Consider the following 240,564-nt stretch of genomic DNA (forward strand, 5'->3'; position numbering starts at 1 on the left):
ACCACAGCGCACCCCCCACCCCAAAAAGCCCCCATGGACCCATATACCCAGCACCTCACGCCCACAGACCCCCCATGAAGGGAAGCCCTGCGTGGGGGGCAGGTGGCACAGACCCTGGACCCCGCTATGTGGGGCCACGTGGCAGGGCAGCTGGGTGGCAGTCCTGTGGGGCCGTGTGGCAGCCCTGGACTCCATGGGCCTGGCTGGCATCCCAGAACCCCGGATCCCAGGGAGCCAGCCTGCAGCCCCGGACCTTGCGGGGCCCACCGGCAGCCCTGACCCCTATCCCATGGGACAGATCCTGGACCCTGCGGGGCCAGCTGGGAGCCCTGGACCCCGCTGGGCTGGGTAGCAGACCCTGACCACAGACCCTGAGTAGGGTGACCAAGTGTCCCGTTTTCAACCGGAACACCAGATCGAAAAGGGATCGTGGTGGCTCCGGTCAGCACCCGTGACCAGGTCATTGACTGTACGGTTGGCAGACCATGCAGTGGGGCTGGCATGCTCCCTGCTAGCGCCGTGCATCTCCCAGGAAGCAGCTGGCATGTCCCCTATCTGTTGTAGTGGCAGCCAGGGGGCTCTGCATGCTGCCCCCACCCCAAGTGCTGCCCCACAGGTCCCATTGGCCAGGAACCACAGCCAATGGGAGCTATGGCGGCGGCGCCTGAGGATGTGACAGTGTGCAGAGCACCCTGGCTGTACCTCCACATAGGAGCTGGAGGGGGAACATGCCACTGCTTTTGGGAGCTGCTTGAGGTAAGCACCGCCTAGGGCCTGCACCCCTGAGCCCTCCCCCCTCTCACGCCCCAATTCCCGCTGCCCTCTGAACCTCTAGGTCCTAGTCTGGAGCACCCTCCTGCATCCTAAAACCCTCATCCCCTCCTCTGTACCCTGAACCCCTGAGCCAGCCCAGTGAACATGAGCAAGTGAGTGATGGTAACAGAGGAAGGTGGGATGGAGGAAGTAGGTGGCAAGGCCTTGGAGAAGGGGTGGGGCAAGGGTGTTCAGTTTTGTATGAGTAAAAAGTTGACAACCCTAACCCTGAGAGGCTGGACAGCAGCCCTAGACCCTGTGAGGCCGGGCAGCAACCCTGACACCAACCCCGGACTCTGCGGGGCCGGCCAGCTGGCATCACCCAATCCCGGACCCTGGATCCTGCAGGGCAGGGCAGCAGCCCGAACCTCAACCCCATGAGGCCAGCCAGCCTCGCACGGTCCGGGGCCTTATTGGAGATCCTGGGAGGTGGGCGGGCACAAGCCCACCCATGTCTAAAAGCCCCTCCCCCAGCCTTGCGGGAGGGACCACTGGACCTGGGAACCAACTGAAAATGGGGGACAACTAATGAATAACAGAATGAAGGTCACAGGTTCAAAACTAGGAATCCAGAGTGGGACACTGAGCAGAGAAACCTGGACAGCACCCACTGCTCCTCAAAGCTGTCTAGGGAGCCAGCAGACGCCACGCAGAGGAACTCTGCCTGGATGCGTTAGACCAGGGAGGAACTGGAAATAGGCCCCACAGTCGCAGAGCACCCCTTTGACTAACCTGCTTCTCCTGGTGTTGAAGATGGCCACTTTGGCCAGGGCCAGGAGGTGGTTGACAAGGAGGTCTCACGACTTGGTGGGGTCACGGACAGGGTGTGCAAATATAAACAGGCGTGGGGAAAAGTGCAGCCAGAACCTCAGCAGGAGATTCTGGAGGAGCCAGAATAGGGGCTACAACCTGGTGCATTCGAGATAAGCGTGTGCCAAGTTCTCCCTCACGCCACAATAGGGGCAGGCGTCGGGGATGGGGGTGAACCACGCCAGGTACAGACCCGTGCTCGCGGTTCCATGGAGGAGTCGCCAACAGATATCCCTGGCAGGCCATGGGACATGGGTGGAATAGAGGCTGGCCCACCAGGGTTCCTCACCCTCCACGGGTGGTAGACAGTCCTGCCATTTGGTATCAGGGTGGGACATGAGGGTGAGGAAGTGAAAGATGTGGCGCATGAGCATGTAGAGTAGTTTCCTTGGTGTGGTTCGGAAGCGACCTGGCTGCAAGGCACGCAGCAGGCTCGGATTTTGGAAGGGAGCGGGCCAGGAGGGCTCACAGGACAGGGGCCCAATTAAAAGACCTGTAGGGCCTGGGGTGTGAGGTGGGCGGGGCGCACCCTCTCGCAGTACCCGCTCAAGGAAAACCCAAGAGGCAGATGACAAGGCTGCCCCCACCTCCTGGAGCATGGCAAGCCCCATGCGCCGACCAAGTGCTTGGGGATCCACCGAGTTCTCCGATTCTGGTGGTTTCTGCCAGGACCAACCACCAGGACACCGAGGGGGACTCTGCCACCTGCACACGAAGGTAAGGGTTGTGTAGCAGGAGCTTCACGAGGAGGTCCGCCCCCTTGGTCGCCACAACAGACCTGGTTGCCGAGAACAGCTTCCAGGTTTGGAGGAGGTCCTGGCAGAAGGTTGGCAGCTCAGAGAGATCTCGCAGAAGACCCCCTCGGGTGAAGAAAAAAGAGCTGCCAGTCGTATCAGAGCCCTTGGCAGCGGTGGAGGAAAGTGAGTGCCAGCGTCCTCCATGCTGGACTACCTGAATCATAAAAGAGTCTCTGCAGTGCCTGGAGGCTGAAGACATGGTCCTGGCTGTGGAGGCAGACCAGGTCCTGTCCTCCCTCCTCCAGGGGAAGACTCAGGACCCCTGCAGAGACCCAGTGCAGTCCCGGCCAGAAGAACTCCAGAGCTACCCTGTGGAGCCAGGCCAGGATCCCCGGGACTGGGCTCAGGGTGTTGAGCCAGTGCCAGAGAATGGACAAGACTAGTTGGTTCAGTACCAGTGCCCTCCCAAACGGGGAGAGGCACCGGAGGACTGCTGTCCATCTCCGCAGCCACTCTGGTCTCCAAATCCTGCCAGTTCTCCGGCGGAGAAGGATGCATGGCAGAAAGGTAAACGCCTAGATAGAGCAGTAGACCAGCACTCCACCGAATGGCTTGAAGCGCGGGTGGGAGGGAGCTCATGTGCCATCCTGCCCCTACCATCAGGCCAGAGCTCTTGATCCAGTTGACCCAGGCAGAGGAGGCCATCAAGTAGGTCGCCCTGGTCCTGGACCACGAGGAACACGTAATCGGCGTATGGCTGACAGGACAAGCCGCATCTCCGGCTCCCAGAGCACCAACCCCCGTCAACCTCCAGCGGAGGAGACAGAGGAAGGGCTCTATCGCCAGAGTAGACAGCTGGCCCAACACCTTTGACACATCCCTCCCACCCGACGCTGACCAGCTCGGTCAGGGTACAGTTGAGCCTGACCAAACACTTCACGGAGGTGTACAGCACCAGGAGAAAACCCACGAACTGGGGCCTGAAGCCGAATGCCCAGGAGATACCCCTGGTCCAGCCAGTCTAACGCCTTCTCCTGGTCCAGGGACAGGAGGGTGAACAACAGACCATCCCTACACCTGAGCTCCAGGAGGTCCCAGACCAAATACAAGTTATCAAAGATGGTGTGTCCCGGGACAGTGTAGGTCTGGTCAGGATGGACCACATCCATCAGCACGGACCCCAGCCGCAGCAAGATGACCTTCACTACAACTTTGTAGTCTGTGCTGAGGACACCAGTTCCGAAGGTCGCAGAGGTCCCCCCTCTTGGGTAGCAATGCGAGCACAGTTCGCTTGCACAAGAGAGGGCAGACCCCGCTCTCCAAGGACTCGGGCCAGAGAGTGATGAGGTCAGGGCCAAGGACGTCCCAGAACACACGGTAGAACTCCACGGTCAGCCCGTCCATGCCCAGAGATTTATTGGTGGGCATTAGACGGAGGGCTTCCGAGACCTCGGCCAGAGCGAGAGGCAGCTCCAGCCGATCCAGGTTGCCTGTGCTGACTGTCGGGAGTGCGTCCCAGAGCACCCTGCAGGAATCAGAGTTGATGGAATCCAGGGAGAAGAGCCTGGCGTAGAAGGCTCTGGCCCTTCCATGCATCTCCTCCGGATCTGTGAGTGGGGTGCCATCCTCTGCCAAAAGGCAGGTGACCTGCTTTTTGCTCCCCGCCCTCTTTTTCTCCAGGGCATAGAAGAAGCAGGAGCCATGATCCATCTCCCGAAGGAGATGGATGTGGGATCGAATGAATGCGCCCTGGGTCCGATGATCTTCCAGGGCCCGGAGCTCCTCCCGGCATGCTCCGCAGAGGGATGGATCCCCGGGGCTTCTGGCCAGGTGCCTCTCCAGCTCCAAGACATCCCGCTCCAACTGCCCTATCACCGCATCCTTCCATTGGCTGGCGCCCCGGGTGTAGTCTGGGCAGAATAGCTGGGTACGCACCTTCCCCACATCTCACCACCACCATGCCGAGGGAAAGGCGTGCTGCTGCCCCCGCCAGGCCCGTCAGAACTCCCAGAAGGACACTGCAAAGCCCACATCCTCCAGCAAGCTATTATTAAAGTGCCAATAGGCCAGCCCCAGCTTCTCCAAGCTGAGATAGACCGTCACGGTCACCAAGTGGTGATCCGAGAATGGGTCTGGCTGAACGGCAGAGGAGTGGGCCCGTGCCAGATGGAAACGTAATAAATAAACGTGGTCCAAGTGGGAGTGGCATGACCGATCACTCTCCACTTGGACGTAGGTGAAGGTGGTATTGTTGTCCGGGTGGTGGTCGTGCCAGACGTCCACCAGGGAGTAATGGTCCACTGAGGACACCTGCAGCAGCCTGGCTGCTCTTGAGCCCTGAGCGATCCTGGTCCTCAAGGGTGGTATTAAAATCCCTGGCCAGGACCAGGCTCTTGCGAGGATCCAAGGTGCAGAGGAAGGCAGATGCTTGCTGATAAAAATGCACCTGCTCCAGGCCTGCATTCGGGGTGTAGACGTTGACTAAGTTCAACTTCAGCCCCTCCACACAGGCCAGGACATGCAGCAGGTGACTCGGCAATCCCCAGCACCTCTGGCCGTAGGTCGGGGGAGAACAGGATGGCCACCCCAGCCAAATGGGTGCTGGGGTAACTAAAGTACACCCCGTCCCCACACTCCAGTCACCAGCTACCCTCAGCAGCCGGAGTACCCCCTGTCCCGAAGCACAGAAAGCATCTGGTGCCAGCCCCGGGTGTTCAAGGTGGCAAAGACGGTCGGTTTCAGAATGAGGAATGGGGAGGATCCTCATGGGAAGGGGTGGCGGCGGCCCCCAGCGAGCCTCGCAACAACCCATGCCTGACTCCGAAAGCCAGCTGGAAGTTGCAGGCCCACCAGTAGGCCACGATGTCCCGCCTCTCAGTCCCCCTTCCCTCCTGCAAAACGGCCATCACAGCCTGGAGGATGGAAGTCACCCTAGCACTGGAGAGAAAACTTCACCTTACCCTCGAAGACACGGCTTTCCCATAGGAAGTGGTGCAGCTCGTCCCGCAGCACAGTGTCCATCAGTCTCTGGCGAGGGAGAGGGCAGCAGAGGGAAGAGTAGCAGCCCCTAGAGGGTCAGGGATGAGGGACATGAAAACCGCGCCCTGAGGGTTGGCCGAGGACAGGGGAAATGAAACAACCCCAGGAGCAGCAGCAATATGGGGAGTGGAGGGGAAGGAGGTGGGCAACGCATTGCCGGGGGCTGGAGCAGGGCTGGGGTCAGCACCAGGAACGGAGGCAGAGGCAAAGGTGGGAGTGGGATCCCCGGCAGGCATGCCACTGGGGTGCAGTACCTCTCGACTAGATTCAGGGGCTGAAGGGGTAGGGACGGGAAGGGGGCCCTCACCGACACCGGGCCCGGGTGCTTCAACAAGCTCAGCACCCTCAACCACAGCGTCAGGCATCAGTGGCAGGGCCCCCCACTGGGAGGGGAGATGGCTGCCCCATCTCAGAAAGGGGCGCCACCAGGGCCTTGACCATCATGAGCAGGGTGCCATCTGCGGCTGGGCAGGAGGATGAACCCAAAGGCGCCCCAAGGCCAAGAACGGGGGAAGCAGCCTGGGGCAAGGGGGAAAGAGAAGGAGGGGGGCAGCATGACCAAGCTGCCACCCAGACTGAGGCCCGCTGGCAAAGGATCATCCTCCCCCACGGCCTTGATCTCCTCAAAGATGGAGGTGAAGTCTCCCCCCACTGCCCCAGAGTCCTCCCCATCTGCAACCAAGGCAGCAATCGCCTCGGCGCCAACGTGGGTCACAGGTGACCAAAGGGCTGTGGTGAGGGGAGGCTCCATCTGAGGCCTCCTCGGGGACAGACTCCAAGAGGGGGGGAATCCTCCCGCTCCACTGCCATGGCCTTCCTGGCCGGCTCCACCAGCTGGACTCTATCAGGGTGCACGCTGGAAGGTTTGGCGGTGGCAGCCCCCGCCATGATCTTGCGGTGGTAAGTGGCGTGGTGGAAGGCTCCACGCCACTCCCCACAACAGCAGCAGGAGTGACCACCACCCCAGGAGCAAAGATGTCTCTCAGTTTGTGAACAAACCCCACTCCATGATGTCCCGCAGCAGGGGTCCACTTGCTCCGACACAGCAGCCAGCCAGTTAGGGAAGACCCAGGGATGGTGGTGGTAGGGTCAGGCGCTCCAGGGGTCAGAGCCCCCCTCCCCGCACAGCAGCAGTAGCCCAGGGGAGAGCTCCAGCCAGCAGGGCAGCCAGAGCAGAATGACCAGTTGATGGAGGGGGCTCCCAGCGACCCAGAGGGGGAGGAACCCCTCACTGAGCCCTGGTGGGCCAAAAGTAACATTAAGGAGGACTCCAAAGACATAGCTTTTTAAGCTCTTGGTGACTAGGTCATTACCTGACCAGGGACTTGGACCCTCAGATTGATAATCTGCCAACTGAGCTAGACAGGCTCACAAACATGCAGGATCCTTGGTCCAGGACCATGTGGGGCTGGCCAGCAGCCCTGGGGCCTGTCAGGCTGGGCAGCAGCCCCAGACTCCGCAGGGCCGGCTGGCAGCACTTGATCCCAGACCCTGTGTGGCCAGCCTGCAGCCCCGGATCCCACTGAGCTGTTCAGTAGCCCCCGGACACCATGGTGCAGCCCTCAGACCCCAGAGCCTGCTGGGCTTGGCAGCTGCTCCCACATCAGCCAAAGTTGATTACTTTAAGCAACACCACTCTATCTGCTGGATATGTAATCAGAGTAGGTGTGTTCATGTAAATACAGTTTGAGCCTAAGGTCTCTCCCGCTCCCCACTGCGAGAATTCATTCTACAATACATAAAGATGTAGGTTTTTCTTGGAGGACCAAGGATAAACATGGATTCAAAAAAATGTTAGATAGCATGAACCAGATCCTAAGCCAGTGTAAATCACTGTAACTCCTTTGACTTCTATAGAGCTATGCGGATTTGCCCCAGCTGAAGATCTGGTTTTTCATGCTTTGTGTTCTGTTCAGAAAAGTTTCAACAACATCCTTTTAATGTACAGAAAGGTTATGAAGTCTGTCCCCCTTGCTCCAAGTCGCATTCTTCAGTGTATTCATAATTAAATGAAAACCAGACTAAATTTTCCTTGTTTTTCCTTCAGCAAAGCAGCATGAAGAATTTTCCCTTTTTTATTTTGGCTAAATGTTAAATATTTCTCCATCCCACCTATTAAAAATGCTTTGCGTATGATGTTTTATAGGCAATGGTTTTGTAAAGGACAAATTTCCTGTGTAAAAATGCCATAGCTGATCACTCAATTCTATATTAACTTTGCCCTAAGCTCAGTTTGTAAAAGGAATAAGAACATCTCAATTTATGTATTCTTGGCCTAGTAAAAGTGACTCAGACATGTCTCCATTACAGCCACTTATTTCAGGGCTGAATTTGGCCCATTATATTATTTAAAAGCACCACACACAACATAGTTAATAAAAATAATTTACACTATAGCATGTTTCCACCAGCAGGATGTCAAAAATCATTTTACTAACTCTCTAAAGCTTATTTCACGCACCATTGAAATATATCTGACCTTGGATAGTAGAATGCGACACCAGTTCTGTGCCCATTTGTTTGAGGAAATGGGAGGAAAGAATAATTTCTCCACTAAACCACAAGGGGAATGTAGGTAGGTAGACTGGAATTCTCCAGTTAGAATTTGGCCATGCTACCCCAACTCTTTTCACTCTTGTATGGCCTGGTCTCCAGTGCTGAGCCCAAATGGATCCCTTTAACTTCAGTGGGAGTTTAAGTGCTCTGTACCTCGGAAAATCAGGCCTTTAATGACCGCAAGTGGTCAGGGCTTTTGTTTGTAATGTATCATCCCAAACTCCGCACCTCTGATAACATTGCCCTCAACACCATGAGGGGATGGGGTGGCATCAGCTCAGTACTGAGAGAAGAGTTTCAGAGGGGTAGCCATGTTAGTCTGTATCAGGAAAACCAACAAGGAGTCCTTGTGGCACCTTAGAGACTAACAAATTTATTTGGGCATAAGCTTTCATGGGCTATGGCTACACCCACTTCATCAGATGCAGGGAGTGGGAAAAAAAGTAGGCAGGTATAAATATACAGCACATGAAAAGATGGGAGTTGCCTTACCAAGTGGGGTGGGGGGGGCAGTGCTATTGAGGCCAATTCAATTAGGGTGAATGTTGCCCATAGGGGTGAAAGTCAACAGAGGGAAAATTATTTTTTGTAGTGACCCAGCCACTGAGAGATGAGTGTAACTCACTGAACTACCACTGGGATTTCCTGGGAGGTCTCCTGCCAACCACTAACTAGGCCCCACCCTCATAGCTTATAAGAACAGAGCCTGAGGTCGGTATGGCTGCAAAAACTGGAATTTTTAATGAAACTTTTTTACAGCTAAGACAATTTGAAATGGACAGGATGAGAAATATACAGCTGCCGTATCACGTCATACAATGTAATAGGTAATCAGCAGTGCCGCCGGTAAAATATTGGCAGAACACTGTAACCTATAGTGGGTAGATGATGCAGAAATACTGCCTAGGCAGATTCAACTTCAGAACCGGTGGGTAAACGTCCCCTCTTGCTGGTTCTCCTCCATTCCATAGCCCTCTGGATGGACTGTAGAATCAGGTCTTTGTTATTGTGGATGTTGTAGCTGGTCAGATTCACCAGTTTGTCAAAGTCTTCAGCAGAGTACATTAGTTTTGTAAAATAATATGGTGAGTTACTGTTGGTCAAATTTATATCACCATCCTTCATCTCCAAGGGACTGCGCTTCACCCCTGCAGAGGAAGAGAAAAGCCACCATTGTGAGCTGACTCTTGAATACAAAAGACAGGAAAATATGTGTCTGGCACACATTACGTTCTCAATAGCAATAGCAGTGAACATTTTCTGTTAAGTCCTACTGGTCATTAGATGAGGGCTAGCATAAATGGAGCACTCTGACTGGTCAAATGGGGATTCTAACTCTGTGGGTATCCTGCGGGCCTAAATGGGTGTTGAAATTTTTTGATGAAGCTAAGTAGAATACGTCTGCATTTCAAACTCTGACTTTAAACCTGATGACAAACCCCTGCCAGAAGCAGAGAAGGAACAAAAATACATCGGAGGCAGTGGGCCAATTTTTTTCCCCTCTCAGTTATACTGGCATAAATATGAAGTAATTCTATTGACTTCAATGCTCTGGCTTGACATCACACTGAGTGCAGAATTGGGCCTTTTCTGAACACTACCAGCCTGATTCTCAAGTGTCCCTTCCTTGCACACAATTCCCGCTCAGATTAGTGGGAGCTGATGGTGCTCGATACCTCTGAAATTCAGGCCATATGGGTCCAATTCTGCCAGCAGGTAACCCATGCAATGCCACAGGAGGCAGAAAAGAATAGATCAACAGAGTACAAGCCAGTCGCACATGGAAGAGCGGAAGGGGATGGGGAGTCTTCTGCATATCAATCTGCGTTCCTCCAGCTATCAGGTATCACATCTTCATTCTCCAGTTTAACACCATACCCCAAATGTGCCAGTATCCAACATTCCAATGCTCCTGGTAAGTTTTATTATTTATTTAGCACTTAATATCAGGAAATCCTGTTTACTGCATCCAAGGACTACAGAAACTGAATATTTATGCTTTTGAGTTTGGACTTACACTTCCTTCCTCTCATTTTACAAGAGAATCTAATTTATTTGCAGCCTGAAAGCAAACTGCCCAGATCAATCTAATTCTGTACGATCTCTGCTAGGGCTCTAAACAGGCCATACTTGAGATGTTATCTGCAATATCTACCTAAGCCATGTGAAATTGACACCTACACTGTGCTCATGAAGTATCAGCTGGCTTCCACACTCTAACTTGGATTATCAGTTTTTCCTGTAAGTTTGATTTCCAGGCTAGGGATACTGAATAATACTCTGTAGAATTTCTGGTGATGTGTTAACACTTTGCCTCAAATGGATCTTTTAGTGTTCTAGCATCATGAGGCACATTTTCTATGCCAACCACCTACGCTCTAGATGCCACTGCTGGTTTTGAGCATGCAAATGCAGGATTTTCATTTTAAAGGGCCAATTTTTCAAAACTGGCCACCTAGTCAAAATCAAATGATTAAATAAAAAGCTCTCTGAGGTGTCTCCCACTCAGCCAGAAATGAAAATTACCACTTTTAAAGTTGAAATCACTAGACCTCCCATTCCCCAAATGCACACTTTCACAGTTGACCTGTCAGCTTGAAGTCCAGATCTATGAATAAATTACTCTTTGGAGGCAAACCGGTATGACTCATAACTCACAGGTTTGGGCCTCGGGCACTGAGAAGCTAAACTCCCGCATTCCTTCCACACACTCACAGCTGCTTTTCATTAAGTGAACTGTGAAAGCCTCTGTTTGACCTGTTATGCTGTGTTCAACAGCTTTGCCTGAATGTGCATTACTCTGTGAAGCTTTCTCTGTCCCCATGGATGGGCTCCAGCCTTCTTCCTAATATGTTGATTACTAACCTGTAAAGTTTCTACACTGGATTTAGTCACAGTCTGTTTATCCTGTGTTTAACACTAGTATTAATGTTCCATGGTAAAGGATAGTAACAGTGGAAACATTTTTCTTAACCACTTATTTTTTAGTTGCTCATAACTTTATTCAAACATTCCTTCTGGGGAGAAGTTTTCCATGAGCAAATGAATTTTTCTGCAAAGCTTGAACAGAATCGATTTAACCGTTAGAGTGTTTTTCTTTGTGTACTCATCTCAAAAACCCAGTTTGCTTCAGGTCTGATTTGAAATTTTGCACTTTGATAGCTCAAAAGGGGTGCAGCATCCTCACTGGGAAAGGCAAATCATTCCAAGTCTGAATAAAATCAATTCATTGTTTTCAAAGGTCTGAGTGTTTACAATTGGACCATCTGCGCAGGCATAGATAGAACATTGCCTGTTCCTTTTTTTCAGGGTGTCCCACAGCTGTTTAGAAAACCGGATACCGGCTACTGAATCCTTCTCGCTTTGAAGTGTCCTTTGCTGCTTAATGCACCTTCTGAGGGAACAGCCTGCTGCTAAATATCTACAGAGATGTAAGCACAATCTTGGTGCAGAGAATGAGCAGTGCTAAAGGTGGTGCTAGCCTCCCTGTAGGTCATGGGAGCGTCAGGGTAAGAGCAGAGCTGGTCCAGAGTGGATGTATCCATTTACCGGGGGGGGGAACGAGCTGCTACTTTAATATGTTCTTCCCCTAGAGTCCAGGAAGAATTCTAGCTGAGTCAGCCAAAAATGCTCTTATCCCATCCCCCACTACAACCCAGCCCCCTCCACACTCTTCACATGCAAAAGCCACAAAGCATCATTTATTCTGACATTGTTTGCTAGTCTGCATCAATCTCCACGTGTCTGCTCAAACTTGGCTCTGTCGAGGCTTTTGCTGTTATATGTTAGGTCACTGGAGAGTGCAGTCAAAAAACAGGGACTCAGCCCTGGGAATTCATAACAGAGGTGAACAGGACGAATGGGAAATCAGATGTGGGAAGACTGGTCACACAAAGTGTAGTAAAATGATTGGTTCCTGTTGACAGTGAACTTACCAGGTTCCTTGTAGTCCTTGAAAGTGTTGTTCACCAATGGGAAGTGGAGCACTATGGGAGCTCTGGGGTTCTCGGCCTCTGAAAACACGTAACATTCCTTGGGATTCTTCTTGTCTTCCTCACTCAGCTCAATTTTGGGGAATGGGATTCCTTGCGTTTTGCAGTATCTGTATGTCACCTCTAATTGCTGGTTAGACACAGAATATGACCACATTAGAACCCTCACAAAAGACTAGACTCAGGCTTCCCTGTAACAAGTGACACTGAATTACTCTGAAACCACACGAGGCACAATACTGAATGATACAAACACCCTATACGGCTGCCTGACCAAAAGCCTCCGTGTTATTAAAGCTCAGAGGGTAGGAATTTCCAGCACTGGCTTAACTCTTTCCATTGAAGTTGGTGGCAGTTTTAGCCTAGATTTTAGTGGGGGCAGAATTAGGCCAACTCTGAGTGTTTTGCAAATCCCATCCATACTTTATAAACAAACCCCACACAGAGTAATGAAAGGGGCTTGTGGCAAGAGAGAAAAAGGGTTACAATTATTCTCTATTAGACATAGGGCACATCTGAATTTTCCAAAAGTATGGAAATGTCAGAGCCAAGGTTTTTGTTCAGTCCATTGTCAAGAGAGGGATGTTCAATGCCAAGGTTTTGTTTCAAGTTCACCTGTACTATCCATCCACGGTAGGAATTGTTATAGTAGCTGGAGAGAATCAAGCACTGACATGTTCCCCTGTGTGTACTTTGTACTTTATCCCATTAGTAAAATGTCCCTGTCCGTCTGCTTCTAGGTGCCTTTACAATACTCAGTAAAAGCGTCATTCTTCATAAGCTAATCCAAGGTGAGCAAAATATGGTAATTTTTTGCCAAAAATGGTAATTCGTCCACCAGCCCTAAACTCCCTTAGACAACCTCCTCAGTAAAATCCTGAGTAATTCAAAAGCCGCTTCCAGCCGGCCCTGAGGACCAATACACTCAATATGTGTCAGACTAAGATGGGCAGTGAATTGCAGAATCGCAGAACCCCCACACTGAAATATGCTGCCTCAAACCTCTAGATGTATACGTCTAGGTGATCTTAGTTGCTGGGTTAAAACCCCAGGTCAGGGTGGACATCGGTAAGTGACACAAGACCATCTATATGAAGCCATCTAGATCAATAACAGCCACTAATTGCACCCAGATATGAACTAGAACAGGGGTGGGCAAACTTTTTGGCCTGAGGGCCACATGGGGGAATAGAAATTGTATGGCGGGCCATGAATGCTCACAACATTGGGATTGGGGTTTGGGAGGGGGTGAGGGCTCTGGTCAGGGGTGCAGACTCTGGGGTGGGGCTGGGAATGAGGAGTTTGGGGTGTATGAGGGTGCTCTGGGCTGGGACCAAAGGCTTTGGAGGGCGGGAGGGGATCAGGGCTGGGGCAGGAGTGCAGGAAAGGGTGCAGGTTCTGGCTGGGCGTGCGGGCTCTGGGGTGGGGATGAGAGGTTTGGGGTGCAGAGGGTGCTCTGGGGCTGGGTTTGAGGGGTTTGGAGAGCAGGAGGGGGATCATGGCAGGGGCAGATGGTTGGGGCATGGAGAGAGGCTCGGGGGTGCAGGCTTCGAGTGGTGCTTACCTCAAGCGGCTCCTAGAAGCAGTGGCATGTCCCTTCTCCAGTTCCTATGCAGAGGCAAGGCCAGGAGGCTCTGCACACTGCCCCATCCGTAGGCACCACCCCTGCAGCTCCCATTGGAGCACCGGAGAGGGACAATGGAGTGCGTAGGAGCCAGAGCAGGCCATGATGCAGCTTCCAGAAGCCGCGTGGTGTGGCCCCCAACCCAGTGCCTCAGCTGGAGTGCCGGAGCAGGGCAAGCCCCAGACCCCGCTCCCCAGTGGGAGCTCTCAGACCTGCTTAAAACAGCTCGCTGGCCGGATCGGGCCCACGGCCGTAGTTTGCCCGTCCCTGAACTAGAACCTAGTGCAGTCTGTGAAGCAAAGATTTACTACACTCCTTTCAAGAAACACTATCTGAGCTTCTATGCTCTGGAATGACTGAATTTTCCAGCGGTCTATGTATGTAACTCTAAGCAGTTCACTGTGCATTAATCCAACATGGAAATGACTGTGCCATACATATGGAGCCACTCACTGTCCAAATGGAAGGAAAAAGTAGGATAATTCTCCTCACATTCCTATTAAAAACGTAAAACATAACAGACAACCTCATTTTTTCATGAAACCATGCATGCAGGGAAGTCTCTTGATGTAAACTGGAGATAGGCTTTGTTGGAACATTATACCTTTTCTGTGCATTTTTACTGGTGTTTTGGCCATTCTGACTAGTTTGCTCTCCCATGAAGGGGGAAATAATGGGAGCCTCTTGGTGGTTATTAACTAAACACTGTTTAGTTTGGTGGCAAAAGATATTGGACCTGATTCAGCAACTGCTTACAACAATCCTACATGAGTATTAATTTTCTGACATCAGCAGTTACTCCTCTTTTGCACCACTGTGATAGTGGACTTTGGACTACTGAGTCCAAATCCTATTATAACTGTACTGTTAAAAACAAAATAAAAATGGCAGGCAAGCCTTGTAGGAAAGGTGACATCAGTGCAACAAGCAATAGTGAATTTAAATCATCTCACCTGGAACACATTGCCCATTGAGTAATCAAGTGAGATGATGACATCCACATTCCTCTCGGGCTTGAGAAGCGGTGGGCAACTGGTGTTAATGAAATAGCCAACATCTATTAGGCAGAGATGTTTCTCCTGTGGAGTCAGTTTGTTAGGGGATAAGTCCAGCACAGTGTCTGAAAGATAACTGTATTTTAATCAGTGTATCACTAGGAACAATGGACTATTTTCTAAGAATAAGAAAACAAAAAGACAAGAGAGTATTAAGTGGTATCTTGCAGTAATTTTAATACGGTTGTAACATGCTTTTCAGCTCCTCATAATTGCCTCCTGAGGTCACATTCCGTCTATATCTGACCCCTCAAATAGTTTCTTTTAATACTGCTCTTCACAACATAACATCTAGAGTGGTTTTCTCCTGTCTTGCCTTCCTACCTCTTCTCCATTCTAGTATATCACATGGGAGAGAATGTCTTTTGAACAACTTTTGTTTTTGCAATCTCAGAACAAAAGATCCTTCTCTCTGCTTGAAAATCAGAATGTAGCCTGTCTAGTGTAATTCTCAAATCCAAATATTTGCAAGTTATCTTTTCTTGCATTCTTATGTTTCTAACAGCAACAAAATATCATACTTCAAATGTATAGCATCTCCTATCCAAAGATCTTATCGTACTTATGAAAATTAATTAAGCCTCACTATTCCTAAAAAGTAGGCAAATATTACTAGATGGATTTTACAGATCAGTAAACTAAGGCATGCAGCGATATAAGGGCCAGATTCTGATAGATTGAGTAGCACATCACTCCACCAGTAGTCCAGTACACTTGGCTTCTCCCTTCTAAGCCCATTATCATTCCCTGGTGGTAAATGCCATTACCTTACTCCCTGGGAGTAAGGCACTATTCAGCATGAGTAAGGATATCAGAATATGATGCTAAATGATTTGCCCAAGGTCACAAAATGAGTGAATGGCAAAGCCAGGAACAGAACCCTGGAGTTCTGACTAATTTGTGGTCAGAAGCAGGAGTTAACAGCTAGACCACATAGCTGCTTTATATAATTTTTAGTATATTTCATTTCTGCTGACCTGTCTGCCATAGAATCATACAATAGAGTTGATTTAAAATATGTATAACAACTGTAAGGTGTTCCACATTTTGGAATGCATCTTTGACAGCATCCTGAAGTAATAACTTATGTTTCCATATCCCCTGTTAAAATTAGCAAATAATTCTGTAAAAATGTAACATTCACGGCTGCTAGGAACTCAAGATCCTGATTTAATGAGGGTAAGTTACTTGGTGATTCACAGAGCAAAAGCAGGAAGGGGTTTACATTTCAGTTCCTTTTGGTTCGGTGTATATTATTAATTTAAAATTCCACCCCCAACCCAAACCCCCATCTGCATATCACTGTGTTGAAAGTTTTCAGAGTAACAGCCATGTTAGTCTGTATTCGCAAAAAGAAAAGGAGTACTTGTGGCACCTTAGAGACTAACCAATTTATTTGAGCATAAGTCCTGTACTTACTTTTCACTGGAAATCTGAATTAAAGCAAGCACTTCATTGGGAGAGTCCCCTCTTATATATTCAAACTCAAAAAGAGCCTTTAATTAAATCCTTTCCATTAAAATCCCTCAAGGGAGTCAACTAGAGTCATTAATTATGTCACTGTGTAAAATTCCCTGGTCTCATTTCACAAATTTACCACAGCAAAAATGAGGCCATTCATGAGCTCTCTTCTTCCCTCTCCAACCACCACCTGGCTGGTAAAAAAGTCGTGTTAAACCCAGACCTGAGGTTTCAGGTAGGTCTTATCTGAAGAAAACTCTTTAAAACAAAATAAAATGCACCTTTAACCTAGAAAGCCTACCCTTATAACTCATAACACATGAACTAGGGGTCACCAAATGAAATTAATAGGCAGCAGGTTTAAAACAAACAAAAGGAAGTATTTTTTCACACAATGCACAGTCAACCTGTGGAACTCCTTGCCAGAGGATGTTGCGAAGGCCAAGACTATAACAGGGTTCAAAAAAGAAATAGATAAGTTCATGGAGGATAGGTCCATCAATGGCTATTAGCCAGGATGGGCAGAGATGGTGTTGCTAGCCTCTGTTTGCCAGAAGCTGGGAATGGGTGACAGAGGATGGATCACTTCATGATTACCTGTTCTGTTCATTCCCTCTGGGGCACCTGGCATTGGCCGCTGTCGGAGGACAGGATACTGGGCTAGATGGACCTTTGGTCTGACCCAGTATGGCCATTCTTATGTTCTTATATCATTCCTGCACATGTAGATGACCTCTCTTCCTGCCTCTGATCTAAAGATGGGCTCTTGGACCTAACCTTTTCTTGGCTTCGCTGAAGTAGCCAAAAGAGGTTGCAACACCCGATCAGTTATTCACTTTTCCCACAACAGACTGTATGCTTTCCTCCATGCCTCGCCTTATTCATGGGACACCTTCCCTGAACTAATCTGCAAGGCTACTATGCTCTACTCCCGCAAATCCCTCCTCAAGACCCATTTCTACTAGGTTGCCTTCACAAATATTCCAGCTGATAATGCTAGTTGATACTGTTTATTTGATTGTATGTTTTATCCCTCTCCCCCCGCACTTCAGATGTTGCTGGTTTTCTTAGGATGTGAGCTCTTTGGGACAGGGACTTTCTCATGTTGTGCATTTGGAAAACACCTAGCACGTTGTGGGCTCTACCTGAATCCAACTGACAACAGCAGCAGAAGGATCTGCCACTGCCAGCAGGGCTGAGGGTACAATGGCAGCCAGAGTTGGACAGGTGGGAGCTAGAACTTGCAAGGAGCTTGGAGGTGCACAGGGGTCAACCTCATCCTCTTGCCTGCATTCTAGGGATGAGGTCCCAGAGTGGCTGGTTCTCCAGGCATAAAGGCAGCATATATGGGCAGATTCATCTTTTCATCCAACCCATTCACTCATCTCTAATACATAATGACTTGTTACATTTTTGTTATTGGCATTAGTCGTATCCCTTGACCTGAGGTGACACCTCAAAAGTGCAACTAATGTTTAGTTGCAGTTACCTTTCCATTCAATAAATCCTCTCTGTTGGAGATAGTCCTTGTAAAATTCTAGGCCTCTCAAGAAGTTATGAGTCTCTTCCAGTAGCGGGCGGATGGTTAGAATATCGTTAAAGATTTCGCAAAGCTTCCCTGACGTGGAACAGGAAGGCTTGATGATAATGGAAGAGTCATCGGAAGCATTATTTTCTCTAGCTGAGAAATAGAAAAAGGAGGGTAAGAGAGAACTTTGTCAAAGAATGTGGAATGCTCCTTTCTTGGGCTAATCATCCTCTCTATTTTGTGGGTCAACGCTCTTGTTTCTTTGTCTGTGCACCTCTCTCTCTCTCTCTCACACACACACACACACACACACTTTAATGAAACAGTTGACCATATTTGATTCTTTTTTAAAGAACAATTTCCAATTTCTAGCCTTCCAAATGACATGCTTGCTTCATAGCCCTGCTGAGAGCCTGACATCACCAATTGCCCCACCTTTTGCATAGTCACAGTTGAAGTGAACTAGTGGTTTGAGAGCAAAATTAAAACTAATCAAAACATTTTTAATTAGCACTTAAATATGGCTGGGTTCAACAGGATGAGATTGGAAGGGTCATCGGGTGAGTGGCAAGGTAAGCGATAAGTTGGTTTGGGCTAGTAGGATGATACTAGCACTTTAGGATTCTTGGTCCTATTTGATTTCAATGATCTTTACAAGAGTTCCATTTCAATTGTTTAAAACACACAAAAATAAGGTAAGGGCAGTGCTACTGACCCAGTGCCATTACCGAATATGAAACAATGGCAACACAATATTGGTCAGCTGAGGAAGTGGCAGAAAAAAGGTTACACTGTAATATACTGGTATAAGAGTCCTACATGGCCTCCATGCAGAATGAACCTGTTTCTGTGAACCCATTTCTGTCACAAGGGGAAGACTCCCATACTATCTCAATGCTTTCAGAGTAAATCTGATACAAGTGAAAATTATACTGGGGGATCCACTGGTAACCACAGTGGAATGACAGAACACAAGTAATGCACTGGTGTTTAGAGAGTTTGTGAGGGTCCATTAGCAGAAGTAGCAGAAATGTATCTTCTCCTAATCCTCTCCTTGATAATGGGAACTATGCGGTCAGTCAAGAATATATGTTGATCTTAAAACGCTTTAAAGTCTTACCCATATCTGTCATGTCTTTGGCCCAATGGTCCCAAAATTCATCTGAATCTGAGGACCAGAATAAGCCATCCAACAAATTTCGAGTAAAAATATTAGTCCAGATACCTGCAAGTCCAACCACATGAGAGAAATACCATATCAGCTCAAGTTAACCAGTGGTTTACCTCATCTGAATAAAAATGTCATGAATTTTTACTTTCAAGAACCCATGTTGAGTATAGTTAACTAGTTTGAGTTGATTATGCTGTAACGTAGTGCCCTAGATAAAAGAGCAAATCTGGGACTTCGGCTACAAAGATTGGCAGAGCCCAGACAAGAAAAGCTCCTCCTCAGATGCTGGTGGACATTGCATTCTCTCATTCTACTGGAGGGCAGCAAAGTACAGACTTCACCCACCCAAAAGAGGTCCTCTAATCCCCATGTGTATTATGTGGAGATAGAGAGTATAGAATATTGACAAAAAGGTGTGATGAAGCAGAAAGAACCCAAGACCCTTCTGTGAACTAGTCTTTGGGTCAGAACAGACCAGCAGAGCACAATGTAGTGAATCTATTATTAGTAATATCTGCTAAGGGTGTAGCTGTTGTTGCTCTTTCCATCGGGCTGAAGAGAGTGGGAGGGCACCAGCAGGGGAAGATTTGGCGGTAGGTGCTAGAATGGCAGTTGGGAGGCATGGGGCACAGAAGCAAGGTGTCTGGGACTGTGGGAGCAGCCTGGTGTTGAGGGCAGTTGAGGAATAGCCTTGAGCTCCACCAGGTGTGCGGGCTAATAAGGCCTTAGCAACAGAAGCACATACAGAACTTGCCTCAGCCATGGCACACCTAGCATGGCTCCAGGGACTGTTTCAAGAGAGATGCTACCACAGTACTGCAGAGATCCCACAGGGGCAGCATTTACGATTTAAATGAGACCCAGGGACATCTGCTGCTCCCCAACAGCACGGTTTTCTCTTGCATGAAATCACCAGCACCCAAGAGAGGGTTATCAAATCAAGTGTTATTACTTCTATTTATAAATGAAGGCATGTATCTGTTTGATGGGAATTTGACAGGTGCAGGATCAGATTGTGAATGGACTTGTGTAGATGTACTGGGGTGCAAGGAGCTCCCACTTCTTGTGCCCTCAATGCACACACACACACACACACACAAGAGGCCAAACTCAATCATGGTGTGACTGCCAGTGTTGCCATCTCTTGCAATGAGAGTAAGACCGTTTTAGCCCCTAGTGGAGCCAGTTTGTGATGCCAAAAGCTCCTGCCCTGGCATGGATTTCAGCCCTGCTTAAAGGGGGGAACCCATTCTGATTGGCTCCCTTCCCCACATGCCTGCCTCCTGGGGAAAAGCAACCAATCAGGGCTGCTGCAGGAGGCTCTCTCCCCTCAAGAGTCAAGAGGAGTTTGGGGGTATGGCAGGGGAAAGCTGACACCATTGTCACAGGAGAGGAGGGAGCAGAAAGACCTTAGCAATTCTGCTTCCTCCTCCCTTCCCCATCCTGTGAAAAATGGATTGGCTCTCTTTGCTGCTGCTCCTCCCCCTCCATCCCTGTGCAACCAGGTCTGGGAAGGGGGTGAAGAATCCCTGGAGTTCCAGGAGGACCAGAGGTAGACAGATGGGCAAGAGGCCAATGTGGGAACGGGGGGACAGAAGTGATGAGGGGCTGGGAATGCATCACTAATTGGTGGTCTATGGGATGGGCAGGTGTGGGGGCTGGTGGGCTAGAATGGATGTGGGGGCTGGTAAGTACATAATTCATTTCTGGGCTGGGGGATAGGTAGATATGGGGCTGCAGGGCACAGAATTATTTATTTAGTAATTTGGGGTTTGAGGAGAAACTGGAATCTCTGCGAGTGCCAAAACCAGCCAACTGTGTATTTGGAAGAGTTGGCAACTCTGATTGTGTCAGTAGGGGAGGGGGCAGGGGGAGTTCAAAAATCAAAAGATAGACCAAAAACACAATATAATTTTTTTAAAATCTCATTATTTTAGGGAGACCGAAGTATGATTTTTGAACTTTCGAGGTTAGCAGTACTCGACTCCATTGGATCTGGGTAAATTTGACCCTAGGAATCTGGCCATTTAGGACTGCAATATATAGATCAGTGGCCAGCCAGTGCCACATTTATGTTCTCTATGGTGTTTTAATTAGGCTATATTCCATGAACAATAGGTCACCTTCCAGAAAGCAGATCCGAGACTCTGGGAGCTTCTTCACCAACCTCCCCATGAAGAACTCACTGTCAAAATTTTCTGATCGAATGGAGGCTCCGTATTTCTGGAATCCCACCTCGTAAGGTGAGAACTCCACCCATTCTACAAAAGGATTGACACACAAGACTTTTATTATAATGTTAAGAGAGTAGGAAAAGAAAACGAGACTTACGCAGATGGATAAAGCAATTCACAAATCAAACAATTTTGCTACCCCCAGCTCCTCTGTGCTGACTGTAGCTTGTATATGATAAGGCATACTACCCTTTTCATTCACATTTGGAGCTGATGTACATGGAGACTAAATTGGTTTCTCATCTCAGGAGAATATTGTCTCTCCAGATAAGAGTTGAGAGACCCATTGATGAAGCCCTGGGTGGAAGCCCAGGATTGAATGAATCTGGATACTCGGACATAGAGGCCAATTAGTGCCAACTGGCAATGGGTTCACTGTTGGGTAACAGCAACTCCTAACAGGCCTGACAAACTCACTACCCTAACACACCGCTTTCATGGTATTTATCCATAAACCATGTCATGTAAGATCTTACCTGAAAGCCAGGATCATGCTGATCATTAATATTATTGTGAAATGTATGTGTGCCTATTATGTAAAAAGTTACATATGCATAATGATTACATGCTCCTAAAGTCTGAATCAAAGTAGGGTTGACAAATGGGTTTTTCCAAGACAAAGGGTAGATATCCACCTACCTATCTTGGTTCATGTGTAAACTAAGCATTGTAAGTCAACACAATGGAAACCCCCATTAACATATAAAGTCAACAGGGAGATGGAAAGTGAACAGGGAGAGAAGACATCAGAGACTGAACCACAGGGAGCTGGGGATAGACAATGAACTTTGGGGATATAAGGAGAAGGCAAAAGGACACCCCTTGATCCTGCACATGAGGAAGTATTCAGGCAATGCAATTACATTTGTGAAAATAGGATCCCAACCTGCCCTGGTTGGAAACACTGTAAAGAACATTGAGGTGACTGCTTTTAGACTGATGGCTAGTCTGTTAAAGTTAAGTTTAGTCTCTAGAAAGCAGGCATTGATTTTGTTTTATATGTCACCTCTCTGTTTCCATTATCCTTACACACTAGCTCTTAAATCTTAACCTTTGATAATAAACTTAAGATAGATTTATAGTGAAAACAATCTCAGTGCTGTGATGTTATACAAGAACTGATGCTGGGTTGAATCAGATAAGTTGGTGTGCACATGGTTCCCTTGAGGACACAATACCTAGTATTTCTGTGAGTGTTCAGTGGATAAGGGCTGGACTCTACAAGGGAACAATTCAAAGAGCGGTCAGGGACGGGGGTGAACCTACTGTTAAGCTGCAAGGCAAAGTAAGCGCTGGCATAGCCCACGGGAGACTGTTATAGCGCTTAGCAAGCTGGTGGTGCAAAAAGGTGGTTCTCAGTCCTGAGCATGCTGAGAACCATCACAGATGCTAAGGCCAAGATTTTCAAAAAATGTGGGCCTAACACTAGACTCCAAAGCTTAGATTCAGGCTTCTAAATAAGATCAGATCATTGCCTGTTTAGATATGTATATGGCTCTCCTCATGGTAGTAACCAAGAGCAGTAGAGAAGTACTCTCCTGATTTTACAGATGGGGAACTAAGACACAAGGTACATTAAAGGATTTGCCCAAGGTTACACAGAAGGTCTGTGGCTCAGCTGGAAACTACACTCCAGTCTCCTGAGTCTACAACCAAGTTCCCTGTCCATGTCCAAGTGCCCTATCCACTAAATCATCTCCTCTCATCTTCAAAAGTAATGCGCACCCAGCAGTTCCCAGGTAAGGACGAATTCCTTTCTCACTCCAGTAAAAGGTAAACTTTCCAGAACTGGTGCTGAGCAGGAGGGATTTTTTCCCTTCTCAAAATCTCTTTAGCCTCTCTGACCCATAAGGGACTGAATTCAGAAACAAGGGTAAAGCTTGGAACACTTACCTCTAAATTTAAAAGTGCTGATCTGTTCTGCTTTGACGTTGAGGATTGCATAGAGAGGCAAGGGGTTCTGACCCTGATCCACAGCCTTGCGCTGGTCTGAGAGTTTACTTTCCTCTGGCTAATGAAGGAGACACAAAATATCACAAAGAGCATAAGGAAAATTGAAACAAAATCTGAAACGCAGTAAGAAGAAGCTGCCAACAGAGTCAACCTAGGCAGCATAAATAGATGTGTTAATACCAAATGCATAAATCTATTGGACATATTGTCAAGCCGGACAGTCTCTGGACACAAATCAGACGTCAAGAATTATAACATTCAAAAACCAGTCGGAGAACACTTCAGTCTCCCTGGTCACTCGATTACAGACCTAAAAGTGGCCATGCTACAACAAAATAACTTCAAAAACAGACTCCAACGAGAGACTGCTGAATTGGAATTAACTTGCAAACTGGACACCATTAAATTAGGCTTGAATAAAGACTGGGAGTGGACTCTACATTACACAAATTAAAACTATTTCCCCATGCTTATTTTTCCCCCTACTGTTCCTCACACCTTCTTGTCAACTGTTGGAAATGGGCCATCCTGATTATCACTACAAAAGGTTTTTCTTTTTCTTTTCTTTTTTTCCTCCTGCTGATAATAGCCAACCTTAACTGATCACTCTCGTTACAGTTGATATGGCAACACCCATTTTTTCATGTTCTCTGTGTATATATATCTCTTCCTACTGTATTTTCCACTGCATACATCCAATGACATGTGTTTTAGCCAATGAAAGCTTATGCTCAAATAAATTTGTTAGTTTCTAAGGTGCCACAAGTGCCCCTCGATATTTTCAGAAGTGGCCTCCAAATCTCTGTCTGGATTTCTGCATGGATATTTTTTGACACCAGGTAACATTTTCAAAAGCATCTGAGTTATTTAGGCACCTAAATCCTATCGACCTTTAATGAGGCAGAGGCAAATTTGCAGAAGTTATTAGTGATTTTGGTGACTCAGCTCTTGAGTGCCCAACTTCAGACACCTTTAAAGGCGGCTGATTTTCAGAGGCTGGTTGCTCAGCACCTTTCGAAAATCAGTAGGGCACTCAAAAACTGAGGCACTCAAAATCACGCAATGCTTTGGAAAATCTTAACTCACGTTTGAACATAGGACCTGGGCACTTTGGTGAACTTTATCCACCTCTATTTCTGAACAGTTATATTTGAGGAGACTATATGTTTGCACGCACACCCATTGTCATTAAAGGCTCAAAGAAATAGAGAAGTCATTTTCCTTAGCTATAGCATAGCAAGTACGTGCTCCAGGAAGCACTGTATGTACCTCATCATGTAAAAACGCTTCCTGAACAAGTGACCACAGCTCTGTAAAAGATGAGATGTGTCCTTCTTTTGCCCTCTTAATCATCTCTTCATGATAATACTTCAGATGCTCCATGGAAATAACATTCATCTTGCACTTCATCACCTGTTTCTTTGCTAGAGTGATTAGCCCTTCCAGAGTTTTCTGTGACCAGTCAGTATTTTTGTACAGGTTGGTCATGGTCCTGAAGCAAAGAGGTGATGTTAACAAAACAAGAATCGGTTTAATAATACAAACACGTTACATTTACCTGGTGTCTTCCACTCAAGGACATCAAGGCACTTTACAAACTTTGATGAATTAAACCTCACAACACTCCTATGAAGCAGGTGAGGATTACTTATGGATGTTCTTGATCTCTACAGTATTCAGACCCAGATCCAGTATTCCTCGAAGAGCCTGGGGGTGTTTGGATCTGAGGGCTTGGATTGGGCCCTGTGTCCAGTATTGCTATTCCTATTTTGCCAGTGGAGAAACCCAGAGAATTGTTAAGCATTTACTCCTAACCCCTTGGACGCAGTGCAGGGTTCATATTGACTGCACCGGGAGCAGGATTCCTGTCCTAAATACATCTGGTTGGAACATTTATGACAAAAATGAAATTTTCACTGCAATATGCTGTTTCAGCAAAGCCAAAATGTTTCATGAAGCCATATCAGTTTTGCTGGTTTTCATCAGGAAGGAGAAGGAAGAAACAGTGAGACAGAGAGAGAGAGAGAGTGCTTTCTTATAGCCTATAGCCTGGTTAGGGCACTGGCCTGCACTGTGGGAGACCCTGGTTCAAAGTCCCTGCCTCTGCCTGATTCAGTGTGATCTGGGATGAAAAACTATTCTAACTTAGCAGAACTGGGACTTGAACCTGGGTCTCCCAAGCCAGCGACCTAAACACTCCACTGCCTAAAAAAAGAGATCAGGTTTCAATCCAAAAACAGACATTTAAATATAATTCACAAAAATCGTCAAAAGGTTTTGCTTTTGTTCCAGCGCAGAATGACACCAAATTTCAAAACCTCAAAAGTTGCCACGCAACAGAACTGTCATCCTGTGGTCAGCTCCAGTCCAAAGTGACCTCCCCAAATTTACCTGAGTGTCAGTGGCAGAGCCAGGATTGGAAGCCAGAGCTGTTATACAATGCTCTCGCCTCTTCCTCCAGCATGGTACACATGGAGTTTTACATGACCACGCACAACACCATTAATTTTCAGAAGCTGCCCTAGAAGTGTTCCTCAGTCAGGATATGGGGACCCTTGGATGTAACTAATTGAGTACTAAACAAACGCTCGGGGCATGTGAAAAAGTGATTCTTTAACATATTTAAATAGTGGGTTACAGATTAAATAAACGTAGCATTTCTAACATTGAAAAAAATCTAAAATAATCTGAAACTGATCTTGCAGTGCAAGTATTTCTATGCAAGATAGTGAAACCTAAGTTTCTTCAAACACATGCTGGTTGCCCTGCAAGAATTAAGAGTGAGCCTAAACAACACCTCTGTTTATATACATTACTTAGGCTATGTCTACACTACAACGGTAAGTCAACCTCAATTACACAACTCCAGATACATGAATAATGTAGCTGGAGTCACTTTAGCTTAGGTCGACTTACTGCAGTGTCTACACAGCACTGGGTCGATGGGAGACACTCTTCTGTCGACTTACATTACTCTTCTCATTCCAGGTGGAGTCTACCGGAGAGCGATCTGCAGTCGATTTAGTGGGTCTTCATTAGACCCGCTAAATTGACTCCCTGGTGCACTGATTGTTGGAGCATCAATCTGGCAGTAGTGTAGACATAGCATTAGGCTGGGAATACACAAAAGTGGTGGGGAAGAACAGAGGGTATCTCTGTGTGAGGGCAAGTAGAACCTCTGCGTTTATAGGTTCTAAGGCCTTCTACAATGATGTGTGTTCTTTTAGAAGAGAGGGGTTGAAAAAGAGACAAAACTTGGAGAGATTTAGCAGTCCTAAATTGAAATTGTTTTAAAATGCCAACTCAGAGTTTTAGCAATGGACTAGGAGCATTCAAGAACACTAAGGATCTAAACAAGTTACAAGCATTTGTCACTGCATTGAAATATCAGATTTCAGAGTAGCAGCCGTGTTAGTCTGTATTCGCCTTAGGTGCCACGAGTACTCCTTTTCTTTTTGAAATATCAGAGTCCCAGCCATTCTGGAGCTGTAATTTAAAAAAAAAATAAAGCCCCTCTCTTGTCCTCACCACGTTGAGCCAGAAGTACCAGTGAGATATGTAGCACAGTCCAAGAGATTCAGCTTCTGGAGACCTAAGAGGTGGCCATACATTGCTGACATTGCCCTGATACTTCCTCCTGTTGCCATGACAGCTATCACTGGGATCTGTTGAAAACAAACATTAACCTTAACATTTAGCTACCTGCCTACTCAGAAAAGACAACTGAAGATCTGGGGTTGGAATCAGCAGATATTCTCGGAAAATGCTTAAATAGAGCCAATGTTTAGTCAGTCCTCAGGAGAGTCATCTTATTCATTGACGTTAGTGAGGAGTGAACCTGAAAAGGTATGTGGGTTCCATTAGCTGCAACTGAACCCTAAAAAAGTTTAAAATTTTGAATGAACATGCAAAGTCTCCTTCTTCTCCTCACGCATTATCAGTGGCAATGTGATGATTTATACCGGATAAGAATTGTCCCTGAGCATCAAGAAAATGTTTTAAAGATCTAATAATGAAAGAATTCAAAGAAGTCATGATCTGCTTAGTGAGCTAAGAGCAAGGGGATGGTGGGGGGGGGACAGGCGGGGAACAGTACATCCATCAACTGAAATTATTCTTTATTAATTATTTACTTAACCCTAACAAAAACACATCTAGAAAGGGACGTGTTAAATTCAAAATTCATCCTGGTTCTTAGCAGCAAAGCAGATACTGTGGAATAACAAGAACTTTTTGTGAAAAATCAAAACCAGAAATATTTCAATTCAGAAGTGTAGGCAGGATGTCTTATGGGAGTTGAATTTCTGGGGCCTCATGCCCCCATTCTCCTCTATGGGCCAGGGTCCCTGGCTGGACTACAATTCCCATTTTCAGCCAACTGTAATATTAAAGCATGGCATACACAGCAGCATTTTTAAACGCTACTCTGTATATAATTCCAGGATCCTTCATCATTTTTAAATATGGTACTTTGGGGTTCTGTTCCAGCTCCATTAAAATCAATGCATTTGCCTGCAACATAGAAGGTCTGAAGATGAAATTCACTGGGAACTGCACAGATGCAGACTCACCATATCTGAAATATATTTTCCTCTCCCATAACCTCACCCTAGTCACAGGACTGACTGACTCACAAACCTCATGCTCATGCAGATCTCTCCTCAGCTGAAGAACCTTTTTCAAGGCACTAGCAACCACCTTCTTCCTTTTCTGCAAGAAATCTTGCTCCTCTTCACACAGATTGTACCCTAAACGCACATCTAGATTTTCTGGGCTGAAAACATACATAATGATATGTAATCACGCAGGCCCAGATCAGCTTATTAAAATGTAAACAATATATTTTCAGCAATTAAGTTCTATAAAGAATCATGATTCACCATTCAGATTTACAGACACACAAACCAGTCCCACAGCCTCAGAGCAAACAACTGACATTAGCCTCTTCACGGTTTTGCATTGTCTTGGTAACCTTTATGTTTTTCACTAGAAAGTTCACTGAGATTAATGGAATTTCAGCACATATCTGGCAGGACCAGCCTGAAAACAGGCTTATTTTCTAAGCATATCTGGTATTTCAGTCATTGAAAGATAGCTAAACTGGAGAGAAATCTCTTCATGCCTCTAATTAGCCTTGTCACTGGCACCCCAGCTATGAATCTTTTCTGAGATATCATGACCAGAACCAAACACAGGATTCCATGTGAGGCTGCATGATTGATCGACGCTATTGTAATATACTATGCTCTGTATTTTCTGTTCTTCATGCATCCTAACATTTTACTTTCCTTAGTTAGTGCTCCTTTCTATTGGCTTCACTTGGGCTGGATTTCCTTTTTTGGAAGATAGCTAGTTGCCTTGAATAACCTCTTGAACCTTGCTTTTTAAATCCTATCCGTTTTTTCCTATTGCTTTCCTGCTTCTCGGTCTCTGCTGGGGTATGTTTAAGAAGGCTCCATGCTGAGAGTAAGGATTTTAATTCTCTCATTTTTCATTTTAGGGCCTTTGCAACTAGGTTCCTCATAGTTTTCAGATTCCCCTTTTTCACTTAATGTCATGGTGTTCATTTATGTTATGGTTTCCCCCAAGGAAGTTTACTATATTGTGGTCCCTCTTCCAGTGGCTCTATATAGTGACTTATTGAACTGACTTGTGTGTGTTACTTATGATTAAGTCAAGAATAGCCTCTCCTCTCAAGTGCTTTAGAATTAGCTGTCCCAAGAAGCAATAATGGAGAAAGAGGATTTCTTACCAATCATTTACTTGGACCTGCAGCTCCAACTGTGTACCCTAAAAGCAAAGAATTACAATATTAAAAAGACAGGTAAGATTTCAATAAATGAACAATGGTGGTTTAGTGAGAGGGATGGTCTTTTCACTCCCCAATCTCCAGGTCTTCTGAGATGAATGGCTTCCCACGATCCTCCTCTGTTATCCTTGAGAAGGAGCAGGAGATCAGCCTACTGCCCCCAACAGATGTTCGAGACAGCCTAAAGTTTCAGCAGCAGTGGAATTGACAGTGTTGTTTCTGGTTCCACTGCAGAATGAGTGGGATAGACCACCCACCTCCCTGTGGATCCCCAAATGGAGTGGTGGAGCAGCACGCCAGCCTGAGCAGCAGTACCAGGCTTCCCCTCACACCAAGACAAATGTTGGAGGAAGGGGGCCAGCCAGCCCACTGAAGACCAGCAGGGGGAGAAAGGACATAAGTCACTAGGTCCCACCAAAAGGCTGCTAAAGGTAAGAAAGGAGAAGTCAGGGCCTGCGGAAGAGGGGAACACAGACTTCTAGGGATGGGGGGATCCAGAGGGTGTCAGAAAGATTTTCATTTTCCCTTCTCCCTGGGAGAAAAGCTCCTGAAGGATTAATTTCTTCACTCCCTAGCCTCACTCCAAGCCTGCCATGAGGTTTGGAAGAGGGAGCACAGTCCCCGCTGGCAGAGTAAGAGGAGATGATTGGATTGGCGCTCCTCTAGCTCTGCCTGGTCTATTAGAACTGGAGGAGCAGTCAGCTAGCCAGCTCCAGGGATGATGGGTGACACAAATGTCAATCAGCCAAACATTTTTAGATTAAGATTAAAAAATATCCAGCTGGCCAGAGAGCAATGCTACTCCTGCTTTCAGGAAACTTAGTTTTGGGCACACCCACCCCTATTCATCATCTTCAGAAAGGGATGTCCCAACAGGGCTCAGACCAATAAAACGTTGCTATTCTAAAGACAGTGAACTTTCCGAGACAGCATAGCACCTACGAAGCCTCAATAACCTGATAGTTTTATCCCAGCTTCCTGTCCACCCCACTAGTTTATTGATAGATTAAACAGATTACCAAATGCTATAATGCTTAACAGTTATTTTCCTTTATTCATTCAACTGACCTTTATCTTTGTTCCCTTCAGCAAAAGTCAATGTAAATGACACACATTCACCTTTTCTACAGGAAGGCCTACTTTCACTTTCTGTCCCACACCAAGTAATGTCAGGGGTATTGTTAAGGAGTCATCTGAATTGTCTTCATTCTCTTCCGTATCTGAAACACACTGTGGGAGAGGGAACTTAACTGTTTTATCTGGAGGCAGGAAACATTTCAGATCTGTTGAACAAATGAGCAGCTCTGATCCTCTGTAACTGGGTGGGAGAGTTGTAACAAGTGATAACAAACAGAGGCTATTACCTGCAGCCTGGCTTTTAGTACTGGCTCCCAACTCTTTATGCAGTGAAAGAGGAAAGTATCTGAGTCCATAGTGGTTTTCTGTGTTCCTTCATATGATGCATCCACCGTAAGCACAACGTTTTTATTCTCTAGAGAAAATAGATTTATACAGGGAACACGACTGACTGGGGTACAACAACCAACATAGTCGGCACACTTCTTTCTGTGCAGTTTACATCTTTCACACAACCCTTCAGCAGGCTACCACATTGACAGATCTCAAGCCACAGCCAACCAAAAATGGCCAGTAGCCAGTATGCTCATTCAACAAAAGGAAATTTGAGACATATTGGCCTTCCCACTGTTGACTTGGGGGGATCCTCTCCCACTTTTTTTTCACCCACAAAAGCATGTACCACCTTGGTAACTCTATCCCTTTTCCTTAAAGTTAACAGTTAAAATTGAAAGAGGATTGAGACTGAGAAAGGCAGCTCAGAGACTTTCATTGCACCATATTTTATTGTCATTCAAAGGGCTATTTAGAAACAGTCCTCACTGCGACTTAATATGCCTGCAGCTGGAAATAACAGGTTACTAAAAGGGTAGATTTTGTTGCCTGATACCCTAGCCAGGAAATGGACTCACCTTTCAAATACTTTTTATTCTCCTCCTTGTCCACCTGAACTTCTAAGCAGCAAACTTCACGCGACTGTGAGTGACAATCAGTGAAAGAATGGATGATAAAGAAATATACTAAGAATGTTTCTAATGGGGGTGAAGACTGGAGACATGGACAGCTGATGGGTTCTTGTGCAGTTTGTATCATAATCAGAGCGTGTATGTCAGCTTCCCACTGTTCCTGATTGAGGTTACTTCAACTATCTTCCCTATAACTTATTCCAATTGATCTCTAATGCATTGTTAATGCTACTGTAGCTCCTGGGGATATTTCAGGGACAACTTATACTAAATCATTAAGGCACATTCAGACAGCATGGCTGGAAAATCTATGGCCAGAAGATCAAAGTCTTACTCCTTATTCAGGAAATGAAGGGGAAAGGGATAAAACATGACTTCAAAAGACAACCCGGGATTGGCAGTTGTAAGGAGAGGTTCCTGCGGAGTGCGTGCTGCCAGCAGCTCTTTCACTACTTGGTAGGGTGCAGTTTGTGCTCCCTAGGCACTGGGCCAGCCAAGGGCATCTCTCTCAGCAATTCAAAGTAGCTAAAGTGGGACGCAGCACCATTCAGGTTTAGCCCATCCACCCCTCGTAGATGGCCACAGAGAGGCAAACGGGCCAACCCTGACTGGCACTGCAAGCCAGTGCACTATGTCACAATGCCACTCAAATGGAGGGGTTGGGACAAAGTGGCCTTCAAGCAAGACAGGGGGCTTTGAGGGTCAAAGTGAGATCCCTGCGAAATCCAGGACTATTGGGGAGGTATGGCCCAGGAGGATTAGCAATGTTTCATATACCACCTGCTGGGTAATAACATGAGAGGACTCCAAGCTTGTAAAACTAAATTGGCTGTTTATTAAGAAAGACTGCAGCTAGCATTCCAACCACGTGCATTCACACAGTCTTCCAGGTGCCTCCTCCAAACTCTTCCCTCCTGCAACCTGTGCTCCTCCCTCCAAGTTCCATGCAGGCTGCTACAGGAAACAGCCTTGCCTTCACTCCACCCCAATTAAGGCTAATGCCAACGCACAGTACCTACATGCCTCAGCCACATTGTGGCTGGCCTTTGAAGAGGTAGACCTAGGGCAAGAACAAATATTTGCACCCTCCCTGCCCTTGTGATGCTACACATGGCCAAAAACTATCTGACCCAAAGTAAACGGAATCAAGCCTCTCACAGTGAATGCTTTCTAGCAGATCTAGAAAGAAACACTGTCTAGAAAACCCTGCTGTATAAAGTACAGAAATGATTTTCTAGCACAGGGAAAAGAAACAAATGAAGGGAAGACACTTAGGGAAGGAACAAAGGAAAAGTTAAAATTAAACTTACTACTAGGACACCATTTGTAATGAGCTTCTCAGGAGGACCAGGACTGAAAAAACAGAACCAAAAAAATCAAACCAATTTTACTGAGTTGAAGGAATTCTTTTAAATGAGCACTTGTAAGTGTACAGTTAAGAGCAAATGGCTTCCCTGCTTAAAAATTAATGCAAAACACTAATGTATTTTGAGAGCCCTAACAAATGGAACAGAAATATGGGCACTCACTAAGCAAATTAAACAAAACTTTAAAAAGTTAGACAATGGAGATACACAGCTGCTATCACATTGAGAAACCAAAAAAACCACAAAAAACATAAAACTAAAACTAACAACTGAAAGTTAAAACTTCATCTTGGGATAAAGACGGTCCATAACAGAGCAGACCACCTAGACTGGTGCCCTGGTCAATGTTCCCTCTATTTATTTATTTATTTGTTTATTTAGTGTACGTATACTACAGGGGCTACAGACTACACTGAGCACATTTTTGTCCTTGGGTAAGCTTACATTTTTGTTTAAGTGAGGACTGTGTGATGAGTGTGAGGAGGAGTGTGCAGGGGGTATGTATGAGTGTGTGAGAGAGACAGATAGACAGATGGGGGTCATTGTGTGTGCACCAGGGTGTGTAGGGATGTGTAAGGTGATTGTGTGTGCATGGGACAGGGGATGCAGGGGTGGGTGTGCACATACGTGGCAGGAGGGTTTGGGGGTTGTGCAGTGGGCACTGCCCCAGGATGGCTACTTCCCAATATCACAAACTAGTCCCCGCAGCCATTCACTCTGCAACAGCAGTAGCCCAGCAGGGCCTGTGCGGGATATGGGATGTGTCAGACTGCACCTGTCCCAGGCTGGGGTTTTGAGGCCCCCCCCAGCTGGGCACTCCCAGGAAGGGGCCCAGCCATAACTCCCTCCCCTGTTGCCTCTCAGCAGCAGCAACCACTGCAGCACTGGAAACCAACTGCCAGGCAAAGATAACAAGGGACAATGCGTTGGCCCCCATCAGGCCACAGCTCCGGAGCTGCCACTGCCCTGAGCTGGCACCACAAAGCTCAGCCAGGCCCCTCGCTGAGCTCCTACACAAGGGGCATCCAAGCACCACCACCTCCTTCCAGACAGGGGAGCATGGAGACCAGGAGCACTTCCACCACTCTGCAGTGGGGAGGTGGGACTGCACACGCCCTGTCCTGGGGGTGAGCGGAGCAGGTTCTTAAAGGGCCATACCACATCCCTGCTGGGGCCACACAGAGGAGACATGAGTGGCATGGTTTCTGACCTGTGCAACATATACAAGATTACAACAGGGCTGCATGTGCATGCAGCTTACAGGGAACATTGATCCTGGTCCATCTAGATTCATATCGTGCCTGTAGCATGCTATGGTGGGAGAGGTATTCATCTGAGCAGCTTTGGCATTTGGACTGGTTGCCTCAGCTCTTCTGCCATATCTCTGCAGCCTAACTATACACCATACAGGTTCGCTCCAACCTCATGGGAGCAGGTGGAGCCCACCCCAGGGTTCTCATGTTCTCCTGCAGCACCCAGGTCTAGGGTCAGATGGGCTATAGTGAAGCATCCCCACCTGAAACCAAGTGCTATGGAAGCCACAAATGTCTTTGCCTCAGATCAACCTGATCTGTGATTAACTGTAGCAGAAGCCAGCATATGATCCATAAGAGGAAAGCAAAAACCACTATAAATACAAATTATGCAATGCTTTAAAGTTGGAGGAAATATCCTGTCTGACTCCTCCAGATTATTATTTATATCACGGTCATCTAGGAATCCTGAACAAGGATCAGGATCCCATTGTGCTAGGCACTATACAGACAAGCAATAATAAAAGACACTCTTTGCCCCAGACAGCTTAGAGTCTAAGGCCTCGATCCTGCAAACACTTATGCATGTGTTCAGTGGTGAGCTGGAGCCAGTTGTTAAATTTAGAAGCCCTTTTAGAACCAGTTGTGCCGCGAGGGACAACCGGTTCTAAAAGGGCTTCTAAATTTAACAACTGGCCAAAAGTGGCACCTTAGGTGCCAACTCCATGGGTGCTCCAGGGCTGGCAGCACACCCACCGGCAGCTCCCCGCCCCGCCCCGCGCCCGGCCCCAGCTCACCTCCACTCCACCTCCGCCTCCTCCCCTGAACGCGCCGCCCCGCTCTGCTTCTCCACCCCCCACCCCCCATTCCCCCTGGCTTCCCGCGAATCAGCTGTTCGCGCAGGAAGCCGGGGCGGGCTGAGAAGCAGGCGGCGGCTTCACGCTCAGGCCCAGGGAGGTGGAGGCGAGCTGGGGCAGGGGGGCGCAAGGAGGGCCGCCCGCACCGCAGCAGGTAACTCAGGGGGTGCACAGGGGAACCGCTCCCCGCCCCAGCTCACCTCCTCCACCCTGGGCCTGAGTGCGAAGCCTCGGCCTCTTCTCAGCCCTCCCCGGCTTCCCGCGTGAACAGCTGATTCGTGGGAAGCCGGGGCCGGGGGGAAGGAGAAGCAGAGCAGGGTGGCACGTTCAGGGGTGGAGGCAGAGCAGAGGTGAGGTGAGCTGGGGCCGGGCGCGGGGTGGGGAGCTGCCAGTGGGTGCTCTGCACCCACCAAATTTTCCCTGTGGGTGCTCCAGCCCCAGAGCACCCACGGAGTCGGCGCCTAAGGTGCCACTTTTGATATGATCAGTGGGGGGAGCAGCCACTCCCCCCCGCAGCTATGCTACCTCGCCCCTAGGAGCCAGAGGGACCTGCCGGATGCTTCCTGGGAGCTGTCCCAGGTAAGCACCGCCAGGACTCCTCACCTCGCCCCCCGGCAGGTCCCTCTGGCTCTTAGGGGTGGGATGGGCATCCACAACAGTGGCCCACGAGACCCTCCTGCCCAGTTCTGGGGGCAGTCAGGGGACAGGGGAGGGGGGTGGATGGGGCAGGGGTCCCGGGGGGGGGGGCATCAAGGAATGCGGGGGGTTGGATGGGGCAGGAGTCCAGGGGGGCGAGGATGGACAACGACCCCCTCATGGGGTGAGGAGGGAACCGGTTGTTAAGATTTTGGCAGCTCACCACTGCATGTGTTTATTTATTACTGTGAATAAATCAATGAGACTACACTCAGTAGTAAAGTGAGTGAGACCACTGAAATCAATGGGACTACTCATGGCCTTTGTAATAAAGTGAGTTTGCTGTGTTGGTCCCAGGATTTGAGAGAGACAATGTGGGTGAGGTAATATCTTTTATTGGACCAACTTCTGTTAGTGACACACGCAAGCTTTTGAGCTACACAGAATTCTTCTTTAGGTCTGGGGAAGGAAATCTCAGACACACTGATTTCACAGTAAAGTAAGCATAGGCATAAGTGTTTTCATAGAATTTTAGGCCAGAAGGGATCATTATAATGATCTAGTCAGACTTCCTACATAACAAAGGTCATAGAATTTCACCTAATGATTCCTGTAGGAAGCCTGTAACTTCTGTTTGAGTTGTAGCATATCTTTGGGGAAAACACACAATCTGAATTTAAAGACTGTGTGATGGAGAAATTGTTCCAATGGTCAGTTACTCTCACTGTCAAAAAATTGTATCTTATTTCTAGTCTGAATTTGTCTCACTTCAGCTTTCTCATTATGACTTTTTCTGCTAGATTATAGAGCCATCTATTATCAGAGATCTCTTCCCTATGTAGGTACTTGCAGAACATGCTTATGTCACCCCTTAACCTTCTCATAGATAAAACTAAATAGCTTTAAAAGTCTGTTATCATAAGGCATGTTTTCCATTCTTTTCCATTCCATTCTTTTCTAATCATTCTTGTAGCTGTTTCCTAAACCATTTCCAATTTTTCAACATTCTCTTTGCAATGTGGTCACCAGAACTGGATGCAATTATTCCACCAGTGGTCTCACTGATGCATAACACCTCCTCCCTACTTGAGATTCTCCTTATTTAATACATCCAAATACCTCATATGCCCTCTTAGCTACAACATCGCACTTGGTGCTCATGGTAGTTATCTACCATTACTCCTAAGTCTTTTTCACTGTCACTGCAATCCAGGATATTGTCTGTCATCTTGTAAGTGTGACCTACCTTCTTTACTCTAGACCTTGCATCTGGCTGTATTGAAATGCATCTTGTTCAAAAGAGTCCACCTTACCATGCAATGCAAATTGGTTTCTATAAACTGACTTGTCCCAATGTTATTTACCATTCCACCTATTTTTGTGTCCCCTGAACAATTTATCAGCAATAATTTTATGTTTTCACCTAGATCATTGATAAAAATATGGAATAGCCACTGGACTGAGAACAGACCCCTGTCCACTAGAAATACCTGCAATAGGTGTACAAAACTGATAAATGGAGTCAACGTGTTTTGGGATAATGAGATAAAAATAAAACAAAGTTAAGCAGTAAAACTATAATCTCAGCTCTCCTCTTCTTTTTTTTTTTAATGGAGGAGGAGGAGGAGGAGGAGGAGGAAGATACATTTCCAGTATTACATTCATGTTGATCCTTGTTGTGAATTTATTACCACCACCTTACCAGTCTACACATACCACTCAAGGGCCTACAACTTTGGACTTTTACTCACATTGTCTCCATCTTGAATTCCACTTCCAGAGAATCCTGTTTCTGAAAAGAAAAAGGGACAATACGCATCAATCAATGGTATCATCCCAGTTCAGACCAGAACTATCCTAGCTTCACTTTCTGGACAAATCTCTTCTACCAGACCCTTGATGGACTATCAGGGATGTTATCAGATTATGCTTCCTTTTACTGCTGGCCAATGAAAATGAGAATCAAATGAAAGGAAACCCACAGAACCTGGCAAAAGGAACTCCCCCTGAAATAATTGTTTCATTTAGGAAATGTATGAGTTTTCCTCAGGTTTTTCACCACCAGTTTTCACATTCTTAGGGAAGCATCTGAGCATGAGGAGAGTAAAATTAAGTCAAAGGGTAGAAAGCTATTGATTTGGACCACATAAGATAAATAGCACTTTGGACAGACCTAAATGATAACAAGTTGTCAACATTTGTTAGCCTCTCACAAAGATAGTGGCATAACAGAGAATGAATGTTTTTTTTCTGACTCTAGGAAAAGAGATTTTTGGTGCCACTGCTAATAAACATTTAATGAAACAGGACAGGGGTATCAGCTCATGCAAAGCCAAAGCCAGGTCACTATGAGAAGCAGATGAGACAGCAACATTTTACCCAGCTCTCCTGAAATTTCAGTCCTTACCTCTGATTTCAAAGAGAATATCTTATAGATGACCTCTCCAGGCCTGACTTTAGCAACGTCAAACAGAACAGTGAATTGTTCGTCATCTTTGGTGAGTGAATCCTCATCATAGACTGTCAATTCTAGGATATTCTGGAAGCAGAAGGCAAGATGTGTAAGAATTCTATACCCTAGTTAAAGAGACAAAAAATTAGGTAATCTTTGTTACATTATCTTTCAGTTGAGAGAAGAGAAGAACAAAGGAGGCAGTGCATTCCTTCGTGAGCCTAGCAATGTGGAACTCAGTTATTAACTAAATTCCAAGAAACTGGCGCATAATGATTCAGTCAGTGTCTTTTCAGTCATCTATTGTATCCTGTGATGGGAAAAATGGTACCTCTCTTGAGAGCCTTTGCTGTCACCCAGTTCAAGGAACAATGATTTCAGCTTCTCCATAACCAAGATTGTCTCAAATAAATCAACTAATCTGTGCTGTTTTACTCTGCACAATCAGCTATTTGGAATTCGGTCTCAAGAGCATTCCCCTAATTTGTCTACTATGTTTGATCAGCAAGATTTAAAGTAAAGCCTCTGGACTCTTCATAAGGATGAATTCTCATTGTCTTAAGTACCTTGACCTCATTCTGGATCCTGAAGTAAAAAGTCTCATTCCAGACAGGGTTATCAGTTTTCTCGATGGTTTTGGTCTTGACCTTTTTATTTGAAGCTGTTGGCAGCCACAGACTCACATAGCAATCAGATGCAGTGACTGCAAAAGAAAAGAAATAGAAATGACATGCCAGTATTTTATATCAAATGCTTAAAACTTGTTTCAGTCTTAGAAGCGGACATGAATGACATTACCCTGCAGGCTTTGGGGAGAAAAGAGAAATGGTCTATTCCAGAGAGAGAGAGAGATAGATGGATGGATGGATGATACCACAGAGCTGTGCTCCATCCAGTATCTGTCTCTGACACTGTCTAGTACCTGATGCTTCAGAGGAAGGTACAAGAAACTCTACAATGCACAGTTACTGAATAACCTGCGCACACAAAAAGTATCTTTCTAGCCCCATTCGAGGTCATCTTATGTCCTGGAGCACAAGGGCCACTTATTTCCCTTCAGAAGCTCTAGGCTATTTTTAATCTTTATTATTATACATCCAGATATTCTTATTAACCACACATTTATTTGAATCATTGTGGAAACTCACTCAACTGCCTTTTTGCTCAGGGGCTTGGCTGTAACATTCTACCTGAAAAACTCCAAGACACAAAGGGCCACTCAAAGATACATAGTGTCTGGTCTGTCTTGCAGCCAGGGTTGGGCCAAGATTCTGCATGGCTTTGTGAAGTGAAATGTGTGGGGTCTCAGACATATTTCCATAACTAGCATAGCACATCTTGGAGTGGGATGGTTTAACTGGACAGATCAAGTTACTGTACATTAGGGGAAAGTGCAGGAGAGGAGAGTTAAGCAACTGGAGGAGCGGGGTCAGAGTGCCTGTCTTTACTGGGGTTATTCAAAAGGATTTCTCATCAACTATGGAGGATCTCTGCAAATGGGAGGTGAGAGGGTCCCAAAGTACATCTGTGACGGGTTGGACCCCGCTTTCAGGGTGACACCTGATGTGCTGGGGTCCCACCGAGCCTGCCCGTTCCACCAGCCTGGGCTCCCTCACCCTGTCCTGCTGTGCGCACGCACACACACACACACACATGCAGAGGTAGGGATGCACTCAGCTGTAGAATCACACAGCCTGCAATCTGCTCTGTGTGGGAAGACTCAGCTCAGGGAATTGCCCAGCACTCTGGTGCACATGCTCTCTGGAGTGTAAACCCAAATTTATATTGTCTTGTGCTGTATAGAGATCTATGTACTGTAAGCTCATGAAATTCACCCCCTGCCTCAATGTGGAGGAAGATATGCACAGCTTTTTGTTCCCCCAGCCCCCAGTCATGAATTGCACAAACTGGGTTTTGGCATAAACAAAAAAATAAGTTTATTAACTACAAAAGGTAAATTTTAAGTGAGTATATGGGACAGCAAACAGATCAAAGCAGATTACTGAGCAAATAAAACAAAACACACAAACTAAGCTTCACACACTAAGGAAGTGGTCACTAACCAGTCAATCGCAATCTCCGGTGGTGTAGCGTGGATGCCGCTAAGGCAGACTCCCTACCCTGGCCTCACACCGCTCCCAGAAGTGGCCACCACAGCCCCGGGGGCAGGGGTCTCCCTCTGTGTGCTGCTCCTGCCTGCAAGCACTGCCCCCACAACTCCCATTGGACGGGAGAGCTACAAGGACGTTACTTGCAGAGAGGGGCCGCGCGCGGAGCCACGTGCTCCCCGCCTTCCCCACAGGGGCCGCAGGGGTGCATTGGCCCCTTCCAGGAGTGGCGTGGGGCTGAAGTAGGCAGGGAGCCTGCCTTAGTGTCGCTGCACCCACTGCCAACAGGGAGCCACTGGAGGTAAGTGCTGCCCGGTGGGAGGCCGTACCCCAACCCCCAGCCCTGACCCCCCTCCCAGAGCCAGCACCCTGTACCCCCCTCCTGCACCCCAACACTCTGCCCCAGCCTAGAGCCCCCTCCTGCACCCCAACCCCCTACCCCAGGCTCAGCCCAGAGCCCCCTCCCACACTGTGAACCTCTCAGCTCCAGCCCAGAGCCCGCACCCCCTCCCCAACCCCAACTCCCTACCCCAGCCCGGAAAGTGAGTGAGGGTGGGAGAGAGCGAGCGATGGTGGGGGGATGGAGTGAGCAGGACAGGGCTTTGGGGAAGGAGCAGGGCCTTGGGGAAGGGGCAGGGTAGATCCTGGGTTACCCTTAGATTCAAAAAGTGATCTTGGGCGTAAAAAGGTTGGAGACCATTGCACTAAGGAATACTGGCTACAAATCATAATTTCTCACCCTAAATGTTGTTTCAAGCAGGTTTCAGAGTTTCTTGAAGGTAAACTGCACTGCTTGCAGTGTAAATCTGTAGGGATTCCTTTTGCAGGCCGACCATTCTCACCTGGGCTCAGCCCCTGCCCTCCCCCTCACCTAAGTTCCTTTGTTTCTTCAGGTGTTTTCAGCAGTCTTCCTTCTTGGGTGGAGAGGCAGTGGAGAAGAGCCCTGATTAACTCACTCCCCAGCCTTAAATAGGATTTGCATATGGCGGGAATCCTTTGTTTCCTAGTTTGACCCCCCACCCCCTTCCCGTGGAAAAGTACCAGCATTTCAAGATGGAATCCTGTACGAGGTGACATAATCACATGACCCTGCAATGTCAAAGCCGCATCCCAGGAAACTTCCCAGGAAGGAGGAAGATTAGTATCTTTAAAGTCCTACTGTCCTTCCTAATGGCCCATCCAGGCTGTTTGCATACTGTCTGGTGGGCGTTTCCCACGTGAAAATACAGTTGTAACTATTACATACTCAATATTCCCAGCTTCAGATACAGAACGGATACATGCATACAAATTGGATAATCACATTCAGGAAATCATCACCTTTCCAATGATACCTCACATGACCCATCTTGCATAAAACATACCTTAGTGATGCCATATTCATATCATAACCATATTTCTATGAAGAATATGGGGCATAATGTTACACCAGCTTTCAAAAGGGGCCAGAGTAGGCCATTGAGAGGGGGGATATGTAGGGAGGGAATGCTAATTAAGAGGGGTATTCACAAGAGAGACCCATTTTGTCTGCATACTCAGCACATATTTAGGACTGGTCCTGCAGGTTGCTTTTCTTATCAAGGGAGAATCAATATAATTTTGTGTGGCTGAGAATCTGGGGACTGCAGAAAACAGAGGGGTTTAGGCTGCTCAGAATTCTCTACGTTGCCCTGAGACACTCTAGGGATTCTGAGTGTCTGTGGTACCTTATATCTTTTTAAAACACGTGGAACATTTGCATTTCATACAGACTGGCTGATGAAACTCCAGTCTATGAGTTGATTTATCCACGTGTGAAAACCATAAACAAACTGTTCCAAGCAGATTAACAGACTGCAATGACTGACTGCAAGGACAATCAAAAGGAAACACAGTTGGGAGTCTTCTGTCCCACTATCTCCCTGAAAGACTAGGTCCGCACATCTGCAGGTATTTCAGGCATTTGATGCCCCCCGGCCCCGACAATAATCCAGGTGCTACCTCTTTAATTATACTGATTTGCTTCTCAAATATATTGCTCACAGTCAGTGAGCTCTGGGAAGTAGTGAAGGAAGAACACAACTCACAGAGGTCTTTCGAGGAGATGTTCCTGGCTCGTATGACTCTCACAGAGAGCAGGCAGTTGGGAGAGGTTTTGATCTGCAGAGAAACCAAACATGAGTTTCATCAGCATAAAATAACAACAACATTAAATATATTCCAAATAGGACAGAAAAGGGTTTTTCTACTTACTGTTTGCTCTTATTCTTCTACTCGTAACTGTTGTTCATAGTGGAAGGATACATTGCATGACTACCACAATTACCGTTACCCCCTGAAAACTGGTTTTTAAAATGGTTTTCGTCTCCGCCCCCAGGTAAATTTAGAATGAAGGAACCTTGCTCTAATTTAATAGCAACAAGTTATGCCAGGGAATGTATTACAGGTTATTGGGTACATGTCTTCGCTGGATGAAGGTATGAGCTGGGAGGAGCCATGGTCTCAGCCTCTGACAACATTTATAGTCAATTCAATGCTGCCACATCTTCAGACTTCCTGAGTGCATTGATGGCTGTCGAGCCTGGTTACGCTGCAGATCTGCTGGCAGCAGTGCACCACCGACCCAAGTTGAGCCAAAACTGAGCCTTACATCACACCAACCCTGGCAGCATGTAGCTGCTTGAATGAGCTCTGTCTAGATGCTTATACTGTACCCCACCGTGATCTCTGGGCACCTGATAGGGTTCTGGTACTGCATCCACCCTGTGATATCAGAGCACTGTCCAGGGATCTAGGCATTAGGACCCATTTTTCATCAAGTCTCAAGATGGCCTCAATTCAGTGTGCCCACAACTGACGGCGCTATAAAAAATCACATTTGGACACACTAACTGAATAGCTGGGCCTTTGGATGCATTAGGAGCTAAACTCTTCCCCTTCCAGATAGGGGATTTAATCCTTAATCTAGTTGTGTAGTTACTGTAGTGTTTATTCATAAAGAACTTGCTTTCATCGGCCTAACCTACCTAGGGGAAATTGATCAGCATAGCTAGTCTGAAATAATTCAGCTATAGAAGAATAACTCTCCTGTGTGGATTCTCTATTCCCAAATAAAAGTATTTTTATTCCAGAATAATAATCATTCTACTTTGGGAATAGTTCACTCGACAATAGCTATGCCAGTCAATTTCCCCATGTGGACAAGGCCTAACAAACAAGGAAATTGGCTTCCCAACTGTTCCTCTGAGCCAATCACAAGAGTTTGACTCACACATCTTCATATGCAAAAACTTATTAACATGTGAATGCTGGATTGTACAATCAGCATTTCTGGCTCGATTTCATTAACATCCTGAAACCAGGTTTTAAAATTAATGGCATCGCCAGCACAATATGGGCCATATTCTACTCTCAGAACTTGTCCACGCTGGAGAAATTTAAACAATAAATTGTCCCCTTCAATCAGTACAAATGGTCTTGCATTCAGATACAAAAAGTGCTGCAATCAATTGTTGGGAGGGCAAATAAACACAGCAAGTGCCCTGGGATTGTAGAGGGTAAACAACAACAGAGTCCCAGTTGTTGCAGACTGAATCAATTCAGTGGCAGCACGGATGAATCTTTGTTTCACCAATGATGAGTCGTCAGTTGTGACAGTTGTCACCTTGCCCATTTCCCACCCCCCAACCTCTTGGGGTTCTGTGGCATTAGAGTGCACAAGTCTACCAGAGCAGCAGCCTCCCCTTTAAAGGGTTGGAGTGTTCCCCTTTAGCTTGAGAGAGAGGTCATCAAAGAGGACAACTTGCTACACCTGAATTGGCTTAGGGCAGCCCCAGTGTGAATCCAGAGCCAAACAAATTGAAGGTGGCTGGTGGGGGTTCACTGAATCATTTGTGCTGCATTCAGTGCAAAACACTCAAGTGAAACATACAGTATCCAACTTCACAATGGAACCAAGGCCTCAGTTACTTCAGGTTCACTCCAGTGTAACTGAGATCTAAATTTGGCCCAACCACTTTAGCATGAGCTAAAGGTAAGGTTTGGTGTCTTCATAACACAGCAAACTACAGAGGACATTACAGCTAATTCAAAATCATAAGCACCGATACAGTTTCTGAATGATTGTCACAATATTCACGTATCTATACCTTTCCTGCTGCTCTGGAGCATCCTTCCCTTTCCCGTGTGCACTGTATTTTCCCATTTTTTTTTTCCTCAAAATAGGCACATACCAGTGATTAGCACTCATGTGTACGTATTCAGAGTCAAATGTGTACAGTTCAGCACAACTGCTGAGCTGACCAAAACAAAAACAAAGAAAACAACCCTTTATTTTTGCATGAAAATGAATATTGACTTCAGTGTGTGATGGATTCAGCTCTGGGTGTCAATATGTTTGTGTAGTTCACAGACCTTGGCCTCATCAGTACTCAAGTTTTTATAGGTCTCACAGCAAAGGAAAGTGTTATGGAAGGTTTTGAAGGAGGCTAATGAGTTCACTTTGTGGATGGTTACAGGGAGCACCTCCCAGAAACGAGGGGCAGCATGGAAGAAAGCACAAGAGAGCTTGTTTGAAAATTTAACATATGGATGATGGAGGCTGGCATCAGCGCTGATCAGAGACACGAGATGACTTTGCAGTATCACATGAGAGATGATAGGTAGGGTAGGGAGAGGACATGAAGGACCTTGAAAGTGAAAACAAGTAGCTTATGTTTGATAATGATGGAGAAGAGGGAGCCGGTAGAGAGACACAAATAGGGGTGACACGGTCAAAGTGATAGGCTAGCAAAGTGATCTTTGAGCAGCATTCTGAACGGATATGAGTGGGGCAAGAGTACATGTGTCAAGGATAGAGAGAAGGATGATGCACTAACCAAGATGTGAGGTGACGAGAGCCTGGGCAAGAGTTTCCGCTGTGTGGATGGATGGGAAAAGCAGTGTCTAAGGGATGGTATGCAGCAAGAACCTATAAGACTAAGACATAGCCTGGATGTGAGGAGCTACAGAGAGGTCCGAGTCAAAAATGATGCACAGGTTAGGGCCCTGAGTGACAGAGAGAACTGTAATGATGTCCACAGTGATTGAGAGAGGAGCTAGAAGGGAGGATTTATCATCTACTTGTGTCGATATCAAGTCAAGTTCAAAGTCTCAGTTGTTTTCTTCAAGGAGCTCATTGGCTTGGGTCCAATGTATCTAAAAGATCACTTGCCGCTCTGGAATGAAGACCAGAGTTGACACGTCCACTCCTCTGGCCCACAGGAACTCTTTACAATACGGAGAAAGTTCATCTGTGCGGGATACAGGATTTTCTTGAGGATTGTTCCAAGACTGTGGAACAAACTCCCACAGAAGCCAAGAACCATCATAAATCTCACCACCTTCTGTTCCAAATGCAAAGCATGTTTCTTCAACCCATTTTCTCTGACATAAAGAGAGCAACATGTACACTTTAAAAAAAGAGCCCCCAAACCCTACCTAAACAACACACTACAGAGTACACACAAAAAGAAAAGGAGTACACACTCTCCTGCTGGTAAGAGTGAGTTTGTGGGGGGGGGGGGGGGGGGGGGAGGGGTGAGAAAACCTGGATTTGTGCTGGAAATGGCCCAACTTGATTATCCTACACATTGTAAGGAGAGTGATCACTTTAGAAAAGCTATTACCAGCAGGAGAGTGGGGTGAGAGGAGGTATTTTTTCATGCTTTGTGTGTATATAATAAGATCTTCTAAACTTTTCACAGTATGCATCCGATGAAGTGAGCTGTCGCTCACGAAAGCTTAAGCTCAAATAAATTTGTTAGTCTCTAAGGTGCCACAAGTACTCCTTTTCTTTTTGCGAATACAGACTAACACGGCTGTTACAGGGCTGTTACGGTTTGTAGTCACAGTGAAGTATCCTTTGGCGATAGTTTCACACCCACCATTGGTCAGTTCAGTTTGTAGTCTAAGATCACTTTTGCATTCCTCGTTGATTCTAAGCTCTCACATAGCAGCGTCTATGAGTAATGCTAGCTATCATATCTCGTTGGCTTGGAGACCCCGTCCCATCCTTGAGGATGATGACCTTCATCACCTTTCCTCTAGACTACACCAATTCAAAATACCTGGACGTGAAGCCTTCACTGCTTAGGAAACTCAAACTAGTACACAGTGCTGCAGTACGTAGCCACAACAGTACAGGCTACAGCAAGCACAGCACCCCTATCCTCTGCTCTCTACACTGGCTTCCCGCAGAATACTGAATCAGGATCAAGATATCAGTCCTTATCTTCAAAGATCATCCTAAAGTCCCAAAGACAACGGAACTCTCAACAATAAGAGCAAAGCTCATCTGTGCAGAAGACAGAGTTTTCTCAGGGACCAATCCAAGCTGTGGACTGAACTCCCCCAGGGACTAAGGACCATCACAAACCCCACCACCTTCCACTCTATGGGCAAGGCACATTTCTTTGACCTTGTCTTCTCTAGCATTTGAACAGAGCAATTAGTTCATTTAAAAAATCCTCTGCCAAAACAAGACACTGCATTGCACGTGCTTCTCCCTCTGGGAGGAGGATGAGAGAACAAACAACACGTGACAGGTGTTCACCATATTGCTTAAGGCACTACTGGAAGGTGCTCACATGCTATAGTGATAAACGTAGAGCAAGAACCTATGCAGAATAGAATAGAATATACTCCAAATTATCTTCTCACTCCCTTCTCTCCCTTCAGTCCCCAGGCCTAACTTGTGCTAATTTGTGCCATCCCTGAGCTCCCCAGTGAGCTGCTGGGGAATGTACAGGCTGTACAACCTTGTAAGTGCCATTCCCTCCTTGTACCCTCCTCCTTTCTCCTCCACAAGGACCAGGGACAGCCTGACCCTTTGTTTCCTTTTCCTATTCTTAGGTTCATGCCTTTCATCATACTGCCCTCTACGTCTGGAAACCTGGCCCTGTCCCCATCAGCCAAATACCCTCTGTCCTTCCACAAACCCCTCTTTAAAATCTGTCTCCCCAAGCAATCCTTGCTCCTTTCTTCTTAATCAATAATCCCCACATCCTCCCTTTCCTGTGCTGCTGTTCTGTTATTTAGGCTGTCAGCTCCTCAATGCAAGTAATACACATTATTGACATTTAGAAAGCAATAATTCACAGCACTACAGAACTGTTGTAGAATAATAAACTTTGATGAAAGAAAGGTGCAGGGTCCTCACCCTTCCCAGTCTATTTCTGTGCCTCTGGGCCTTCAGCTGTAGCTGTCTGGCTGGATAGGAGCAGGAGGTAGCTTTGACTAGATAGGAGGAAGAACATGTTTGCCCTAAGGTCCCTTGATCATGTTCTCATCTGTCCTTATCTCTCTCCATTAGAAATCACCTGGCAGCACACACTCTTCTAGAACATACTCTTAACATCTGGAATGGAGTTTGGAAAATATTATCCCATAAACACACAGGAGATTTCTCGTCCCATCTTGCGGTATAGCAACAACCCCTGACGTACCCTACCTTTGCTGGACAAAAATATGAGGAGAGAGAAAGCTTTTTGTTGTTTTTCCAATATTTTAAGTCAAAGAGGCAATGAAATTACATCATAGGGTAGAATTGTTCCTAAATTTTGGGCCCCCAGATCTCTGTATGCTGTGTACATTACTCATCCTGCTGACCCTGGAAGCCAGTTTCTGGAAGGTTACAATGCTAATCATTTGCTGGAGCTGCTCCCCAGCTTCTAAAACCAGCAATTCATATGCCTACTAGCACCAAAAAGATGGTAATCAATCCTCTCTTCTGCTTACAGGCAGTCTCTCTGGGATGCCAGTCCAAAACTAAAACCTTTGAGTTTTAACAACAGAAATCAGGACATTTATAATAATAAAATAAACAAACAACAACAACAACTTGGTTCCAGAAATTTTGTATCAAATGTAAGTTCCACCAGCTATTTTGGTGGATATCCACTCCCCCACTGCTTCTCTATCCATAGGGAACTATTGATTAGCTTGCTTGATCAGTTAACAATAAAAAGTCTACTAGGACCTTGTTTGGATACAGGACAATGAAAAGCCATTTAGAAATATAATCTGGAATTTATACATCAAACTCTAGATTCCAGATCTAAATGGCTCTTTCAGCCATGGTCTCAAATCAGTCCCACTGTTCTCTCTACTATTATTTGTTTCCTCTATGAGAGTCAGTTTCACAGCATGCAAAGTCTAGCTGGGAGCACAACTTCTAAGATCAAACCTAGAAATAAAGTCCTTGATGTGTACATGCTGGATCCCAAGTTGGGAGTGTTGGCCGGCCATATTTCACCTTCTTCTCATCAAAGCTAAGTAACTCTTTGGGCCAAAGCCATCCCTGTGGTGTAACTTCATTGCCCCTTTGATGAAGTTTTTTCTCTAATACATCTTACACTACATAGAGTTACTCAGCAAATTCATCATTATTTTAGGATACTGACATTTTGGTTCGGCTAATTATAAAGTGAGAGGCTGTTTACCAAATTCAGAATGACACATAATATCCTAAGAAATAAAAACTATTAAGGAGGGATTGCTACAGCTATGCAGGAAGAGGAATTTCCATGTCAGAGGAAATTCCCTGATTGCAAAAAGAAAAGGAGGACTTGTGGCACCTTAGAGACTAACCAATTTATTTGAGCATGAGCTTTCGTGAGCTACAGCTCACTTCATCGGATGCATGCTGTGGAAATCGCACAAGACATTTTATACACAGACACCATGAAACAATGCCTCCTCCCACCCCACTCTCCTGCTGGTAATAGCGTATCTAAAGTGATCATCAAGTTGGGCCATTTCCAGCACAAATCCAGGTTTTCTCACCCTCCGCCCTCCCGTGAGAAAACCTGGATTTGTGCTGGAAATGGCCCAACTTGATGATCACTTCAGATAAGCTATTACCAGCAGGAGAGTGGGGTGGGAGGAGGCATTGTTTCATGGTGTCTGTGTATAAAATGTCTTGTGCGATTTCCACAGCATGCATCCGATGAAGTGAGCTGTAGCTCACGAAAGCTCATGCTCAAACAAATTGGTTAGTCTCTAAGGTGCCACAAGTCCTCCTTTTCTTTTTGCGAATACAGACTAACACGGCTGTTATTCTGAAACCTGATTGCAAAATTTGTTTTCATTCTGAATCAGAACAAATCACTGTGTTTTATATTTTTTCTAAATGAAATTTCATCAGAATCAACACGTGCATGGAAAGTTTCAACCTCTACAAAACAGCATTTTCTGACAAAAAAATGTTCCATTAGAAAATGTTGAACCAGCTCTAGTGATGACTACAACCAATACCAGAAGAAAAGGCCCTGATGTGAATATCAAATCAAAATTACATCATCACTTTGGACAGTAACCATGACCAAAACTTTTGAACAAACCATGGTGATGCATTGAGACCATAAGGATAGTAAAGAGAGAATTTTTTAGATGTTATGAAGTATTTACGCTTTCTACAGAACTCTATCTTTAAAAATAAAACCACTATTTCCTGGTTTAACTATAATTTCCCTGTCAAGATGCTGAAAAATGCAAATGTCCCTTCAGATGCTCTTTATAAAAAGCATTCGCTGCTATAATAGGCAGCTCTTCAGGTTAATGTCTTCAGAATGTACGTGAAGCCCTCTGCCAGTATAAAAGATTCATACTTAATTATAGGTACCCTGAATGAAAAGGTCCGAACCCCTTCTGGGTGGCAAAAGGGATTTGTAATGTTTGATTGTTTTTAACCTATGGTTCTAAAGTTAAGCTTTCAAACCATCGATATGTACTGCAACCTTAACTTTGCCTTAAAGGGTTTTGTGTGTGAGAATGCTATAGATAGTACATGATCATCAATGATTCTCCTCAAGTTGCAGCATACAACGCTGTCCCTCTCACTTTATTTTAAACCTCAGAATGCCCTTTTTTCTCTTACTTTTTTGTGAAATGAGATATAAGAGCTGGGATATTGGTTTTGAAATAACTCATAGTCTGTGCTGCCACCACTACGCTGTAGTCCCTTTTCTTTTACATCTGTCACCCTCTCTTAAATACTCCTGTGAGAAAATAACTCAGACTGTTAATAATTCTGTTTACCTTTAGTAAAAAGTAGGAATTATCCCCTCCCCTATCAACAACACTCATTTGTGGAGAACACAAACCCAGACATGAAGAACTTCCACTAGGATAGTGGAGGTACAGAAAGACACCCAAATGCCGCATCAGAAACTTTCCCTGTAGGTAAAGCAGGACTAAAATATGCTGCATTCTACCACGGGCAGTCACATCTGCATCTCAAAGGATCTGGCCTGAGTCTGCTGACAGGTAGGAAGTTACCTGATGAGAACTGGCACAGAATCTCCACAGCTGCAGGGTTTCTAACAGTCACTAAGAACACTGGGTATTTTCTTACCTTACCCACAGAGTTCTCCATTAATTTCAAGTTAGGCCGTGGTGATGATGGCAAAATCCCAACTAACTTTTGATCAACAGGGCTGTTGGCTGCCAGGCACACACACAGCTTGCTGTTGCCTTTATACTGATTCACCCAGCAGGGCAGGTGTGATTTATAGAGACTCTGAGATCCACCCCCTGACTCCTATATGCGGAGAAAATAATCTGCTGACGTGTGCCCCAGTACTTGGGGTGAGAGGAAAGATGCAGCTATCGTAACACTTCATGTGCCTGGTGGCCAGTAAGTGCATATTACCATGTTCAGAGGAGTTATCCCTAACATCTCCATCAAATCATGCCTACCCATAATGGTTTTTATCCAACACTTCCAAAAAGCACAATACTTCCATAAAGAATGAGAATGGGAAGAAATCTCTGAATCCCAGCCACAGATGTCTATGGTGAAACATCTCATCCCCAGATTCTCAGCTCAGCCCATTCTGTACTGGGAATTTTTTTTTAAATGTAGCGTTTTGAATCTATTTACCAGTATAATAGGATTTCCTAACTTGAGGGATGGGGTCTCTAGAAGGGGGAGGTTCCCAGGCTAGTTCAGGAGTGCATGTGGGACAAAGGAAAAAAAAAAACCCAATGAGGACAGGAAAAGCAGCTGCTCATAATCTGTGCTTGTGGGTGGAGCACTGGGTGATTCCCTGAAAGCACCTACCTTCCCTCCCTGCTCCTAAGGTAGCCTCTAAAGCAGCTGTTGTAGCAGCTCATGTGTGCAATACCACAGGCCCATGCAGCTGCCCACCAGCCAAACTATTCTGAACTGTGCAGCATTAAACTCAGCCATGAGAGTGGCTATGGCCCAGCCCCACAGAGCCACCAATGGACATCCACTACAAGTAGCATGTGCCCTTCCCATACGTAGGAGGACAGGGAGAGGGAGCTACCTGAAAGAGGGCATCAAGAACAGTTAAAAGGAGGATGCAGGGAGGGGAAAATACACCGGTAAGAAACAAGATGAGAAGGGGGAAAGTAGAATTTAAAACAAAGGACAGGAGAGAGGAAACCTGGACAGAAAAAAAAGAGAGAGTGCCACAAACATGCCCAGGAATGCTATGAGGGGGTCAGGGGGAAGATGGGGAGAAGCATCGACCCATCTAAAGGGGGCACCAATAAAAATAAGCGTGGGAACTGTGCTGGAAGGAACTGTAAGAGTTCATGTTGAAAGCCTCCCTACACCCAGAAATAGTGACCTGACACGAAGTGTCAGACTGTTTCCCTTTTACAACACAAACAGGAGACACTTTGATCCAGACAAGAGGTAAGTAGCAGCAGCCCTTACTTTTAAATAAAAATAAAAATAGAGTATTTCAGCTATTCTATTATGTCATATTATGTCAGTAGTGGTAGTAGGAGTGAACATGATGCATTACTACTACTGATGTCATGAAATAATGTAAACGTCATAAAAATATTAAAAAAGAAAAATATTGAAATTCTGAAATGAAATTTTCCTATAATTTCTAAACAATTTTTTGAAACAAATTGTTCTTGCATTAAGGGTCCAATTCTACCACCCTTGTAACACTAAGGAGTAATCTAGTCTGCAAGTAGTCCCTGGATATCTTTGTGAGGATGACAGAATCTAGCCCTAATTGTAATGTCAGTGTAGTTAATAGCTTTATGTAAGGAGATCTAACCAACGGCAGTAAGTTGCGGATCATAATCAAAGGGCCAGATACTGCCTGTGCATCAAGGCAGTAAATAAAAATACAGAAACAACACCAACTTTCCATAGATTCTGCAGAACTGAAAACACACTTCCTTTGAAAAAAGCTGTGGACAAAAATTCAGTGTGGGCTGATGAAGGCCAACACCAGGACCCCAGGCATGCCCTCACTTGTGCAGAGCAAATAAGTACCAGTGGATTATTCTTGGCTCAGCAGACTTGGGGGGCTGCATCGAAGTGTGAGGTGAGAAAGGCTATGCCTATATGAACATAAAAGCCATGACAGTGAGACACAGGATGCAAGCTCTGTTAAATTCACTGTAACAGCAGCAGTCTGGTTTCCAGGTGGTCCAAGTTACATACTGAGTATGTAACACGAATACAACAGGGCCACGAGAGTGAACACGCAAAGCATGTATAAGTGGCAGGAGTTAAAACAAGATCCTAGGTAGATATCTGAAGACACTTGGACTGAAATGTGTCTGAGGCAGGCAGGATAGGTTGAATCAGGGGCATTCAGTACAGCCTCTACAGACCTGCCCAAAGACTTCAGACTCAGATTCATGACAGTTAAAGATGGAAAAGACATATTAGCTCATTCAGCCCATAGTCCTTCCAATGCAGGACTGATCTCTACACTCCATTCTGTAATATTTCATTCAATCTAGTTTCAGGCAGTGAGACTTTTACCACTTCCCCTGGCCTGAGAGAGCTCTGTCAATACTGAGCCTAAAATTTCCCCTTTCTTAATTTTAGTTCATTACTGTATCATTCATTCAATTAGTAGAGCAATTCTTCATTTCCCATGGCAACAGCCTAGCCGTGGGAATATGTTACTGCTGGTGACGGCACATTAACAGCGGTTTAACTGAAATTGTTGACCTTGAGAGCTCTGCCAAATTATGTGCAGAAATGGGGAGCCCTACAATTTGTTTCTTCATTATTATAAACTCCTGCAGGAGGATGGCTCCCTTCCAATGAGCTTGTGAGCACTACAAAAGCAGAGAGATTTCAATACCGAATATCTGCCCACAGAGATAATATCCATCTTGAAAAATTTCTACATCTACATGTATACTGGCCCAAATCTGTGGTGCTTAGCCCAGCCCACTTGTGCCACTCTCCTGGTACAAAGGAGCCACCACGCAGCCATGATAGGCCAGCTGGAGATTCAGCTGGTTGAGGGGCATGCCAAGTCTATGCCAATCCAGTCAAGGCAGCGACAATTTTTTTTAAAAATGATAATACTCCAGAAAAGCTAGATAAAATTAATCCATGTGGCTCTAAGGGATTACTGCATTGTCTCTTAATGTCTTTTAGCACATTTATTGCGTGTACTTTAATTATTTGTAGATGCTCCAGAAGCTCACAAAAGCCCCGGCGTGACTGGCATTCTAAGAACTCATGTTGTGCTAGAGTGCCCATAATTTCTCTTGTTTGCAGTTCCAGGACTTCAAGATCTCCTCAAACTCCTTGATTCATACAATGTTTGAGGCATCTAGAACTGCCATCCTTTCTGTATGTTATTTCTTAAAATCCAGGAATTCCATATATTCTTTAACGGCTATTGAAGGAAATGGGAACCCTTAGCATGCAGCACCTTCTTAGCAAAGGATTTTAAGGCCAGGGCTCTAGGGCTTAACTCAGCAGTGTGGTGTAAGGTGGCCAATGAGCCAGGTAGGCTCAGATAGGCCCGGAGATGCAGTAAGTCTGCTTGGAACAGAAGCACAGTAGTACAAATCATCCACAGGGCCCAAAAGGCCCAGAGGCCCAAAACTGGGTGCCAGGCCAAGATGGGATGGGGCCAGACTGGTGAAGAGATGTACTGATTTGGTGGCTCTTGCAAACAGCCCCTGTCAGTGGCACTCCTATGGAGCTCTAGATTTCAGAGGTGCCAACCCCCATGATCACCTCCAGCACAGTTGCTTCTCCTAGATGGAAGAGGGGTGTGCAAATTAACAATAGGGTTTTCTACACTGCATATGCACATTGGTGCCCTACAGTCTCTCACTCTGTAATAGAGATCATGCAAAACTTCACATACATACAAATAGCTCATACACTCACATTCTATGATGCAGGATTCAAGATTATATCTACAGGCTATTGCACATTTACACGTATGCTACAAGTAGTTGTCGGCCAGGTGCTGTTATGCAAGCTGTTAATTCTCTACAACCTCACATAACTCATCCGTAGAGCTGTGCAGGACCTGGCATTTCCATTGCATAGAAAATCTGCATTTCCAAAAAATGTTTCACGCTGAATAGGAACAAAAAGTCGGAAATAAAAGATTTTTTAAGGAACAGACATCTTTGAAAAATTCTATTTCAGAAGAACCAAAACAGAATTTTCCAAAAAAGTTGGGGCTGGCCCCCTGTCTCCCCACCCAACTTGTCTCCAGACCACCACCCAGCAGGTAACATGAAGACCCAGCCAGCCCGTGAGTCAGATAGCCCAGTGAGCTGGCCAGCCTGCCTGCCCACCAATTGGACAAGTCTGGGGCGATGGCTGGCTGGGGCGCTGTGGAATCCAGGGAGCCAAGGAACCAGAAGCCTGGCACCTCAGAGAGGTAGGCAGCCTGGGGACCCAGAGAGCAGGGCATGTTCCTACCTAGTTTCAACTGAATCAGCATTTTCTGATGGAAAAAACTATTCCATCATAACATTTGTGACTAGCTCTACTCATCAGCCATCACTTTCTTGGAATCAGAGTCTGACTTCTTGCGGATGTTAAAACTGTGCAACTGGGAAATAGTAGGCTGCTGTCGCATAAATAGTTCCTTCTCCTCCCCTTCTTCCTCCAGTACTGTAAGCAAACAGCTGACTGATGTGTCTCGGTTTTCCGAACATGCGACAAGTTGTGCAACAATGAAACATTGATAATTCCAAAAGTTTTTAAAAATAAAAGCAGCAGTTATGGGACAAATATCTTTACATCCATGCAACATCCACAAAAGGGTTCATCAGCTCTCAGAATGCTTGGCAACAGTCCCTGACCTCCAGGTATACTCAGCCAATGGGAATGTTCTGGTGATATAATACATGTAACTTTATAGCTTTTTAAGTGCTTGCGTGGTTAGTACGAAAATTGGCCTAACCTGGTGTGTGGATCTCAGAGACCACTCTAGATGTCCTGACAAATATTTGAATTAAGCTTCTCACTAAAGCAGATATTAATTTTCTAATTCACCTTCTGACGCTTGGGGTATTAGCCACCAACTTCAAATGGGAATTTTGCATGAGAAAGGTGAGCAGGTTTTAGCCAGTCATTTGCTATAGCAACATACTATACCTGTCTTTTGAACTTCTTTCAGAGATGCAAGAGTCTCCTATGTGTAGAGCAGCATTCAGATGAGCAGCATGGCATCACTGGATTCAGAACATAAGCATCCTCATGTATGTACACATGGATTTCAGTGGATGGGGCGGTCTGACTCACACTACTGTCTCTGGATATGTTGCTACTCCCTATAGTGCCATATATTTACTGGAAAACATGCCAAGTCTGTCAGAGTATCCCCCACAAACACGCTTGAAAGATGAGTTGCATAATAAAAATGTACTGTGTGTGTTCATAAAGCAAAATGCATCACGTAAGTGATGAGCTCCAATTATGACTGTGTGCAGGAATGCTTATGTGACTGCACAATAGAACGGGGATAAGTCATTTTTTGGATTTCTGTCATGCCTTTCATCTGAGATGCTCAAAGCCTCTCAACACACCAGTGAAATATGAATTATTAGCCCTGCTTTAGTGTTTGATGGTGAAACCAATGTCAAAGCGATTTGCTTAAGATCACACATTTAGCCAGCTGTTGGTAAGAAGCATGGGTATCTATGCCTCCTATTTCAAGCATGAGAACCAGGAATAAACACTTGAATACTGGCTTCCAGCCCTGTTCCCTAATCCCTACACAGCACTGCCTTCCTCCCAACATAACCATCAGTAGTAACCTCCCTCCTGTCTCACATTAGCCGCATCATGTGCCCGGTCTGTGTCAATATAGTATTCCACACAAAACCTATTGCTGAACAGACTGTCTGAGTTCCCATTACTACATTGGGTGAAGCAGAGCATGTTAGATGTGTCCCCATTAGTTATAGCATGGAATGCTGCCTCCTATCAGAGAGATGGTTGAAACTTGGAAATTTCATAATTTGAAAGTTTCCTTTCATCCTGAACCAAAATAAAAATCTTATTCTGTGAGAGATTTCAACTTCTCATCCGGAACCACAATGAAAAGCTGGAATCTCCCACAGAATAAACTTTCTGGACAATGTTGGTTGGAAATATCAGAACAACCTCATATAAAGGTTTCATTTCTGTGAGGTTGAAGCACTTACCATTTTACCATATCATTAATTATAAAATAAATCAAAACAATAGTCAAAAATGTTGGAGCGCTTGGTTGCTGAAACAATATATTTTGATATCCATTTTGTTGAAAATTTCAACAAAAAATATTCCCATAGAATATTCTGATTTTATCAAATCAGCATTTTCCTTCAGAAAATTTTCAACCAGCTCTAATATCTCCCATGAATGCTGCAGTGTCCTCCCTGAGACAATTGCTGCAATGTAAGAATGCAATATTGTATCCACTCCAGGAGGTTAATGACTGTAGAAACAAGTTGGGTTTCCTTGCTCTTGGATCAGTGCAGTATGGAGATAAACGGGCGTCTCTATTGTTTCAAGGAAAAATGCAATGAAAATACGTGCTTTTCTAACTAAATCTACTGCCACCACAGCATCGTCCCCCTCCCTTTGAGTCTGCCATAGTAACAATATGTGGGGATGAAGCTGTGTGTGGTTTGGGGGTGTAGTGCTGGGGGCAAGAGGTGAGGAACATCTGACACATCCTCCTATCCTGTAGTAATTGATGGGTCATGATTAATCCTAGTTAGAGAGCACCCAAAATTGTACTAGGCACTTTACCTCCATTTTATAGGTCCAAGGAACTTACAGTCTAAAGCCTCAGTCTTTCAGATATTTACAGACATAATAGCTTTCCTCAGATGACTAGTCTAATTCAAATCAGTCGCACAATTAACATGAGTAAAATCACTCCCATGCATGAGTGTTTGCAGGACCAGGCCACAAATAGACAGACAGACAAGAGATATCAACACAATTCTCCCCCTGCTCCTCCCACCCCCCCCCCCCGACTTTTTTTCTTCAAACAATGCTTCTTAGCTGTCATTATTTTTGTTTAACTTTTAACCATTCACCCCTATTTGCTGATTTGTTTGGGTTTGATTTTTATTTATTTAGACACAGTTTCTTCCAGGCAAGGACTGTCCCTCATTGTGTGTTTGTGTAGCAACTACCAAAATGGGGCCCTGATCCCAGCTGAGGTTTCTAGCTGCTGGGGTAAAACCAATAATCGTTTCTATTTTTAGTCCTTGAAAATTGAATTTATTTGTTCTCCAAGATGACCTTTATGTATTCTCTCCCTTCCATACCTTCCTTTCACATTGTGACCTTGACCTTTTCCTCAGCCTCCTCCCCACACTTCCCTCCCGCTAGATATCTACAATGTTTTTCCTTTAAAGACATGCTCCAGCTCAACTCAAAATGGGCGTCAGACAGGAATCACTGGCTGAAATTGTATGGCCTGAGTTATACAATAGATCAGACTAGATGATCATAGTGGGTCCTTCTGACCTTAAAAATACATCAATCTGCTCTCCTTCCCAGCCCCCAATCCACCCACCCACTCACCTGGCCTGTATTAACAGTTCAGAGGTTGGTTCCAATGGTAGTAGTCAGTGAAGGCTCTCCATGAGCTAGATGGGAGTAGAGGGCTTCAGGTGAAGAGCTTAGCTGCTCCTGTTACCACTAAGAGTCTCTACAATTAAAGTAAGTCTGCTAGAAACATCATAACTTAGGCTTCATACATGTACTTCCCCTCACTTCACCCAAATATGGGGTTTACATGAAGTGCCTGGTCAGTGACAGCAAAGCTTCTCAGGTGCTGTCCTACAGAGGACACGTGCAGGGTTCAATTCCCTGTAGATCCTAGGGAGCCAAGAGGTTAGGAGAAAACAGCCCCTGCCTCTCCCATATGCTCCCAAGTCCTTCCTCCCTCAGTCAACAGTTGGCGGAAATGACAGAAGGTGAACCTCACAGTGTTTCCTGGGTCAGCTGCCATTCTTCCATGGGTATTCAATGGGAGGGGCACAATTCATGTCTTAATCCATATCTGGTTATCTCAGCAGGTTTCTGAATTTCCTGTTCATAGTTAACACATCAGTGTGTAGACAGTATAATTAGGATAATTATAATGACATGGCTAATCCAATTATGATATCCTTCTTCCTTACTACCAGGACAGGCACAGGGCAGGGCACAAGTAAAGAGATCAACAACACTGAGTCTATTCCAAACCTGTATTTTCACTCCCTCATAATTACCTCAGAATGCCTCCTCCTGGGGATGTGTGGAGCTTGAAAGTGCAATTCCTTTCAGAAGTTTCTGAGAGCTCTGCATGGCTGCAGATAAAGCAGCCATCTAGTTCAAGTCGTAGTCTGTTACAGAGGAGAAACACACCCAGATCTCTCACAGAAACTTTACTGCTATTCTCTCTTATTTTTGTTTGTTCTTAATCTAAAATAAAAGTAATTTAGACTGGATGTGCATGGTTAGGTTTTTTCATACACAAAAAACTAACATTGACATTGCTCACGCTTAGTCTTGTGCCAAATGTAAATTTTTTTTAAACATTTGAACAAGATCATATGAGCAGTCGGATTCATGCCACCAGGATACAGGTACACGCAGCTTTTATTTACCTTTTTTTGCATCCAGATAATAAAAAAAGAGTCTGTTTTAATTTCAATCTTGGTTGCAATCTTGCCTATTAACTTTCAGGTCAATTAGTTCTATCCTTATCCATAATGGACCTGGCAGCTTTTCTGCAGCTTTGTTTGGGGAAGAATATCACAACCTCTAGCTTTTTCACTCAAGCCATTACTTACTCTTGTGTCTACTTCCCCCAAGATCAGAATTTACTTTCATTATCCAACACCTCTTCATATCTGCCCCATCTCATAGTCAGAGACCAGTTCAGAGGTCAATAAAATATTCTTACATTTAAGATAATTTTACAAAAAGAGCGGGGGGCAAATCCCAGAATAAAGAGGTATCAAATTAAGTGTTTTTAGACTAATACCATGGAAAGCATGACTAGGCTGGCACTAGGTTTCAGTTAAGAATATGGACATTACCTATAGCATGGCCCAAAAATGCATCTCTTCTCTCTCAGCCTGTATGTGTCTGTTAGTTCAAGCCAACCACATGCCTCAGAGTATATGTGTCCTCTACTATAGCCTATGGGCTTTCGCAGTTTAATTCTCACTTGTCAGTGCCTCACCTTCCAGGCCAGACCTACATAGTTATTTCCTTTCAGGAGCGGCTGTTGATTAATAAGACAAAACAATTTTTTCTTGAAATATCATTTTTGTCTGATTCATGTCCCTACCTACCTAAATCATACATTAATAAATATCCATTTCATCTATTCATAGCAATAGTCCATTTCCTTCTCTGCTCTAAAGTTGCACACAAATTTGCTCTTTATAGGCCTTATGAGTAAACAGCACCTTTAGTAGCATTTCATTATCAACCATACAAGGGGAGGTAAGACCATCACATGCAGCCTGCTTCAGGATAGAAAAATTATGGGTGAAATCTTAGCCCCATTGAAGTCAATGACAAATCTCCCAGTAGCAGGGTTAGGATTCCTCCATAAAACTTTGAGAAATATGCAGATTCTAAAATCCCCACAAAGAAAGTAAACTTCATATTGAACTAGCTGGACACCATCTACCACAGCACTTCACAAATCTAAAAAGGTTACAAGTGACTGAAAATGAAAACAGTAAATGAAAATATAGTGTTGCACATGGCTAGCAGGTAAGTGTCAGATGCCATCATTTATAACTTAAGTGGGGTCTTAAACTAACCCAGCCACAGTCTACCAAGATGCTAGCATAGTGCCTGCTACTCTAGGACAATACACCATTTCATGGAGAAACAGGGAACAGAGACAGTGGTTATAACATGTGACCTTGCAATCTTGTAGTGCACTAATGTGGCAAATCATTTTCTCACCGAGTGCTTGGGCCATGTTCATACACAACTGGCCCTGGAACTGTTGCTGTAGCAGTGCATTATGAAATTCCTGAACCACCCAATCCAACAGCTTCTGCCACAGCCCTCCCGAGCCGGTGCTTTTTGAAAAATTGGGAAAGTATAGTAGGAATTGAACGGTATTCTGTTGGTCCAAACAAGACTTGCAATTTCAAATGCTACGTGTTCCATGTGGCAAAGGACATGCTGGTTAGTACAGGTGCACAACATTTGTCTTGAAGTTGTTCTTTAATTTGCATGCAGTTGCACATTCAGATATGCAAAAGCTGGAAGGATTAGAGGGGCAGCCGGGTAGGCTGAGGGAGGAATCCAGAGCCATTCTACACTACATTGTACAATGTAGTACAATGCATCCGATGAAGTGAGCTGTAGCTCACAAAAGCTTATGCTCAAATAAATTTGATAGTCTCTAAGGTGCCACAAGTACTCCTTTTCCTTTTGCGGATACAGACTAACACGGCTGCTATTCTGAAACCTACATTTTTAATCTAAGTCTTGCCACATCTAAGCATGCTGACATATGCACATATCTGGAGAGCCAGCATCTTTGGGCTGAAAACAAACATGAAAGATTCCAACCCCAAGTATACTACTTTGCAGAAAAATATAAAGTGCCTGAAAATGGAGGCTTAGAATGAAAGTGTTTCCTCAACAATTATTATAGCAAAACTTCAATGAACTTGTCGTTTAGCTGTATTGTCTCCTTAGGTAATGTCAGGGGGTCTGTTTTTTTGTATAAGTGAACAGTATTAAAGGTTTAGCAGACAGTTCTGATGTTTTAAATCACAACAACAAGCTGTGGCCAACTGCTTAGCATTAGGAATAGTACGCTCCTATAGTAACAATGGGTATAGAAAGCTTTTAAAATTTCTTGTGTCTTAGCAAAGTAGGTTTTTGGCTATTCAGATTGATACATTGTATGCTGATTGGCAATAAACTCAGATCAATAACTTGTAAAAATTCTGTGGTATCTACACTCAGGTATATAAAAACATAGCCAATGAAAATTTTGGTTCTACCATTCAGTCATGAGAGCTGTATTTGCATGTGCAAACAAGTTCCTATGCAATTTCTCATGTGCAAAAGGTTACATGATCAAGTCCTTTGATTTTAAACTCATCTGGACATGGAACATGACAATCTATATTTGCAGAGCACTATGTAAAGATACAGCTTCATATAAATTAGATCTGCATGAATACCACAAAGAATTTCCATAAGTATGCATTCATATTTTAAAGTGAATCCACTCCTGTCACGGTCTCCCCACTTGTGTTTGTTTTCCACTGACATTGGGAGTAGCCAAATTCACTCTCACAGATGTTTATGAATAGAAGATTCAAGCTCACTGGTGTGAAAAAAAAAAAATCACAAAAAGGGAGCTGGAAAGTTCAGCGTGCAAATATTCATGCTAGACATGTTCTCTGTAAAAGTTATGATCAACCAGGCATGGGAAAAATTTTAAATACCATCTGAGTGATGTGACCAATCACAACTAACCAACACTTCAGATTCTCAGCATAAAGTAACAAATACTGGCAGTGAACTGTTTGCAATCAGCAGAGTAACAGTAGCAGGGAAATTATTATAGATATATAGAGAAATTGCTGATATACCGATAAATCACTGACGTATTCCACAAGTAGAAAGAGAAGAGTTTGTTGAATAAGTTATTCCTAGCAAAATTTACTCAGATATAATATACATGATGTTTAAAAATAATAAATCATAGCTACACCCTAGGGGCAGAGCTAAGAAGGTTGAAAAGGAACACATTAAAAGCCGAAAAAGATGTTTCAATTTCCCTCCTTAATTTATAATTTCTTGACTTTTACTTTTATGTGTGAAAGTTGAAAATGTTATAGTTCCATAAATATTGCTTTTGCATTTGTTATACAAATAGGATGTTGCTCTATTTTATGTTAGTTATCTTACAAGCAGTTGGGCCAAGTTCATCCATTCACTTGAGAGTTACACCACGGATAAATTTGGCCTGAGTAAGAAGAAGAGATGGATTGACAACATAAAAGAGTGGACAGGAATGGACTTCGCAGAGACTCAAGCGCTGACGCACAATGGTCAGGAGTGGAGGCAATTGGTTAATTACTCATCAATGATGGTGCCCCAACGACCAATGCGGTTATGGGAGTGAGGATGATGAATTTACAGGAGCTAGTTTAGAAAGTGACACTATGTCAGTTACTTCTTTTATATAATGGTTTCGAACACTGGAAGGTTCAGCTATTGAGCAGTAAGTCTGTAAGTTTGACAATGAAAATGTAGAGTTTAGAGGTTAATGAAATACAGAATGCAAGAAAGTTTGTTACAGTAGCACTCATTTCTTTGGTTACACTGCCATCTTCTGGCTCAATGTGTTTTACTCAGCTACAGAGATTGCTCCACCACCCCCCCCCCCCCCCCCCGGACTGGTATGTTTGTATACATCTTGTATACATGGAGCATGTATCTCTGCATGCTCCATGGCCCTGTAAAACATCTGAGGTGCCCTTCCAACATACACACCTGTGTTCTTCCACCCCTCACCATTTCGTCATAGCCCTGGTCTACACTACGGAGTTAGGTTGAATTTAGCTGCGTTAGGTCGATTTTAAAATGAATGCATCTACACAACCAACCCCGTTCCGTCGACCTAAAGGACTCTTAAAATCAACTTCTGTACTCCTCCCCGGTGAGGGGAGTAGCGCTAAAAATCAACCTTTCTAAGTCGAATTTGGGGTAATACAGGCACAATTCGACGGTACTGGCCTCCGGGAGCTATCCCAGAGTGCTCCAATGTGACCATTCTGGACAGCACTTTGAACTCCAATGCACTAGCCAGGTACACAGTAAAAGTGCAGGGAAATTTTGAATTTCATTTCCTGTTTGGTCAGCGTGGCAAGCTCAGCAGCACAAGTGACCATGCAATCCCCCCAGAATCACAAACAAGCTCCAGCATGGACCGAAAGGGAGACACTGGATCTGATTGCTGTATGGGGAGAAGAATCTGTGCAGGCCGAACTCCAATCAAAAAGAAGAAATGCTAATATATATGCCAAAATCGCACAGGGCATGGTGGAGAGAGGCTACAACAGAGACACACAGCAGTGCCGCGTGAAAGTCAAGGAGCTCAGGCAAGGCTACCAAAAGCCAAAGGAGGCAAACAGTTGCTCCAGGTCAGAGCCCCATACATGCCGCTTCTATGATCAGCTGCATGGTATTCTAGGGGAGGATCCTACCACTACCCCACCACTGTCCATGGACACCTGCAAGGGGGAGTCTCACGCAACAGGGAGGAGGATTTTGTGGATGAGGAAGAGGAGGAGGACAAGGAGGAGAATGCGCAGCAGGCAAGCAGTGAATCCATTCTCCCCGGCAGCCAGGAAGTTTTCATCACCCTGGAGCCAATACCCTCCCAAGGCGGGATCCCTGACCCTGAAGCTGGAGAAGGCAGCTCTGGTGAGTGCACATTTGTAATTACAGTACAGGGTTTAAAAGCAAGAGTGTTTAATGTTTGATTTGCCCTGAAGAATTGGGATACATTCGCGGCCAGTACAGCTACTGGAAAAGCCTGTTCATGTGTCTGGGGATGGAGCAGGGAATCCTCCATGGACATCTCCATGAAGCTCTCCCAGAGGTACTCTGAAAGCCTTTGCAGAAGGTTTCTGGGGAGGGCTGCCTTATTTTGTCCTCCACTGTAGGACACTTTACCACGCCAAGCCAGTAGCAAGTAGTCTGGAATCATTGCAGCACAAAGCATTGCAGTGAATGGTCCTGGGTTTTAGTCGCATTCAAGCAACATTCAGTCTTTAGCTTTCTGTGTTAGCCTCAGGAGAGTGATATCATTCATGGTCACCTGGTTGAAATAGGGGAATTTTTGTAAGGGAACAGTAAAAGGACCCCGTTCATGCTGCGTTGTTTGCACTTGACTAAAAGGGATCATCCCAGAGAATAGCCACGCGGCGGGGGAGGGGTGAAGGGATCATCCCAGAGAATAGCAACACGGTGGGGTGGAGGAGGTGTGTGCTGTACATCCACCTGAAAACCGCAGCCCCTCCTTTTAAATGTGAAACCCAACCAGCATTGCTTGCTATGGGAAAGGATGGCCCTGCAGTTTGAAACCATTCCCACATGTTATGAAGGTGTAAGAAGCCAACCCCACATACCAAAAGGCTTACCATGGCTGCCTGGAAACCGAATTCTGTTGCCTAGCTATGTGTGATGTGCCACCAAAGCAGCAGGCGCTCAATATAAAAGGCAAAATGTGAACTTGTACCTAAAGCACATGTGCTGTCTGCTGTGAATTGCTTGATTCACTGTGAAAGTCTCCCTTTTGTTCTCAGAAATGTATCATCTTAAATTTTACTCTCCCTTTTTATCTCCCCCCAGGTGCAAATATTTCTATGCTCCCCCATCATCTCCGTCCCTGAGGTTATTGCAGATTAGAAGGCGAAAAAAATGCACTCGGGATGACATGTTTTCCGAGCTCATGCAGTCCTCCCGCACTGATAGGGCACAGCTTAATGCATGGAGGCATTCAGTGGCAGAGGCCAGGAAAGCATTAAGTGAGCGCAAAGAGCAGAGGCAGGAGGCGATGCTGAGGCTAATGGGGGAAGCAAACGGACATGATGAAATGTCTGTTAGAGCTGCAGGAAAGCCAACAAGAGCACAGACCCCCCGCTGCATCCATTGTATAACCGCCTGCCCTCCTCCCCAAGTTCCAGATCCTCCTCACCCAGATGCCCAAGGACACAGCAGGGAGGCTCCGGGCACCCAGCCACTCCACTCCAGAGAATGGCCCAAGCAACAGAAGGCTGTCATTCAAACAGTTTTGATTTGTAGTGTGGCTACAATAAGCAACATGGCCTTGTCTTTCCCTCCTCCACCACCCCAGCCGGGCTACCTCGTCAGTTATCTCACTTTTTTTAATTAAGAAAGAATGCATGGTTTCAAAACAATAGTTACTTTATTTCCTTTGCCAGCTGTGATCAAAGTGGGGAGGGTGGTTGGCTTACAGGGAATTAAAATCAACAAAGGAGGCGGGTTTGCAGCAAGGAGAAACACATACAACTGTCGCACCATAGCCTGGCCAGTCATGAAACTGATTTTCAAAGCCTCTCTGATGTGCAGCGTGCCTAGCTGTGCTCCTCTAATCGCCCTGGTGTCTGGCTGCTCAAAATTGGCCACCAGGCAATTTGCCTCAACCTCCCACCCTACCATAAACATCTCCCCCTTACTCTCACAGATATTATGGAGCAAACAGCAAGCAACAATAACAATGGGAATGTTGGTTGTGCTGAGGTCTAACCTAGTCAGCAAACAGCACCAGCGAGCTTTTAAACATCCAAAGGCACATTCTACCACCACTCTGCACTTGCTCAGCCTATAGTTGAACTGCTCCTTACTACTGTCCAGGCTGTCTGTGTATGGCTTCATGAGCCACAGGAGTAAGGGGTAGGCTGGGCCTCCAAGGATAACTATCAGCATTTCAACATCCCCAGTGGTAATTTTCTGGTCTGGCAAGTAAGTCCCTTCTTGCAACTGCTCGAACTGCCTGGAGTTCCTAAAGATGCGAGCGTCATGCACCTTTCCCGGCCATCCCACGTTGATGTTGGTGAAACGTCCCTTGTTATCCATGAGTGCTTGCAGCACCATTGAGAAGTACCCCTTGCGGTTTATATAGTGGTTGGAAAGGTGGTCCGGTGCCAAGTTAGGGATATGTGTTTCATCTATTGCCCCACCAAAGTTAGGGAACCCCATTGCAGCAAAGCCATCCAGTATGACCTGCACATTTTCCAGAGTCACTACCCTTGATAGCAGAACATCAGTGATTGCATTGGCTACTTGGATCACAGCAGTCCCCACAGTAGACTTGCCCACTCCAAATTGATTCCCGACTGACTGGTAGCAGTCAGGTGTTGCAAGTTTCCACAGGGCTATCACCACTTGCTTCCTAACTGTCAGGGCAGCTCTCATCTTGGTATTCCTGGGCTTCAGGGCGGGGGGAAAACAACTCACAAAGTTCAAGGAAAGTGGCCTTACACTTGCGAAAGTTTTGCAGTCATTGTGAATCATCCCATATCTGAAACATCAGGCGGTCCCACCAGTCTGTGCTTGTTTGCCAGGCCCAGAATTGGCATTCCACTGTATCATCCAGCCCCACTGCCGCCATGATGTCCCAATTGCCACAGCCCATGCTTTCAGAAATGTCTGTGTCCATGTCCTCATCACAATCGTCCTTGTGCTGGCGTCCTTAGCCCGGTTCTGTACATACTCCAGGATAACACGCGAGGTGTTTACAATGCTCACAACAGCAGCGGTGAGCTGAGCGGGCTCCATGCTTGCCGTGGTATGGCATCTGCATGGGTAATCCAGGAAAAAAGGCATAAAACGATTGTCTACTGTTGCTTTCTCGGAGGGAGGGGAGACTGACGACATGTACCCAAACCACCCTCGACAATGTTTTTGCCCCATCAGGCACTGGAAGCTTAACCCAGAATTCCAATGGGCAGCGGAGACTGCGGGAACTGTGGGATAGCTACCCACAGTGCACCGCTCCGTAAGTCGATGCTAGACAAGGTATTGAGGACACACTCCACCAACTTAATGCGCTTAGTGGGGACATACACAATCGACTGTATAAAATCGATTTCTAAAGATCGACTTCTATAAAATTGACCTAATTTCGTAGTGTAGGCATACCCATAGACACAATCCTCCTGGTCTGAAAGGCTGAACAACACTATTCAGTATGTGTGATGTGAGTCATCGCCACAGGCTAAGCATGCTTCTTCCAAAGGATTTTTCAGCCCTTAATGCCTTGAGTAGCAAAACACTGGGAATCAAACTCTTATCTCTTATGTGATGGGGAACATTGCTACTGCATTATTGTCAGTACAAGATGCATTTTTAGTACAAGATGTATCTAGGACTTCCCTCACTTGCATGCTGGGTGGCAAGACTCCTATGGGCCTTATAGCAGCCTGGGAATAGTCCAGGGCAGCGGTTCTCAACCTATTTACCATTGTGGGCCACACATGCAGCTCTCTATGTGTTATGTGGGCCACATCCACACAATATATATACTACCTGTATGGCCTTGAGGATGTCACATGGGCCGCAGCTCTGTGCTGATTGGGCCACGGGTTGAGAACTAGTGGTTCAGGCATAGGAATGACTCAGCTATCTCCCCACGTACCCCTGGCCTGGCCCAGCCCTGACATGCTCTCAGCCTCTATGGAACACTCCCTGCAACAGGGGCTCCTGCAAGGGATGGGAGGAAGAGGTGCAAGCCAAGTTTGCACATTCAGTGTCTCAAGGAGGCCCACCTGTACAGGGATATTCATGGGGAGAGCCCTTATAAGGCTTGTGCAGTTGAGAATTCCTCCCATTATGTCTGGCTCAGAAGTGTTTTCAGTCCTTCATTTTCACTGGCAAAAAATGTACTAACATTTTTAGGACAAAACACTGAAACATTTTTCTAGAAACATTCTATAATTCACTATGCCTGAGGGAAAGAGGGCTTAGCTAGAGTGTAGGGAGGAGACAGGTTATGTTTGAGGAATATTATCGTATTATTTGAGTTATGTAAATGGAGCCTCAGATAGTATGGCAATGGGGGCCTTAAATATTTTTAAAGAGCAATTTCAGGAAAATGTCTGGACAGCTGAGCCATCAGCTGGGGCATAATGGCAGGGTCTTTTGGCAATAATCAACATTTTTATAATTGTTCCCATGTTCAAAGCACTGTAAAGACCTTCAATTAATTCTCACAACAGCCCTGCAAAATAAGAATTCTTATCCTGCTTTCACTGCTGAGGACAGAGACAAAAAGGTGAAGTTACCTGCCTAAGGTCACCCAGCGTTAGAGGAGACTTTAGAACTCAGGACCCCATTCTCCCCAGCCCTGCAGTTGTTCCTCGAGACAACACTGCTTTTCAAAAGGCTCAGGAATCTCCTGTGTACCATTCCGTAAAGGAGCAATCTTCTTAAGAGAAGATTTAAAGTATCTGATATAGGCAAACAACATTTGTAATTGAAAATATAAAGTAAGTATTCTATCACACAGCCCTATGTTGGCCAAGCAGCCATTCCCCCCCCATCATATTGCTTATTGGCAGAGCATTTGGGTCCTTGTATGTGGATAGATATTAATCCAAACCTTCCCTTGAGATGGATTCAGGCTGTTGACCCTCTTGTCTCCTGTGTTTTCCCCAGTCATTGGCTGTGCAGAAAGCCTGCAGAATCAGGTCAATTTTCATTGAAAAGCTTATAGGATGAAGCCCTGCAGCTGAGATGTAGTTGAGCTGCATGGTTTTGCTGAAGGCCAGCATGACCCACCCTCACTAATTACTCCTTGACTAGTGGTATAAATAGAAAATGCCTCCAGGCATTGAGAGTGTAATTGTCTCTCTAAGTTAAAAGGCTCTGTAAGGACAGGCTCCTGCTATAAGGGTGTGATGTGATAAGAATGTGTGTGTTTATATAATGTATTTAGAGGAAAGCACTAGATTTTTAAGTTCTTTGCTGCTACAACTTGCTGGTGGAAGCATCTATTCAAACCTCCCAAAAATCACAATGTGGGATACAGCCCCGCCCCCCACAAACAAAACCATGTGGGACACTGACCCCTAAAATGAGGAATATCTTTTGCTCCTCAACATCCCCTTAAATAGCCTCTTTCCCCTATATACTTCCACTATACCCTTAATGCCCCTCGCTTGCTGCCGATAGTCCCTTTTACTCGCCAAAACTCCCCTGTAACTACCCAAATCCCACCCCACCCATGTCCCCATCTTCCTCTCTCTCCATTACCCCCAAATGTCTTCCAGTGCTTTCCCTACCTCCCTGAATACTAAGCAGGGGAAGCTTCCAGGTTACCCTAGCAGTCACCTTCCCCAGCCCATAGCTCATGTATGTTCTCTCTCACTCAGGTATGGGGCATTGCCACTAATTGGATTTAGCCTGCATCTAAGGAGGGGGTTGGAGAAGAGTAAAAGGGTGAGAGAGAAAGAGACCAGAACAGATAGGGCATGGGTTACCTCCTCCTGGAGGAGTGTGAGAGCAGCAGCAGGAACATGAAGTGCACTGGGGGGCTCTGCAGATAACTGGATAAGAAAGGCACAGAGCAGCATAAACACAAGCAGTGGTATGCAAGTGGACTGGAGGATGAGCAAACATAGCACCCCTGGGGTGACATGGGGTATTCCTACCCAAAAGTGCAGAATGCTGTCACCTTCACTCTGAAATGTCACCATCACATGCCTTGACAGGGCCCTGCAAATAAAATACTTGTATTTAAAGTTTTTGAATATTTTTCCACGGGCAATTTTCTTATCTGAAAATTATCTACTTTCAAGGTCAAAATGTACTAATTTTGTGATTTTTCTACGGAAATGATACAATTACACCTTTCACAGTGAAATTTTAACGCATTCAGATTTGAGTATTGTTCAGAGTTTTCCCTGCTCTAAAGCTTTATGTAAAAACCCCCTCTGATGTATTGGAAAATGAAGTGAGCTTTCAGTTTTGAAAAAAAAGATCCAAACTGTCTGTTTCTGGAGTATGACCGTACCTGTACAATCCCAAGTTAACCAGTGAAGAGAGACACAGAATGGAGAAAATTAACGTTACAGAGAGTATATCCCATGTTGAGCCTCTTCATTTCCATGTCGCTCAGAACCACAATGGTCTTGCTTGAGTAAGATATCTAGAGAGATGTTGATTTTTTTACAAGGTCAGAAATGATTAAATGATGAAAATGTTTGTCCTGAGCGTGAGCTCTTTGTGTAGCAGAATTGCTAGAAAAATTCCATTCAACTGGCACGTGCTACTTCTCCGAAGGCATAAGTGTCCACCAGAAAGTCACATTCCTGAAGGGTGTCTAGGCCTTGCAAAGTATAAGCTCAGAAAGACGCCCAAGGATTTCACTTCTCCCTGCTGCAAGCACAATCACAAACTTCACTGAGAAGGGAAAAAGCATGAAATTGTGAGCCATCAGTGCCTTTTGCCAACAGCTAAAGGAGATACTCCCTTGCGGGGAAGCGGGGCGGGGAGACGTTGACAACTTTAGAAACTTGATACAGTATAGTTAAATGTATCTGCATTTGTACTTTTCTACTGACAAACACACCTCTAAATCCCTAACAGTAGAAGTGGTTGAACTATCCATTACAAATAATATTAAGAATTCAGCTCCTTTTCGGCATTATTTATATTACAGTAGCACCTGGAGGCCTCAGGGCCTCATTGTGCTGGGTGCTATACAAACATGAAGAATTGGCAATCTAATTTTAAGACCAGATGCAAACAGCAGGAGGGAGGACCGGACTAACCATGATCAGATCAGGTGGTTACATACGATAGGGGTCGTGCAAATTAATTACATCAGTTTAATAAAAGGATTTTTTAATCTTCTGCCTTTGGCTCACTTTTAATTTCATTTATTTGAACCTACATCAAATTCCATTTGTAATCTCTGCATATTTCCCTTTTCCCCCTTAAATTTATCCATGCCTTTAACAAAAAAACCCAAACCCGTCTTTGCCTATTTCCATATTTTTAAGACCTCTCACAGGAATAATAGAACTCATGACCTGAAGTACTTAGACTTTAGTCACAAAACCGTTAGTAAAATCAGGGGTTTCTGTTTGGAAAATATTTAAACAGCCCTACCCAAAATTGCAATTACTGTGGGCATAGGGAAATTCACACAACTGTTGCATTTTAAAGTGAATTACCCTGAGGTTTCTGTTTTTAGAGACTTGGATTCTGTAAATGTGATTTTACATCTTATTATATAGTTGGAAAATATAAGAATAGGCAGATGTACAAAAGCACAAATGGGAGGTAGGTGCCCAACTCCTATAGGATTACAGGAGGAGAGTTAGGTGCCTCACTGCCCTCTCTGCCCCATAGTTAATAAGGCTCTGCTTATATTTTGATAATTTTTATTCTGTGTTTTCAGTTAATAGACAGTTGTACTGTACTTGGATCCCAGTGACTCAGGGCAAGCCTTACATTCTGTTCAAGTAACCATTTGGGCCTTGTATTTTTTGGACCCTATTGATCAACAACTTCAGTATATTCCTATAATCTCACCAACTCAACTAATTCCCCCATGGGAGAAGGAAGGAGAAAAACTCATGCATCTGACGCCCCTTCACATAAGCTCTTACCTGGGGCCTTGCAAAGCACATGGTAGTCCCTGCATTCATCTCAAGCAATGCCCAACTGTTACACCTTTGTTTAGACCAGGGTGGCCAAACCGCGGCTCTTTTATACTTAAAGTGAAGCTCACCACCTCTCCACCGCACCATTCTCCGCTTAACAGACTGAGGAGGGGTAGCTTGGGGATTCTGCCCTGAGGCGGGGTTAGGGGATTCTGCCAGTGATGACTGGTGCCTGCTAAAAAGGGGAGGTACAATGCAAGATTTACACCCCCCGCAACAGCTTGAGTTCCACCCCTCCCCTTACCTTCAGTGGCCCCTCCCTGTGGAGAGGCAGCAGTAAAGAGCTGAGATCTGTGGGAAAAGGCCTCTGCTTTGGTTCAGTGGAGAGAGGCAGCAGCAAAAGCAGTGGCTCTCCATGCGGCTCCCAGCTGTTTGCTGCTGCCTCTCCCCATGGCCACAGCTCCAAGCTTGCGGGCTCCAGCAGCTGCTGGGCAGGGAGGTGGCCCAGCAACACCATGTGACCAAGTGGAGCCCGCAAACCCTGGCAAAAATCTGGTGAGGTATCTGACCCCACGTGACCACACCCACACATCTCCTCTGCTGGGAAGGGGTCTTGGGGTTTCAGCCCTGCAGAGTGAGCCTGCCAGGGCTTGGGGCTTCGACTTCGCTCCTGCTGAAGCCCCAAGCCTGAGCAGGCAACTCCCGGGGGAACAAAGCCCCTCCCACCTCTCCAGGGCTGAAGCCCTGAGCCCCAGCAGGTGCTCCCTGGCTCTTGAACTTCTGAAGATTGTCATGTGCAACTTGGAGGGTCAGTAAGTTTGGCAACTCTTGGTTTAGACCATTAGAGCTGCTTGGAGATCACGTTCCAAAATCATCTCAGACTAGCCAGGTCTGGCCATAGAGGGTGAAGTCCACTCTAGCCACACTAAAAGCTCAGAATCCTTCAGGAAAATAAGTGATCCTCTGTGAGTCAAGACATTCCACTGAAGCACTCATCCACAGAGGACCTTTATTACCAGACTAAGTTCCTTGGAAGAGATCAGATTTCCTTACAGCTTTTTGTTCTCCTCTTTGAAATTCGGGGACTGGATAAGTGCAGAAAGGTTTTAATTAGACGCTGAAGGGTTAAAATCCATTGCTGATGTAATAACCTGGTATATGGATTTGTGTACAGACCCAAAGACCAGAGTTTGGTCAAGAGGTCAGAGGCCTAGCAAATAGCGATTAGCTAAGAGAAAGCAAAATAAGCAAACATAACCTTGTTTTTGTTAAGATATGTCTGGTCAGCAAAACGCCACATGTTGGGGGCAATAACTGTGTCTTATTCAAAGTTGCAAATAGAACAAAGAAGCCCTGTTTCTGTTGTGTTAGTTTATTCTGTAGGGAGATGTTCTTCCCACACATCCAACCTTGAGTTTATGAAAGGTTGGAACATTTCAGTATAAGATATGGCCTCCTTCCATCTCCTTTTCCCAGGAACCAATGCCTGCCTTAAAACACAAATAAGCAACTTGAAAGACAATCTTTATTGCCATATATTTTCACTGTTTCTTTGCTTTTACCCATAGATACGTATCTGTTGAACAATCAAAGGAGCTACTTCATTTCTATGGACCCCAAATTGAATTCAACATACATTTATTAAAGTACTAATTAAATACTAAATGTTAATTTGTTAACATTAAGACCATGGGCAGAGACATTATGTAACCTTTTGACCATTGGCTACTGTGCTGTCATGTCTTGCAGCTAGACCTATCCGTGGGTGTGCAACTGCCTATCCCATCACTTTCTCTGCCCATGGAAAATCCATATATTCCATTGTAATCAATTAACTGACAGTGTGTCTGAGCCTAATAAGCAAGGTGACACTCCGTCAGTGCCGTACATAATAAACTCCTTTGCTTGACCTCTACACGGTGTGAATTTATGTCCCTCAGACACTTACAAACTTATGAACTCTTGTCACTTGACTCCAGTTCAGCTATTGAAATTATTCTGCTCAAAACCAGTATTGCGAGAACGAGATGGATTATTTCTTTATAGCAAATTACTTCAGAATAGCTTAAATCTATAGAGCTTTTTTCAGGTTCTTTAAGAGACTTTGTCACAAAGCTTTTTCATTCACTTAATAGAGATGTACCTCAAATTTCTACACAAAAGGATGATTAATGCAAGTGAAAGCAAAGATCTTTTAGTTCAGTCTACCATAGGCTAATCTTTCAGGTCACATTTTAGCTAACTCTCTCAAATTATAATCAAATTATGAGAATAGCTTCCACCATCAATGTTTTATTCCCTGCATCAGCTTTGCTCAGCATGGGCTCTCTTGTGAAATTGAGGTTGATTATCGTTAGGTATATAACAACTTTCTAGGTGTTCTTGAGTAACATTTCTTATACTGTCCCACTGCTGGAGCCTGAAATCAAGTCCTGATCCAACACCACTGAAATCAATGGGAGTTTTGCCATTGACTTCAAGAGGAACAGAATCTTGCCCTATTTGCCTGGACTACCTCTAAATGCCTTATCTATTCCAGCAGAAAACCACGCATATTTAGGAGCTTTGGTGCCAGTTCAGCAAAACATTTAAGCACATACACCATGAGACTTAAGTGCTTTGCTGAAATGTTTCATTTAATTGTTTAGAGTTGGACCCTCCAGAATTTCAGATTTCTACTTCCTGAACACAAATTTCAAAATGGGGGTTAACTGCAAAAAACTTGATTTAAAAAAAAAAAAATCCAATGTGACTGGCTAGAGTGGCCTCTTACCTTATTTGTTTGCCCATAACAGTGAGCTGGTCAGCTAACTCGGCAATTTAAATTTCATTGATGGCTATCAGACAGCTTAGCAATAACAGGCATTTAACAGGCCAATAAGGGCCCTCTGATCCCACAGCTAAAACAAAAGTCTTTTGAGCTACTGCATCAGTAGGGCAACCATCTCCCCTGCCCCCCATCTTTTGTTTAAATGTTGTTACGTTACTGCGGATGCCAAATGAAGCAACATAATGGAACATACAGGAAAGTAGAACTGATCATGCTGTTCACTTATTCAACTAAAAGATTTTTGCTTCAAAGTGAAGTTAACAGCACATACAATTACCAGCTTGTATCTAATAGCTTCCAAAGATTTATGTCCAAACTAAGATTATAACTTGTCTGCCAAAAGGAGAGTTCATTCTCCCACTTTTCTCTTTAATTTCAATTCCCAAAAAAGTAAAAGCTGAAAAAGTTAATCTCCATCTTCACCAGGGAAGTATTAAACTAGGCTTGTCTCCTCTCATGTTTGTGGACAAGGCACACCCTGTACTGTATGTCTCACTGTACTCAGTGAGAACAAAAGCAATTCATGTGTCCAGTAAAGCTCAGAGTGACCCAGAGCCTGAGCCAAATTGCGAAGGATGCCAAACAGGTTTTTCTTTTCTCCTTTTACTAATCCCTATAGTAAGTCAAAATCAAACACTTTAATGCCTTGTACTTCTTTTGTCCCTTTGCCCTCCTCCTCTCCTTGCACCAGGGAGGGAGGATGTTTGAGTGGTTAAAGCAGGAAGGTGGAAGGCTGGGTAACTGGGTTTCGCTTCTGACTTGCTGTGTGACCTTTGGTGCAAAGCGTCAAAAGTACTGTCCAATTTGGGGTGCTTTTCAGGATCTGACTTTCAGAGGTGCTGAGTGCCTGTGACTCCAGCTGAAGTCAGCAGGAACTGCAGGTTCTTAGCATCTCTGAAAATCAAGTTCTAGCTGTTTAAATTTGGGAAGCCAAAAAACGAAAGCAACCTTAAGTTGAAGCTACTTTTAAACCCCTTCTGAGGACCTGAGAGGTTAAGGACCAATGGAGCCTGAATGCTAGGAACCAACAGATTCTGGACACACATACCTGCATGGGGGAAGACTGACATGAGGAAAAACTGGGTTGGGCAGATAGTAACATAGAGCCCAACAGTGGCACTGTACTGAAGAAGCAAGAAGGTGTAGGTGAGCCAGGAACACAAAACTCTCCACCTACTTGGAAAGGAGGGGTATCCCCTGTGATACTAATCACCCAATACACTATTGTAACCATCTTTGTACAAAATATGCCTTGTGAATTATCATTTGAAAACTAATAATTCAATGGCCAATAACTTCATGGTGAAATGCATGTAGCAACATTATATGTAAAGGTATGAAATCCCCCTGTATGATGATGATAGCACATGTTCAAAACCACACAGCCCTGCCTAGGCAAAAGTTGTTAAACAGGTCTATCCTAAACAAAGGAATGTGTGTGTACCTCAATTTACCTGAAAGTAGTACACAGGGTCCACAAGATAGCAGGAGGAAGATATAGCAGGAGACAAAGCAAATTTGCATTTCAGCAAACACAGGCGAGGAGAGAGAACATGGAGCCCTCCTTCACCAGCAGACTCCATGTCACCTTCTTTACTGCTTGAGCCTTGAATAAACTTTACTTTGAAGGGTAATCCTCAGAAGAATCCACTTCAGAGGCTCACTGGACTATAAAAGAAAGGGGGCAGAGAACCCCAAGTTCTCTCTTTCACCTAAGACGACAAAGGGACCAGAACCTTTGGACCTCTGGGAGAGATCCTGACCAAGGAAAGGATAAGTCATCATCTTGCTGGAAGACTGTGGGTGAGAAAGGCCAACTTAAAGAAAGCGTGAACCAAAACTTGCTAGATTAAGTTTGACTTGTAGATGTGTGTTTTCACTTTCATTTGCTTGTAACCATTTCTAACTTTTGTCTCATACCTGAATTCACTTAAAATCCTATCTTATTTTGTTAATAAACTTGTTTTACCTTTCACTTTAACCAATCCAGTGCTGTGTTTAAACCAAACTTTTGGGTAACTTCTTGTCTGAACATTAACGAGTACATTGAAATGTTTCCTTCTATACATTAAAGTCATTCTATTTTACATACTCAATTTTACATACTTTTGCCATGCATTTACTGATTAATACATTAGACACTTCTGCCTCGAATGAGTCATACCAAAAGCAGAAGTTGATAAACACAGTGTAACCTCTGCAAACTTCATTTCTTTTGGTCTGACTATCTCCGAGGCAGAGAAAAGAGTATAATTGCCCCGCAGAGGTGGCTGCCCATTCATTGATGATGGGGTGCTGTCTGACACCAGAACAGTGTGGGCCCCTTACTGAATGAGGGAGGCAACCTAGTGACAGAGGATGTGGAAAAAGCTAATGTACTCAATGCTTTTTTTGCCTCTGTTTTCACTAACAAGGTCAGCTCCCAGACTGCTGTTAGCCGATGGCCAGGGATGTTTGGTGAGGTGCCAGCTATGCCCGTTTATACCATCCGTGACTTTAACCGCTAGGACGCACTGTCCCTTCGCGGCGGGCAGCCCGGGCTAGGCTGACGGATGCCCCAAGGTCCTAACCACCCGTGACTTTAACTGCTAGAGCTCAGAGCTCCTTCGCAGCGGGCAGTCAACACTGACTGACAGGTGCCCCAATGGCAGCACTAAGAGCCTCTCCACACCCGTGACTTTAACTGCTAGAGCTCAGAGCTCCTTCGCAGCGGGCAGCCAGGATTGACTGACAGGTGCCCCAAGAGTTTGCCCCGTGGAGGCGGCACAACTCAACGCTAGGCTCTTAGTACTCTCACCTAATGGCCAGGCTTTATAGCCAAAACGGCTGAGGTTCTTTAATTGTGTTGGCTGCTTTACAGTAAACCAGAGAAACAAGTCAGGCTTATGCACAATGGTTACCAAAATTTATTAAACTAGATTCTAATCATGTGGTTACAAAATTGCTAGTGCCTACTTATTTAAATGTAGAGATGTTACACACACAAACAAGTTACAAAACTGAAGCCACAATCCCAAAGAAAAGAAAACAAAGTATAGAGCTCTATTTCAAAATATGTGTACACTAAGATAGGAGATCAGGTGTGGGTGCTTCTTACCCTCCTTGCATCTCTCGATTCCAGCGGTGCCAAGCCAGGATCGGTCACTCAATTCCGCGGAAAGACAAATAAGGGACAAGGCTTAGGGACCCTCTTAGCTGCAGAAGCCTTGGGAGGCTGTCACTTATCTGACCAGCAGATAGATAGTGAAAAGCACTCAAAAATCATGGTGCTGTAGGTCCCATACTTATACCTCTGTACTCCTTTATTCTCTTTCTCCTTTCTTATGCCAAATTGGGGCTGGTCTGTCTGGGCGACGCCAGCTCTCGCAAGAGTAGTTCACACTTGCAAGGGAGAAACAATAAGTTTCGACTACTGGACACTTCTTTTATCAGGGTAAATATTTTCCCACCTAGGATGTTGGGGTGTGTGCATCACGCTATTTAGTAGGGGCTAAGAGCCATGTCTGTCACAGCTTCTCTGTCTGCTGTGAGCCTAATCGTTGTATATGTTCCCAGAGGCACATTGTCACAGCACACCTGTGCTTCTCACAGCTTCAAAGGCTGTGCTGGAATTTATGTTGAGTGCCCTGTTGTTTTGGCTCCCGTGTGTTTCCAGCAATGCTGGTCTGAGGGGGGGGGGGGGGGGCTGGCTGTCTGGCTACATTCCACCCCCTGATGCACCACACTACATCCCAGATTGCAAGGTGGCGGTGATGCCAGCACCTCTTGCCCTCCTTGGGGAAATCTAGAAATACCCAACAACCAAATTAGAGGATGAGGGTTCGCGGAATTGGTTAGGATCCCTTTTTAGCTCTAGGTATCTGATTTGTGTGGAGGAAAGAGCAGTTTGAATCAAACGCTTCATAATACATAAAGTTACACAAAAAACAATTACAATAATTAAAATGGTTAAAACAGTATTTACAACTGAATGTAAAAACGGGGAGAGGGAAAATCCCAAGTGTATCCCGTTACATATTCCACAGGCCGTCCCCAAACAGTGCGATGCCATTGTCCCACCTCCCCCGAGTCAATGCGAGGGTGGTGGGTGTACCATGCTGCTCCCCACTGAAAGATGTCGCTTTTGTTCCACCAATCATTTAGGCTGAGTGGTACAAATTCAATTCCCAGTCCATTGGTTGAATTTAGCAAGGTGCACATCCAGCAATTTGTAGCACCAGCAGCTGAGGCGATGGTTTGGATTGCTCCCCGAAGAGGATGTTCTGGTATTGCCAAGGTGACTGGAGCCAACAGAAGGATCATGAGGGCTTGCAGGAACATATCTCGGGTGGGTCGTGTTCTAGCTAAAAAACTTATTTTAAAACCAAAAGCAAAAATTACACCTGCTATTATAAGTAATGGCAAATATATCAACAGTCCATAGTAGTCTCTAGTGATCAAACAGGTCTGCTGCATGGTCCATTTTGCTGACAGGTTAGCTGGCAGGTTGCTCGGAACCATGGGACCATTCCTGCAATAAATCACATGGTCAGCCGGTCTTGGATGCGATCCAAGCCTCTGTAATGGTTATTAATCTTTTATCAGCATTTAAGGCACTCCATACACCTTTCTCTTTATAGGCGTGCAAAACGCAGGTAAAGGTTCCCAGGGCTGGGTGTTTAATCACAACAGTGTCTCCGGGAGCATACTTGGAACTGTGCAGTGGTGTTCTGGCAGGGGAGATAGCTTTCCCTGTAGGGAAGAATCCCCTGCTGATTGGACTTCCTGTAGGAGTCTATTTGTTGTTTAATCTCTGCACCACTTCGTCCAGTCTGTCTCCCCATGTGCCATCAGTAGGCTTCAAGTGATTCTTTAGCAACCCATTCCAGCGCTCGACCATGCCATTAGATTGAGGTCGATATGGAAGGTGGAAGGTCCATTGGACTCCATGGTTAAGGGTCCATTCCCTTATAAGTTTATTCTTAAAATGCGAACCATTATCTGATTGGATTTCTTGAGGCATTGGGACAATTGCTGTTAAGCGGTTTAGTCCCATAATTGTGGACAACCCTGTTGCCAATCGGGTTGGATATGCAAAACCAATCCCTGAAACAATTTCTACCCCAGTCAAGATGTATTTCCACCTCTGCCTTGTAGTGGGCAGTGGTCCGACATAATCGACCTGCCAGGTTGCCCATAGTGTTTTTCCATCTCTTAGCCTGGCAAACCTTTGTCCTTCTGCTATATGTTTTCTAGTCTCAGCACAAATAGCACAGGCTTGCACCAGGTCTCTAGCCTGTCTGTGGGTGATAGGCCACCCCCTGATATGTGCTTGCCGCACTAACTCATCACTTCCTGTGTGTCCTAAATTATCATGTAACCATGAATATAAGCGTTCCCATTCTACTTGGGTGGTAAAGAGCTGGGCAGCTGCATCGGCTAAATTGTTTAACTGTGCAGCTGGGGTATTATTCCTCTGATGAGCTGAGACATGTCCTATAGACAGGGGTTGTTGCAGGGCATGCTGATATAACCACTTCCAGTATTCCAGTCCCCATACTGGTTTACCTCCTATTTCCCAGTGGTTATTTTTCCAGTTAGTGATCCACTGAGTGGCACCTGCCCATACCGCATAGGAGTCCGTATATACTGCGGTGGCTCCTGCTTCACAGGCCAGTTTAATTGCAGCCAATTCTGCAAGTTGTGCTGACCCATCAATTTCAGCAGTTAGGGGTGCTGCAGAGGTGTCTGCAGGCACTGCTGCAGCTTTTCCCTTCCATTTTCCTTTAACCAGCCTGGCACTGCCATCAGTGAACCATACTCCCTCAGGCTTAGAAGGGTCAAATGGGGCAGCATCCTTAATGGGAGATTGCTGTGGAGGTAGGCTGTATTCATCAGGCATTCCTACTTTCCATAGGAATTCCTGAATCATAGTGGGGTTTTGTGCAGTGTCTGCACTACCTACCCTGTGGTGTATGTAAAGTGCCCATCTTTGGACAGTCATTTTTTGTGCTACACCAGGTGGTAACTCTTTCCCTTCCAATATAGGTTTAATGATTGGAAGAGGAGTGTGAATTGTGATGTCCTTATCCTGAGTTAATTCCTCAGTTTCTCTCAAGGCTGTGTAAGCTGCCAGAAGCACCTTCTCATAAGGCGTGTAGTTAGCCTGTGACCCTTGCCATGACTTGGAACCAAACTGAATTGGTCGTCTGGGAGCAGTGTCACTTTCTTGCCAGAGAGCATAAGACATTCCAGTGGCTCCCACAGTTAGGTACAAATGGAATGGGGCTTCAGGATGTATGGGACCCAGAGCCTGATAGGTGTGTATCTCCCCTATCAGTTGCCTGAGGGCTTCCTCATGGGCAGGAGCCCATTCCCAGGCAGCACTTTTCTTTAACCAATTGTACAATGGTCTGGCTATAATGGCAAAGCCAGGTACATGTTTTCTCCAAAACCCCAGGGTTCCCAAAATCTGTCTCAATTGATCTTTACTTTCAGGGGAGGGTGCCTGATTTAGCTCTTGCACAGTGTCATTAGGCACAGACCTCCTACCTCCCATCCATACAGTACCTAAGAATTTTATCTCTTGGGAGGGACCTTGGCATTTCTCAGCTGGTAACTCTAAATTAAGGGCTTCTAGTGCTTCTTTGATTTGATTCATAGCCTCCTGTACCTCTTCTGAGGTTTTCCCACCTATTAAGATGTCATCAATGTATTGCACAGTTTGTATATTGGGTGGCAGTATAAGGTCATCTAGGACCTTTGCCAGTGCCCCATGGCAAATAGTGGGTGAGTGTTTAAACCCTTGTGGCATTCGGGTAAAAGTGTATTGTACACCTTTCCAAGTAAAAGCAAATCTTTCCTGGTCAGCTGGTTGCAAAGGGACCATGAAGAACATGTCCTTTACATCTAATACTGCTAGCCAGGGTTTATCCCAGGTTTGTATGGTGTTTACAATATCTGTTATGCTAGGGACTGCTGCAGTTAATGGTCCAGTGTTACTGTTTAGCTTCCTATAGTCTATAGTGAGTCTCCATTTGCCATTTGGTTTCTTGATGGGCCACACAGGAGAATTAAAGTGAGAGTGGGTACGAATTAAAATTCCTCGCTGTTCCAAATCTTTGATCAGGTCAGTAACAGGGCTTATGGCCTCAGCTGGGACATTATACTGCTTTATGTTTGTTACTGTTGAGGGCGGGAGAGCAGGCGCGCTGCTAAGTAAGTTTACAGAATAGTGGGGAGGGCTTTCCTCTTCCAGGTGGGTGGCAGAACTGACTCCAAAAGCCCATCTTTCCCCATTAATCCTTCCCTTCTTTCCTCTTAAAACGTCCATGCCCAGTATGTTGGCATTGCCCAAAATCACCTCATATTTTCGGGGCTGATGGTGGGGTTGCAATGGGATATCCAGTTTTATCTTAACTAATGGGTAAGTTATGGTACTGCCATTTACTCCTGTAACAAGTACCTGCTTTCGGCCAGTAAGTGGCGAGCCCTGAAAACTTTCTCGCTTAGTCATGGACATTTGAGCCCCTGTGTCCATTAAGAAAGGAACAATGTGTTTGTCATTTACAGTTACATATATCCGGGGGTCTTTTGCTGTTGTTTTCTCCTCTTTGGATTTAAGCTGGTTTATTGGGAGAGGAGAGTGACCCCCGCAAGCTAGTTTCCCTGTTCTGGTAACTCTTGCAGTTGCTGCAGCAATGGAGTATACAGGGTGTTTGCAGCTGGGGAAGGAGGAGAGAGCTGCAGAGGTGCACTGGGAGTAGCATTAGTTGTCTCCCAGTCAGCTCTTTTAAAGGTGGTGAATAATTTTAGCCGCTCTGTGGGCAGTCCATTTATCACATCTCTGGGATACCCTAAAGCCAGACATTGTCTCCACAACTTGGCTCTAAGCTCCTTTTCCTCCTGGGTTGGCTCTCGCTTGTTTTTATGTCCTTTAGATGGTGCCCCCTTGTTTCCCTGAAGGGAACGCATCTTAGCTTTGCCTGTCAGTGCTCTGATGTCTCCGAATTCTCTAAAGTATGACACCAGAAGGTTTAGCAGTGCCCGAAAGGTACTGTTATGTGCTGCAGCTTCTGATCTAAGGGACAGTGCCACAGCCCTATGGTTACTCGGAGCTCCCTTAAGCAGGGGTCTGAGATCCTCTACATTTACCTGACCCTCCCATGGACTTTCATAGGCTAACTCTTGAGGGTTTTGGCCAAGCATGCTAATGACAGCCACAGTTAATAGAACTGCTTTTACCTCATCTATGTTGGTCCAGTGCATTACTGTGGGTTCATCTCGGTCTGCTGGGTAAATTCCTCTTGCCCATCGACAAGCCAGAGACCAAAGTGTTTTAGGGGTGTTCCCCTCTGAATGTTCCAGGAATATTCCTGCACCTAAGTTAAGGCGCTTAGTTTCTTGGGCTGTCAGGCGTATATATCCACCCCCAGTGTCCCAGGGGCGGACCAGCCACTCTATTATACCCTCCTCAGGCTTTTTAGCAAAATCTCCCTGGATTGTTTTTAACTCCATGGGAGTATATTGGTGGGTGGTAATTTTGGTAAAGTGTGTTGGAGCTTTACTCCCTTTTCCCTTTTTACCTCCCTTCTTTGTTTTTGAAGAGGTGGATGGATCATTGTCATCCCCTTCTTTCTCAATTAAGGGAAGTAATCTTTTCTGAAGATGTTCCATATCCCTATTCAGTGTTCTTACTCTGGTATCTAAATTCTGGCATTCCTTGCGCAGTGTGTCCCTTTCCTGTTGTAGCCAATTAAATTCTGTTGCCAGACTATGATAATCTTTACAGGCAGCTTGCCAAATGTTAGTAAGCAGCCATATACAAGCACCTTTTCCTTTCCCTTTCTTCATCTTGCAGGCAGTTCTCCAGTTACAGAAATGCTGCCAGATCTCTGCTGGTTTTCCCCAATATTTCTCCAGCAGTTCTTTGCTCCACAGAGGATTTCCCCATCCCTCTTGGGTCAAACTTTTCTCTAGCTCAGGGAATTCTGTGGTGTTTATCATGACTGGTTTCATTGTGTTACTGTAGTGCAGCCTATATCACAATCCTGTTCGTGACGCCAAATCTGTTAGCCGATGGCCAGGGATGTTTGGTGAGGTGCCAGCTATGCCCGTTTATACCATCCGTGACTTTAACCGCTAGGACGCACTGTCCCTTCGCGGCGGGCAGCCCGGGCTAGGCTGACGGATGCCCCAAGGTCCTAACCACCCGTGACTTTAACTGCTAGAGCTCAGAGCTCCTTCGCAGCGGGCAGTCAACACTGACTGACAGGTGCCCCAATGGCAGCACTAAGAGCCTCTCCACACCCGTGACTTTAACTGCTAGAGCTCAGAGCTCCTTCGCAGCGGGCAGCCAGGATTGACTGACAGGTGCCCCCAAGAGTTTGCCCCGTGGAGGCGGCACAACTCAACGCTAGGCTCTTAGTACTCTCACCTAATGGCCAGGCTTTATAGCCAAAACGGCTGAGGTTCTTTAATTGTGTTGGCTGCTTTACAGTAAACCAGAGAAACAAGTCAGGCTTATGCACAATGGTTACCAAAATTTATTAAACTAGATTCTAATCATGTGGTTACAAAATTGCTAGTGCCTACTTATTTAAATGTAGAGATGTTACACACACAAACAAGTTACAAAACTGAAGCCACAATCCCAAAGAAAAGAAAACAAAGTATAGAGCTCTATTTCAAAATATGTGTACACTAAAGATAGGAGATCAGGTGTGGGTGCTTCTTACCCTCCTTGCATCTCTCGATTCCAGCGGTGCCAAGCCAGGATCGGTCACTCAATTCCGCGGAAAGACGAATAAGGGACAAGGCTTAGGGACCCTCTAGCTGCAGAAGCCTTGGGAGGCTGTCACTTATCTGACCAGCAGATAGATAGTGAAAAGCACTCAAAAATCATGGTGCTGTAGGTCCCATACTTATACCTCTGTACTCCTTTATTCTCTTTCTCCTTTCTTATGCCAAATTGGGGCTGGTCTGTCTGGGCGACGCCAGCTCTCGCAAGAGTAGTTCACACTTGCAAGGAGAAACAATAAGTTTCGACTACTGGACACTTCTTTTATCAGGGTAAATATTTTCCCACCTAGGATGTTGGGGTGTGTGCATCACGCTATTTAGTAGGGCTAAGAGCCATGTCTGTCACAGCTTCTCTGTCTGCTGTGAGCATAATCGTTGTATATGTTCCCAGAGGCATATTGTCACAGCACACCTGTGCTTCTCACAGCTTCAAAGGCTGTGCTGGAATCTTATGTTGAGTGCCTGTTGTTTTGGCTCCGTGTGTTTCCAGCAATGCTGGTCTGAGGGGGGGGGGGGGGCTGGCTGTCTGGCTACAACTGCTGCGCTGGGCATCACAAAATGGGGAAGAGATGGCCAGCCCTCTGTGGAGATAGAGGTGGTTAGGGACTATTTAGAAAAGCTGGACGTGCACAAGTCCATGGGGCCGGACGAGTTGCATCCGAGAGTGCTGAAGGAATTGGCGGCTGTGATTGCAGAGCCCTTGGCCATTTATCTTGAAAACTCGTGGCGAACGGGGGAAGTCCCGGATGACTGGAAAAAGGCTAATGTAGTGCCAATCTTTTAAAAAAGGGAAGAAGGAGGATCCTGGGAACTACAGGCCAGTCAGCCTCACCTCAGTCCCTGGAAAAATCATGGAGCAGGTCCTCAAAGAATCAATCCTGAAGCACTTACATGAGAGGAAAGTGATCAGGAACAGTCAGCATGGATTCACCAAGGGAAGGTCATGCCTGACTAATCTAATCGCCTTTTATGATGAGATTACTCGTTCTGTGGATGAAGGGAAAGCAGTGGATGTATTGTTTCTTGACTTTAGCAAAGCTTTTGACACGGTCTCCCACAGTATTCTTGTCAGCAAGTTAAGGAAGTATGGGATGGATGAATGCACTATAAGGTGGGTAGAAAGCTGGCTAGATTGTCGGGCTCAACGGGTAGTGATCAATGGCTCCATGTCTAGTTGGCAGCCGGTGTCAAGTGGAGTGCCCCAGGGGTCGGTCCTGGGGCCGGTTTTGTTCAATGTCTTCATAAATGATCTGGAGGATGGTGTGGATTGCACTCTCAGCAAATTTGCGGATGATACTAAACTGGGAGGAGTGGTAGATACGCTGGAGGGGAGGGATAGGATACAGAAGGACCTAGACAAATTGGAGGATTGGGCCAAAAGAAATCTGATGAGGTTAAATAAGGATAAGTGCAGGGTCCTGCACTTAGGACGGAAGAATCCAATGCACCGCTACAGACTAGGGACCGAATGGCTAGGCAGCAGTTCTGCGGAAAAGGACCTAGGGGTGACAGTGGACGAGAAGCTGGATATGAGTCAGCAGTGTGCCCTTGTTGCCAAGAAGGCCAATGGCATTTTGGGATGTATAAGTAGGGGCATAGCGAGCAGATCGAGGGACGTGATCGTTCCCCTCTATTCAACACTGGTGAGGCCTCATCTGGAGTACTGTGTCCAGTTTTGGGCCCCACACTACAAGAAGGATGTGGATAAATTGGAGAGAGTCCAGCGAAGGGCAACAAAAATGATTAGGGATCTAGAGCACAGGACTTATGAGGAGAGGCTGAGGGAGCTGGGATTGTTTAGTCTGCAGAAGAGAAGAATGAGGGGGGATTTGATAGCTGCTTTCAACTACCTGAAAGGGGGTTCCAAAGAGGATGGCTCTAGACTGTTCTCAATGGTAGCAGATGACAGAACTAGGAGTAATGGTCTCAAGTTGCAATGGGGGAGGTTTAGATTGGATATTAGGAAAAACTTTTTCACTAAGAGGGTGGTGAAACACTGGAATGCGTTACCTAGGGAGGTGGTAGAATCTCCTTCCTTAGAGGTTTTTAAGGTCAGGCTTGACAAAGCCCTGGCTGGGATGATTTAACTGGGACTTGGTCCTGCTTCGAGCAGGGGGTTGGACTAGATGACCTTCTGGGGTCCCTTCCAACCCTGATATTCTATGATTCTATGAACAGCGGGATTTTTATTTTCATGGAATGGGAGATAGTGACACACCAAGAGTCAGTGAATTGTCCCAGTCCTGAGGAGAGGTGGGTGAAGGCACTAATGTTTCACTTCAAACCTGTATTCATGTCTAGACTCCATTAAGGGTCTCATCCTGGGATGTGAGTTATGGGTGCTAAGCACCCCTGTGGATCCAGATCCTATGTCACAAAAGAACTGAGCTAGGAGATAAGTGGCCAACATACCACACCACAAAACCAATTTGGCATGATAGACCACTTCTGTTTAATAAGAGGACTGGCCTCTGGTACTGCAGCAGTATAAGGACAAATCACACTGTGCCTATGAACAATATACCCGAGTCTAGAGGACCCTAAAATTCAACGCCAAATGAGTATAAAATCAGCAGAGCAGTAGGAAAGATAAACAGGAAAGCAGGCACACAGTTGGAAAAGAGACTAGAAGATGAAGACTGAAGAGTAATAGGGTGAAGATTAAGTTCCTCAGCATACTATTTTCAAAATACCTACCAGTGCCAGGACCAATTCCTAGAGACTCTCAACCGGAGTTGGCTACCTAACTCCGTCAGGCACCATGGCAATCTCACCCCTATAGATTACTCTTGATGGCATCAGAGGCCAGCAAGTGTTGCTGAAAGAAGACCTGTATCCTGTGCCATGAGTCATCCTGTGCCCGGGCATGCTCTCTCCACTGCCCTCCCCACAGCATGTATCCCCCAGACAGCTTATGAATTGAGGCCTGACACAAAGGCAAATACGGTGGCTCCAGGAGGTGTCCTGCCCCAGGATAGCTGTAAAACTCCACATCTCGCCCGCACTGCCGAAGGCAGTGAATAACTTCTCGGCAGTAGAGCTCACTTTTCCAGTTTCTGTCATCCTGACCTGATAAAAAGAGGAGCTTGGCGGGGGATTTCTCTACTGGAATGCGGCAGGCCCAAGTGGCTGGGTCCCTAGGATCATCCAGGACTTCTGAAAAATCTATTATTCCAGAATCACCGACAGTCTTCATCCTCCCCAAGTCATACGGATGGGGAGGAATAGTGAAACCATTAACACGCAGGGGGATAAAGGAATTAACACCACATCCAGAAATGCTGACAGCTGCTTGGATGCCTGGCAGAAATGTGGCCAGAGAAAGGGCTAGATCTGCCCCTTTAGATAAGCCCAAGACTCCGATCCCGGTACCTTTCACCTGCAACACAATTATGGAACAAGCATCACCATATGCCATCTTTCCCTTAGACGACTGTAACCATCTCTGTCCAGGCTCCTTATCTTTCCCTGGCCAGACCAATCAATCCATCAAAGTTACCACTCCTTCCTTTCCCTCTGCTCTCACATCACTCCCTCAATCTTTTCATTGGCTTCCACTATCCCAACTTCAAACTCCTCAGTCCCTCTGTTTCTGCTCCCATGTCTTTATTCCATCTCCAACACCGTACACCCATCCCCATCCTCTCCCTGAACTAAGCCCTTCTCCTCCCCACACTGTTAGCTTCAAGCTTGCGGTCTTGCTGCTGCTTCATTATGCATGGTCTCCAAGAACCCTCATCTCCATCTTAAAAACCCCTCTGGAAACCCACTTCTTCCATCAATCCTTCCTGGGCTGATCTCCTTTCCATTGATTTCTCAGACCCTCTGGAGGTTGCTGGCCTGTCCCCCAGCCTAGGAAGGACTAACACCATGCCCAGAGTCTATTCAGGCCCTTTTTTAAGGGCACTATTCCACTATCTTTTAAGCTTTAATAGACAAAGAATTAGAACATGTCCTATCTTAAGCAGTTTAGCATTCCTGTAACTCCCAGTTGTGTTTTCAAATGTGTAACTTTATATAACAATTGCTACTTTGCATAGCACCACGATAGTGACTTTCCTCTCAGGAAGACAAAGTGCTGTGCAAATCATTCATTAACCTTCCCAGCTCCCTGTGAAGTAGTCATTTTTGCTCCAGTTGGGGGAAATGAGAGCCAAAGATGTGACATACACCCCAAATTAGTATCAAAACTGGGATTAGAACTCATGCATTCCTGGCTCTCCATACTGTGCTCAGTCTTTCCGACTGCATGGTCTCCTTCCACCTCTCTCAGAAAGTTAAGTGTATTTATTTACATCTCAATTTAGGAAAGCGTGTGATATAGCCTCCAGTTGGAAAGGCACTGTAATTTGTCTCATACCTGCTGTTGCTTCCGCAAAAACTCCACAGCCTCCCCAAAATAGTCCAGTTCGAGGATGTCTGGGAAAGCTGGGATATCTTCAAAGGCTAAATAAGCGAGAGCAAGTGTAACAAAGCCCCTGCTAGCCAAAAGACTTGCTCTGTACTCAACAAGACCTCCTCCAGATCCATACAAGTCGATAAGTCCTGGGAATGAACCAGATCCTGAAAGGAAGGAGACCTCATTCACTGTGGAGGAGTCTTACAGCTGTCTAGTAATATTTCCACAGCACAAAGTCATACAGTAGGTCTTGACAGAAAATCACTCCGTTTTTTTTTTTTTTAAATAGATTCTCTCTCTCTCTCTCTCTCTCTCTCTCTCTCACACACACACACACACACACACACACACTTTCTCTCAGGGCTTGTCTAGCTGGAGAAATTGACTGGCATACCACAGTGGAATAACTAGTGCCAGCATAACTCCCCAGTGTGAACACTATTTTGGAATAAAAATTACTTTGTCGCAGACTAATTTAATCCACTTTGGAAATTATTAGTTATATACTGTTGGAGTTATGCTGATCAATTTTCCCCATGTAGACAAGACCTAAAACAATCCTGGGGCCCTATGCTCCCACCACAAGATACAAGTGACTTTAGAGGTAAAGTCAGTGGGAGATATTAATATTCTGCAGCAAGAAAACAAGGACTTCTGGAATAAATTATAAGAAATAAAAAGCCCACACCTCCTCTTTTGTCGGTTCTCCTACAATATGTACTATATGTCCCCTTCAGTAAGAAGAAGGATAAATTGTGATTGTGATAAATTGTGATAAATGTGTGCTGTGATTGTGTTCTCAGAAGATATGTTTATGAATTAACATTCTCTTCCCTGGATTCCATATTCCTCATGTGTCACATGCTTGTCTAACATACATCAGCACCTTGATTAGGGCCTATCCTAAAGCCTTGTTTAATGTGTATTAAAGACTTACATTATTTGTACTTCAGTCGGTTATATTGAACCAACTGAAGCACAAACTATTCAATGCATTCACACTACTCATGCAGAATTGTGCACGTTTGGCCCTGGATAGACACTATCACTGACCTAAACCAATTCTACTCTCTTCTGGGTGGCTATCCCACAGTTTCTGGGACCCTTTCCTATGGTTCTATGATCTGATCAATCGATCACTGTCATGCCCAACTGCTTTCACTAGGAAACTATAAAAAAAAAAAAATCAGTGGAAGCATTTTTAACAGGCTTTGATATCATAAAAACTTGTGTCTACAAAATAAAAATTTTGGTCAATTTGTTGAGCGCTCTTTAAGCGCAGCTCCAGGCAAATAACCACTAAAAATTAGCAACAGCTTTCCTCGGCATCCCAGCCTCATCAGTGGCTCTGTACACAGCCTTGAATCAAGGTCTTTAATCCTCAAATCTTGCCACTTTTGTTTGTCCCCACGATTCCACCTCTCCATCAGTACTCCCAGGCTGCCTTATTGGTCTGCAGGATAGGGACCTCCTGTGTCCTTAAATATTCCTCCCCATTTCCATCTGTATTTCAAGACCCTCTCTAGGTTTATCCTCCTTATTCCCTCTTCTAGCACATCTCACCCCAGTCTGCCAATCCCCCATTATCAGTCTTCCTTAATCCCACAACTACTGACCTCCTATTTCCAGTTCCAGTCCCACGAAACACCAAACACCTAGCACCTTACGTTTCTGGTTCCCCTCGTATTGATTCCAGATCCTCATTCTGATCTCTCAAACTTCAAACCAGCTGGCAGCCTTTAAACACCCGCAGCCTCCTTCAAGTCTATTTCACCTCCCTTACGCCTCTCCCGACTCCTGACAAATCTAGACTTCAGCCATTCCCTCAAGTCCCAGTTCTCCCAGAACTCTAAATTCTTCTCTTCTTGGGAACCACAACTTTGCTTTCTTTTTCCTGCCTTGCCTGTCCCACCCCTTTCTCTTTGCACTCCCCTCTGAACATTACTACTGTCCCTTCAGAAAGCTTTCCTAGTCAGGTATTTCAAAGGAGTTAAAAGGTTTTCCACTGATGGTAGACAGGATTCCCGTAGGGAAGGTGAGCCATAGTCAATTAGGCTCTCCCACCTGTTTGTCTCCCCCCACCCCATCACCACAGTATACAAGTGTGTCACAAACATTGGTGAATTTATCCTTTTTATTCCCCATTTTACAGACGGAGAATTTATGCACAGAAGATTAAGTGACTTGTCCAAGGTCACTAGGAAAGACTGTGGCAGAGCCTGGGAATTGAATTTCACGTCACCTGAGTCCCAGTCAATGCCTTCACCACAGGACCATCTTTTCTTATTCTATTATTTGTATTACAGTGGCACAGTAATACTTAAAAAGCCCCAGTCAAAACTCAGGAACCTATTGTGCTAGCACCATGCAGAGGAGTTTAAAAAACACAGAACCCTTACTCCACTGCCCCAGAGCCCTCACTCCACCCCCAACCCTGCCTCCATCTGCTCTCTCTGTTCTGAATGGAACGGCAACCAGAAGAAAATAGCTGGCATGTCATTTGTTACTCTCACTCCCCTCAGCAAGCATCAGCCAGCACTACCTCTGCAATAAACACTTATGCTCCTCATGCAAAAACTGGATCCACTCCTGTTTGGGGGCAGAGGAGAAACATGCAGCCCAGGTGACCAGCTAACTGAAACCTTGCTCTGGGTCCCATAAGTCTATTCAAGGACTATAGTACACATTACGTGATCTAATAAACAGCTGAAAAACTCACAGGAAATTAAAACTCACCAGGAGGCAGGAAGAGAGTTGCCCTGAGCCGACCTTCTCTGACTGGAATCCTTTCCACCCCCTCTCCCAAAAATTTCCGCTCATTAATGCATTTGCCCAGGAGCTGACTGGTGATATCGTGGCCCTCAAACACTTCCACATGTACATAGAAAGGGGTGAGGACATTCTTCTTTGCCAGCCGTTTGAAGGGTGTCTTGGATTCCAGTGACCATAGCAGTCCCATGGGTTCTACCCCAGAGTAACTGCCACCCAGGGCTGAGGAGCATGTCAGGTCCAGTTCTCCATTGCTCTCAGCCCTGTAGTAGGCAAAGGACTGGAAAAGTTCCCCATTCTCATCAGTCAGGGATGCCCTCAGAGTGACCTCCTGCAGCGGTGAGAGACCCTCCACTTTAATCTGAATGGGATCATCAAACAAACACTTTGGAGAAGGCAAGACCTTTACACTCACTGCCATCAAGAGTTGGAGGAGGAATTCAGCTTAATGCAAGATACCAGCTGTGTGACACAGGAATTGTCAGAAGCTTTGGCTCTTCTTGAGACTTGCAATCCCTGTCAATGCCAGAGTCCAAAAGGAACTACACTCTGGGAAGCCCTGTTGCAAAGGTTTCTGGGAGATGTAGTTCAAAATGTACTTCTGGGAGATGGAGTTCAGGAAAGGACAGCACAACTTCAAATGGGGAAGTTTTCGTTTGAAGAGGCTGTACCAAAACACCACCAATTCATTCATTCCAGGACTAGTGATTTAATATTTTATAGATAGATACACACAAAATAAAACTCCAATAGTCCTAGAATGAATAAAGAGTCCTTGGGAACTGACAGTGTTTCATATATATGGGGCCAAACTATAAAAACAGTTCCAAACCCCATTTCTCTCCAGACTTTAGTCCTATGTTCAGATCTAAATTTCCCCAATCTGGAAATTCATAGCTTGGGCTCTATTAAGGTACACTGAATCCAAATAAGCCTGAATACCCCAAACAGATTCTAATCCAATTATGAATTTGAATTCTGTCTCTTGAGTCCATCTCTAGTTTTCAGTAACTGTTGAACAGAGCTAGATTTGAAAAATAGGTTAGACTCAAAATTCACTTGTTTCTTTTGAAAGGATTTTTCTTGCAATAACCAGTACTGTCTAAAGTTTCTGTGCATTTTCCTGACTAATAATATATGAATACAAGTTTCTCCCCTAAGCCCTGGTAGAGTAACGCTTGTATGTACCTTTGAAGATCTGTAATAAATTACATTTGGCATTTTATATATTAACAATACTGCTGGACATATCTGTTGGGTCCCATATCATGGTACCTAATCCTGCAGTTCTATACTCAGATGAGTAGTTCACTGAGTTCAATGAAAATATTCATGGAATGGTGCAGAATCAGGCCCATGGTTCACACAACTCATCGACCATGTATTTCATACATTTTAAGGACAGAAGCACAATTATCTAGTCTAACCTCCATAACACAAGCCATAGAATTGCAAAATTTCATTAGGAAAGTCAAAGATTATGGTAAATGGGCTTTAGCAAGTGGAATTTTCTGTTGATGGGAATAGACGGGATTTGATTCTCAGTTATTATGAACCCAGAAAAGCAACCTTTAAATCACCACTAAGAATGTGGGAAGGTACAGCTACAAAAAGCTGCACACAACCGTTGGCAATCTGCACAATGAAATGTATATATGTTTTTACATGGAAAATAATCACAATTATATCATGATTTCCTGATCACTCCCCTTCCCCGTATCATTTGAGGGTTCCCATAGCTAGTATAGAAATAAGCTTACAAACACGGATATTTTATTGCACAATTTGTATTCTGAATTGTCAAAGCATTACACACAGCCACTGAACACAGTGAATTAAAACTCAGAAAGTATTGTCTCATAATGAATGGGAGTTATCTCAATGAATGGGAGTCTTGGGCTAATGATTACGCTGTTATTGCAGAGCTGGTTTTGCCTCATTATTTTGCCAGTTACCAAACTGGACTGTGGGCTATAGCTTTGCATGTTCTCTAAAACCAGTGGTGTTTCAAACTTTTTTTTCTGGTGACCCAGTTGAGGAAAATTGTTGATACCTGCGACCCAATGGAGCTGGGGATGAGGGGTGGGGCAGGAAAGAGGAGTCAGGGTTGTGGGAGGGGGCTCTGGGCTGGGGGTGCAGGCTCTGGGGTGGAGCCAGGCATGAGGGGCTTGGGGTGCAGGAGGGGGCTCCAGATTTGAGGGGGGCTCAGGGCTGGGGAAGGGGATTGGGGCACGGGCTTACCTCTGGCGGCTCCCGGTCAGTAGGGCAGCCAGGCTGCAGAGACAGGCTTCCCACCCGTCCTGGCACCGCAGACTGCGCTGCACCCTGGAAGCGGCCAGCAGCAGGTCTGGCTCTTACGCAGAGGCGCACAATTGGCTCCACGCAGCTCTTGCCCACAGGCGCCGCCCGCCCCCAGTGCTCGGGCAGCACATTGAGGCCCCGCCCCCCCCACCTAGGAGGCGGACCTGCTGTTGGCCACTTCCGTGACACAGCGCCATGTCAGAACAGGTAGGGACTAGCCTGCCTTAGTCGGGCAGCACCGCTGACAGGACTTTTGACAGCCCAGTCAGCGGTGCTGACCAGAGCGGTCACGACCCAGTGCCTCACATTCCGTAACCCAGTACTGGGTTGCGACCCACAGTTTTAAAACCACTGCTCTAAAGAATCTAGCAAAGGGAAAGGAACACACATGGTTTACATTTTTGAGGTTTCCAAAACTTGCAGTGGCTCCACTAAAATTCTGCCTTCCTTGAGGCATCTGAGGCTAAGCATGAAGGCTTTGAAATGTCAACAAGCCCTCTCCTGTCAAGCCAAAAAAGATAGCCATTTGGGCTGGAATTTCACTGAACGTCCGCATGATACCATCTCCAAAGGCAAGCAACACAAATATCCTCTGACAGACATTTGTTGAGGATAATTTAATGTTTAGTTCTTCTAACTCAAGCATATTCGTACTCCAGGCAGACGCATACAGTTCAGTCACATTAGAAAGGTTTATGACTCTGAGTCCCCAGACTCAGCTACACCAGTGTCACAGCTTTTGAGAGAGAATCTAGAAGTTGATAGTAGCTGTACTTCAGGTCATATTCCATGTCATACCAATAATTCACTGAGGAGACAAGAGATAGGAAAATTGTTATTGTCTGGTGTTAGAAATGCCTTTTGGCCATATTCATATGCTGCTTTAGAAGGTAATGCAGGCACTCATTTCTCAAAACTGGATGAACTTTTAAAGAATCCCACCTCTGACTAGAGCCAAGCATAATGCAGGCAGGCAGTGAGTCAGCATCTGTTACATAAACTCTGCCAATGCACCTCAGTCCTTACTCACATTAACCCCCAAAACGACAGTCCTGGGACTCTCCTGAGCAGACTTGCAAAACGTTTAGAAACGGAAAATGTCCGCTATGATCTAGGCCAAGAATACAAATTCATTTTAATTTATGACCTACTCTAGATTTGAACCTCTCTCTCCCCACAGTTTTTAAAGGATGGTGCACTAACCCACCATTCTGCCTTGGTCATCATATGGAAAGTGTTTTAATTTTGCCTCTTAATTAAAATGAAAATTCATACATCTTTTTACCATGCTACGGCAAGTACTAAAATAAATGCCTCCAATATCTGCAAGCGGTGTTATATACTTGCTTTCATAACTAGGTTGATGTTATTCAACACTCATCTGTTACTTATTTTTTCTCTGCATGGAAGGAGTTGCTCTGGCAGAATAGATACAGTAAAGCCCTTCCTTGCATCCTGCAATACAGACAGTAATGGTATAGGTGTAGAAGAGGAGAAAGGTTTGAAAGTCTGGAGCTCTCTAAGCGGGTGGCGGGGGAGAGGAGAGAGAGACACACACACAAGGAGATTTTTGTTAAAAGGCAGAGACAAGAAATAACTTGTATATTTGTTTGGTTTTCTTTTATGCAATAAAGACTCATTTTTACTGGCCTGATAATAACAGACACTAAAAATCCAAACTTCCTTGTGCAGTTTCTTTGCCTATGGTGTAGAGTCAGCCAATTTGCAGCCAGCAATCAAATAACCTGCTTAGCGCTCTCTAACAAAACAAACTACTACAGGGGTGGCTGTGTTTGGCTCTCTCTCTGCAGCCTCAAGGACTAGCTGATTTTTCCTACCTTCTTCACCCATTTCACTACATTCTTTTGCAATTCTATATAAAATATGGTCAGAATAGTCTTTGCAAGTAGGTAACACTATAGTCATGTGCCAAGGTGGCTAACTCTACCAGGGATAAAGAAGAAAAGACTGTGAAAGTGCCCTAGTACCCAACCATGTTTTGCTGGAGAAAATGGACTATGCCATCATGGATTGAAAATATGTTTGTCACTAACAACTCTTCTTACCTGCTATACAACCATGTGACTGCTTAACATGATGAAACCAGAGAGAAGGGAGGTACAACATCTCACCAGCTTTCACTGTGCACCGCAAAGGCCTTGCCTGGGCATACTCTGGGTATTGTTCAAGATCTGGATTTAAAGGATCCAGTGGAATCCATGGCACCTGCAAGGAGAAGAGTATGTTGTACGTGCAGCATTTAACAAGATATAAAATGTTAGGGTCCCCCAGAAAATGGAGTTGTTAAACAAAAAATTCACTTACTGAACTTGTAAATAAAATGTACCAGAAAATATATAGTTGTAAATCCTGTAAAATCCACTTTACCATATTACAAGAATGCTCCTTTCTATAAGACATGGTGATGGATCCTTACATTTACCAAGTACTAACTGCAGACTCTGTTTAGGGCATAGGAAAAGGGATCTGATTGTTTGTGACAGAGGTTACGTGGCAGGGAATGGACCTGGGATAGAAAATGGAAGGGGGGGGAAGAGCGTACCTGAAGGATTGCTGAGTGAAGACAGACATGGTTAGCCTATTGGTAGGAAGTATGAAGGCCAACAAAAGCAGAAGATAAGTTGAGCTTGGGTAACCTACAATTTTTGGGTGATACAGATATGCCAAAATCGAGGAAAGAAGTGGGACCTCTAAACACTGAGGATGGGGTGGAGATTAGAGATCATCTAGGCATGGCCCAACACCTAAATGAATACTGTGCCTCAGATTTTTGTGGGAAATGAGGAGTTTAGGAGTAGTGCCAGGGTGGCTAATGGAAACAAGGATATAGAAGTAGAAATTACCACATCTGTGGTGGAAGTTAAACTCAATCAGCTTAATGGGACCAAATCAGGGGTCTCAGATAGTTCCTTTAATATTCTTGAATGGAGGTTGACATATAAAATTGCGGGACCAATGACTAGTATTTTTAATGAATATGTAAGATTGGGGCTTGTACCCTACGACTGGAGAATTGGTAATATGTCACTTGTTTCCCAGATCACTCTTTCCCCTTTCTTAAAAATTATAGGCTTATTAGTTTAACCTAAATTGAATGCAAGGTCTTGGAACAAATTTTGAAAGATAGTTAAGGACACAGAGGTAAACAGCAATTGGGATAAAATACATCACAGTTTTACAAAAGGTAGATAGTGCCAGACCAACCTGATGTCTTTCTTTGAGAAGATAACAGATTTTTTAGACAAAGGAAATGCCTTACTGAAACTGAGGTAAATTAGATCCACTGCATTTGATACGGTTCCACATGGGGAATTATTAGCTAAATTGGAAAAGACGGGGATCAACATGAAAATCAAAGGTGGAAAAGGAACTGATTAAAGGAGAGACTACGACAGGTCACACTGAAAGGTGAACTGTCAGGCTGGAAGGAGGTTATTAGTGGAGTTCCTCAGGGATCGGTTTTGGGACCAATCTTATTTAATCATTTTATTACTGACCTTGGCACAAAAAGTGGGAATGTGCTAATAAAGTTTGCCGATGACACAAAGCTGGGAGGTATTGCCAATACAGAGAAGGACGGGGATATCATACAGGAAGATCTGGATGACCTTGTAAACTAGAGTAATAGTAATAGGATGAAATTTAATAGTGATAAGTGCAAGGTCATGCATTTAGGGATTAATAACAAAAAAATTTGTTATAAGCTGGGGATGCATCACTTGGAAGTAACAGGGGAGAAGAAGGACCTCGGAGTATTGATCGATCACAGAATGACTATGAGCCGCCAATGTGATATGCCATGAAAAAACCTAATGCAGTCTTGGGATGCATCAGGTGAGGTATTTCCAGTAGAGATAAGGAGGTGTTAGTACTGCTTTACAAGGCACTGGTGAGACCTCATCTGGAATAGTATGTGCAGTTCTGGTCTCCCATGTTTAAGAAGGATGAATTCAAACTGGAACAGGTACAGAGAAGGGCTACTAGGATGATCCGAGGAATGGAAAACCTGGCTTATGAAAGGAGACTCAAAGAGCTTGGCTTGTTTAGCCTAACCAAAAGAAGACAGAGGGGAGATGATTGCTCCCTATAAATATATCAGAGGGATAAATACCAGGGAAGGAGAGGAATTATTTAAGCTCAGTACCAATGTGGACACAAGAACAAATGGATATAAACTGGCCACCAGGAAGTTTAGACTTGAAATTAGACAAAGGTTTATAACCGTCAGAGGAGTGAAGTTCTGGAACAGCCTTCCAAGGGGAGTAGTTGGGGCAAAAGACATATCTGGCTTCAAGACTAAGCTTGATAAGTTTATGGAGGAGATGGTATGATGGGATAGCCTAATTTTGGCAATTAATTGATCTTTGACTATTAGCGGTAAATATACCCAATGGCCTGTGATGGGATGTTAGATGGGGTGGGATCTGAGTTACTACAGAGAATTCTTCCCAGGGGACTGGTTGGTGGGTCTTGTCGACATACTCAGAGTTCAAATGACTGCCATATTTGGGGTCGGGAAGGAATTTCTCCCCCAGCTCAGATTGGCAAAGACTCTGGGGGTTTTTCGCCTTCCTCTGCAGCATGGGACATCATGTCTCACTTGGTGATTTAAACTAGAGTAAATCGTGGATTCGCTGTAATTTGAAGTCTTTAAATCATGATCTGAGGACTTCACTAACTCAACCAGAGGTTATGGTTCTATTACAGGATGGACTTGGTGAAGTTCTGTGGCCTGCGATGTGTAGGAGGTCAGACTACATGATTACAATAGTGCCTTTTGGCCTTAAAAATCTATGAATTTAGAGCAACTGTATAATTTCATAACTGCAACCTTTATCCCTTCTTATCCTCCTTTTCGTCATGTCTAACATTGAATTGTAAGCTCTATGTACTTATTAGCCTGCATTACCAGGATATCTAAACACTTCCTAATCTTTCACATATTTTCCCTCAACACCTCTGTGTATTACTACTGAAGTATTACTATCCTCATTTTACAGCTGAAGAACTGAGGTGCAAAGAGGCTGAGTGACTTCCCCAAGGTCACATAGAATGTCTATGGTGGAACAGGAAACTGACCCAAGCCCCCCAATCCCAGGCTAACACCCTAAGCACTGGGCTATACTTCCCCTCTTTGGGACAGGGATCTAGTATTTGTATATGTTTTGTATGGTGTCTCCTTACAATCATTCTGACCAAATAATAATTACTACTATGAATAAAAAATGGTTTATAAAGATAACTACTATGTTTATAGCACCAGAACATTTTTTCTAGGATGAAATTCACCCCTCTGCAGAGGGCCAACACAATGTATGCACAGCAGTGAAATTCACCCTTGATGAGCTAAATTCCTTTATCTGGTATTATTTAAAAAGACTTTTAATGGACCTGTTTGTGTTCAGTGCACAGAAGACATTATTTTGAAAGGCTATTCCTTTAACAGCTATTGATTTCAATGGTTCCCAGTTTGCAGTTAGAGAGTCATCTTAGAAACAGGACATACTCAAATAATAACCACAGAAACTTGCAAGGGGTCACAGGGCACAGTGGAATACCTGAAACTACTTTTGACTAATTTTTTTTTAAAATTGACAGGTTGACAAGTTGATGGTGTTCTTTTAATACAAAGATGTCATAAATACCTTTTCTGCAGCCTTTTCATCCACAACCTGAAACGAACCATCTTCTGATATGCAATACGTCGCAGGTAGGTAGAGCTCTGAAAGTGTAGAGCATGGAAAAGGTTAAATGGCATTAATCTCAATAAATACAGAGTCTTAGTGACATAGTACATGACACTTTCAAGATGGACTCAAATATTAAGATACCATCACACAACCACCATTTCCAGTTTTCTTTCCTCTGCTTCCTTCTTCCCTTTGTTCATTCCGTGACACATGTCCTTCAATTTCTGTCCTCCCTATTACCAGCTCTGCACTCCTCTATCACAATGTTCTCCAATGCCTCCCTTTTCTACGGCTCTGTCCTCTCTTCCTTCAAATGAATTATTTTTTCCTTTTCCTCAACAGACATACGCCTACCTTCTCTTGATCCTACTTTGTTCCAATTACCATCCCACTTCCCTTTTCCAAGTCACAATTTCTCCCCTATCTTACCCAGTATCCTATTCTCTGGCCTTTCTGCTTTGCTCATTCTACCAAGAGAGCTTTCACTGGAGTTCTTAATGACCTGTGGCTAATCTTTCACTTCTAGTTTTATCTTATTTGGCTTATCAGCCATTTTAGAAAACCTGGGCTTCTCTTCTTTCATTGCTTCTGCACATGTGGTTTTCTGATTCTGCAGTCCAATGCTGATTGCACTTTTGCTGATCTTTAGATATTATGATAATATATAAAAACAACACACACAACTGGTATTAGTCCTTCATTAGAGTTACAATCTAAAGCTCAAAAGTCAGGGAGTAAAAAAAATTAAGGTTCTTGTGAACAGGTTCACATAGCCCATCTTATATACCATATGTTGTGCACATTAATATTTATGTTAAATGTATACTTGTAAAAGTAATATAGAAATAGGAAATAAAAGCTATGGGTATTCTGGTCAAGCTAATGTTAGTATAAGAACCTTATTGTGTTCTTTGTTAGATTTCAGCATTTACATTTGTAACTTTAATTTTTTGTTAATGTACATATTTGTATTTAATTTCCCTGCTTTTTTCCAGAAAGAAAGAGAATCAGCAGAAGGAATCAAGAACTACTGCACATGAGGATCCTGCAAGCTTCACCACAGAGGAGATATTTTAATAATTCTAAAGCTGGAGGAATTCCAGCCAGTCCAACACTTAGAGCACAGATCCACGTGACAGATCCTCAGCTGGTATAAATCAGAGTAACTCCACTGAAGTCAATAATTTATACCAGCTGAGGATCCAGCCCCAAGAATAGAAATCTCTACTACTCCACATAGTAAGTATTTGGTAATAGATTTCTATTCACATTGCAAAATGTAACACTGAAAATGTTATCAGAACGTTATTCCTGTCTCTACCTTTCATTAATTTGGACACTTCTCTTTACACATTTCTACACATTCTCAAGCATGTACCATAGGGGATGAAGGGGCGGTCACTTGGTGGATGCAGCAGAAAATGTTTCTCGCCGGAAATCACACAGTACAAGTTCTCGTAGTGATCTTTATGTACTAAAATTGAGAAAGAAGAAAAGCACCACATCACAAATTGTAGCAAACTGAAAGTGACAGCTCTTATTGGCAGTGGTAGGCTGCTTCTTCCTCTTGTGGCCAGAGGAGAAAGAAATAATAATGAAATAATATTTCATATGTATGCAGCACTTTTCATCCAAAAGGATTCCAAACTACTTCACCAGCAACATACAGAGAGCAATACAGAAAAACAGTCACTTCTGGGGTGGAACCTGGCAAGCAACCTGCACAGAAACACACTGATCAACAGTTTGAGGGCAGGCAGGAATTTTGGCTAGCGTCTCCACTTATGAACACGTCCTGAGACCTTCAGTGTCCAAGGAGAGCAGACATTACCTCATTTTTTAAAAGTCTCATCCAAAATACCGCCACACAGAGCAAATTGCAAGGTACTCAATCTACCTCAGAAAAATACAGGGCTGAGTCAACAATTCCAGGAACTGAAACTGTGATTCCAGAGAGTAAATGTATTTCAAATTTGATGACTACACCACTAAACCATCCATTTCTGCTCTGCTCTAAACTCAAAATCTCACAGAAAGGAGATGGCTAGGACAAAAAAAAGAGAAAAAACAGGAGCCGCCATACCACCTCAGACCAGTGATCTAGCAAGTCCAATATTCAACGTACTGTATGGAAGTTGCTAATAAACTTCAGAAGAGGAGGAAAATACCCATAATGTTATTAATTGTGCAAAGTTCTACTAGAGAAGGGAGAATCCTACCTGACCTTTACAGCAATTAGCCTGAGTTATGAAGCATGAGACTGAAATTGATTGCTTTACTTTATACCCAGGTGCAAGATTTATAGGACAGAAACTTTCAGTATTCACACCTGAAACAATAAGCCAGATGCACATACAGATACAGCAGCCAAGTGCTGGGACAAGGTGGGTAGGAAGAAAGATCATTACATATGAAGACGACAGTTAAAGTACAACCTATCCATTAGGATTCCACAAAGAGACCTACCCACCTTACCCCTCAAAACAAGTATGTCAAAATCTGAGCTGAGGGCACATACAAGACCTGACAGCATTATATGCTACGCACAGGATGTCACAGCAGCAGACTCGCCAAGCCAGAAAATTCACAGCATCGGGCTTCTTTCCTGCAAGGGGAGGAAGAGGAAGTGATTTTTAACAGAAAATTAATTTGAATGTTATGTTTAAAGAGCTGCAGATGAAGATTTTTCCGCCAACTCAGTTTGTTTATATTCTCCACCCACCTCAGTAAATATGTCAGCCTTGATCTCTAATAGCTAATAATTAGGAGCTCCTTCTAGACTGAAGGCTGTCGCAGAGACCCACCATACTAACTGATGGAGCATTATTCATCCCCAAGGCTGTGCTTTTGACCTTCAGCTCACATTTTCTGGAGACCTGGTTCCCCAATACATAGCTCAAATCACAAAATAGCGCTTCATGTACCAAAACCCCAAAGGGATCAGGAGAACCACATTAAAAGGAATGAATTATGCTCTAACAGGAAAGTCGACTGTAACAAATAATCCTTTACTACCATAAGCAAGCACCTTCAACCGCACAACAAGGGGCAGAAAGGTAATATTAAAGCAGCACTCTAGAGTATTGTCTATAATAGGCTTTAAAAAAAAATTCCACTTTTGCTATCAGTTTAGCTCCACAGGTGGTAGCAACACCTGAACAATAATGTAGACAGGGCCCCAGGAAGCCGCCAACCTTTTTGCCACTTGTGGATGAAAATTATGTATATTAATACAATAGCACAGTTTCACACTCTATGAACCTGCTAAGCAAGCAAGCTGTTTTGGAGTCCTCCAATCCACAGGGCAAGGTTAAGCTATTTTACGACCCCTCTCCTTCCTGAGTTGACAAAGCCATACTAACCTGTGCCAATTAGAAAGATAACAAAAATATTTGGCATGTAAATATCACAGAAGTTTAAAGTGCTATATAAAGTATTCACTGATTGCAGGGGGTGTTTACCGAGTGCCTCACTCATCCACGGTACCTCAGGCTCCACATCACCTAAAAGTTCAGGAACTCCTCAGTCAGGTTTGAACACTGCTTCTGCACATAGAACACACTTGGAGAGATCACTTTCTTCTCCACAATGTCCAAGAAGTTGCTGAAAAGCATGTGCCGCTCCTCTGGCATGACAAACCGGTCCTGATAAACAGCATCAGCATAACCATTTGGCGTCACTGCCACACTCACCATCTTGGAGCCTGCTACCTTCCTGCAAAATATATCTGAGGTTCAGAGCCAATTGAGGAATCTACAAACATGTACTTTAGAAAATTTTTTAAAATCACAATTTGCTGTGTGGATGTACTGAGAAATCCTCTCTCTTGGACATAGAAGTTCCAATTACTGAATTATTTCATGTCCACACCTGGGTTTTTTGTTAGTTTGCTTTTTGTTTTTTAAAAACAAGAGGTGCTTAGGTTTTGGGGTTTTTTTTAATAATCATAACTAATGCCACCAGGGCCAATGGAGGCAATGCTGCCAAACCTACAGCCACAGAAAACCCACCCCAATCAGAATAGGATGAAATGCCAGCACGTTTCTGCTCATGCACCACAGTTCACAAGGTGTGCAGCACTAACTGCTTTGTGCTGAATGAGTGCTTTAGTGAAAATCTGATTCTGCTGGGGAACCAAGACATCACTATCTATTGCAGCCCTGACTGGGGCACTCTGCACGTTCCTCCTGTTTAACAAGAAGCTCGGAAATACTATTTCCCTATCTCTCTCTCTCCCCACAAGTTCTGGCACACAAAACCAAATCTCCCATATCCTTTAATGGAACTAAGTACAGTACAGTAGTTGGGGGAAGAAAGTAACTTCTGAATTTTGGGTGCTGCTGGGATGCCCAACAGAAGTCTTCACATAGGATTCCAGGTTCATTTGAGCCAGTCTTATCAATAATTTAAAAAACCGAACAAGAAGCTCTCTTCTGATGGTTTGTAATGTTCAGCTGAGCTACTGCCTAGCTTCAAAGTGGATTCCTACCTGAGATAAGTTAACGTCCACTTCTTCAGAGCTGGCCAGTGACCGAAGGCATTCTGAATTATACATGGTTTGTTTGGACACACCCATTCCCGATAAAATTCCAGCGGAGACAGAAGGCTATCTAGGTATGGCACAGATTCCGTCAGTCCCAACTCTGCCCAGACAAAGAAAAAATCAATCTTACAGAAGTCTTGAAAGCAGTTCAAGCCACTTAAACCATCTCTACACTGTACTAATCAATTTTAAAACAAGTTAGAAAGTTTCCCCAGTGTAGACAGGACCATGGAGACTACACATCCCTACATTCAGTGCTCCAGCTTAGAACTGGTCATGCTCTATGCTGGAACCTGTAGTCTCCAGGGGTCAAAACCCTACATATTGATGAGGTGGTCTTCACTGTCAGACTCAGCACATGCAAAGCCACACAACTGGCCACAACTTGTTTCAGCCTATTGGTTGCTGTGATTCATCTCCCACGTGATAATACTTCATACAGACAAAAGACTAAAAGAAGGAAACAGCACCAATAGTGGGGCTCATGCAACAAAGATGCCTAGAGATAGCCTCACCTTCTGAAACATTCAGCACCTCTCATCAGATGACTTTCATTTAGGTTCCTACATGTAATTTAGAGACCTGACTTTAAGGCCATTTTGCAAACTGGGTGCCTAAAAATCATTATTGTCTACACAAATAAATATATAATACATGCTCTGCTGGCAAACAAATCTTTAGGTTTTTTTTTTTATTTTAGAGATTACACTAAACCAAAGGCAGAACATAGGAGAACCATCTCTAAACACAATGTTTTTCAAAGTTTCCCACATGTGGCCATTGGATCTTTAGCAGTAACCAGCAACGGATTTTTTTAACCGTTGGGTTTGTGCACTGCTTTGCTTCTCCACAAAGTACGACAAAGGCCCAAAGCGGTTCTCCCCACGTCCTTCTCTGCTAAGTTTGTACCTTTGGTGGCACCAGGAATGTACAGTCTGGCCTTCCCTGATTTTGCTGCAAGACCTCGGGGGGCGGGGCTCGGGGAAGTTTATTACTGGCTCTCCCACCCTCGCTATCGGGCCAGGGGCTGTCCATAGCCTCACAGAGCCAGGGGGTTAGAAGGGACCGCAACGGTCCCCGAGTCCTTCACTAACGGTCTTTCTCCAGCGTGCCCGCTGGGCACTAGCGGGAAGGGAGGGGGACAGACAAACCCCGCAGCTGCCACGCGCTGGGACTCAACCCCCTTCCCCGCGCTGGGCGCGGCGGTTCCCCTTCCCTCGCCTTGCGGGCGCCACAGAACCCGTCCCTCTCAAGCCCCCGTGAGGCGAGGCGAGGCGCGGAGACGCCCCTACCCCTGCGCAGGGACCCCTGCTCTCAGGCCGGTGGCAGCCAATCAGGGCCCGGCTCGCTCGCGCTCACCCCTGGCCTCCGCCGGGAATGCCGCCAGGCACCTCCGCACCGCCCGCAGCGCCGGCACCTCCCCTTCCCCACCCGCACCCGCCATCCCTAGGCAGCCGCGGCCGCCAGCCGGCCAGACTGACGTCACCTCTGACGTAGTCACGCACCTCGACGCAACGTGCAGCTAGGTGGCTAATGAGCATGCCCAGTAACATCTGCTGAAGCCGCTGCCCTCGCTCTGCCCTTACTTGGGATTCCACGTGCTCAAGGGGGCAGGTCGGGGGCGGAGTCTGCGCAGGGCCAAGTGAGCGCACGCGCGGGTCAAACAGCTGGAGGCCGGGGCCAAGGGGCGGGTGCCGGGTTTGGGGATGGGCTGGCAGGCAGGGGCAAAGGGGATAAAGTTACCCCAGCTGGGGTGAGCCTTCTGCCCTGGCTGCAGAAGTAGGGCGCATCTCAGCACGAGGGTGGGGTTGTTAACGGTGAGGTGCAGCCTCTTGCTTTGGATTGAGCTGCTAAAGGAGATCGGTCTGAGTGATGTGTTTTACATGCGGCCATACCCTTGAAAATTAGAATCGTCACACGTGGTTGTACTAGTGTCAGAGGGGTAGCCGGCCCTGGTACTCTGGATCTGTAAAAGCGGCAAAGAGTCCTGGGGCACCTTATAGACTAACAGACGGATTAGCGCACAAGCTTCTGTGGGTGAATACCCCCTTTGTCAGATGCATGCATCTGACGAAGTGGGCATTCACTCACGGAAGCTTATGCTCCAATACGTCCGTTAGTCTGTAAGGTGCCCCAGGACTCTTTGCTGTGGTTGTACTAGTGTTTAAACGAAATCCCGTAGCAGTTCCTATACCCGCATAAAGCCCCACAGGCATTCGCTGAGCTGAGCTACTGTTCCGCTTGTCTGAACCGAACAGCCTTGTCCTTATAATCCTCCACAGACTGTGGGTTCACTTATTTACTTTTTCAAATGTTGTTTTTATTGCTGCCTCTTAGCCCTTCATTTACCTCTGTTAACACTGTGAAGAGGGAGGTTATTGTGCTATTTAACTTATATTTTTGATAGCAAATAATCATTGAAAATATTAATAGTTGCTTGCTAATAGCCTCTGCAGTGACAGCTCATCGTGTTTCCACTATAATGCTTCCTGGTTATATTGCCATAGTAGTTTTTAATTCTACGCCTACATTTTTGGGAGAAGTTTCTTGTACACAAATGTATTCTTTGGGATCATATGACATCAAGGCTGACTGATTTCCTTAGTTAATGTCAAAACTTCTCCAGTTTCATTTGATCCACCAACAGGGATTACCTTTGTCAATTGTTATTTTGCCTCTCCATCAAGCACCCTAGTGCTTTTTCACATGTCACCACTTGTACATAGAACTTGGTTCCTAAATATTCATTCCAGGCGTGATTTTTAAAAGTTGAAAGCTCCTGGATGCTTTTGAAAATCCTGCTAGTCACCTAAAGACCTTCAAAAATCTGGTTCTAAGGGCAATCTTGCATGAAATCTTTCTCAGAGGCAAATTTGTATTGTAATTTTTATTAAATATAGGTGGACAACCCCAAAATAGCTTAAGAACCACAAGAAATCAAAAATCATGAGTTATGCATCCAAAAGTAATTAAATTAATAATAAACAAATACATTGTTTTTTTTTTAATTTGCCATTTTGTTTCTGAGCCCTTAGGGCACACTAGCTTCATACTTCTGCTGTTAGCTTGCCCAAAGAATCCATATATGCCTAAAACGGTTGTACATTCCTGTAACATTCAATACCATTTTGGACTTTTCCAGTAACATGTGAATCCCCCCCTTGCTTTGTAATTGAAAACTTATTAAAAATCCTTATTTCTGTAAGTAACTCCCCATCCTGTGAAGTGCACACCATGATCTTATTACTCCTTTGTATTTGTTGGCCGGGTGAGCATAGTGCTGACCTCACCTAGTTTGCCTTTTGGTGAAACTAAAGTGCCTTGTCCCCACTATGTTTTTACAGTGGGATAGTTAATGCACGTTAGGTTTCAGAGTAGCAGTCGTGTTAGTCTGTATTTGCAAAAAGAAAAGGAGTACTTATGGCACCTTAGAGACTAACAAATTTATTTGAGCATAAGCTTTCGTGAGCTACAGCTCACTTCATCGGATGCATGTCAAGGTTCCTTCCCCACTCTGAACTCTAGGGTACAGATGTGGGGACCTGCATGAAAAACCCCTTAAGCTTATTTTTACCAGCCTAGGTTAAAACTTCCCCTATTTTACCTTTTGCCCTTGGACTTTATTGCTGCCACCACCAATCGTCTAACAAATATATAACAGGGAAAGAGCCCGCTTGGAAATGTCTTTCCCCCTAAAATCCTCCCAAACCCTACACCCCCTTTCCTGGGGAAGGCTTGATAAAAATCCTCACCAATTGGCATAGGTGAACACAGACCCAAACCCTTGGATCTTAAGAACAATGAAAAAGCAATCACGTTCTTAAAAGAAGAATTTTAATTGAAGAAAAAGTAAAAGAATGACCTCTGTAAAATCAGGATGGTAAATCCCTTACAGGGTAATCAGATTCAAAACATAGAGAATCCCTCTAGGCCAAATCTTAAGTTACAAAAGACACAAAAACAGGAATATACATTCCATTCAGCACAACTTATTTTATCAGCCATTTAAACAAAACAGAATCTAACGCATATCTAGCTAGATTACTTACTAAGTTCTAAGACTCCATTTCTTTTCTGTTCCTGGCAAAAGCATCACATAGACAGAGAGAACCTTTGTCCCCCCCCCCTCGCAGCTTTGAAAGTATCTTGTCTCCTCATTGGTCATTTTGGTCAGGTGCAAGTGAGGTTATCCTAACTTCTTAACCCTTTACAGGTGAGAGGATTTTTCCTCTGGCTAGGAGGTATTTTAAAGGGGTTTACCCTTCCCTTTATATTTATGACACACCCCCCAAATCACAGATAGGGTGGAACACTGACTGTGATTTCTTCCTGGAGCGCTAGGAGAAAACAGAGTTAATAAGACACATGTATCTCTAAATATACTACCAAGTATATAAAGACTAGCAATATTTTCCACATCTCAAGGACGATTTTAAACCAGTTGATTCTGGGAAACTTTCACGGGATAGTGCATCAGCCACTTTGTTAGAAGCTCCTGAGATGTGTTGGATGTCGAAATCAAAATCTTGGAGAGCTAAACTCCACCGAATAAGTTTTTTATTATTTCCCGTGGCGGTATGAAGCCACTATAGCGCAGCATGGTCGGTTTGCAGGTGGAAGCACCGTCCCCAAACATATGGGCGTAGCTTTTCCAGAGCGTAGAAAATGGCGTAAGCTGTAGCTCACGAAAGCTTATGCTCAAATAAATTTGTTAGTCTCCAAGGTGCCACAAGTACTCCTTTTCTTAATGCATGTTAGTTATCCTACAGTAAAAACTCACATTTTCTTAGCACTGAGGACACAGACTATAATGCTGACTTAGATGTTAAATGAACTATTATTATTAATAGCTTGACAATGCTGATACTGATTGGGTGGCTAACATTGCTCCTTCACCATTAATGGTATTTGCAGCTGAATGCCCCCTGCCCCACCCACTTGTGTGGGAGTCATGGAAAACAAGTTAAAATATTTTAAACTCAAGGAATTAAGAGGCTCCCCCCCTCCCTTAACTTCTTTTGTTCCCTTCCCTTTCCTTATTAAGGGCTTGGCTACATGGAGGGACACTAAAGGTGTGAAATTAAGGCACTATAACTTATGTGCATTAACTCTCTTTGGATATAGCTACACAGCAAAGAAAAAGCCATGGGTGGCCCATGCCAGCCAACATGGGCTTGGGCTGTGGGGTTGTTTCATTGCTGTGTAGAGTTCCAGGCTCAGGCTGGAGCCCGAGCTCTGGGCCTGGGCTGGGTGGGAGGATCCTTGAGCTCAGAAGTCTACACAGCAATGAAACAACCCCGCAGCCCAAGCCCCGCAAGCCCGATTAGGCTGGCACAGGCCAGCCAAGGGGTTTTTCTTTACTGTGTAGACATACTCTACGCAGATACTCTCATTCAGAAGTAAAGTTGGTTTCGTTTTGGCAGTGTCAGTCAGAGTGACCATAGAAGACTGCAGGAGTCCTTCCCCCAAACACCGTTAACCACTGAGGCCTTGACCTGTCTTTTTAAGTATTCTAGAGTTGAGGTGTTACCCACATTTGATGTTTTAAGTCCAAAGAGAAGGAGCAAAGCAGTGGAGCACTCAACTTCCGTGAGTGATACCCTGTGTAGAAAAGCCTTTGCAATATTTCACCAGGTATCAGTTTTGGCCTGACAAAGTTTCAATACCTGAGTTAAGGTTAACATTTAATGTGATCTTGCTCCTTCTCTCTGCTCTGTGCTGGTCAGGACAGCTTTCATGAGCAGGAAAATGAAGGCCTGATAGCATCATGGTAGGTCCTGCAGTGCATGCAGACAGGGTGGATTTGATTTAAATCAAATTGATTTAACTCATGATTTAAATCACTAGTCAGGAAGACTCGATTTAATCATGGATTTCTACATAAAAGTGCATTCTTGTTGCTTGTTATAACCTTAATACATATTCTTCACAGCTCAGTGATAGATGTAGGTTTGTTTTTTAGAAGGTACACACTATACATTTTAAGTGATTTATTTTGAAAACTTTTCAGATTAGTTTTACAGCTATATCAGAAAATGAATGATTGGTTGGTTATTTCATTTACCAAAGGTAACTGAAGCAGATATTTATGAAGTCATTGGGAGTTGAACTATCTCCAGTTCAACAGGTTAATCATTAATATTTGGAGGATTTTCTTGCCATGCTGTATTAGGAGGAGAACATCACCAGACAGACATTTAAATTGTTTTATTTAACTAAAACAACAATGTTATGTATTCTGGATTTTTTTCTTCAACAGCAAACATATAATATTTTAACAAAACAAGCATATGAATTTTTGAATTTAGTTACACATTCAAGTTTTTTAAAATCAGGTTTGTTTTTGTTAAAATTGTTTTTAAACTAAAATAGTTAAATGAAATATTTAAAAAACAAATTAAATCGACTATGTCAGCCAGGTCCACATGAGAAACTTAAAATATTGGCTTCTGCAGCTAACTCAGTCGTCGTCACCTTCATTTTCCTGTTTGTTCATAATCTGGGAAAGAAAAACAAGCTTTCCTGATTTTTCAGGTCCCAAACAATTTCTCAATTTGGAATGAATTAGTCCAAAGGAAGAAAATATTCTTTCTACACCGGCAGAAGAAGCTACTGTTGTTAAAAGTGAGATTATCACTTCAACAGTCTCTGAATCCAAGTGCTTAAGTGACTTCCACCACTTCACTGGTGTGACTTTCTTTAAAACATCATCATCAAACATATATTTCTTGAATGGTTCACCCTTAGCTCTGAAGTTTATTATAGTTGGCATTATGGAGGGATGATTGCTGGATGTCCAGGTCATAGCCAACTCCTCTTCTTCAGCAGTTAAGGTTTGACTCTGGTACCGAGTATTGAGAATATCTGCAAGAAAATGAGCGGGAGATAGTGCTTGTCCCATTCGTTTTTTTAATGCTTGTAATTTAACTCTGTCATTGCATATTTCTCTTTTTAAGGTCTCACTCCATTCCTTCCAAATTTCTATAGTGTCAGCAATAAAACAGCTATTTCCCTGCATGGTGTTCAAGGCTACAGAAATAGGCTTCAGGATACTCAGCATGTGTTCAACATTTCTCTTAAGCTCAATGTTGAGAACTTTGGCTGTGACAGTGCCATCTATTTTTTCATGATTTTGTTCACAAACTGTCATCAGATTAGGCCAGTTCTTGATCTAGTGCTCAACACAGTCCACTACTGAGTTCCATCGCACGTCTTGTGGGAGAGTTAGTTGGTTCCTCCCACTTTTTTCGGAGGAGCTGCTCCAAAGTGGTTGTTACGGAAGTATTTTGCAATTTCAACATTTTATTTCTGGAACACTGAAGTCTTTGGCTAGGAAATGCATCAAATGAGCAGTTGAACTGTATGTTGATAGCTTGGGACTCTCTTCACTCTCTTCTAAATAAATTCTTCTCATCTTGGATACATTTGCAGCATTGTTTGTGACCAAGCTGCGTATTAGATATATGAATTTTTTTTCACAGTTTGTTATAGTTTTTACTGCTACTTCTTGTAAGTATTCTGCTGTGTGTGCATTTCCTGATGTATCAATTGTTTCTGTAAGGAAGACATTCCTACTTCTATTGTCACACAAGCACATACAACAGGATCATTGATAGGAACATTGCTCCACCCATCAAGACTCAGGTTAACAATTTTACCCTCTAGACCTTTTGCACACTGCTTAATTTCTCTTTCATACACATTATTCAGCAATTTTCCCATGACATCTGCTCTGTTGGGTGGTCTGTATCCTGGTCTTAATGACTAAACCATGTTAACCAAGTGTGGGTTCTCAATCATATGGAAAGGAGAGTTTGTTGCATAAACAAATGGGGCAATTTTTTCATCAATTACCTCTTTTTGCAAACTGCTGGTTCTTACCACAAACTTATCTCTGGTTGTTTCTGGAAGATGAATTTTTTTTTTCCTTTTGCTACAGGTGATATACTGTGGCTATGTGACATATATGATGTGACAAACACTATCATTGGCAGATAACTCTGAAGCTATAGAAAATGATGGTGATCTTGAAGGTGGATAGTCTTTGAATCCCTGCATGTTGAGGATGGATTCTCCTAAACAAAATAAGTCAATGCAGTTATTTAATTAGTATTACCATACTGCTCATTTAGTATTACTCATTGCATTCACTGACACTTAGAACTACTTTTAAGGTGAAATTGTAAAAGGAAGATCTGCCTATTTCAGCTATTTATTTTTATCACAACTGCATCTAAAATGAGAGTACCATAGAGTAACAACTATATTTTTTGCTCAAACATGAGAATTCAAGAACAGTCCAGAAGGAAGACAGGCAGTCCTTAAGAAAGAAGTATGAAATAAAAAAGTTTACCAACCTGAAGATCCTGCATGTTGAGACATGTTCCTTTCATCATCTTCAACGCAGCTTCCTCCTGAGAAGGAACACTTCTCATGATGTTGTTTCATTCGGACAACCAGACCTTGCATTTCTTTGTTGCACTGTTTGCACGCATGCCTGTTTGACCCTCAGATAGAAGAACTTCATTAAAAAATATTCCCAAACTGGGTCTCTTTTACGGCCTGTTGCCATTATAGATTTTCCCTTCTGTGAGAGAATGGTATGGTAAATCTCAAATCAATGAAGGCGACACTCAGGAAGACCTCAAGACTTCCGGAATATGCTGCTCAGAGAGTTTCACTTTTGTTTCTACTGCCTGTCCCTCCCTTCTCACATTTATCTCCAGACTTCTTCTCATTGTCCAGATCTATTCTACCCCCAACAATCTTCTATTCTTTGAACTTTTTGAAACTTTGCACTTTTAGAGAGAGGTAAGGGATTGACTCTCTGTACATGAATTTACAGAGGGACAATAGGATTGAGGTCTGTTATTTCTTACCTCTCTATATTATTTATTTAAAAACATTTTTGCTAACAAGCATGTTATCTCTGGAGAGACAACTCCACAGATTGAGAACTGCAAAACTAAGCATCTCTGATGGTATCTTCTAGACTGAGCACTGAGTCCCATGGAGTAGATAGAAAGATTAACCTAAATAATCTATACAGAAGCCCCTGGAACCACATAAAATTGGGTCCCTAATCCATGAACTATTGGAACTCATTTACAAAACTTTTCTTAAACATTACACGAATATATTGTCTCATACTATAGAATTAGAATTTATAATCCCTACTCTATGATGAGATATCTTTGAGCTATAATGTATCTTAAAACTATTTTTAAATTGGTTTTTTCCTCAAAAAGCATTTTATCAAAAAAATCCCATTTAAATAAAAAAATTTAAAAAAACAAAAACAAATGTTGATTTTTATCCCCTCTGCATGCAGAGGTTGTTAGCAAGAGCGTGCACATGTGTGCTGTGAAGGATGTTTTTACTGACAACACTGAGAAATGGCTTGAGAAGAAAGAGGGTGCTAACATTCTGATGAAGAAGATCTGAAGAAACCAGGCACGTACACTACATATTGTGGCCACATTATAGAGACGTAGGGCTAGATTCACAAAGGTTTAGGTATCTAAGTCCCAATTTTAAGCTCCTTTGCAATTCCCAAAACTCCCACCAAACCCTTTAGGCACCTAAACTTACTCAGCACTTGCATTTTCAGGGTACAAGTTACTTAGGCACCTAAGTTTTTGCCTCTGGGCATGCACACAGCTGCCTTACTGTCGGCACCTGGATTCCTACCTTCCACCTAAGCCCCAGAGCAATTTACACACCAAGAAAGAGGGGGGCAAATGCCTATCTTGTCTATGGGGCCGGATTAGGGTTGCCAACTTTCTACTTACACAAAACCGAACACCCTTGCCTTGCCCCACCCCTTCTCTGAGGCCCTGCCCCCGCTCACTCCATCCCCACTCCCTCTGTCGCTCGCTCTCCTCACCCTCACTCACTCATTTTCACTGGGCTGACTCAGGGTTGGGGTGTGGGAGGGGGCTCCGGGCTGTGGGGTGGATCCAAGGGGTTCCGAGTATGGGAGGGGGCTCCAGGCTGAGGCAGGGGGTTGGGGTGTGGGCACGGTGACCAGATGTCCCGATTTTATAGGGACAGTCCTGATATTTGGGGCTTTTTCTTATATAGGTGCCTATTACTCCCCACCTCCTGTCCCGATTTTTCACACTTGCTATCTGGTCATTCTAGGTGCGGGAGGGGGTACGGGCTCTGGTCTGGGGGTGCAGGTTCCAGGGTGGAGCCAGAAATGAGGAGTTCACGATGTGGGAGGGGGCTCTGGGCTGTGGCATGGAGTTGGGGTGTGGGGGGGTGAGGACTCCAGCTGGGGGTGCGGGCTCAGGTGTGGGGCCAATAATGAGGGATTTGGGGTGCAGGAGAGGGCCCCGGGCTGGGGCTGAGGAGTTCAGAGTGCGGGAAGGGGCTGGGGCAGAGAGTTGGGGGCGGGGGGCAGCGTCTGGCTGGGGATGAGGGATTAGGTGTGCAGCAGGGGGCTCCAGGCTGGGGATGAGGGGTTCAGAGTGTGGGAGGATGTGAGGACTCCAGCTGGGGGTGCAGGCTCTGGGGTGGGGCTGAGGATGAAGGGTTTGGGGTGTAGGAGGGTCCTCCAGGCTGGGGTCAAGGGGTTCAGAGGGTGGGAGGAGGATCAGGGCTGGAGCAGGGTGTTTGGGTTGTGGGGGGGGAGGGTCCAGGGGTGCAGGCTGTGGGTGGCGCTTACCTCAGGTGGCTCCCGGAAGCAGCAGCATGTTCCCCCTCCAGCTCCTACGTGGAGGTGTGGCCAGGCGGCTCTGCGTGCTGCCCCGTCCGCAGGCACCACCCCCGCAGGTCCCATTGGCTGCGGTTCCTGGCCAACGTGAGCTGCAGAGCCGGCACTTGGGTCGGGGGCAGCGCATGGAGCCCTCTGGCTGCCCCTATGCATAGGAGATAGAGGGGGAATATGCCACTACTTCTGGGAGCCATGTGGAGCCATGGCAACCAGGGAACCTGCCTTAGCCCCACTGCGATGCTGACCGGACTTTTAATAGCCCAGTCAGCAGTGCTGACTGGAGCCACCAGGGTCCCTTTTTGACTGGGCATTCCAGTTGAAAACCAGATGCCTGGCGATCCAGTAGGTGAGCTGAGAATCAGGTCCCATTTAAAATCTGGCAGGAGGAGGACATGGCGTCACCCCCGATAACTTCTATCCCAGTGGTTAGAGAGCAAGGTTGGGATGTGGGAGACTCAGGCTCAATTCCCCCATCAGGCAGAGTAGGAGAAAGGATTTGAACAGGAGTCTCCCCAATCCCAGGTGAGTGCTCTAACCACTAGGCTACAAGGTAGGCAGCAGCGCCTCTTCCTCGGGCTGTTTTGCGTGGAGTTAGGCACCTCCCTAGCTCATTCTCACAAGGGGTCAGACTAGATGATAGTCCTGGTCCCTTCCGGCCATAAACTCTATTAAAGATGGGTTTGTAACAAATTATCACATTTTTATTGAAACTGTTTAAGACACAGAGTACAAATGAATACAGAGTTAAAAACAGGCCCCAGACGGGTGCCTCACAGTGCAAAAATCCCACAAACATAAAACAGTTTTTTTCCAAATAATTAAAAAAAAAGACATTTTAAAGATTTAATTTGTTTTTACCTAAAGCCAAAGTATAAAAAAAACACACATTCATAAATAAAGATTTTGTTTTTGTGTTTTTAAAACGGTGGAGGAAAAAAGGTAGTGTTGAAAAACACGGGTAAAGAGTTCTTTGTCTGGTGCCTATGGCATAACTAAGACATGCAGAGTGGACATGGCTTGTTCCTAAAATTGCTGCCCCATGCATCTTTGTCCATGCTTTACAGCAGGTTACCCACACGAATATGCAGTCCAATCCGGTACATTATTTACAACAAGCAATCCGGAATTCTGGACATCCTAGTCTTATCTACATCTGCTCAACAGCACTCCAGGGCTGCAAGAAGTCTTGTGTTTTTGTTTTTTTCTTCTAAATGAGGTTTTTATCATTTAATTTCCGGGACACTGCACCCCAAGTGGAAAAAACTTACAAATGCAGGAGTATACCAACAGCGTTTAAATACCTCCACTTCTGTTTTTGATTTTTAAAATGTACTTTAAAATTGAAAGTTCATACTGTTTCAACTCCTTTGGAGAAATATACTGCTTCCTCAGAGATTTGATGAGTGAGGAGAGTGCTAAAAGACCTGCCCCAACCTTTACTTGGGAGATTCCTCAGAAAGGAGACTACCTGAGAGAGAAAGTGAAAGAAATGCAGGCTCATGTAAGAGCACCAGCTGTGCATCTCAATGTTCGGCCAAAAACATGAGTTGGCTTTAGAGGGAACTAAACACAAAGGGTTTGCTGTCTTGTCAGATTCAAGTACTTTCCACGGCACCACCCGTTCACAGGTCTTTGTGCATTGTCCTAAGAGCTCCCTCAGGAAAAGTAACACAAGCTACATCAAGATGAGAAGAAAAAACTATTGTCATTTCAACCAGGAACATCCTGATAGGAGGGATGGCGTTTACGCAAAGAGGATAGAGTGGTAGGCCCAAATTCTTTAAAAGTTTTTGCTAACCAATAATTTCCTTTAATACGCTACATCTGCACACACACAAATCTATAAGGGGTCCAGGCTCCAAAACTGCCTCCTCCCACAATCTTCTTCACTTGCCAGCCACCAATCATTGTTCAGGATTTCTCCTGCCAGACTATGGAATGACCTATGATGTACATGCAGGTCAAATGTAAGCAGTGCGGCCTGCAGCTACCAACTGCACTTTCTGCTCCCTTTGTTCTCAAAACTGGAATTTTTCAGCACACTTCCTACTGCCAGCAATGGGAAATCATGAGGGAATTGCCATATATATCTATATATCTACTGAATCAAGTTTTCTCTCTGCAACACTTTCTCCCTTCACCCCTTCTCACCACCAAACTTGGGATATCACTTTGATTTATAGGTCTTTAGCTTCACAACTCCTCTTAATGCTAAATCTTAAGCAAATGGTTGAGGTTACATACCTTAGCCTTCCCACACCTTCTAAGAAAGAGCTGTTTACATGGGAGCAGGTGGGAAAAAAGGGGCTCAATAAAAAGGCATTAAACAAAACAACTACCCCACCTATTCTTTAATTCACACCTCTAAACTCAGTCCTGGTTCTACTTCCCTGAAGCCCTGCCTCTGCTGCACTACATCTTTCATACCCCGTCAAGGCCTTTATTGGCCAGCCTATGTTCTTGAAGCCAAGCCTATTTCTATTCCTAACACTATTCTCCTGGAGGCCCTGACTCTGCTTTCTAATTATTTTAAAGCTAAACACTCTACAGATTCCCCGCCCCCGCCTGCCGATCTACTTGCTTGAGCCTGCCCCTACCACAATTCTAACTAGACACTTGCCCCGTTTGCTGTTTTCCCACCTACACCCAGGACCCAGGCAAAGTCCACATCCAGCACGCACAAAAATCCTATTCATCTTTTTTTTTTAAAAACTCACTCTCTGTGAATTACTCTGAGGGAGCCGTATCTGACACTACTGTGAATCCTGATAGCTGCTGCTTTTCACCTACGACAGTCCGAGGTACGCCATGGATTGGATTACTGTATCTAACAGGAATAGCTTTGGGGCATATTCTATTCATTCCAACCATCTGCTCTGCAGCATTCTTTCCAATCCGGTGTCACCACCTCATACTTTAAATACAAATAATAATAAAATGGAATCAATTCTACAAGGGAAGGCATATGAAGAACCCTCAAACCACTATTGCCAGTACCAGAAGATGCCTGGGTTGAAGGTACTGCTATTTTACCTGAGTGTCTGTGCCCCAGTACCAGCAAGAAACCTCCTGTGGACTGGCACATACGTTTTCACAGTCTGAAAGTGAAGGGAGAATAGCTGGTTGACCCACACAGTCAGCCTGACCCAGACTATCCCCATCAGAGAACCAACAGGATTGCCATCTCACATTCCATTCGTGAGCATCCCTGCCCCCTCCACCTAAGGAAGTTCCCAGAGATCTTCACTTCATTCCTATGCAAACAGCTCCTTTCCATTTGCCATAGATGCTGCCCACAAAATCCCAGCTCACCATACCCTTCAGCACAACACAATGGTGGGAGGGGACTAGAAGCCCAGCAATCTGAGGTTTAAACCTTGAAGTACAGTATAACTCTATTGAACTAGAGGTCAGAGAGGACACTTGAAACGTTTGGACAGATAGAGTCAGATGACAGGAGGAACCAGCTGAAAGGCTCTGAAAGGGCTTCCTGCACCTGAAGTCGCCAATTCTGTAGCTCAACGAACTGATGGCTAGCCAGCAAGCTGAGAAATGGCCGCCTTGCAAGTCCCCAGCCCTGGAGTTCAACAAACAGATGGGCCAGCTGGCCCCAGACCAGCCAGTCATGTAGAGAAAAGGCTGCACCACAGGTCCCCCAGCCCCAGAGTGCAGCAAACCAATGGGCCAGCTGGCCCCAGACCAGCCAGTCATGTAGAGGAAAGGCCGCACTGCAGGTCCCCCAGCCCTGGAGTGCAGCAAACAGATGGGCCAGCTGGCCCCAGACCAGCCAGTCATGTAGAGGAAAGGCTGCACTGCAGGTCCCCAGTTCCCAAGTGCAGCGAAAAGCCAGCCCCATTCTAGAGAACCACAAGACCAGAATGATGGCCAGCTTGCCCCAAAGCAACTACAGAAAAATCTACTTCAAGTCCATGACCGCGGAACACATCTTTGGAGGCTGGCCAGCTTTAAAGGACCTTTGCTGATGCCAGCCAACATTTATATCCAGGGCTAGGCTAGATACTAGAGTTTCACACCCTGGGACTGTTCTGCTCTATGTTTTTTTAAGAGGAAGACTGAAGGCAGAGAAAGAAAATGGAATAATCTCCCTGGGTAGCCACCTGCTTTGATATGGATTCCCCTACACCACATCCTATTTTACTAGCTTACTGATACTGATCAATAGCAACACTGGATACTTGTAAGCCATGACAATAAATACATTATTGCCAGCTTGAAGAAGTCTGATAAGGCAAGAAGGCTATTGCACACACAATCTCACAGGGGCAAGGTTTTCTATTTCTCCATCAAGAGACGCATGAAGGGGTAGGGAAAGGATGGGGATAGTTACATCCCACAATATCCGATACTGGTTGCTCAGCACTCCCCGGAGATCATTTTCTGTAGTCCGTTAGAAAATGTAAATTATTCTCTGCTCCCCTGGAAGGTTAAGAATATTCTGTTTTCCTGGTAGAGACAGTGAAACCTATTGACGGTCTTTCCTACCAGAACAATGAAAGCATCAAAGTGGAAGGGAGCAGCAGTTGCATGGGTGATCACTCTGATCGAGGGCTTCGCTCAAAGAGATGGAGGCCTTGCCTCCCACTTAACTTCTCCCAATAAAATCATTCACCTCCAACTCACCCCCTTCACCACAGTCTCATTAGAATCAAGAGATCAGTATCCAATTCCACTCTCAGAACATGGCTAAAAGGAATTTTGTAGCTGTCTTTTCATTTTCCTACATTATTTCAACCTTTTTCTTTTTAATGTTTGATGAAAACCCAATCTCAAGTATTTGAGCACAGATAAAATGCCAAAGCTCATTTAAAAAGCCACAATGTTCTTGTTACATAATCCCCACAACTTGATCCAAGGGGTAGCAAATCCTCCCCCCTCAGAGGAGAGTGGAGGTAAATTATATCCCAGACGGTCTTTGAAACAAAAGGAAAAGCCAACAGGGTCGTCATCACAACAGCAGGATTACTGCAGGAAACAAGCCAGGGATGGGAAAAGGAAGATCAGCAAGAGAGGTTGCAGCAGAGAAGACCAATTTGGTAATTGCACAGACACTCCAGCCTGCCTCCGCTGTTAGGGGTTACTATAATACAGAGATTGTGTCTCGCAGGGATACGGCAAAGGAGAAAAAAATTGTTTGTTTGAAAAGGGAAGGAAGTGGCCACCAAATACTCGTGAAAAGGTTAGCGCAAACGTCAGAAAAATAAATTAATAAATAGAACGTTTAAAAGTCTGCCTTTGGATTCTGATGAAGCCCTGGGAGGGAGTGATTGGCTTCATCCAGGCCCCTTTTGTTAGTCAGCAGTTCAGAGCTTCTTGGGCAAACTGAATTTACTTTTTGTTCTTATGGGAGATGCCAAACATCTAGCTATGGACAGATTTCCAAACAACTTCTCTACACTCCTCTTTCCAGGCTGTGTTCACAAACTGGAAGCTGAAGAGTATTGGGGAAAGTTATTAAAACTGTGGCCAGCACATTGCTAAAAACTAGGAGACACCTGTTCTATGGGGCTGAGAAGATCAGTTTAAAAAGGTCTCTCCCTCCATAGATCAGGGTGGCGACAGCACTTGTCTGAGGCTTCCACTGTGGTGGTCCTCCTGGGATTATTTCTATGGAGCTATCAGTTTTACTCAAAAAGTGTTTTTTCTGACCGCCAACGCTTCAGAGTTTTTTGTCCATGCGCCGTTCCACAGCTTGTAGTAACAGCTCCGAGTACTGTTCCAGCAAAGCCAGAGTCTGCTCATCCCCAAAACGCCTAGGACTGGACAGGGCAGCACCACTTCCCTCATTCAGCGACCTAATGGCATCGTGTGGCTTCACCAGCACCTTCTTGGCCCTTTGGAGCTCTTCTCCTTCCTTCAGGGAGTCCAGTTCTTTCTTCATCACGGAGAACGTTTCCGTTAGGAGGCCAGCAATCTTATCTTTGTCAGTAGAAGACTCCATGTCCATGGATACCTGAGAATTAAAAAAATGCAGTTAGTATTTAAACAAGACAAAAAGAAGGTGTTCTCAACCCTTTAGGGCCATTGAGAGCCATAAATGTGTCTAAGCAAAGGGTACAATACACTGCTCTAAGTATAGGGTCTGCCTTAAAGTGGTATTGGAGGGTGCATGTGTGCTCACATAAAGAGCCCAGCTCCTACTGCATATCATATTTGCTAATCCTTTCCCTGGGCATTAAAGGATTTAAGAGAAAAATCAGAGGATAATAAAACTTAATATTTCAATCGTGCTTTATATTTGAAGCCCTGTATAAATATTCACTGATCCTTTCCATACCCCTGCAAGGGAGTTAATTTTTACCCTCAGTTTACCGAGGGGACAATCAGGTACAAAGATTAAATGATTTGCCCAAGGCAATATGGCAAGCCATTGAATAAGCCAGAATTAGACTCCAGGAGTTCCTGACTCCCAGCCCCAAACTCAGATGCTGCCTCTGTCACTAGAACACGATCAGAAGAATGCCTCAATCCATCAAGCGTGTGTGTGTACTTAACTCTTGAGGTCTAGAGACAAGCTGACTGATTGGCAGACCAGTGTTTGAGGTCACTCACCATGCGGTAAAGGTGAATGGCCTTGCGCATGCTGTCCTGGAGCTCAGATACAACATGTTCACACTGCTCAATGCTGATGCGACGTTCTGAAGAGGGAGAATAAACAAAAGAACTAAGCCATGAACATATCCCAATCTCCTAGACCACCCCAGCCCCTGCACATTTGCTAGGAAATCCATCTGTAGAATAACCACTTCCCCAATACAGTGGCTAATACTTATTTTAAAGGTCGCGTGTGTGTTTCATTCAACTTTTAAACGAGAGGCTAAACCAGACTGGCTTGAGCCATGCATTGTGTAGGCAAGCACTGCGCAAGCATCCCTCACATACCTCTCCAGAGATGGTCCTCAGTTCTAACATTCCACACTCCCACTTTTCCAGTCTCAGCCTCTGCAAAACAGAGACTAACTGCCCTGATTTCTGTCACTCAGTGTGGTTTTGTAACTGTGGATAAGCTGAGACCATCAAAGCCTCTTTCATTTGTGACCCAAGTCAAGGTCTCCAAAGGCAAAAGGCATTACTAGCCTAAAGTCCCACTAAGCAGCCCCCAAACTCCTCTATAACCCCATGTACTTCTCTTTACTCCATCTTCAGATTGAGACAAGCATCTGATGTGTTATGAAGATGAATTACAATGAAGGTTGTTTTAAATCGTCAAAATGTATTGCGGTTGGGGACCAAGGTAGAGCTGTCAAACAGCACCCATGAGAATGGGAACTGTACTTTTCAACAATACATGACGTTTACCATTACATTAGAATTATAAAAATACCAGAAAAGCACAACTTCAGCTATACTCTTAATATCCCCTATTAACCCAGCTGTCAAACAGCTGAAGGTGGGCAGTCTTTAAACAACACAAATAGACAGACACACAGGCACAATTGCAGCTATTATCTCCTGCTCTGAAAGGCACTGGACAGACTCCTTTAGTTACCTAGAAAATAAAAAGTGGTCATAAGAACATTGTAACTCTGTACTTCTAAACTAGAGATGCCGTCCTTTGAAAGGCTGAAGGGGAACCTAGCCACAAGCATCAAGATAAAAAAAAAATACATGAAGAACAGATAAGCCAGTGGCATATGCTGATGCTCCCAGACAGCATCTCAGATCCATGCATTCTTCGCCTCCTGAATCACCAATAGTCTGAACACAGTGGCTTCAATTTTCTTGTCAATGATCCTTACTAAATTAGAAACAAAGCTAAACCCTTTCTGTTCAGCACCATTTCTGGATTTCTCCCATGATCTTCAACTTATGTTGTCCTCCTGCTCTGTGAGCCACCAGCACAAAGAGAGGCTGTAAATGTAGTAAAAATGAATGGGCATTTTCAGCTACAGGCTCTCAGAGGTGGAGACAGAACCTCTTCAGAAACAGACATAGGTCAGTTAACACGGTAATGACAACAATATTTAATACTTCTACAACACTTTCCTATATCTAGATCTCACAGGACTGTGCAAAAAGTAAGTATCTTTATCTCCACATTTTATAGATTCTATTTATAGAAGGGAAACTGAGGAACAGAAAAGTCAAGTCATTTCCCCAATGTTACAGAGTGAGTCAGTAGCAGAACAAGGATAAAAACTTCAGGTCTCTAACCCTCATTCTAATTCCCTATCCAGTAGATCAAACTAAGCTGCTGTATTACCGTCCTTTTACAAAGTGCTTGCTGTATATTACATATAAATAAAAAAATGTGGCTGTATGAGCCTTTTATCATTTCCCGTTTGCTTTTTTTTGGTGGTGGTGGTGTTGGTGGTGGTGGTGGAGGATTTCTAGCTGCAGATCTGTGTCTCCCTTACAGATCTTGGGCTGAAACTTCCTGTGAACTGACCCCAAAAGTCATGTGACCTTTGCTCTGACTCTCAAATCTAGAGAAAAACAAACACACCAGTGCAAACAGCTGGTCTGTGACATTATGGTTGTAGAATCAGATTCCATAGCTCCAAGTAGGTGCTAGCTCTTGAAAAGCCCAGATATACTCATTGTTCTGAAACTTAACTAATGTATAGTATTAAACTATACGCTCTTCAGGCCTAGGACCATGTGTCTTGCTGTAAATGTGTGTAGCATGCCTAATACAATACGGGGCTTCAATCTAGATCAGGGCATCTAGGCACTACTAAAATACAAAAAAAACCCCACACCTAGATAAAAACCTCTCTTCACAAGCTTTCAGTGGATACACTTTTTCTACATTTTATTTTATTTTTTATTTTTTTGATTGCCAGGCTTTGTGTGTATAAGAAATGAAGCTTTCCTTTTACAATCCACTGCTTCCATCAGACGGGTCATAACCCATTGTTTGTAACCTCACAGTTCACCGCTGTAGAGAGGAAGATAGCATTACTGAAGGACCCTGACAAGCAGAAGATAATAAAAGGTGACTTATTTCCCTACACAGCTTGGTTAACAACATTGGGAAAGAAGATGGGTTAAGAGTTTGTCTGACCTGCCAAACAGTCCACTGCCCTGTACACTGTCCCCGATGACAAGTTAAAACAGCCAGGAAAGGGTTACGGACTACCCCACCTGTCACAGGACATAGCAATGGATTCAAGGGAAGAGTATCCCTTCTTTCTGGAGAATAACAGAGAGGCAAGGGAAAAGTCACTGGGGACTGCAGCCCCTGTGGAGCATGGAAATTGCTTTGTTTTGATGTTACCCAGGAGTTTTCTATTGAACCAACCGATTGTGCCCTGAGGGGAAGGCCGGAAACAGACTGGGGCATGGCATTAGTTCTTTCTTGGGCTGAGGAGTAACCCTCCAGCTTACACCCTCCCATTTATAAATAATTCAGAAGTTATGGTGTATTAACCCCACACCTTTTTCTTCAACCCCAAAAGCTAGCAAGCTGGGAATCCCCACGGTGTCTATATGTGTGTATTACATTCCACCTGCCATTCCCTTTAGGGAAACTTGGATGCTACCAGGTCTGCAGAACATTCGGCTGCTATCTGACTAAACATGACGTAAGACACAAGACAGAGAGGAAACAGAAATTCAAGTCAGAGTAAAAGATGTTAGACTGAAATGTCTCACCATTGAGGGGGTGACTTATGGAACGAGACAGGTGCAGACAAGACGAGACAGGCCAGAAGCTGGACGTAAAGAAATGTGATGGAATCGTGAAGCGGTTCACAAAGACAGGAGACAGAAGGGGGAAGAAGATTAGAGATGGGTATCCGTGCACACCTGAGTTCTGTGCCGAGGCAGCCACTGTTGTGGGAGACCTTGGCCTGATGGGGTCTAGTGGGCAAAGTCCAAGTGGGTTGTCTAGCACACAGCTAATGCTGGAGAACCTCTCTCTGTATCTGGGCAGTGTGCTTTCAGGAGACCTTGGGTGCAAGCCGTCTGAAAACTCTTTTAGTTTTGGATTAGTGACCCCTGGCTCATCCTGGCGATCTATCCTCAGTGCTGGATTCTCCACTGGGCTCTCTTTAGCAGGTCCAACAGATACAGCAGTTTGGCTCTCCCTCTTGAAGGCCCGTCCCTCAAGAAGAGAAGATTTCTTTTTACAGACCCCAGCAGGTGACTGAGGAGACTCTGGTTCAAGTGGGGTTTTAGATTTGGTGGTGGGTGAGAAAGAAGCCAAGGTGGGTCTGTCAGGCAATGGTTTGGGGATGTCAAGAATCAAGTGTGCGCGGTTTGATGATGCCAACTTGCTGTGAAAGGACTTGGGTGATGAGCAGCTTACAACTTGCTCAAGGGCTGGCTTCCCTGGGACATTTTCTTTTGTAGGTGGCTTGTTCTTCTCAGTCTCTGCTGGGGGAATTATCTGTATCTTCTCAGGCCCCTGTGGGCTGGTCCTCTGCTCAGTCAGTGTTTCGACAGAGTCGCCAAGGCATAGATTTTCCCCTACAGAGATGCTGCGTGACACCTTGGCCATGAAGCTGGTTGTGGGATTCATGTAGGACTTTGATTTTACAACCTTACTGTCTTTGACCAGCAGGGAGCTGGACCCATCCATCTTCAGCAGGCTTGCAGACAATGGCCTGCAATGATTAGGTTTTGGATCCTTCTCAACCACTACTAGTGTCTGAGGACGTTGCCTGATAGAGGATATCACTCCTGGACTCTTATCTGCAAAAATTAAACAGACAAACGTACAAAACTAGATAAAGGCTGCAGTGAACTGTGCAATCAGAAAGAATCACAACTGTACCAACCTATTAACTCCAGCTCAGCTTCTGGAACAGAGGTATTTAGAACGACTGCAACAGTATTAATGTAGCCGGATCTCAAAGATGAGCTCCTCCCCCTCCTTCACTCCCCAGAGGCATTGTTGCTTATCTTAAGAAGATGACCTTCCCATAAGGCCTGAGGCTAGAAGACCTTAGAAACTAGGATTTTTAAGTGAGAGAGGAAATCAGAGGAAGCAGATTAAAGTCCTCATTTCGCATCTCTCCTCATCCTACTCATTTACATAGAGTAGTGTGGTTTTAACAAAAAATAGTGAATTTAGTGTTGGTGAAAGGGCCACCTTGTTGCCCAGCCAATGTGCCTTAATCCTGACCTCCTCCTGACCAATCCTGACCTACTGCAACCAGCTCTGAGCAGAGAGGAATTCTTTGTTCACGGCTCAGTCCATTCTTGGCCTCCCTGTTGAGACTGTTAGACAGTGCTAGTTATGAGGATGGCGGCTGTATGCTGAGGACTGAGGGCTTGGCCAAGAATGCTGACTCACTTCAGAATGGACACAGATTATAGAAATTTCAGGATGTCCAGCCTTTGCTACGGCAGCTTGGCCAAGCCACAAAGTCATTAGTTCAGCATTTCCAGTTCACTGCCACAGGGCACTTCCTTCCCCTTGACAGAGTGCACCAATGATGGCAAACTTTGACTTTTTTTGTTTGGTCGGGGTTTTTTTGCTTTCAGTATTTCAGAGTCAGAATGAAAGTTGAACTCTACCCCCACCAACCCCTCTATTCCTCCTACTCATTTGGAAGGCCAGCTAATCCAATGATCCCGGCCAGAGCCAACAGTTGGTGGAAGCCGCAGACTAGTCTGCTGAGTAATTAAGAATATTTTCCTTGACAGACCAGAGCCTGTAGCTCACCTACCACAAGAACTATGATTAATTTACATCTCTACTAAAACTTAGTCCCCCCCACCCCCATTTACTCTTGGAGTTACACTGCAGTCCCATCCACTTCCTTACCATCGTGAATGAGGTCATGAACTGACTGGGACTTCCTCATCCCCGCATTCCCAGTACCCTCTGGAAAGGGTGCGATAACTCTTCCAGGTCCCACAGCAAGCCTATTAGTCTCCACTGCTGACTTCCGTTTTCTTTGGGTGTAAATGGACCGGTAAGAATTTACACCATCCAGAAGGCTGGCATTCTCCAAGGCAGCATTATGATGGCTGTTCCCATTTTTCAGCAGGTCGACAGAAACCTTCTTTGATTGGGCTGAAGCCTCAATGGGCTTTTGATCCAGGATCAGATTTGATGAGGAGCGTGACAAACGCCTACAGAGATAAGGCAGAGATAAGACTCTCAAGGCGGCAACAAATGAATCACAAATCAATAAATAAATAGATGGCGTTGGGTAAAGAAGTACAAACTTATTAAGCCAGCTTCTCGGGGCAAAGATCTCGGTAAATGGAGAGTGAAATGTCAAACTAACCTGTACGGTCGCCACACTGGTCTATTTTTCCCCCAAAGCAGTACTGGTCTCAAAGTATCCTATCCTGGGTGATACGATGAGCATTAAGTACCACCAATAGCCCTGGGTCAAGTGTTTCATGGAGGGACTTAGCAGGAAGGCAAGCCAGGAGAGAAGGAGAGATTCTATCAGGGGAGAAATGGGTCGGGTTGGGTCAGGTCAGGACTGGTCCCTCCCAGCTCAGTTTGCCAACACCAAAACCCTCTCTCCTTCCACGAGAGTGTTTCCCAGAGGAACCCCCAGCACATCTGGTGATTGGTCAGTCCTGGTATAACACACATCAAAGCTGGTCAGGATCTTATGGGCTGCATGTTTGGAAAATCTTTTGCTCTCCTTAGGTGAAAGGCACTAGAAGTACCATCATTTTCATTTTTCCTCCAAGGCAGGGGAAAGTAGGGTTGTCCCTAACCCCAACAGGCTCTGCTCCACCTGACTGGATTGGCATTTGGGCAGATAAAAACCCCATCACGTATTCATGAGTGTATGCAGATTACCCTACAGCTGCTTTAAACTGGACTTTTCTGGAAATCTCCCAGTTTTGCTGTGGCACCACTGCAGCGCTCCTAAAACTAGTAACAGTAGAAGCGCTAGCATCAACCATGGTGGCAAAATGCCAGTAGATGGTGACTAACCCTGTGATGAGCAGGGGTACACAATGACAAAAACACTAACAGTCAGTCTACACTACCTCTGGGGTGGAACCTGCACTGCCACTTAAGCAATGGCAGGAGGTTTCTCTAAAACCCTTAATGTGGACATAACCTGTGAATGCTAAAGGTGAACCTAGCTCAGTTTTAAATGATGCTGTCAAGTCAATTTGAACCCAAAGTTTAGATAGAATCATAGACTTTAAGGTCAGAAGGGACCATTATGATCGTCTAGTCTGACCTCCTGTATATTGTGATGTTGTGTATATTAAAGCTTTTATAAAACCAATCAGTAGACATGTTTACATTATTTTTGTTTCATTTTAATTTCAATGGAAACAGTTAATTTTAGAGGAAATAAATCCCCCTGCAGTGTTTATAACCTAGACACTGAATGGAAACCAGAAATGAAGCTGATTAGGAACTGACTATAAACAAAAACAAAACTGACTAGTACATTTTCATTGTCCAAGCTGAATGAAATGCAGAAAATAAAACTGAACATAAATGTTGAAAAGCAAATTAGATAAGAAGCAGGTTTCAGAGTAACAGCCATGTTAGTCTGTATTCACAAAAAGAAAAGGAGTACTTGTGGCACCTTAGAGACTAACCAATTTATTTGAGCATAAGCTTTTCGTGATGCATCCGATGAAGTGAGCTGTAGCTCACGAAAGCTCATGCTCAAATAAATTGGTTAGTCTCTAAGGTGCCACAAGTCCTCCTTTTCTTTTTTTAGATAAGCAGCAGCATTGCTTTAGGCCGATGTAGAGTAGCTAGGATGATACAGAATGGACAATCTGATCTGTGACAGTTTGCAGCCACCTGCCAGGTCCCCATCCAAAGAGACCACTGTGACAAAGTATGTCAAACCCAGAAGGCTGCTGGCATGTTTTAGACCAGTGCCCAGGAAGAACTCTATTCACATTACTAAAAAAAGCAGAGTTGTACCTGAGGGCCGGGGACTGGGAGAGAAAGCGAGAAGAAATGCTGATATTTTCAGTTCTCTCCAGGGTCCTACATGATCCACCTATGGATTCAGGAGGAAATGTGTAAATTATACAACAAGATGCAAACATTAGGACAAATGAAGTTTTTTCAGATGAATTCTAGAAGGCGCTACTCCATTTCAAAGGAGATGTAAGAACCGCTTGAGGCAATAAGACAACACAGAGAATTAATTTTATCTCCTGCTGCCCTTTTCTATTCTACTCAGAACATCACAATTCCCCAGCCTCAAACTATACTAAAAGAAAGAAGGGTTTCCTAAGGACGTTGCTCTTCCTTTCCCCATAGATTCTTCTTATCCTGTATCTAGGCTTGTGGGAGAAAAATAGACTGCATGCAGGGACGATGCTAGGTACAATCATTATCATGACTAGCAAGCCACTCTAATCCCTGAAATGACTGACACAAACTAAATATCTCTTTTTCCAATTTGATGTCCTCATTCTCGCCCTCTGCCCTGCTTCTCATCAGTCTTTTGTGATGTTTGCTATGCAAATATGCACCACTAGAGGCCACCCCATCTTATTATACAGATGGACACATTTACCACTTAATTCATTTACACGGCAAAGCTAGAGATGGGACAAGAGAATGGGACTCCAGATCCCAGGGACAGTGCTTCACCAGATCAACAAGAACAGTTTCACAAACCCAGTGTTTCTCAACCTTTGTGTGCTGGCGACCCCCTTTGGACTTAAAAAAAAATTTGTGACTCCCCACCCCTACTAAGACTTGAAAAGATAGGGGACTGAAACTGCCGAGCCCCAGCTCTGCTGCCTGGGGCTGGGGTTGAAAGCCAGAGCCCACGACCCCCTTAAACCCATCCCACAACTCGCTTGGAGGTCACAACCCCCAGGCTGAGAAACACTGCAGTAATCCAAGAAACAAGGATTCCTTTCTATAGCCACATTTCCTTACACACATTCTCATCTGCACATTGTGGGAGTTATCAGACACCCTTTTCTTTAGGCCTTTCTACTTTGCTTTACCTCTACCACCTTCCCACCACACACAGGCAAGGTTCAGCAGTTGTAAAGTGTGAGCCACAGCAAGACAGAACCTTTGGGGTCTACTTGGTTTTATAAAGCAGATGGGTCTGGAGCTATCAAAATCTCATCAGGGAGAAAGTTCTTCCACTTGGTTTGAAGGTGTACCTTTTTCACCACCATTGACCAGAGTCTCGAAATGCTGCTTGAGGAACTTCTCCTGATCTGGAGTTTTGGGGACCTCTACCACCAGCATGCTAGTGCCTGCATCCTCCTCGTCCTCCCCATCCACCTGTTCCTCCAGGTCTGAGACGCCATCCACACTGAGGGGCTCTGTGCTCTCAGAATCTGGAATGATGTGGAAAATAATGTACAGTCACAATAATGTCTGCATCCTGGCCACAACTGAACATCATTCTAAGAAGCAGTTACTCATGAAGGTGGCACATTAAGGACTAAGGTCAGAGCACCCACAAATCAGCATTACTGCCATTAGGATGCAATTCCCAGATGTACAATATTACACTGGCAGCACAGCCCACAAGGACAACAGCACAGAGTGGTCTGACTGTGCAGGTAGTTAAGGGAGCAGGCAGCAATCCACTTCACCCCCTAACCCTTCTCAAATGTATTCAGGGAAGTGCATAATCAGAAGTACCTGAATCTTTTTATGGTAATACCAGGGTGAGCTTTACTTTAATAGGAAAGTAGCATCATCCTAGCTTCCCAAAGATCACATCACGTCTTTGAGTCCAGTTTGCCACCAAGCCTGGCAGTGAATGATCCCAGTAAGTTTCTGCAGCGTTCCATGTTGTGTGAAAATGGGCTCATATCATGTATTGACATCTCACCTTCATTTGGATGATCTGGGCTGGAGAGGCGACTGCTACTGTAATCTACAGAGCAAGCACTGTCAGGACTGTGCTTATCAGGGCATCCGTTGCTGGGGTAACCTCTAATTAGCTTCCCGTGGGGCAGCGCTTTTACCTGGAACTCACTACAAGAGAGACAGGAAGAGTACAAACTAGAAGAGTTACAGATTATAATTTTTATTATAATAATTTAATTATAATAATCCAGTTAAAGATTATAATTTTTAGAGTCCTTACCTGTGTTAGTAACACCTTTGATTATTAAGGAAAAAAAAGTCATTTAAAAATTAAGTTTATTTCTTTTACCATTTATACAGTTTATTTTTGCATTTCATTAGGCTTGGACAGGAAAATCAAACTGGTCTGTTTCACTTTCTGGTTATACTCAGTTTCACATTTTGATTTTCAGGCACTAACAGAGCTGCTGTGGTGGGGTTTCCAACACTGCAAGAAAATGAATGCACTAGTCCATTTGAAAAAAAAGAAGGGGTATTTTCCATAACATTCCTAGTCACCGATTTTGTAAACTCAATTTTTCCAGAATTTGAGGCCTAAGCCGGTGTCTGTCTTTCCACACTCTTATGTCCTGTTTCTCTGAGGGTCTTAGTGTTGTGAAATAAAGCAGATTCTGAGGACAGCAAGACTGATTTTCATCAGTGAATACTGCATGGAAGTCAGCATTAGAAGATTCGAATCCTTGCTCTTGTCCCAGCTCCACATCAACGAGCAAGGCCAATGGTATCCTTTCGCCTTATTTGTGAAGATTACAGTGATCCATTTCATGGAATACTTTGGATTCAGCCCAGGCGCTAAGATCTGACTTGGAACATGAAAGTCACCATGACAGATATTTACTGTAAAATAACTGTAGGGAGATTAGCCCTGACAGCTTGCAAAAGGTGTGTGCTTTGTAACATGTCCAATCTGTATCCAACACCATCATAGGCCCCCCCCTTTCTAACATGCTGGAACTGCACATGGGCCTGCTCTGTCTAAATATTATTACTATAAAATTAAAAACATAAATAAAGAGAAACTGGGGTGCGGGCAGGCGGTGGGGGAGGGGGATTAAAAGTTTCAGCTACATAAAGTTGGCTTGCACTATTCTTTGAGAGCTCACTGAAAACTCACAACCGTTACTCTGTACTGGAACAGGAGTGGGGGAATTAAACAGCTCTAAGTGGAAGGAGAGGGAGTGTTATTCAGAAAATGAAATGGGGGAGTGAGGGGATACAAGGTGTAAAGTGGAATGGTCTAAAACAGAAAGGAAGAAAAGAAAATGGAAGACAAAAGGTCTTCTCAGTCTCTCTGATTCCATTTAGCTGATGTAGTCCAGCTTCCTGCCACTATGAAGTCATCGCATGCATGTTCATTAGTTTTGTCCATCCTGGTTTTAAAATGTCCCAAACAATAGGGTTTCCACCACATCCGTAGGGTGGCCATTCCACAGCCAAATACACCTCCACCGTCAGGAGGGTTTCCAGCATAAGATTTTCCATTATTTAAATTCAACCCACATAAGGGAGGAAGAAAAAGAGAGGTTCTTCCAACTTGTCTATTTTAAGGAGAAATTGGAGGAGTTTGCTGACATGCATGACTTGCTTGCAAGCAGAGACTATTTTACTGAACCCTAGGTTCAGCTCCCTTTAGAATCAGGAGTGCATTAGTAAAGTCCTTAACTAAACATGTCAGCATCGAGCTGACAATAAATCACCTCACCCAAGTTACCACAGCTGCAGACAAGGAAAATAATGCAGCAGTGGCTTAGCCATATACAAAAGAGATTGTTTGGTTTTTTTAACCTGCTACTGTCGGTGGGATGGATCTCATCTTGTTCAGGGTAGATTACACATTCCTCACTCTCAAAGGGCTCCAGTTCCTGAGTGAAAACCCCCTCTTCACAGGACACAAGCCGAATCATTTGGGGTCGGACACAAGGCCGAGGAGCCTTGTCCTGAGGAGCTATGGAGTCTCCAACCTGGTGCAGAAATACAGAAATAGTAGAGGTTACTAGTGTATTTCCTTGACGTCCGCAGGGCATCTTGGGAGTTATACAGTGCTCACTACAGCAAAGGGTGCAATTAGAAAACAGCACTTTTTCCATTGGCCCTGTCCCATCTCCCCTCCCACACACAAACATACACGCCCCATCTGACAAGGTCAACCAGCTATTACACACATTGACCTGGATTCTCCTCTCACTTAGAATCATAGAAAATTAGAGTTGGAAGAGACCTCAGGAGGTCATCTAGTCCAACCCCCTGCTCAAAGCAGGACCGATCCCCAATTAAATCATCCCAGCCAGGGCTTTGTCAAGCCTGACCTTAAAAACTTCTAAGGAAGGAGATTCCACCACCTCCCTAGGTAACGCATTCCAGTGTTTCACCACCCTCATAGTGAAAAAGTTTTTCCTAATATCCAACCTAAATCTCCCCCACTGCAACTTGAGACCATTACTCCTTGTCCTGTCATCCGCTACCACTGAGAATAGTCTAGAGCCATCCTCTTTGGAATCCCCTTTCAGGTAGTTGAAAGCAGCTATCAAATCTCCCCTCGTTCTTCTCTTCTGTAGACTAAACAATCCCAGTTCCCTCAGCCTCTCCTCGTAAGTCGTGTGCTCCAGCCCCCTAATCATTTTCGTTGCCCTCTGCTGGACTCTTTCCAATTTTCCACATCCTTCTTGTAGTGTGGGGCCCAAAACTGGACACAGTACTCCAGATGAGGCCTCACCAATGTCGAATAGAGAGGAACGATCACGTCCCTCCATCTGCAATGCCCCTATTTATACATCCCAAAATGCCATTGGCCTTCTTGGCTACAAGGGCACACTGTTGACTCTCATCCAGCTTCTCGTCCACTGTAACCCCTAGGTCCTTTTCTGCAGAACTGCTGCCTAGCCATTCGGTCCCTAGTCTGTAGCGGTGCATTGGATTCTTCCGTCTTAAGTGCAGGACTCTGCACTTGTCCTTGTTGAACCTCATCAGATTTCTTTTGGCCCAATCCTCCAATTTGTCTAGGTCACTCTGGACCCTATCCCTACCCTCCAACATATCTACCTCTCCCCGCAGTTTAGTGTATCCACTTATACCAACATAAAGCAGGAGTAACTCCGCTGAAGTTAGGTACCAGCACAGAATGATCCATCTTGATCTAAGTAGTCTCTGGAGCAAGGTAATTCATTTCTTACTAGGACCTATAGTCTTCACAGGCCACAGCACTGTGTTAAAGATAAACTCAATCACAGGCTGCACTAGAACTCTGTGGGCCTCAGATGACATGCAGGTCAGCCATTCCTAGAACTGAGGAACCATGGCTTAATGAAGGAGAGTGTTCTAGACCAAAGGTGGGCAAACTACGGCCTGCGGGCCACATCCGGCCTGCGGGACCCTCCTGCCTGGCCCTTGAGCTCCCAGCTGGGGAGGCTAGCCCCCAGCCCCTCCCCTGCTGTTCCCCCTCCCCACAGCCTCAGCTCGCTGTGCCACCTGCACTCTTGGCGGCGGGGCTGCGAGCTCCTGCCAGGCAGTGCAGCTGCCAGTCCTGTTGCTCTGAGCAGCATGGTAAGGGGGCAGGGAACAGGGGGGTTTGATAAGGGGCAGGGGGGGAGTCAGGGGACAGGGAGCGGTTGAGTGGGGCAGAGGTTCTGGGAAGGGGGGGGTCAGGGGATGGGGAGGGTTGGATAGGCGTGGGAGTCCTGGGGGGTGGGGGGCTGCAAGGGGGCAGGGGTGTGAATAGGGGGTGGGGCAGTCAGGGGACAGGGAGCGGGGGGGGGGGGGTCAGATGGGGGTGGGGTCCTGGGAAGGGGGGGTCAGGGCACAAGGAGCAGGGCGGGTTGGATTGGTCAGCGGTTCTGAGGGAGGCAGTCGGGGGTGGGAAGTGGGGGGGTGGGGGGTGGATAGGGGTTGGGGGCCAGGCTGTTTGGGGAGGCACAGCCTTCCCTACCCGGCCCCGGCCCTCCATACAGTTTCGGAATCCCGATGTGGCCCTAAAGCCAACAAGTGTGCCCACCCCTGTTCTAGACAGAGGTCACCTGGCTACCTGTAATAGATTCAAGGGAAATAAAGTGCAGGAAATCAAGCAGGCATTTACTGTGTCAGGCTCAATTCCCATTGGCCAGCAGCAGACAAAGAGCTCTAGGAAGGCTCCTGTGGAAAGTCTTGGGTTTCCCATTGCCTATACGTTGAATCCACAGCCACTGTTACCTTGTTGACATGCAGAGAGAGATCAGCATGCTCTTCTCTGTCATCCCCATTGCTGGTCTGGGACAGCGAGTCTCGACTGGGGGATCGAGAGACTGAGAAAGACTCCAGCTGGCGCAAGTCCAGCATGGATTTAACTGTCATCTCTATGTTGCTGGTTGGCTGGGACCAACGGCCCCGCTGCCGCGGCATCTTGTTCATTGCAGTCTCTGAATGTTGGATCTCTGCAATCTCTTTTGCCTGGAGGAAGTCGAAAGAAAAAGATAAGAGCTTTGGAGGTAAAATTCTGGTTATGGAGAAATAGAAGAGAAAACCAAGGATCAAGTCAAAATAGCTGTCTATGCATCCTCCTGAACCCAAAGCCCCTCAGTCATACAGAAACCTTTAGTTATAAGAGATTCATAATGTGAAGATGATCCAAGTGCACCCTCCTTGTAACAAGATTTAATTAACCAAAGAAACCAATTCAAAAGTTTTCATGTCAAGATAAAATGGTTCAGTTAAATTTCAACCTCAAGCGACGTATCCTCATAGAGGCTCATTATTCAGGGCTGAAGTGAAGGAGCATGATACCAGAGGTAAAGAATTGCCCCAAAGGGTCCTAAATATATATGGAAGAGTATCCAGCCTGCGTGAGCCGCTGAGAAACCACAAGACCCTCCAATATAGCTACTAGATGTATTTGTGTAAGGAGGTGTGAAAGCACACAAGTGCTGGGTCTCGTGCTATTAGCACAAACCGAGACACCGAGACTGCTGCACTCAATAGTTACAATGGGTAAAGAGGTGAATTTATTATATGTACTAGGATTTCCAGCCAGATCCTTTTAACATTTTAAAAACTCTCCTTCACATCCTATCCATCCACCGACAATGGGACTTACTGACTAGATGATCCAGTACAGTTAGATCTATTCCAGGATTAATTTTTAAGATGATCATGTTCTACAAAATCATAGGCCTCTGACTGCCAGATGCTGGGACTGAATGACAGAGGATAGATCACTCAATAACTGCCCTGTTCTTTTTTCATTCCCTCTGACCCATCTGGCACTGGCCGCTGTCGGAAGACCGGACACTGGGCTAGACGGACCATTGGTCTGACCCAGCATGGCCGTTCTTATCCTCTAGCCACAATCAGCACATGGTAGTGCTGGACACTTCCTCCCAATCGAACGCTTCCTCACAGAATAGCCACAGCAATGGGATTCCTGCACTGGGAGATTTCTTATTGCAGTATTCCTACCATCAATCAGAATTAGTAGTTTCTGGTCTCCATAGATACTCCTCCTTATGATGAGAAGAAAAATGTTAAAGAATTAGTGACTCACCCTCCTCATTTCCCAATGGGAGAGGCTTCTTGAGAGGGAAAGGTCTGGATCTGGAAAGAGAAAAAACTATATCTAGTTGGCATCCTGGCCAATAAGGCTATTTTATCCCCCTTTCTTTCCTCTAAAGCCTCATGGCTACTGCATTTTCACTTGTGATACCTGTCTCCAGTAATGATAACTCCTAGAAGCAGGTATGGCAGAAACCATTTGAAGACTGGATCTGGTTTCTTCAGGCTTCCACTGACCTCTGTGGCTTTCTATTGAAGAATCAGAAGCCCGAGGAGTCACTAGACTAATAGCCCCCATAGCTCTGATTGAAAACCTCTTTGGCCAACTGGAATCAGTAAAAACCCGTTGAAAATTCTCACCTGAAATTTCCATTAGGGAAGTCAGAGTCGGCCTCTCTCCAGCTCAGCATAGGCAAGCATGGCTGCCGATCCCCCATCTGCTCCCATCCCCAAAATATTCTTTTGGTATTTCTCTTCCTGCCTGCACTTGATTGTCACCTTCGCTATTGCCATGTCCCTTCTCTGCCCCATACAGCCTCACAAGTCTGCCGAGGCTCAAGTCCCCTTCCCTTTTCTCTGTTCATGCCCCTTTTCTTTCCCATTTATACCTGAGTCTCTCTCAGGGTTGCAGTTGGATTGAATTTGGAAAGACTGTAGCCCATTTAACTCATCTTCATCATTCCCTTCATCTTCACCATCTTTGTCGCTGTCTGATGAAAGCACTGGCACCGGTGATAGGACAGAGGTGGATTCGTGCCTGGGATGAAGGAATCAGAAGGAACATTACAGTACGTCGTAAGAAACCCCCATACGCAACCTGGTATTCCCACTTAACACACCCATCATACAGCACAATTAGCAAGGTGTACCAATTTCTCCACACATTTCCCTGATCCTCCTGCAAAACCTGACTTTGAGCCACCATTCAAGGTATGCACCATGCAAAGGTGCAAAGAACTAGACCAGCCCAGAGGCAGTCCAGCATGTTCATGTGTTAGGAAGAGGTAGAGAATCCTGATTAGAAATGCACTCACTAGAGCTGAGCAAAGTAAAACTGTAGTTTCATCTTCCAATTTAAACTAATATTGAACAGTAATACTGCAGATAGCCAAATTTAAGGTCAAGATTGTCAGGACCTATTTAAGAGAGAGAAACAATTTCCTTTGTTGGAGCATACTGTGCAACATAAACATCACAAGATGTTCCTTTTGATGGCAGTTTAACATTTGAGAAACAGACGGATATTGTTGTAAAGAGACCAGTTTGATTCCTGGATGCAAACCCAGTGACCTCATGTGCACAGCTCATGCACCATAACATATCCATGCTGTAGTGTCAGCCTGGGGGCACACTGAAGGATGTCAAACATACCTTGGATAGATCCTTAATCAAAATGGATAAGGGAAGCAATCCTGGCATGGATCCCAGAGGCACCCCAAGCACAAATTTCCATCAACAAAGGACTTATGAGCACAAGAGACATTTTCCCCACTCAGTCAAATTAGAGCGGAACCAAATCAACTGAAGTAACAAAGTGCAATTAAATAAATTAAGAGCCTTCAACAAATCCGTCAGCACAGCACCCACACTGTGACCTTGGGCAAGGGAGCCCAGTGTAACATTAGCAACCTTTACAGAGGGCTGTGGGTGGATGTCAAGTGCAAGACATTCAGGAGACAAAAATAACTCATCTATCAAATACAGAAACATCTGGCTAGGGACCAAATTCTCCTGCAATTTACAAATTTCAGGCAGTACTAAAATAGGATCCTCTATACAATGATGGCACTTTAATTTCTATTTTATATGGAGATGTAGAGGGATCTTACTCACACCTTTTCAGATGACTTTCAATATTTTAGGAGTAGGGTGCAGAACAGAACTGAAAGTTTTCTTAGTAGATTCTTCCAGCAAAATGGTCCAATTGCAGATTTCCCTTCTCTGATTTATCCATCTGCGCCTGTCAGTCTCTGCATCTTTCCTATTGATCTCCATGTCTCCTCGTTCTGTCCTTCTCAAGGCTTTGTGCCTCTTGTGCCTGAGCAGTGACATCCTGCCAGGGCTCATGCATTATAACACCCTTTGTGTATGTCCACACTGCAGCTGGCACCAGTCTCCCAGCCTGGGTAGAGAGAGACTAGCGCCAGTGGGGCTCAACCTAGTGCACTAAAAAGAGCAATGTGGATGTTCTGGCTCAGGCTGGGAGTCTGGGCTCTGAATGCTAGTGGGTTGGGTGGGCTTAAGCGTCCAAGCTCCAGCCTGAGCCAGAACATCCACATTGCTAGTTTTAGCATGCTAGCTCACGCCCCACCAGCAGGAGTCTGTTAACACAGGTTGGAGACCTGCTCCCAGCTGCAGTGTAAACATATTCCAAGTGGCGATCCTGTGGTTTATACCACAATGTACAATTTTTTAAATATACTGGAGACAATGCTACCTTTTATGCACTGGTAGGTTTGATGGTGGTTTTTCTGTTTGGTCCATCAAGGATTTTGTTGGCATTTTTTGTTGTTTTGTTTTGTTTATCAGGTTTTTTAATAACGTTACTAGTCAGATATCTCAAACTTAATTGATTATATTGTGTGTCAAGTCACGGCTACTTTTTGGGAGATTCTTGGGCATACTGGAGCTGGTGGGAGTGGGGAAGGGCTAGTAGATCAACCAGAATGGATGCAATTTACACACACAAAGCTACACCAAAAGATAGTCTCCATTTGACAAATATGGACTGACAAAATTAGTAGGGAAAGAAAGGACATATTCAAGCCTTTTCAGAAGAACGGAATAATGGGATGTAAATAAAATTTTAGAACCATGAGAGAGGTCAATGCAAACTGCACACAAGCTATCAAACACTTTATCAGGTTGGATATGTCTAATGCAACTTTAAGTCTTTGTCCTACATTATCACAACAAACCTTACTCTCTGAACATCTTTCTCCATGCCCAACTTTATGCAGCCACATCATGTGTTCTTCAGATATACTCCCATGCCTGGTCACTGTAGGTAATATTTTCAAAAGCACCTAAGTCTCATTGACTTGAAGTTTAGGTGCTTTTGAAACTTTAAGTTTAGGTGCTCTTGAAAAGACATAGGCTCCCAAGTCATTTGGGTGCTTTGGAAAACCTATAACCTGTAATGTCTATTTTACTTGTCCAAACCACACACCGAATCACAACCTTTATTTCTTTCGCCCATTTTGCTCTCCATGCCTTCTTCCACAAACTTTGAACCCTCTTCTTGACCCTCCTCCCACTCTTCTTCCAGCAGCCCCATATGAACCCTAATCTTCCTCTCTAAGTAACAGTAAAAACAAATCTCAAGATAAGTGTTACTCACTTAAAGCACCACATTATTTTATTCCTCTACTCTTGTTCTCCTCCCTTGCTCCCCTCATCCAGCATTTACCTTCTCTCAAATTTATCATCCAAACTTGGGTCCTGAACATGCAGCAACTCCTTCCCTGGGGGTGGCCCTGTGCCCATTTGAAGTCCCATTGATGTTAATGGGGCTCCCTGCAGGTGCAGAAATCCACCGACTCAGTTACAGGATTGGGGCTTCAATTGTAAGCTCCCTGGGATAGAGACATAGTCTTTGGTCTGCAAAATGCCATATAACTAATACACCATTGTAACAATGCCATTTTGTGTTCTGAAGTTAATTCATACTTAAACAAAGGATGCGGGGGATGGAATCTAAGAACAAGTGACTGTTCTTATAACAGACAAACTTTTAAATGTTTCAGCACTGAGCCTGTGCTGCTTGCCCCCTCAGACCTCAAGGACACATTCATCCTGTTATAACGCGCTAAGAGGTAATGGATGCAGAACACACTGGCAGTTCTGTACTTCCTCTCTCAAAAGGTCTGTGGGCTGAAAGCAGACCCCTTTGTAATTATCACAATGGTACCGATTAAAATGGAGTTACACTGGTGTAAAACTGGAGTAACAGTAGTGAATCAGGCCCCGGTCTTGATTTTACATCAAAAGCCTGTCACATTCCTAGCCACGGGAAATACCCAGCTTTCCTGGAATGCACCACTGCCTCATCGAACATTTGACAAGGGGCTATCAATTTAGAATAAATCCAAGGACAAACGGTGCTTCTCTAGAGCACATACAAACTCTTTACACTGGCTTTAGAAGCACTAGCCAAAATTAAACCAAGTTTATCTCCTGCTATTAAAGATAGATCTTCAATAAAATCATACAAAAAGGGGATTTAAAAATACACACCGCTAACACATGCATCTATAATCCCTGAAACTTTCCAGAGTGAGATCAGTGTAAAACCTCTCTTCCAAATAACTCGGGACCAGGTGCCTTCCAAATAATAAAACAATGTGTTCACACCAAAAATCAAAATATATTAAAAGCCTCTATGCAACTCCTAGTATGAAAAACAAAAATATCTCAAAAAAGCCCATAATGCACCAGCAATATGAAATGAGCACAGGCTACATTTCCCCATCAAATAAACAGCTCAAGTTAAATGGGGAGAACACATCAGCAATTCTCATGACCAGAAGGAGAACCCAGAGGGATATTGCATGCAGTAGAGAAAACAACAGCAGCATAAAAATGAAATGGCTCAAAGGAATTCATTATCACATAAGGTGGGGTGCAGAACAATAGGATTCCAGGACAATAGTCAGTGAGGCCAGTTCACAAACTGCCAGTCGCAGCTGGATAGACACAGCATTATTTTAGATTATAAATCTTCAGCTCACCACTGCCTAATCAGTGCTCTCACTTCTCCAACTTTCTGACGCTCTTTTTTTGCTCATTCACCTTGGGACACTCTCAGAACATGCAGGCATTGCACCAATTAGCTGGTGAAACAGATCACCTCCCTTGCTTCCTACCAAAACTGTAAACAATACAGCTCTGAAAGGAGCCTCACAAAATAAATACATATCCCTGAGGATGGAGCATCTTAATGCTTCCGTGGACCTTGTACCTAGACCACTTATAAGACAATACTCTTACACCTCAAGAAGCAACCCAGTTCTATACAGCCGGTTATGCGCAGATTCTGAAGGCAAAACAGGAGCAGATATTACATATCTATAAAACATGGACTCTTACTCAAGACCCTCAGCTCCTCTGCTCCACACAGTGACTCCGGACCAATGGGCTATTCCTTCAAATTCAGCCAGCAATCCAAAATGCCCTGGAACTGTCTGCCGATATCCAGTGACCACACTGACAGGTCGAAACTGAAAACAAGCTGTAAGCTGACCAACCTAAAATGTTCCAGACTAGCAAAGAGGTCACCAAACAAGTTTTCCAAATTGCTTGTGCTGGTGTGGCACCCATTCAAGCCTCCAGCAAGAGAATGTGACAGAGACAAGTCTCACCTAATGCCGAATGAAACGGAGCGTCCGACACAGACTGCGCCTCAATAAGGCAAAGTTGCAGCTGCTGGAATGATGGAGAGTCTGCTATAAAAAGCACATTGCTTTACAGCTCTAGCATTTTGGCTAGAAAAGGCTGCTTCATGGCTCAATATTGAGGCATCCCAGAATAATTATTGCTTGCATGTCAGACAGGAGATACTTCAAGGAAAGAAAACCTTAGTCATGCTCAGTGAAACTATGCACACAGAGTTTCCTCCTGCCCACTCTGCTCCCAAAGGGAGGGGAAGGTTCTTGTAATTCTTTCAAACAACCAGTCTGGCAAGACCTTCATTGCTTTGGCATTTTTATATCCAGATTTTAACTCAGAGAGTCATTTGAGGAGGAAAGAGAGGGAAAATCCAAAAATCTTTATGGATCCAATTCTATTTTGATCCCATGTGAGCCTGCTCAGGGCTGCAGATATTCCCCTCCGCCACCCCGCTTTCCCAAATTAATGTCTGCACATAAAGCCACATATTTTACACTGAACTGATCCACAGACCTAAAAGCCCAGACAGTCCTCCCAGCTGAGTTTGTTCTGTTTGAAACTCAGAGCTCAGTACTTGAGTACCATTGTTTAGAGGAGGATCACTGGATAAATTTAGATCTATTCCAGAGTTTCCAGTTTGTGGGGTTTATTTTTAGACACATTTTGTTTACTGTAAGAGCAAAAAAATCTGACTAGCCAGCAAAAGTCATTCCCTTGGAATGATATCTTTTAAAAGTGACCCTCCCTGAAACTTCCACTCCTGGGGCTAAGTTAACAATGAATACAGCAGATCTTTAGGACCTACCAGTGCTTTTCACAAAAAGAAAAAAAAAAAAAATCAACACTGCAAAAAAACATATAAATGGCAGGTATTTTTCAGTATGTACCTTGCATAAATCTAGCCGCCAATTTTTGACAGGGTGGGTTTTTAACATAGACCTAGAGCTCTCTAGCCATAAAGTACCAAGTTCTCCTTGACAGGATGTTATGTACCTGTCTCAGCATTGCTTTGAAAAGTAGTTTTCTGACACCATGTTCAGCATTAATAAAAGAGCTGTGACATTCAGTACAGATTACAACACAGAATGAAGTGATGCTGGATGTACCCTGCCATTAGATCATAGAGAAGGTTTTAAATCCAAAAATCCAGAGATGCAGAACAAGCAGTACAAGAAACCAGTGTAAAGCCAACAAACAACAAAAGCAAGAGAAGCTGAAAAAATACTCTTGATGAGGAATAAGAACAACCTCCTGCAGTAAACCCAAGTCCACCTTTAAATGTCCCACACAAACTAATATCTAGCTTCCACAACTGTTCTCCCTCTCTGCACCCCTCACCTGATAAGTCCAGCTGTCTTGTGTGGTGGTGATTTCTCCACCTGCTTCCCTCTTTGCTTCATGTCAGCTAGCCGCTGCCGCATGCTGATGGTCATCTCAGAACTCAGGCGCCAAATGAAGATACAGCTGGAAGTGGGGAAAGAGTGAACAAGTTACATTTCCTTTCAGTCCAGTGTCATTAATATTCTCCTTCAGTGAGGCTAAGAATTTCCTTTCTGGTTTTGGGAACCAGCCTAAAGGGAGAAGACAGAGCCCGGTGGGCACAACTAGAGTGCATGGTACTTTGGAGACAGACATGTAAGGAAGCTCTTCTCCCACCCCTGGCCTGACCACATGAAGGCTCTCCAGCTGCAGGGACTTTTCTGTTGACAAAAGATGCTCTGAAGCTCCTCTTCTGGGGATGTAGGTAAGATTTTGTATATTTGTTAACTTTTGTATATAGCACCTAGACGTTACGGCCGTAAGTGCTAAAAAACCCTTTAAAGACACAAAAACTATGGGGCTTCTCAGGCTGGGGAACATCGTATCCTCACAGCATGTCCAATTAGCAGGGAGTAAAATGACCTGCATTTCACCAACGTTCAACCTCTTCTCAGTGCTGAATGATTCCCCCCCACCCCCCACTAATCCGCTGGGTCTAATTATACAGAGGTAGAAACAGGGAAGAAATGGTACTGTCATTAACAAAGGACTACACTCCTTTTGGCCCTAAGCGGGATTTAGTAGCGTTCCTAGATCCCATCAAAGGCCAGCAAGCTGGTATTCCAAGGGGGTGGTTGTAGCCTCCTTCCAGGCTACAAAGAAGTTCGCTTTGAACTGTCCAACTATGACTTTTTTTAAAAAAATCCTGTTCTTCTTATCTCAAATCAGAGGTGCTTGCAACCGCCTCTGCAAGCACTGGTGCCCCATGATTTTTCTGGAGGCACAAGTTGGTCACATTTTTAAAGAGACAGCACTTATATGTCACACCTAGTTGCAAAGGTTATGATCTAGTATAAACTTTGTAGAGGGGAGCCCAGCCTATGAAGTTTGGATCTAGATTCAAGCTTGCCCAAAGTTTACACAGGATCCAAACACACATTAAGTTTCATCTGATAATGAACTGATGCCAGTACCGTCGACGGAGCATAGGTGTAACAAGCAAGAAAGATGCAAGAAACATTGCTAAGTAAGTGGGGAGCCCATTCTACACAACCTGAAGTTTCCAAATTTCCTAGAGTGTAGCCTCATGTAGATGCCATTAGGGTAACACAATCCTATAAAAAAATTTTGGTACTTCTATGTACTGGTGACCAGAGCTGGTTGAAAAAAATGTTGACAAAACTTTTCCCCATCGAAACATATTGATTTCAACAAAAATTTCATTAGGGAAGTTTCTCAGGTCCTCAGTGGAATTTCTGGTAGTTGGGGCTCTCACCTGAGATGTGGGAGCCCCAGGTTCAAGACCTTGCTCTACCAGATTTGGACCGGGGACTTGAACCTGCATGTCCCAGGGAAGTGCTCTATTCTGGAGTTGGGGTGGGCATTTCTCTCTCTCTCTCCCCATCCCCCCCCCTCAAATTTTTTCATGGAAAAAAAAATCACAATATTTCATTTTGGTTCCACAGGGGAATGAAAACAAATTTCAAAACCTCAAAATGTTTTGCAAAATGGAAAAGTTTTGTGGCCAGCCCTAGTGGTGACTAGATTCAGGAGCATTGTTCCGAGTTATTGAAACCGTGCACATTTACACAGACTTCTCCTGAACAATGAAAACTCCCCAGCTAGTTTTTTAAACAGCAGAGTCAAAGTTGTAAGATGCTGCAGCCAGAAGCTAAGGCAGTGGTCTCCGAAGTGGGGTGCGTGCACCCCAGGGGGTGCACAAGACCATCCCTGGGGGTGCGTGGCAGGAGGAGCGCCGCTGGCACGGCGACAGCAGTGCTCCCGGACTTTTGATTCTTCGGTGGCATGCCGGCGGCAGCCCGGCTCTCCCCGCTCCATCTTCGGCAGCACGGCAGCTCTGTTTTTTGTGGGGTTTTTTTTGCTTCCCTAGAGCTGGCCCTGGGGGTGCACGATCCAAAAAGTTTGGAGACCACTGAGCTAAGGCACCCTTGGGCTGGCCAGCTGCATTCCTTCACAGGGCAGCTCTCTCTCTCACACGCACAAAAACAACAATAGTTATAATTCCGGGATGTGACATCAACAGCATGAATTACAACTGAGAAAGCAGACCCAGCCTGTTCATGACGTATCCCATTAGGGCAGGTCAAACCTAGAGATAACTCATGGGCAACATCACAGAGTTTAGGGACACAAAGCTCTGCATAATCTTGCTCCGCCTGCTACTCAGCTCCAATCTTCTCCACAGCTCCACTCACTAAGATTTCCTGGGATGTGCAACACCTGTGTGGGATCCAGGAAGCACAGAGATTGTTTTGGACATCACAACACACCCATCATAATATTGCAATGCCCTGAACGTGTGTGCTCCACCTGCTTTGCAGAGGTGGTTTAACTCCTGTATGAAATGGCACAAAACCACAGGCTGACATTCTACTAAAGGAGGAGAGGGAGTTAATATCACAACAGCAAACCCCGTGCTTACCTGTCGCCAGAGACAGAGATCAGGTGTTTGCAATCGTTACTGAACTTCATCCCAGTTACAATCTCTGTGTAAAACAGAACACAAGAACAACGCCTCTTGAAATATGCCACTGTGCAGCACAGATCATTGGCAAAATGGATTTGCTGGGCTCAGCTCTGTACTCAAATATTGATCAGATCCAGCATGTTTGCATGGAGGAGAGATACCCAAATTCCCCTATCACATCTAGGTGGTCCCTCTAGGTCAGAATTAAGATTTATTGATGCATAATAGTGTGTGACAGCCCACGACTGAATGAACATGAAGAATCAGCAATCAGCCCACCTTGGAAAGTGATCCTTCAGGGTACTGTTGAGATGTATTGTACAGAGGATTAGGATTCCCTGGAAAAGGAGTGGCTGGTTTATAGTCCGTTTGACGTGGCTGATAAACAGTAAAACGTTTTGCAGAATTTTTATGAGATTTTCAAAATTAAAAAAAAAAAAAGTTGGAATTTCAATAAATATTTTTGATCGTCAAAATTTCAGCCAGCTCTACTCCTGGTCAAAGGAACCCAAACATTTCCAAGGTGGGTTTTTTTGTTTGTTTTTTAATTGAAAATTGAATCACCAATTAAAAGTTTCATTCAAAATTCAGAAAATATTGACCAGAACTATATGCCACAGTATAACCTGCAGCTAAAAACGCATTTGCTGAAGCTTCTGCAACTCACCTGAGTGCCCATACATTGTGGCCACACACTCGCCGGAGTAGAAATCAAAGATGGAGAGGTTCTTGTCAGAACAGCTAGTTGCAATGTAGAGACCCGAGGGATCAGTCTGCACCTGGTTGAGGAGTACAGGAGGCAGAACGGGCTGGTGAGAAAGTACCTTAGACATATGCACAAGAAATGCCCAGAATGCCAGAAAGAGGGGCACACGCACCACAGAAAGAAAGGTTTAGAGTCACCCGAAGCCCTGTACTCCAAAAGGGCATCAGCATAGGTGCTGAAACTAGGGGTGCTGGAGGTGCTGCCACACCCCTGGCTTGAAATGGTTTTTGTCTAGTTCCCTGAGTTGAGGAAGGCCAAGTAAAACTAGACCATCCCTGACAGATGCTTGCTCACAAGTTCTTTAAAACCTCCAATGACAGGGATTCCACAACCTCACTTAGAAGCCTATTTCAGTACTTAACTATTCATAGAGTAAAAGTTTTTCTTAATATATAACCTAAATCTTCCCTGTCACAGATTAAGCCCATTAGTTCTTCACCTACCTTCAGTGGACATGGAGAACAATTGGTCACCATGCTCTAATTAACAGCACTTCACATATTTGAAGACTTATCAAGTCTTCCCTCAGTCTTCTTTTCTCTAGACTAAACATGCCCAGGTTTTTTAAACCTTTTCTCATAGGTCGGGTTTTCTAAACTTTGTAACCTTTTTGTTGCTCTTCCCTGGACTCTCTCCAATCTGTCCACATCTTTCTGAAAGTGTGGCATCCAGAAGTAGTCACTGTACTCCAGGTGAGGCTTCACCAATGCCAAATACAGCAGGACAATGCCTCCCACATCTCACATAACACACCCCAGAATATTTGCCTTTTTCACAACTGTATCATATTGTTGACTCATATTCAATATGTGATCCACTATAATGCCCAGATGCTTTTCAGCAGTACTACTTATTCCCCATTTTGTAATGCGCATTTGATTTTTTCCCCCTATCTATAGTAATTTGCACCTGTTTTTACTGAATTTCATTTCATTGATTTCAGACCAATTCTCCAATTTGTCACAATTTTGAATTCTAATCCTGTTCTCCAAAGTGCTTGCAATCCCTCCCAGCTTGAGGTCAACTGCAATTTTGTAAGTATAGTCTGCACTCCATTATCCAAGTCATCAATGAAAATATTCAATATCAGACCCAGGACAGATCCCCATGGGACCCCACTAAATACATCCTCTCACTTTGACAACAAACCATTGATAACCACTCTTTGAGTAGTCTTTTAACCAGTTATACACCAACATTATAGTAATTATAGATAACATTACTCTCACCCATGCCCCTACTCAGCCGCCAAACCATCCAGCAACCTTATGACAAGGCCCCCAACCCAACCCACTTGTCAAAACTATCACAAGAATTACATCTAGCCTCCTTCCCAAATGCCAAAATCCCCCACAGCACCCCAAACCCAATCTGAGACTAATGTTGATGGTCTCTGAAGGCCCCCACCACTAACCCCCTTTAATTACTGATTTGGGGTCCACTATTTTTGGTTGATCGTGGTTCCTTTAAGGTTTAACCCTATCCCAGGCCCAGAAATTATAGTTGGGAAAGTTACATAAAATACCAAATCTCTCCAACACCCAAGATCCAAGCCTTCAACATGGAAACTAGCCATAAGTTTCGTGCTGTTGGGAACTTGTCCTAGCTAATATCATCATCAAACCTCCAGTTTACACAATTCCATATTGCCTGATAAAAAGCAATGCAATAAAAAAAAAAACCTCAAATGACTTGTCAACATGTCAACTGCTGTACTTCTACATTTGCTATGTTACCCTCTCTGCGTGCTCGGTTCTGGAGCTGTTACTACATGCATGCTTTGACAAACTTTAGAGAAGCAGGAGTACACAAGTCTCAGTTTGGGGGAGGGTGTGTTGTTGTTTTTTTTAAACTACTGGTAACAATTTTGGTTATTCTGGTTTGGTCAATATATTTTTCACAGGGTTCTCTTTTAAAATTCCAATTCTATATATGATCTCAGACTCCAAACAAGTTTAAATACCAGAGCCAAGCATGATTGCCCAGTTACACAGTTACCTTCTAAAAAGTAAAAAACGGGCTGAAAAACGGAAAAATCCTTATGCTGCTATACTTTATTAGTGCTCAGTAGTACAGCACTCTCTCCAGGTCAGCCGAAGCAAATATTTAAAAAAAACAACAAAACCCAACACCAGTAATATTTCATTGTTTGGGGCTGCAAAGAATTGAGCACCTAATAAGATAGAGCAGCCATTTTTCATTTTCAGTGCCTTGGTTTGTAAGTGTAGTAGGGAAGGGGGAACTATAGCAATTGCAGATCAAGTGTAATTACCTGTCTGAACAAAAGCAGAGAAAGGTGAATATGCAGGCATCGCGTTTGTCAGGAGAGGCGCAGGGCTAGGAAACAAGTGGGCATGGGATCCCAGGGTAGAGGTGTACTGGGGCAGAGGTGCACACACCAGCATGCACAGAACCTGCCTACACAGCACTGGGCTCTAGCGGCGTTCCAAGTCCCTCAGGACAGCAGGGTGTTTCAGCATGAGAGTGGCTGGGTTTAATCTATCCTTAAGCCTCTCATCTGTCTGAAGATCTCTTTCTTGGCGGCACCCTCTCATTTCCTTGGTTTCACAAATTTCTCATAAACACTGAATGCCAGCAGCTGCAGCATGTAATCGTAAAGCAAATAAACACACGGGCTAGAATGAGCTCTTTCCAAATGGAGCTCAGGGAAAAAGCAATCACATCCAGACGTCCCAGCAATGGCCAAGGACTACAAGGGAAAACAGAGCCAAGGCAGGAGTCCAAAGACTGCCTTGTATGTAGTATGACACTGCCGGTAAGTGCCTCCAGAGCCAACAGGAGCAAATGCTTTGGTTCTTGTAAGCACCACATAGGCCAAATTCTCTTCTGATGTATATTGGTGCAAGTGCATTGAATTCAATGGAGCATGGCTAATTTAGACCAGCAGAGAATTTGGCCCAATGTATCACTTGAAATACAGTGAGAGAGATTAAACAAACACATATTCATTTATCCTCACTTTGGACTGAATTAGCCCATGTGTGTTTACCCAGACTGTGGGTGGGGCGTGATAAGGGCTAGTATTTGCGGCTAGGTGCTGGGAGGGATCTTTGAATTGGATTTCATCATTAGCTAATTGTTTTATGCACGTGGGATGAGGAGCAGCTGCTGCCTGAGTATTTGTCTTGGATACAAATGAATTTGTAAATGAATGTCTTGGGTCCCCAGAGCCTAGGATAGGCAGTTTTTAATATAAACTAGATATCAAACAACAAGAAATTCATGAATAAATGCTATCTATAGTCCACATTTGCACTTCAGAGGGAAAAGTTCATACACCAAAATATCCTGGATCCATCCCTCACTTCCCAGAGTACGAGATTCAGCTCCAAAGAGCCAGGAAAAGAAAGAGAGAACAAGTGTGTGTGGGGAACTCATAGGGATGGGAGGGGTGTCATGCTTGAATTTCTGGAGATCTTACTTTAATGAGAGTGCCATCTTCACCTTGGGAGCCCTTGTACAGCTTCTTCTGCTTCCCACTGCTTATGTTGAAAATCCTGAAGGCGACACAAGCCAGAACTCATCACATCCATGCATAGTTCTCTGCTTTTTCTCACAAGCCTCCCTCCCCTCCCTCCAGGACAGGCCTCTCGCACAGTCACTGTACGGAATGGAGTGGCAGGATGTAGGGTAAGTGGCCACTTTAAGAGGAGCAGAAGTATGCCAGCCATAATTCATAAAGCTCATAACCATTTAAGTGGTTAAAGAAACAGCCTGGGAACTAGCATGGTGGCCCAAAGATCACATTATTCAGTACCAAGTCCAAGATCTGGGTTTGAATTAACACTCTTTCTTGATTCTCATACTGGTACAGTGAAGAGTATGGAGCAATCAGAAGAGAGGGAAATGAACCTCTTAGCACTTAATGACAGCTATTGGCCATATATTACGAGTGACACTAACCAAACTCTACTCAGCTGTCCCAGCAGTAAGACAGCTGTGGCTAGGGGTGCTGGAACAATTTGTACAGTGGGGGTGCTGAGAGCTATTGAACCAAACTGTAAACCCTGTAGTATATGATGGAAACCACTTAAAGCTAAGGAGTGCAGCAGCAAACTAGTTCCCATACAGATGGCTGTGGCCCATTCATTAAGAGGCAGGTTATATTTAGGGGTAGGGGAGCAGAGCTTCTATTTAAGCAGCGGTGCAACCCAGACCACCTATCACTGCCCAACTCCTGGGAGCGCACCAAAATCCAACCACATATGAACCAACCTGATGTTACGGTCTTGACAGCCAATAGCAGCATATTTCCAGCTGGGGTCCACATCCATGTCATACAAAGTGGTCTTCCTAACGACGTGGTGTGTCCGGGTAAACCGGACCCCGTCGCCCGTCTGAGCACAGGGGTTAAAAATTAGCGAAAGCCACGTAGTTAACTAGTCATAACAAACTTTTAAATGTGCATGACTTCCCCAAAAGCAGCTAGCCTGCATAAGCAAACCACGCCCTACACTGACTCCTGCTGGGAGAGGCAGTGATTGGAGGTGCAATGAAGTTCTTCCCACAGCCAATGCTCTTGCACCATTCCCTACGATGACTTCTGCTGGGAAGAGGAATGGGTTCCCTAACCATTCCCTGCAGTGACTGCTGCTGGGAGAAGCTGGGACTGGAGCAGCTGTGCACTTCCTTGTGGCTAGCATATCTAACAATCTCCTACACTGTCACATTTGGAGAGGCCAGGACTGGAATAGCAACAAACACTGCTCGCACACCTTTCCTTGAAGGAGCTTCTCGGTGCAGAGATTATAGAAAAGCATGTGATGGCTATAACTAAGTTACCTTCTGTGCAGTACGGAAATAGACACTCTTATCCGCTCCACAGCTGATCATTCGCACCTTCCCATCGTTGGCTGGGAGAGAGAGAAAAACAGAAAGGGGTCAGTAAATGAACAGGAACCCAACAAGCAATGGAGGAGATTATGTTCTATTTACCCCATTCCTACTTGCCTATGCCTGCCCCCTGCTCCTGTAAATCAGCCCTGCAGGATGGCACACAGAACAGCAGAAGCCCTCTCTTTCCTAGAGAAGGAACAGTCTCCACCACCACTAGCCCAGAAGGCACCCACAATGAATTCCACATAGGCCTCAGTGAGCAAGCAGACCCATCACGCAACAGGTAGATATTTGATTCTGCAGTGTCCCTCAACACTTCAACATCATTGTAGTGGCCTTATTCTCTGGACACTACAGCACTCCCTGCTGATGTAGGTGGAAAAGGTAGCTCTGAGAACAGCCCAGGAACATATGCTGCACTAACTGACCAATCCAACGTTACAGGTCTTTCTTATTGCCACTCCCATTTCTGCCTTTGAAAGACCAGACTTTCCTGCACTGCCAAAAAATAACCTCCTTAGAAACCAACCGGAGAGCCTAGAAATTGCTTCGCGCTCAGTGTGCGGAAATGACAATCTTTCCAAATTTAGTTAAAGGGGCCACATTCAGTCCTGATAGAAAACGGACATAATTTCAGCGTCAGTGAAATTGCACCCACATGCACCAGGGTCGAACCTGGCTACAGGGCTGAAATGGTGGTCACCGGTTAGTGCACTGCACTGCCCTGCCACCTGAGAGACTCAAGTACAATTTTCAGTCCCTGCCTGCCACTCCTCCAGCCATCAGTAACTAGGAGAGCTGTGAAGGCACAACGCTCTGCTGCTGAGCGGCACGAGGCACTCCATTCCCCCACAGTGACCACCTGCCCTATATTCTCGGCCAATTAATGCTGGCACTGCTACATTTTGAAGAGAGCCTCAACCCGGTCTCTCTCAGCCAGGAGAACAGGAATGGGGTGTAGGCATTTGTGATGGGTTTAAAAAAAAAAAAAAAAAAAAAAAAAGATCATTAGAGAATGTGACTCTCCAAAGAAATATGGAGGGAAAGGATAAGGTGATTCTGACCTTTCTGGCTATGGAAGGGGAAGGAAAGGTAGCCTGATCTGTCCAAGTGATTAAAAGGTTAAACATATCTACCTGCGAACTTCACAGCTGTGATGGGAGAGGAGCAGTATTCCTGCTGCTGTTGGGATCTCACTCCCGCCAGTACAGAGGGGAGTACAGGATCTCTTACCTGCAAACTTCACAGCTGTGATGGAAGATGAATGCTCATCTAGTGTCTGCTGCAGGCTGTACTCCTTCCCAGCATCCAAGACGTGGATCAGTCTGTCCCGACTGGCTGATGCCAGGAGCTTCAACCCTACCAAGGATTTTACAAGAGGGTGAAACCTTCACTCAGAAGTAATTTGCTCCTTTGGTCACGGTTTTAAACATCCTCTCAAGTTAGGCTACAGAAGATCATCACAGATTAGTGCAAGTAAACAGATGTGCACAAGGAAACGTCCTCGGGGTTTCCAACTGTGATAGGGGAAGTAATGATCTGTGTCTACCTGCGTCTACCTAACAGCAAGATGAGGAAGTCTGCTTCAAATTTAGGACCTTTTTTGCAATGCGAATGGCCTCTACTCCGCGAGCTAACGGAGCAGATGATCAGTAGAGGGTTGTTACATATGATGGTCAGAATGGAGTCATTTAGCAACACATACACAAGTCAGTACATCAAAAGGGGTGCACAAATAATCAGTGGGAATAAAGGCTCTGCCCTATTTTACCTGTGTCAGATTTGGAGTACTCCAGGCAGAGGATCTCCGAGTCATGGGCTTCCACCTTCAGCATTTCCCTTAAGGACTGCAACTCATGGATCCTGAAATAGGACACAGATGGATTTCAGTGTGAAAATGGAACCACAGAGTGAAAAATGAGAGACACAAACTAGTCTTTATGCCTATCCCCACCCCCACCCCCACCCCATCCTAACTCTCCTCCAGAAGCCCTAGGGATACCTGAGAGTGCCTATCCTGTCGCCCGAGGCCAGGTGCTCTCCATTGGGGCTCACACACAGTGTGCGAATCCCAACCTTCGTGTCCAAGGCCTGGATGTCAGCCTTGTCTGCGCTCCCGCCAGAGTTGTAATCAGTGTCCAGCAGGGCCTGAGTGTTGTCATCCACATAGATGATTTTCATCAGGTCCTTGGAAAGAGAGAAGGGGACAGTGAAGTATCGAAGCGAAGCAGCGGCAGGCAGACTCCTGAAACTGGAGTGATGGCCAGTGTATTCCTTTCAGTGGCAGTAATAGGCAATGTGTCCCATCTGGGAGGGAGGCCCACAGCAGCAAGCCACTCAGCAGTGACGGGGAGAGATAAGTGGAGTGGGGAGTCAGCACAGCAATGTCATATTATGGCCCTTCTATAGGAGTTGGACAAAACAAGCAGCCTCGGTGCTGGGAACAAGCTGCATTTTCTGTGTCACAGACAGACACCTCAGGGCTAGACAGTACCAGAATGGGGTATGGTGGAAACGACTTCAGGTGTTCTTTAGTGATAACATGAGATGAGCCAAGTCATCAGGAATCTCTGTTGCAAAATAGGTAGGAGACTATTACACAGCGTGCAGATTGCTCAGAAAGGGAGCTGGAGAGTTGGGTGGTGTAGCAGCTCCCTTAGGTCACATAACTGGTACAGAAGCAAATTGCTTGACCCAACCACTGTGCTGCATGAGATTCTTCTCCTTTAACGTCACTGTTTATACATAGTGAGGAAATGAGAGTCAAATGGTTCTGAATCCAGATGCTCAATTTCCATAGAACACCCTTTCATCAACCCTGACAATTAGAAGCATTACGGAGCTGGGAGCACAGAGAGAAACAGTTACACTGTCTTCTGAAGCATTTGAGATGAGACCCTCTGGAAGAGACCAGCGTTGGTGAAACATTGAACTGTTCTGGAATATGAAGTCCTAAGACTCTTACAAAATGCTATTATTTATCTCTGCCCCTACATTTCCCCAGGTCTGAGTAACTTCCCAGACACACATCTCCCCTTATGTGAACTGTGGGCCCTAAAGTGGACACTCATGTGTAAAAGGGAGAAGGAAACCAAAGGCCACTGCAGAGTCTGGGGTCTTACATTGCTGAGGATGTTCCGGTGCAGAGCTGTGCCATGGATGTTGGAACTCTCTGTATTCCACAGACGGATGGTGTTATCAGAAGAGCAGGTGATGAATGAACTTGGGGGCAGGCAAGACTGATTACTGTCCTTCACTTCAGGATACACCTAGAGGCACATAACAAACAAACAAACCGTAAGTGAGACATCATTGTGCCTGGTAGTCTAGTTACCAGCAGCAAGTTCCAAAACAAGGCCAGACCAGACAGCTGCCCCCTCTGTATCAAATAGGTAGAAGAGGACAACAGAAACTCGGCATACCTAGAATCAATTCACTCTCATACTGGCTGGAAAATCACAGCTTCATGTTCATTCCAAATAAACAAATGCTGAGTGGAGTTACTTGGACATAGATGTTCCCTTGAATAAGACCCTCTGCTTTTTTCTAGCCCAATGGGAGGGGAGAGAGCCAGAAACCCTCACCACTTAACAGAGTCCAAACACAGAGCATAAGAGGGCAGCGCTGGACTGTTGCCACAATCATTTGGTACTGGAACACAGCTGGAGTTATCTCAAAATTTGATCCATGAGGAGAGGTTAGTTATAAGAAATACAAAAATGCAGAGGAAAAGCCCCTGCCTGTTCCCTTTTCACATCGTCTTCCCTCCATTTCTGACCAGTCATGAAAAACTTGTGCACTTGCATGGTGTAAGTAACTCCATGAAGTTTCCTACCTCCCCTTCACAAACACACCCCTAACTACACGGGCTGGACGCAGAGTCCCTTACTGGGAAATACAGGCAGCCCCCATCTTACGCTGCCCCTCACCCCAGTACGTGGGCACCATTCCTAGCCCGTCATTACCTCAACACTCCACACACAGGAAGAGTGGTATAAGGCAGAATAAACCTTGCCCACTTTCTTCGGGTCCTTGACATCCCACACATAGAGGCTGTGGTCATTGTAAACGCACGATAGCCACTGGTTGGTAGGGTCGAAGGTCAAGGCAATTGTATCCGGATACTTGGCATCCACCATACCAGAGAAGAGACGGCTGTGCAAAGACAGGACAACAGTAGGGTTAATTTCTGTAGCACTGGGGTGAGAGTGAGAGTGTGGACACAAGACTTGAAGCTAAAATCCTCCAGGAGGGAAGAGTTTGGCGCTAGCCAGAGGAAGGAGTATACAATGGTGTGGGGGTAGAGTGAGTAGTTGGGGAGGTAACCACAATCTGTGAGGTGGAGAATCTGCCTCTTGTGCCAGTCTCTTTCCACACTAAAAAATAAAAGTCCCAAGAGGGGGCTGAACTTCCTACGGTGGAGAGGCCAGTAGGACTGACTGCAAGGCTTCATTTCCTTTACTTCACTCTCCAGCTATTCCATTCACAGCTCAATTCAGACTCTCGCTCTGCAGCATACCGAGAAGTAGACAAGACAAGGGAGCCATCAGATCTTTGGACTCCTAGTCCTTCCCAGTGCAGACACCTGGGAGCAACGAAGGGAAAGAAGGGTGTTGCTGGCAGCGAAAGGTCGCAGGCACAAACAGCTGGAGTTAGAGGTAGCAGTGTAGGCAGCAAGAATTCCTACTTGTATTCTAGTCTCCCAGCTGCTGAAGGGAAAAATAAAAGCTGAAATTAAATGGAGTAAAATTCCTGATGGAGGAGTCCTGGTGCATCACACTGCCGTGCAAAACCATCTGAGATTATAGCGCCAGGGAGACTTCCGGTTTCAGTGACGTTCTGAAACCACCTTCCCATAGAAGAAGCGGGAGCAACCAACCTCGCTAGTTTTAAAATGGAGATTGGTAAGTTTATGAACAGGATTATTTGACTGGGTTGCTTGTGACAGCAGGAGACTGGATTTGAGGATCCAGGAAGTCCCTTCCAGTGCTATGTATTCATGTTTCTATGAGACCAGGGCCATGTTGTGGGACTGAAGGAGTGGGATTGCAGGGTTAGGGTGCTAGCTCACGAGGAGAGAACCTCAAATGGTTGACATCAGACAAGATGCCAGCGGTTTGGTTATTTTTTACAAGCCTCTTTGCTCTACAAAATTGGGCTGGAAGTCACATGAAAACAGGCTCACTTAGCTCTCCCGGCCTGAAGTTAGGAAAAATTATTTAAAAATTAAAAAAAAAAAAAAGATTGTGAACATTGCAAAACCTCAAATAAAGGTTCCACTCAGTTTCAGCTCTAAAACCCAGGTGAGGATACAATTAACCTCCCCTAGCATCAATCTCAGTAAGAACCAGAGCCCAGTGCAGATTTAAGGAGGAGGAGACCAGAGAGCTGCCCTTTAAATGCAGTAATTGTCATGCTGTGGTTAGAGCAGCTGACAGGGAGTTAAGCGATCTGGGTTTTATTCTGAGCACGACTACAGAATTGCTATCTGGCCTTGGGCAAGTCGTTTCTCCTATCTGTGCCTCATTCTCCCCATCTGTAAAATGGAGCTCACTGCTCTCATAGAGGTGTCGTGAAAACTGTTTGCAAAGTGTGTGGAGGCTGCAGACACCTTTATAAGGTGGGCACCTACTACCTATCTTTACAAGTGGAAAAGGTGAGGCACAGACTGATTAAAGTGATTTAGCCAAGGCCAGGAGTCACTGGCAGAGCCAGGATTGGAGTCCAGGGCCTCTGACTAATCACTTGATCAAACTGCCCAGCCCATATATACGCTGCTTCTACTGCAATGTCCTAAAATGCTCTAGTGAGCACTTGTAAGAGGAGAAGCTGAATGTTCTGGGCAGAAAGCAGCTGGTGTCCAACACCCACTGTCCTCTGCTACAGGATGGTGGGGCAGAGGAGACAACATAGGATTCCACGGGAGTACAAGAAGAGCAGCGTGGCAGCTTTCCATTGAAATGCATGTTTGGGTCAAAAACTGCACCACAGACTGACATGTGTCCCCTCTGGACCCCCCAGGAAGTAGGATTAACGAGAGCCCACAGGGGCAAACATGACCGTGCCAGTCTTGACCAGAGGGGAAATGGCACAACTGGGTGGGAAAAAATCCATGTCAAACAATGACCTCAAAATAAAGTCGGGCTACCCCATCACCTCAGGGGTTCCCTAGGACCCAAGCAGCAATATGCTGTCATTAACTGATATCCCCAATTACAGGAACATATATGCTTCCAGACCAAGGGGGAGTGTATGAGCAGCGAATCACATTTCAACTAAAGGCACACGCCATCACCACAGACAAAGGAACAATTCATTCCAACATCTACATGTCCAGTATGAACCCCTCCCACAGCGGGTCAGAGCAGTTCATTAGACAGCCAGTCACTGACATGCCTAGTCTAGCTGGAAAAGAAAAGTGTATGGGCTGTGGAAATGTCCATTTCCTCAGGGTGGATCCCAGAGGATGTTTGTTTCAGAGTAGTGCTGTAGGAAGGCAACAGAAGATCTGGTTATGCTCATGCATTTGCAAGCAGGGAAGAGTAAAGGGCTCGCTCCAATTTCAGCCTCCACCGACTGAGCGATAATCATGCATAAAATAATTTACCTAGGAAGGGTCCACTCAAAGGCCAACATCTGCACTTCAGAAAGTGATACTCCTTTTAGCCAGTTTTACAGCAGGAGGTAGATAGGGGAGCAATGGGGACAGGAGAAGACAGAACACACAAGACAGAGGGAAGAAAGACTAGAGGGACAGGCAGGAGGTTTGAGTGCCCAAGGACAGCTGTGGAAAGCAAAACATCCCATGGAAGCCTGTGTATCTCTTATCAATGCCACTTTATAGTAAAAAGGAAAGTTTCCTGAAGGAAGAACCCTGGGGTGCAAAGCAAGGGCAGGATCACAAATCACACATCGTTACTGCACCTGCTCTGCCCATCCAAGCTTCTCCAGTTTCCTACCACCCTTCCTATGGTACCTGGCTTCAGTGACGCTGGCAACGTCCATTCCCAAGAAGTGCGGCTTCGGTAATGTAGTGACGAAGTGAAGATTCAAAGGGTTAAAAATCCGCACCGTGCCATCAGCGCAGCCACAGAAGATGTAGTCATGGTTCACAGAGATGCAGTTCGCCACAGTAGTCTGAGAAGGACACAAAATCAACCAAGACGAGTGGGTCTCTCTCTCCAAACTGCCATGTAAACGAGAGAGCACGAAGCACTCAAGATCAGAAAGAAGTGAAGTGGAGTGAAATGAAGCCACACAGTTTAAGGAAAAGCCTGAAATCTGGATTTCCTCTCTGAGGAGCATCCAAGCCAAGGTCTGCTGCAGGGTCCGCTCAGTCAGTCAGGAAACAGCGCTGAGGGTCCGCTCCACTCGCTGGTGCAAATTATTCATGTAGCTCGGTAGATCTCAGGGGAGCTATGTGGATCTACACCAGCTGGGGATCTGGCCCTGAACGTTTATTACCCTGTACTCTTGAGGGGAGATGTTCAGCATCATGACTGGGATGCTGCAACTAGACTCATAAAAGTGCATGAGCATGCTTCCTGGTACAGAGGGGGCAAAGGTGGGAGAAATGGAATTGTTCTGCTCGATGCTGAGATTTGTACAAATGGCAGAAAATGATGGAGAAATGGAGTGAGGTCTAGGCAAACACTTCATTCTAACTTACTGTGAAGCTGTCTGTGTTCTGAGCAGGAGTGAAAAAGGCAGATTTTAGAGCAGAAAGGAAAGAAGAAAAGACACGTTTCACTTGGGGAAGCATGGAAAGATTTTGCCCTGGTGTGAATACCCTGGATCCATCTTGCTTTACAGTTTGGGTTTTCTCCCTTTAATTGAATATTCAAATTTTTGCCAACAGGCCAGGCTGGTGGTCTTGCAGCAGCATAATACACTACCCCGAGGGGGAGAGCTGAACTTGAGACTCTGGCAGAGACTTTTGCTTCTAGGAGGGCAGGGGGCACTGGAGAGGCAGCTTGTGCAACCCCTGAAGGGATGGAGTGCCTCCCACACTCTGCTGCTACCCCATCCCCCCTCCCTAGACAACTCAGGAGTGACATTTATGGGTTCTCAAAGAAAGCCACACCCAGCCTTCCCATAGCCACAAGGACACATCACAATGTTAAGCTTTGATGGCAGAAGCTTTTCAGGAATTAGAGGATCTCCTATGTAAAATCCCTTTCCCAACTGGCCTTTAAGCAAAAGACTCCATTTCTACCCCCAGGCTCTGGTTTCCCTACCACACACCACTGCTTTGTGCCATACTTTAATGGAAAAAAATTAAAAATCATAAAGAATCAGAAGTCTCCAGCTCTCCTCACGTGCCAGCAACTCTCACTGCTGGCAGCAGCTTGTGGCCTCAGGTTGTCCCCACCCCTTCCTCCTCCCATGTCAGTGGGCACTGATGTACATGGAGCAGACCTGGAACTCACCCTCAGCTCCACCCACTTGTCGAGCAGCCTCTTTTCATTGAATTCACAGAGGAGGCCAGAGGAGGTGATGCAGAAAGTACTGTCTGCTTTTTTACCCCTTCCGCATGCCACATCCGTGAAGAAGTTGTTCCTGAGCTCCCCCAGCAAACCAGACCGCCCTAGCAAGGGGACTGTGGCATTCACCTACCAAAAGAAATAACCTGTTAAGAGAAAACACTCCACACTGGAGTAGAGAGAGTTATGAGCGATCTGAAGAGACAGGCTGTGATGGGGTCACTTGCTGCAGCTCCACTGTTTGTAAAATGTATCAGGACCATCAACAGCAGCAAATCAATGAGACAGAGCTACTTATGTGTCTGCCATTGGCTGACACAGGCCAGTTAGCCAGTCACAGGAAGAAACCTTGGGGATAGTGATGCCTGGTGTTCCCTGATGATCAAAACAAATCTGTGACTTGCACTGACGTGTCAGTGTCAATGGAAGATCCATAATGTGAAATGCGAAAGGCTATCCTTGAGTGGATGCATCTTTGCAATATAGACAGGCAAAGTAGCACATGGGGATTTGGCCTCCCAACAGCAGCAATAGAAGCCACTACATGACACTTTGAAACATGCCCCTCGATATCTCAAGTCACACACGTCCAAATCAAAGACCCAAGTCCCTGCAGTGTGAGGGGCCCAGAGATGGCAGCCACAGATATGAAGAACCATTGCCACGAAGAAATGGACGTGCTGTTGAAAAGCACCAATGCCAGGGTACAACAGAACCTGATTTGGCTGCCATGCACAGAATCTATGAACCACCTGCACTGGCATACAGGAAACCTGGGTTTGGGTGCCAGACACAACAGGCACTGGATAATGGCACACTGGAGGTTATGTCTTGAGAGTCAGTCAAAGACTAAAAAGAAAAGGAGGACTTGTGGCACCTTAGAGACTAACCAATTTATTTGAGCATAAGCTTTCGTGAGCTACAGCTCACTTCATCAAAGACTAAAGCCGCTTCACACAGGAAATCAAAGATCAATTCTGAACCAGAAGCTCCTGTTTCCCACAGACTGTGGAACTAACTTATGCCATTATAAAAGCCACAAAGGCCCCCACTCACTGCTTCTTCTTTATACGTCTCCTGTCCCCAGCTCTCACCTTGGAGGTTTTGCTGTCATCCAGGTACCAGAACTTGATGTGGCGGTTGCCAGCTGTGACGAAGTAACTGCAGTCCTCTGAAAATGACACCGCAGTCACTTTGCTGGACACCTTGTTGGCCGCCACCACAATGTTTTTCTGGAAAGACAATTGTTTCAATAGCTCAGGTGTCTTGCTCAATAGCCTGTTTATAAGAAGGCTCATTTCAGCTACAGGTGTTATGCACAGTAGGCACAGATTCAAAGTCTGTCTGAACACAGGCTGGGAGGATGAACCATCTGCCAAATCTTCCACTACCTATGGTGCTCTGGCAGTTTGGACATCACACTTTTACATTCAGTCCTGCCACTACATTGTCTCAGCCACATAATGATTCTCGGGTCACTAGTGCCTACAGTAACATGGTCATCTGCACCTTGGCTATTTCATAATCACAGGGCACTCGGAACAAAAAACATACTTCCCTTTCTAAACACTGAAAGCACATGCAGGCCAACACTGGCTGGAGCTCTTCCAGCCCCAGGGCAGCAATGGGGCGCAGTGCTCGAGATGGGCAGTAGGTATTTTCCACAGGGAAATACCATAACTCTCTCCACCTGGGGAGTGGAAGAGAAGTTATAGGGCAAGAGGAGAGATGAACATGCTGCTTCTGTCCAGCCCGAGGGAAAAGAAACAGAGCAGCTACACCTGCTGTGATTCTCCCCTTCGTGTACATCAAATAACTAGGGGAAGAGGAGGAAGGAAGGGGTTATTTTCTGAGTATAATGGTTAGATTACAGGGGTTCCCTCTCCACGAGCCTGGTGCAGGAATGTTATTTCCAGGGATTAGCGGCAGAGGGGGGATTCAAAGATCTTGCCTCTCTCTCCTCTCTCTTGTGGGTTTAAATTCTTGATCTATTTCCTGCAGTACTCAGTGGTCAGCCAGACACTCACTCTGATCAACATTTCAATTTCTCATTCCTCCCTCAGAAAATCATGAGCCCAACTTCCCTCTTCCTTCCACTAGCAGCCCTCCAAACTAGCCCGCCCTCAGCTCAGAAGTCATCTCATTCGGCTCAGAAGCAGTCTCATTCCAGAGGGCTTGTTGGAGGTCAGCTGCAGAGCACTGTCAGAGGGGCAGGGGCGTGGAGAAGGCTAGACTGTGTGCTACCAGCAGCAAACCAGCATTCTTGGGCCCAGACTCCAGGGCCTCTTGCTGAGCTTCCCCCCCAAACAGGAAATGCTGCCGGAGCCCTCCCTGTCCTCACCATCAGGGTGGCTGCTGTGGCCTTTCCCCATTTGGAAACTAGGGAGCACCTCAGACAGCACTTGGTTGCTTCAGCTTGACCAAACATCTTGGTCAGTCTCCCAGACTGCAAGACGGGGATATCACAGCAACCATTCCTATGACCCTATGCCTGAGGAATGGTGGTCTTATGGTTAAAGCACTGCACTAGGACGTGGGAGATCTGGGATCAGTTCCTGATTCTGCCACTGATTTCCCCTATAACTTTGGGCAAGGGCTCTGGAAGATGTGCTTTAGTCAAACACAAGTTAGGCTTTAGTCAAACAAGTAATTGGGCTCAATACAAAAGGTAATGGTGGAAATTTAATGGCCTGTGACAGACAGGTCAGACTAGATGATCTAGTGGTCCCTTCAGGCCTTAAACTATGAATCTATGAAAAAAAATCTCTCAGTGCCTCAGTTCTCCATCTGTAAAATGGGGATAACAATACTTCCCTTCTCCTGCCCTGTCTGTCTTGTCCATTTAGATTGTAAGCTCTTTGTTGCAGGCACTGACTCTAATTGTTTTTTGTACAGTGCCTGGCACAATGGGACCCTGCTGTCAGTGGGGAAATCTCTAGGCACTACTGTAACATAAATAATAGCTGGAGAGCAGAGACCATAAAAATCTTGATTGTCAAGGTACAGCATTAAATCCCAGCCTCTCTCTACATTACATCCATCTTCAAATCATTATTTTTGTGTGCCTCATTGAGAAGAACTTGAAGACTGAACACTGGATTTTCAGTGACCACAAGGACGCCAATGTTTTAATGTTAAGTTACTTGTCTACAAGAAATAGATGCAGGACAGAAACACTAGCTGATATAGAAGATGATCATGAAAAGACAGAATCTGAACCATAGAATGAGAAAGGTGATGAAGTGGTTAACAATATTTCAAGGGAGCATTGACCTACAGCTGCATAACATGAGATTAACAGATATGGGTATAAAAAAAAATTTAAGATGGCTCCCAGAGAGGACTGGTTACCTGCAGAGGTAGAGAGAGCTGACTCAAACTTGTGAGAATGTGATTGTCCAGTTCTCTTACTAACATGGAGGTCCCCCTAGCAGATACATGTTTATCATTGTCATCATCAGATACTTACATAATGCTGTAAATTCGCACAGTGCTTTACAGAAGATAAGGCACGGCCTTTATTCCATCATAACACTGCCCCTCAAGTACTATTAAGGCCACTGTAACCGTCATAATTGATCATCTCCATACACTCACGGTACTTTTTAGGTGAGTATCTAATCCCCCCTTGCCTCAGTTTATAATGTTTCCATCTCAAACAGAATAAAAGCAAATTGTTCTCCAGGGTCTGTAACATGGATCCCACAACCAAAGTAAAACAGATTCCTGGTTTGTGAGAGTTCCGACTCCCCCCTCCACAATCTTAGTTCGAATCTGTTTCCAACAGTCCTCTGGAAAAAACACAAAGGGTATGACAAAGCCTAATAGCCTTCTGACTGGCCAGGAAGATGTCACATATTGGTGGGAACAATCTTGCACTAGCTCCTTGAGGATGGACTAGATGATCCAATCTCCATCCATCTCTAACTTGTCTGATTTTATGAATGTCAAAAGGAACAGGGAAAGAAAGAGCTATAACCAGATTTATCCCGAGACCATCTCTGGCCTTGCACAACATGGCTTTTCCTACCAGTAAGCTGATCTTCTTGCACACTTACCTTCCATGACCACACGTTGACAATCATGTCATGCTGGTACCCCACGGAGACAATGTATTTGGAGCTTGGGGAGAATGCCACACAGGCTACACCATATTTGTGTTCTTGGAGCTCAGCCACCTGGGCCCGTTCAGCCACGTCCCACACCCGAACAGCTGGCATGTGCCCACTCTGAAGGGGTGATTTGGAGACAGAGAGCAGCGAACAAAACTCATAAGGCTAGTTGCGATGGATTCAGATACGCAACATCCCCATACATTCTTTTAAGCACACACAACTTGGAAGTGAATTCAGGACTAGATCACAGCTTACCCCTTAGGCATTCTATGGCCATTTACAGCAGAAGTCAGAAATTTAATGAATTTCCTGATTTCAGAAGATAACTGAAAGGGATAATAATAAAAAAACCCAAAACAAGAAAGTGGATCAACATTTTTCACACATATCTCTGTTCTCTGTAATAGAAACCAGTAACACATGGTGACCTTTAGAGGTCTCAGTCCAGGTCCCAATGCAGGCGTTCACCTCACAAAAACTGACTCTGTCACACTCATTGGCAATTTTCTGGGGGGAGAACCACAGGAAATTAGCAATCTTCTCATTCCAAAGGTAGTCGTGCCATGTTACGTTTGAGGCACATAGATAGGGCAGTGTCTGGGGGGAAATGCACTCCCCTTCTTGCTGCACTTGTTCTGTGGATAAACAGTCTCTACGGATGTGAATGCAGCACCTTTTGCCAGCACTAAGTCTCCCTGAAAAATCATTTATTTAGTTATTTAAAAGTACTCTTTATTTTACAAGACCAGCAGAAATCCTTGCTAAGTACATGATTAACAGGGAAACCCTATTCAACAGCTTCCTCAAGATTTCACATGGAAGCCTGTCAAAAAGTAGCCTGCAAGATAAGATCTCCATGGCAGCAAGGCAAAATGGTGTCTTTTCCAGTCAGGGTAAAGCAAGTCACTTGCTCACGTGAAGGGGTGACATGCCTGATTGAAAATCAAAGCCTCCGAAACACAGAACGCAATACAGTTAATTGTCTTGCTTTGCAGCTTTACATAGAATGTGACTGGCCTGGAATAGCACAGCGGTCAGATTTTAATTTACTCAGCTCAGCTTTCACCCCGAATGACAGAGTTCTGTCCTCAAGGTTACAGTCAAGATGGTACAAAAGTCAACAGAGCTACTCTGCAAAGCACTTACACGAGTTAAGAAACCAACCTCTAGATCTTCAGCCCCCGGAGACTTTAACAAATTGAATACACTTTAAATAATTGAATAGATGCTACCATCAGTGAGCTCTATCAACTCCCATGGGACAAGCAATTTATTCCTCTATGGAAAGCCTTCATCTCCTCAGCATTTGAGATACTCGGACCAGAGCTAACACATATGGAGGGATGAGGGTCAGCCTCTGGGCTCTCACTGAAGAAAATCCAACCATGCACCAATTTAGTGTCACTAGGCAGAATCGGCACACTCAGCCTGCGAGATTCAGATACTTCACAAGCTGAACACTCTTTAGTCAGCTATTACCAGTCCATACTAACTGCAGAACTTCCGGAAAGGAAAGACTGAGAGCTGCCACCAGCAGGGGGCACCACATGACAAGAGAAACACTCAAAATTAATGCTTTTGAGAGGACCCACAGAAATGGCTGTAGAGCTGGTCAAAAAGGGTAAATTATATGCTGCAAAACAACTCAAATGAAATGAAAATTTGCCATTTCATTCTCAATTTTGCAATTCTGTTGTAGTTTTTCTGCAAAAGCTTCTAATCAAAAAGTTGTGTCAGTGGGAAAATAACCACTAAAGTTTTTATTCCGCCCTTCCACCCCTCAATGGTGGGGGAGGGGAGGAGTGAAAGTGGTGTTTTCCCCACCAAAATAAAAATGAAAAATTTTTCAAAACAAATCTGAATTTTCATTTTGAAATTTTTCATTGAAAAATGAAACGTCAACCAAAGCAAACATTCTTTTGGTCAAAAAACAAACCCATAAGGATAATTTTCAGCCAGCTCTGCTCTGTAGGTATAACCCACTGGTAAGTGTCTTTTACAGGTCCTCCTCTGTGCCTGGTGCATAAAGGGAGAAGCCTGTCACAGCCTAACTAACAAACTAACTTCACCAGCTTGGTCAACACGCTGGGGATTGAACCAGGGACATTCAGAGCTTAAAGCACGAGCTGCTACCGCTTGCGCCAGAGGGCTCTAGCTGAGGGTGTAACAGACTTGTATTTAGAGCTGGGTAAATAATTGATTTTTCAGTTTGATGGCTAAATCAAATCAAACCAAACCAACAAAAACCCTCAAAAATTTTCAGGAGGAGCGGGGGAAGGAAGGAATCATTTCATGTCCAAATATTTAATTTGATCTGAAATGAAACATTTCGTAATAGGGTGTTTTACCCTTTTGTGGTATTATTTTAATTAAATTTAGATGACATTTCGTTTTGAAATGTCATTTTGAAGCAAAGAATCAAAATGTTTTGACTTTTTCAGAATTTTCCCCTCTTTTTTGGTCTGAAACAATGAGCTGAATTTGACCCAACCCTGCATTTTTCAGCAAATAAACTGTTCGCCGAAATTGTTTTTACCCACTTCTACTCATATCCTCCAAGAACTGGGCACAGAGAGGGACTGGTGACACACACATTCACCAGTAAGTTACAATGTACTGGAGTCAGATGACAAGTAGTCATTAGAGACACATGACAGCAAGCTGAGCATGACCAAAAGGGAACAGGGAGACATTTGTATGTGTTTCTAGCATCTAACAACTGCAAATTCATTACATGTACAGTGCGCACCTTGCACTTCTAATGCAGCACAGACCCCACAATACAGCCATCCTTGTTCTCCCTTTAAGCACCTTTGAAAGGAGAAAGCATGTCGCCAGCAACGAAGCATGCACTGCCAAACCCACGGGCACTGGCCCCTTTATCACTGCTCTGGAAACTCCATTCCACAGGTACTTTTCACTCTCCACTATATTGTTACTGTCTTGGCTCACCCCCTGAAATCCTAAGGGATGCAACCCTAAACTCAATCCAGCCACTAGAAACTTCCAGTCCCCATCCCTCACTTCTTCCCCTATGTTAATAGGTAGAGCAGCACCCAATATCCTCAGCTAATCTCCACCCTGCCTCTGGCAAAAGGAGTCTGTCCCAGGAGATTGACAGAACATTTGGAAAACCCTTTCAATATGAGCTTAAGGAGACAACCAGTGACGAGGTTGGTTAATGTTAAGATGAATCAGTGGGTGAGAGCCAAAACCACATTTCCCCACATAAAGGCAGTGCAGAGGCACAGTTAGGGTCGCTCTTTGGATATCATATGGGCCAAAACCCTGTCAAAAAGGATACAGGATTAAACCCAAGTTTCCCCCCCACATTGTCCATTTCCCGCTCTACAGCGGCCACACTTCTTCCCAGCCTGCAGTGGGATTGCCTGCAGACATGTACCTGTTTTAAACAATTTTCAACACTTACCTCTCCAGTAACCAGGTACTTTCCATCAGGGGAAAAAGCAAGAGCTGTAATCGTCTTCCTAAAACAGAGACACGAGGACACTGTGAGGTGGTGCCTTTATCTGGTTTCAGTTCCCTTTATCGTGAGGGGAGAGGGTGAGCAGATGTCCTGATATTATTGAAAAAAGAAAAGGAGTACTTGTGGCACCTTAGAGACTAACAAATTTATTTGAGCATAAGCTTTCGTGAGCTACAGCTCACTTCATCGGATGCATTCAGTGGAAAATACAGTGGGGAGATTTATATACACAGAGAACATGAAATAATGGGTGTTACCATACACACTATAACGAGAGTGATCAAGTAAGGTGAGCTATTACCAGCAAGAGAGCGGGGGGAGAACACAACAAAAACACTACCCCAGGAACCTATCCTTGCAACAAAGCCCGTTGCCAACTGTGTCCACATATCTATTCAGGGGACACCATCATAGGGCCTAATCACATCAGCCACACTATCAGAGGCTTGTTCACCTGCACATCCACCAATGTGATATATGCCATCATGTGCCAGCAATGCCCCTCTGCCATGTACATTGGTCAAACTGGACAGTCTCTACGTAAAAGAATAAACGGACACAAATCAGACGTCAAGAATTATAACATTCAAAAACCCGTCGGAGAACACTTCAGTCTCTTTGGTCACTCGATTACACTCCTAAAAGTGGCAATTCTTCAACAAAAAAACTTCAAAAACAGACTCCAACGAGAGACTGCTGAATTGGAATTAATTTGCAAACTGGATACAATTAATTTAGGCTTGAATAAAGACTGGGAGTGGATGGGTCATTACACAAAGTAAAACTATTTCCCCAGTCCCCCCCCCCCCCGCTCCTCAGACGTTCTTGTCAAATGCTGGAAATGGCCCATCTTGATTATCACTACAAAAGGTCCCCCCACCTCCCACCCCCGCTCTCCTGCTGGTAATAGCTCACCTTACCTGATCACTCTCGTTACAGTGTGTATGGTAACACCCATTGTTTCATGTTCTCTGTGTATGTAAATCTCCCCACTGTATTTTCCACTGAATGCATCCGATGAAGTGAGCTGTAGTGAAGCTTATGCTCAAATAAATTTGTTAGTCTCTAAGGTGCCACAAGTACTCCTTTTCTTTTTGCGGATACAGACTAACACGGCTGCTACTCTGAAACCTGATATTGAGACAGTCCCAATAATAGGGGATTTGTCTTATACAGGACCCTACTACCCCCCACCCCATCCCGATTTTTCACACTTGCTATCTGGTCACCCAAGGGGGGTCGGTGGGAGGGTATGACTGGAACGAGGCCCACAACACATGTAATAACTTGACAATGGTTTTGTTTCCCCACAGGGTGAACACATGGATTCCCTGCAGCCCAAACCTCTTGCAGGCACAGAAGGGGTTTCACAGCTATGGGCTTATGGTCCTCTGGCCCCTGTCTGCCAACAAGAGGACCAGGTGTCAGTCAGTCCTGCTCCAAACCAAGGCTTCAACCTCAGGGAAAGAATAATGCAAGTCCCACGGAGTTCAAATATAACATCCTCCATGTCATTCCTTACAGCAGTTCTACATGGGAATGTAGTATTTATGGGCTTTTCCCTAGTTATCATTGCTACAACTTTCCTCACAGTAACTCATGTTAAGGAGGAGCTAGGGTTAAATTAGCAGGTAACTCCTCCCCACAGCCACTAGTCCGACACAAGTGAGTTTAGGACTCAGTAGCTCTGGGCACCTTTATCCCCAGCAACTCTTATAGTTTGCTAGAGCCAGAAAGAGGACTCCAAATTCACATCCCAAGTAATACGAGGCCAGCTGTCTGTGTATCTCTGAGTTTCACTCACCTGGAGCTGTTTAGAATATGGTGTTGCTTATTTTTCCTAGGGTTGAAGAGCACGACAACACACCTAGAAAGAGAACAGAAGAACAAAAAGAAGTTGACAGGACAGCCTGTGGGTATCATAACATGCTCTATGCCCTTGTCCTTGGCAGGAGAATGAACGACAGCCTGGCACGTCTGTCCCACCTCTACCCAGCTAGCTGAAAAATGCAAAAGGAGGTTGGGGGATAATCACAAATCACTCCCATGTAGAGTGCCATAAATAATCACCTTTCCAGGGACTGTGAGCCCTGAATCTCTTACCACTCACAAGCTAGACAGAAAGAAAGGGGAGTTAGAAAAGTCTGTGTGACAGCCCCATGATTCTGTCCCATCTCCCCAGATGTAAGAATGACCCTACATTCTGGGCACCAAAACAGGATGTCTAGACCCGAGTGGGAAGGTAGGGAGCCAGGAAAGAGGGGTAGCATGAAGTAGAAGAGCTCTCAGAGAAAAGAGCTGGGCTTCTCCTCTCCAGAGACTTTCAGCATAGCTTTCCATCAACCGTATCCTGCCAGGCACTGCCATTAGCCGTTCAGATTCTGCCCTCCCCTCATCACCGCACCTTCATCCAGGCCCTGAACGTCAGGACAATAACTGGGACTAGCTCAGCATGGACCCAGACAGGAATCACCTTCTGTGTGGTGTGGCTCTTGCCTGTAACACAGACAGGACAGAAAAGGCCTCAGTTTGGGCCAAGAGGTCATTAGCCACTCAGAAAACAAGATGCACAGTTTAAGAGCCCATTCGCTTTGGAGACAAATGAAAAAAATAAATAGCTTCCTCTGGGGCTGTCCAGAAATCAGCCAGCAGGAGGAACTCTAGAAACAAACAGCTGTGACCTTCTCCCCACGGTAATCAATATAATCACCTCCACCACAAGTCCACCATTTTGGAGGAACAGGAAAGGGGAGATTCTCCCAAATTTACTGACAAAGCCAGGAGTCTCACTCTTAGCATGCCGCGATGACTCTGCTGCCACACAAGTCTGGCTATGATCCAGGATACATTCTCTCCCCTTCCCCACCCTCCATCAGTGAAAACCCTATCATTTTCAACACAGGGCAGAAGAGAACGCATCTCTGCCAGGGCCCCATCACATAGGAGCAAAGGAACCAATCCTGTGAAAACTCATGCTCTCAGAAGTGAAACACATGCTGCTGCCCAGGAAAAACAACAATTCTCAGTGACAAGATGATCCTCCCTCCCAACTGGTGAGCAAATTGCATGGAACTGTACAATCAATGCCTTCAAAATGATTAAGGGGCTGGGGCACATGACTTATGAGGAGAGGCTGAGGGAACTGGGCTTATTTAGTCTGCAGAAGAATGAGGGGGGATTTGATAGCAGTCTTCAACGACCTGAAGGGCGGGTTCCAAAGAGGATGGAGCTAGGCTGTTCTCAGTGGTGGCAGATGACAGAACAAGGAGCAATGGTCTCAACTTGCAGTGCGGGAGGTCTAGGTTGGATATTAGGAAAAACTATTTCACAAGGAGGGTGGTGAAGCACTGGAATGGGTTACCTAGGGAGGTGGTGGAATCTCCATCCTTAGAGGTTTTTAATGCTTGGCTTGACAAAGTCCTGGCTGGGATGATTTAGTTGGGGTTGGTCCTGCTTTGAGTAGGGGGTTGGACTAGATGATCTTCTGAGGTCTCTTCCAACCTTAATCTTCTATGATTCAAAGAACTCAGACTCAGCAGGGTAGCTCCTGATAACTGCATATCTCACTTCTCCATATGAATACCCCTCACACAGGGCTGCAACATGAGGGGGACCCAGTTCAAGGGCTGTAGGGACTTGCTGGAGATGGACAAATCAGCACTTGTGACATCCTTTGTCTTAGAGAGAGGAGTGACATTGACTTCTCTCATGGAAATATATCGCTTCTACTGTCTCCTGGCAAAAGCCCAAAGTGGAGGCAGCTGTAGAAGGGAGAAACAGTCAGGGAAAGTTGGGTAGGTCTGACCGTGGCTCCTCTCCAGTATTTGAGGATGCATCACAGCATGAAGAGAGTCCTCCTCCCCACAAACATGCAGGGAACACCTCAAAAGCTTCACCAGTTTTGCAGTGTTGCTGCTTAGCTGTGCCGCACCCTATAGCTCCCCCCTCCACTGCTGTGCCATTAGGATGTTGGGCAATACATGACTCTCAGGTTCAGAAAGGCCTTGCCTACACCAGGGATTTCAGACAGGGCTGACTACACTAGTGCAAATCACAGCTTAAACCCTGCCTGTAACAGGGGTTTGCGCCAGCGCATGACCAGCCATCCATGTCTGTCACGGGGGAAATCCCTGGGGTAGATATGGCCTACAAATTAAAATAAGGAGCATGGTACCAAATGCTGAAGAGATATTGCTGTTTCATTATGAAGCCTACAGCATCGGCTCACTCTACAAATGCCGCCAAAAGCCTCATCCCAATAGAAAAGACAGAAGTTCTCACATATGAGCTTTTAAACAGAACTAAGCGAGCCTCACTGTCACACCATTGAGCTCACGCAAGAAGAACTTTACAGGGGTGTCCCCCTAATCTGTTCTTTTTTCATTTACCTCAGCAGCGGTAAGGAATCCCCTGCCATGAGCTTGGCGCCAATCGGAAAAGGCTGCAGACACAGCATTTCTCCAGGCACTGGCATGTCGTAACAAACTCTTGCCCGACCCATGCCGTTGCCTCTCACTTGGTCTGACAGGGTTGCCCGCCAGGAGCATTACGAGTTATGAAACAGAATAGACACCACAGAGAGGCGCAGACACTCCAACACCTCAGGCCCAATGCTGCTGACTGATGCCGTCTCACTCAGTTAACATCACTGCCTCATAGCAGACACCACCATAGGGCACTGAAGTTTTAACCTCCAATTCACCAGCTTTCAAAATTCAGCTTCCTTCATTAGAATTAGTGCAAGTTTCCACCCAGTGTTTTCCTCAAAGGTAGCCTGTGTGCCTGCTAAATGTTCTAGCCATGGCCAGGTAAAATACATCTGCTGTGCTGAACATACAGGCATTCACCAACATTTACTGGTACGTTAGTGGGGCAGTTCTAATAGTACAGGTAACCTGGTCATCCAGCAGTGAAAGTATTCTTTAGAGATTTAGTTAAGAGTACAAAGCATCTAATTTAGCATGACCAGTCACTCCAGTTTCAGGTCTGATCTACTCTATTTTATTTCTGCAGGCTTCATGTAAAGAGGCAGGAGGTCTGTGACCCATTAACAATTCAGGGGAAGTTAAGCCCCTCAAATCATGAGCTATGAAATAGTACATTAGCAGATGGGAAAATCTGTGTAATCCTCAGCTTCCAGGCAATCAGAAAAAATAAAAGAAATCCCACTCTATGAAGCAAGGTAGGCTTAATGGACCAAAGTTGTCCCTTGCGCAACTCAGAAGAATTACACCTGGGAGAATTTTGGTCCATTAAGCTTCAGAAAACATTATGGAGAATTGAGGGTAGATGCGATATCCAGGTAGAATCATTTCTGTGCAGCAGGTTTTTTAATATTAAGTTCCTTTGTGTTTTATGACTAGGGACATTTGCATGAAAACAGGACCTTTGGGTATGTCCACACCTCAACCACTACAGAGGCGTCAGCGTAGACACTACCTATATGCCAACAGGAGGGGTTCTCCCACTTGCACAGGTGTTCCACCTCCCTGAGATGTGGTAGCTAGGTTGACAGAAGACAACACTTTCTACACCATGGGTTAGGTCGACATAGCTACGTCTCTCAGTGGTGTGCCCTGAGAGACGCAACTATGCCGATGTACGTTCCCAGTGTAGACAGCCCTTTGTGTTATTTTCTCTAAGAAACAATCTAAAAATTAAAGACATGCAAGAAGACGCCATGGTCTTCAAACCAAGCAAGCAAATCTATAAAGAAAGCATTTCCTAGAATAGCTCAGCAAATGGGTAGGATCCTGGGTTCTGCAGTATTCTTAACTTAAGCAACTGAGCCCGCAGTTACTTACATACAAACTTAGGCCTTACACCTCCAGAGTTGGCTATTCCCAGGGCGTCTCTCTGCAGGACTTCCTGTCACTCCTTCTAGCTGTTTTCCCTCATCAAAGAGGCTCAAACTCCTGTGCTGAGGCTGAGTCCCACCACCATGGCAGCCTGCCAGGGGGAATCAGCCAAATAGTTCCTGACCTTCAGACAAAGGTGTAACACCTTACAACCAGTCACAAGCAGATTTTTTTTAAAATAACTCTTAAATGTAATACATGAAAATATATGAACACATGCCACACCCACCCAAAAACACCACTGCCAGTTAACAAGGAGCAAGACATATCCTGTGGCTACACTGCCAGAGGGCTGAATTTCATTTCATGGCAGTCTTGTCACACTGTTCTAGTTTTATAAAGACTCCACCCAACTTTTAGGTTGTTTTAACCAATAGGATTGCAGTACGCAAATAAACTAACGTTAATTACATGGCAGCGACACATGCTACAAACACAAGCCAGGAACTCCTGAATTCTAATCTGGCTCTCATTCTGAATCTTTCTGTGGCCTTGGGAACTTCTCTAACCCTCTCTGTGCTAGACTGCTGCATCATTTCAAAGGGTAAAAGTTACAGTTAAAAGAATAAATTGTGCTAGCAAAGTTTAACTGTTCACCGTGGCCACATTTACCCTCCTGGTTTCTGCTACCCAGTTCAGCCTGCATCCACACTGCAGTCCTGCCAACCCTTGGCGTGCAGTGCATTACAGTTTTGCCGAGCCCTCATGATCAACAGTGTCTGAAAAAGCTTCCCAAAGCAGGGTTTGTGGGAGAGCCTATAAAGTACTGTGGGACTGTGCAATGTATTAGTAAAATATATTGCTCAAGTCAATATAGGAAAATAGAAATTGCTCTACTGGGACAGATCACTGGCTCACCTAGTGCACTATCTTGTTTCTAACCCACACAAGACTACAGGAACATCATGAATCCTGAGATAGATCACTCAAGTTTGCCCTAGTGACTTTTACTCTGTCAACAGTTCACAAGAAGCTTTATATGAACATTGGTTTTATTATGAAATACACAAAAGCCTCCACCTAGCCCTCTGCATGCTTTGTTTCTGTAAGATTCTGTTTGTTCAGTGTTTTGCTACCAGTGGGTGGAAAAAATAGTGCTGATATTTTCACACTTTGAGCCCACTTCAGCTGGGCCAAGTACATCAAACCACCACTTTTCCAGTGCCCTCCTCAGTTGCTGCAGAAATTAAGCCTTGAAATTAAAAATTAAAAAAAAATAAAAAAAATCCCAACCAATATATTTCTGAAGAAAACTTTCTAGGTCCCAATGAGAGTTTACAAATACAGACAAAACAAACAATAATTCTGAAAGGGGCTTGCACTGTTTCCCTGCAATAGAGTACTTACTCTGGTGCCTGATGAGAGTTTAAAAGGTCAACATTATTAACTAGTTCACTGCTGATCATTTTAGCAGAAGCATCCAGCTACTCTGGGATTGTGGGCAGAGCTCACATAGATTAACTACATCATATTTCCCTCCCAGTCTGAACCCTGTTTTGCTGTCAAAGCCATTTATGAAACTATTCACTGCTGAGTGACAGCATTATTGCTGCCTAAGTGATGTCCTAGCCGATCTAGTATCTAGCTCCTTTGCATACTGAAGCTATTGGCAATAACATGCTCTTGTAAAGATTTTATTTCTAGGGCAACTGCGCCAGACCCTCAACCCTGCATTACACCATCCTAGTGACAACATGTAATCATGAACTGTGGCTTTAAAAAAGAGAAATCAGAAGCTGGCTTTGGAATCTTTGATAGATCTAGTGTTTAAGGCGTTTTGTAGGTGCCTTGTTTTATTCCAAAGGAGCCCACCTGCAGAGTAGTAATTGGTTCTTGCTGCAAAGGGGAGGCAATACATCTGTGTTACCACCAGACCCTCCTCCAAGGCTCTTGCAGAGAATTTGAACTTTCTCCAGCAGGGATGGCAGGGAGCCACTTTGGAGTAGCGGGTGTGTAAGTGGGAGACACTTTGGAGAGTTTTCCTGCAGCATGTTGCAGACAGGCCCCTTAGCACTGTGCATACTCCATGTGTGCTGGGGATCAGTGCAAGGAGGGTTAGCAGGAAATCTACAGAGAAGAAGCAAACACCTCTGGCAAAGGGAAAAAACAAGGAGGCAGTTTCTCTAGGCTAAATTTAGGAGTGGAATGGAAAGGAATCAGACGTCAATATCACATTTACACACAGCATCTGACTCACTAAGTCACCAGCACTCCCCCCACACACACACACACTCTCTCTCTCTCTCTCTCTCTCTCACACACACACACTTTCTTCTTCCTCTGCTCATACTAGTCCCACTTCTTGCTCTTCTTCCCAAATCCCTGTCTCCCTCGGTATTTCACTTTCCCTCCCATCTGTTCCCCTGACCCATCTCTCTAGTCTCTTCTGCCCCTTCCCCCAACTCTCCTCCCCTTCCCCAGTAAGCTAATAAAAAGCAGATTTTGTGAGAAGTCTGTTTTCTTCCTCCCTCCCTGCTCACCCCCCACCCTCCCTAGGGGGTATGAAAAGATTAAAAGTCAATTATGGAGTTTCTTTCCAAAGCTATTCATCAACTCTGCCTTGCTTTATCTCACAGGACAGATGACTAGAGGCAGAGTTCATGGGACAAGTTCCTCCCCAGTCCCTCTCAATCTGGGCCATAAACTGAGGTGGCAGAGAAGAAAGCAAGCTCCATTCGGACACCATTCAAACCCTGGCTAATCCTGGCTCCTCTTTCTAAATATTATCCCCCCGGGGCCCTCACACATTCCTGCAAGAGTAAATGAAGAGAACAAGTGGCCCCATCAGCTTCTCACTGGTCACTTCCATGACTTCTTGCTCATTCACTGCTCTTCCAATCATGCCCATCTTCCCCCGCCCCAACAAAGTAGAATAGTTTCCTAATTCACAAAACACATCCCCAAGCCTTGATGAGAACCAAACCTTTTCACCCGGTGCTAGTTGTCAGGGGAATCTTGATCAGATTAAGATGGTGTCAGTAAAAGCTGGTGATAATTTTCCATGTGGCAACATTCCCTGCCAACAAATGTCTTTAATTCATGGCCAACGCTGTGTGGGGGTTAGCTGTGATGGGACGTGTCAGTGGGGAGGATGTGCATGCACATCACATGTGAAATACCTATTAATCTATGTCAATTAAATGGATGGGGGCGGGGGAGAAGATCTATGGCAAGATTAAGACATGAATGTCACAGCATGAGAACAAGGAGCCCTGGAGATCATTGCATCATACCGTGGCCAGGCAGATTTGCTGGAGGAGAATACTACCAGGATGGTTGCAGCCACAGAAGGGCTACAGTTAGATTCAGGCTGCAAACTTCAGAGAGACCAAAATAGATTAGCAGGAAACAACAGCTAAATAAGAAGCCCAGCACAAAACAAAAGGGATTTTAAAAGTTGCTAAACTCATAAATTGGAGATTACATATTATTAAGCATGAGCACTATGTGAACTAGAGCAGTAAGGCTCCCAGTGGGAATTTATTGTTTTAAAAGCCTGGATGGCACGCCAAATGTGCAGGACAAAGAGCCAGAGAACATCAAAGAGCAGGCCCCGCTCCATCTTCGCCATATCTTCTGGTTGCTTCTCCCAGTCTGCCAGCATCATCTCAGCCTTGTCCACGCCCCAATCTCCCTCAGACACTGAACTAAGGCAGGTGAGGCAGAGATCTAGAGCTGGGAGTCTTCAGCACATTAACAGCACCAAAGCCCAAACTCTCCTCACTAACTTTCCTAACAGCGCCTTCGACACATTGGCAGGAGGGGAAACCAAGATGGAAAGCTCTGGAACTCCACATAAGAATGCCATTAGGGAAGAGGAAGAACTCCCCACAACTCCCTTTGAGAACGCTCAGGGAAGAGCCATGCAACCACAACAGAGCAGCACCATCCACTCTTGCTGCAGTCAACTGGTCTGCAGACCACTCCTCATGACCAAGCCTAATGAAAGCCCCACCATTCCTATCTGGAAAGGGAGAGTCCACCCATATCAGCCATTCTTGGCCCAAACAACTTGGGTCCACCAGGCGGAAGGGTTTCAATCAGAACGTCACTCTGTTTGGCCACAATATAGATCCAACTGAAGGTGACAAGCCCACCATTCCATCATTCCCCAACATCATAACCAGGCAATGCATGACCAAACACAGAAGATATGCCTTTTTATCTTGGGCGACATGATTTTTTAAACTTACATAAAACACTTTCTTTTTAGAAGCAGTCCCAGGAACCCCTTTCCCTTCTCCTCTAGGCACCTCAGAAGACTGCCCCTCCAGCCTTGCAGGGACCCTCCTCAGCAATGCCCACACATGTACACCGCCCTTCCTTCACCAGCCCTACCACTACAAAGAGCTTCTCTCAGCAGTGCTTCCAGTCTCGAAGGTAGAAGGAAAGCTGGAAGGAAAGAAAAAAGCACATTCTATAAAGCTAGTTCCAGGGGAAGGCAGAGCAGAACTGATTTACAGGCCTTGCAGGGATAAGTCCTGAAAAGCTAAGGGCTGACTCTCCTCTTTCCACTCTCCCTGCTTCTGCAGAATCTGTATAGCTCATCTTCTCTCCCCATGAGTTCAGATATTTCCAGCACAGGGGTAATGGAGGAAGGGGAGGATTCCACATGGTTTCTCTCTCTCTTCACCCCAATTGGCAGGGGCACCATGGCGGGGGGGGGGGGGGACGACACGACACAGCCCCCTTCCCCCGAGTTTCAAACAGGAGGTGTGGAAGCTCCCAGGCGGAGCTCTCAACTACAGCACAGTATTAGGCTATGTCTACACTGGCAACTGAACGACAAAACTTTTGCCTTTCAGAGGTGGGGTTTTTTTTGTTTTGTTTTTAAAAACACCACACACCCCTGAAAGGCACGAGTGTTGCTGACGACAAGCGCCGGCGTGAACAGCGCTTTGTCGGTAGGCGCGCTCTCCTATCAACAACGCTAACACCGCTCGTTGGGGGTGGACATTTTTGTCGGCTGCGGCTACACTGCGTAGTGCAGACCAGCAGCTCTCAGCCAGGGGTCTGAGGCCCCTTGGGGGGGCCGCAAGCAGGTTTCAGGAAGTCCGTCAAACAAGGCCGGCATTAGACTCACTGGGGCTCAGGGCAAAAAGCCAAAGCCCAGCCACCGTGAGCCCTGCCACCCAGACCGGAAGGTGAAGCCTGAGCATCTTAGCTTCGCAAGGCCCCCCCTCCATGGTGTGGGTCTCCAGGCAATTGCCCTGCTTGCTACCCCCAACATCAGCCCTGGCTTTTATATGCAGAACAACAGCGGCTCTGGCACAGGTGGGCCGTGGAGTTTTCATAGCATGTTGGGGAGGGGCCACAGAATGGAAAAGGTTGAGAACCCCTAGTGTAGACATAGCCATAGTGTGAAATGTAAGCTCTGCAGAGGAGAGGTGCCCCTGGGGCAGGGAGTCAGTGTTTTGTTTACAAACAGAGGCAGGGTGATTACGATAAGAAAAGGCTGGTGATTAAGTTAAGGATCTGGAAGTTTAGCCTGTAAAACAGGAATCCCTGGGGAAGTGGGTGGTTGGGAGGGAGGAGGGGTTATTTTAGAGATAACGTGATTCAGAAAAAATACGGCCAAGCCTTCTGAGCCAAGGTTACCTTCAGAAAAGGGGGAGGAGTTTGGGGGCATAGGTGAAAAGAAGGGCCCAAAACCAAGGGAAGTGGTAAAGAGAAAAGTTCCTACTCTACCTGTTTCAGTGTAGCAGCCATGTTAGTCTGTATTCGCAAAAAGAAAAGGAGTATTTGTGACACCTTAGAGACTAACAAATTTATTTGAGCATAAACTTTTGTGAGCTTTCACTGAATGCATCCGATGAAGTGAGCTGTAGCTCACGAAAGCTTATGCTCAAATAAATTTGTTAGTCTCTAAGGTGCCACAAGTACTCCTTTTCTTTTCACTCTACCTGTGGTACTTATGTGGCCCCACCATAGTATCTGAGCACCTCACAAGGTCTAACCCATTTCTCCTCATAGCCCCTCAGTGAGATAGAGCAGGGCTGTTATCCCCATTGTACGATGGGACACTGAGGCATACACAGACTAAATGCCAGATTTTCATAAATATTTAGGCACCTCGTGGAATTTTCAAAAGTGCCTGGGTTAGGTGCTTTGTAACCCCCACTAGATGCCCAGCTGCACCTTGCCTAAAAGGTTTTGAAACTCTGCCCTTCAGGCACTGGCCTGAGGTCATACAGGAAGTCCATGGGGGGGAATAGAATCCAGGTCTTTCAGGGCTAGCTCCCTATCCAGCAGACCAGCCTATGTCTCTGCTGCAATGCAGCAAAAAAAGAGGACTCTGGTAGATGGGAGCAAAACCAAGGTGGCCAGTTCTCTGAGACTACAGCAAACGGTCTCAGGAGGTTGGGATGGATGTCATGGTTGACAGAATGAAAAGCAGCACAGAAGTCAGGAAGGATGGAGAATGAGAGTCAGATGAGAGGAGATCACTTAACTCCCAAGGAGTGGCAGGTTCTGCCCCATGCTGAGTTGTAGAGCAATGGCTGCTGTGCAATTTTACATTTTAACGGAAAACCATTTTGTCATGTCATTTTTTGTTCTGAGTTCGAGAAAAGGAAGGAATCAGAAAGCATCATAAGTATCAGATGTGTTTATGCCTCAAATTCCAGAACGAAGAACAGAAATTGCATCCACAGAGTCCATAAAGTTGACGATTATTGTCATGATTTGTATTATTCACTGGCTACCATCTCTGTGCTCAGCGCTGTTCAGAATATGCCAGAAAATGTAGTCACCGTGTATGAAATGTGTAGCCCTGGATAAGATGGCTTAGTTATTTAAGTATGAAGTGTATAATTATTAAGCACGTGTTTATATCTATGAGTGGAGGCGATGATGGCAACAGAAGTTTTACTAGATTAAGGACTAGAAGATTTGACCCTCCAACTTTCTTTCAAGAGGAAGAGCTACCCAGAACTCCTGTACTTGTTTATTTTCCTTTCCTGACTGCAGTGACCCCGATATACCTCAGAAGTCTCAATTTTTTTCTCAACTTTAAAAGGTGGAATTTTCTTGGTGTTTGGTTTTAAATATTCTCCTGTGAGAACGGCAACTCAATCACTGTAGTACTGTGTCTAAGAGCCTTCTGGAAAGTAACTAGCCTTTAAATAAAAGTAAAAGCAGTGTTGCCAACCCTCATGATTTTGTCATGAGCCTCATTATAATTATTGTTTTCATTAAAGCCCCAGCTCCTGGAGTCCAGTGGATATGTGACGATTTCAGCCTTCATTCTTAAAGACAAATGAAGTTTCTAGCCCTTGCGGCTGTGGAGAAAGCTTCAAAATGTGACCCCAGTGCACCCTAAAGGCTCAAAAAGCAGAAGGCAAATAAAAAGAACCACCAGATCTGTTATTTTTACATAACCTCATGATTCTAAAGCCAATCTCATGATTTTTGGAGAGACTGATTCATGATTTTTGAACATTTGGAATTGGCAGTACTCCTATTTAAGGTCGGTTTCTAGTCTATTTGTAGTGAGGTAAAGCCCCTGGAGTCCCAGGCAGGTGCAGTATAAACTCACGGGGCCTTGGCCTAGCAGGATGTTTCCCAAGTTAAATGATCTATTCCAAGCTTGGTGAACAGCAAAAAGTGACAAAGTCCTCTAGATTTTTCTACAGTTGTTCCAACTGTTGTATTCAAGAGTTAGTAACAAAGAAAGAATATACATTAAAATGTTAAACCTAACCAGTGTCCCTTAAGTGACTTGACACAAGATGTGAGAACACGTAAGTATTAGAGCTGAGTCAGTCTAATATTTATTTAAATTCTCTTTTTTTTAAATATAGGAATTAGATACTATCAGCTAATTTCCAAGTTATTATCTGGGGAAAAAAAACCAAAAAAACCCCAACCCTAGTTTTCAGCTGCCTAAGCAGCCCCTGGAATCATGGTTAAAGTTGTCCCCCCTCTCCACATCTGAAATGGTGCCCCTGCTCATTGGTGAAATGTTCCTTGCTCTGCCAGACCACAGGATGGCACTCTGCTGACTCTCCCTAATTTAGGCGGGGTGAATGGAATAGAAATTGCTCCCTTTTCCCTCATCTGCCAGATGATTTGAGCCAGAATAAAGGCACCATGCAATATAACAACTGTTTCCTTCTGGAAAGCCAGGAGTCTGAAAAAATGAAAGACGCCTGGGTGTTCCTGTAAAGTTCAGGCAGGTGGAGAGCTACACTCCCTGTGGAGAGGACCATCAACATTACTATTGCCCCCGTTGCTGGAGTGTTTAAAATCTGTACATATGTAAATAGCTAGTTATAGACAAGGTCCTAGAAGATGGTGTTCAAGAATATATAGCACAGTTCCTGGGTTTCGTAGGACCAATAATAAACCTTCCCTTTATGCACTGCAAATGGATTCCACTGGCAGTTCTTAGCAGTCCCTAATGAAATGCATCCATCAGAGACGCTCTCCAAGTACACGCAACTACACATCTCACTTCTGAATATCCATTACTTGCTGGTTGTGACCCAGATGTGAGAGAAACAATAAGGAGTCCGGTGGTACCTTAAAGATTAACAGATTTATTTGGGAATAAGCTTTTGTGGGTGAAAAACCACTTCTTCAGATGCATGGAGTGAAAATTACAGATGCAGGCATTATATACTGACCCATGAAGAGAAGGGAGTTACCTCGCAAGTGGAGAACCAGCGCTGACAGGGCCAATTGGATCAGGGTGGATGTGGTCCACTCCCAATAACACATGAAGAGGTGTCAATTCCAGGAGAGGCAAAGCTGCTTTTGTAATGAGCCAGCCACTCCCAGTCCCTATTCAAGCCCAAATTAATGGTGTTAAATTTGCAAATGAATTTTAGTTCTGCTGTTTCTCTTTGAAATCTGTTTCTGAAGTTTTTTTGTTCAAGTACAGCTACTTCTAAATTTGTTATAGAATGTCCAGGAAGATTGAAGTGTTCTCCTACTGGCTTTTGTACGTTACCATTCCTGATGTCCGATTTGTGTCCATTTATTCTTTTACATAGGGACTGTCTGGTTTGGCCAATGCACATGGAAGAGGGGCATTGCTGGCACATGATGGCATATATCACATTAGTAGATGTGCAGGTGAATGAGCCTCTGATGGTGTGGCTGATGTGGTTGGGTCTTCTGATGGTGATGTGAAAGAGTGAGAGAGTCTCCCTTCCAGCCCTATAATAAACAAATGCTGTCGTGGTAACAGAGCTGTAAGACAACAATGCCAAGTGGTTGTGAGAGTTTCATAGTAATCACCCAAGGAGTGGTTTGAGATGCCACCTGTACCCAAGGGTGGGGGAGGGCGGTTATAACCATAGCCTTAGGCACTGAGTTTGCCTGGATTAGGTGTCATACATATGAAATAACACTTTAAAACTGCCTAGCTGTGAAAACCCCTAAGAGGATGAAGTGGAGACAGAGGCCACGTTCCCCATCCACCACTGAAGTTTAAAAGTCAGACAGAACAGATGGCCAGTGAAGAATCTCAGAGAGCAGAGGTAGCCTCCCCAGACCTGAAGACCCAGGGCCAGGCAGTAACCCAGCTCTGGCCCTGGACATGCATAAGAACCAAAAAACCATTTAGGAAAACAGACTCAGAATCCACATTTTTCACAAAACAGATGAAGGAAAGAAGTCAAGTCTAGACAGTTGCAAGGGCCTGTCTCCTGTATGGTCCATTGTACCCATTTGGCATGAGACTAGTGAGGGGGAGGCTCGTACCGGAAATTGCCTTTCTAGCAGAGCTCCAAGATAGGTAGGCACCTTCTCCAGGCAGAGGTCTGTACCAGGTTGGGGTTGTGTGGGATATGGATTAGGAGTGGTGGGGACCAGAGGGCAGAGAGAGAGAGAGAGAAAGGAGGTTGGGGAAGGCATTGAAATTTAAGCCAGTTTAGCAGCTGAGAGTCATTACAATTCACACCAAACTGAAAACTTTATACACGTAAGGTTTTCAACATGGAAAACCACCTGGTTTTAATTGTAATGGCTCTTGGCTGCCTAGTCCCTTCAATCTGAATGCCTCCACCAGGGCACCCACCTCAAACCCCCTCTTCTCCCTTCACAAGTCCCACTGTTGTTCTTTCTCCCAGTCCTAGCCCCCTCCCATATCCAGCAGACCTGCACCTGCAGAATAAAAATGCTTCTCTGGTGGAGCTTGGAGCAGGCCACCCCATACTGCTTGCAAAATACCCCACCTCTGAAAGCACTGCCTGCTCCCCCAGAATCCATCAGCACATAACTCTCAGATAGCCACCTGCCCTGTGGAACTGTTGAACCACACAAAGCAGACAAAGAGACAGTGAAATGTTAAGAGTTAGATAAACCCAAATAAGGAATTATGTGGCAATTTGTGTGGCTGCATTATTCCAGAGGACACAGGACAATGATCCTACACATACACGTGCACATAAAACACACACACCCTCCTGCACAGAGATGAAGGAAAAAATATCAAACAATAAAACTTGCAGAAATGTGTTTTCAAAACTCAGTGCAACACTTACTCCCTCCCCACTTGAGGTACTACTTCAGAATACCCACTCACAGGGCCATTGCAAGGAAAGGCGACCGTTGGGAGCCAGAGTGATGGACAACCAAAAGACAGGAAGAGTCAAGGCAAGGAGGACCACCCAAGCATTCTGTGTTGGGAGACTGAGCAACTTGCTTATAGAAGAGAGAACTGGGAGGGTAAGAAAGGGAGCCTCGGGCAGACCTGTACCAGTTCAGATGCTGTTGAAAAGGAGGAAAGCTCCACTAGCAACAAACAGCAAGGATGTGACAAAGCAAAGCCCTGACAAGCTCGGTGCCAAGACTCCCACACTCTGCCCTTTCTAGGAGGGTTCCTATAGAAATTCTAAGGGCTGTGGGTTGGATAGAGCATTGTGTTTTCGGATCACTTGGAAATCTACTTGCCTCAATTCACTGACGATTTCACCCAGAGTTGAAATTATAATACACGCATCACACACCGGGTTAACAAGCCTCAGTCTTTATAGACCTACCAAGATACCCGCTTCGGGGACCTTGGAAGAGCACTTGGCTCCCAGCCCCACCACATCTTTCACAGCTATAGTGCAGCAAGCAGATGATCGTCAGAATTTATGTTCTTAGCAGAACTGCTGGACATGCAGTTTCAGGGTGAGAGACGCTCCAGTGGTGGCAGTGCCCAGGTGAAGGGGGGAGAAAGTGAGCAGAACTAGGGTGGAGGATGTGGTGGAAGAGAGGGAAAAAGCAAAGGGAAAGATTAAAATTGGGGTAGAGGGGAGACAGTGGCAAGGGGATGGGGGTTACAAATAAATCTACCACCAGGCTGCAACCAAATTCAGAGTTCCCTGGGAGACAGAGTGACCTCTCCCCAAAGGGAACCACACAGAATCCCAGCCACCCCTCTGAAGGGAGGCACAGAGTAGGCTCCCATTTTGCACATCTGGTTTTGGGTTTCCGGTTAGCTCTGGGCAGGTTTCTTATCACTCTGCACAGATCTGTAAGCTAGAGGAGTTTTCCCTGAACTGAAATCCCAAAGGAAAACATGTCCTGACTGTGAACAGCGAGCCTACGCCTCTCCTGTTCCAACAGCAGGCATGGCCAGGGCATTGTGATTTATCAGCACGGGGACACAAGGGAGAGGGTTTCTATGCAAAATAAATCAACTGGGGTGTGGGGGAGGGGACATCTCATTGCAGGTGCCTCCTGCTGTAATCGCTTTACCACTAGCAAGCAGTGCAGTCAATATTAAACAGGGATCCATCAAAAGAAGACTTACAAAGAGGAGTACAATTTAATTCTCTCCCTAATTTAATCTAATTAACCCTTGCAGGGAAATGGCTAGGGATGGAGGGCTGGCTTGGAGCCCCCTTCCTGCAGCAGTCTCCCTCCTCACCTCCAAGAACCTTCAGTGGCAGAGTAATTAATGTATGTTGGCAGCCCCCTCCGGGATCCAATCACCCCGTTTTGCTCTTTATTCCACACTCCGAAGCGGACAACGAAAGCCCCACTGCAGCAAAGAAACTAGAGCAGCTCTTCCCCCTGAATGCCTCGGTGAGCATTATTCCTGCAGTAGCTATGCCCCAGCATCAGAGGCAGAGAGGATCAGCTTCCTCAAAAGCACAGAGCCACAGAACCACTGGCTAAGAACAGCCCATGGCTTCTGAGGAAGGGGAGGATCAGAAAGCAGCCCCGAGGCAGTGACACCTATGTGTATTATAGGATCAGCTGTGTCAGAAGCTCAGCTATCCAAGACACCAGCTTTTGCCTTGTAGCGTGTGTATATACCTGTCATATGCAGGCAGAGTATAAATAAAATGCACAACTTCTTAGCACTTCTGTTAGCAAGGGGGCTTCCCAAAACATCTTGTTAACAGACATCCCCTTGCGGCAGAAAGCGAAAGCCCACTACCAGCTTCAGTGCCAGATCTTCCAAGAAAAGGAGAGAGACTCTGTTGTTCACACCTGGTGGGGGGATACTTGATTTGGGTTTTACGCATTAAGTTAAAAGCCTGCCATCTATGTCAATGTTGCAAGGAGACATAGGGCTTGTTATGGGGTTCATAGGGAGGGTGGAAGCTCAGCTCAGGCAGTTGGCATCTCTGAGTTTTATCCCAGACTTGGCCAGGTTTCTTCTCCTCAGTCTTATGAAAGCTTAGAACTTGGCTCAAAAGCAAGTCACGTTGCTGCACCAGGCACTAGTTGCTAGGAAGCATAAATACCCAGAAGATGCCAAATTCTTCCCAGGTGGGGAGAAAGCGGGCCACTACCTGTAAGCAGGCAGTTTAAGACATTCCTATTCAACTCCACCCCCACTCACTCTTCCTTTCACAAGCAGCTAAAAAACCATGGAGACTGCAGAGCATCAGCTGCCTTACTGAGAAAAGGCCTCTTGTTCCAGAACAGCTGAGACAGTCCAAGCTTTGCAAATGCTGCTCTTCCAGCCAGGGGAAGGAAAAGCACATGGGCATGCAATAGCTTTCCAAATCTGCCAATGCTTCCTACCTGCACTGCTTCACTCCACCTAGTATCCTCATTAAACAAAACAGCTGTGCTTGTTCTTTTACTGCCATCCATTTGTACAGATACTCAAATAAAGCAAAACAGTACAGGCTGTTTGTGGGGGTGGGGAGGAGGATGGTATATAGTACCCTACATTTAGTTCATTCATTTACTAATTGGGTCAAAGCCTCAGGTAATAAATTGTTTGGGTTAAAAGTAATACAAACTTCCCACCAAATTTTCTTAATCGGTTTCAATCACTGGAAGCAGATGTGAGTGGACAGTCACTACTCCTATTTACTTAAATGACAAATTGGGGCGGGGGGGGGGGGAATACAATAAGAGCCTAGGAATGACCCAAGTGACAATTAAAAAAAAAAAAAGACTACAATAAAAGCTGTGCAAATTCTAACATTGTGATTGGCATAATACACACAACCACATGCTGTGTGAACTAGGATATTTACCCAGCTGCTCAAATGGACACAATATCAAATGCTCATAGGGGAGCAAGTAGTAATCTCTGTATTTGGGTTGCCTGTCACTTTCCACTATAGAAGATTCTTGTGACTTTTGTTTATTTTAGAGGGGTAGCCGTGTTAGTCTGTATCCGTAAAAACAATGAGGAGTCCTTGTGGGACCTTAGAGATTAACAAATGTATTTGGGCATAAGCTTTCGTGGGCTATAACCCACTTCATCAGATGAAAGGGAAAATACAGTAAGCAGGTATAAATAGACACCACATGAAAAGATGGGAGTTGCCTTACCAAGTACGGGGTCAGTGCTAACGAGGCCAATTTAATCATGGTGGATGTGGCCCATTCCCAACAGTTGACAAGAAGAGGTGAGTATCAACAGAGGGGAAATTATTTTTTGTAGTGACCCAGCCACTTTGTAGTTGACTGCATTTGCTCCAGTCCCTCAGACAAACACCTACAGGATCTCTATCAAGCATTCTTAAAACTACAATACCCACCTGGGGAAGTGAAGAAACAGATTGACAGAGCCAGAAGGGTACCCAGAAGTCACCTACTACAGACAGGCCCGGCAAAGAAAGTAACAGAACGCCACTAGCCCTCACTTACAGCCCCCAACTGAAACCTCTCCAGTGCATCATCAAGGATCTACAACCTATCCTGAAGGACGATCCCTCACTCTCACAGTCAGGCTCCCTGCAGTCACTACCCCTAGACCCAGAACATGGTACCAGCAACTCATCCCCCTCTGAGATAACAACCTGCTTCAGTTACCAGCTAAGTTAGTCCTGTAGCTCGACCAGTTGTGCTGTGGTTCTGAAGGTTCAGTGATGCATGATGTGGCATGGAGGAATTTATTACAATTACATGCCTTTACTTTTTTTACTTAAAAAAAAAAAACACTAGGAAATTACATACAAACCCTCCTATGTTTAAAGAATATTGTTTAGTGTACAAAGTCAAACACTCGGGAAATGCAGAATTCAAGTTGCCTGTACAACCTTGATTTGGCCCCCTGGTGCGTATACATTATGAAACAGTCTTTACATGATCACACACTATTTTTCCCACAAGGCCCCTGCCTCCTTCAGCACACAGGATGGACACACCAGGAGGGCAAACAAAGATTGTACAGGGAACTGTAAATCTGGCATTTCCTAACTTTTGAGTGCATCCTGAATAGTTTTTATCCATAGTTTCAATGAAAGCGATAGGAATTAGCTGAACTGAAAGAAGAGAAAGGCACTGAAGTGTAATGTCCCCTCAGGTACCACGAGGAACGTAGTAATACTGAAGTGTGCAGTGTAGACGTGGCCTCCTTGGCAGTGTGATATCGTTGCCTACTATGCAGAGGACACTTCAAGTTGTTGCGTCTAGATGTGGGATTGTCTATGCCAGGGGTGGCCAACCTGTGGCCCCGGAGCCACATGCGGCTCTTCAGAAGCTAATATGCGGCTCCTTGTGTAGGCACCAACTCCGGGGCTGGAGCTACAGGTGCCAACTTTCCAATGTGCCGGGGGGGGGGGGGGGGGGGGGGGGGCCTCACTGCTCAACCCCTAGCTCTGCCACAAGCCCTGCCCCCACTCCACCCCTTCCCGCCCCCTCCCCTGAGCCTGCCATGCCCTCGCTCTTCCCCCCACCCTGAGCCTCCTGCACACCATGAAACAGCTGATTCGGAGGTGCGGGGAGGGCGGGGGAGGAGCTGATCAGCAGGGGTGGGAGGCACTGGGAGCAGGGCGGAGCGGACCGGGGCGCTGCTGACGTATTACTGTGGCTCTTTGGCAATGTACAGTGATAAATTCTGGCTCCTTCTCAGGCTCAGGTTGGCCACCCCTGGTCTATGCTTTCCCAGTGCCTAACAGAGATGAGGAGGAGGATGGAAGTGAACCTGCAAAGGCTCACTCCAGGTATGACAGAAGTGAGGTCAATAGGTAGAGGAAGCGTTTGGGGGAAGTTTGCTGGCACAATATGCCTTCTACTTGGGGTGGGAGGGGGGGCCTATTCAAGCGTGCCACACACCTTGCAGTTTCAGGGAAGGAGCCACATTAGAACTATTGCTACTGCTGGATTCTCAGACAGTAACCGTGGGACGTAGTGCCTTTTTTCATCTATGTTTGGCCTGAGGCTGCAACAGTCCCTCTTTGATGAAGGCCTCACAACAGTGATCCACGCCTTTATAACCTCAGGCTGGATTACTGCATGCTACCTTTGAAAAGTATCCAGAAGCTCCAGGTAGCACAGAATACAGAAACTTGTTTCAAGTGGGGTGTGGCACTAGGAGTTCCAAATACTAGTGATTTAAACTCTGCCCCAACTAGCTTTTCACTTCTGTATGAAGTTCCAGGCGTAAAGCCCTACATGCTCTGAAACCCAGTCACCCACAAGATTCACTTCTGTCCCACCATAGCAGTCACATTGCACTCCACTGCTCATACTCTTTCTTCCTAGGGTAAACATCTCCATTCAGCCAGCGGCAACGAATTCTCAGCGAAGAGCTCATGCCCCTAGAACATGCTCCCTCCAGCAGCGTGACAGCACCCAGGTTCCATAAGCTTCAGTGTACAGTGCAAAGAACAATCTTTCTGGTCAAGCTCTGACTGTCTGTTTAGTTTACTAAGTGGTTTGATTCCGCCGCCCCCCCCCACCCTTTTCTGTTGTACAGTGGGGGGGTTGTTCTGGCCTTTAAATTGCAATGGTGATACCCCATTCTTTTGTAATTTAGTGTTTAACAATTTACAGCACCCAGGTGCTTGGCTTAACTACACATTTTTAAAATAAAGCAGCCCTTCAGAAGTGAAAAGGGGAGATTGATGGAAAATGGGAGAGAATTGGATTTTAAAGACTGGAATCCATTCTCCTACTGGCAGTCAAAGTGATGAGTTCTTCCAGCAACATTAAGTGGTGAATCCCATTGCTTTTTTCACACCTCCGCCCCTTTTAAACTCTGCACTGAATGAGACAACAGTTGAAGTGGATCAATTCACAGTGGGTCAGCAAAGCAGTACTTCTTTCTGGAGGGCTGCCTTACAGTGATACAGACTCTAAGCTTCAAATTAAAAAAATAAAATGAGTGTAGTAACTCAAGCTGTGAAGACAATCCTAAAAATAGGAACTAATCATAAACCCAGGAAGAAATGTCTGCTCACATCTGCAAACAGGCTGAAACAATAGCTCAGAGATTCTTCTGGCCAGATCACCATTTAGTCCACCCCTTCTGGGATCACAACGTTCATGAAGACAACTGTCCACATGCCATCTCCAGATGGTTTTATGCCCCAGCTTGGGCTCTGTGCCATTATTCCAGGGGCTGGCAAGGGAACCCAGGGCCCCCACTACACCAAGTTCCAGCCAAGGCACCCTATAACCAGCAATCCAAGTCCTCAGTCCCTATTGATATTTTCTTTACTGCTTCTGGGTTCACCACTGGAGCTCAGTCTACTTCCCCTTGGCTACTTTGCCCCTCCTACCTTCTTGCCAGACTCCTTGCTGCAGGACAGAATCTAGGGCTTACGCTCACCCTGGACTTGTCCCTAATGGCCTCCCTCATCCCAGGGAGTGCCTGCAGCCCCTTCCCATGCAACCTCATTCTGCTCTTAGCTTCTTGGCTTTATAATACTGGTCCAGCCCTTCCCAAGCTGGGCTTCACTCTCAGTTAACCCTGGTTCTCCTTCTCTCAGGTGATGCCAGGTGACCTAACTGGCCTCTCAGGCCCTCATTAATCCTATCAAGGCTGGTATGGGATGCACATCCCATCACAAGGTCACTACTCAGAAGTCTAATGATGGCAATTTAAAATGTCAAGATTCTTAGCTATTTCTCCGGGATGATCATATTACAAAGATCTATTGTGAGTAAAGACCCCTTCTGGTATCCCAAGTGGGTCAAGCTTGGCTAGTGGGCAGAACTAAAGAGAGTACTACCCCTCTTCCCCCATGCCCAGCCCCTGGGCAGAGTAGAGGGCAGGAAAGCAGACCAAGGCAATTTACTGTGAGTTGCTTTTCCTTCAGCATGAATACACTCCCCTCTCTCCATTGTCTGTCTAAAATGGGTGGGGGAGGGGAACTGAGGAGGTGGAAAACAAATGTTCCGGCTTCATTCCAACAGATCTATTTTTCCAGGGGGAGTTCGGCCATTTATCATCTTCTTGGCCAGAATCGGACAACGAAACCTTGGGTTGTAGCTTCTTGGCACAGAAAAACAAACAAAAAGGTGAACCCCAAGCCCAGCTGCAGAAACGACTCTCCACTTTAAACTGCATTAGTAGTCTGAACAACCCTCATCTATTAGCCCAACCAGCTCCATGGTGCCAGCTCCCCAAATGGTGTCTAAGAGCACAATATCCCAAAGCCAGGAATTATTTCACAGCAGACCAGAGTCCCTGCAGGTGGGTCTAACCTCTCCAGAGAAGTCAATCCTCTTCAAGGGAAGAGGATGAAAACTGCCTCTATTGCGACTGGCATTCCCTTGAATATCTGAGGGCAGCGTTGTTGCCATCTTGGAATGCATTCCTAACTCAGGTCTTTACAGGCCACCATGTTCTGCTCAGAAAGGAATCTTAAAACCTAAGGCCAAGTACTGCCTGCCTCAGGAGCTTGGGCACAGAACAACTGGAGATGTCATCCCCTGAAGAACTGCTGGCAGCACACAGGCTACATGTCAGGAGAATTCCTGCACCTTTGAGGACAGCCCCAGTTCTGTTTGAGACCTTGAGCCCGATACTCCCTTGCCGTGAACTTTGTGCCGTCATTTCCACCAGTGCAAAATGCTCCCACGTCAGAACGGTGCGGGGCCAGAGAGAATCAGGCCCCTTGTTTGTGCCGAAGGTATTTCTAAGGCTTCTCTCAGTGTGTTGTTTAAGCTCAGCAAACAAGCTCTGTTGAGGGAAACTATCCTCAAGGGGGACAGGAAGGCTGGTCACCTTATAGTTTGGGGTTTAAATGATCTGTTTCCAGACTATGCTTCCAAACTGGGAAGAAGATGCAACAAATGTTGGGATGTCAGAAATAGCTATGGGTTATTACACATGCCCCAGCGTGTCTGGCCTTATTGCTAGCTGATTTGGGTGAACAGGGGCATATATTCAGATATACAGAGATGCCTCAAGTCTGATCTTCCCAGAGCACCCCCCAGGAGAGGGTAAGGATAGTTCAATCTCCAAACCCATTTAAAGCAGACAGGCCAAGGATTAACTGTTAACAAGTTTACCGATTACAGACGCTCCCCAGGTTACGCAAGACCTGACTTATGCAAATTCGCACTTACGGAAAAAGTTCCGTAAGCTAGAAATAGGTGGGGTGGGGTTTTTTTGTTTTTTGGGGGGGCTCTCCGGAACAGAACGATTGCGTAAGTCGGGGAGCGTCTGTAATGCCAACTGTGATGGCAGTGTGCATTGTGCACATTTGTTCATTGGAAGCCACCAACTCTACTCAGACCCCTATACAGCTATCACTACAAACCTGGACCAAATTTGAACCGGGGGGGCATGAAGTCTCCTTAGCCAATTACCAATCAATGATGGGATCTGCCTTGTCTGGATTACAGCTTGTTAGTGTTCTACTGTCACTCCATCCATTTCCTCTCCAAAAATCCCTGTACTGGCAATGCCAGAGTCCCCCATCAAGGTTATGCAATAGTTACCTTCTATTTGGTTAAAGGGCATTTTTTCCTGTATGACTGATTCTCTACTGTGTTGCTTGTTGTACAATTAGCTATATACCAGGGAAAATCATGGTTAAAATATTCCAAGGGTTTCCAGATGGGGATCACTGGGAACTGCTCAGCCTTACAGGCCTGTCTATATGCAACTCAGAGAAGAATTTGGGAGGAAACCAATAACCACGGCTGAAAAAAAACTTCACCCTTTCAGCTTCCAGTGGGATTTACCACTCAGTCATTTGAGACAGCTCCACACGTGCTGAGCAGATTTCTGGCTGGAGAAACGCTGACTGCGGCTGATTCACTCACCCTCCCTCCCCTTAGCTGTGACACAGACTGCTGTCATCTTCCTGTTGGTTTATAACCTGTCAGTCACCTCCCTAGATTAGTGGGAAGCAGATCTTGCATGGCCATGACCCAGGAGGGTTGTCCAAGTTCAGGAGGTTTGCACGGAGTAATCCACACCAAGCAAGAGGGAGAGAGATTTTGCCCAGCTCACTCCTTGCACAACCCAGTCTGGCATGTGAGTTTATCTAGCGAGAAAATCCTGCACCATCAGAGTCCAATGCGCCTGGAGCAGCAGCGACAAAATGAAATTTGACCCAGGAGGGCACATGGCATTCCATTGCTAACTATGGGACACCAGCTCCCACCTCCAAGGAGTAATTGTCATGCAACATAATTCTAAGGTAAAAAGCTGAAACAAAAGAAGCTTTGCTCCTATCCAAGCAGCTTTTACAAAAAAGCAGCAGCAGCGGAGAAGTCTTAATATTTTCCTCTTATCTTAAATCTTTGATCACATGACACCCTCATTTATTTCCTTCCCATCTGTGAACACAGAATCATGAAAATGTAGGTCTAGAAGGGACCTTGAGACCCCCTGCACGGAGGCGGGACCTAGTAAACCTAGACCATCCCTGACAGGTGTTTGTCTAATCTGTTCTGAAAAACCTCCAGTGATGGGATTCCACAACCTCCCTTGGTAACCTGTTCCTGTGCTTAACTATCCTTATAGTTAGAAAGTGTTTCTTAATATCCAACTTAAATCTCCCTTGCTGCAGATTAAGCCCATTATTTCTTGTCCCACTTTCAGTGGACATGGAGAATAGCTGATCACCATCCTCTTCATGACAGCCCTTAACACATTTGAAGACTTATCAGATCCCCCGCTCAGTCTTCTTTTCTCAAGACTAAATATTCCCAATTTTTTTAACCTTTTCTCATAGGTCAGGTTTTCTAAACCTTGTAACATTTTTGTTCCTTTTCCCCTGGACTCTCTCCAGTTTGCCCACATCTTTTTCCTGAAGTGTGGTGCCCAAAATTGGACATAGTATTTCAGCTGAGGCCTCACCAATGCCAACTAGAGCGGGACAATTACCTCCCATGTCATACATAAAACACTTCTGTTAATTGCAATTATATCACATTGCTGGCTCATATTCAATTTGTGATCCACTATAATCCCTAGATCCTTTTCACCAATTGACTGCCTAGCCAGTTATTCTCCAAAGTGTAGTTGTGCTTTTGATTTTTCCTTCTTAAGTGTAGTAGTTTGCACGTCTTTATTGAATTTCATTTTGTTGATTTCAGACCAATTCTACAATTTATCAAGATCATTTTGAATTCTAATCCTGTCGTCCAAAGTGCTTGCAACTCCTCCCAGCTTGGCGTCATCCGCAAATTTTATAAGCATACTCTCCACTCCATTATCCAAGTCATTAAGGAAAATATTGACCAGTGTTGGACCCAGGACAGACCCGTGCAGGACCCCATTAGACACGTCCTCCCAGTTTGACAAGGAACCATTGACAACTATTCTAAGCATCGATTTTCAACCAGTTGTGCACCCACCTTATATTAATTTCATCTAGACCACATAACCCTAGTTTGCTTATGAGATTGTCATGTGGAACTGTGTCAAAAGTCTTACTAAAAATCATCGTGTATCGTGTCTACTGCTTCCCCACTATCCCTAGGCCAGTAACCCTGTCAAAGAAGGAAATCGGATCGGTCTGGCATGATTTGTTCTTGACAAATCCATGTTGGCTATTCCTTATAAACCTATTGTCCTCTAGGTGCTTACAAACTGATTGACTGATAATTTGTTCCAGAAACTGAAGTTAGGCTTTCCATTTCCTGCTCAAGTGGACCCTATCTCTCCCCAGCAGGCCTCCTTCCTGGAATAGCATTCCATGGTGGAGGAAACCAAAGCTTTCCTGTCAATGCCATCTGTGCATTCATCTCCAGGATGTGTCCATCGCTGCTTGGGCCCCTTCCTCCGCTGAGAGGATGGACAAGACCACCACCTACAACTCTGATGCCTTCAGCCTCCCTCCCAGAGCCCTGCAGTCACTACTGATATGCTCAGGGTCATATCTGGCAGTGTCATTAATGCTCATGTGGATGAGACACATGGGGTAGTGGACAGAGGGACAAATGAGCCTCAACAATATTTTTGAAATGCCTTGGATGTGGGTTCCAGTCAGGCAACACACTTCCCAGGACATCAGGTCAGGTCAGAAGATGAATGTCTCTGTCCTCCTCAGAGGGAGCCCCGACCACCACCACCACCCTACATCTCCTTCTCTTGGATGTGCTGGATGTGACTCTCCCAGCCTTACAGGCAGGTGGCTCCTCTTCCTCAGCCACTAGGGTCTGCCCCTCACCTCTTGTTGATAGTACAACATACTGGTTCTTGACCTTGATGGACAGGGGACATGGGAGGGGGTGTGAATCATTGTCTAGTGACCACCTCAGGCAGCGACCAGTCTCCTGCCCACAGAGCAGCCAGCTCTCCTTCCTCCTGGTGCTGCCATAGTCATCTGTAGTTGGCTAGCATCCTCCATCCCAGACATCTTCATGTGCATCCTGTCAATGAAGTCCTCACAGGCCCAGATGCTACGCAGAAGAGCCGCCACCTCCTGCAGCTCTCTTACCTGCTTACTGAAGGATTCCACCTACAGGCACCTCCCACACCAGGTGGTTACACCTACCTGGCTTTCTTCAGCAGAGACACGCAGGCCACATTCCCAGCAAGTCAAGACCAGGTAGAAGCCTCTGGAGGCAGGATCCCTGTCTGGCCAGGGTCCCACCGGTGCAGGCAGAGGAAGAACAAGCAGTGCTGTTGGCAATGTTTCATTTTCCTCCCACCGCACATTCATCCTTGCGGAGTATCTATAAGCTAAAACCCTATCTCCCTGCCTTTCTCTGCTGGCAAACTCCATTAGTCTCTCTGCTGCTCCTGCCACTGGGAGCCGAGGAACCTGGGTAATTCAGCATCTGCACAGCTTCCGAATGAGGTTTCTGGATCATTTGTTTAGTGAATTTAATGCACGTGCATCTCACAAGCCGAGGGTCTATGTCTGCATTAGCTAAGACAGATTCTGTGAAAGCTCCCAGGGTAACTCATTCAACACACCTTGATATGGAGGACTGGAACAATGAATTACTCTTTTCTTGAGCTGCCAAGCATACAGAGCTATGCTGGTTTGTTGTTTTTTGCTCTTTTGGGTGGAGAGGATGGTAGATGTGAGAAAATGTCCAAGTTGAGACCCGCTAACTCAATACACTTGTTACTCAATACAGCTTTGAACTCAGCTTCCCCAAAGAGACAGTGTAATGTGTTAACCCATGTGCCACTCACCTCTGTCACTGCAGCAGCCAGTTGGTAATAGGAGCTAATAGGAAAGAACAAGCTGATTAGATCATAGCAGTGCTTCTTACTTACTAGGAGACAGTGTTTAAAAAACACAGTGATTTGAACAGCACAGAACTTTACTACCCTCTGCCACAGGCTATCCTGGGCAAAACACAAGACTACCAGAGTGCTGTGCACGCTCCCTGGCAGCTTGGCTGCTCCCTGGAGCAGGTAACTGAGTTGTCTGAATGGAGCAGAGGTTCATGACTGACTGAGCCAAGAAGAGGGGTCAAGAGTGGATTTTTAAAAAGGAGAAGTAAAACGAGTCACTCAGTCACGCAGCCCTACAAGCTTTTGAAAAACAAACACCAAAGAGCTGACTCAAGTCATCGGAGCATCTGGCCTGGAATTCAAACAGACAGATATATTTTCCCCCTTTCAAAACATTTTTTTTTTTTTTTACACTAGCCATCAGTAATCTCAGAGGATTTTCTTAGCTTTGTTTCCCTTCTTGTTTCCAGGAGACAGAACCACAGTGAGCTACTGCAAAAAGAGAAGCCAGAATGAAAGAGGGGCAGAGGAAACTGTCGGGAGACAAACCAAAAAGGGAACCAAAAAACAGGGTCTTGCCGGCCAAAAAAAATCCAATACGTTTTCCCCTTTAAGCTGACAGTGCCACTCGCCGCACAATAAACCACGCAGACATAGGTCAAGTTAAACTAGTCCGAGCTTATTTCACTCACACTCTTGTCAGCATAAGAACAAGACGACAAGGATGGCAGATGAGAGACCTTCCAAGAAACAAGAAAAGTACATCCCCCATCTATTCATGCCTCCCCAAGCAAGACCATTACCAAAGGGTTGTCCTAGAATATCTGCCACCTTCAGTGCATTTAGCCCCTACACACAGGCCCCTGGAATGGAGTGAAAACATTCCACCTAACAAGAGCCAGACCAGGAAGAAAGCAAACACGTACACTAGGGGCTAGAAGGCTCAGTGGTGAGTTAAGGAGGCTCAGTAGGGTCTGGGATGGGTTAAGGAAAAAGGCCAGGATTCAGATTCCACAGTAAGAAGGACCCAGAGGCAGGCAGGCAAAGAAAGGGGAGCTAACGGCAGCGCAGAACACAGCTGACCGATGCAGCAGACCTGGTGGGGGGATTGGGCTTACTCTCTCAGGAGGAAGGTCAAGGATGCAGCAGTCTGTTCTGGTCAGAATTGGAATAAGTGTGGTGCTTCCAATGTGGTCCCTAGTGAAAGCACAAAGCTGCTACATAATCGGTCCCTTCGGGTAGGTCACATTGGAAGAGTAGGGGATTTGCATCTCAGGCCTGGGATACACCAGCACATTTGTACAGTGTTGAGTACACCACTGGAATATCTGCAATGCAGGTGAGTGCATATTGGAGGTGCAAACCAGCTGCCTTATGTATGGCTCTAGCTAGTGAAATCAATGTCAATTTGAAAAGCAATAACATTCGGCAAATTCAACCAAACAAAAATAAGATCAAGATAGTGATGCCAGGCTCCCTGCAAACCGCCCAGAAGGGAGAAATCCACTGGGAATGAGAATGGAAAGTAATAACAAAACAAACTGAACTCGCATCCAATTAGGTCAGCACATTATTCCTCTTATGTGTTTTGAACCCATAACAAGCACTAGGGCAAACTAAGCACAAAAGATGGTCTTGACAGCCCCAAATCACATCAGCATCACAAAACAGCCAAGCCATGGCGTGCAAACAGCAATGCAAATAAACCATTCACGTTGCTAAACACACAGCTGGCATAGGCCATGCGTTTCTTGCTAAGGACCTATGGTGTTACCATAGTAAGTACAAGGAGTCCTATGCAAAGGTCTAAAGAACTGAATAACCTTTTAATTATCCAGAATAATCCCCACGTGTCCTTACATGTCTGACAGCACTGAGTAGGCTGATTCTTGGCATGCATGAGCTTCTCACAGGAGAGCACTAGCAACAAAATTAGTTTATTTCATGCTGGAGAAGAACCAAAAAAAACCCTAAGCTTGCTCTGCTTCTCTCTCTCATATCCCCCTCTTCAAATGCCAATGTATTCAGTGTTAGAAAACATTAGGGGGAGATAATGTACATTGGAATCCATTTGCCTGGGTTCTGTGGGTTTAAAGGTGAAGGACACGGATCTGTACTTGGGTGCAGATCTCAAACTGCAGTCAGTTTAAACAACAGCATTTTTTTAAATGAAGTAAAGAGACATCACAAGACTTAAACAGGTTCCAGAGCAACCCCGGGACTTCTGCATCACAAGATGGCCTTCACACCATGAGAAGGCAGGCAATTTATGTTTACCCAGCTATGTTTTCCCTCAGGCCTGCCTCTCACACCCAAGCGAAGCTCTTATGAAAGCTCTTTTGCCTTATTATTTATATAGCAGCATATGTTTACAAGGTGTTTTACAATAGATAATAAACGCTAAATACAGAATGGAATCCCAGTCCGCAAGGGCTCCCAGCCTTAAAGAGCATGAATGACAGTACAGCACAGAACAAATGGGAGCAGCTAGTAGTCATCATAGCCAGGAGGAGGCTTCAATGGAACAGATGGATCTTATCTAGCAGACACCGGTTCCCCAGCATACCTGGCTCTTGAAGGGCCCATACATAAAAACCAGAACTCCTACTATAAATATATTGTATAATACAAATTACACTTCTAGTCACCCATACCCAAAACTTAAAAATTCACTTGCCAATGGCACCCAGGAAACTCTCTTGTGAGCGGGCAAGAATAGGAGAGAGCAAAATTTCAGGTCAGGTCCATTGCCTCCACCTATTACTTTAAGCAACAGTGACAGAGAGAGGAAGCTTAAATTTCATTGACTTGCATCTTGCATGCTCCTACATGCCATCTACAACTGCCCTCCCAAGTTCCTCCTTCCAGCTCCACTCTGGGTCCCCTCATCTGACTTAGACCCTTTTCTCTCCACACAAATTGCTCTCACCAAAGTCTCCAATTGCAACTTTCTGGCTAAATCTCAGGCCTAATCCGCCTTGGTACTTCTGTTGCATTTGACAATGTTCATCATGCCCTCCTTGAAATGTTTTCCTCACTTGGCTTTCATGATTCCATCCACTTCAGCTTCTTCTCCTATTTCTGAGGCACAAGTTTCTAGATATAGCTATCTCAGCAAGCCAAACAGGCAGTTGCCTACCAAAGAAGGCTAGCTGGGCATGTCAGAGGTCATCTATATCTTCACACAGAACACAACTAATCTGCAGCTAATGTAGAACTCTGGCAAACGGAGGTTAGAGGTATTAGAAATGTGTGGGACAGTTATCAAAATATGGGCTAAAACTTCAATGGAGACAGGGATTCGGTAACTAGAGCTTTGTCTTAGTGGATCACCTTTACAGCAGAGTAACCAGTCAAATTAGAAAATACTAAGTATTCTATGTTCCCAGATCATAACATTCAGGGAAATCTTCTGCTGATTTTGTCTGCCATTGCTCTGCTCCAGAATACAGCCATTATAAAATAGATAAGATCAATATCATTACTAGTGTTAGGAGTCAGAACATAACCATCCCGATTCCTCAGTCTCAGTAACAACAACCCATATTCCATTTAAATTTACTGACCCTCTTGTGGCCAATAAGACGAGATAAAAGCTGTTTTATTGGGGAAATATTCATAAACAAAAAAGGCCACCGTGCTAAGGGGGCACTGTCCTTCCCAGGGGATCTGAGCTCAGTTTCTCAGGAGATGTGATGATATGAAGGCAGAATGCCCAATCTCTAGGTGCAGAGGAAGAAAATGTCTAATTATTCTTGAGCAACCTACTGTGACCAACCTTCAGAGCAGCATTTATAGGCTCCCGAGAGACCTAACCTCCTTATCAGGATAATATTGTGGGGTGGGGGTGATTAGGGAAAAAAAGGATGGGGGGTGCATTCCAGAGGATACCTGTACTGAAGCTACCAATGTAGTCAGACTGGATTTCTCTCTCCATGTCTGGGTGAAGAGCACAACGCCAGACATCACAGAATACATGCAAGAGGGTTATTCCATGCTACAGTTGCCATCTCTTAGAGAGCATCACTATTAGAAACACTGAGTTGAACATCCATTGAGTTATGTGCACGTTCAACACACTAGAGAATCTAATAAAAACGCAAGGCATTCAACACTTAGCTGAAAGCACGAGGAGGAAGAGCTGAAAAGAATCTAATTAAAAGATGTCAGTGAAAATGCAGTCCTTCTAACAAGCTATTAAACCAATGTTGTTGAGAGGAGTCGTCCTCACATTTTAGGAGACTACTTAGTGAAAATTAACAGCCTCCTCACCAAAGACTGTATTTGATACACCAGTGTAAAGATACAGTATTTATCAGGCAGGGTTAAGCTAAGGCCTTTCATGACGTGCGCAGTGACTCACCCTGCTGGATATGCGACAAGGCCGGTCCTGGGGTCGCAGGCTAATCCTCTGCCTCCCGACACAGTTATTCCTAATACTTTCTCCAAGGTCACCTAGTGCAAAAGGAAAACAGAAAGAGTCATGAGAGGCACTCACAGATGGATACATACGTGGGTGCCAATGGATTGCCTCATGCTGGCATTCCGAAACATGGTTCCCAGAGGGCAATGAAGAGAGCATCAAAAGTCACTCAGACAACATCCAGTGGAAGAGTACTGTCACTTTTAGGGATCCCAAGGGAGACCTGTAGCTAGTGTAAATGGGTTTGCAAATGCAAGCATCCCTTCCCACTCTGTAAAGTTGTTGTTTGCAATATCTGCTTTTTCCAGCCAAGGAGATTGGCTTTGGAAAGGAAAGAAACAGAACAGGAAACAGCCGCTTGAAGGCTTTATGAACCCACCAAGACTTTGTCCTTTTGCAGAACCTCCTCTTTGAGGTTCTGAAGCATTCAGAGAGCTTTCCCTTACTGCCCTTCCCCACCCGCCCGCTCCTCTAATCATTTCCACATGCCTCTGTACTGCTGGGTTCCCACTGGGACTAAAACAAACGCTGGCAAAGAGTCTCCAGCCTGGTGGTGCAGGCTCAAGAAGTTCCTGAGTAGGCATTCAAACTCTGGGATTCACTGAGGTTCTGCTTTCACCTGAGGCTCAAGGCAACTTGTCCAAGGCCATAAGGGCATCATGCGGAACAGAACCCAAGATCCAACTAGCTCTCACTCCTGCGTTCTAACCATCAGACAAGTATTTCTCAACTTTCTCAGGGTGGCGACCCCTTATTTGAAGTCAGAAATTCATATGACCTTCCCTTACATTTCTTACTCTTTTATAGAGGATGTATCCATTATAATAATGATAATCCTATATAAAATATAATTTCTTTGACTTCAACTACTACATTTGACCCTCCCAACTGCCTTTGGTAACACCACCACCACTCCCCCCAGTGGGTCAGGACCCTTCAGTTGAGAAAGATAGCATATTAGATCTTAAAACTGGTTTCCTTTTTAGAAATCTTTTTAAAAATGAATTTCATGCTTGTGAGGACAAAGTGACACAATGCTGAAGGCTGGGCCTTCTCAGTCAAGGGCCAGAGAGGACTTGAGAAAACCCTTCAGCTAAACTTAAGTCTGCTGTCCTCCCTGGTGTTCTCCTGACTGAAGCACAAAATTGTTCTCTTTCATTTACAGTTCATGCAATCTGGTTTTATTTATTGCATGTTATATGCATGTGTTTTCCCCAGCACCGCCATCCCTGCCAATTCTTGATTTTGTTGGGTCATGTTGTCTTCTGGTTTTGATTAACATAGTTTGAGTATATTTTGATATTTTCTTAAATATCCAGAAGCCTTCAGGCATGGGCGCCACGTAAGAAGTTATTATTGCAATGAATACTATGATCATCAATAGCTTCCCAGGAGATCAATGTCTTGTGCTCATCCAGACAACAGGATGCACAATAGACAGAGGTAAGGCAAGTTTTCCAGTGCCAATGTGCCCCAACACAGAACTGAAGGAATCACCGATATGGTGGAGAAGCGTGGTCTCTTTAGCCTTGAGTTCTCTGCTCAGGTTGCTAGAGAGGGTGCCAATAGCAACGGTGGATTTTGTGATATAGCTACACCTTCCACAAGGAACTGGACTGAGACCCCACCACCTCGTTTCACACAAGCCACCAAAAGGCAGCAGTTCCATAACTCATGGCTTTCTCTGTATTCAAGCTGGTGACCTAGAGATGGAAGATTTCATATCCCAATCCCCACAGCCATTCTGTCCTCATTCTTGCAAAATGAGTCTCTCTTTGGAAATGTGGCTTTTACAAAACTGTAACTAAATATGGTTATTAAATAAGAGCACACTATTAAAAATGCATCTATAAATCCACTAGCAAAGCAAGAAAACAGCTTTGCTCCAATTCCATTTTCCTTTAAAAAAAAAAAAACAAAAAACAATGTACTTGTGCTTTGTTCAGGTTTGTTACAGTGGCTTCAAAATACACCGCAAAATGTTTTTAAAATTCTGACTGGAAATTAATTACACACATACACACACACCCCTCTCCAGCACTGAAGCGCAGATCCCCAGCTCTCTGCCCCTCCAACTAACAGGGGTTCAGATCCCAAAGTAGATTGTTCTCAGCCCCAGAGATGGTGGATGGAAAGCAATTTACATCTCTCTCAAGTGATCCCATCTGGCCAACACTCCAGCCTTGTCTCATTATGAAAATTACCCATTTCTGATAATGGGCATCAACTGTGCAATTACCGCTTAGCGCCAGGTGCAGCCCAGACTGCTTTTAACCACGGTTTCCAAAAAGGCAGCGTATACACTATTTGTCCGAAGCCAAATAGTACCTGCGGCAGACACACGTGGTCAGCGATGGGTAATTTTCCCAGTGTAGACAAGGTTTCTGAGCAGTACGTTGATAGGCTCTTCAAGGAACTACATTCAGCTTCACAGGCTGGGGAGCATGGAGTTGGAAGACTCTTCCCACTCCCAGCTTTTAAGGAAAAAATGAACCGGAGAGAGTGTTACTTAAAATCTGTTCAGTCACCGTGAGCTCTCACTCTGCCCTACACCTCCCCCCAACCCTCACTCCCACACAGCCCTGTAGCATCACACTGCTCTTCCTTGGGTCTTCCTCTCCCATGTGGAGTGTTGCAGACACCCCAGGCAGCTGTGTAACATGGCAGGCTTGAAAATGCTTGCAGGCAACAAACGCCCCCTTTGTCCTGCCGCTTGTAGCAGGATTCAGACCCAAAGGGGATGCCCAGTCCACATGTTCCCATAAAATTATTTTCCTGATGAAAAGCATCTTCTTCCCTCCAGCTAATCACACACCCAACTCTGTTCCTTCCTTTAGAAAGGCAGAACTGTTGCTGAGGGTGTGATAGTTGGTCTTTTTACCATTGTATTTAGACCTATTAGGCATATAGGAAGCCTGCTGCCATGATTATGATTTGCAAGGCAAGAATTCATGAACTCATTTAACAAGCAGAATCTTAGAGATGCTACACAGCCATAACCTTTCCTTTTTCAGCTTCACTTATTGCAACACTCCACTATCCCCCAGACAAAAAGAAGACTGTAATCACCTGTCTCCAAGTCCCAATCAGACCTGAATAGTGTGGGAGTGAGGTGAACCTAAGATAGAAGAGTGGGGGTAGGGGGGTGGGGGGCACAGAGTTTGCATTCAGTGTTGGAAACTTGGGGTGTAGTTCTTCCATAGGTCCTTGAGTTGACCTCCCTTTTTGAACCCACACTTGTCATTTACACACATCAGTCCCTTGTTGGTACCTGGTATCAGGTAGTAGACACCTAACTGGCGCCTGCAGATAATTACAAGATTGAGTTGCAAAAGCTGTGCCTGCAATAATCTGTGCCCTCAAACTATAGGCCCAGAGGGGAGGCTAGATTTTAGAAGTCGGCCATCTCAGTGCCGACATAGCACAGTTGCAAAGAAGTTCCACCTGCTGGAACCCTTGCAGGACGTCCGGGAAAGGAAGCTCCCGTTGCTGAGCTGCCGTAGCTGGCACTCTCAGAGCACTGCAGAGAACAGCCAGAGCTTTCCCAGTTCTCCTGACCATGGAGAACCAGCCAAACACTGCAATAAGACACCCAGGCAGTGACCAAGTGGTCTCCAGGCCCCTCTGCTGCACCAGCTCCCTGCTCAATTACTGACAAACCTCTCCGAAAGACAGGTCTAACTGGTCAGCTGCCCTGAACAGGAAGAACAATCACAAACAAGAAGTGGGATGGACAGCTCCCAGTGAGGGGTTTTACCACTGGCTCAGGGAAGCTGAGGCCAGGTCGACACTACCGCGGGCGGTTGCTTTAGTGGCTCTAGTAAAGACCCACCAAATCAGCAGCAGCTTGCTCTCCAGTCAACCCCTGTACTCTACCCCCAACCAGAAGAGTAAGGTAAATCGACAGGAGAGTTTCTCCCATCGACCTTCCATGGTAACTCGACCTAAGGTACGTCGACTCCAGCTACATTATTCACATAGCTGGAGTTGCGTAGCGTAGGTCGACTGACCGCTAGTGTAGACATAGCCTGAGACACCAGCCACCGGCAGTTGTTGCTGCATTTGAGGGCTAGAACAAAATTTTAAGTCCTAAGAATAACCCCAGCTGCCCAACTCTCTCCCACATGCTGTGTTGTGCCAGCCTGGAAGAGCTTGGCATGCTCCCTTTGGGCTTGTGTACACGGCAACATTTATGGCCAGAAGTGGGAGAGGCACAAAATGTGGTCTTGCTTCTTACAGAGGGCATCAGCCGGTGTTACAGAACCAATGCTACAGGCTCTGACTGGGACCCTACCATTATAACACGCTCCTCCACCACAGTACACACTGTTGTGTAGATCCAAAGAAGCCAATCAAGCCAATACTATGGCTGAACCTGAGACGACTGTGTCTGAGCCGGGGCTTGCAGAGATTTCCTCTCCATTGTGAGCAGGGACTTTCCCCCCTGAGAACCGTATCAGTCAAGCCATGCTATTGAATCCTTACCTCCTTCCTTGCACCTCTTAGGCCACAGGATGGCAAGAGCTGTGTTAGGATCGTACTGTGGTCCAACCAGTGGGAGAGTTCTACAGCATAGCTTGATGGCCACTGTTCTCAGGAAAACAGAACCCTTGCCCACACTGGTCAGGGAAACCATCTGTAATAGACACTCCTAGCGTGGTTTCAACTGTAGGTTGGACAATGCCTTGATGTTGCTTCCAGACTGGATAGAAATACTACAGCAACACAGCTGATGCTTGTCACATCACTCATCCCAACACACAAGCAGGGAACTGCGTAGGAGTCCAAGAGCAATTTTGCCTCCCCCTCTCCATCCTCCCAAACACCAAATGGAACTCTTAACTGCACTACTGTTAACCCACCAGGCTAGCCCCATTTCCAGCCTTTCAACGCCATCCACATCTTCGGAGGCCCATGGAGCTACACATTCCCCATGAGAGCAGAGCTATTCTAGTTCAGAAATAAATAGCTGGAGAATTTAAGAGGAGGGAGAGGAGCTGTGTCCAACACCTCAGTACTTGAAAACGGCTCCCAAGAGAAGAACATCGTGAGCCACAGCTCACATCGTCAGCTACAGCTAACACACCAACAACAAATTCCTAAAGAAACATCAACCAGCAGCTTACAGGAGTCAGTAACTTAGAAAGGCCATTCCCAGTGATGACAGAGTCCATCACATACCTCAGCCATTCCGAGAGGGCAGCCCAAAGCTAAACAATGGGTAAGAATTACAACTGCTCTAAGGGCTTGTCTATAGCTGGAAATTAACTGAAAGTTATTCCAGAGCAATTATTCTGCAACAAGTTAGTCTGGAATAGTTATTCCATTCCAGAATAGCTGTTTCAGTCAGCTTCCAAGAGTAGACAAGCCCTTAGTTAAAAGCCTAACGTGGGCCAAGAGATCTACAGTAATACAATTAATGTTTTAGTCCATTTCATTAACTAACAACATCAAGCGAGCAAGACAAGACTACATCCTTCCCTGTCAATAAATCACATGCTCACATAATTCACTTAGCGGTACATCAATAATGTATTGGCACAGCCACATGCTTCTATGAGAGAAGTGGACATAGAAAACCCAGTGTTAAGAAAGCAGTGACGGAACTTGGTCATTGAATTTTGGAAAGACTAGAGCATCTTCACCAACAGTGCAGCAGTTGTCAATAACTAGTAACTATTTTGTCTGAAGAGTCAATATAGAATGAATTTTTTTTTTCCCCCTTACAAAAATCAAGGCTAGATTTCATGAAAGCCCCAGTTGACATGACTGTTCCCCCTGGATTCTGCCACTGTAGCTTTCAGCACCATTACAGTCCTGAATTTATTCAGAATGTTGCAACACAGCAAAATGACATGAAGTTGTTGACATTGGGGTGTGATGACACATGTGAAGATGCATCTTGGCCATGCATGGACAATCAACAGGTGAGTATGCACAGGCAGGAGTGCGCTATGGAGGCTACATTCAAATGGTGAGTGCCAAGCCCCAAAGCTAGCCCAGCTCTCAGACCACCAGCTTTCTCGCCAGCCCCCCAAACAGTGCACAAGTCCAAGTGTGCGTAACCATCAGGGACTGGTGCATACCACACAGCCTCTGATCTACTGTCTGAACACATGCTCTGATCTCCTGTTACTGTTGCAAAACAACAAAGGATTGAGGTATTCCACTTACCTCCGCTGTGCTTCGTTTGGCACATTAAACATGGAACACTAATTACAGTGAGTTGTTCTGCTTAAGGGGTTGTCAGCATTTCCATTGTAAAGCCTTCATTTCAGGGGTTTACAGTACAGCTGTGAAATATTCTCTTTGGGCTGAAGCTTGACGTGCAAAGGTTTGGCCCCAGACCAGGTTTGTCTGTTTGTTTGCTGTTGGGGGTTTGAGGTTTCTGGTTTTGGTCTTAAGGGTTTTTTTGTTTTGTTTGTTTTGGGGGGGGGATTTAAGGAGGGAGCTATTTCCAAGTTATCAGAATGCAAAACAACAAAAACCACACTGCTCCACTTGATTTCCTCCTCTCCCAGCCACCCCCTTTGTTGATGTGTTCTAACTTTAACAGCTTCATCTTAGAGCCATTTTAAACGTACTTAACTCTATAAAGCTAGAGGATCGTTTGCCTTCTCCCTCCTCCTCCCCAACTACAGTTTAACTTGTTTTTCCCTCTCAGAGTCCAGTGCTGACGAAATGTTCCGGCTTGACAGGCTGAAGACTGAAATCCTCTACCCCAGAGGAGGCAGAACAGCAGGGCAAGCTCCCACACACCCGCCTTACTAATATACCTCAGCCCTTCCCAGGGTGGACCAGTCTCCACAGCCCATTCAAACCCTGGTCATCTGACATTGTCGTCATTTGTCCTGCTGGACTCTTTGTGAACACTGACCCCCTAGGAGTCGCACTGGAACCAGCAAACTTGTTTCACACAGGCCACCATGCTGACCTGTTGCAAAATTTTGGACACTTCCAACCTCTGCTCTGTTTGAGCCAGCATTCATGAGATGAAAGGCTTCTTATCCCATTTCCAAGCCACTGAGTCAGTCTCCACCTCTCTGAAACCTCTCCACCTTCTGTTTCCTTACCGAGTAGGAATAATAATTCTGTAAGGTTCAAAGCAGCCAGGATATTGACATCTTCAATCAGTGATGGCGGTTTGCAAGGTCAATTTGTTTGGTTACCAAAATAGCCACAATGATCTTTTTGTTTTTAAAACCCCAGGGAACACAGTCCCACAGTCTAATTATATGCCTAACGCACCTTGGAACCACCATGGCAAGGGCTGCAGTGGAGTTACTTGGAGACTTGAATCATTATAATGCACGAAGCCATTATATTATAAATCCTGCAAAAAAGCAGGAGGTGGGGGTGGAGATGGGCTTCTAATGGAAGCGCTGACAGAGTCTCAGTTTAATTGCTCTGCCAGGTGCCAAGACAATGTGTGCGCGTGGGTGTGCGTTATACAGAATACATATAGGCTATAGAATGGAGAGCAGCACAGAGAGGGAGGCGGAAGGCAGGAAACGTGAACAAGCTAGCTCCCTATGGATTTTCTTTCTACATGCACCCTCCCAGTCTCTCTCCCCTGCTCTCCCCACACACCACACCAGCCGTTTCAGTCCCATTCCAGCTGTCAGGATCACATTCCTGACCCGCCAGCCCCAGCTGTCTGGGGCTACACTGCTGAATCTGCATTTTCCCTCCCCAAGAGGCACCTGGAGTAAAACAATCCCATATACAGAGTCTCCCAGCCCTCAGGGAACGGGAGGGGGCAGGGAGAGTCTGTTCAAAGCGCCTGTGTCAGGAACCAGATAGGGCTTTCAGAACAGGTAGCAGCAAGCAGCTGCCCCCCGTTGCTCTGTGAAAGAAGATACATGAGGGTCAGCTCCCTACTGGCTTCTGAAGCATGGTATAGTAGCCATTAAATCACTGCCCACAGGTCCCAGTTTCTCTGTTTAACCCAAAGCCGAAATCTCCATCTTTCTCCACTCCTCACCCCCACACTAATGCCTGGGGTCTAATTTCCCTTTAAAAATAAGTGCCCTTCCTCACCCCTGCAGGCCTTATGCTCCTGAGAAGACGTGGGGAGCTCCTAGGGTGACCAGACAGCAAATGTGAAAAATCGGGATGGGGCGGGGGAATAGGAGCCTATATAAGAAAAAGACCCAAAAATCGGGACTGTCCCTATAAAATAGGGACATCTGGTCACCCTAGGAGCTCCAGGCTCTCTTTCCTTCTCCCACTCAGCTAGAGTCCTTATCTGCCTAACTGCAGACCCAGGGCCTGAGTTGCAATAAGCTTCTGTGGGATTTGTCAGGCCCTCATGCTGGCCTCTCGAATCTCAGGACTTTCAGAGCGGAAGCTGAAAAGGCGACACTGACCAGACTAAGGGCTTATCTACACATGGTTACTCTGGAACACCTATTCCGTGGGTTAAGATCAATAGGAACAAGGCTCCCTTATTCTGGAATAAGTGTGTCCACACATGGAGTTAATCAGGGATGGACAAGTCCCAAGCGGAAGGAGAGAGAGGTAGATCCCATTTAGGCAGACTACAAAGAAGACAGTTCTTAAGCTCTTGGGACCCACGGTTGTCCAGAGTCACTTAACGCCAGGAATATTTTATTTACCCAATTTTTTTTTTTTAAATAAAACGTTCCCTTTATGTTATTTGTCATATGGCAGAGAAAGGGGATGGGGGCAGATCTAGGTTTCAGGCTTTTCAATTTCTGGCTGTAAAGGGTATGGTGGACACTCATCCATTCATCTGAGCTAGCCACCACAGTGCAATAGTGCTTCTCTGCCACTGATATCTGGTCTATCCTTGGAGCCGGTAAAGGAGCTGATCCAGCCTTCCACCAGTCTGAAGTTTGGTAAACCATTTCCAGGAGGGCAAAGTGCAACTGAGTACTTCCAGTGTTCCCCTGACTGTCCACATTCTAGCAGCTTCTGTCCCTGGAACCACTTCCTGCTGAAAGTGGGTCCGGGCTGCTAACCACCAGTCTGCTCCAAATTCAACCACTAAGATCAGAGGTAGGCAGAGAAAGTGGTTTTGGAGTGAGAACGAAATGGAAGTAAACGGGATTCCCAAGGGCAATGTTTCAGTTACTCATAAAGGGATTTGGATTAATTCAGCAACAAAAGGGTCTGAAAGTGTAAGGGGGCATTGTTTATCACAATAAATCACCACTTCACAGGAAGGGAAGGCCCTTTCCACAGTCATTTTCCTCTGTTTCACACAAACGTTAGTCATCACAAGAAGTGAGGAAAAGAGGACACAGAAAACAGCCAGGAAGAATCTGAGCAAAGGCTGCACAAGGCCCTACCAACACAGTTCTGCAAATGCACCATCCCCCATCCCAATCCCAGTTCTGGGCCTACTCCTAAACGGAGAGGGATGATAGTTAAAAGTTCGTTATGGAGACAGACATCAACTGTAGGCCACAATGAGAAGCAACTCATTTCACTTGTGACAAGAGAGATTTTACAACACAGGCCTCTAAAGGGGAAAAGACCATTGGCATCTACTCCTCATGCTACCTTAGTAAGGCAAGATTCAATGCTCAATTCCAGAAGATGACCGCCAAGCTCCATGAACATGCAGACTCCCAAACGACTATGAGGACACACTGAGAAGGAGTGCTCAGAAAGCCTTCATTACTCCTGACCCAGTACACTGTCCAAAAAGTCCATTCCACACCAGTAAGAAACAAACTGCATAGGCCCAAGGAGACTGAAAGGAGCCGAGATACTTGAGAGTGAAATCAGAGAAAGAGAACAAAGTCCCAGCCCCGGAAAAGGGAGAGACAGATTGAGATTCAAAACTATGCTTTCCCCACTGCTCCTCCTCACCTCCCCCCATTTATTTTAGACAGGAAAGAACCAGGACACTATTTGCCATGAACCAATTTTTTGGAACTTTGTGGGCACAAGGACGAGAGAGAATGAGAACACACGTGACTGCAGCCAATGGGGTGATTCTAAAAGGCGCTATCGGCACTCACGTGGGATGACCTGCATAACTCATTGCTGGCTTCCGTATTCATGAATAACGCAGGCATCCCAACTCCATACCAGTCAAACCCGCACACCTCACCACCATGTGTCCTGATCTATCACGTGTGGTATATGCAAACTCTTTTAGAGATGGATGAGTTTGGTTTTTTTTTTATTTTTTTTTTTAAAAAGAGGAATATCTGTATCTACTCTATAAAGCCAGGTGCTTTAATTGCCATGAGGCCAACTGAGCAGGTCTTGCAGAGGAGAGAGCAGCTGTAAATAATCAATTTAAGACAACTCTAGAAGAAACTTAACAGTTTTACTATTCACAAAAACCTTACAGATTTAAAGCCCGACATCTCAGGAGCTTCAAGGGACAAAGGCAAGTTCTCTGTCCCACTGGAAAGCTGAGAGCTCGTCTCCATTCATTGGTATAAGCTCCTGCCTCAAACAATTAAACTGGTCCCGGACTGACTGTCACCTGCGCTACACCTCAGCCCAGTGTGATTTGGGGGAAGGAAATGTATATCTGTATCCATACCTGGAAGGGGAGAATTAGAGGCATTTTATGTACCAGGTTAACTTAAATAAAAGAGTGGCGGCAGCTTAAAGTTTCTCAGGGGTTGGGAAAGCTGGAATAAAAATACCAAGATCAGCGGTCAGAGATCAGGTGAGGCAATCCAAGATGTGCGGAGAAGGCCATTTATCACATGAATTGCACCGCTTGTGGGGGGAGGGGCGTTTGTTTCCAGTTAGCACTGAATCCTGCCATAAAGATAGTGTGCACAATTATTGGTTACTATTTGTATTACAGTAGCACCTAGATGTTCCCCATTGAGGTCACAGTGTGAGGCACCAACACACACAAGTAGTAAGGAACAGTCCTTGACCTGAAGAGCTTGAAATTAAAGTAGACAAGAAAAAGAGAGGACAGGAGGGGAAACAGAAATATAAGAAGAGCTGCAGTGACTTGCCCAAGGTCACCCAGCAGGCCAGTGGCAGAGCTGGGAATAGAACCCAAGTCTCTTGAGGCCAGTATGGTGCTCCATCCATTGGGCCAAGCTGCACATCTCCAGCACTTAGAATCACAGAAATGTAGGGCTGGAAGAGACCTTTAGAGGTCATCTAGTCCAGTCCCCTGCACTGAGATAGGACCAAGTAAACCTACACCACCCCTGACTGCGTGTTTGTCCAACCTGTTCTTAAAAACCTCCAGTGATAGGGATTCCACAACCTCCTTAGGAAGCCTGTTCCAGAGCTTAACTACCCTTATAGTTAGAAAGTTCCTAATGTTTAATCTAAATCTCCCTTGCTGCAGATTAAGCTCATTACTTCTTGCCTTACCTTCAGCGGACATGGAGAATAATTGATCACCATCCTCTTTATAACAGCCCTCAATATATTTGAAGACTGTTACCAGGTCCCCCTTCAGGCTTCTTTTCTCAAGGCTAAACAAACCCAGTTTTGTTTTGTTTTTTTAAACCTTTCCTTATAGGGCAGGTTTTCTAAACTTTTTATCATTTTTGTTGCTCTCCCCTGGGCTCTCTCCAGTTTGTCCACATCTTTCTTAAAGTCTGGCACTCGGAACTGGACACAATATGCCAGCTAAGGCCTCATCAGCATTGAGTAGAGTGGGACATTTACCTCCCATGTCTTGCATACACCACTTCTTCCCTTGCCTTCAGCCAAAAAACAGGCCCAAGACAAGTATAAGAAAAGTGCTTCCAAGCAAAAGCAAAGGAAAATAGGAGAGAGTTTAATTCCACTCACTTTTCCATACATTTTTCAGATGAGTGGTGAAGAGGCCCCAAGCACCCATGGGCCCTTCTTTTCAAATCTGTGTACCTAAAGTTAGGCAGCTAAGTCCACCCGAAGGTACTTAAGCAAATGGTTTTCAAAGGTGCTGAGCTCCCACAGACTTTTAAAGGTGTTCAGCACTTTCGAAAAACCAGGCCATTTATTTAGGTACCCCAGAACGTAGTTGGTTTGAAAATCTTGGTCAGTGTCCTGGACAAATACCACCACCTAGTATTACATTCTACCTCTTGGGATATTCAAGGGGACCCACCACCCTTACCAGCTTTGCCTGGATCTCTGCAATCCTCTCCTTCATTCTCTGCCCTTTACCCTGCAGAATAAGCTCCTTACAGAGGAGGCCTTATAATCAAGTGCCCTTTGTATGTCCAAGAATTAAAGAGCTCTTCCCGTCTTCAGTGCTCAGTGTGCATGTTGATCGAAAGAGCTCTCTGCTGTCAGCTGGAAGGAGATTGTGTGCAACAGGAAAAGCATTACCTAGAGATACAGAAAATGTCTTTAAAAGAATGGAGCAAGCACTGACTTCCATTGGTCCCTCACCACCATCCCCAGGAGTGCTTTCCAAATTCTTCACCTGCAGTACGATGCCCAGATTGTTCCAGCCTGAGGATTCCCCTGCCAGGCGTAGAAAATTCCACAAAATCTCTACGTGCCAAAACCAGGGACACAGAGTATGTGTTATTCTGTTCTTCCAAAAACTGCACACCTCTAACAGGCAGGCCCTGACCCACTGTCCATTGAAGTCAATAGATATCATTTCTATTGGATCAGACCCTAAGAACAAGTGAGAAATCAATTTTTTTTTTAAACCCAGGATCAGATGGTTTAGGTTTTGTTTCATTGCCCCATCTAAAAAATGCGTTCATTCTTCCAGGCATGCTGGACACTATAATTTTCAAGCCCAGGGAAGAACACAGCTGGAAGCTTAGCAGGTACACGGGCACAGCTGCTGAATCGAGAATCTCTGCTTCATAGACTATTCTGTTTATGACCTAAGCAAAAGGCAGCCATTACTCACAGAGCAGCGATCTGGAACTCTTGACTTGGTTTGGACAGTCTAAATTTTTGCCGGGCAAATGAATCCATCATCTCAAAATAGTTTCTTACAAATCAGCAGAAATAAATCATCTGTTCAGATGCCCACAGATATGCAAATATGAATAGAGAATACACAACAAAGGGAGACAAAGTTAGAGAGAGATAACCACAAGTCAATCCTGAACGATCATTCTTAACTTGCTGAATAGCTTGTTTATTCCACTTCACCCCACATGCTTTGCATTAATTACTTCCTCCTACGACTTCTTGCAAATGTGTTTTAGTTTGTTCTCTGTAAAGAAAATCAGTAAGTAAATGACAGGCACAATAGTTCAAGCAAGCCAGTTTATATGAGGACTTAAAAGGGGACCTACAAAGGGGAAAAAATGCACTAGTCCCCATCTCACTGATGTATTATGGTAGCCTGGAAAAGGCTCCCTCTTCACTCCACTTGTTTGCTTTGTGTAGTATTTTTAACACCATAAACACAGGGCTTGTCTACCCAGGAATCCAGGCTATGGATGACCTGACAAATAGTGGGATCATGAAGTACAAATACCAAGGAAGTGAAACCTGATCAAGAGGAAGTGATTTTTATTAAAATTTTTTAAAACTTGTTTGTGTTTAACATCCAATTCCTGTTATTTCTAAGGGTAGGAAAAACCCCATTATTTTCAGGCCTTCTTTATACATCGGAAAAAATTAAAAATGGGCATGTGCCCAATTTCCATCTCTCCTTGGCAGATCACTATTTTTGCTTTAAGTTTTTAGTTCTCAGCAAAATTATTCTGCTGAGAAGGTAGAGAGAGGCAGATTCAGGAGATGCAATCCTAAAAGCATCTTACATTCCTGAAGCAGGATTTGCTTATAAATATTTTAGATACACCTTTCCATAGTGACACTTATTTGTCAGGGAGTCTGGGTTTCCAAAAGGTATGCTCTGGTCAATATACATATTGGTAAATACCTTTCCTACTCATCACAGGGCCGTTTTGCCTGTTTAAAATAAGGACTATTAGAACTAGCAAAAATATTCAAAGAACACATTGTAAATCTGGGTTGTGACATCTAAACAATGTCTGTAGTTAAAACATCTCAATCTTTTGGAAGCTGTACCTATCCATTGCTCTGGTGATCATATTTATGCTGTATTTCACAATTTCTAGAATCATGTTGAATATAGAAACCTAGACAGAGGATCTCTATACATCACTGTACCTTAATGCTTAGACCAAGGGTGGGCAAACTTTTTGGCCTGAGGGCCACATCAGGGTTCCAAAACTGTATGGAGGGCCAGGTAGGGAAGGCGGTGCCTCCTGAAACAGCCTGGCCCCTATCCGCCCCTTCCCACTTCCTGCCCCTTGACCTCCTGGGACCGCCACCCTCCCCCAGGACTCCCCCCATCCAACGACCCCTGCTCCCTGCCTGCCCCAACCCCTATCCACACCCCCGCTCCCTGAGTCCCTCCTGGGACTCCCACGCCTATCCAACCCCCCGTTCCCCATCCCCTGACTCTCCCCCCCCGAAACCTCTTCCCCATCCAACTGCCCCCTGCTCCCAGTCCCCTGACTGCCCCCCAGGACTCCCTGCGCCTTATCCAACCCCCTCACTCCTCGCCTCCTTAACATGCCGCTCAGAGCACCAGGACTGGCAGCCGCGCCACCAGGCCAGAGCCAGCCACATCGCCGCACAGTCTAGAGCACCGGGGCAGGCTGGCGGCTCTCGCAGCCATGCTGCCCGCCAGGAGCTCGCTGCCCTGCCGCCCAGAGCACTGGCAGCACGGCAAGCTGAGGCTGCGGGGAAGGGGGGACAGCAGGGGAGGGGCTGGGGGCTAGCCTCCCCGACCGAGAGCTCAAGGGCCGGGCAGGAGGGTCTGGAGGGCCGGATGTGGCCCAGGGGCCACAGTTTGCCCACCTCTGGCCAAGACAATAGTAAATGGTGGGATACTGGTTTTATTCTTACTGGTTCATGAACGAGGAGGGGGTGCAAAGGTAGCTCCTCCATAAATTCTGTAGCTCAGCTGGTTATCCAGGGAACAGCTATAGTATTGAATATGGCTTATTATTTATCAGAATAAATAAAAGAAGTGCAAAGTATATATTGCATTTATTGCAAGTGTTGCAGCAGGATAGGAAGAAGCAAAATACAAACACTTCGCTCGACTGAACTTTGGAAAGACTCAATAGCAAGTTAGTCAAAGGTGGACAAGTTTTTGCACCTTGAGGCTTAGGAAAGCATGTAAAACTAGGGCTGCTCTTCGCACATTAACTGTCTCTGTGCTGCTAGCTCTGTGGAGGCCATTTCCGGTGTTTCCTTTGGCAGCAAGATACTTATCTTTGAACTTCGCTCTGTTACACGCGGTACAAGAGACCACAGGAGCATATGACAGCAAGCTTAGCCGGTATCCTCTAGGGTGGCTGCCACATGGAAGGTTATGTAGGCGCACATTTCTACTGCATTGTTTAGCATGACACACTAGGTGACATTAGAAGCCCTAGGAGTAGGGTGACCAAACAGCAAATGTGAAAAATCGGGATAGGGGATGGGAGAGAAATAGGAGTCTATATAAGAAAAAGATCCAAAAATTGGGACTGTCCCTATAAAATCGGGACTTCTGGTCACCCTACCTAGGAGGCCAGCCACCCCAATTTTAGAGATCACCTCAATTGTGTCATGCGTATTCCAAAACCCCCCCACATTCTCTGTGGGACAGGTGTGCACCCTAACCACTGAGCTATTTATATGTGACCATACCACAAGGGGTGGTCTAGCAATTCATCTGGTTGCAGTGGGGAAAATACCTCAGGCTACTGTCAGGAGGAATTCAAAAAGAATTCAGCTGCAAGGTTAGAATTAGAGAGCCCCAGGATAGCCATGCAAAGCACAGATCGCAGGTTGTGGGATACAAAACTCTACAGCGAACCTCATGGGATTCCTGACAAAGTCCCCTCCCCCTTAGGGGAAAATGGGTGTGTGCAACCTTCACACTTTTCCACAGGGAATAGAAGCTCTGGCCCCAGAGAGCCTACCCTTTACACACGACTCTCTGGGGCTCAGCCTGGTATTCCAAAGAACTGTGTTGGCATTAGCAATGCTTCCCACACCCACTCCCACCCCAAGACAGCAAGCGGAGTTGACTCCAAAGGACTTCATACACCTGGCAAGGGAAGCCTACTATATTGGTGCTACCCCCTTTCTTACTCCCCCATCCCAAACACACCGAGTTGGGGGCTTTTCCACCCCTCCATGCATCCCAGTGAAAGGAAGCAAAGGAGCCAGAACTATTTATACCAAAAATTTTATTGCAACGGTTCTATAGTATATAAAAAAGGCTCCATGGTTTATTTCCAGCCAGAAGTAACCCAATGCTGGTGTACATATGTTTCGACCACAGTGACTGGAAAGAGCGTCCCATAAAGGCTGTTACTCTGCAATTCCACTACGACTGGTGCGATTACTATCCTTGCAGAAACACAAGCTGTGTTAGAAAAAAAAAAAAAAAAAACACGTCCAAGGCTCTATCTACACTTAAATCTCTGCAGCACTTCAGTGTAGACACTCACTACAGTGACAGAAGGGGTTCTCCCATCAGTGGAGTTAATCCACATCCTCAAGAAGCAGTAGCTAGGTCAACAGAAGAATTCTTCTGTCAGCCTAGCACCGTGTACGCCGGGGGCTAGGACACCTTGACTACATCGTTATGGGGTGTGGATTTTTCACACCCTGAGAAACATAGCTGGGTCAACCAAACCTGGACCAAGAAGCTAAATAAGTCACTTGCCTGAATACCACTGACAGATTTCTACTCCAGCCCCAATGGTTTCACAATATGGTAGTTAACAGTCAGTTCTTGTCATTTGTAATGAAGTTCTGATTGCCAAGAGATCAAGCAGGGAGGGCCAGGTTGCGTGATCACAGAGGGGCAGATCTGCAGTGCATCATGTTTGCAGTAACCCTAAACCCTTAAAACCCAGGCAAACTGAAATGAGGCGCTTTACACCGCTAATTACGGGCCAAATCCTGATTCTACTGAAGTCAATGACAAAACTACCATTATATCAGTGGAACCAGGATTCAGCTCAACAGCTATAAACTTCCACTAATAGGAGAAGTAAAACCTTGGGGCTTTTCAAAAGCACTCCGGATAAGCCTAAGTCTGCTCCCATTTATGTTACTGGCAAAGCTCCCACTAACTCCATCAGGTGCAGCTGAGGGAGGAGCCAGTTACAGACATCTAGTTCTAACCCAGTTCCATGGTGGCACAGCATACTTAAGGGCAACCGTCTGCAGCCAGGGATTGCTGGAGTGAAGTAGCCATGAATGGCATCATTATGCAGATCATCCCAAAGGAAGCCAACAAAGCCCTTTTATCACATCATCATGTACTCTGCATATTAAATGTATTTCAGAAGAGTTTTGGAAAGTAGTTACAGATTTTATTGGTACTGCTTTACACATCCTTCTCCCTAAAGAGCCAGTTTACATAAGTCAAACAGTACAGGACTCCAAAAAGGAGGAAAGTTACCTTCTGCTTTTGAAGGGCAAGAGAGGTGATTAGCAAAGTTCAAATAGCCAAGTCCAGATTAGCAAACCAGTGGGTAGTTTTGGGAGTGGCTTGATTCAGTCTACGATGCCACTTGCAAATGACTGAAGCAGGCCTGGCTTTGCAATGTGGTCCATAGTACACGACTGGTGTCCACAGTCACACTGTGCATTGTCGCTCATCTTCCAAAGGCATACGAGGTGACAGCATCTGCCATGCACTGTTCTAAAATGGTTCAATGGGGACCATTATTTCCAGGGTAGACAGAAGCCTGGAAGTGCTTTTCTGGGGTTGGCAGTCAGGTGTTTGTGGGACATTAACATTATCCCACAATTCTTTCCAGTGTGCCTCAGGATGGAATGAGGACACTGTAGCCTGATCCCAAAAAGGCTTGTGAGATTTCAGACACGTCTTTGGAAGGTGCTAGCAGTTCTCAGTTCAAGCTAGCCATGGTTCGACTGTGCTCATGACCTGCATGTCTCTCTCTCCAGATTCTGGATGAGGGGTATATGTGCCAGAGTAAGCACCAGTTGACCAGGTGTTGATTTTACCATTCCAGGTCTGATTCTCACCATGGCATTAGGCCACACATCCAGAGATTGGCATGTGAGCTGCCCACCCAGACCAGTGCACAATAATCAGCAGCCAAGCGTAGCAGTGCTAGAGTTGCTGTTCAAAGTGTGTGCACACCCGCACTCCACGTAGTGCCTGCAGGTTTTCGGGCAAGGTTAGATCTTGCTTTTAACCTTTTGTGCCTGTTTTCTCCAGATGGGTTTAAAGCCAAGCTTCTGTACAAGGTTACAGGTAAGCACTTCACATAGGGCATGTTTCGGACCCTTTGCCCGCAAAGGTGACAAAGTGGTTACTTGGCAGCCTGGCTGTCTAGGCGACAGGCTATTACCAAGGTTCTGGAGGCGTTGCGGAGGAGCTTTCAATATTGAAAGCATTCCACCACTGAAGCTGGAAGGAAGAAAGGCGAGTTGCAACAAATACATTTTGGTAATCTCTAAAAATTACCTTAAAATAATCTTTTCTATAACATGTTACAATCATAAGGTCAGGGACCCCAGACTTCCCAGGGCTAGAAGCAAGGACTGCATATCCCACCGGAAAGCAGTGCACCTCCCCTATCCAAGAGCATGAATCTCCCATCTCTACCCTTGCAAGATATCCGTGTGGTTTGGTTTTGTTTTTTAAAATGGTGGCTGTTCCAAGCTGCTCAAGGATTATTAGCAACAATCCCACACAAGACAGATCAGTGGGCAGAGTACAGGTGAAGCAGTCAAGATGACACGAAGATGAAGAATTACATGGACATATATATATCACGCACACACACACACAGTGGATTAAATGAGCTATCATCATGTAAACAGGACCTGATCGTGCAAACACTTATGCATGTACTTAACTTTATGTCCATCAGCTTGAACAGGACTATTCACATACATAAAGTTAAGCACATGTGTATATGTTTGCAGGACTGGGGCCATAGTTTGCATCTCGGTTATTTTATTTTTTTTTAACTGGGATCAGAATCAAATTAAGTTTGTAAACATTACATACATGCAACAATATTGTAAGCCACTCTGCAAGTTAGTGAAAGTACGAGAGAGAGCACGTGTGTCTATTTTAAAATACGAGAGAGAGAGAGAGAGAGAGAGAGAGAGAGGGAGAGAGAGAGAGAGAGAGAGAGAGAGAACGAGAACGAACGGCCAAGAGAGAACACCTACTTCCTCTGAGTTTATATATAAATACATTTTTTTCTGGTCCCATCATCCACCCAAGGCAACATCATCTACCCAAGCAACACTGTTTAAATATCCTTTACAATCCAGGATCCTGCTTGGCAGCTGTTTACAGCTCTTTCCTTTCTGGGGAACTGGGTAGAGGCATCTAAATTAAATCACCCTGGAGAGCAGCGTGTGGGACAGAACCCAGGCAGGCAGACAAACCTGGAGACCTAGAAATAAATCCCCTCTTCCAGACAAGGGACTGCATCATAATAAGCATTCTTTCTGCTTCTAAGAGGCAGAGCGCTCATTCTGAGAGTGGCACCCTCCTGGTTTCAGGAAAATCCATGCTCCCCAGCAAGGAGAATCATCCACTTGGACATTTTATAATGGATTTTGCCTCTTAGCTTTTCCTTCTGCCCTAACTGCTTCTGAGGCTTAGGCTGATCGCTGATGATTTACAGTTCTGCTGTCTCCCCAGCATGAGAGCTCCCAGGCACAAATAACCCCAAATGCTAAATGCTACACAGATAACAGACTCCAGGCCCACAGCTCCTCTCCGTGCAGCCTGGGCCAGCAATATCAGCTCTGTTCTGCCTGGAGAATTACAGCACTGTTTATACTGCCTTAGCCTCAGAGGGTGGTTGGTGAAGGAGTGTCGGGCCGCTCCTCCCAGTAAGATGGGAGCCTGGGTGTCAGAATAAGCCATGCACAAAGGGGGAAAAACACAAAACAAAACAAAAAAACACTCTCCCATGGTTGCCATCAGACCTTTAGGACGTAAGTGAGGCATGAACTGCGGAGTTTCCCTGGTTCCTTTAAGTCTTCTGGAAACAGTAACATAAGCAAAGCCACAAGTCTCCTTGCAGTGAGCAACCCTTCTCTTCCCATTGAGATGCCCCAGAATTCTCTATGGTCAAGTAATATCCCTGCAACCCCACATTCCCTCAGGAGTACCCCACACCTGCCCCAATAGCAAATTCCCCAGATCTTCCTTTAATATTTTACTTGACTGCGGGGGAAACGCAGCTGTCAAGTCAGGACAGCAGAGACAGTGGGTGGGTGGGAAGTGTTTTTGCTGCAACTTTAGCCTTTGTTACCAAGAGCATCACAGGTATTTTAGATAAGCTATTACCAGCAGGAGAGTGGGGTGGGGGGAGAGAAAACCTTTTGTAGTGGTAAACACCCATTTTTTCATGCTTTGTGTGTATAAAAAGATCTTCTATACTTTCCACAGTATGCATCCGATGAAGTGAGCTGTAGCTCACGAAAGCTCATGCTCAAATAAATTGGTTAGTCTCTAAGGTGCCACAAGTACTCCTTTTCTTTTTGCGAATACAGACTAACACAGCTGTTACTCTGAAACCTTTAATAGCATTATCTATCATGACACAGAGCTCACCTCGGCTCTCATTCCATACTGCTCAGTACAGAGCCTGGGTCAACAGAATTAAAAAATATTGTGTATATAATATATAAAGTGTATATAATCTATTTTAATACATGAAAATATATTGTGTATTGTATATACTCAAATACACGCACTGACGTGTATTGATGGAGGATAGGTCCCTCAGTGGCTAGTAGCCAGGATGGGCAGGGTTGGTGTCCCTAGCCTCTGTTTGCCAGAAGCTGGGAATGGACGACAGGGGATGGATTACTTGATGATTATCTGTTCTGTTCATTCCCTTTGAGGCACCTGGCATTGGCCACTGTTGGAAGACAGGACACTGGGCTGGATGGACCTTTGGTCTGAGCCAGTATGACCCTTCTTGTGTTCTCATGACGCTCGCTCTCTCTCACAAGTGGCCTTCAGCTAGGCCAGCCACTCTCAGGAAGAACACCCCCACACACAACACACAAACCACCACCCAAACCTGGAGAGTAGGGAAGAGAAGGGGGAGTAGGGGCACATTAATGGGCTTGTTTACACTAACATTTTTTACCTGGAATTAATTGATAGCTAAGGTGAACCACAAACTTGTGTCTGGGGAGTGTCCAGACTAGACTTCACAAACTTGTTAACCACCACAGGTTAATTGGCAATCACTTCACAATACACCAGCCCGTGCAGCTCAGCATTGTGGCACTGCTCCAATGTTCCACTGTGGAAAAAACCCGCACATTCAGGCTACATTCAGCGGCGTGTAGGGTGTGTGTAACTACGGGCAGCAGTCTGCGTCCACACTGCAGTGTGTAGCTACCGGTTCCAGTGAAAGGCTCTGGCAGAGGCAACTTGGCAGCAGCGAAAGGTCCAGCCTCCCACCCTGCCAGAGCCTTCCCACTGCTGGAGCCTTTCCCTGCAGCGGGGAAGGGCTCCAGCAGCTGGGAGCTGGCAGAGCCTTTGCTCACTGCCTCCCCCTGCCAGAGCCTTTGCCCGCTGCCTGAGTCTTTTCCAGGGAAAGGCTCCAGCCACTGGACACTACTCTGTTAAAATCACAGTGTAGTCGGGGAGGCAGGGTCGGGCGAGTAGAGAGCCTTTCAGGCGTCTCTTTACTCTACTTGCCTAAGCCGTGCCTCGCTGTCTACAGTCCTATTGATACCCATGCTCGGGGGCTACACAGGCTGTGCACTAGACACCTTGAAAGCAGCATGCAGCTACAGACACACCCTTAAAGTCCCGGATCCTCCCCCACTGAGACAACACAGCCCAGGGGCCCTTCAGATTCTCCCCATTTAGACAACACAGCCTGGTGGGGGGGACAATGGTCTCCACAACAAGAGATTATAATGCCACAAATCCAGGGACTTATATGAGTCCATTTATAAGCCAAGGCAGCAGCCGCAGCAGCAAGGAGGAACGCTTCCGGAACAGCAGGTATTCCAGAGGACTGCTGAACACCCGCTGGGAAACGTCTTTTGCAATAACCACTTGCAAAAATATCAACATGTAAAAACAAATTACAATAGTAGGAAGTACTTTCCCCATAGTCCCATCTGCACAGTAGATGCTACCATGGTGGGGGCCACAGTTATAATAAAGTAGTCCCACGGCGGGGCTTGGCCTTGCACTGTAGCTAGGAATTAAATTTGTAAGCACATTTAGCAGGTATGTCGCATGGGAGCAGTTATCCTAGTACTACTAACATTCAAATATGCTGTAGTGTGGATAGGCTCCCACGTTAGCTACTAGCCGTCATATTCGTCCCAAGTAGTCAGGAAAACTAAAACAATAAATCAGACCACAAGTCACTCCATTGACAGTTGTGTTCACATTAAGCTCCTGGGTACAGAAATTCATTCTGGGTATCTTGGATAGGCCCCGTTCACAACTAAGACATCCTCAAACACTATGCTCTCTACACTACACTTGCAATAGACCTGTTCACTTACTGTATTTGTCAGCAACAAGTCTGCCTGCAAAGGTTGGAAAATTATTTACTTCGTAACACAGACGAAACGGAACAATCTTCAGCCCCAGTGCTCAAAGCGAGCTGAAACTTAGCAAAGCGAGTGGTTGTGGGCCACCCACACTAGCAGACAAACTATTTCCAGCAACAATGCAGGGAGACCAGTGGCTGACAAGTCATTTATGTATGCAGTCAGGGGTGGGCAAACTATGGCCTGGGGGCCACATCCGGTCCTTTGGACATTTTATCCGGCCCTCGAGCTCCAGCCGGGGAGTGGGGTCAGGGGCTTGCCCCACTCCATGCGTGCTGTGGTTCTGCACAGCTACCAGAAGCAGCAGCTTGGCCTCCATCTGGCTCCTATGCGTAGGGGCAGACAAGGGGCTTTCCGTATGCTGCCCCGCCCCAAGCACTGCCCCTGCAACTCTCATTGGCTGCGAACCACGGCCAATGAGAGCTGCAGGGGTGGCGCCTGCGGATGGGGCAGTGTGTAGAGCCGCCTGGCTGCGCCTCCATGTAGGAGCTGGAGGGGGGACATGCCGCTGCTTCTGGGAGCTGCTTGAGGTAAGCACTGCCTGGAGCCTGCACACCTGACCCCCTTCTGCACCCCAACCCCCTGCCCAGCCCTGATCCTCCTCCCACCCTCCGAACTCCTTGGTCCCAGCCCAGAGCACTCTCCTGCACCCCCAACCTCTCATCGCCAGCCCCACCCCAGAGCCCTCACCCCACCCCCCAGCCTGGAGCCCCCTCCCGCACCCTGAACTCCTCATTTCTGGCCCCACCCCAGAGCCCGCACCCCCAGCTGGAGCCCTCACCCTCTCCCGCACCCCAACCCACAATTTTGTGAGCATTCATGGCCCGCCATAGAATTTCCATACCCAGATACGGCCCTGCGGCCAAAAAGTTTGCCCACCCCTGTATGCAGTGGTTTTGCAGCTGTGTCAGGCCGAGGATATTAGAGAGACAAGCTGGGTGAGGTAATATCTTTTACTGGACCAACTTCTGTTGGCGAGAGAGAGAGAAAGAGAGACAAGCTCTCGAGCTTACACAGAGCTCTTCTTCAGGTCAAGAGCAGCTCTGTGTAAGCTCAAAAGCTTGTCTCTCTCACCAACAGAAGTTGGTTCAATAAAAGATATCACCTCACCCACCTTGTCACTCTAACAGTTGTCTATGACAGCTGATTTGCGTACATGGCCATTTTCTGCCTACTACAGAATCTAACCATCAAGGTGATGCTATTGAGTGATCACACCAATGTGTAACCTTGATTTGAGGGGAAAATAGCAGCACAAAGCGAGGCTTATCATTCAGATCTAAACTACAGTCAGACTGCTCACGGAGGGTTCAGAGGTACATGAACAAACCGAGGCCTCTATATGTTTGCTTGGTCTCTGGAACATTTCACAACACACCCAAGTCAAGATGTTGGCTATAAATTAGGTCCAGAAAACCATTCCCGGCACGACCAGCGTGCCCTGCCTTTACCCTTCTCCCCTCTCAGCCACACAGTGCAAGGGTATTTGCACTGCTGATTGCACATAAAATACATCTCAGCAGCTTAACGGCAGAGCCACGCAGCACAATCTGTGGATTATCAACTAGGAAGATTATCCTCCCGGTGCTGGAAAGAGATGGATTCCCAGTTCTCAAAAGGAGCTCAGGGGTTCATGAACAACGGTGTCCAGTGGCAAACTGCACACGTGTATAAGAATGAAATATTTGCCAAGATATGTTGTTAAAAGCATTTTATGCTGTCCTTAGCCCCAACAATTCTAAGATGACATGTAACATCTCTAACAGTGTCCACAGCCCCAGCTATAAGGGCTTTGAACCATTTTTTGAAAACGTAACTTGGACACTGTTTAAACATGGCTCCAGCCAACCTGGTTTCCAATGACAGCAGATATAGGCTCCAAAATGAGTGGCCCCAACTGAGGCTCAATCACAACTTTTGAAGCCCATTTGAAAACAGCCGGGCTCCATCTGTGTTGGCCAACCAAACAATATTTGAAATTACTTTGTCTGGGGCAAAGTGTAAACCAATTTAGAACAAACAAAATACTGAGCATTTGTATAGCATTTTATCCATAGACCTTGAAAGACATTACAAGATGTGGTAAAGTACCATCTTTATTTGACAGGTGGGGAAACTGAGGCACAGAGGGGCGCGAGCCAGCCAATGGCAGATCTGGGAAAAGAACCCAAACTTCCCAATTCCCTGATCAATACCCAATCCGTGGGACTATGCTGCTTCCCTTGGTTCAAATCCCACTTTAGACAGGGCCCCTGAAACCCCATCTATAATGCAACTATAACCACATTTGTGGTACTTCTTAAAACTAGTTAGAAATGGTGGTGAAGACTGGACTTATGGTTTTCAGGGACACGATTAGGTCCCATTTAAAGTAAAACTTGGAAACTATGTAGTAAGCAAACCATAGGACAATCAGACTGTAACTAGGTCCCCTGACTGTATTAAGAGTTATAGCACAGAAGAGGCCTAAACCAATACGCTACTCCCCTATTTAACCCATCCTTCCAAAAAACAGTAATACCAACTCTCCCACCCTTAGGGGGACAGCCTGCATTTTAAGGAAATAATAGGACAACCATATGAGAAACAGACTGCCCTATATTTTTGAGGGCTGGGCTGCATTTAAAAGTTTTGCCAGCAGAGATACTTTGGTTCAGAGTGAAAAAAAAATAAAATCACCACACTCACAACTGACAAGCTAGACCAACAAAAGCCCTAGACCTGGTCTATGCTACAACTTTTAGATGCAGCTAGTGTAGACACCGTTATATTGTCAAGAGAGTCATTTTGCCAGTACAGTTTATTTCAGGCAGGGAACTGGTCTCCACTATATTGGCAAAAGCACTCTTTTGCCAGCACAAGCTCTCTCTCTCTCTCTGTTAGGAGGCATAATTATACCAGCAACCCCTTTCTAGTGTAGATAAGGTCTAAGACAGCACCTTCCAGCGTCATCCATGTACTCTGTTTACTTTGGTACCATCATCACACGCTTATACCACAGTGCATGGCCCGTTCCCAAATTACTGCTGACAAAGCGTGCCCTGCTTTGACGCTGAGAACAAGCCATTGCCACCAAATAAGGAGACAAGCCTGACTAACAGAAGGCTTTTCCCTCTGGAAAAAAAAAAATTCTGTTATTTAACATTTCCATGATGACAGTGCCTAAGGGTCTCAGTTAGGTCACGCGAGGCATTGTCGAAATACACTAACTGTAAGGTTCCTAGGGAAGGGACTGTCAGTCTAAGGCCCCGACCCTGCAATACCTCATGCACATGATGCTTAACTTTATGCACTGTAAGTAGCTGTATTGGCTTCAATGGGATTACTCACAAAGCACAAAGTCACACATGTGTAAAGCCTTGCAGGATCTAGGCTTAAAAGACCCCTGCTAGCCCGTGTGCAGAGTCACTGGTGGTAGCAGCACCGGAAGTGCTGGAACGGGCAAGGCTCTCCCGGCCACTAGCATGCTAATTAGACCTCCTCCAAATCAATTTGGGGAATGGTTTTAAAAACACTGCCCCGTCCACCAATAGGAAATTTTTGCCAAAACATCCCTTCTATAAACAGACCTTTACAGGCCGTTGGCCCCTTACACCATTTATCTTCATCAAGTGTCAACTTCAAAGCCTTCGGGGAACATTTAAATTCTAACGCTATTATGCACAGGAAATCTTAAGCACAGCCACTTTCAATGCTGGCTGCCCTCTTCTTCTGGGCTCTAGAGCGGGGAGGGGTTTTTGGAAGGGTCGGGAGCCATTGTTCTCCACAGCTTCTAATCAAAACCAAATACAAGGAGAGAGGTTAAACCAATGGGTTCCTCCTTTTATTCATCTCAGAGCTCCAGAAAATGGTTTGCTCTCAAACTGAACTGATTCTGACAAGTGGTTCTTTTATCAGAAACTCTTACATGTGCCTGTTATCAAGACATTAGTTAATGTTGTGACTAGATTTCCATTATAAACCCAAATTTCACCCTCTTACTTCCAGAAGAAAGAGGTTTTCTGGCTGAAATTTCTCATGAGTGCTCTCTGGCCAGAAGAGAATTTTGGGGGAGATTTCAGAATAATCCAACAGGGTGTTAGGAACATAATTATTTTCTAAATAAAAAAATGTTTTCATTCTTGCAAAAGTCATACCTTTTATTACGGCTGGAATGTCATGTGTCAAACTCCATTGAGCTAGAAATTCCATGTTAGTTAGCAACCATTGGCCTCATTGACCAATGCCACACTATGTTGGGGAATGTGTGGGATTGACTTTCAGAGCTCCTAGCCTGGAAACACTGCATCAAGAGCAGTCCATAGCCTCATCTACAGTACCATTTCCTGTAAAAGCTTCCCTTTCCATTGAGGTCATGGCAAAATTACAAAGCTTACATTAACAAGGTTCCTGGGACTGCCTCTGGCCCTCCAGTCTAATTGATATGCCTCTTGCTGTACTTGATATTGCTGAAAACCCATCTCATTGACGGCTCCCAAATTGTTAAGATCAGTGAATCAGGGTTAGCAAAGGTGGAAACTGAGTTTTTTTAAACATCCGTGACCTCACACAGAAAGGGAGCTTAGCCTGGTGGTTAAGGCAATAAGTTTGGCATCAGGAAATCTGGATTCAATTCCGAGTTCTGCCACAGACTTCCTGTAGGACCATGGATCTTAGGAACGCTGTGTCTCAGCTCCTGTAAAGTGGAGATAACAATTCTGTCTGGTCTATTAAGTTCTTTGAGATAGGGACCATCTTTTACTAGGTGTCCATACAAGGCTCAGCACAATGGGGCCCTGACCTCTGTTGCGGCCTGTGGGGTGCTACTGTCATGCAAATGATAACATTAATGAAGCTTTAGAGAGCTGTGTAAGCTCAAAAGCTTGTGTCTCTCACCAACAGAAGTTGGTCCAGTAAAAAAAAAAAATTACCTCATCCACCTTATCTCACTAATATCCTGGGACCAACATGGCTGCTACACCACTGCATGCAATTAATGAAGCTTTGTCTACACTAGCATGGGGGGTGGGGGGGGAAATAGGTCACTGGTGCACCACACAGCTCCATCAGTTGTACCAATGGCAGGTGCGTAGACAGGCCTTCAGTATTTTTACTATTATGCGGTCTAGAGGTGATCAACTCAAGGTTAAATGGCCCTGTGGTACTGAAATTCCCAATCCCGGTCTCCAAATCTCCCACTGCTGTTCTCACAAGTGCTAGCGTAACAGTGGGAGAATTGCTGAGCCAGGATGTGTGCCAGCCTCACTGGAGTTCTCATCTTCCAAAGTGCAGAGAACAGATTATGTCTGGGGAAAGAACTCCATGAGCGGAGGGAGGTTCTGGTGACTGGTGCTTTGCAGGAACCCTGGAGGACTTCATAAGCCACATAGGAGGCAGATGAATCAGACACAATGAAAGCTTGAAGCGGATGACGCTGGGGGTTGATTAGTATTACAATAGTACTGAAATCAGAGTGCCATTCTGCTAAGCACTGTAAAACACATGGTGACAGCCAATTCCTGCTTTGAAATCCAAGAACACTGGCTACATTTCAACAGCTGGAGAATCAATATCATGAGGGATAGTGCACTCAGCTCAACTCCAACCCCTTCTTCCCAGAAGCAGTTTGGCCAAAAAGTGGTGTAGTCTCATTCCACTCGAGTGCAGACACTGCTCTATGATATAACATGGTTGGGTCCACACTACGACTAACAGCCCTGTATGACAAAGGGTATCAAACATGACCAAGCCCACCCCTCCTTCAGTTGGCCTTGAATGTATCTTTCTCGCTTTTTGACCAGGTCTCTAGCAGAACTGAAGGTGCTGAACTCTTTGGAACCTGTCCGTGCCCCAGTGAGACAACAACCGAGGGAGGCAGGGGCTGTATTTTACATCTCAGGCTCATTTTCATAGCACAGAGTCCACATTTAGGACCTGGCAGGCTCCAAACAGTTACTGTGGTGAGCACCAAGACTCAGCCCAACAGCCAACACAGCACCTGGGTTGTGAGGACCAGGCAGAACCTGTCGAAGTCTCACAAGCAAGGTTATATTTCCAAGTTCCACACTCTCTCCAAATGCCATTTGATGAACATAAAGGAGATATACAATCAAACAATACATGGTTTAAGCGCTGTAAGAGATCATCCAGGCAAGAAGTGTGTGAGCACCCAGGGCATGTAGCAACCGTTAAAACCCACACAGCAGATGACCCTGTTTGTGTATGTTACTCACTCTCTCTGCTCCTCACTTGTTAACATGACATCCCTCCCTTCCCCTAGCAAGAGGATCTAATCATGGATCTTACTGACCTTCCTCCCAGGGTAAATACAGGACATTCCGGGAAAAGCCCAGCATGGAGAGCATGTCCCCGGACTGGTACAGAAGGGTAACCGTACCCTAGCAACACAATCATTGTCCTACAGGAAGGACTACATAGCTACTTTCCAAGAGCCAAAGGGCAACATCTTTTCCGTACCCAGGCAGAATCCATTCGAAAGTGCGGAGCTCCTACAGCTCCACTTGAAGTAAATGGGAGTTGCAGATGCTCAGCACCTCTAGAATCAGACTCTTATTCTAACTGTAACAAATGCACAAGTTTGTTCTACTGCCTTGTATCTTCCTTGCTCCAGGAACAGGAAGTGATCGGTGCTGGAGTTCCCTAGCAAAGAAACATTGCTATTGATTAACCTTGCCCTCCCCCTGTAAGTACAAACTGTGTTTGGCTTTCACTCTGCGTACCCCAGCATTTCAAGGTGGTGTATAACAGATAGCACGGAGAGGAGAAAGGTGCATGTAAAAATGTTAACACAATGAACAGTCTGTCAACTACAAACAACACGTATTTATGGGTTATATCTAAAGGAGGCAGCATGGGCCAGTAGATGAAGACCCAGCCTGGGAGCCAGGAAACCTGGATGATATTCCCATTTCTTCTGTTGACTGGCTCTGTGGCCAAGGGAAGTCACCACAGCTTGGTTTCCTCATCTGTGAAGACGGGGCAATGACGCTTACTCGCCTTTCTACTGTGCCTGGAGATCTACAGATGTGCCATTACGAGATTTATCAAAGACAAACACACAATTTCCTTTCACCTCTCTCCTGTGCGGCCCAGGCTTCAGAAACAGCTGATTACGTTCTGTGGATCTTCCTTTCTAGGTACAGACGTCACCATGACATGAACATGCAAAAATTTACTTTGGAACAAGCAACACTCTTGAGAAGGCATATATGTCCTTTACAGTATTGGGCTGCAGCCAACAAGCAGGAGCTCCCAAACTTGGGCTCACCCACGTCCTCCCTGGCCAAACTTGACCACGACATAAGCTTGACCCTCACCTTCCTGAAGCAAAGACTAGGGGGGAAGCTGGTCTCCAAGCCCCCACTTCATTCCAGGCCTCCTTATTCCATTCATACAACATTCCAGAATCATCTGCACAGCCAATGGCAGGGAAGAGGAGCTGGTGATGAGGACCGAATGCAATGCAAAGAGCTCCTTCAGGAACTGAAAGCATAACCCCAGGGCATGTCTACACCACGGGCACTACAGTGGCAGCTATGTCACTGTAGCGCTGTAGTGTAGATGTTTCTTACATTGATGGAAGGGGGTCTTCTGTCACTGTAAGTAACCCAGCTCACGAAGCAGCAGTAGCTAGGTCAGAGGAATTCTTCTGTCAAGGTAGCTGCATTTACACTAGGGATTAGATTGGCTTAACTATGGCACTCAGGGGTGTGAATTTTTCACAGCCCTGAGCAACATTGCTAGATTGAGCCTGGGTCTGCACGTAAAATTTAAATCAGTGTCACTCCGGATGCCTGCCAGGAACAAGAGTCTAGGATTGTCTCAAACAAGCTCTCTTCCGTTGCAAGACACAGTGCCACCCACAGAGCCACTAGAGACCAATCCCAACGTCCAACTTGCTTTCTAAAATACCATGCCTAGGGAAGTCAGTGTGGGCTGCTGCAGGATCAAGGCTTTGTCTCAGGATTTAAGAGGAGTCCTGTCCCCAGATAAACCCCCACCGGCACTTAGCCGGACTTCAATCATTGCAAGAAGCATTACATTTTTAAGCATTTAACTTTCCAAGGCCTGGTCTACATGCAATTTTTGTACCAATTTACAAATATTAGTTTAGAAATAGCTCGAATTCAAAAGATTAACACCACCCCCCCTTTTCCCAGGGTGGACACAGTTATACCAGTATAAATGTGCTTATGCTGGTATAGCCTATTCCCAACCATTTAAGCACCTTTACACACTGGTTTAACTGCAGCCACACTAAGGATTTCACCAATTTAACTATATTGGTTTCTAACCAGATACACATAAATTGGTACAAGAATTGTGTAGACCAGCCCTAAGATACCACAGTGATCAGTGCATTATAGTACAGAGACAGAACATACTGCTGTTCTAACAGGCCTAGAGATCTATATGAAATCCTCTGTTCAATTAATAGGTTCCCTCACTGCCCTGCCAATGTTTCTCTCAGGGATCATCAGTGGAGATAGGTGGGAGTTCAACCCCCAGGCCTATTCAATGCTCAGCCTCTCTGCTGAAATTTCTAACAAGGGTGCCTACTGCAGGGGAGGTTTTGTGGACAGCCAGCCACTAGAAACTGGACTAAGACCAACACACTTATTTCAGATAACTTACTAGCCAGCCAGCAGTAAAAACTTGCAGTCACTACACTCAGTGACTTGGAGATGAAATGCTACATATCCTAGGTCTGGGCTTGTTAATCTCAAAGAAGGAACTCAACGAAGGGACCTAAAATGGAAGCAGTGGAGGAGAAATGGGAAAGGTGGCCTAAAAGTAGAGTTACTAAACAAAAAAAACAAAAACAAAAGTTAAATTCATGATTTTGACAAATGAGGGCTTGGTGTTTTGTTTTTCCTGCTGTTCTGGTTTGGTTTACAACCCATCACTACAAAAATGGGATGATAAAACACTACATCCCATTTTTCAACCAGCACTGCCTGAAAGAGTTTTCTGTTGTTTTACAATTGCTCTTTTTTTTTCTAATCTTACAAATATCAGGACTATCAAGTTGGTCTTCCCTGTTTCTGTGGAAAGTCTCCTTGGAGGACCAGGGTACAAACACGTCCTCTTTACAGAAGAGACAAGGGAGCTACAGATTTAACAAATAAGTCTTTTCCCCTATTTGTTTGCCAAGCACTTGAGTTTTAAAAGTTATCAAGCTATTTGTGTTTTATCAACATTCTGACTAAAATAACCTCTCTTCCAAAGGCTCGGATTTTGCTTGCCTTGGTACTTGTGATGTCATATTCCCAATAGTTCACTAGCTGTCCGTAGAATTTTCCACAAAAAACAGCATAGACAATGACCTTTCACAACACCCACCCCCACACAGACACCCCCCCCACATCTTTTAGGCATTCATAAAGCAACAAAACCAGGTCACAAATCCAGTTTTTCCTCTTTTTGCAGTTCCCATTGAGCACACTGCAGGTTGTTCACACCCCTCCTGCAAAACGTTTATTTGTACTTGCGCCCACTCCTCCTCTCAGAGCAATACAGGTTTCAGCAGAGCAGTCCACTCACAGCCGGACCACTTTCAGCACAGGATTATAGGCCTGTACCACAGATTGGAGCCAGCTGGCACAAAGCTTCTCCTCCTCCTCCCGCTCCCCTGATCTATTCAGACCCCTTGCACAGGCATCTCTAATCACCTTCCAAAGCCCTGGAGACAAAGAAGGTCCCACACCAGCCTGGGAGGCCTCACCCAAAGCCCGAGCTATCCTTAGCAGATGGCACGGCCTCCCCTCATTGGGAAGACCACAGCACTCGTATATCAAGGCAGCTGTTTGCTGCAGGTTTTTACCAATTCTAAAAGAAGTTGTTGGAGGGGCTTTAAGGACTCAGCAGAGGAGATGTGGAGCTAAAGGGATCTCACTTTTCTCCTACACCTAGTATGGTCGTCCCACGGCCCTTTGGGGATATTGGTTGGTAGCTCCTCCATGGGACTATGAGCACGGGCATGTACCTGGCAGGTTCACGAACTCCCCTGACACTGTCCCTTTTGTGGTGAAAGGGAGACCCTGGTGCATATCTACATAGAGTGTGTCAGGTTGCAGCCCTCTTCCAGCTCCTCCAGACCCTCTTATGAGGTTCTGGCTGCACTTTTCCCTGCACTTCCTGCTCTATGCACACCCCATCCCTGGTCGCCCAAAAATCACAGGATGTCCTCGCCATTCATCACTCCAGGAGAAGGAAGCTGGATGTGGGGGGTGCTCTGTGACTGTGGGTCTATTTCCATTCCCTTGTCAATTCATGTCTCCAGGCAGAGTTCCTCTGGGAAGAATCCAGTGAGTCCCTGGATGCCTTTGAGAAGCGGTGGGCGCTGTCAGAGGTTCTCTGCTCCATGTCCCACTCTGGATCCCTCATTATTAAGCTTTGACCTCACTCTTTTGTCGTCCCCAGAAATCACTAGTAGCCTGGGCTCCGCGGTTCTGCCCTCTTACCTGAGAGGGGCAGGCCTCCGCCCACTCGCCCCATACTAATAGTACACCTAGTGTGGAAGGTGTGGTCTCTCCTTCCAGGTATGGGACCAGAACAACAGTCCTGCTCCCTCCTACATAGGCATACAGCATTCACCAGAAAGAGTCGGCCAATCACTGACATAAAGCCCGTACACCACCATACTCTGGTGTTACTTACGGCTTTACAACAATACACATGATCACATGGCATGTAACCCTTTGAATGCTGACATTTTCCAGACTGCCCAATGTACAAGTGCAGAGAGTTAACTGTCTCCTGGGAGCAACCTTGCCTATTATCTGGGGGAGGTCACTGGACAGTGCACAAACAAGGGACCCATTTAGGAGTTACATGTTTAACACCATCATTCAATGCCAATGGATTTATAGTTGCGCCTTCCAGTAGAAGGAAGGTGCCTCATACAGCTTTATGGTGGTAGAAGTTGCTTGTTACCTCAGGAAGGCATAAGAACACGCATGTGGCAAGAGAAGGCATCTCCAGGGATATATACAGGAAAGCATTTCCTACTGGACCTCTGACAAGGGACCACACCCTGTTTGCCTGTGTACCAACAGTCCCACTGAAGTCAGGCAAGGAGACGGAGTTCAAAGTCAGATTAATTATACCAGAGGGCAGGCACACCTACGCCATTTGCCCAGAGCACTAATATGTAGCATTTCAGGACAATAAATTGCTTCCACTCACGTTCTCCCCGGAATGAGGAAGGATCAAGGAGATGCCACAAGAAGCAGCCCCTACTGCCTCACACAGTTGTTTCTCTGCATCTCACTGACCTATTGCACTGATGCACTTGTTAATAAGATACCAAAATCTAATTTAATGGTGTGGGATGAATCTGTCATTCCCTGCAGGGATCAGACAACTCACAGTGCAAGTGCATTGGCAGAAGTACCTCACAATACTCAACTCAGAAGGATACAATGAAGCTCTTCTGAAAGGGCTGAACTGGTACAAGGGTGTGGCTAGAGGTTTACCTAGCAGCCGCTTCCAGCTCTGAAAAGGAGCAGGCAGTGTTCAGCTGAGTCTGGATACCTTTTCCATTTACTGAAACTGAATCCCAAGGGGTACAGCACACGTGTCCTTTTTTATGGTTTGAAAAATTAGCAGTGGACACAGACTAACCAAGAACTCTTCGTCAGCAGATAAAAAGTGTGGTCCATCGGCAGGCATCAGAGTCCAGTCAGGCTGTTCTGAATGCAGCACATACACCTTATACACAAACAGAGAGGACTCTTCCCCCAAACAGTTGGGAGGAAGCAGAGTACTGTTTATCCTATAGGGATATGGGGGAGGAGAGGAGAGATCAGAATTGGGCTTATTGGTAATCAGCAGCTACCCAGAGAAAGCCCATCCCTGATCCACACTTTTAAGAGCAGGATTTCGCACTGGGGCAAACTTGACAGAGAGAAAACATTTAAACTAATTTACTTCACCTGCAGTTGTATGCGCCTTCTTCGCTTCTGTAGCTAGATTTTTGAAGCCTTTGCTTTTCAACAAACACAATGATAACACTTTTCATCCAACAAATTTCACATTTATTAGTGATGCCTCACAACAGGGAGGACTAAGTGGCCTTATTTCATAGATGGGGAAGCTGAGGTATGTGAAGCTTAAGTGATTTGCCTGAGGTCATGCAACGAGTCAGTGGCAGAGTCAGGAATAGACGTCAGTCCCCTGACTCACAGTCCCCTGCTCTAACCACTAGGCAATACCTCCCAGCCTGGTTTCTCCTTCTGTTTGACACGCAATTAAGTTATCGTCCTCTTTTTATGACATCAGTCAATTCCATAGGAATGCTTGTTTCTGTCACGAATTCAGCCTCCTGACTTTACTGATACCAAGAGGAGAATGGGCCACGAGATAAAACTCCTTTCTCCCATCTCCCCCCTCGCGCCCTCCCACCCCCCGGCTTGTTTATAAGCTAAAACATCCCTGAAAACTATTCTTGCTACTTTTGTTAATTATAAAAACCACACAAAGTAGGGAAAGTTAGTTCAAGGGTTCTCACACTTCTCTGGGTCATGGACCACATCTGAGTAGAGAATAATTTCACGAACATCTCCTCTCTGATCTCTCATCTTACATTTCTCTCCCATTCACAATCACATAAACATAGGCACCAACTTTTCCAGGTGCCAGTGGGTGCTCACCCCGGCCCTGCCCCCTGCCCTGCCCCACCCCAACCCCTTCCCCAAAGTCCCCACCCCAACTCCACCCCCTCTCTGCCCCTATTAGACTCCTTCCCCAAATCCCCGCCCCGGCCCTGCCTCTTTCCAGAGCACGCCGCGTTCCCCTCCTCCCCACCTCCCTCCCAGCGCTTGCCGCCACAAAACAGCTGTTTCGTGGCAGGAAGCGCTGGGAGCTAGGGGGAGAAGTGGGACACATAAAGCCCTATGGCACCTACAGCAATTCCATGCATATTTTTAGTATTTATGAAACAAGGAGGAGCCAGCCTAATGGGACCAGGCGTCTCTCTGTGAATGACCAGCAAGAGACCATTGACCAGAGTGTAGGAACTACTGGACCCATTTAATATTCCCCCCAAAGTAAACATTCTTAACATGATTTATTCTGAAGCTGCTACATCACTTACATCCAAGCTGTGCAAATACAGTGCTTCCGTAGAAGTGACTTGGACTTTAGTGAGATTCAGAGACACAGTTAAGGTCCTGTTTAATACAAACCAAAACTATGCTCCAGTTGTACTGGGGGATACTGTCATTGTAGGCCAGGTGTCCCAACATGGCTGTATTTTTAGCCCAGACAGGGCCTTAGGAAACAAGGTTAAATGTGATGCCAACACATCGCTCACTCACCTTACTGCTGATGTCCTCTCGCTTACTTCTAGGCTTGCTCCTTCTCAGTTTAATGGATGGGGAGCGAAGCAGGTTTTTTATCCTGCTTGTTATCGTAGATCCTTCAACCGACATCATGGCTGGGTGAAGGGAGAGTATCACCCCACTCAAAAACAAACTTCAGTAAATCAGCCCAACTTTGTGGCCAGGACGCCCACGAGCTCAGGGCCAACTCACACTCCTTCACATGTCTCTCACTGACTCCGTTTTCTGGGGACTCCCCACTCTGCTTCACCAGAATTCGTGGGTTTCTGGGCCAAGGTGCTCGAGTATGTTTTCAGGTTTCTCCTTTGCAGATGCTAGAGCATCAGACCAGCTGTAATCTAAAAAACAAGGATTCATGGGTCAAAAAACCATCCCCAATAAATTGTACTTTTGTATTTCTAGGGAATGCAGAATGAAAACCAGACACCATATAAGTCTTTGTGGGATATGGATGGATGGGGTATCATTCATTCATGATGGCAAAGAAGTTTTTTAAAAGTCGCAAATGACAATTTTGTATTTATTTGTAATTTACAAATCTAAAGAGACACCATTTTGATGCGTTTGACAAGAGAAATTTCAGGATTTAAGTACAGTATTAAACACAGATACTTTGATCCTGCAGTTGGATCCAGGCAAGCAGCCCTTTGGAACCCACATGGAGCCCATTACAGTCAGCAGGAGTTCATCCACATACATCCAATTGCAGAAACAGTGCCACAGACTAGTGCAGAGGCCAGGGACCATTTCATTTTCTGTGGTTTATAGGATGCAGAGCATATTGTTGGTGTTTAAATAAACAATAACAAATACAAAATATAAGTCACACTAAGGTACCAAGAGTAAATAAGAGACAGACTGCTGGTGTTTTTAAAGCTCCCATAAATTTACCTCTGCTTTTTAATATACTGTACGTTATCTAAATATAAAGTCATAAAATATTACACACACACACACACCTCTATTTATAAAGGAGGTTAGCAAGGAATCGTGACTGCTGGCAAGGATTAGAGATCTCAAACCAAACCTTCTACATCTTTGCCCAAGCCACCGAGCTGGAGGGGGTGGGGGGAGAGAATCAAGTCAGGTTTCTAACTGAAGTAGTTTGCACTAAAATATCCTCCTCGCTTTCATACAAGATGGGGGGAAGGAGGGGAAAGAATGCTAGAGTCAGCAAGATCGCGAGCCCTTTCAGAACATTGCCCACTCATTATGCAGAAATGAGATTATGGGGACGGGGTAATTTGGTTCGTTTTAATTAAATCAGAACGTTGCCACCCCAAAAATAAAATAAACTTTTCAAGCAGGCGGTTGCACGGGCCGATTTCTATTACCTTGGTGCAGCAGGAGCGGTGTCTGCTGGAGGGGGCGGGGGGGCAGCAGGGAAGTGCGATTAAAAAGGATTTATCCAAGGCTCTGTCCATCCAGCCAACCTTCCCTGAAAGAAAAACCAGCTCCGAAGTCGGCGTCCCTGGTGTCACGGCTTTGCAGGCATCGGCACTGGTGCACGGGGAGAGGAGGAGCGAGACCCAAACTGCAGCGAGAATCCGGAGTTCGTCACCACTTCGGAGAGGTTTTTAAAAATGCGGGAGGAGAAGTGCGGGGAGGGGATGGGGGAGGAAGATCTGCGGCTCGGCTGGTGAATTTCCCCGCAGCCTGTAACGGGGCTGAACCTGACCAGAGTCGCTGCCCCCAGCCCCCTGCTCCGTATCCTCCCCCCGGGATCCGATCGCCTTCCCCGGCTGGCTGCAGCGTACCGCCTGCGCGCTCAGCTGTTTCCGCTCTCGGAGTTCCAGGCTGGCTCCCGCTCGCATCCCCCGCGGCAGCCCCAGCCTGTGCGGAATCGGATCGCCTCTGCCTGCAGCAGCCTCTCAGCGCTCACACACAGCCCCAGCCAGGCGGCTTCGCCGGGCTACGGTGGCTCGGGCAGATCAAAACGCGAAACTGACAGACCCAAAAAAAAAAAAAAAAAAAAAGGTCGGGGGAAGCTTGAAATTGCAGAGAGGGAGGGCTGGGAAACCCCGCAAAAGCGAAGGCTGGCGCAGAGGTTGGCGGGCTGCAGAGCTGGGGGCGGGAGCAGCGGGCTGGGATTGGCAGAGGAGGAATTAGAGAGCGCTTGTTAGATCTCCAAGGGAGAAGCAATCTGTACTTCACCTTGGGGGTGCCGATGACGCCTTTGCAGGCCATGAGCCCGGTCTGTTCTGTTCTCTATAGGGTCTTATACCACGCGCACCTTCCAGTAGGGCACTGTGCATTGCATCTGTGGGGGGGTTGTTCACCTCCAGTTTCCCAGACCCTGGCCTCTGCCTCAGCAACCAGCCTCCTCGCTGCCTCCCATTCAACTGGGCACGATTGAACCCGCCAGGGAGCTTGGGCTGTTATCTGAGAGAAGGGGATTCCACCCCTGTGGGTATCATGCTGCCCCAGCCGCAGCCAAGAGGCTCAATAGTAGACCAGTCAGTGCTTCATTTGTAATGAAAGAGGTGCTGGGGGTCAAGCTATTTTTGTACTTTCATAACTGAGGTGCCAAGCCTAGAGGTGCCGGGGCTCAGCCCCAGCAAGCCCTGGCGCAAAATAAGCGCTGGAGCCGGATGGTAGTTGGAAAGGAGAGGAGAGGAAAGTGATCAGCAACAGTCAGCATGGATTCACCAAGGGCAAGTCATGCCTGACTAACCTAATTGCCTTCTATGACGAGATAACTGGCTCTGTGGATGAGGGGAAAGCAGTGGACGTGTTGTTCCTTGACTTTAGCAAAGCTTTTGACACCGTCTCCCACAGTATTCTTGCCAGCAAGTTAAAGAAGTATGGGCTGGATGAATGGACTATAAAGTGGATAGAAAGTTGGCTAGATTGTCGGGCTCAACGGGTAGTGATCAGTGGCTCCATGTCTAGTTGGCAGCCGGTATCAAGTGGAGTGCCCCAAGGGTCGGTCCTGGGGCCGGTTTTGTTCAATATCTTCATAAATGATCTGGAGGATGGTGTGGATTCCACCCTCAGCAAGTTTGCAGATGGCACTAAACTGGGAGGAGAGGTAGATACGCTGGAGGGTAGGGATAGGATACAGAGGGCCCTAGACAAATTAGAGGATTGGGCCAAAAGAAATCTGATGAGGTTCAACAAGGACAAGTGCAGAGTCCTGCACTTAGGACGGAAGAATCCCATGCACCGCTACAGACTAGGGACCGAATGGCTCGGCAGCAGTTCTGCAGAAAAGGACCTAGGGGTTACAGTGGACGAGAAGCTGGATATGAGTCAACAGTGTGCCCTTGTTGCCAAGAAGGCCAATGGCATTTTGGGATGTATAAGTAGGGGCATTGCCAGCAAATTGAGGGACGTGATCGTTCCCCTCTATTCGACATAGACATTGGTGAGGCCTCATCTGGAGTACTGTGTCCAGTTTTGGGCCCCACACTACAAGAAGGATGTGGAAAAATTGGAGAGAGTCCAGCAGAGGGCAACAAAAATGATTAGGGGACTGGAACACATGACTTATGAGGAGGGGCTGAGGGAACTGGGATTGTTTAGTCTGCGGAAGAGAAGAATGAGGGGGGATTTGATAGCTGCTTTCAACTACCTGAAAGGGGGTTCCAAAGAGGATGGATCTAGACTGTTCTCAGTGGGCGCCGATGACAGAACAAGGAGTAATGGTCTCAAGTTGCAGTGGGGGAGGTTTAGGTTGGATATTAGGAAAAACTTTTTCACTAGGAGGGTGGTGAAACACTGGAATGCGTTACCTAGTGAGGTGGTGGAATCTCCTTCCTTAGATATTTTTAAGGTCAGGCTTGACAAAGCCCTGGCTGGGATGATTTAGTTGGGGATTGGTCCGGCTTTGAGCAGGGGGTTGGACTAGATGACATCCTGAGGTCCCTTCCAACCCTGATATTCTATGATTCTTTGATTGTATGGTGCCTGTACAGCCTGGGCTGCAGGCAGAAGGGGCGGAGCCAGGGGCTAGCCTCCCCAAAGGGGGTCTCCACCCACCACCCATGCTCTGCAGGTACACAAGGGAGCACAGCCAAAGTTCCAGTCCCTGCATTCTCCTAAACACAGGGACTGCTGCCTGCTGGTGCCACTAGGGGCACTAATCCCCTCAAAGTGGGTGGGGAGGCAGGAGAGCCATAGTCCCTCCCACCAGCACTGGCCAGGAAGAATGGCAATGAAAGCAGGTGTATCTAGGGCAGTGATACTCGGACTGAGGCTCAGGAGCCGCACGTGGCTCTTTAATGTGTCTGCTGCAGCGCTTTGCAACATGTGATACCTAGGGTGTAGCAGTGGATTCACTCCTTCTATGTGCCTGGAAGCTGAGAAGAGCTTGTGAAACTCCACTCTGCTCCCAATTCAGGGCTGTAGCTAAAAGCCACAACAGAGGCCTAAGGGAGGGGATAGGAACTTACATTATCTGTGATGAAAGCAGGGGTAAAAGTGGTGAAACTCTACTAATGCCCTGCTTACCATGGCTTTCCCCCTCCCTCTGCCGTACCCCCATCCTATCTCTTGGGAGCTGCTCCTCCACACCCTTCTCCCTCCCCATCTCCTTTGATGCCTGCCCTCCTTTTCTCTTGCTTGATGACTGCTTTGTTCCATCTTTGGTGGCTCCTGTCCAACCATGGGTGTTAATAGGAATTATAGCTCGTCACTGAAAAAAAAAATAGTGAAAATTTGGTGAAGTCACTGGGATTACTTACACTTGTAAAGTTATGTATGTACAAAAGTGTTGGCAGGATCGGGGTCTTAAAGCTGGACTGGTCAAAACTCTGTCCCTACTTTAGGTAAAAGTCCTGCATTGACCCCAGTGAAATAACCTAATATATTTTTCAATCTCTAATTTCTATGATATCCAACCACATTGGATAAGCAAATTAGCTGGAAGTTTCGGCTATAATGACCATATTTATCTTCTGTTTTTAACACATCAAACCTGTCCTCCGCTCTCTACACTGGCTTCCTATAGAATATTGAATTGAGTTCAAGGTCTCAGTCCTTAACTTCAAACCATTCCATGGCCTCGGCTTATGACAGCTAAAAGATCCCCTAAAGCTCTGGGATGAAGACTGTGGTCAACAACACAGCTTTCTGACACAATGGAATGCTCAACCCCAAGGGTAAAGCTCTACTGTGCAGGAGACAGAACTTTCTTGGGGGCCATCACCATCACAAGCCACCTCATCTTCCACTCCAGGGCACATTTCCTTGATCTGTCTTTTCTAATATAAACACAGCAACTGGTATATTTTAAACCAACCCCCCCCCCAAAACCTACCAAAACAGCACACTCCACTGCACATTCCTCTCCCCCCTAGGAAGTGGATGAGAAAACAAACAGTGGGTGACAGATGTGTAGC

The 240,564-nt window shown here is 45.5% G+C and overlaps 4 protein-coding genes across 8 annotated transcripts; all 4 read right to left on the bottom strand.

Moving 5' to 3' along the window:
- Positions 1 to 8,673: 8,673 nt before the first annotated feature.
- LOC102938233 (cytosolic phospholipase A2 beta) lies at positions 8,674 to 41,873 on the bottom strand. The gene is made up of 19 exons (XM_027818140.3): positions 41,564 to 41,873; positions 37,956 to 38,092; positions 37,345 to 37,476; positions 36,689 to 36,729; positions 32,135 to 32,177; positions 30,771 to 30,834; positions 30,147 to 30,274; positions 29,902 to 30,012; positions 28,726 to 28,763; positions 27,612 to 27,747; positions 26,502 to 26,638; positions 24,243 to 24,465; positions 22,914 to 23,031; positions 20,910 to 21,047; positions 18,736 to 18,840; positions 17,577 to 17,768; positions 14,525 to 14,691; positions 11,891 to 12,077; positions 8,674 to 9,103 (listed from the first exon to the last, which is right to left on the bottom strand). Exons 4-19 carry the CDS (start codon positions 36,697 to 36,699, stop codon positions 8,859 to 8,861), a joined length of 2,043 nt encoding a protein of 680 aa, XP_027673941.3. The 5' UTR covers positions 36,700 to 36,729; positions 37,345 to 37,476; positions 37,956 to 38,092; positions 41,564 to 41,873; the 3' UTR covers positions 8,674 to 8,858.
- A 43,749-nt stretch (positions 41,874 to 85,622) lies between these two features.
- LOC102929521 (acyl-coenzyme A thioesterase 1) lies at positions 85,623 to 91,263 on the bottom strand. Its single transcript, XM_007055770.4, has 3 exons — positions 90,656 to 91,263; positions 87,881 to 88,083; positions 85,623 to 86,899 (listed from the first exon to the last, which is right to left on the bottom strand). The coding sequence occupies exons 1-3, from the start codon at positions 91,107 to 91,109 to the stop codon at positions 86,297 to 86,299; spliced, it is 1,260 nt and encodes a 419-aa protein (XP_007055832.2). The 5' UTR covers positions 91,110 to 91,263; the 3' UTR covers positions 85,623 to 86,296.
- A 1,196-nt stretch (positions 91,264 to 92,459) lies between these two features.
- Positions 92,460 to 104,727, bottom strand: JMJD7 (jumonji domain containing 7). Its single transcript, XM_027818178.3, is given in 10 exon segments — positions 92,460 to 93,797; positions 95,056 to 95,215; positions 98,656 to 98,732; positions 100,079 to 100,174; positions 101,248 to 101,281; positions 101,283 to 101,305; positions 102,162 to 102,218; positions 102,221 to 102,414; positions 103,190 to 103,343; positions 104,603 to 104,727. Coding segments are annotated over 10 exon segments (969 nt in total). The 5' UTR covers positions 104,688 to 104,727; the 3' UTR covers positions 92,460 to 93,708.
- Positions 104,728 to 116,668: 11,941 nt separating this feature from the next.
- On the bottom strand, positions 116,669 to 237,408 carry MAPKBP1 (mitogen-activated protein kinase binding protein 1). 5 transcript variants are annotated; one of them, XM_043549842.1, is made up of 32 exons: positions 236,557 to 237,371; positions 235,199 to 235,560; positions 199,323 to 199,414; positions 168,114 to 168,176; positions 166,253 to 166,310; positions 162,766 to 162,936; positions 159,802 to 159,939; positions 158,654 to 158,836; positions 157,894 to 157,911; positions 157,201 to 157,361; positions 154,190 to 154,379; positions 153,347 to 153,493; positions 152,227 to 152,411; positions 151,996 to 152,087; positions 151,458 to 151,583; positions 150,171 to 150,241; positions 149,604 to 149,725; positions 148,810 to 148,885; positions 145,269 to 145,380; positions 144,557 to 144,620; positions 141,973 to 142,098; positions 135,855 to 136,003; positions 135,239 to 135,288; positions 133,912 to 134,148; positions 131,515 to 131,690; positions 129,692 to 129,837; positions 129,009 to 129,188; positions 127,798 to 127,876; positions 125,695 to 126,005; positions 123,576 to 124,616; positions 120,531 to 120,616; positions 116,669 to 119,931 (listed from the first exon to the last, which is right to left on the bottom strand). In XM_043549842.1, exons 2-32 carry the CDS (start codon positions 235,313 to 235,315, stop codon positions 119,638 to 119,640), a joined length of 5,061 nt encoding a protein of 1,686 aa, XP_043405777.1. In that variant the 5' UTR covers positions 235,316 to 235,560; positions 236,557 to 237,371; the 3' UTR covers positions 116,669 to 119,637. The 5 variants fall into 5 exon arrangements, with proteins under 5 accessions (XP_043405777.1, XP_043405780.1, XP_027673942.2 ...); XM_043549845.1 differs by having other exon boundaries at positions 123,729 to 124,616; positions 236,557 to 237,369; XM_027818141.3 differs by lacking the exon at positions 157,894 to 157,911 and having other exon boundaries at positions 123,729 to 124,616; positions 236,557 to 237,408.
- Between the last annotated feature and the right edge of the window lie 3,156 nt (positions 237,409 to 240,564).

Source organism: Chelonia mydas, chromosome 6 (assembly GCF_015237465.2).
Source record: "Chelonia mydas isolate rCheMyd1 chromosome 6, rCheMyd1.pri.v2, whole genome shotgun sequence".
Taxonomy (NCBI): domain Eukaryota; kingdom Metazoa; phylum Chordata; order Testudines; family Cheloniidae; genus Chelonia; species Chelonia mydas.

Bases quoted from the DNA above. Each gene is read 5' to 3' on its own strand.
- LOC102938233 (XM_027818140.3), bottom strand. The intron at 30,013-30,146 runs GTAATAGCCTCT...CCTCTCCCACAG, and splicing joins TACTAAAAGCCAGGCTGCAG to TGTGTTTCAGATACGGAAGA. The intron at 21,048-22,913 runs GTAAGTGTTCCA...ATCCTTTTGTAG, and splicing joins CAGCACTTTTAAATTTAGAG to AATGGGTGGAGTTCTCACCT.
- LOC102929521 (XM_007055770.4), bottom strand. From the start codon at position 91,109: ATGGCAGTGAGTGTAAAGGTCTTGCCTTCTCCAAAGTGTTTGTTTGAT. The intron at 88,084-90,655 runs GTGAGTTTTAAT...CCTTCCTTTCAG, and splicing joins AACTCTCTTCCTGCCTCCTG to GATCTGGTTCATTCCCAGGA. The intron at 86,900-87,880 runs GTATGAGACAAA...ATTGTGTTGCAG, and splicing joins TTTTGCGGAAGCAACAGCAG to GTGAAAGGTACCGGGATCGG.
- MAPKBP1 (XM_043549842.1), bottom strand. From the start codon at position 235,315: ATGATGTCGGTTGAAGGATCTACGATAACAAGCAGGATAAAAAACCTG. The intron at 152,412-153,346 runs GTAAGACCCCAG...TCTCTTTCCAAG, and splicing joins ACCGGAACATCCTCAGCAAT to GACCTGATGAAAATCATCTA. The intron at 126,006-127,797 runs GTACAACTCTGC...TTATCTCTGTAG, and splicing joins TCCCAGTCCCCGGCCCTCAG to GCGTTTGTCACGCTCCTCAT.